Here is a 288,358-nt window from a genome sequence, read left to right as displayed (position 1 = left end):
CAGTGGCTTCAAAAGGTTTGTTTTGAGACATATCAGTTGATAATGCATGGCCTGCAGGCAGGAAGGCCTGAGTTTGAGCCCCAGAAGCTATGAGAAGAGCCAGGTGTGGGGACATTTCTTTGTGGCCCCAGTGCTGGGAAGCAGACACAGATGGATGCCCAGGGCTTGTTGGCCAGCCAGCCTAGCCTACTTGGCAAGTGCCAGGCCAATGAAAGACCTTCTCATTCAAAACACAAAGTGGGCTCAGTAGTGGTGGCACATGCCTTTAATCCCAGCATTTGGGAAGTAGAGGCAGATGGATCTCTGTGAGTTCAAGACCAGCCTGGTGTACAGAGCAAGTGCCAGGACAGCCAAGACTACACAGAGAATTATGTCAACAAACAAACAAACAAAAAACAACAAAAAAGGTGGATGGCTTGTGAGGAACACACGCACGCGCGCGCGCACGCACACACACACACACACACACACACACACACACACACACACACAGGGAGAGACAGAGATAGAGAGTAGAGGCAGACAAAGACAGGGATTCATTTGTTTTTCTTTATTCATAAAGTCTATTTATATCTTGAGAAAACATTATTATGAAATAGATTTGCTGAGTAAGAAGTTCCAGCAGAGACCAAGGGGTCTGAACCAGGTATTATTGTTCAATATCAATATTGATACTGATAGTATCTCACTTTATTAGTGAGATTAGACTTTAAATAGACTTAATTAGACTTTAAAACATCTCTAAAGTTGAAGAGTAACTTAGATCTCTACAGCACAGCAAGTAACAACTGCCTGCCTGCTGTCACCGTGATCCTTGGTGCGATCGCCATGGCCTCTAATCCCCTGGAATGATGAGCCCCAACAAGCTCTTCCTGTCACAAGTTGCCTTGGCCGTGGCTCCTCATAGTAACAAAAAAGCCAGTTACAGGTGTCTACAGTTGTGTGAGGATTTATTTATTTTATTTTCTGTATCTTGAGGCAGGGTCTTGCTATACAGCTCTGACTAGCATGGACCTTGTGATGTGGCGTGATTTTGTGGTACTCTTCCTTGTGATGTGGCATGATTTTGTGGTACTCTTCCTGCCTCGGTCTCCATAGTGCTGTGATTACAAGTGTACACCTCCATACATGGCCTGTGTCAGCTCTATATGGCATGTCTAGAATGAGCAGATCTCTAGAGACAGAAAGCAAACTATTGGTTAACAGGGCTGGGACTGGGGGAGCATGTGGGGGAGGGGACCGCGGCTGAATGTATGTGTGGTTTTTATTTGATGCTAAAATAGTCTGAACTTAGTGGTAATGATGACATAACCCAGTGAATGTGCCAGAAGCCACAGAATTATAAACTGAAATGCAGCCAAGCCAAGACTGGTGGTACAGGCCTGTAGTTCTAGCTATTAGGGAGGCTGAGACAGGAGGCTTGCAAATTCAAAGGCAGCCTCAACTACAGAGTGATTCATGGTTAGCCTGTGAGAATTAGTAAGAGTTTGTATCTAAGAATGGAAAGAAAAATAAATAAATACATAGGAAATTAGGAATGTAGTTCAATGGTAGAGAACACAGGCGAGTCTCTAGTGTTAATCTTCAGAGAAGCATAATAAATTCATTAGTCAGTCACAGATTGAGGTTAAATTTTGAATTTTATGTTTTGTGTATTTTAATTCCAAGAAAAAACATTTTCAGGTATGGTTGCACAAGCTGTAGCCTCAGCACTCAGAAGACTGAATATAGAGCATTAATTCATTATACAGTGAGTTCAAGGCCAGACTGGGCTACAGAGTGAGACCCTGTCGTGCTCTCTCTCTCTCTCTCTCTCTCTCTCTCACACACACACACACACACACACACACACACGAAGTTGCTATTCTGTTTGGCTGTACTAGGGACTGAAACTAGAACCTCATCCATGACACCCTACCACTGAGTTATATCATCTGTCCTGGCATACATTTCCCCCACCCCCATGTGCATGTGTGTATGCAGGTGAGCTCACCCATGTGTGCACATATAAAGGCCAGAGGTCAGTGTTGGCGTCTTCCCCTATCACTCATCATCATCATCACCATCACCATATTATTATTATTATCATCGTTGCTATTATGTGCTTTGCTGTTGACATGTCAGATCCTCTGGAATTGGAGTTACAGGCAGTTATGAGCTGCCATGGGGTGCTGGAAATTGAACCCATGTCCACTAGAAGAGCAGCCAGTGCTCTTAACCACTGAGCCATCTCTCCAGCCCCAACCTTATCTTTTGAAACAGAATCTCTCTCATTAAATATGAAACTAGCTGTTTTGGCTAGGCTGGCTAGCCAGAAAGCACAGGATCAACCTGTCTTTTACCTCCCCTACTCACTCCCACGCCACCATGCCTGGCTTGCGAAATAGATGGTGGGGATTATAACCCAGGTCCTCATACTTGTGCCGTAAGCACATGCAACACACACACACACTCACACATACACACTCACTCACACACACTCACATGCACGCACACACACATACACACACATTCACACACACATGCTCGTACGCGCGCGCACACACACACACACACACACACACTACTATCTAAACCAAAATAAAGCCACTACTAAATCAAAATAAAGCCAGGTATGGTGGTACACAGCTATAATTCCAGCACTTGGGAGGCAGAGACAGGTGGAGCTTGAACTAACATGGTCTACAGAGCGAGTTCCAGGACAGCCAGAACTTCACAGAGAAAGCCTGTCTTGGAAAAGAATGTACGTAGACCAATAGAACAAAACCAAAGATCCAAACATGAGTACACATAATCTCAGCCGTTTACTATTCGACAAAGATGCCAGAAGCATAGACTGGAGGGAGGAAAGCATCTTCAACACATGGTGCTGGAAAACTGGATGTGCACACACAGAAGAATGAAATTAGACCCTTGCACAAAAGCTGATTGCAAATGAAACAAAGACCCAGATGTGAAACCTGAAACACTGAAATCAATAGGAGAAAACAGCAACACTCTATACGATGCAGGTGTAGAAATGGACGTTCTGAATTGGACTCCATTTGCCCAAGAATTAAGGCCAACAAATGACAAACTGTTGATCCACCTGCCTCTGACTCCCAAGTGCTGAGATCAGAGGCATGCACCACCATGCCAGGCTTTGTTTTTGTTTGGTATTTACTTTCTGTCTACATATTTTTAAAAGGCTATCAGGGTGGGGCTCCAGTGATGGCTCAGTGAGTAAACCACTTACAGCACAAGCATTAGGACCTGGGTTTTGATGCTCACCACCTACTTAGCAAGCCTGGCATGGTGACAGGGAAGCGGAGCTCTAAATCTAAAGTGCTTACATAGCTTTATAAACAATTAACCAGGCAAAAAGAAATCCCAGAGGGCAGGGAAGAGTCTTTGATTGCTATACATCTGGCCTGCCTACTTTTATGTCAACTTGACACAAGCTAGAGACATCCTAGAGGAGGGATGAGAAAAATGCCTGCATAAGATTGGGCTGTAGGAAGGCAAGTCTGTGGGGCATTTTCTTAAGTAGTGACTGATGGGGAAAGGCCCAGCCCATTGTGAGTGGGGACACCTCTGGGCTTGGGTTCCATAAGAAAGCAGGCTGAGCAAGCTATGGGAAGCAAGTCAGTGAGCATCAGCCTTCACAGTCTCTGCATCAGCTTCTGCCTCCAGGTTCCTGCCTTAACTGCTTAATTGGAAGTGTGAAATAAACCCTGCCCTCCACAGTTTGCTTTTGGTCATTGTGTTTTGTCACAGCAGTAAAAAGCCTAACTAAGACAACATCTGACAGAGGATTAATATCCAGTATATGTAAAGAATTTAAGAAAAACTAAAGAATAAACACAACATACACTCATGCAAACGCATATGCACGTGCACACACACACACACACACACACACACACACACACACACACACACCCCACAGGACCATTTTTTGAGAATTATCAAAAGAAGAAAAACAAATGACTAAGAACAGCCAATTACAAATACAGGAGGGAGTGTTGGAAAAAGGGAACAGTTTTTCACAGATGTGGTACATGTACACTATGAACTACTATTCGGATATAAAGGAAAATGAAATCATGAACTTTGTAGGCAATAAATGGAACTAGAAACAAGTGTATTGAGTGAGGTAACCCAGGCCCAGGAAGACAAATGCCACATCAGGGGCTCCTAGCTCCAAATCTTAGGATGTGATTACTTTTCCTGGAGTTACTGCAGAAGCCAGTAAAAAGGAAGCATTAATGGGGCACAGAGATGCGGGAGCAATAGAGAGGGGGGTAGCAGGATTCCAGTGGTATGATGGGAAAATAGGGAAGTAGGGCTCTAATTAGGGATGGACAGGGAGAAATTCAGAAGAAGAAATAATAGAAAGGATGTCTGAAAAAAGCCATTATTAATCACTACTTAAAAACGTACAATATACATAAGTCTGTGTATAATTGAATGTACATATATTATTTAAATCAAAATTTCTCATCCAGGCTAAGACATAAGCCTCAAAAAGCAGGCATGAAGTGTTCTCTTTGAGTTGCTGGTTAGAGTTGTCCATAAGACTCCCAAAACATTACAGACTATTGCTATTGGCTCTGGTTGTCCCCCAAGAAGTGGAAGGTTTTACTTCAGACATGGGTCTCCTGAGCTGGAAGTGACCTGACTGTCCCCTTCCTGAAGATGTCACAAAAGCTTCCAAAGGAACAGTCTGGAGCTGTGACACCTATGAACCACAACAATGACCAGCATCGCATGATAACACTAAGGGTGCGCTAGTGGCATGCATACCTTGGCAGTAACCAACAGCTCTTTAATTGGGCTTAGACCCACTCAACAAGAGGGAAGCTGTGTACAGTGCTGGAAAGTGAGCCAATTACCCAGTGTTAGTGAAGTCATGGATCCCTGATGAGAACCTACAAATACCACTATACTAAACCAGCATAATCCCTAACTACATTCTAAATACTTGTCCTACCCACAGACAAGTGTAGTCCTTGTCCCTCATCAAAGAACAACCAATCCAAATGTAATTTTGGAACCCAGTTCTAGCGGATACTTCTACAATACAATTCCCACACCTAAGGGTTGGGGAACATTGTGGAAGAGGTGTTGGGATGACTGTAAGAGTCAGAGGAGTTTGCTGTGAGATTGTCAGAAGCTACATCCACAAAGCCTCACAACACGGTTGCTAGATTGTGAGCTGGACAAGGAGAACACCAATGCGCATGCTAACATGGAAGGAGCAAAGCTCATAAAGCCCCAACCCTCCACACAGAACTGGAAACTAAGGAATACCGAGAGCAGGAGGAACGGTCTTCCAATTGGTTCTCCAATACAGATATCTGCACCATGAATTTGAAAGAGCAAGGAGAAGCCTATGGGATGGTGCGGCGCCCGCATGGCCAGAGTACCGAGCTGGCGGAGGGTGTCGGGATTGAAACACTTAACAGGCCACCACGAGAAGTGAAGAGGAAGTTGCTGCCATTTATTACAGAGAGTAATGGCTAAGCATAGGAAGAACTCATGCACCACCCACACCTGGGGTCAAGGCATGGGCACTGCACATCAGAAAGTTATGAGAACAACCTTGTTTGATCAACCTTGAGAGCATGGGAGTTCTACAGCTGGGTGGGGAGGAAGAGAACTGTAAGGGACAAGTACTTAAATTTCTCAACAGCATGGTTTAAAGGGGAAAATTATATAATTGCACTCTCAAACAATAAAAGTATGCCGGGTGTTGTTGGCATACACCTTTAATCCCAGCACTCAGGAGACAGAGGTAGGCAGATCTCTGTGAGTTTGAGACCAGCCTGGTCTACAAGAGCTAGTTCCAGAACAGCCTCTAAAGCCACAGAGAAACCAACCCTGTCTCAAAAAGCCAATAAATAAATAAATGTAATAAAATTCTAAAACTTAAAAAAAAAATATTGAGAACGGAGGGAAGGATATATATATGTATTTGGAGTCAGGAAATGAGTATGTAGCCCCAACTGGATTTTCCACTCTCCATCTTCCTGCCTGAGCCTCCTGAGTGCTGGGACTAGATACCACCATGTCTGGTTTTGCTATATAATTTTGCAAATCATCTTTATGCATGACCCAGTAGATGAGAACTGTGTGCTTATGTTTGCTCTTAGAGTATTGTCTGCCTTACACAGTTATGTACTTGGAGAGAGGAATAAATTTAATATTCTGTCCAGATAATCATCAAAATGTTTCTTTGACACAGCACCAAAACCCAGTGAACAGCACTTTTTAGAGGTTGGTTGCAGTGTGGAATCAGAAGCCACATCAATTGTGACAGAGTGAGAATAAAAGCAAAGCTTTTTGTTCAAAGGTAACACACGGTGCTCTACACAAAGTGGGAGAAAGGCCAGGTGATGCCAGCATTCTTACATGAGTGGCAAGAGAATTAATCCAGCATAAGGAGTATTCTATGTTGAGTGGTTCAGAGACTGCCTTTATTTACAAACACAAGGCTTCTTCAAACAGGAAGGAATTTGGGCTGGTAAAGGCAAGCTCCACAAGGAAACCATAGGGGTGTACATAGCACAATCCTCAGTCTGCTACAAGCGTTTGTCCAGGCAGGGTTTTTCTAACACTGTGCTAGGGGTATAGAGAAGACTACACAGCCAGCCACCAGCAGAATACAGACTTCTGAGGACAACGCTAGGACACTGGTGTCACTGAGTTTCCAGCTTTGGGAGATGCTTGACAATCTCTTCGGGGGCTGTGGTGGTTTGAAAGAAAATGGCTCCCCAAAGGGTATGGCACTATTAGGAGGTGTGGCCTTGTTGGAGGAGGTGTGTCACTGTGGGCTCTGAGGTCTCCATTGCTCAAGCTTCCCTCAGTGTGACACTCAGTTGCCTTCCTGTTGCCTGCAGGATGCAGCACTCTCAGCTCCCGCAACACATCTGCCTGCATGCCGCCATGCCCCTTGTCATGATGATAATGGAAGGAACCCGTGAAACTGTAAGTGAGCCACCTCAGTTAAATGCTTTCTTTATAAGAGTTGCTGTGGCATGGTGTCTCTTCACAGCAATAGACACGCCTAACTAAGATAGAGACTGAGGATGTAGAGTGTTTCTCAGCATGCATGAGGCCTTGGTTTGGTCTTCCAGCACCCTACAAACCTGGCATGGTGGCACACGCCTGTAATTCCAGTACTCAGAAGTTGGAAGCAGGAGGATCAGAAGTTCAAGGTCATCCTTGGCTACAAAGAAGTTTTAAACAGCCTAGGCTAAAGACTGTCTCAAACACCACCATCACCAAAATCAGTCTTTAAAATATTGCATGAATGTAAAGAGTTTTCTTTGTTGTTGCCTGGCATGAAACATTTAGAAGGGGACTGTGGCAATGGCTCAGTCAGTAAATTGCTCTCCTTCCAAGCAAGAAGACCTGAGTTCAGTGCCCAGAACACTCATAGGAAGAGCTGGGCGGGGTGACACACACTTGTAATCTTAGTAGGGAAGTAGAGACAGATGGATTCTTGGGGCTTACTGACAACACAGCTTAAAGCAGTGGTTCTCAGCCTTCCTAATGCTGCCCCTTTAATATAGTTCCTCATGTTGTGGTGACCCCCAGCCATAACACTATTTTGTTGCTATTTCATAACTGTAACTTTGCCACTGTTATGAATGATAATGTAAATATCTGATATGCAGGAGATCAGCTATATCCCCCAAGGGGTCGTAGTCCACAGGTTGGCAACCACTGGTCTAGAGTAATCAGTGGTCTCTAAGCCAATGACAGAGTCTCAAAACAATAAAAACAAAAGAAACAAGATAGATAGCTACTGAGACATGGAGTCCAAGGTTGACCTCAGTCCTCACATGCAGGAGCACACATATGTGCACCTGCAGTACATGAACGTACACACACACACACACACACACACACACACACACACACACACATGCACACATGTAATGTTGGAAAAATTAAAAGCCCTCTTTAAAGCCTATACGTTCATTTCTTTAATCTTGTTTACATCTTTCTCTATCAGTGAGCTCACATGTAGACATCAGTGCGAATGCAGATAGCAGTTTTATCCACTGGACCCCGAAACATTTTCTTATGTTAGCAAAAATGTGTCTGCTCCAAGATTTACATCTTCTCCAGGTAGTGAGCAGCACAGAATGCAGTTCCCACAGAGGACCTCGTTTTTCATGCATTTCACAAGTCCACTGAACCTATAGGAATGCTATTTGGGTTTGCATCATGCCCCGTGTCCCACCTTGCTACCGAGCACTTTCTTTACCATCACCCTGGGAAAAGCAAGACATGTGGAGTAGAGAAGGCTGGGGATTAGTATGACCAGGACCCAACCCTGCTGCACGGTGGTCAGGTAAGAGAATGCCACGCAGCCCCAAGGAACATTCTCCGAATCACCTTCACTCAGATTCCAGAACACTGCCTGTTCTCAAACTCAGCATTCCCACCCCACACATGAAGTGTTCTGCTCTCAGTGAAACATGATGGCTTAGTTTCAAAAAGCAAAGACAGTAGTTTCCTGCCATCGTTCCTTACCAGCTACCAAGTTCGTGTAACTTTGGAATGTGTTGTCTACAAATGTTTGACTTTTAAAATTACTGTTTGAACTGCTGAACCGAATTTCATGAAAAATCATTCAATGAAGTTTGGCTTGGGATTAGGATGGCTTTTTTTGCATCAATTTCTGAAAGGGCCACATCCATGTCTGTGGTGTTTTTTTCTTCTACAGACTTATGAGAAGTGGAATTGTCAGTGCTGACCATTGTAAAATCAAAGTATCAGTCAACTCTGAAAAATATTGAGGGCAGCCAGTAAAGTGCTTGCAAGGCAAACATGAGAGACTAAGCTCATTCCCACCTGTTGTTGCAAGGACTGACGTTTCTTCTTTATCCTGTGTTGAGGATGGAACTCAGGGGCATGGGCATTCTGGGTAAGAGATTTACTACTGTGCTCTGTCCCAGCTAGTTCTCTGTTTGTTTCGTTTTTGAGGCAGAATCTTGCTATGTACCTCCAGCTAGGCTAAAACTTGTGATCCTCCTGCCTCAGCTTCCCAAGTGTTGGGATTGCAGGCTCTGTCACCACGCTTAACAAGGCCTGCTTTGACTGGGCTCTGAGCAGAGGAACTTTAGGGCCTCCTTACAATGGGCACACAGCACTTGGGTGTGGTATCTTTGACTCCTCTTGCAGCCTAGCTTGACCTCACAGAGCAGTTGTCCAATGAATTAGAAGGAAAGAGTTGAAGGAGATTGGGGGTCTTTGAGGAAGGAAGGAGGACCCGGTGTTGGGATTCATATGGCTTCTCTCTCAGGGTTCAGTATCCACTGAGTAGAGAGGACATACAAGCACCCCAAGATCCATCAGAGAGAGGGACCACACCAGCCAGCAGGATGTTGGAATGCTGGTTTTCTTCATTTGTTTCTAATTAAATGTTCTGACCTGAGGACTCTTCCTGCTGCGGTAGGGTGGGAATGTTCCCGCCAACGTTGTATCAGAAGGATCTGGTTCCTCTGTTTGCAAAATAGCTATCTCTGGAATCACAGAGATCACCCCAGGTGGTTCCCAAGCAGGAGGCTCTGCTGTAGTTTTCTTTGGTGATTCCTGCCTGGCTGGCCTGCCCTAGGTCAGTCCTGAAAGTGTGGGACTTAGTTTGAAGAGAAGATGCCTGGCAGTCAGGCCTACTCTTGCACTTTCTTCTTATAGAAGAGCAAATGTAAAGTGGCCCTTGTGACATGCCCAGTGACCTTGGGAATTCGGTAAGGGAATAGAGGGGATCAATTCATATGCAAGTCTGATACTCAAGTAACTCATGAATGTTTAAAAATTCATTTCAGAAGTTCATCAGTCTCTGAGGCAGGCCTGTCTCCTCCCTTTCCATTCTCCTGATCCCTCATTCACCTCCTGCTTGGACAGCCCCTTCCCTTAATTTTTGGCCACTTCTGGCACGGTGTCTATGCCTAGAGACTCTCCTTGAATATTCTTAGTCCCTAGAGACTGGGTGGACTGCCTGGACCAAAGACAGCCTCTTTTCTGGTCAATGTAATGCCATCCAAACTCTGGTGGTGCGGTTGGGAGTCATGGTCCTAGTAAATGTGTAAGTATTTAGAATTGGCTACTACTTTCAATAAAAGGCTACCACCAATTAAAAAAAAACTATAATAACATCACTGCTAACTTTTCATTTGCATAAGGCTAGACATCAAGACTGAATACAATTTGGGCTCTAGAAGTTGCTGTTGAAAAGGACCCATGATCTTTTTAACCCACTGGCCCCAATAAGTATGTTTTCACATATATAACCATATTTATAGGAGATGATCCTTCCCTCCACCCCTGAAAACTACAAATCCTTTTCAAGGCCTTTATATTTGTCATAACATTGTTAGCGTGACAGGATGTAGAGTTACTTAGGAGACAAACCCCTGAGTCTGTCTGTGAGGAGCTTTTCTAGATTGTCTTAACTGAGTTGGAAAGCTGTACCCTTAACATTGGCCCTGCCCTCATGCAGCTCACTTTGCTGGTGGAGTTATTATGTCACAGTTACTGTTGTCCTCAGAACTTGCCCTGGGCTTGCCAGTGGTTTTCTTCCATTAATCGAATGTTTACATCCAGTTTGGGTCAGAACTGCTTCTCCAGCCTGGAGTGGATAACTGATAAATGTTTATGATCTTCACTGTGGGCAAGATGCTCTGTTGGTGACCTAAGAATGGAGGGATCCAAGTCTGGACCTTATCTTCAGTGTCCACTAAGATACATGCAGAGTTCTCACTAGGAAAGTGCTAAGCAAAAGGCCTTCTGCATTGCTGACAATAAGAGGAAATGAGCTCATGTTTAACAAGAATGACCTCTGGGAAGATGTATTAAAGTGTTTTCTATGTAAGTCTGAGGACAATGCAGAGCTTTTTAAAGATTATACCCACCTGGATTTATTTGTATTAGTTATTTGTCCCATTGCTCAAACAAAATATTCCAACTGAAGGAAGGTTTGGTTTGGTTTTTGACTCAAGGGTGCTGTTCATCATGGTGGAAGTCATGGCGGCAAAATTTTGAGGCAGATGGTCACATTATATCTGTAGCAGAAGTGAGGGGGAGAGAGGAAGGGAGAAGGAGAGGGAGAGGTTGGGCTCTGCTTTCTTTCACTTTTTTTAATCAGTCCAGGACCCCAAATCAATGAATTGCTTACATTCATAATAGGTCTTCCAAATTCAGCTTAATCTAGAAGATTTCTCACAGACATGGCCAGTGATTTGTTTCCATGGTGATTCTAAGTCCTGCTAAATTAACAATCAAGGCCAGCTACCACACTCTACAATAGACACTGTCTTTTTGTTTTGAGACAGGGTCTTACTGTATAGCTCTGGTTGATCTCAAATGCTGGTTTTTCTGCCTCTGCATTGTAGGTGTCATCATGCCTGGCTAATTAACATTCTTTATGAGAAATCTGCTGGCCAGTGAGGACCCTGGGGGGCAGCTGTCACCAGCTATCAGATAGCTTAGGTGGTCATTATTGAATCTCTAGGATCAAGCCCGATGCCTGCTTTGTTGTAGCTAGTCACCCAGCCTTTGATTAAAGGAAAGAGAGATGGGTTTCACTGCCTGAGAGTGTTGCATAGTTGATTTATTATTTATGAAAGTGAAGAAGTCGCCAGAAAGAGAAACTGCCAGCACTGTCAGCCTGCCCACACAACATACAGCTAGAAGAATAATGAACCTTAGATCCCAGTTAAGAGCCTTGAGGACTGATCGCCAGAAATCAAACTTGTGTAGACTTGGAAATGGACCAGAAAAATTCAGGTGGACCCTGAGCTCAGTCTGTAGAAGATTAAAGCAAGAAATCCAGTTTAGGTCCCTTTAAATGAACCACAAATTGGAATCTGAGATAAGATGACTTTCAGATTCATTTAAACTTTTCACACAACAGGATTGCTCAGAAAATGGCCTCAGGGTTATGGTTCTTTCAAACTGGAAACAATATCGCTCTAAGATGTGGTAGCTTGACATATTGTGATGCTGCAAGAGAGTTTATCAAAAAGCAAGCCAAGCAGATACTGTGTGTGTGTATATGTGTGAGTGAATGTGTGTGTGAGTTGTGTGTGTGAGTATGTGTAAGTGTGTGAATGTGTGTGAGTATGTGTGAGTGTGTGAGTGTGTGTGTGAATGTGTGTTGTGAGTCCGTGTGTGTGTGTGTGTGTGTGTGTGTGTTTGTGTGTGAAAGGACAACTTTGTGGAGTTTGTTCTCTCCTTACACCTTTACATGGGTTCTGGAGTTTGAACTTAGGCAAAATCTTTCTCTGCTGAGTGATCCTATTGCACAGATGTCACTTTTTCTCTTCTTGGTATTTTTGAGACAAAGTTTTAGTTCCTTGGTTCATTTTTTGTTTTTCGAGATAGGATTTCTCTGTATAGACGTGGCTGTCCTAGAACTCGTTCTGTAGACCAGGCTGGCCTCCAACTCACAGAGATCCACCTGCTTCTGCCTTCCAAGTGCTGGGATTAAAGGTATGCGCTGCCACCAACTGGCTCCAGATGTTACTTTTAATTGGAAGCCTTTACTCCCTACTTGAGTTAGGTATGTGTAAGACAAAAGCCTGGCATCTGTGCATTATTCTGTCTGTGTCTCCCTCCCTTCCGCACATGGACAAGTTAGCTGCTCAAGAAGTGCCTGTCTGATTTACCTCATCTCTGTTTGGCAGCAGCCAGCACAGAAATAACCCAGTGTCTAAAACTGGCACCCCCCCCCCGGGATTCCTAGAACAGTAGAACCTTGAAAAACAAATCCCCTCTCCCACACTTTATGAGCACAAGGAATCAGCTTAATGATTATGAAGCCAGATTGATCCCTTAAGTGATGGCATTGATAGCTAGCGGCCCCTAGCAGAATCAGAAGTGAGATGCTTGAGCAGACCACATCCTGACCAGGTTCTCAGTAGTCACTGAGGGAAACACAGTAGGCAAGGTCTGTGTGCTACTCTGTGGACCCCGCTTATATCTGCTGGTAAGTGATCATGATTTCCATTGGCACAATGTTTTACAGCTTACCTATGGATTAGCAAACACCGCAAGGAAAACCTTTTCCAGTTGAAATCGTGGGGGCTAATTCAACAAATAGTTATCAAGTTGGGACTAGGTGCCAGGTACAACACACTGACTTCTAGCTTTATGACATCTGTCTTCAGGGAGATAAGTAAACACAATGTAAACAGCACAGACTTTAAAAGGCTCATAAAAAGTCAGCCGGTGGCTGAGGAAGAGCGCTCTGCTGCAGGCCTGTCTGAAGTTTATTACAGGATCAGCTTTGTAGATAACAGGAGTACAGGAAGGACACTGACCTCCCAGCTGAGTTTTATTGGGAGGTTTTTGTTTGTTTGTTTGTTTGTTTGTTTTCTACTTCTCCCACCCCCTGGATTAGGAGAGATGGGATCCAAGTGTGATTACTATTTCTTGGTTGACTACATCTGGAGTTAACTAAAACCCAAATGGCCAGGTACAACTGTGAGGGTTTCTTCTTCTTCTTCTTCTTCTTCTTCTTCTTCTTCTTCTTCTTCTTCTTCTTCTTCTTCTTCTTCTTCTTCTTCTTCTTCTTCTTCCTCTTCCTCCTCCTCCTCCTCTTCTTCTTCCTTAATTAAAGCATTTGACAGGGAAGATCCACTTCTAATCTGGGTCTTAGAGGTGTGAAGAGCCACCTTTCATCTGGGCCACATCTTCTACTGGTAGTTTATATAAAAGACATGGAAGGAACTCTCTTTGTCGTCTTGCCCTCACCCTGGCAGGCATTAGAGTCTACTTCAGGAGTCCAGCACATACTGAAGTTCAACTGAGACATCCAGCCTGGATCCTTGGACCTTCCATTTGTAGACAGCCATTGTTGGACTAGCTAAATCACTGCCTGTAACTCATTTGAATAAATCCCTACCCCCCATCTGTCTTCCAGAAATGCAAAGGCAGTTTGTCACCCAGAGTGGTACACAGAGCTCCAGAATTCTCTTCAGAACGAGGCCAGTGTCTCCAGAGGGTCCTCGGGGATTGTCACCACTGCATGCCTTTGATTTTGCTTGTTCTCAGTTGGGCACAGTAGAAAATTTAAATTATTTTGAGGGAAGACACTCATCACTTTTGCTCATTCTAACAGTTCCTTTAAAAAACAAACAAACAAACAACAACAACAACAACAAAAAAGAAAACCAAAACCATCTGGGGTAGGAAAATGGATGAGGTAAATGTAAAATAAATTTAAAAGATGCCGTTCCTAGAAATAGAACAGAACTGCTTACTTGCATGGCAGAGTGGTGGCCAGGGGTCTGCAGGCTGCCCTGGATCTCCGCCTAGGAAGTGACTCAGTCATGGCAAAGAAACCACTCCACAGAAGAACATCCCGGGGCTGGGTGTGGGAATGCGACATATTGGATGATATAAATTCTGCTCTTGTGCACATATTGTTTTGCAAAATCCAGGCATGAGGTCATTTGGCTTGGATGTTTTCTCTGAGGGTTTCTCACAGACAAACGCAGTTATCTGAATTGAGTTAGAGCAGGGGAAAGGCATTTGGGGGGATTATCTGATTGTGCATGGGGACAGTTATGCACGTCGCAGCTGGGTCAAATGGTGTTCTATTTGTTCCCTAGAGGCACAGCTATGAACAACTGACCATACCACTTTTTCCCATAGAGGAACTAGCTGCAAGCTCTTCAAAACTATAATGAGGAAGTTGAGTCGGTGCCGCTCTCCTTTCAGGCAGGTGTTACCTGGAGATGGCAGCTGGCTGGCTGGGTTTATTTCTTGTTTAAGACAACACATAAGAATAGCCTTCAAGATCAGTCACAGTCTCTGTCACAGGGGGAACCCAGGGATGGTATGAGCCTTAACTCACTGGAATCGCTTCTTTCTAGAAGGGGTGCGCTTGATGATGTCGCACTTTTAAAGTGTTCCTGATCACTTGTATGGGAATGTGTCCAGGAGAACCGATGAATCGAGGATATTTCAACTGCATTCCTGTCAGCCTTGATCTGTGGGCTGTGGTTAGGCCAGGAATCTTTGGGTTTCTTTATGCCTGTGCCGCTCACTATCCACAGGACTTTGGTCAGCCTTCTCCAATACGTTTCATTTGTCTCCTTAATGGGACGGTTTCCTGGGCCTAAAATGTTATCACTCGACAGAAGAGTAAGAAGCATTGTGGCCTCTCCTCTGTGAAACTCTCACTGGCGGAAGGAACTTGGAGCCTACAGGCCATGGTTTTAAGTGGACAGAGGAGAGAGAGGAGTGTGTGCTGAGTTTGCCCTTCAGGCTGGGGTTGTCAGTTCACACACAACGTGGAGATCCATCCAGCAAGAAGCAGCCTATGGCAGAATGCAAGGGGACCAGGCTGCTCAGGGTCAACCCCTGCAATCCATATACTTGCTGATGAGGACAGACCCTGAGAGATACAGAAATCAAACACCTTCAATTAGTGAGGATGATGCTACAAAATACCATGGAATCTGCAGGCATGGGAGGGAGAGGTGTAGCAAGTACCACTATCATCCAAAACTGCTGATGTATGAAAGATGTTTTAGGTATATGAAGAACAGATCACTTACTGAGTAGCAAATCTAGTGCCAAAGTCCTTCTTACCCCACAAGAACTAGAAGCGAAATCATGACAGTAAGAAATCTAAACACTTCAGATGTGTCTGTTATTATGCAAACTGGTGATATCTAGGACACATGGCTTACTTTTAAGGTAGATTTCCTAGGAAGATAATAAATTATTCCAGTCATTTTTCTGGAGTCAGAGATACAATACTCAAGAATCACCATGTTCAAGTCTCGAGGTAAATAGTAGTTGTTTGTTAGCAGCCTTGGAGTAGGACTTAAAATTTCAATTCTCTTTCCTGTTTCATACACGTGAAAAACATTGGATAAAGTATTTTATCATTCTGATTTGGTTTCCATATATATATATATATATGCCATATATTATATATTTATCCATTATAGATACATTTACCATATATATGTGTATATATATATGTATGTATATATCGTATACGGGATATGGATACATACCTATTTAGGCATATATTTAAGAACTATATGTATATTTATGCTATATTATATTATCATAAAATGAGATAAGTACATATATGCCTGTCATTACAAAAACAAGGATGAGTTATCTTCTTGAAGATATTAAATTATTATTATTAAATTATTGTAGTGGCTCCAGCTTATTGATTTAGTGTAGCATTTGACAAGCATGGCATGAGCTTGATTTCTGTTTTGTTTTGTTTGGTGTACTGGTGCACCAGCCCCTTGCCCTTTCTAGGCACTGGCTTTCTCAATGAGCTACGTTCCAGCCTCTAAGCAACATTTTTACATTGGGAGTAGTGCTGGTTCAAGGTCTAAGTCACAGCTTGGCCTTTGTGGCTCTACTTTTTTACATCTGTTATTTTAATTACATTCTATGTACACAGAGTATATACTCTATAAACGCACACTTCACAGAATTGCAATGGAAGGGACACATGGCCATGCCCGTGAAAGTGGCTATCGTGGAGTGGTACATTGCAAATGTTCTGCATGGTGGCATCCTAGGCTGGATTCTGCTGAGATGCAAGCTCTACATGTGTGGCTGGATGTTGTGATTTGAGATCATACAGTAGTTACTGATAGTTCCGGGATATATATGCTAAAAATAGATGGGGAAAAATAGATGAATGTATGGATCCGTCAGAAAATGAGAAGCATAGCTTGATCCCTTTGTTTATGGGTTTTAGAAAGAATTTATAACAAATGCTTAGACTCTTCCCAGTAGAAAAGTGATTTCTTAGTTGGGACACTCTAAGTATTTACTTGGGAATTCATATCCATTGGGTAAGTGGAGGGACAGCTGTGCCAAAGGCCCTTTTATCATCTCCTCTTTCCTCGGTGGATGAGGTAGACTTGGACTTCCTCTACACATCATCAGGATGACCAAATGCTGACATGCCAGGCCTCAAGAAAGAGGACATAACTTAGATGCTTAGGATGACTGCCTGGCATTGCTCATAAATTATGAAGGGCACAGTTAAATCTTTTCCGTGCTGAGTACACATACCCCCTCTGTTCCCAATTGTAACTTTATCATTCATATTTTGTTCTCCCACATAGCTCCAGCGGAGGTTAAATAACTGATATTTCTATTAAACCTTTCCTGGTACTGCCAAAACAGCTTTCTTTTAACAATGCAATCATTAGGGTTTCAAAAAGGATTTCAAGGGTTGGAACTGTGGCTCAAAGGAGATAGTGTACCTACTGTGCTCAAGACCCTGGGCTTGATCCCCAGCACTCTGAGGGGAGAGGAGGCTCTGAGGGGAAGGGAGGGGAGGGGAGGAGCTTCAAGTGTCATGTTGAGACTTGTGTCATCTAGGCACACAACTGAGAGTGGATGCTTGGAAGAGTGGGCAGATGAGCCATTCTTCCAAGCCACTAAACGGCTGTGTCAGATCCAGCCTGTTGACGCTCTGTCACACATGGAAGTTCTGTGTGTGTTCCCTTTGCACTGGCTTGAGATCCGTGTCCAGCTCAGTTTCCATGGTGTCTGACCCATGTTTCCTGTTGCTGATAACACAATGGGATAGACTGGGTGGGTGATAAAGAAAAGAGGAGTTTTGGGGCTGGCAGTTCTGGTCCCATTGTATTTGACAAAGGCCTTCTTGCTGCTGAGGTCTGAAGCAGAGAAGGGCATCATGGGCTGAGACAGAAAGTGCAGGAGAGATCTAGCCAAACTGGCTGTTAGGGGAGATCCTCAATGATGATAACCCATTAGCACACAAGTTACTTAATCACAAGGATGCATCAGTCCATCAGTGAGGGCAGAGCCATAATCACCTCTTACGTCTCACTTTTTACTACCACATCATGGAGTAAGATGAGACGTAATCACTTTACCATACGTTTTGGACAAGACAAACCACATGCAAGCAGAATCCTTTTCTTACATCTTTTATTTGCATAGAAAATTTACATCTTGTTCCTGCTATTGTATTATTTCTTCCAGCCTTATAAGAGGGAGGAAACTCTTATAATTTCTAACTAAATCATATCCAATGAAAGTCATCGCTAAACCTTCCGCTGGTGGTGAGTGTTTATATAGCTCACTTTTGACCTCTCTAGGAGAGACAGGATACAGTTATCTGTTTCACAAGTTAGGATACAGGTCAGACAAGGGGAGGATGCAAAGCCACTTTATGTTTGTTCATTTCTAACAACTACAGGTGCCTTCTTGCTATTATAAGCATCCTTTAGTTACCCCTGGCATTCCTGAGTTTCAAATCACCACCCCAAAGAAGCAGAGTCGAACCAGTATGATGGCATACACCTTAATCCTAGCACTAGACAAACAGAGGTAGAAGGATTGCTCCAAGTTTTGAGAGCAGCCTGATCTATAGAGAAAGTTCCAGGTCAGATAGGGACATCTGTCAAGACTCTCTCAAAAGAAAAAAAATGTGTAGAAGGGCTTGGCAATTTAGCTCAGCTTGAGAACTGGAGTTTGGATCCCAGCACCCATGTGGGTCACAGTCACTTGTCACTCCAGCACGAAGAGACCCATTGTCTTCTCCTGTCTTCCGTGGGCATCAGTACTCAATGTCACACACGCGTGTGCAGGCACAAGCTCTTTTTAAAGATGTAGAGTCTCTGATTTATGTTCTTATACGAACTCTGCTGTTGCCACAAACGCTATCCCAATGAAAGCAATGGGGGGGGGGCAGGAGTGACTCACACAGGCCATCAGTCGTGCACCAGGTGCTGTGTTAAATGCTTCGTGTGTTTGGTCTCATTGGATCCTCATGGTATCCTAAGGGGAGAGGATCCACTATACCTCTATCTTATAGAAGAGGCAGGTGCACATGGGCTGTGCAAAATATAGTACCTTGTCCAATACTGTGGAGGTAGTTCTGCTGAATCTAGTAATGGCCTCAGCTCCACCTGACTCCTAGTGCCAGATTTTTTTCTCTTTTTCCCATTTCTCTTCCTCTTCTCGAATTCCCACATCCTCTCTCTTGTGAGAAAGGGTCCCTTTATGCAGCCAGTGTAGGTCTCAAACTTGTGATCTCCACACCTCAGCACCCAAAGTGCAAGATTTGCAGGCACGCACCACCACATCCAGCTCCAAGCACTTGGAAGTAGTGCTTTACACAAAAATGATAATTCTGTTTGTGTTGATGGCACAAAGTAAGTGTATTTGTAGATCTGCCTACAGTGGATCTCTGGCCAGAGGCCAGAAAGAGAAAGCAATGCCAGGATAGTGGTTTTCAACCTCCTTGATGCTGTGACCTTTTAATACAGTTCCACATGTTGTGGTGACCTCCAACCATAAAATTACTTCCATTGCTACTTCACAGCCATAATTTTGCCACTATCATGGATGGCAATCTAAATATCTGTGTTTTCTGATTATCACCTCACGTTACCCCGTGAAGGGTTGTTGGGGGTTGAGACACACAGGTTGAGAGCCACTGGATTAGTGTCTTCCCTAATTTGCGAAGGCCAGCAGGTCCAGGCAAGAAGAAGAACTAGATCCCACAGAAGGGAAGCATTTGATTCTTCTCAGGCTTCTAACTGACTGGATGAGGCCCGCCTGCATGGTTAAAGGCTGTCTGCCTCAGGCAGCCTACCAATCTAATTGTTAGTCTCATTCAGAAATACCCTCACAGAAACCCCACACACAATATCTGGGCATGATGGCCCAGCTAAGCTGATGTACAAACACAGTTGTCTGCAACTGTCACCCTTCCCGGTGAAGGGGAGGCTGATGGAGTGAGGGTGATATATACCTGTAAGACCAGTATTAGAGAGGGAGAGGGAGGAGGATTGAGTAATCTCAAGCCTTCACATGAGTTTCATAGAGAGACCTTGTTAAAACACAAAACAAAACCCTGAAAAATAACTTCTATCAAAGACTGGAACTTCAGGCCTGGAAGCCTTCAAAGTGATGCTTTCCAAACATAGGTGACAGTGAGACCCTCTTAGGCTCATGGAAGACCTCTCTCCTTCCCTGTAAATTCTAACTTAGTAGGTTAGGCCTCTGTGGGGTCCAGTACACTGTAGTTTACACATAAACTTCCCTAAGAATTACGTTCAGATTTGAGCAACGGTACCAAAAAACAGAACTACCTGTATGTAAAGAACGGGCTATGTGGTGAGATTTACATGGTACTCATTAAAGTCGGTCTGTGTTGAGAAGTTGCTCCAACAATGCACAGCAAAGTCTATTTCAGTTCCTTCCCCTTAGCTGGGCGTGGTCATGTACACTTGTAAGTCCAGCACTAGAGAGGGAGAGGAGTATTCTAGGGCTAGCCTATGCTTCTTAGTGAGACCTTGTCAAAAAACAAACAAACAATAACAACAAAAACCCTGAAAAGTAACATCTATTGGGCAGTGGCTGTGGCCTCGACCTGCAGCTAGGTCTCCTCCTGAAAACGAGTGACAGTGGGGTGGCTTCTGTTAATATACTGTCTGAGGGATAGCAGAGGTTAAAGGGAGAAGTCACAGCAGGTTCCTGCCTCAGCTAAGAAGATTCATACGTGACCTCTTAGGAAGTTGATGGAACACTGAATGGGTGACAGATTAGAAACCAGAGCATATGTCCAATGCTCCTGAAGCAGAGACCCATATTCATGTTTCCTTCCAGGAAAGCTTTACCCTGGGCTAGAATGAGCATCAGACAGAAATCTTGAAATAGCTGCAGCGCTCATGTGGAAGACATGTTTGACTTTTCTCCATGTTCCCAAAGGACTGAAATAATCCTGGTGGGTGGGAATTATAGCGAGAGGCTGGGATTATGGGATGGGAAAGAGGGAAGTCAAAGAGAAAGGAGAGGGAATCATACGCAGAGCAAATATCACTCACCTGCTGACCCTGTACTCCACTGGTCATAGATCTTAGGCAAGAAATGATGCTCTCTGAGCTTCCTCGGGTGCACAGGGCTTCTGGGGCTGTGCTGAGGGTTGATCGCCATGTTTGTAAGGCTTTTAGCAGACAGTTGAACACATAGTCAGTGTTCAATATGCTTTAAGACAAAGTGAAGTTTGTCTCCTGTTCCCAAGGGCAAGTACACACACTGCTCACCGTCTGTGCGGAACAGATGCTCTGAGTGACATGTGGATGGATGGACATTCAAGGTAATTTCTCCCTGAGCATCTCATTGGACTCATATGAGTCAGGAGCTTGAAGGGTGAAAAACTGCTCTTTGTTTTTAGTGAAAATATTTTCTCTCTCTACATGCATCTATATCTTTTCTCTCTGAAAAGTCAGTGAAAACATGTGAGTGAAGAACACACACACACACACACACACACACACACACACACACACCAGAAAAGGAGACCACTTTGAGGTCGAAGACAGTTTTGAAGATGTGACTGTTGAAGTCATCACTGCATACTGCATACAGTGATGGGAAAGGTAAAATCTGCTCGTGGAGGTATGCAGCCATGAGAAGCAAGCCAGTTCTCACCACAGGACCTCAGGAAGTCCCAGGGACTGGGGGGTTAACGTAATTATAGAAATGGCAGTGAAAATAGGTGCTGGTTAAAAGAAACAAAGAAAACTCCCAACACCATGTTTTCCTCTTCTCATCATTTGGCCTCTTCCTTCAACAGTACAGAAATTAGATACTTACTTTGTGGAATCTTGGAACACAAGAGATGCCCATCCCAGGATATCAATACACCTTCAATCTTAGAGGAGGCTGAGAGGAGGTGCTGCCTTGGAATTCTGCACCAATGTGAAGTCCCACCTCCTCCTTGCCTTAATGGCAGACAAGAATGTCGCCAACACATGGGCAGAAGATTGGTGTCTTCTGTGAAGAAAACTTAAGATGCCACAAAGAAGAGCTCTATAGATCCTGGCACTTTTATGAGCCCCAGCTAAAGGACAGTTCAGATTGGAACATAGTTTGTCACACAAACATTCTTGAGTTGGAAACTTAACAAGAGATGGTAGGATCGTTAAGCGATGGGATCTGCTGGAAAGTGATTAAATCACGGGGCCCACCCTCAGACCAGATTAATAACTGCTTTACAGGGATAGGAGAGGTCTTGCTCCACCTCCTCAATGTGTTTGTCCACGTTTGTGAGGGTGCATGTGCACGGAGGCCAGAGGTTAACTTTGAGTGTCCTTTGAGGCTGTAGACCTTGGACATAGGGCTCCGCACAGTAGGCTGGCTGTCCAGTGAGCTCCATGGGTCTCTAGTGCTGGGATTACAAGCAATTGATACCACACATGGCTTCTACCAGTGCTAGGAATCAAACTCTGGTCCTTATGCTTGTGCAGCAAGCACTTTACCAGCTGGCCTGTCCCCTCTGCCCCTGGGTCACACCGCTCTCTCGGGGCTGGGTTAGTTACTTTGAGAGTGACACATTATAAAGTGAGTGTGACCTCTTTGGCCTGTTCTCCTTCTTCCCTTCCTCTTGCCCACATCTTCTGTAATTCTTCATATGTTCTTGACATGTAAGTCACATACTATGTTCCCTTACCGGAAATCAATGTCAGGACATGTCTTTGGACTCCCAAAACTGTTTAGGCTATGGAAACTTCGTTTTATAAAGTCCTTGGTCCTTTTGCTATGACACACGGTGTATTGCTCGATGTTCTTGGAATAGAATCTATTTCACAAGCCGCCAGCTGCACACTGCATCTCACTCATAAACCTTGTCAGAGGGTTGAAAGCTACCAGCTAGCTGAAGTAAACCCAAGCATGAGAAGGGGGTGCCAATCATATAAGGAAAATTTGAAAGAGCATGGAGAAAATAGAGACCGTCAGAAGAAGGGCAGCAACAGCACCCTTCAATACTCTCAAAGAGAGGAGAAGACGTAGTATGTCCAACCGGAACAGGGTAGCGCGAAGGGATAGTGAAAGACCAAAGAAAATGCCTGTGCAGGGCCCATGCTTATAATCCTGGTAACTGGAAAGTGGAAGCAGAAGGTCAGAAGGTCATGGTCATCTTTGTCTAGTGAGTTTGAGGCTGACCTGAGCTACACAAGACTCAACCTTTCAAAATAATTTAAAAAAAACCTCTTGAATAATAAACTATTAGAGCTCAAATTAAAGATCAAAAAGACAAAGATAAAATATCTCTCAGATTCGGTGGAAAAGGTAAGCACTGTGGGGGAGGACAGAGATAGAGACAGACAGAGAAGATTAAAAAATCGACAGCCAATCCTGTAACTAGTCTTTCTCTGTCCCAAAGAGACTTAGTAATTATCAAAGCTTGCCCTTAGCTTAGGCTTGTCCCGCTAGCTCTTACAACTTAAATTAACCCGTTTATATTAACCTACGTTTTGTCTCATGGGCTTTACCTTTCTTTTATTTTGTATGCTCAACTCCCTTCATGTGGTAGATGATGCACTCCCAGATTTATCTCCTACTTCCTTTCTCTCTGCCTGGAAGGGCCACCTATACCTCCTGCCTAGCTATTGGCCAGCCAGCTCTTTTTTTTCAATCACAGTGATATATCTTGACACAGTGTACAAATGGCCCACAACATTTCATTTATTTAGACAAAAGGGGGAAATGTTGTGGTCTATTTGTCCACTGTGTGAAAATGTATCGCTGTGATTGATGTAATAAAAGCTGAATGGCCAATAGCTAGAAAAGGGTTAGGTGGGACTTCTGGTGACAGAGAGGACTCTGGAAAGAAAAAGGGCAGACATGAGCCAGACATGGAGAGTGCAAAGCAGGAGGTGCAAGATGGGAAGCGAGGTAGCAGAAGGCAGATTAAAAATATGGGTTAATTTAAATTAGAAGAGCTAGTTGAGATGAGCCTAAGCTAAAGACCAAACTGTCATAATTAATGAGTCTCCATTTATGAAGGACTTAAATAAGTCTCATTACTTATGACCTGGTGGCCCAAAAAAAAAGTCTGACTATACAATCCAGAAAGTTTTCCATCTGAGACTATAAAACCTTAAGTGAAGAGAGTTATCAGACAGGTAAGGTCTTCCTTCCTTCCTTTTGTTTTTGTTTTGTTTTGTTTTATTGTGAAGGCAGGGTTTCTCTGTATTGCTTTGGAACCTGTCCTGGAACCAACTCTGTAGATCAGGCTGGCCTAGAACTCACAGAGATCTGCCTGCCTCTGCCTCCCAAGTGCTGGGATTAAAGTTGTGTGCCACCAACACCCAGCTGGTAGGGTATTTCTTAGTATATAATGGTATTGTCCACCAGATTGAGCTTTTAAACTTCCAGAAAGAGAAGGAAAAGGAGACCAGCAAAGAAGAAAAATTGAGAATCTAAGGAGTGGGAAACAGAACGGTCTCAGACTGGCCTACTAACTCTAACTCCAGAGGGAAGCTAGAGGAAGGGCAGTTCTGGAGCCTTGGAATGTATGTTCTAAGTGTCTGAGGAACTACTGAGAATGTGCATCATCAAAACGAGCCCCTTCGACCAGTGCGGAAGAAACCCAGATCCATTGGTGACCTGAAATCAAGACACTGCTCAGGTTTCTGTCCACATGTGCACTGAAACAGTATCATTAACCCTCTGCCCAGAGCTGGCCACTCCTCTGCAGTTGACCTCCTTGTTTCTTAGAGTGGTCCTTAGTCAACACCTGAGCAAGGTTTCTACCCATCCTGGGGTCCTCAGGGGATAATGTTTGCCCTGAAATTTCCTACTAGGTCAACAGATTCTTTGTCAGGTTTGCAACCAGGGCGAATTCAGCTCTACTGGCCCCATCCAATTCTACCCTTTGTATTTCATAGACAGGCGAATCCTGAGACTCTTACCTAAGCCTTAATCTTTCTCAAAGAATGCAACTGTCCAGGAGGTAACAGGGAAGAAGGAAAGGGAAAACCCTAGAATAAGGGCTGTTCAGCTATGAGAGAAGCCAGAAGGCAACCTCCAGGCTTAAGACACAAATCGAACGAGATAATCTGGTGAGCTCCAGCATGTGAGAAACAGTTCCAAGGTAAATTATAGGGTTCTGAGGGACAGTCTGGAAAAACACAGGGGTGAATACAGACAAAGTTAAGAAAACAGAAGGGCAAATAATAACTGCAGACAAAACAGAAAGTTGTAAAAAAAATAATCATATTATACTCTTGGCTAGGCTAATATAAAATTGTAAAAATAAACATCAAATTAAAATTTTTCAAAAAGTTCCTGGATTCAGGAGGTAGTGAAAGTTAAATTCCCATTCCATGCTTAGCTAGAAAGTCAAGAGTGGATGTCCAAAGTTGGTACATCTGTCACAGAAGTAAAGTTTAATAAATAGCAAGGCTGGGAAGGCGTTCCATTCTTGTTTCTTGGGTACGTGATGGAAGTGTCTGGTGGAGGGGTGTGGTTCCCAGCCACAGAGACGTAGGTTTATGAACAGAAGGAAAACACACGTGGAGGAAGTGAAACCTTGTTGATAGGCATTGTTTCCCAGTCCTGTAGAAGTTCTGCAGGCAGAATGGTGGGACAGACGCATGGCCAGAGTCTAAAATGGCCTTGGTCCCAGGTGTCATGTCCTAAGAGGATTTGGGGTTGTAAGCATCCTCTGTCCAGAAGCTGGGATTCTGAATGTTCTGCTATCAGAGGCCCTGGCCCAATGTCCTCTACCAAATGTTTGCCAAAATTGGAATTTCCTGGCATGCTCAAGAATTGCTATTGATTCTGGCTAGGATCCATTTATTGGAAAGAAAAGAGGACAGAAGAGAGGAGGTATAGGAGAGGAGAGGAAAGGAGAGGGGGAGGAGGGAGGGGAGAAGAAACGAGGGGAACAGAAAGGAGATGAACGGGAGGGATGGGAAGGAGAAAGGGAGAAAGGGTATCGTGTGGAGCCAAAAAGTCCAAATATAACAATAAAAGACAGAGAAGCACAGCAAGTTCGAGCACGCTGTCTTTCTCAGAAAATATTTAAATTACTGCACAGTGGTTGGATTTGCTGATAAGAGGCAGCCTTGCAGGTTTGGACAGAGATTTAGATGCAACGTGCAGAGGAAAGTTCCAGCAGGTCACACTTCGAGGAGAAGCAGAGTTCACTTATTCTCTAGCTGAGGAGCAGACTATGATAGATAAGACATGACAAATGAGCCAGAAAGTTCCATGAATATGGCAGCCTTGGAGGGAGTCCCCAAGGAAAGGTGGAAGGCCTCTTAGGTGGAGATTTTCAGAAGAAACAAATCTCTCATGCTGGGAGGTAAGGTGTGTGAAGGTGATGCTGGACAGCTGGGACTATGGACATGGCCTTGTTAACAAATATGGCAGGAGGGGGTATGGTAAGGGTGCTGAGTCCAGAAGTTATCCAAGATTGTCTATTTGGGCCCTAAATGCAACTAAGAGTGGTCTAATACAGTGAAGCAGAGGGGGAAATTTGACTCCAGAAGGGAAGACAGGGTGACCACAGAGTCACTAGGGTGACAGATGACCACAGAGGCAGAGACACTAGAGTGATAGATGACCACAGAGACACTAGAGTGACAGATGACCACAGGGACACTAGAGTGACAGATGACCACAGAGGCACTATAGTGACAGATGACCACAGAGTCACTAGAGTGAGGAGGCCAAGAAGAGGCATGAAAGCCCAAAGTCCCCAAAGAAAGCATACCACCATGGCTTTTCACCGGGGTAAAACTAATTTTAGCCCTCTGGCCTCCAGTGCAGAGAGAGATAGTCATCTTTGGTTTAAACCACCATGTTTGTGATCATTTGTTGTAGGAGTCACAGGAAACAAAGACAGACACACCATTAAATCCACACTGCCAAAATGTCCATCTAATTCATTTATTGGATCTTATCTTTCCCAAATTATTAAACAGATGCACAGGTTTTGGGATTGACTTTTTTCATTCACCATATGTCTAGGGTTTTTCCATTTTATTTCATGTAACTGTAATGCACTTTTTATTGTCAAAGACTACTCTGTCTGCTGCTTATCCTCTTCGTAAGATTTCCATAGCTGTCCTTTATTGAATTTGAGAAGGTTTGGGTTTTTTCCCTGACCTGAGGTTGTCCCCTGTGTTCTTTCACTCGAATTAGATGAGATAAAATCCCATGAATGGGATTCCAAACACTCAAGCAAGAGTGGCCAGGAGTTCCCTGCCTAACGGGGAGAGCGGGCTGGGATGCAAAGGAGTGTGATATAGCAGCCTGGTGTATTTGTCAAAGCAGAGGGCATGCTCTTCAGTCCCACCTCTCAGTCCTCATTCTTGCATGGCAGCCACTTTACCGAGCAGGAGGCGACGGGACCACTGCACCTGAGGAGTCTAGAGGGCTAGCCCAGGACACAGTGACTCACCAGTGAGAGAATGGCACAAGAGGTAAAAATTAAATACGAGATGACGTTAAAACGCTGACTTGTAGCTAGACAGAGCTAACTAGCCTTTCCCAAATAGCCCTGGGTGCCTTGAAATGCACCAGGGATGACTCAGCTTGGCATGGAGTGGGTGAGTGTCCATGAGATATTTTTTCCCCTCAACCACGGAAGGCTTGCCCCATTGCAGGTGAATCATCCCTCAGACCTGTGAATTATCAGTCTGGACTTCACTAGACATCCATTTTGTTAAAACCACCCATTTTGTCAAACACACCTTTATCACATATGGGAGACCCTTTTCTAGTTGCCATTAAAATGATTCCTTTACAAGAATCCTGGAATTCACAGACACTTTCTGGGTGGGGAGGGTTCATTGAAGGGAGTGTTGTGCTCCTCAAGCAAACGAAATCCCATTTTCCACGTGAATTTTCTATTGGGTTTTCATCTAGCAACTGTTGAGTCAGAGGGCAGTCACTTTTCTCTTGTGTTTGTGTGCAGGGGTGTGTGTGTGTATGTGTGTGTGTGTGTGTGTGTGTGTGTGTGTATGTGTGTGTGCATGTGTGTATGTATCAGTGAGTCTGTGAGTCTGTGTATATGTGTGTGTCTGTATGTAAGTGTATCTGTGTGACACTGTGTGTGTGTGTGTGTGTGTGTGAGAGAGAGAGAGGTTGATATTAGGGTTTCTTCCTTGATCATTTCCCACCTTTTTTTTTTTTTTGAGTCAAGGGTCTCTCTAAACCTAGATTTCACTGAGGGATCCCCTACCTCTACCTGCTGACCCTAGCATTGGGGTTGCAAACACCTGCCATCTTGCCTGGAGATTTGAACTTATTTCCTCATGCTTGCATGGCAGCCACTTTACCAAGTGGGCTACCTCCCCGGTCTAGCTACATTTCTCAGTTTAGTATATCCCTTTACTGAAAACCCCACATGCTGTAGCTCAAAAGTTTGGGAGTGCTCCCCATGGAGGAAGACCTCCTCCCTATAACTCCACAAGCAGAGCTGTTGGAAGGTGTGGTTATAGAAGGGCACTTGACTGAGCCTATAAACATGGAAGGTTTCAGGTGAGACTTCAATGAGCACCTTAGACACCTACAAAAGACCTCCTTGTGGTCCTCTTCATGACTTATTTCTGGGACTGCAACTGCCTAGCTCACCTCTCCCCATCGTCCTTTCTGTATGTTTTTAGTCAGTTTCCAACTTTTCAATGTCTATCCACCCAGCCAGGCTTATATTCTTTTCTACTGTTGGCCTTTTGTCCACCTAATCTCTTTGGAGATTGACTGGCCAAAACCAGGGGGTAATTTCTACAGGAGAAAGGCAAATAGTAAGATAGTCTCATACGTCCACATTAACCCTTGTCACTTAGGAACCATCTAGAATGTTCTGTATTCTGCCATTTCCTCTTCAGGGGTTACTCAGGCATCTCTCCAGAAACTTGGGAGGAATTCCACCCATCCAAGCACACTGGAGTGCATTTAGGCTTCCTGGCTTTCCCTCAAACTTTTCTTTCTACAATGCCATATTCAAGAATTTGGTGTTGAAGCCGAACACATACTTTCAGTGGTTCACTGGGATATTTGACAGGTCACTCCTGGCTCTTATCATCACGAGTAGACAGATGGCAACTCTGAAGACCTTTGCCAACATCTGTCAGCATTCTTTATTTTCACAGTTACAGACTGAGACAGTCAATGCATCTAAGGCAATGGTCTCAAGCCTTCAGTAGCCACACTAACATTGGGTACGGGTCAAAATACTCCCAGCAGTTCTAGATCTTTTTAAAATCCAATGGCTTTCTTTGCAAAGTGCAAAGGCAAGTACTGTCGTCATCCAAAATCAATACAGAAGAGTGATGGACGGGGAAATAGGACTGGGTAGCACCGAGCAAAAGAAATAAGAAAGCCAAAGGTTACAGAGCAATTGCTTTCTAATTTGTCTTTATAAAAAGGGGAAAGAATCAAAGGAGAAATTGGCAAGTCCAAGTGAAAATGTCAGAAATATTTACTAATCTAAAGCTGTGTCACACACTGTCTTGCACAATGTCAGAGGAAGTGAAGTAGAAATTGAGAGTATTTTCACAAGTCTGAGCCAGCCAGGAAGCCAGGGAAAAGTATTCTTAAATTTGGGAAAATTACAGCCTTGCTAGTTGACATTTGTTGGGGAAAAACACCAAAGCTCAGAACTTATGCTGAGAACTTGAATGAGAGATGATCTTGTAAGCGCCTTGCTTGGCCCAGGAGCGATGGGAACACTCCTCACATTTTTCTAACCATGTTTACTGACTGTTCAAGCAAAGACTTAGAGAACATGACTTGGAGGAATAGGCCTAGAGAGAATTCTTGAGCAAGGCTGGAGAGCCACATCTCTCTGTGAGAGGGCAATAAAAAAAACCAATACACTTAGTGCCTTCGAAAATGAAAGAGAAGAGAGAATAAACATCCTCACATGATACAACAGGTTATCAAAATCTAATGAGAAGTCACTGGGATAGCCATGGGGTTTAATGAAACAGAGCCTTTAGTACAATCAGATCTGACCAGAAATTTATACAAATAAAACTAGTGAGTATTCCAAATCACTAGGGTATATGGTTCATTTTAAAAACAGATCTTGGAACTTGGTAGTCATCCAAATAGAAATAAATTCTACATAGTTGAAAACCTGGAAAGAACTGTACAGTCCCTAGAAGATATTAAGAAGATAGAGGAGATTTCAGGGTTGTTGTTTTGTTTTGTTTTTTTCTTCTACGTAGTAATATAGAAATACAAGTATTTCGTGTAAGGCTCAATATGACAAACTTGACTATATGAAAGCAAAACTGTTCCTGCGCAGGAGCTCTTTGCACAAGTAAAGTCTAAAGAAATCTGTCAAAATGGGGGCAGGGAGTAAGGTGGTAGATAGAACATACCTGAAGCAGAGTACAAAGAAGGAGTCCCAGCTTCCTTTCCTGCTACTGCAGGAAGATAAAAAGCTGCCTCAGGGAAAGGGCCATTTGGCTTAAGACAACCCACACTTTGGAGGAGGTCAGAGCAGCATTGGAACAGCTGCTTCCACAGTCAAGAGTAGACCTCAAGAAATTAATGTATGTTGCTAGTGCTTGGCTCCCTCTCCCTCTCTCCCTCTCCTCTCCCCCCTCTTTCTCTCTCCCTATACCTCTCCCTCTCTCTCTTTCTGTCTTCATAAACAATCCAGCTTCCCCCCTCCCCACTTATGAAATAAAAATTACCCACAGCCAGTGGACCTTCCCACTAATTAAGATGATCCCCCCAAAGATACTCCCAAGGCCGACTTAATCTAGACAACCCCTCATGGGAGTCCCTTCCTTGGTGATTGTTGGTTGTGTCATGTTTACAGTTAAACTAATCATTACAGTAGAGCTTCTACATATGGTTAAATGAAAGACAAATAATCCATGATCAGCTTTAGTCATAATATGAGAACTGTGACAAAACATTGCTTTCGCTTAATAGATACTAGGGTAGAGGTGAGGGGTAGCCTCTGGGAAAATGATGGCTGTTCTTTTGTAATGGAGCATGAACTTTGTAATGTTCAGGAAAATGCCTTGGAAAAGACCTATCCAAATTATAAACATATCATCAACACTTCGTTCCAGAAATTGCACTCCTGGGAATTTGATGCACAGATATTCTTGCACAATTGTAAAATGAAGTATGTTGCATATGAAAGCTCTTTATTATATTATTTATACCTATAGATCCTTCATTTGAAATTCTTGGGACAAAAAAGTTGTGGTTTGAATGAAAGTGACCCCCATAGTCCCACAGGGAATGGCATTATTAGGAGGTGTGGCCTTTTGGGGGAAGTGTGGCCATGTTAGAGGGAGCATGCTTGTTACTAGGGGCAGACTTTGAGGTTTCAAAAGTTCAGGTCAGGCCTCTTGTCATGCTCCCTTCCTGCTGCCTGTGGACCCAGATGCTCCCTCTCCAGCGCCGGGTCTGTCCACATGCCACCATGCTTCCTGCCAGCCCCAATTAAATATTTCTTTTATAAGAATGGTTCTTATAGGATCTCTTCACAGCAATAAAACCCTAAGACAAAAGTGTTTCATATTTCTGTCTTTTTTGAGTTCTGCAATATTTGCAAAGCATTGATTAATTAAATATTCCTAACCCAAGAACTGAAATCTAAAAACACTCCAAAACATTTTATTTATTTATTTTAGCGTGAAATTACTACTTGAAAGGTCTCAGCTGGGACTTGTGGGTTAGTGACACGCACTGTTCTTCAGGCTGAGGAAAGCAGAAATGTCTGAGATCCATCAAATGGCAGGCTAAGGATATGATGACAACGTGCTCACCTCATATGTATGAGGCCCTGGGACCAACCCATAGCACCACAAAACAATCCACTGCGTGGAAAACAATTTCATAGAAATTGTTGAAGACAATTAACATTTTCAATATTGATTAGTAAGTGTGAGCATATCCAACTGATATTAAATGTTTATTTTCTATGTAGATCAAGATTGAATGATTTTTTTTTAAAAGATGAATTAGAAAGTAAATGGACAAATTACATTTTCTTTCTTCCTTCCTTTTGAAAGAAGATACAAAATATGATAATAGCTTAAAGAAAAAACAAAAACTGTAATCCTCTAGGACGGTGTGCACACAGCTCTGCTTCTTATTGGCTAGAGAATTATCCATAAAGTTACTGTCAACATCTATGTGGGAATATTTATATGGACCCAAGTTTCATCTATGATAATTTATTACCACAAAAGATGTATATCATCTCTACCACAGAGCTGCCCAGTCATTTCTGTAGAACCCCTGGCTCCTGCCTCTTTGTAGTTGCGATCACTCCTATCCTTCCATCCACCATCCCCTAACACACATATTATTCCTGTCCTCTGCCAGCCACTAATCTGGTCTCTATCTTACAGTTTTATTTTTCCAAAACTATTATATAATTGGAATGCAACCTGAGGTTATCTTTCTTACACGAAGAAAAAATGTACTTGAATAATTGAGTTGCCTTTGCATACTATGGAAAGTGTCAGAAAGCTCTCATAAGCAATGGTGTTTGAGCCAACTTCTTATGCAGGACATCCCGTGGCAGGCAGATGGAAGTTCCCTGCAGGAGGGAGACCCTCATATCTTTAGATGGTAGCTGCTCTTGGCAAAAGAGGATATTGTGGGAAAGGCTCCCCAGTATCAACAGGAATGGTACAAACACTTGAAAATATATTTAGCAACACGTAACAGTTATGCCCCACAGGACATGAAGACGTGGGGGAGAATTGTCTACTAACACTGGCCTCATAAAAGTAAACAAACAAAAATCAACTAGTAGTCCACATGCTTTGTTATAAACACTCAACATAGATCCTTCTGGAGACCTTTTATGGGTGAAGATCTAGCTTTGTGGGTGGTAGACCATCACTAAGCAGAGATGCTGTCAAGGAAGTTTATCTGCTCAAGGAATAGAGCCAGCACTAGCTGGAGCCAGAATGAAGGGGGTATTTACATTGCTCCTGGCATCCAGTAGTCTTTGACATGTCATCCTAGTTCCTCTCACGAAGAAGTGGTCCACCTTCCTAGTCCTTGAAGCTGCCCTTAGCCATGTGACCCTGCACTTCTCCTGATTGAATGTTACCACTGCACCCGGACAGATCAAATGGTATTTGCAGGATTCCACTTATTCCCTTGGGTTCTTCCACACCATGTCAAGGAACATGCCCAGGCAAGATGCAGGTTGCTAAGCCCAATCATCTGGCTGCAGCCAGCCTAGTCATATGTGTGAGGTACCACTAGAGCTGGCCAGCCCACTCCTCATCCACAAGCCAATGTTCCTGAGGTTTGCGGTTATATATTATGTAGAATTAGTGTGATGAGAGGAGTCATACTGTGAGGCAGAGATACAAGGATGAAAGTAACTTAACCGAGGGAAGGCAAAATTTCCAAAAAGAGCCCACTGTTGTTTCAGCAACTACCGGTTATAAAAAACGGGAAGCACATTGGTGGTAGAATTTCACAACAACAAGGAAATTATACATATGAGCGGGTATGTCCACCCCTTGTGTTAAGCTCTATGTTGATGACTTTTGTATTCCTGTGGCCAAATACCTGAGAACTGTACCTTAGAGGAAAGATTCCTGTTGGCTCACGGTTTCAGAGAATTCCTCCCATGGCCTCTTGGCTCACGTGCATAGACAGAATAATACGGCAGCAGGAGGGACTGTGTGTATGTTGGGGGGTGGGAATTTCACTTTATGGCAGTCAGGAACGGAGAGGCAGGAATTGGGGTCCAAGTAAAATCTTTGAAGGCTTATCTCAGGCTCTTGAAGTTTCCTTAGACCTTCCCAAATGGTGCATCATCCAGGGAGCAAGCATTCAAATACACCAGTTTGTGAGGAACTTCATATTCAAATTACCAAATTCAAATCACTTCACACTAATGACTTCAATGTCTAATACTGTTACGGTGTTCACGTGGCTCCAACCCAACTCAAACACCAAGTCAATGCGGAAAACTATGGTCATCAGTTTGCTGCAGATTGAGCAGGACCACAGAACAGACTTGGGAGCTGACTGTGAACCAGAGCCAGAATTAGAGATTTTAGCATCACAACTACAGACATCTGTGCCAAGTAACAGGCACACTTACCACCAATCAGGATTCAGGGGTAGGGGACTCCTGGGGACATTTCTCTGTGGTACACTTATCTTGCTCTCATTGGTTTACTCGTGTGGCGGGGCAGCTTGCCCGCCATTCATGTCTCACCTTGCCAACCAGGAAGTCAGTGATGTCAGTTACCCACGGAGGTCTGTGGAGGTCTTGGGAGCTTAAACTGTATTTGACCCTTATTCAGAATGGAAGTTCTATCCAAAATGGCTTCAGTTTGGTTCCTTCTTACAAATACTTCAACAACCATGAAAGGTGAATCTAACTATTCTCATGTAATAGCAGTGTTAACTACTTCTAGACAGAGTCCTTGATGGCCTGGAGCTCACTAATTAGGTAGATTGGGTTAGACTGGCAAGTGAATCCAAGTATCATCCTGTCTCTGCCACCACAGAGCTGGGCTCAAGAGTACTGGTATTCTTAGGTAAGTTCTGGGGATTGAACTCAGGTTCTCTTGCTTACAAGGCGAGCACTTTCCCTACTGGGCTATCTTCTAGGCACACCTTCAAGAACAGGGTGAAGTGCCTCATAGGAGCAGTGCAGGGGAGGGGCTCACTACCAGCAGGAAGCCCCCTGCTTCCAAGAGCTCTGGTCCTCATCTTCCTTCCCATTGTTAGACAGGAAGGGCCTGGAGTCTCAATCCCCATTACTAAAGAAGCAGGACACTTGCTGCCCTGCTGAGGGAGGAGGACACCTGCTTCAAAAGAAGATTTAGCAGAGTTCCTGCCCTGGCTGGTTCTGTCTCCTGTCAGGTATACAAGTGTGGGCTCAGTGTTGAACTTGGAGGCTAATACCTACATCTAGGTCACTAGCCATGAGCCTGTGCGAAAATCCTATTTCCTTTGTTAAAATAAGGCTGACAGTGGCTGCCTCATGCCTGTCAGATAGGTGACTGGGGGCAAAACCCAGGTAAATCCCGCTTCTGACACCAGATATTGCGGTAAATAAGGATCAGGATAAACAAATAGGCCGAATAGATGTTTATTCAGGGAGAAATAACTTACAACCTAGACAGATGAACACCAGGAAATTCAACCCGATCCTCTCCTGTCCGAGTCACGCCAGAAAGAGAGCGCCTTTCCTGGCCCCCTCGGACCTCCTTCCACAGGTCACTTCCGCCCATGGCTCCACCCCCAATGGGCGTGGTCAGTGCCACAGAACTATCTCACTATACCTCTTACATCCTTTCCTGGTACCAGGCAGGCTGTAAGTCAGATTGAGTGGCACCCCCAGATGGAAAGAAGCATTGCTAAGAGAGCCAGCCATTCCGGAATCTTACCTTGGTCTTCCCCGTTCCCCTAGTTCAGACACCTGTGAAAGAGGAGAAAACCATTTACTCTGTAGAAAGCTTCTCTTATGATGCAGTCTTACTTTCTAATATTAGCATGGGGCTGGAGAGATGGATCAGCACTTCTGAGTGCTTACTGGTCATGGTAGAGGACCTGAGCTAAGTTCCCAGCTACAATGGGAAGCTCACAACTGTCTACAACTCTAGCTCCAGAGGACTACTACAGAAGGACTACCTCACTACAATGAGGGGCAAGTGAGACCTTGCAGGGCTCAGACAGGGCTCCTGAAGTGGGGGTTGATGTGGGGGCAGGGGTCACAAAAGCCAAGTATTGACAGGGCCATGGTATGTTACCCGGCTCTGCGGTAGGGGAGCAAGGGTGGGTGGCCCCTCAGGGTGTAGGATCCCAGAGCCAGTAGGAACATCATCATACAAGCCTTGCTCAGGAGGGAGGGGAGACCCAAGCCTGGAGGACTGTGTCTCCCTTACTGAAACGGTATCCTCAAACACTCACTGACTTGATGTTTGGCCTTGCCTGAGCCCTGCTTCCTCGGCTACTCCATTGGAAGCCTCCACGTGTCCTCAGTCATTCTCTTCCTCACCCACCAAGCTCTCAACCTTTACAGACACAGCCCAGTGTAGCATGCTGGCGACACAAATACAGATTTGCCCTTGGCATGAATACCTGACTATCACCTCAGGAGTGGGGCCCTCCTGGGATTTGAATGGCCCCCTGAGTCACCCCTGAAGTCAGATCTCCACAGAAGCAGAGCACCAACTCACATGCCCCAAGTTGCCTTGCGGTCCACACCTTTTTATTTGTGAGCCTCTCGGATACAGCAGGAAGCAGACATCTCACCTGCCTCCAGAGGAATGGCTGTGTGGACAGTGGGTGGCTGATGTGGAGCCCCGTAATAGCAAGAGCTATATGACGGGACAGAGGACCTAGTCTGAGGGTATATACTCAGGGTGGGAGGAATTGAACTCTCCGAATGTGGGTGAGCCTCCTCGGTGAGGGGCTGGTTCTGAGCTAGTGGAACCCCAAGGGTTCCTTCTTTCCTTGTGATGAGAAATTCACTCTCTCTGAGACCTACTTCTTCTGGCCACGTGAGCAGGCCCCATCTGATTCTTTCTGAACTGGACATTCCCGACCCTCGGGCCAGGCCTGGTCTTGTGTCAGAGCACCTGCAATGTCTATTCTGGTCCCTCCAGGGCTGGCTTCGGGGACTGCACACCCATGCAGTGAGAAATGTACTCCCCTCACTTCCAGCAGGGGAATACCCCACCTCACTTCCAGCAGGGGAGAAGATCCTCTAGCTTCTGGGCAGCACAGGTTCCAAGGCTGCCTTTGCAGGGAGACCATGTGACAAGGGCTGGAGCTGGAAAGCTGCCCAGGGCTGGAACTCTCTCCGCTTTTGTAGACCCGTGACTGGCATCCATTTCAGGCACAATGAGATCCTGACCCCTCCTTAGATCCTTGACTTAGAAGCGATTTGGAACAGTCAAACTTCCTGTAAACACAACTTGTTTGTATGGACAGGAGCTAAAACCAAATCTGTCTAATTGTCACCACAACAGGGACCCAACCCTAGACATTTTTTTTTTTAATCCATTCAGACTGGGGGTTGTCTTTTCTCTTTCTGGCATAAAGATATTTCCAGAGTCCCTCCCAGTGACTCTGCTAGGGCTGAGGTTTGGGGTAGGTTATTGGCAAGGCCACATCTGTGTCATGCCTGGGTGCCTTCTCACAGAGCCATGGCAGGCCAGCAGATACCTGCCCTTAAATCTCCATGACCATTTCTTAGGGTCCCTCCTTCAGCCTCTGACAAAGCTGGAGAGCTCTCTGGGAACACGGGGCTCTCAGGATACACAGGAACCCTCTGAGGCTCCATGGTACACAATGAGGGCTCTTAACAAGTCTGCAGTAAAACACACTGAGCCAGAAAAGTAAACTCCCACAGAGGGGGGCCACATTAGTGGGGCTGTCTGTCATTAGGACTCAGCCACTAACTTGAGTGATTTGTGCAGATGACCTTCCAGGCCTCTAAGGAACTGCACCAAGATGTTACTGAGGAGGGAATGGAAAAGAAAGGTGTTAAAACTCAAAGAGTTAGAGGAAACTATAGTTAAGGAGGTGTGTGTGTGTGTGTGTGTGTGTGTGTGTAAATAACAAAAGTAGACATTCCATCTTCACCAGCAAATGCTATCTCCATCCAGGAAGGGCAAAGGAGTTATTGTTAGTGGGGATTTCCCAACCAAAACCCAACGCTGCAGGAAAAGGAAAAAGGACCAGAGCCACTGGATAGAGCTAGAAGATGACACGGTGAGATACGAAACACCTTGTTTCTTAAACTAGCTTAGCTGAAGAAAAATCTCACCTAGGTTCATTTCTTTAGTGGCTTGGAACAAACCTGACAACTTTTCTGCCTTACTCCACATGTCAAATGATCTGGAGACTGGAAGTTTCTTAGGGGTAGATCACAGGCCTAGCACACACAAGGGCCTGGATTGACTCCCCAGCAATGGGCACGTGCATGCACGCGCGCTCGCACGCACGCTCACACACATGCACACACAGAGGCATGATTACACACAATACATGCACGCACATGTACACATGGACCATTCCATTAAAATAGTTACATTTGAAAATTAATCACATTTCAAAAAAATCTGAAATGCAGAATTTCATTCTCTCTAATACTAGCTTTAATAATAAGTTAGAAACCTCTGCAAGGGGAATTCACTCATTCCGGCCACAGCAGTTGAAGTTGCAATAACAATGGGACTTTTGTTTTATTTTGTTTTGTTTAACAGGATGGAACCCAGGCCCTCATGCATGCTGGTAAGCCCTTTATACTAAGCCACATCCCCAACCCTAATAGGGGTTACTCTCATTCCTCAAACATTTTAAAGAATGGAATGCCTAATTAATTTTTTTTTTTCTGAGACGCAGTATCATTTCATAACACAGGCTAGCCTGGAACTTGTGACCCCCTGCCTCAGTCTCTCAAGTGCTGGGATGACAGGCAGTGACTGCTGGGATGACAGGCGGTGATGCCTAGTGTGGGAAGGAACTCTTTCATGGTATTTGCAGTATGTTAGCACTCCCTTCAATGAGGTATGAATATGAACTCTCAGTCACAGCACCAATTGTATATTGTAGCTATTATTGTTGTCATCATTTCCTCTTTAGAGATGGAAAACCAAAGCACACAGGACAAATGACTAGTGATGGAAAGGTTGGGACTGAACCAGGGTCCAGACTTGTAAACACTAAATTATGCTGCTAACAAGAACATGAGAGCCATATGAATTGTACGCATTAGTATATAAAGAGCTATTTTAACACTTCATATCAGATGTGTTATAGGAACTGAGAAAGTGTTTATTATTATTATTATTATTATTAATTATTGAAAACTAAGAGTCTGGGGTAGAAAAAGTTTGACTCCTAAAATCACAATCACAGGCATCGATCCTTGTGATCTCTTCCTCCTCAGTTTGTATATGAAATATTCAAAGAGCACGTCCTAGTGTGCACCCGATTGCCCTATGGACCAATCAGTGCCTCTGTCTCTCGCTCTTCTACCCTACAGTCCAGTTGGAAGCACAAGTCTCAAGCATCCTGTCTTAAAGCCAATCACATAAACATCTTCATCCAATAATACAAAAGTCAGCAACGGATTGGACATCTGTATCATCTCCACCATGTTAGAAAGAAACAGGTTCTTATGACTGCCTGTCAACAGTCATGGGAAATGGAATTTATCATATTCAAAACCTGAAGGTGCTTACTGGGAAATAACCATTGGTTACAAATATAATTCAGACTTCTTATCTCCCTAAATCCAGTAACTATAGCCTAAGTTCTCTAGATGGTAATTTTACATTTGTGGATGTCTTTGATCATCTCTCAAGATCTCTCGAACACCTGAAAAGCAAGTTTCACTGAATGTATTTAAGTCTCTGTGCCCCAGTCTCTGGCTCTGATACCTCTTGGAACCCCTGGGGGTCTGGGTTCTTCTGAAGTTTCTTTTGTTTCTTTACAATACTTCAGATAATAATGACAATTTGTGGTTACTTTTTATTTCTTCTTCTTCTTTTTTAAAGCCAGTAAAAAAAATTAAAATGTCATGTGGGCCAGTGAAGGTGTTTTCTTTTGGGGAGAATGGCATTTATTCCAAGAAAATATTGCAGAGAGCATTTGTGTAATACATATTTGCCAACCACATTTTTTGACGTTGCTTAATAGGTTAACTAAAGGACCTTTGTCTGCAGTATATGGAAAAGCTGGTAAGTTCATCATTGTGGGGATCAGTTTCTAAGTGGTTTTTCTGTTGTTGCTTTTGTTTTTTCAGTTTTTTTTTTTAATAAAATTTTAGGCTGTCACAGAAGCAGTGAAGGTCCATTAAAAGCTGCTGGCAGCTAGCTAAAAGCATGGAGTCTACCTCTGGGTGTACTATTGTCCTGGTAAGGGTTAATTCAGTCGGGCTTGCCAATCACCTGGCCAAGGGGCTGCTCCTTAGGGAAGCAGGTTCACCTGAAACCATACTAAAGAGATAGGAGGAAATAATTATCCCTTTCATCAGCTAATAAACGTTTCCTCCCAGAATTCCCAGCTCTACCTAGTGTGGTCTCTATGAGCGTCTTCCAGGTTCTGTTGGGTCTGCTTGCTTTCCCCAGCCCTGACTAAGACAGGCATAACTTTCCCTTTCCTTTTTCCTCTTCTGTCTTCTTCTAGATTCTGGCCAGAGCCTAAGCCTGGTGTCTCTGGTTCGTCAGGCTCTTTTCTTCTTTCGTCCATGCTCTCCTCCTTGCCTCTAGACTGCGTATGCTTCACGTAGCTGTCCTCCATGAGAACCTCCATGATCTTTTCCTGTCCCATCTCCCTCCTTCAGGAAGCTGCCAAGATGTATGGCTAACCGGCTCTGGGATTTAACAAAACTGTCTCCAAGCCTCCTTTTGAAGTCAATTCTTAAATTCTTTTACAAACAAGTCTAAAAATGCCTGGAAGGACCCAAATTCTCTATTAACAAATCTATACATTGACTCTTTGTAGAAAATACTCAAAACACACTCAGAAACATTAGCTACTCACAAGCTTACCTCCAAGGAAAGTATCAATATTGCCCCACGCTGTCCTGTATGCCTGTGGGTACCGATCACTTGACCGGAAAGCACAGACTAGGCTCTCCTCTAAGGCTTAACCTCTGCCAAACTGTCACCTCATTCTAATTCTTCCTCAGGCATTCCACTTTGGATCTGAAATGTCCCTCCAGGGACACTGATGTGTTGTAACTAGGCAGGCAGAAATGACACCTATGCCCCTTAATCTGACTATCAGACTTAGAAACAATGGGCCCTGCGAAGCTGGAATTCCCCCTAGGAAGCCTCCTTTTAGGGAAGGAAAAGGCTGAAACCAGGCGCCAACTGGAGGGAAAACTTGTCTCCTGGAAAGAGATTTCACGCAGTTCCAAAAACCTTGTCAAACCACCTTGCAGGGTAAGCTGGAAACCCAGGCAATGAAGGATGCGTCTGTGGTGGGAGACCCATCCTGACCAGGAACTTTTAGTTTTGGGTATCTCTGGTCCTCTGTTTAAACTTTTTTGGTTGTGAGCCTAGCCTTTAGCAGCTGAGCCATCTCTCCAGCTCCTGTTTAAATTTTCATGTTACTTTGGGAACCTGAAGATGGACTGGAGAGAGCCACTGGATTTCTTGTCTCTCTTCACAGTGTAGCCACATTGAATGAATCTTCTTTATTTCCCCTTTCCCTTTTACTGTTCATCTATTTCAGTTGGCTTCTTTAGGACAGGTGGCCAAACTTGGCTTCTAAGAGTACAGACTGTGACCTCAGGTTCTATAAAAGTGACACTACTGGATGAAGTAGTAGACACTTTAGGAGGTGGGGCCTCAGTAGGGGAAATAGATTTTTGGGGACCTGCCTTTGAAGGCTGTGCTATGTCTTTCTACTCTCTCTGCCTGCCTCTTGTGGACCATGAAGGGAATTGTCTCCTCTGTCACACACTCCTGCCACCAGGATGGCTTTTTGTCCAGGCATATGGGGCCAAGCAAACAAAAACCCTCTGAAGCCATGAGCCAAAAGCAATCTTTGCTCCTTCCAGCTGTTTCCTCAAGAATCTAGTCCTAGTGACACAGAGTAATAACTGGGTGAGTCCATACTTGCCCCTCATGGGGATGCTCCAGCCCTTATTAGACAGACTTCTAATGAGCATGCTCAGCCATTCCAGGAAAGCCCAGGCACTCTGAAGTTGTACCTGCACTCAGCCTGGATCATCCTGCTCTGTCCCACATTCCTGAGAAGAAATATAACAGAAATACAACAGGGGCTTTCTGATGTCAGAAAGATGGGCATGGCCGGGAAGTGACAGCATGGTCCTAGCTAGCTCTAGGGGACAAAAGTGTGAAGGGGGAGGGTTGTGGGGGGACGCAGATGGCACCCCTGCCTTGAGAGGCTGTGACATTTCTGATTGATACTGTTAAGTGTCAAACCCTGGGACAAATGGCTGAGGTACCTATTTAACATACCAAAGTGAACCTAGCATCGCTCAGCCCCTACTTGTTACAGGGCCCTCTGGCTTGCACAGGCCCTGAACTCTCCAGCCCAGGGCACTGGGCTGCTCTTCCCTGTATAATACAGGCATTTTGGTTACCTGCCCCTTTGTGGCTTTGTACCCTGGCTGCTGCACCCGGTTCCCCTCTCTCCCGCTCCCTTCCCCTCCCCCCCTCACGTACCCAATGGACTCTCCCAATCTTCTCTGACTGCAGCTTTGCTTTCCCGTTTACTACAGTAAACTTTCTCCTTTATCAGTCCTAGGAACAGTCATGTCCTTTCCTTTTCATTTTTTTTTTTTTCTCATTCAGGTTCTACGTTCTTATCAAGATAGTCCACGATCCAGGAGAGTTGGTGACAATCTCCTCTCTTCAAGGTGTTGTAATTGTATTTTCTCAGAGACTGTCCTCCAGTTACAGACGTTGTGAACTTTCTCCTGTTCCCAGTCAGCTGTCTTGGTAGCAGCAGTAGCCACAGGATCCAGAGCAGTGCCAGGCACATAGGCACATAGCAGGTGCTCAGTATAGACATTTGTTGGGATGAACAAACCTAGCCGCCGTGGTTGCCCTTTGCTCAGTATCTGAAGACCACGATGGATTGCTCAGTATCTGAGGACCAGAAGGCTGGAGGTTGATTGGCTTTGGTGGGAAGTGCTCAGAATTGCTGGTCTCTTAACTCCAAGAATGATTTGGTTTCTGTTATTTCTGGGAGAGCTCCCGGTCCTGGTTTTCTCAGGCTGGGGTGTAGAATGGACTGAAAGATGGTTAATTTGAGTTTTTTCCTCTGCCAAACAAACCCAAACTCATAGTATTTGATTTGACAGGCAGAAAGTTGCTTAGATTGTAGAATGAGAACATTGGCTTGCAGCGGCCTTTCTTCTGGTGTGTGTGTGCAGGGCGGGTAAGTGAGGAGCAGTGGGTTGGAGTAGGGAAATAATAAGCATAGAAGGAGAAAAAAGGCAGTCCTTTTAAGTAGAACATACTCTTTTCAGGCATCATGTGATATATATATATATATATATATATATATACACATACATATATACATATCATACACACATAGACATACATATATACATACACACACACACATATATATATATATACACATAATCAAGTATGTTGCATAGGGATTTTTTTTTAAGCAGCTCTTGGGATTGAACCCAGCACCTTGTACATGCTGGGCAAATATCCTTCCACTGAGCCACATCCCAGGCCCTGTTTGTATTTTACTTAAAAGTTTTTGAGAAAGGGTTTACTAAATCACCTGATCCTCCTGTGTCAGCCTCCTGGGAAGATGGCATTGAAGGCCTGTGCCCCCATGTCTGGGGAGGAAAACCTTAAGAACTGCTCTATCAGGTGACATCATAGTAGTTCAAAAGGTGAATACCTTTGGCCTGCTTTATAGGTACAAACTGCAGGTCCACAAGTACAAAGAGCCAAGGGACATTAGACTCCTGTCATATAAGAGACTGAAAATCCAGAGGACCCAGAGGAACTCCATCCCAGGTCATGTCTGCTCTTCAGGCAGGGGGAATAGCCCCTCCCCCCAGTCCTGCCTTTAAAAATGTCTGTAGCTCCTACTATCTTCTCTTTTATGAACAGCTTCTAAGTCCCACTTATCTGCCTCCTTCTATGTGTATATTTTTTTATTTTTAAGATTGTAATATAATTAGATCATTTCCCCTTCCTTTTCTCCCCCCCCCCCAACTCCTCCTATGTATCTGCCTAGTTCTCTCTCATGACTTTTAATTGTTGCTGCTGGTGGTGGTGTGTGTGTTCCTAGATATGGGAATACAGCCTGCTAAGTCCATATAATGCCACTTGTACGCCTATGTTCTCAGGGTTGACTATTTGCTATTGGATATGTCTACTCGCCACCCCCAAGATTCATATCTTGTATGGCTCCCAGGCACACGTGCACACTCACTGATATTTCCATGCCTTCTTTCCTTCTAATCTGTTTCCAATTTACTTGCACAGACCTAGCATGCAATGCTTAGAGGAAACTTGAACGTGTGTGTGGTTAGGATGGAAAGTGTTTGGTGACTGCACTTAAGCCAGCATTACAGATGCTCCTCACGCAGCATGGCGACACAGGGCTGCACAGTCAGAGAGCCTTGCGTATGGCTCAGCGTCCCGCTGATGCACCTTGAAGTCCCTGCAAGTTTGAACATGTATCTTTTTCTCCTGCTCCCATGTTTCGCTGGGCTGTACACTAAACTCCGGTTTTGCTCATGTTTGATCACTGTAAAAGCCTTTTGTGATAGCTTAAAAGATTTTGTATCGGTTTGTGTGCCCATGCTTGTGTCACCGTGTACGGAGGTCAGAGAACAACCTGCAGGAGGCAGCTCTTTCCATGCCGGTGTCGGGGATTGAACTCAGGGAGTTGAGCTTGGTGGCAAGCACGTTTACTGGCTGAGCATTCTCAAAGGCCAAATAGTTAATTTGGATGATCAGTTTGACAAGATCTAGAATTAACAAATAGACACACCTCTGGGCTGGTCTGTGAAGGCATTTCTAGAAAAAGATTAACTGAGGGGAAAGACCCTTCCCCCTAGAATGGGTGGGACCTTCTATGTCAGCCCAGATATGCAGAACTCAGGAGAGAATGCAATGTTGCTTGTATGCCTTCACTTCTTGCTGGCGAATGCATCTGTGTCTCGGCAGCTGCTATATTCTTACGTTAGACTCCAAATTCTTGGCCTTTAAATGTAGGCTAAAGACCAAAGACTGTACCCCCACCCCCAGCCCTGAGACTCTTCTAGGCCTTCAACAGTAGTTTGGGACTGTTGAGGTATTCAACTCTGTGGGCTGAGTATCTGTGACAACTATTGTTTGTCTACCCAGCCCAGATTGACTTGAAACCACTTTGGGAATTCTTCTATAATATAATCACATTTTATCACTCCTGTTCCTCTGGAGACCCTGCCTTGCACGTACCTTTCTTCATCCAAAGCATGTCTGTTTCCATGGTTCTTTTAATTTTCTCTAACTTTCAGGCTAGTCTGCCTTGGCCAGCTTGACCTCATTTGCTGGTGAGAATTTTGCTCCAGCAAGCCCACAGAAACCAACATCCCTGTGTTGGGCGGGGCAAAGAAGGAAAGCCGAGTGGGAGAAGAGGCCCAGCAAAATTATCCTCCACTCACAGGCCAATCCCAATAACTCCAACAGCAGAGCAAATCGCAGCCAGAAGCCTGTTCCTTCTACTTTAAAAATAAGAAGACTCCCGAGCAGGGAAACACTGATATTATTGGTTTCTATCATGCTGTGAACAAATTCATGAGTTGCTGTAGGATGTTCAATAGCAGAGGTCTTGGCACAGGAGAAAACATGAAGGAATGAGAGGGATAATTTGAGTCTTGAAGAAGGGAAGCTTCTAGAAGCATGGGTAAGGCTCAGGCACTGGCGTTAACAAATAGGACAGTCAGAAGGAGTCAGAATAGCAGGGAATTGAGGCGGGGAGCTGCTGAGGAAGCTTTTCTTTGGCTTCACAGTTTCACCTCTCAATGGTGGGTTTGTATTACTTTCCTGTGACATCCATAACAAATGGCCACAAGCTGAGTGACTCCAAATGATAGACCATTGTCCTTACAGCTCTGCAGGTGGCCATCTGAAATATACATTGTGTTACAGGCTTGGCCCCTAAGAAAGAACGCATTCCATGACTGTCTATCTTTTGGTAGTTTTCTGGCAACTTAATGACTCTTGGCTTATAGACCACTCCAGTTTCTGCAAGAGAAGTCTTCCCCTCCTCCCAGGGACCTGGCTCACTGGATTGATAGCTCACTCCCAGTGTGAGATGGTCTCAGCTCCAGAACCCACCTTAGTGACAACTGTGATGTTTGCTCCGTATTGTCAACTTGACCAAGAGACATGCCTAGGGGGTGGTAAAGCACCTTGTTTGTTTGTTATATCTGGGGTGATGTTGCCAGGAAGGGCTGGCATGTGGAACAGTAGCAGAGGAGAAGGCGCCATCTGAAATGTGAGTGGTGCCTGCCAGTAGGCCGAAGGCCCAAATGGAATAAAACTGGTGAAAGAGGAAGGCCATGGGCTGAGGAGACGCCATGCTTGTCTTCCTGGTTATGAGGTTTCCAGCCTCGTCAACTAAGAAGTTACACTGGGTTCTCAGATTCCCCAGCATACAGTCAGGTATCGTTAAATATATAACTTCCTATGGTGTGACCTAATCCAATAGAACTTCACACACACACACACACACACACACACACACTGAGAGAGGGAGAGAGAAAGAGAGCACAGATACACACACACACACACACACACACACACACACACACACACACTTCAGTTGGTTCCCTTCTGTTCCTCTGGAGCACCCTGACTAATGTAACAACTGCAAAGATCTGAATTCCAAGCAAGACAATAGGGTTGGAACCTGGTACATCATTTTGAGGTCACAATTCAATCCACCCCAGGGTCATCACATTTTCAATTTGTTTGACTTTCAGTCTTGCTTACCTTGGGCTGTTGGTCTGTGGCTTCCCCCTTGATAGGATTCCTAATGTCTTGAAACCCATTATTAAAGCATAATAGCAAACCCTCTGCAGATCAAGGAAGTCTACAAGTATATGCCACAGGAGGCTGCAGGATCTGTGAGCATCCCCAGAGAATGGGACAGGAACAATGGAAAACACCTTTGATCCATCCCTCAGCAGCAAAGCTGCAGTGAGAGCCGAGCCCTGTGCTTTCAATATTCTTTGCCCTGTAGTCACAGCACAGAGACGTGCTTGCCATCCGTAACAGAAACGTGGCACTGGGAGCTTTGCAGCAGATCTAATGGTTTATTGAAAATTTTGGGAAAACCTAACAATATTGGTGAATAAAGTCTGTAATGGATGAATCTCATTCACCCCTCTTTTACCATGGTGTGTATATGTGTGTGTGTGTGAGGCCATGTAGGATACATCACAGATTAAACTCCTAGCCACTAGAGAAGCCACCCAGGGATACTTGGCTTTCAGTTTTGCTTTCAGTGCTACAGAAGGAGCCAGGGCCTTGCATATGCTAGGCAAGCACCATGTCCCTGTGCTGCATCCCATGCCCCAAACTCAACTGTTCAAGCAGGGAACGATCAAATCCAAGGCTAGGGTTTCTACCTTTGTTCTTGGGCCATTCCTCTCCAACTTCAGCATGGGATGGAGTAGTCAGAAGATTGAGGGGGACATTTCTCACCCGGTGTCAGGCTTCATTTTGGGTGCCAGGCCACCTGTCACTTCCTTCTTTTATGTTCAGAAGAAAATCCAAACAGCTCAGTGAGGCTCTTTACCTTAGAGGTAACCGTGATCTGTGGGCTGTATCACAGTGTTAGTATGAAACTGTTTCCATGGAAAATTAGGAAGAATAGATACAAAATTACGAAAGCAAATAAGAGGAATCACCCTACCAGATGGTATGTCACAGGGCTACAAGTCTGTGCCACCATCGCACATAGAGCACATAAATGCACTAGATACAAGCAGTATAAACACTGACTCTGGGAATATCAGCTGATAAATCATCTAGCTAGCCATTGGAGAAAGGGACACTTGAATCCCCACCTCACACTTTGGGATAAAGTTAATAGTAAACACATCAAAGATTTTAAAAAAAAAAATCAAAGCAAACACACGTACACACTCACACTTTTAAAGAAAACATGAGGAAATTAATGATTCTGCCCCCAAGTGTCTTTACATGAAGAAATTTTCATTAGTAAATGCAAAGGCAAATAATAAAGTAGGAAAAATATGTAATTCACATACAGGCAAAATTGATTCTGCTCCCCACCATCACACTTACAGAATATGAGGAGAACACTCAAAGGATGCTCACTGCACACACAGAGAACTGCAATTCTAAAAGATCAACTCAAGGGGCTGAAGAGATGGCTCAGTGGTTAAGGGCACTGGCTGCTCTTCCATCATACCTGGGTTTTATTCCCGACACCCACATGGCAGCTCACAAGTGTCTGTAACTCCAGTTTCAGAGGATTTGATACCTTCACAACAGACATATATGCAGGCAAAACACCAAGTACATATAAAATAAAAATTAAATAAATCAACTAAAAAGCACAATGCAAATACTTGTAAAAAAAAAAAAAAAAAAAAAAAAAAAAGCTTATTTTTAAAAACCAATGAAGCACCGAGCTCTGCTCATGGAATTAGAGAGGTACGGTGTATACTTTGTACAGCAGGGTTGACCTTAGAGAGAAACTCCTCCCTTGTGCCTGGGGATCATGTAACCTTGACAGACAGACTGTGACCCAGGGAAGTCAAGTTCCCAGCTCATTCCCAGGATCTCACCAACAGAGACCAGTGTAGAATTGCCTTTTATTGTGGTATGCTGCCCCAGGGCGGGAAAAGACCTCCTGAGGTCAAACAAAGGAACAATTCAAAGGACTGGCACTGCCTTGAGAAAGCTTTGAAGGAGAGGAAGCAAGCCTTACTAGTTAAAGCTTGCAGGTATGATTCCCAAGCACATGCTTTCCCAAATGAGGACAGGATTTATTTATTGGGTTTTCAACTGACAGGAGGTTGGAAATTATTTCTGAAAATGTTCCTGGAGTCACAGCATGGGTTCCCACAAGCCAGGTCAGCCACCCTGTCCTCAGTACGCAAAGTCAAGGAACCAAATTCATGGAGGGAAGCAGAAATTGGTGATTTATTCAGTGTGGCCACAACTGAGGGACAAAGATCCAGCGGACCCCACCTCACCTCCAAGCACATCTTCAGGTTCCTAACATGAGGGGAAGGTTTAAGTAGAAGATAAAGTACATGTGTAATTGAGCAGTCTGGCCAAGGTGTGGGCCTGTCCAGCTTTGTCTATTCTCCAAGTCTCTCCTGTGAGGTCAACAGACAAGGTGTACATTTTCTCCAGCAGTCAAATTCACCCTCTAGCAGACAAGTTCCTCTTATGGACGCCCCCAGCTCTTTAGACCTTTCTTCTCCAGTAGATCCCCAAGGGGATTCATGAAGTCTACTGTTTCAATGGTCTGATAGCCAAAGAGAGGAGCACAGGCTCATTTTGGCTTTATTAATTTTTCACAGGCAAGCAAGTTACAGTAATATATCCCTCGGACTAATTCTAATGTGGAATAGGACTTTTTTCTTTGAGAAAATCTTTCCATTGCCGCTTGCTTAATGCAAACACTATTGCTGATTATTGCCGAGGTTAAAAACAAGAGGAAATGAGCATGGCATGGTCAGTCATTGTAGTAATGCCTCACTGTACATTTTAAAAAGCTACGTAGCTGTTCATCTTCCCAAGATGATTCTTGAGGAATCTCCATCTTTATGCTTAAATCTTTTTTTTTTAATTCATTTATTTTTATTAGCATGTGTATGAGTGTTTGTCTGCATGTGTGTATTACAGCATCTGCATGCCTGGTGTCCCTGAAGGCCAGAAAAAGGGGTCAGATCCCCTGGCTGGAGTTACAAAGGGCTGTGAGCTGCCATGTGGCTGCTGGGAACTGAACCCAGGTCTTGTAAAAGCAGCCAGTGCTCTAAACTGTGGAGCCATCTCTCTACTCTCGCCCCTTATGTTTAACGAGAACAGTCGGTCAAACTAATTAATGGTGCTGCAACTCCATCCGAATCTTTTCTATCAGTGAGCTTTAAAGTCACAGGGAAGATTGTTAATTTCAATATGCTCACATACATTTGCTACAAAGAATGACGAAGTGATTTACAGCAAAGGAGGCTTTCAAGCACTTGGATGTATTATACCAGGGATGATATTCCTGCAGGGGAAGGGGAAGAAATGAGTTCTTTGTGAAACAAGTGTAAAGTTGCCTAGTGCCTGAGAAAAGCTTGCTGATGTAGTTTAAAGATGATAATGGTAGATATAGAACGACCATTTGAGTGCACTCTAACAAATGATATAAGCTTTCAAATGTCTCCTTATTATATCCTGGAAATTATACATTGTGTTGAAGTAACATTTTATAGCTGCAAAGAGAAAGCCTGATTTTCCTCTTGGAAGGGACACACAACCAAGTAATTTGAACTATTGCCCTTGGGGACAGCTGGCCAGCAATCTTGGGAAATGAAAACCTCATCTATCAAAGTCTTCCTCAATGCTGGAGCAACAGAAAGAAGTAAACCCTATTCTGCCTTCTTGGCCTAGGTAGGCAGGTCCAATCTAGGCAGGCTGCCCGGAAGGAGTGAGTCAGGATGAACGCTGGCAGAACGGGGGCAATAAAGAACACGGGGTGGGGAGGGGCGGGGGGGGCACAGCCCAACCTCACAGGAATGCAGGAAAAACCCCAAGCCATGAAATACTCCCTGCCACGTCCCCATGGGTTGTGTAAACCTTCTGACACCTCCCTCTGTCACTCCACCTTGGATTCCTGCAAATCTCCTGCTTTCAGATGCTCACTCATCTGACTGTCTCTGAGAACTGGCCTAGTCCCCAGATGTCACCAGCTTGGAGTTGGTGCAGGAGCATGCCACCGTATAAAAGTCCATATTCTGAGAATGAATGGCTGTTGTGTTGCTTCTGTCTGATGCTATGGAGACAGCAAACGCCACAGCAGGTAGCAGCAGCAGCTACCTATCTGACCGTGATTGGAGAATGCGGAAAAATCCAGGTAGATATAGGCAGACAGGCTTGGTGGGGACAGTATACATCCATTCCTTCATTCTATGTCATGTGAGAACACAGGTCAGGTAAGTTTGAAGCAGGGACAAGAGATGGTGTAGGAAAATATTTGGAACAGGCAGTACTGAACCAGCTTGGCTGAGAGGAGGTGCCTTTGTTGGCCACCGTCGCTGGGGCAGACACACTGTGTGGAACACGCCCATGTGCAACTCCATTTCACCTTTTCCTAAAACCACAAGCCATGATTGCCTGTGCTTCACTCAGTGTGGGATCTCCTGATGGCCCTTGGCCCCTCTGGGTTGTCTTTTACTTCATGTTTTGAGGTTGTAATATAATATAACCCCTTTACTCCCTGCAAACCCTCCCGTATGCCCTCTGCCCCTTGCTCTCTTTCATATTTATGGACTCCTTTTTCATTAACTAAAATGTCTTTAGAAGGATCATTACTGGGCTAGGTGCAGCCTATGGGTAGAGAGAGGCCCTGGATTCAGTCCCCAGCATAGAAGAAAAGAAGGGGTGGATGGGAAGGACGATGGGTCACCAGATGCTACAGGCAGAACCAGAAGTAAGAGGGATAATCTCTGTCCTCAAAGCACAATCTTTGTTTCCATCATTTTACCTGTGCCTGCCCAGAGCCTGGCAAATGAACTGGTGGGCATGATGATCCCTTTCTCACAGCCGGTGCCCTGAGTGTCCTGACTAGGCTGCCGAATTCGTGCAGTTGTAAGAGACCGATCTGATTATTTCCCTTGGTTCCACAGGGAGGATTCTTGGATTGTTCCAACCACACATATTAAGAACGTGTTCCATTCCAAGATTTATTTAGAACTTTACCTAAGTCTCCAAGTCTCCATGTCTCTAAAAACCCAATTCACCGTACCAGCTTCGTCTCCCATTCCTTCCTGTTCTAGAGATGAGCCTGCTCCCCCCCTCCGTGTGTGTGTGTGTGTGTGTGTGTGTGTGTGTGTGTGTGTGTGTGTGTGCGTGCGTGCGCGCGCGTGCGTGTTTAATTGTTAGCTATGCCAAACCCTTTCACGGGGGATCCTTCAGCCTGGACTTCCTCTCCCCTGGATCACTATTCTCATCTCTCAGGCCAAGAACAATGTCTGTGGGACTCTGCTTCACTCCCCATGTAAGGTGGCCCTGCTTATTTCTCTACAGCACAGCATCCTGCTTATTTCTACAGTAATACAGCATAACCTGTAATCATCTTGTTCATCATATATATAATTTTGCATACTTACTATACTTTTTACTCTATAATCATGCCTACCTCGCTATAATATAATCCCAAGGGCCAGATCTACCTTTCCACTGCTCCTACCCTAAAGTGTGGTGCATAGTGGGTACTCAGCAATGTTGCTTGATGACTGCAATGGGCAGGAACTCTCACCAGGAATGCTTGCTCTGTGGCTGTGGCTAGGGAAGACTAAAACTGGTTTTGCCACTGGAGAACTCAACCTTTGTTTCCTTTTCTATACTGTGTTTGTAAGGATATTGTGCTGGCTGGTTTACATCAACTGGCAAGCTAGAGTTATCCAAAAAGGGGGGGGGGCTTAAATGAGAAAATGATCCAGCTGTATGCCATTTTCTTAATTAGTGATTGACTTAGGAGGGTCCAACCCAGTATGGGTGGTGCTGTCCTGGGCTGATGGTCCTGGGTTCTATAAGAAAGAAGCAGACTGCAAGGCATGAGGAGCAAGCCAGTAAGCAGCACCCCTCCTTGGCCTCTGTATCAGCTCCAGCTTCCAGATTTCTGCCATAGTTGAGTTCCTGTCCTGACTCCCTTCAGTGATGCACAGTGCTGGGAAAGTGTGAGTCATATAAACCCTTTCCTCCCTAAGCTGGTTTGGTTATGCTGTTTCATCATTACAAGAGTGACCCTAATAAGATATTTCTTATGCTTTGGTTCCTAGAGTTCATTCTAGAAGCTGCAATCCCCCATCACTTCCTTGTCCAAATGGAGGTATCCAGTGTGAGAAAAAGGGACCACCAACCATCGGCTTGGAAAGAGATTCTTACCTGTAAGCTCATGGGGAGATCGCTTCTGTGCTGGGTAAACTGGTCAGGCCAAGTCCTCAACTCCACAGAAAGTGCAGTGCTTGACTTCATAAAGAGAAAACCCCACATGCTTTAAGCCCATTTTAGTGGTGCAGTTGGAGGAAGCATGGTATATAAGGTCACTTCATTAGGCAATATGTCAAGCAGAAGGTGCTCTTGAATCTGCTCTGGCAAGACGCTAAGTTCACCAAGTGTTCAATCTAGAGATTTCAGAGATTCCTGTATGTGCCCATCCCAAGGCTGGCCTACTTTCATCTCTGTCATAATTATGATACAACATTGGCCCCTTTACAGTGGGAACTCCTGGTTCTGCTACAAGATAGCAGTCAAATGGAAATGAGCTAAAAGTCCTAGCGGGAGAGAGAGGAGAAATCTTAGAAGCACAGAATAAAAAGGGGAAATTGAAGAGTGAGTCTGCAATGGCAAAACTATTTTCAATGTTCTCTTAAATCATAAAGATCAATCCAAAAAATATATACAACTCAGTGATAATATATTTCATCTTGTAAGAGTATTTCTAACTAAGGAAGGGAAAGAAGGGAGGCAGGAAGGAAAAGGAGGGAAGGGAAAGAAAGAAAGAAAGAAAGAAGGAAGGAAGGGAAAGAAAATTGATTAAAGACAAAGACTACAAAAGAGAACTCTCCCAAATTCATTTACCATATAAATACAACATTGAGCTTAGTAAACAGGCAAATAAATAAACAATAACCAGCACTGAGAAAAGACAACATGAAAACAAGAACAGGACATTTACAGGAACTTCAGATATGGGAGCTATAAGGCAAGGAGTGTAATTGTTTATTGTCCCCAGTGTGTCAGTGGGGTCCCCTAGACCCCTAAACATTACAGGCTATTGCTTCTTGAGTGTTGGGATGAGTACTTAGCCACCGCTCCTGGTTAATTACTTATTTTTATATTCATAGATCATTTCATCTGAGCTTTCTTTTTTGTTTTTTGTTTTTGTAATAGATGATCATTAATCAAAAGACCCATAACTGAAGAGATCCTCAGTGTACAGAGGACATGAGAATGCAAAGTGCTCAACTCTAATTAGGATGTCTTTATCAGATTCCCTTTCTCCGAGGCTTGGGGATTATCTAGGGAGGGGGTAGCAATGTAAGATTCAGAGGTAGTGGACCACTACAGCAAGATAGTGTTTTCTAGAAATGCAGGGCTATGATAGACATGGATTCACTGTGGTGTGACTGCAGGAACAAAACTCGTACAAGATCACGCCAGCCCAAACCCCGGCATGGGTGAGAAAGGGCTCACGAGGTTCTACTGCCCCCCCCCAGGAGGAGCTACTAGCAATCTGATGGTGACTGGGGGAGGGAGAGTCAGTTTTCATCAGAGATGCAGCCCAAGAGGTTGCTCATGCTCCAGTAGTTATTCCTGTATGCATGCATACCTAAGTAGCATGGAGTGGAGCCATTGGATAAAAAAAAAAAAAAAAAATACACATGAAGATGGCAGGGAAAAGTGGAGGAATAGGGGAAGAATTAGAGAAGAGAAAATGAGGAGTAGGTTTGACCAAAACACATGTACATGTATATGAAATGTTAGAACTGAAATAAACTATTCAATAGATGGGTTTCACAACAGGTTTGATGTAAATAGGGAAAGAAATTTTTCAAGATTGAAGATGGTTCACAGGAAATAACTCCCCAAATTGATAAAGGTCTCAATTAACTCGATAACATTTTTTATTAATTATATTAGTTAGTGCATGTTTGTGTAGAGTTGTGTGCATGTTTATATGGGTGTCCATGTAAATGTGCACATGTGTGTTAAAGGCAAAGGCTAACATCAAGTACCATCCTTAGGAATGGCACTCATCTCCTCTGAGACAGGTTCATTCATTGGCCAATGAGCCAGTGATGTCAAACAGTGGGTTAAAATAAATCCTTCCTTCTTGTAAACAAAACAAACAAAAAGTAGAGGAAAAACCACCTTAGTTATCTCATAGTAAGGCTTGTAACACTAAGACACAGCCCTGGATTCTAATTCCAGCATCACTTAAAGGAGCAACAATTGGACAGACAACCAACCCCAACAGAAGTGACATAATGCACATGGAATATTATGTCAAAAGGACTGAAAAAATAACTGCAAATATACTATTAATAAATGAGACATAGATCTTTAAACAAACGCTGATAGAATTTGTCTCTGTTAGACTTAAATTACTATTATTTCCAATTGAGTTGGGTGTGTATTTATTGATGGTATGTGTATATTTATTTATTTATGGTTGAACCTATATACATACCACATAAGTACTCTATCACTGAACTCCATCCCGAGCCCTTTCTGTATTCATGGTTTTAAGAAAGGTTTTGATATGTTGCACAGGCTGGCTTTGAGCTTGCCATCCTCCAACCTCAGTCTCCCAAGTAGCTGGGATTATAGGCCTGAGTCACCAAGCCAGGATTAATTTGAACTGGTTGTATTAGTAATCATATGTGATAGCATGAAGTAAATTTCTACAAATTCCCATGGACTAAAGCTACATGGCATATACTCTCTCTGACATTACTGCAGTTAAAAAGGAATTAATAACAAAGAAATACTAGAAATACTCCATATACATTAAAATTAAAGAATATGTTTCTGTATAATTCCTGGATAAAAGATAAAGTTGCAATAAAAATCAGGAAACACCTTTCTTTTCCCAAATCAGAGTTTCCCGGTGCAGCTCTGGGTGTCTTGGAACTCACTCTGTAGACCAAACTGGCCCTCAAACACAGAGATAAGCCTGCCTCTGCCTCTTGGGTATTGGGATTAAAGACATATGACACCATGACCCCCTGGCCAACGCTTCTAGGCAATGTGGAAAGAATGGCAACATTCCCTATTGCAGTGAAACTAGCAGAGGGAAATTCCTCGGTTGTGAAGTGCTAGCTTTCTATTCTACAAGAGTTAAATGTGACTCCACAAAGCCCGCATCTCACAACACCACAAAGAGGCCACAGCCCTGCCCCTCTCTCTAGCCCACGTCTCACTAGCCAGACCATACTTCGGTTAAGTTTGTTAGTTCTGTTATTCTGGTTATGTAGCTATTTTCCTCAAAATGGAATGAGAGCGGCTATTTCTTCCAAGGCACACTATTCCTTACCTCTTCTCCACTCTATTTGCTGTCCCCAGACCTCAGCAGTTCAGCTGCCAATGATAACAGCTAACAGTCAAGTAGCTAAAAACCTCCACAGTCCTAGCACTGAAGCTTCCCAGGACTGAAGCTACGCAGGATGGAAGAGATGCGTCACAGGATGGCAAAAGGAAGACAAGAGATACAAGGGAGAAAGGGTGTTTAGCAAAAAGAAGGAGAGAGGAGGTGCCCTCAGAAGAAAGGGGATCACAATTCCCTTCTGATTAACTGTGGACTGAGAGTAGACTCAGTTGAACTTCCTTCCCCCCAAGCATAATATTTTTATTAATTATTTGGGAATTTCATACAATCTACCCTGATCACACTCACTTCCGATTCCTCCCAGGTCCACCCTCCCACCCTGCATCCCCTTCCTCCCCCTGCGCAAATAAATGAAAAAACAGCAAGCTAATTTGTGTTGCCTATGTACTCACTGGAGCATGGTCCATCCCTTTAAAGAAAACGGAGTCGTCCCTGCTCCCCAAGCCATCAACTGTGAAGAGGTACACCTCAGCACCCTTATCACAGTTTATAAGGACTCTCTGCAATAGCTTTCTGTTTGGATTGTTTCTTTTCTGGAGGTCAGGGTTGGGGGTGGGGGCAGGAGCTTGGCATAGAAGCCTTCAATGTCTCTCATTCCCAGTTATGAGCCCACAGCCATCAATACCACTGCAGAAGACGCTTCCCTGACCACAGCAGCCGGTGGAAGCAGCATGGATCATGGACATCAACATGGTTTATGGGATCAGCACATATCACAGACCTTGACAGGGTTTCTGGCAGCATGGATCGTGGAAGTCTTTTGAGAAGACTTAACCCGGAAAATGAACCATTGTTCATCTAGAATATCGTGTTGCCCAGAGTCAGGGTGATAAGAAGGTTGGGCAGTGAGTCTGTGGGCAGGACTAAGGCAAGCTTCTCGCTTCTATACACCATCTTGTCCTCAGTACTGGCAGCCCCACCACACCCCAGACATGACCGTGGCATTTACAGCACCACACCCTTTTTCTCCTCCCTGCAAGCAGCAGAGTGACAGCTCCATGCCTTGGGCCTGGCCTGCCAGCTGAGTGGTAGCATATAAACTGAGTGGGTGGAGACAGGACCAGGCTGCCTGGGGCAGCCCAGCCTCCTGGTGGCCTGAGAATGGACCTCCTTGATAACAAGATGCTCCCTTGCCCTCTGTGACTGTGTTCTCATACCTGTCACTGCAGCTACAGCCACTGCCACATCTCTAGCACTGCTTCTCTCAGCCATAGATGCCACACCCCTTTCTGCCATCTTTGGAAGGGACACGCCCCTTTCTGCCATGTTTGGAGACCAAGCGGAGCTTTCTCAATAACATCATTACAAGAGCAAAATCAAACTTAAAAGCTGTCTTTTCCCTGTGGTAGAACAGTACTTTAAGGTGTGTGTGACTTTTGTTTATGCTGCATTTGTGTAACTCTGTGAAGCTGTGATTCTTTGTCTAAAACACCTGATGGTCTAATAAGGAGCTGAAGGGCCAATAGCGAGGCAGGAGCGGGGATAGGCGGGGCTGGCAGGCAGAGAGGGGAAACAGGAAAAATGAGAAAATGTAGAGGAGAACATCAGGATCCAGTCACCCAGGATCCAGCTACCCAGGATCCAGCCACCCAGGATCCAGTCACCCAGGATCCAGTCACCCAGGCATCCAGCTACCCAGGATCCAGTCACCCAGGCATCCAGCTACCCAGGATCCAGCCACCCAGGATCCAGTCACCCAGGATCCAGTCACCCAGGCATCCAGCTACCCAGGATCCAGTCACCCAGGATCCAGTCACCCAGGCATCCAGCTACCCAGCAATCCATGGAGTGAAAATAAGATTTACAGAAGTAAGAGGATAGGAAAAGCCCAGAGGCAAAGGTAGATGGGATAACAGAAGTTAAGAAAAGCTGGCTAGAAACAAGCCAAGCTAAGGCCAGACATTCATAACTAAGAATGAGCCTCTGTGTATTCATTTGAGAGCTGGGTGGTGAGCCCCCCTAAAAGAGAAAAAAACCTTCTTTCTACATTTCCCCATTGGGCTTTGAAAATTCCTTAGGGTTTTCAAAGTATCTACAATGGGTCTTGTCACGTTCACCCCTCCCTCTCCACCGCCAACTCCCCACCCAGAATCTCCTTTCATCTCTCCCTCCCAACTTACTGTCTCCTTTTATAATCATTTATTTTAACCTCGAGTCAGCTGGTGCTGGCCGTATGTGCATGGCTGTGGGGTCATTGGACAACCTTCCAATGGCCACACCCCTACAGAAAAGTGACTCTCCCTTTCTCGGCTTCTGTCAACTGCCAAAAGCTCCTCAGCCAGGGGTGTGGCCTCGTGGCTCCCTCCCTGCTTCCAGGCTGAAATCTTTTCTTCAACTATTGAGATTACAATACAATTACACATTTCTCCCTTCACTTTCTCCCCTCCAAATCCTCCCTGTACCTCTCCTCCCTTCCCTTCAAATGCACGGCCTCTTTGTTATTGAATCTATATATGTAGATATACACACACATTGTATATATTCCCAAATGTCACCTGCTTGGTCTGTATTCTGTTACTAGGATGTGTGTTTTCAGGTCTGACTAGACAACCAATTGGTATACTCTTCCTTGGGGGAGACCACCTCCCTCTCTCAGTTTTCCTTGGTTGCCTATAGTTCTTTAGGTAGGGCTGAGGGCTCATGGGCTTTTCTAAACCCCGTCTGACATGTTTCTTGGTGTCGTCCTTGTTCAGCACATTTGGGCAGTCGTGTTGGCGAGGCTCTATGGGTGTAGCTTCTGATGCTACTAAAAGACACATTTACACAGTAAACTCCCTGGTGCTCTGGTTCTTACCGTCTTCTCTGCCACGCCTTTGCTAATGTTCCCTGAGCCTTAGGTGGGAGACTGTTTTATGGATGTATTGATTGGGACTGGGCTCCACAGCTTTGCGTTTTGATTGGTTGTGGTTCTCTATAGTGGCCTCTGTTGCAAAGACATGTTTCCTTGATGAGGGTAAAGACTATACTTATCTGTGGGTACAAAGACAAATATTTATAGAATGTTGTTAGAGATTGTGCTGGTTTAGTAAACTAGTGATTGTTGTAGATTCTCTGATAACCATGACCTCACTAGCTCTGGGTAGTTGGCTACCAGGCATGATTTCCTTCTTGATGAGTGGGTCTCAAGTACAAGTAGAGAGCTGCTGGTTACAACCAAGGTATGCATGCCACTACTGCACCTTAGGGTTATTGTGTCAGGCTGGTCATTGTTGTGGTTCACAGGTGTCATAGCTGGATAGGACTGTTGGTTGCCTCTCTCATCTGGAAATGTGCATGGTGTCTTCTAGTACCATAAAAGCTAGTCCTTAGAGAGGGGGGCACTGCTGTTAGTTCCAGGTCAGGGCTTTCTGGGCTGTATTTCTGAAGTGCATTTCTTCCTGTCTGGGTAACCAGGGGCAATAGCAATAGGCTGTATGCTTGCCATGCCAAAAGTTTTAACCGGCTTGATCTGCTGCTGAGCTTATGCAGATAACTTCAGTTGCTTGCTATATGTTCATGTGTACAACATCCATGTCATGCCTTGAAAAGAGCATTACAGGGTAACCCTCCCCATCCCCAGGCTTTTATACTCTTTCCATCCCTGTCTTCCTCGGTGGTCCCTGAGCCTTTGTTGATGTGGGGTGGGGTGTTTAGATAGATATTTCATCTATGGCTGAGCAGTCACAGTCGCTTATTCTCAGCTCACGGGGGTCTACCCCCAGCTGAGGAGGGACACAGAGTCACTGCTCAGTGAGTGCCACTTCCTTAGGACAGAAGCACTGCCCCGAATGTGATTATACAATCCTTTCTGCTGTGGCCCCAGGAGACACCATCTTTATTTCCTAAGTGCTGAAGTGGTGTGAAAAGGAGTTGGGAAGGGGAGAAGAGAGGAGGGAGGAGGGAAATGGAGTGGAAGAGAGGGAAGAGGAGAGCAGGGGAGGGGGGGAGGAAGCTCTATTAGAGTCAAGAACTGGAGAGGAAGTAGAAGGCTTCATGGCCTTCACTGAAGACCATGAAGTAAATGACGTTTGTTGAGTTCCCAATTGGAAACCAAAATGCACTGTACCACAAAAGCAGCATGAATCTGTAAGTATTGGGGACTGGCACATGCATGCGGCGCCTTGTATTAGAACGAGAGAAAAGAAAAGTAGATCTTGCACATAAAAAAATAAGAGCAGGGTTTCATTGTCTCCCGTGGAACCATTGGACTCCTATGCAAGAGCTGGACTCGTAGGTGCAATTCATTTCATTCATTCTGTGGATGTTTATAGAGCACATGTGAGTCCAGAGTCTGGCTTGAGGCTGGGAAGGTCTTTCAAGGCGAACTTCCAGTCTCAGACTAGGATAAGATATAAATTTATATGAAGTATATGTACTAGGAAAAGTCATCGATAACAACTTTGCAAGGCTATAACCACACAGGGTGTAGTGTGACAGAGCAATGAGGAGAGAGGGTGGTAAGAGGTGACGGCAGAACAGGAGGCTCTGAGGAAAAAAAAAAAAAACTGTCATCTAAGGCGATCCTTAAAATATGAGGATTTGGTTCTTACTAATAAGATCTAATCAGCATGTAAATTGAAGACTGCTTGTGCGCTGAACCCCAGCCCTGCGCCAGAAAACAGATGTTTGAGACAGTTTCTCACATACCTTTGGCAGGCCAGCATGGTTGTCTAGAGCTGAGGGTGACCTTGCTCTGGGATTGTGGGTGTGTACCATCAGGTGGGTGCTGGGCTGATTGCCTGCGAGGCAAGCACTTCACCAACTAAGCTAGCTCTCTAGCCCTGGTGAAGCTCCCTTCCCATTGCCTTAAACCCCAAATCTTCCCTGTTGCTTTGACTTTCAGGTCACCCCTTAAATGATCCCAGTTGCTTTGATCTGCCCTCTCTGGTCTTTTATGTGAACACGATTTCAAAACTTCACTTGGGAATTCAAGGAGAGTTCATGGTCAGGAAAGCTGGGAACTGCTATTTAGAACTTCTTCAGACATCTTCACAGGCTAACTAGCTAAGTCCAGCTTTTGATTGAAACTTCATGAGCTCACTGACACAAACCACTTCCCACTACTGATCTGTTTCCCAGGTTCTCTCCTCCATGGAAAGAGTCTGGGGTTTCAGGCCAAAGTGAAAATCCCCCAGTGCTTGCGTGGGTCTGGACAGAGTGCAGAGCCATCACTGACAATGCCTAGCTCGGCTTCCCTCTGGTTTGCCTCCACAGCTTGAAGCAAGACTGGCAGGTTATGTTTCCTCCAGTTTCCATGGATACCACAGCATGCTTTTAAACAGTCTGGTGTAGGTTTCTTCTCTTTGGGTACATTCCTTGGAAATCCATGGTGGTGTTTGTCGGTTTTTAGCTGGTAGGTCACGTGGCATTTGCTGGATTGCCTCCCCTCCAATGTGGCACAGATTCCATCATCATTGGGAGGGTGGCCTTGAAGTGGGCCAGACAGCTTGGATAGCTCTGGGAGCCAGACTTCCTTGGACTTGGGATCTGAACTTGCTAGAGAAAAGGGCAGAAAATTAAGAGGAAAATATCTAGGTTAGTTGATGTGAGAAAGAAATGAATAAAAGCAAGCTTCAACTTTCAGTGAGAGGATCCCAGTCTAAGATCCCTGGAATGGCCTCCACTTTGCTTTGAAGGTGTGGACCCAGCCTTGGGAGTCCTTCCCCACTTAAATGGAACACACTCCCTGAGTGCACCTTTGTATGAAATGCTTATGGGTTCCCCTCACTTTCCCTTATATTCCATGTAGGAGTATAGTTATTCCTACTTCTTTTTCTTGCATTGGCCACAGCTGTAGGTTCACTGCCAAGAAGGAAGAAATCTTGTCCTATGGAAGACCTAAGAGGTGAACCTGTGAACTAACTATGCATGGACATGCTTAGAAGTTGTGGCCGAGCCAAGATCAGGTGAGCTATCCTTGGCCTGGGCTCCATTCTTTGAACACATCTGGTCAGTCCAAAGGGTGGGTGGGGTAAGGGGCAGGGAAGGGTCAGCAGGGAATTCTGTTTCCTTGGAAACCCATCTGCTGAGATCATGAACAAGCCATGTTCTGGCTGCTCCGACATATTGGCTTTGTGGGTGGCCTCTCAAGCTCATTCCACCAGTCACACGGTACAGCCCACCCCTTGCTCATGGCCTCTGCCAGACTATTTATTAGGAGCTCTGCCTTCTTGGGAGACTAAATTGCTAGGACTTCATAATTAAAGACTTCATTTGTTTCTTGTCACAATTTTCTGTGGCTAATGGGACTCAAGCCTGCATTAAGCAATGGATGGCTTATAATCCATCAACCTTAGCTACCTAACATGGCCCCTCCCACCAGTCTGCCAGCAGATTAAGAGGGATCAGTGCCAGGTCTGCATGAATCCACAGTGTGGCCAAACTACCTAGCAAATTTGGTATCCATCCATGCATCCATCATTATCTTCTTCAAGACAGGGTCACTATGTAGCCTAGACTGACCTTGAACTTACTATGTAGCTGATTCCCCTGCCTTTACCTTCTAAGTACACCAGGATTCGAAGTACCCACCACACCTGTCATGCATGTCAGACAAGCACTGTATGGCTTAGCTATAGCCCCAGCCCAGCCCTTATATTTTGTTTTCTATCCTCAGCTCATCCCATGAAAGGAAGCATTTCAGAGATGTGTCTGGCTTTTCCCCAGGGCTTCTCTATCAAGGCTGTCACTCTAGAGCATTTTCTAGAAGTTCCTAGTGGCAGAGGAATAGAGACTTTTAGGGAAACTGTACTCAGAAATGTGCTCAGAGATGCCAAAAGAAGCTTGCCAGATTATGATCATGAGGTCAGTACATTTTGTCCTGAAAGGGTTCTTCTACCCCTATCAGGCAAGAGAATATTAATGAAACCATGGATATGAGCTCTACTTTGTTTCAGGGGCTAGTCTAAAACTTTGCATGCATTATAACCCCATATGCATGAGCTCTATACCAAATACAGTGTGCTCTCTTCCCCCAAGAGGAATATGGACATTCAGTCTTGAACTGTATTTCCCAGCTTTCCGCAAAGACCCTTACCTGATAGGTACAGTAGGTAATCCTGGACATGCTTCGACCAAAGCCCTTGGGTCAGATCTGCTTCTCTGTTTCCTTTCCTCTTCTCTGTAGACTGAATTGGTGGAAACTGGAGGAGGTCTTAGCCACCCCAGCCCAGAGGGCACATCCCAGGCAGTTTCATGGTCGGAAGTTAAGCTGCCTCGAGGATCTTCACTAGTAAATGTATGTGGTTCTGGCATGTTTCCAACAACTCACCGAGGTAAGCTTTCTGACCCTGACAATATCTGGGGAATTTCTGTAAAATCTTGAGTTGGTAGTTAGCAACACCAGCACTCAAATCCAGCATTCAAACTGAACAATTAATGACAATAGAGGCAGAGCTTGGGAGAGCAGGCTGGGGGTAGAAGGCCTTTTATTTTTTCTTTTTAAAGAAAGAGATTCTTGGATTAGAAATTATCTTTAATATTTGACCCATATCTGTATTTTAACAACAGCAGCATCAACAATACTATAACCCAGAGCATTTGTGAGGTTTAGAGAAGTTCATTGAATAAAGGTATTTTATATAATAATAAAATGTTGCCTACCTAGGTATGTGGTGTATGACTTTAATCCCAGGACTTGAGAGGCAGATGCAGGTAGATCTCTGGAGTTCAAGAGAAGCCTGGTCTACCTAGCAAATTCCAAGCTAGCCAAAACCACATAATGTGATCATATCTGACGATAAAGCAGAATTTCTGCATAGCATGCTGGACATCAGATATCTTTCTTATGTATTGACCGTGTGTGTGTGTGTGTGTGTGTGTGTGTGTGTGTGTGTGTGTGTGTGTGTACCCCATGGGCCCCAGGTAGAGGTCATGGGACTTCTGTGTGGAGTTACTCTTCTCCACCGTTATGTGGGTCCTGGAGATGGAACTCAGATCATCAAGCCTGCACAGCGAGTACTTTACCTCATAAGCCATCTCTCCTGTCCAGATTTCTCACTCTCTCTCACTTGACCAGTGGGCCTTCTCTGTATGGCTGGAGGAGAACAGAGCCAAAGTCAGCTTCAACTCAGAGCATTGGAGTTTAGTTTCCCACAGAAAAGAATGAGTTCTTGCCTATAGCTTATCAGTTATTTGACACTGGAAATACCTCGCTCTGTTTCTTCCTCCAAAGACCACTGCTGAAGCCCAGGGGGTAGGGAAAGATGATGTAACTGGTAGTACCAAGAGAACCACATAGAATGGACAGTGAGACCGGAAGGATTTTCCATAGCAAGTGGCAGATGGAGGGTGCTAATGGTAAAATCAGGAAGGAGTGTTGGATATACAAAAGGACATCCATCGTGCATATGCTACATTATGGACATTATGGAAAGGGTCCCTCCAGCATAGCACATAGGCCTTAGTTTTGAATATCTATATGATTATTGCTGTCTCAGATCCTCCCTGCAGTACCGCTTGAAGAGCTGTAACCCTTGGTCTAATTCTTTATTCAAAACTCTCTCTAGAATGTCTTGGCACCTCCTTGGTAATTAGGATGTGATCAGGGTTAGGTGTGCAGCCTTTTCCCGGGAACACCTATATTCCTGACTTAAGGAATGAAGGCATGAAGTACTCGCACAAGGATATAAGGGTCTGGGTACTATTTGTGTATAGGAGTTATACATGCCCTTGATTTTGTCTCCAAGTGTTCTCTCTGGAGCTCAGCATTCATTTTTATGAGGATCCTTGACAAGATGGGAATATTAACAACAAATCCAGACTCACTGTCCTCTCAGTCCCTTAGGGGTGCAGAGGTGTTGGCTGTGCTTTCAGCCCAGTCAGTGCACTTGGTGACCATATGAGCCTGTCTGCTGTGCCATAGACTTAGGACCATAGTCTACTGGGGCCAAAGGAGAAGATGGCCAGAGCTGTCCAGCCTGGAAGTGTCTATCACCTATGCACTTGTGGCTTTTCTAGCAGCTCATAACCCACTGCTAAGATGTTTCTGTTCCCAGGTGTGCCTTCATAATAGGGGCTTTTAACTTGGAAATAAAAATTAAACCCACAGTGTAAGGATTAGGGTTTTCCTCCCGCAGCTGGTCTTGTCCCGCTGCCGCGCCAGCCCCAATTAACACACAGAGACTCTGTATTTGATATAATGCTGTTGGCCAGGTACTAGTTTCTTATCGGCTAGCTCTGTCTTAAGTATTAACCCATTTCTGTTAATCTATTATTTCCAGGTGGTCTTCTTACCAGGAAAAGGGGCCAGTGTCTCGTCTCCCCAGTCTCTCCATCTTGACCCCTCCTTACTACTTCCTCTTTCCTCCTTGTCTCCTAGTCCCGCCTATCTTGCTTTCCTATTGGCCAACAGTGCTTTATTCATTAAACCAGTATGAGAAACATACAGAATGACATCTCCCATCACCACAGTAAAACACATATTTTACATTGACCTGGCATACAATAGACCTGAAAGTGTATCTTGAAAAACACCTGTTAACTCACGGCCTGTGTAACTGTACTCTGAGATGTTGTGCTGAGTTTTATTTCATTTTAGACGATTGCTGGGTACACCCACTAATCCTTTCACAGTAGGCTACAATCAATAGTTTGGAGAGTGCTACATCTAAGCACTCTACACATTTTCCCTGGGAGTATCCTCAGCTTCAAGTGTAAGCCCCTTGCCACCAGATGCCTGGAAATCCTTCGTCTAAGGACACCATCATTCAAGTGAAGAGGAGCCTACAGAATGGGGGAAACTATTTCCCAGATACGCATATAACAGATGGTTTGCATATAGGATATACAAAGAATTCAAAAAATTGTATAGTAAGAAAATAAATAAGCCATTTTAAAATGAGGCATAGAACTAAACAGAGTTCTCAAAAGATGAAATAAAAATGGGCAAGAGACCTTTTTTTTTTTTTTTTTTTAACATTGAAGATGCTTTTAGCCATCAGGGAAAGGGAAATGTAAATTAAAAATACTTTGAGATTTCATCTTACCACAATCCATATGATTAGGATCCAAAAGATAAATGACAATATATGTTGGCATGGATGTAGGGAAAAGGGACACTCATTCACTGGTTCTGTGAGTGTAAACTGATGTTGCCACTACAAAAACTGATGTGAAATTTCCTCTAAAAGCTGAAAATTGATCTACTCGATTCTAGACATATAACCAAAGGACTCTACAGCTTACTGAGGAGACAGTTGCTCATCTAAGTTTATTGCTCCTCTATTCACAATTGCCCAAAGTTGGAAACAGCCTAGATGCCCATCAACTGATGAATGGATAATGAGAATATGGTACATTTACACAATGGAATATTATTCAGCTGTTGAGAAAAATGAGACTATGATATTCACAGATAAATGGATGGCGCTATAGACATTTATTCTGTATGAGGTAACCAGACCCAGAAAGACAAATGTTTTATGCTTTCTCTAAACTTTCATTTTAAGGAATCAGATTTTATAAGGGGTAGAACCCTTCATCCCAAGACATTGTCCTAATTATGACATTGGGTCTGCTTAGATTTCCTCATTGTCATAAAAGGAGGTTATGTTATCTAATGTGAATTGTCTGAGCCAGGGTTTCTGTTGCTGCATTGAAACACCGTGACCAAAAAGTAAGTTGGAGAGGAAAGTAAGTTGGGCTTACATTCCCACATTGTAGTCCATCATTGAAGGAACTCAGGACAGGAACTCAAACAGGGCAGGAACCTGGAGGCAGAAACTGATGGAGAGACAATGTTGAGGTGCTGCTTACTGGCTTGCTCCATATGGCTGCTCAGTCTGCTTTCTTATAGAACCCAGGACCACTAGTACAGGGGCAAGTCTTATCACAATGGGCTGGGCCCTCCCTCATTAAGAAAATGCCCTACAGGCTTGCCTACAGCTTGATCTTATGGAGGCATTTTCTCAGCTGAGCTTCCCTACTCTCTCATAACTACCTTATGTAAAGTTGACACAAATCTACCCAGAACAGGGTATGGAGTCAGTTTGAGATGCTGAGTAAGTCCTTCAGTGTGATGGAGATACTAGCTCCGTATTGTAAACATGCTTAAACCCAGTGAAATTAATGATGTATTTAAAAATGTGTGATAAAATGTACTTTTTAAAGAGAAGGGGCTTAGATTGGATGTTCCCAAGTCTGTGTTTCTAAGTACCTTTTCGTTCAGTCTGCTCTCAATTGCATCATCAGCTGGGTACCAAGCCTACAACACAGGAGCCTTTTGTGTGTGTGTGTGGGGGGTACATGTCATATCTAAACCCCAACAAATATAACATATAGCAGTCAAATCACGGTAATTATAATTTCCATCTCCTTAAACATTTATCATTTATTTGTGCCGAGAAGTTGGAATTCTTTTTAAAATCTTCTCGCTCTTTATTCCAGGGCAGATAGAAGTTGAGGTTAGATTGGATTTAATTCTTATTTTCTAAATTTGAGAACAGTCTCCTCCCTCCCTTTTGAAATGTAGTAAAAGAGGTAGAGAAGTAATAGAAACCCCTCAACAAACTTTTTGGGGGACAGATAGTTTTCTGCTGCCACAAAGGCATGCTGTGATAGCCAGGCGGCTGTGGGGCCCAAGCCTGACCCGGGGTTCCCAGTCCTTCTTGAAGTATGATACCCATGCGGACTGTTGGCTCTGCCAAAGGGTGCAAACCTTAAGCAGGAGGTATTTGAGAGTTAAATAATAGAGGTATTTTGTGTATATATATATTTTTCTTTTCAGAAACTACAGAGGAGTTGAAAACGGTGCCAAGGAGCTGATAAGAGCTTGCTGCTCATATTCCCGGTTCACCCTATCCCTGGAAATGACACCAGGGGACAAGAAGAAACAGACCCATTGGAGGGAATCTCACCTCATACCTCCTTTGTAAAGCAGTAGCAAATGAGGAGGTTCCTGAGCACACCTACCATGGCTGACAGCTTGAAGACAAAGATCTCTTTGGTTTGAAGGTGCTGGAAAGAGTGGTCTGTGGTGTCAGTGGACAGCTGTGCACCGCTTAGTAAATGAGCCAGAAAATCCTTCTGTGGGCAGGGCTTCTTGATGATGCAGACGAGGCTCCAGTGTGATGGGCTGACAACCAACAGAGGGTGCGGTGCAGCCTCGGAAGAGAGCAGTCTACTAAATCATGAGGCTGCTACCGATGCTGCTTCTACAAATAAGAATTCAGTCTTTTGTTGTTATCGTGTTGTTCTGAGACAGGGTTTCTCTGTGTAGCCCTGGCTGCCTTGGAACTCACTCTGTGGACCAGGCTGGCCTCGAACTCACAGAGACCCACCTGCCTCTGCCTCCTGAGTACTGGGATAAACGTGTGTGCCACAACTCCCCAGGAAGAATACAGTATTCATCCAGCACCATCATTCATGGTATTACATCCCATTATAGAACAAGTCTTCCATTTCCCTATTCTCCTTCCTCCATGCCCTTATGGTTCGTAGACTCGTGTGAGGACGTGCACAAGTGTATCACGTCTAATTGCCCATGGTGTATTTTGATCACTGTCAGAAGATGGGATGAAGAAACGTGCTGGGCTTGTGAAAATACTCCCTTTCTGTGTGGGCCATGCCCATTGGGTTCTTCCTAGTCCAGTAAATTTTATCTTACTGTTAGAAGAAAAAAAAATTTAAAAGTCCTTGCAGACCTTGTTTCACTGAAGAATTTTAATGTTTTACATTTATCACTGTAAAAGCAAGGACAATTTTATTGCTCTTATGTATGTGTTGCATAAAGAACGATTTGTCTTTGAGTGGGGACAAATCACTCTTTAAAAAAAATACTACATAGCCTTTCCTTCATGTCAAAATGCTACGCACATAAATTTGTTTGAAACAAGAAGTAAAAGTGACGTGAAAACAGAATAAAACTCTCAGGTGGTAGTGTGGATGGCCATTAACAATAGAGAGCGGCTAAAGTGCCAGTCCTAGGCAAGGTCTGTTAAAGAGAACAAAGGTTCCATATGCAACCCCACTTTGCACCCTCTCCATGGCTAGGCCACAGCAAACACATCTGCTTCCCAAGTGTGATGCTGGGGTCATGCCTTGGGTGCGGGAGTTGGTCAATGTGGTTCAAATCCCTATTCTTTCATTTGCCAGGCACCTGACTCTGAGAAACTGCCTATATGCACTCCGTGTCCCTGAGTTTACCCTCCATACAGTGGAGGCGCTGGCACTTACTTCCCAGGTAGCTGTGAGCGCAAATGTGACCACAGAGTCCCCAGCAGACAGTTAGGATCCTGTATTCTTATACTCTGCAGGCTCCAAGTATGAGCAAGCTGAGCCATTCACCCTCCTGGACAGCCAAGTATGTGGATTTTTTTCCCAGATATTTTATTATAAGAATTTCCAACACACACACACACACACACACACACACACACAAAATCTGAAAACTGTGCATTTTGCTAAGCATGTTTTATTGTATACTTCCATCTTAGCCACCATCAGTCTATTGTATTTTTGGTTTTTGTTTAAAATACAAATTATTCCCAAATTGGCAGGACATCCTTGTGTTCATACCTGTCCTGTAAAGTGAACTTCATCCTTTATTTTTAATATGTATTAAAGTAATTTGCAAATGTATTTTCCATGTTTATATCCTTATCTAGAACTTTTCCCCACTTTTTTTTTTTCCCAAAAAATCCTAAGTGATATTATCTGGATTGTTCTCAAGGCAAAACTTACACTTAGGGGTTAAAATCAACCTTAATCATACCATGAATACATCTATCTTGGATCCTTAGCCTTGTTAGCCTCTGTTGCCATAAAGACAGCTTTGCTAATGGCTGTACCACCCCAGGGAATGGGTACTGGGTGGCAGTGGCCTTGGAGCACAGGGGAAGGCTGAAGGACTCCACACCCAGAGGCTGACCACACCCAGAGGCTGACCACGCCCAGAGGCTGACCATCCTCTGAGGCTTACAACAGAGGTTCTGAGAGGCCCAGCTGAGTCACAGGAACAGCCCCTATGTCACAGGTTCAAGCCACTCTCCGACGCTGTGTGGTCTGAAAGTGGAGTCTTCCTGCAGCTTCCCCACCCCACGGTTGCTCATCTGTGTGGGCTTCAGGACCTTGATATGCTGCTTTCTGCTGAGGAGCCCAGATCTTCATTCCCAAGCTCTTCTCAATGGAGCTGTCTCCAAGGTCTGCACAGGGACAGCGCGCCTCGCTCCTCCTGCGCTCCTCATCTCCATATTGTTTCCCTCCTTCCTCATTTCCTGCCTCCAGTTATTCACTGACAGGTCACACCCTTCGGTGACTCCTTAATGATGATTCCTGTGGCAAGGACCAGAAATGGCATCCTAGGCTGGCCTGGAAGGCCCTGCTTTTCTGAAGGTGTGCCAACTGTCTTATGCAAAGAAAAGCAACATTCCTGGGGCCAGATAGAAAAGTAATAGCTCTCGGAGTCTAAGCAGTGTCCTTAGTTTTATCTTTGAAACACAGCCTGCACTGTATATCACAAGAAAGTGAATGCCCTACTCAGTGGCTAGTCTGTGCTGGGAACAGTTACGGAACACAGCGTCTGGGCAAAGCTTCGACGGCATAGGCTTATAAATAACGCAGTGTTCTGCTATCTCTAGCTAATTCTTGTTGTTGAGGGAGGCCTCCTGTGTAATCATGACTGCACACTTCAGACTATTAGCACTGGAAGTTTTGAGAAGAAAGCCTGGTTGTCCAAGAACTGCTCTGAAATATCAAGCCAGGTGCAGCGTCTGTCCCGGAGCCCAGGGCCAGGGAGCCACATTTCAGTTTGGGACACATCCGGGGCTCTGTGCCATGAGTTTCCCTCCACTCTTCCGTGCAAACCCCCAATGTTTTCTGCAGAGACCACTGGACTGTTTGATAGACCAGTTTTACCCAGGTCTTATCCTGTCTCTGTCTTCCACATCGATCCAGGGGAAACCCAAGTTAAAATGTCTCTAAGTAAATTTTGATGTTGTAAGTGCCTGCATTTGGGGCGGGCAAAGACCCTGCCAGCTCAGCTGGTTTACATTCTTTTCAAGTTGTGTTTATGGAGAGGAGGAGAATGTCTGATCTAATTTTCACCAAGGCTGCTTTTCTCTGCTTCCCATGAGACCAAGAGTTAGAAGAAGCCAAATAATCAGCCGAGCAAACTCACTGGGCCCTCACCCTGCGTGCTTCGCTCAGCTTCCAAGTTTTAGAGGTGGAAAACCCCAAACGTATGTTCATCTGTGGTTTTCATGAGGGGAAGAGCTGCTGACACCATCCAAATGGGACTGGGAGGCACTGGCTCCACCCAGGAGCAGGGGAGTGTTCTCAGGCAGCAGGCCTAGGGACCTCTGATAGTGTCTACTCACAGTGACTCTGGCTCACTGGAGGCTTAGGGAATATAAAATATACCTGTGTTGGTTTCTATCGCAGAAGTCATGAGGCAAAGGCATGTCTCCGGTACACTGTGGCACTGAGAGGGACTCTGCTAATGTTTGAGCATGGGCTAGACTCAAATCTAGCAATGTTGAAATAATGGTGTTTTAATGATGGAGCCAGGTGGAAGGTTAGGTCATGAGGAATATTAACCCTCGGGAGGGACTGCTTCTGACATGGTGCTGGTTAGTTCCAGAAACAAGTTGATGTAAATGAGCAAGCGCGGTCCCTGGCACATCTGGCTTTCTATCTTATCTGCACTCTCTCTCTCTTGCCAGTAGACTGACTCATTGTGATACCTTCTTCCGTATTGCATGTGACCATGTAGCTCTCACCTGAGGCCAGACAGATGACGATGCCTCATGCTGGACTTTTCTGTTTAAGGAAAGTGTGTGCCAGAAGAAAAGGGAAAATCTGCCAGAGTCCACACTTTCAAGTCATCAGGCTTGGCACCAAGAGTCTTTACCCACATCTTACTGTCCCTAATGTTGTTGGACTTTCAGCCTCCTAAATTGTGAGCTAAGCAATCATTTTTCTTTACAACGTACTGGTCTCGTGTATTTCGTTATAGCAACAGAAAATGTGCTAAGACAGGATTCTTTGGAAAGATATCTTCTGGAAAGAAAAGAACAAATTAGAATCTCGACATTAGTGTAGAAGTGTTTTTGTTTACTTCCTGCCACCGCCAATCTACTTACTGTATTTGATTCTGAGGTCAACATAGGAGTCCCAGATTGTTACACTTGCTGGTTGTTCTCTAGGAAAGCTGACCTAGTCTGGTGTAAGTGCTGAGAAGCAGTCAAGGGCAAGAGAGCAAGAGACCATGTGGCTATAATACTCTGGGTGTACCAGGGGTCAAACCTGGGGAAGCCGGGCTCTGTGTCCAGTGCTCACATCACTTAGCCTATGGCAAAAGAAAAAAGAAAAAAAGAAAAAAAACCTCTGCTGGGTTGAATACTAAAATGAGTGGAAAGTGAAAGACAGATTAGGAGAGTGTTCAGGACAGTTTCCTAGGCTATATGTCCTGTGCAATCAGGACAGTCTCTCTGAGCATGCACAGTGCTCCAACTTGCAGTTTATGGATTGCTTGATACATAATGACTCTGATTTAATTTAATATATGACATCCACAAACCCATCTACTCCATCTGCCTCAGCAACTTCAGGGCTCAAGAAGATCCATCATTAAAGAAAGAAAGAAAGAAAGAAAGAAAGAAAGAAAGAAAGAAAGAAAGGAAGGAAGGAAGAAAGAAAGAAAGAAAGGAAGGAAGGAAGACTTAGGGCTGGAGAGATGGCTCAGCCGTTAAAAGTGCTCACAATCAAATATATATGTGTGAGTGTGTGTGTGTGTGTATGTATTTTTTTTTTTACTTATTTTGCTTGCATATATGTCTACTCATCACATGTGTAGGTTACCCACAGAGGCCAGAAGAGGGTGCTGGATTCCCCTGGGACTGGAGTTACAGACAGTTGTGAGCTGCTATGTAGGTTCTGGGAGCCAAATCCTAGATGTCTGGAAAAGCAGCCAATGCTCTTAAACAGTAAACCATCTCTCTAGCCCCTATTTTATTTATTTGTTAAAATATGGACTGCTTCATAAATTTGTATGTCACCCTTGAGCAAGGACCATGCTAATCTCTGTGTCATCCTGATTTATATATATGTATGTATGTATGTGTACATACATACATATATATCCATGTGTGTCTGTGTGTGGGCATGTGCATGTGAGTGGAGTACCCATGGAGGCTAGAAGACGGTATCGGATCCCTTGGAGCTGGGGTTACAGGTAATTGTGAGCTGTCCAATATGGGCACTGGGGACTGAACTCGGGTCCTCTGCAAGAGTAGTATGCTCTCTTAACTGCTGAGCCATCTCTGCAGCCCCAAGATCTAGCTGCTGAATGGAAGTCAAACATAAACTGTTTTGTAGTATAAAAACCTATGACTTGTAACTATCATTTCGTTGATTTCCATAGTAAACACACAACTCCTTTCTTCTGGATTGGCAAGTTTAAAGATGTTTAACACAAAGTAGGCCCCAGATACACATCAAAATTAGTGCATTTGCTCATCTCAGCTAGAATTATTTTATTTTTACCCAGAGCCGCCCCCCCCCATGAATGTCTGTCTAGATTATGGCTTTAAAAATGATAAAAACCCTCTCCATTTTCTCCATTTTTTTTTTCTTTTTGAGGCATGACCTCATGAAATAGCTTATGCTGGCTTGGAACTCATGATCCTAGTAGGGATTGCAGGGATAGCTATCACAGGCAGGAATGACTTAGATAAATACATTAGAATGTGTAACCCAAACAAATGTTGGAAGGGAGAGCATTCAAATGAAGTCACTTTGACTCATGGTATTCTTCCAGAATAGTCTTTAAGATGACTCAAATAAGAGCAGAAAAATGTCACCTGGCTTGATAGTCAGTTTTGTTTCCTTGGTTCAGTGGAATTTTCTGTCTCTCTGTCCTTACATTTAACCCCACCTTTCTCTTTTGTATCATGAACAGACACCCGAGAGACCCCTTGGTATGTGTTAATGGTACAATCTTTTTCCTGGAAGGTTCAGAAAACCATCACCACCACCAACCATGGGGCCACTTGCAGCCAGGACCCAGACAGAACAATGACACTTGACTCCCACCCCAATTCCTTTGGGAGTCCATTGAATATCTGAACATCAGAAATGTGCGTAGATATCCAGCCAAGAGTCTTCAATGTAAGTCATGACACATTGATCCCATTAAGTTAGGCAATTGTCCTTGGACCTGGCTCAGAGCTGGCACCATGTACCTATAATAGAGAACTGGGTTTGGTCAACATTAGTTTTGGCAACAGATCTGTGAATGATTGATAACTGAACATTAGCCAAATCAGAGCTGGATATTGCTAACAGGCAGGGAGTTTGAATCCCCATGACAGAAAAGAAGTAATTGATGTTGGAATTCCCACAAGGCAGCAACTATGTCTTCGTCTCTTCTTGTTATAACAAAATATTAGCGCCTGAGTAATTTATAATGAATGGAACTTTATGTTTTTGGAGGGTGGAAGTTCAAGATTCAGGCAGGCAGGTTAGTGTCTGGTGAAGGCTGGTCCTGTGTCTAAGGAAATGTTGTCTCTATGGGAAGTGACAAATGTCTTCACATGGCAGGGGTTCAGAAGGGCAAAAATCCTGCATGAGGGGATGTCCCTTTTTAAATAAAGAAGCGATAGCCTGAGCTTGTTGTGATCTTTGGGAGGTTCCATCACAGATCTTTCTATTGCTTCCTGACCTCCTGCTGCCCGCTCCTCCCCAGCCAGCGGATGGCTTCCCCAGCGCATCTCTTCAGAATGCTCACCTTTGACTCACTTTGAAGCAGCAGCAGACACCTGAGATAACAGGATGTGTTCCAGTCCACATCCTGTTGGCCACTGCTACCACCTAACATTTTTCTTCTCCTTCCTCGGCTCTGCCTTCAGTCTGGCACCTCCTCACCCCGCTGTCTGTGCCCCTCTAAAATGTCAGGGAATCACAGGGCAACTTCATCTTCAAGCCAAGCTTCAAACAAATCAGAAAAATAATTTCTATGTGCTTTATAAAGTGGATGTGGGAGGCATAGAGATGCATGTATTCATTCTTAGCCTGCAAAAAAAAAAAAAAAAAAAAAAAAAGGGTCCATTTTTGGGGCATTAGCTGTTCGGTGCTATTAAATGGCTTCCTTTATTTTACATTCAAAGACAGGAAGATAAAGAGAAATGTTTTGCAAAAAAAAAAAAAAAATCCAAGACTTTCATCAGTTTCCTGAAGGCCTTTCTTCTACCTTTGATATTCAAATCACCTCCTTTGAAAAAAGCCCTTTGTGTCCTGTCAGTTGTCTCTCCTTTGCTAGTGACTGCTCTAGTTTCTGTCAGATCCTTCTTAGTGAAGGGATTTACACACACACACACACACACACACAGAGAGAGAGAGAGAGAGAGCTCCAACATCATTGCTTTATCTTCCTATATATTTACAGCATCAGAGGCTGAGCAGAACCAGAGGGAAGGTGAGTCCTGGTCTAATAATGGCAGAATATTTGTACAAGGACACTTTGCATAAAAGGGGGCGGGGCTCATCGGCCAACACTATGTTATGACAACTTTTGCTTCCCCAAGCACTAACATAGGAGATTAGATATCAGACAGGGGAACAAGCAAGTGCCTCTGCCATCCCAGAAAGAGGAGTTATACCTTCCATGTGTCCCAGCCAAGACGGAGGTAAGGACTGATTAGAGCCAGCAGAGGGAATTGCCAAGAGCTCAGCAGAAGGCAGTATGTTGAATCTCAGAGCCAGAAGAGCTTTGGAAGTTTCTAAGGGAGCCTGAGGGGATACTTATCAAGACTAGTTTGACCTCTGTGACCATCTGGGCCCAGCACAATCCCGAGTTAAGACTGTTCAGGTCTGAGTCTTCAAGAGACAACAAAGGAAAAAACACAGCAAATTGATTTAAATGTAGTTTTATGGGAAAGTGGCGTCTTCGGAAACAAGTCCCATGGCTCACAGAAAGCTGTTCATTCGTGTGGTTAGGCTTGAGGAAGACCAGACAGCTGAATAGACATTCAATCGACAAACACAGTCAGATTGTTTGTGGAGAGATGGAAGGTAGAAACGAGGCAGAGAAAGAGAGAGGTCCTGCTTTGGAGCCCCTTCACTTCAGCTCAAAGGAGTCAGCATGCTAGGGGGAGGTAACTTTGGGGTTCCATGTTTTTGAGCTCCAGTGTAGGCTACTAAGGTGCAATAGGGTAGAGCCCCCAGCTTCAAGTCCTGTTCTGCAGAAGTGTTCTCTCCAGCCCAGACTTCTGGAAGTCTCTTCCTAACCCTGAACATCACCCTCCAGCACTGTAACACTGGCTCAGCTTCTTTCGAAGTCATCTTTGCCCATACTGCTGAGTCTCCATGGTTCTATGAGCAACACACCCAGCTTCATGAACTTATGACTGAAGGCCATTTTCTCGGTGATAGGATAAAGTGATGGAAACAGTGACTTGTTCTCTTCATAAATGTATTCTGAACTTGGGGCAGGGCAGGGAGAGAGCAGTAGGAGAGAACAGCAGTAAGACAGACTGGAGAAGGTGATTTGGTGGGAGCAGGGCATAGTCCCCAGTCCCCAGGTGAGTCCTAGTGATTCCTGCCTTCTGATGCTCACACCTTCCTGCCTTCTGATGCTCACGCCTTCCTGCCTTCTGATATTCACACCTTCCTGACTTCTGATGTTCACACCTTCCTGCCTTCTGATGTTCACACCTTCCTGCCTTCTGATATTCACACCTTCCTGCCTTCTGAGGCTCATACCTTCCTGCCATCTGATGCTCACACCTTCCTGCCTTCTGAGGCTCACACCTTCCTGACTTCTGATGTTTATACCTTCCTGCCTTCTGATGCTCATGCCTTCCTGCCTTCTGATATTCATACCTTCCTGCCTTCTAAGACTCACACCTTCCTGCCTTCTGATGCTCACGCCTTCCTGCCTTCTGATATTCACACCTTCCTGCCTTCTGATATTCACACCTTCCTGCCTTCTGATGTTCACACCTTCCTGCTTTCTGATATTCACACCTTCCTGCCTTCTGATGCTCACACCTTCCTGCCTTCTGAGGCTCACACCTTCCTGCCTTCTGATGTTTACACCTTCCTGCCTTCTGATGTTCACACCTTCCTGCCTTCTGATATTCACACCTTCCTGCCTTCTGATATTCATACCTTCCTGCCTTCTGATATTCACGCCTTCCTGCCTTCTGATATTCACGCCTTCCTGCCTTCTGATATTCACGCCTTCCTGCCTTCTGATATTCACGCCTTCCTGCCTTCTGATGCTCACACCTTTGAGGAAACCCGCCCTGAGCAGGTTCTGGGTTCAGTAGCAGACTTCTAACAAACAGCTATGAAAGGCATGTGCCAGCTAACTGCTTCACTGCTGTGACAGACGCCTGACAGAAAGTTTGAAGGAAGGAAGGTGTGCTTCAGCTCATGGCTTCGGTGGTTTTGCTCCCTGTTTGGCTGGCCCCATTGTTTCTGGGCCTGTGGTGAGGAAGAAAATTACTGCAGAGGAGTATAGGAATAGGATAGAGACTGCTTGCCTCACAGCAACCGGGCAGAAGAAAAAAGGAACAGAAGGAGGAAGGGAGGAAGGGAAGGGAGGAGGGAGAGAGGAAGGGAAGAAGGGAAAAAGGAAAGGAGGAACAGAAGAACACACACACACACACACACACACACACACACACACACACACACACACGGGTCATCCCACATGGTTTTGTTTCAAGTAACTTACTTCCTAAAAACAGGCCCTTCTTAGGAAAGTGTCCATGGCCTTCCCAAATGTCAACAAATTATGACTCTCTCAAAGGGTTAATCTACCAGGTAGGAACCAATACCTGAGCCTTGTGGAGTAGAGTTCATATTTTTTTTAATGCTTTTTCTTGTTTTTTTGTTTGTTTGCTTGTTTTGAGACAGGGTTTCTCTGTGTGGCCCTGGCCATCCTGAAAATTGCTCTGTAGACCAGACTGGCCTCAAACTCAGAGATCTGCCTGCCTTTTCCTCTGCCTCTGCCACTGGAGTGCTGGGATTAAAGATGTGCACCACCACCTCCGCCTGGCTGTAGGATATCATTTCTAAGAGGTTAAGATATGAGTACTTGTAGTTCCCATCATGAGAACTCTCACTAGCACCCTATTCATCCAAGCCACACCTCCAGTCCAGATGCCTAACTCATGAGAGTCCCTGAGACAAGCCATACCTCAGTTATTGGCCCTCAGACACTGGGAGACAGTATGTGTTTTCTGGTTTTAGATGTAGTATTGTGGTAGATCATTAGACATCACTAGATAATTTATATGGTAAATGTTAATATGGAGCCATTTTCTTGATTTCTGAGGACAGCTGAGAGGAAAATAGAAGAATCACTTAAAAAATTTTGATAAACATAATTAGTATCTTACATGTTTTACCAAGATGCCTGCCTTTACTTTCCCCCCAAAATTCACTTTACTTAAGGTACCAGTAGTTTATCTCTGTCATTTATAGTCTCCCGAGCCACCCACTACCCTGTGGCAGGAGAAAAGTCTACAGACAGGGGTTGATAACTAAAAGATGCCAGGAAACATACTGTTTGCCCTTGATGGCTTGCCCTTGACTTTGCAAGAAGTGTCTCAGCACCGGGCATAAATTCCAAAGCCAGTACCCTGCAGGGAAGGTCAGGCAGGAAAGCATCTGACATACAGCAGGAGCCAGTGAAAGGCGAAACTCTGAGGAGAAGCCTGGAAGATGAAGGGGAAAATCTGAACACATCCAGTCTGGAGACTATACAAGGGTTTGAAGTCATGAGCTGACCTGTTGGAGGAGATCCCAGGGTAAAATGGTAAAGTCTCTGCTCTGAGGGGGCTGGAGGGCGTAAAGGTTTGCCCTGCTCTGATGAAGACCCTGAAATCTTTCCAGCTGGGATAAACAAAGCTTTCACGGATAACCCTGTCTCTAGACGCCTACGTCCTGGGAGCAGGGAGTTTCATGGAGCTACTACAGTGGCTGAGTAAACTCCCTGCATGGTTTGTTGATGTGGGGTCCTGCAGGCTTATACCCAGGAGTGACAAGGCCGGGGCAATGGTATTCTACTTGCAGAAGCAGGGAAACCTGAATCTTCATGGCTACACCAGCTTATGCTCCCAGTAGAGGTGTATGAGGGCTCCTCTATCCTCGTGTCCTCTTCAGTATTTGTCATTTGTTAACTTGACGACAGCCATTCTAACTGGAGTGAGACGGAATCTCAGCTTTAGGTTTTTGAGATAAGGTCTCATCATCTAGCCTTGGCTAGCCTAATCTAGAACTCGCAGGCGTCTGCCAGCCTCTGCCTTCCCAGTACTAGGATTAAAGGCTTGTGCTACTGTGCCAGCCAGACAAGATCTGTCTTCTCTGATGATTGAGGATGCCGAACACTTTTAAAAGTATTCATTGGTTAGTTTATATTCTCTCTCTCTCTCTCTCTCTCTCTCTCTCTCTCTCTCTCTCTCTCTCTCTCTCTCTCTCTCTCCTCCCCCCTCTCTCTGCCCTGCTCCCTTGAGACAGGATCTCTCACTGAACCTGGAGTGAGGCTGGCAGCCAATGAGCCCTAGAAACCACAGTCTCCACTGCCCACAGAATGAAGGCTGCAGAAAGGGGCAGCCTTACCTGGGTCTCTATGTGGATACTGGAGACTTGAAATCAGGCCCCCAGGCTTGACTGCAAGTGCACTTGGCTAATATGCCATCTCCCCACCACTGGTATTGATTCTTCTGAGAATACTCCATTCAGTTTATTAGCCCATTTATTGATTGGGTGGTTTGCTTTTAATGTTCTTTCATTCTGCAGCACTTTTCATATCGACCCCATATCTGGTAGTCGGCAGAAGTCCTCTCTCCCTACTCTAGGCTGCCTGTGCACCCTGGCAATTGTCACTTGCCTTCAGGCAGTGCTGCCAAGTCACAGTCTTGGCATCAGTAACCCCAGCTCGCTGGGTGAGAGTTTATTCACATTTCAGTTCTTTCTTCCAGGCTGGAAATAATTCTGAGCTAACATTTAAGAGCAATTTGTATTCATTGTGTTTCTATCATTACTTCCCCTTTCTCGTGGTGAAGGCACTACTTGAAAGCATTTACAGAGTGAGCATGTGACTTTAGGGGAAAGTTCCATATTGTCTTCTCACAGTGAGTGGGTCTGGAAGAGTGGCAGCAGTGGCCTGGGCACTCTGGGAAACTTCAGGGGTGCTGGCTGTCCTTAGGAACAGTGGGGCTGGACCTGTGGGCCGTGGTGATTGGACACTACAGGATACATAGAGGAGGACCTGGCTGGCGGTGGCACACAGTCCTACCAGCTACATGCCATAAATCCAAAGGAATGCTTTCATTCAGTCCCTATAACCCTTCCAAACCACACTAGCGGTTTCTGTCACGAGTCAAAGTGTGCATAGTCAAAGGTCTTTGTATTAACAGTTGTCTCATGGAGGTGAAAAACAAACTGGAAAATGTTAAGATGAACTGGACTCCCTCATTGGCCTGCAAGCCGCCCTCTGATGTCCCAACGGCCATACATCCTGAAACCAAGGGAGTGCAGTGTCCTTCCTTCCTGCGTGTCTGTACCATCCTGGGTGGCTTTCATGGCAACTGGGCAAAGGTGAGAGCAATGTGTCTCCTGCCACCTGGTTGACTGCATTCACCCTTAGGAAATCACAAGGCTAGGCTATGCAGACTTCAGACACTCTGTCCCCAATGAACAACATCTTCCCAGTCTCTGTTTCCCCAAGTGGTATCTTTACTCGGGTCTTTCCATGTTATACTTGGGTATTACATTACCCCCCCCCTTTTTTCTTTTTTTTAGCGTGTGCCCTGGCACAGGGAGGGCGAACGATGGAGTTTTCTTCTTCTTCTTCACTGTGTGAGACTTCTGTCGCCAGACTCAGCAGCAAGCACCTTTGCCTACTGGCCCATCTCACTGACCCTGTATGCTCTTGCTTTTAATAATTCCTCACGTGGAATTATGCACTATTGTCCTCCATGTCCAGTGTCTTTTACTTATCACAATGCTTTCAAAGTTAATCAAAATTTTTGAATGTATGAAAACAGCACTTCTTTTTGTGACTGGGAAACATTCTATTATGTATACACCGTGCTTTATTACCCACTTATATGTTAATGGATACTTGAGCTACTCCTCTAATGAGTCTTAAAAAAAAAACAAACATAAAATGCGTCTAGAGAGATGGCACAGCTGTTAAGAACCCTTACAGATCTTCCAGAGAGCCCAGGTTCAGCTCCCAGCACCCAAGGCAGCTGACGTCAGGGGACCTCACACCCTCTTCAGCTTCTCTGGTACTCATACATACGTTCCTGTACACATGCGCACATGCACACTAAAATAAATATTTTAAAAGACATTTCACTTTCTTGTTTTAAATAATTTTATGTCTGGACAAAGATTGCGTATTGGGATCGGCTAATTCAACCATCTCCTTACCAGAGGGGGAAACTGAGGCAATGAGCTGGTTAGATAATTTGCTTCAGTGGTTGTTCTACCACTGAAATAAAGCTGGAACCTTTTCCTGCCACCTCTTTTCCAACAGCAGCATGTGATAAATGCATGCCAACTTGAGTGGGCAACCTCTTCCCCCAGGAGGTGAACTGTATCTACTGCAGCAAAATACAAGCACAGATCCAAAAGTCTCTTCAAAAGTGTGCTCCTTCTCCTGCGTATGGGCTTACTTAGTGCCATTTATAATGAATATAAAAAAGGCAGAAGTGACCTGTACACTTCTGAAGACTAGGTCATAAAAGGCGCCGAGGTTCCCTGCCCGCTGCCCCCTCTCTAGACGGCCTGTCCTCACAGGTGAGGACATCCTCAGAGTCACCACTGTTGCCCACATGGCAAGGAACTCAGGCTTCTGGCCACAGCCAGCCCACGGGGCATCTCAGAACCAATCATCCCATCACATCCAAGCCTCAGATGGTGTCTCCTCAACTGCTGGGCCACAGACTCCGAAAGGCCCCAGAGCTGAACCCACAGCTAAATCCCGAGTCCTTGCCCTTATGCCACATGTGCGAGAATCAATGTCTGTTGTTTGGGGCTTCTAACTTTTGGGATCATTTCTTAGCCAGCAATCAAAATCTACCAAGCTCTGTCATCACCATCTTCATGCCTGCCCTTCCCTGACGCCTGAAGGTGGGGTTTAAATGAGTCCATGAGAGCCAAGTTAAACTATGAACAGGTATTTATCAGGGAAGAACTTACGCAATTAATAGTAAATGGCCGCTGTGCCTTCCTGCTCCTGGAGATGCAGTCTCTGCTCTTCCGGAGTTCTCTGCCAGCCCCTCCTCTTCCTTATAAGGGGTCACATTTGCACACCTGAAGCCAAGCCCCTAGGATGCGGTCACCACTGCAAGTCTATTGTCGAAACAAGATGCCACTCTAATACTCTGCAGTGAACGTTCCTTTTCTGTGGCGCTAAAGTACGGAACCAGGGCCTGTGTGTGAGTCAAGCTCTCTGCCCCCTCGCCCCATGATGTATGTTCTTAGGGCAATGTCTCGCTTGTTTCTTTCTAATGTTTACTTATTATTACTGTGCATGTGTGTACGACAGGGCACATATGTCAGAGGACAAGTTTTGTAGCCAAGCTCAGCTTATTCGGCTTGTGTGATAAGTGGTTTACTCTCTGAGCAATCTCACTGGCAGTACGTATTAAAACAAAACTGTGATATATTTGCTCTTATTTGTGTAACGGATGTGTTGACATAACATTCATGTAATATAAAACTGGCAAATCAGAAAAAAATATGGCAATGCCTGTATTACACAACATCTGTTTTCCTTCTCCGCCTTTCAGTGTACTGGCACGCTGGGTCCACCATGACATACTGCCACCGCTGCCGGGCTCCTGAACTTACAACCATCACAAGCAGAGACCCCCCTGGCTGACAGTTTTAGGTTTATTTTGTCCCTCAAATCTGGAACAGTCATGTGGTAACAAAGAGGCAAGTTTGAAGGTTAATAAACAAAACCTTCTTTAAAGGTAAACACATTTGGAAAGAACTAACATTAACATTTCCAAAGAGAAGTTATGAATCTTTTCTTTTTACATAAATCATAAAAATCCAAGGAGATTGCTCCTGAGACCTATGCCATTCTATTTGTTTTACTAAACAGAATCTCTAGTCATTTTTAAAAACATTTTCTGAAAATCTTCTTTAACCCATTCATATGTTAACATGCCAAGGATAGCCCACACTCAAAGAGCTCGCTAGCTATGTTAACATTCCCAAGATAGCTCACAATCAAAGAGCTAGGACTGAGGGCAGCTGCTCAGAGAATAATGAGGGAAATGCAAATGGGTGTTATGAAGTAGTAATCTTCAGTCTCAGAAGAATAACAGTCACCTACTGCCGTGGGACAGAAGGAGCATCCAGTCTCATGCCATTCAGGCTCTCGCCATAGGCTCTGGAGTAAGGGGTGGCCTGATGGCTAGCTTTCTGCCAGCACAGTTGAGTAAAGGTTGGTAAAAGATGTCATTAGCTGTAGCACCATTTTCTTGCAATAGTCTTATCACAATAAAATACAGAATATTAATGGTCAGGAAATATTGCTACTAAACTGAAGATGGCTGTACATAAGGACCTATATCATATTATATAGTTGTTTTAATTTCTAGTGCTTGGCAAAGAATGGAAATGGAGATTGTTGACAAAAACGGATACCTTTTGTCCCCCTGGAGAGGATATCACAGTCCTACCATGCAAGACCAGTGACTGCCCAGATATACAGATCAAGCTCCTACCAGGCCAGAGGGGACAACTTAAGGACAGACTAGCATGGGCTGGAGGACATTGATACTGCCCTTCTAGTCAGCTCACTGGACTAGTATCTTTCATGGTGAGTCTTTCCCATTTATTCAGTTCATTCACTCATTTAAAAAAGCATACTGGGTGCCTATACCCCAGACCCTGTTGCAGGCGTTGGAGTAAGCCGTGAACAAGGCAACCATGGTGAGGAGGAGCAGGGTTTTGCATCTATCTGGGTTTGACACTCTCTGAGGCTAATCTGGATGGAGTCAGATTAGCAGAATATAAGGATGTCTGAGAAGGGTGGAAAGTCAAATAATGTATTCTCATTCTTCAACCCCAGAATAAGAGAGGAATAAGAGAGGAATAAGCATGGTGTCTCCTCGGTTTTACTAAGGCCAACACACCAGACACTGGCCACACCCTTTCTCAAACTGCCCCTTCCATCATCCCAGGACAAAAGTGCTTTCCTGGCCTTTCTTCCCACTGCTTGAGAAAGCAGCATAGATCATGGCATATCGGTGACACATCCGCAATCCTCCTGGATTCCATGCAACCACCTTAGCAGATGCCACGGAACCACAACACCCATGAGCATGGCCACAGAATGACCAGTCCATCCTCTCGGGGCAGGGCTTAGGACTATCCCAGAGCTCAGAATGCTTGGAGTGGAAGGGAAAGTGACCTCAGACACAGGACACTGTAGTCCAAAGGCATAACAGGAACAGAGCCATACAAGCCAGGGTAGCAGAAGTCTAGACAGAATGAGCAATAGAGAGTGGGGTAGCAGGGTAAAATACCTTTAGTCATCTGGAAACCAAAGGCATGGGCATCCTCCACGCTGGCTTATTGCAATGGGCTTTCCCCTCCACAGGGAGATGAAGGAGTGAAGGGTGAGCTGGCGGGTCATGGGTGTGGAAGCTGAGCAAGATCCCATAGACAGGGAGCCCTTATGGCCAGCAGAACAACTAGCAATCTTCTGCCTCTTTTGTTACATGTGTCTTGCCAATAAAAGTGGTTATTAGCAGAGGGAGTTCTAATGACTGACTTGTGAAGCAAAAAGAGCCAGCTGCTCTGGCCTCAGGACTCAGGGATAGCTTCCTATGTCAAGTTCCGTTCCCAGCGACTGCAGTTTAGGAAGCAGGATGAACCCAGCCACCCTGGGCTCCAGACACTAACTCCAGCCAACAGCAGGATCGTCCATATTTTACTGGCTTTTGGAATGTACTGTGGTTTGAAACTGGACTCCCTTGGTGGGTTATGTAGCATGAGGGCCATGTGAAGTGACTCGGGTGATTTTTAAAAGGAGAGAAAAGTCAAATGAGTAGGGGCCCAAGGTCTAGCCTGCACCTAACTGTGCTCAGACTCCCGGCCCTCTGGAGCCCTACATCCAGGGGCTCCACACGCCGGTATCCTTGGGATCACAGCGGGGGTCCATGGGTGGGAAGTAGGAAGGCACAGAGTGCTCGTGGTAGTACTGCAGGCGGGAAAGCAGCTTCAGGACAATGTGGGGATGCTTCTGGGACAGGTCGTGTCTTTCCTCAGGGTCCTCATTGATATCAAACAGCCAGAGTGTCTTGGTTGATGAATCCAGTGACTGTATCTCAGAAATGTTGGATTGAGATGGAGGTGGGAACCAGAAACCACAGCCTGGAAAAAGAAGAAGACACGAAACCCACTCAGTGGGGAGAAGCACTGTGAGTTCTAATCTCAGGGCATCGGGGGGCGGGCGCATGGCTGCCCTGGCTGTGGGTCTGGCTATATAAGAAACAAAACAAAAAATCCCGCCTGATTATAGCTTTGTCTCAGAATATGACTCCCATACTTTAATGGGACAGGTCCTGTTGCTTTACGACAGGGGCATCAAAAGTACATGTGGGGCGGAGGTGGGAGAAGAATTTCAGTTGTCACGGTGACTGGGGGGCGGGGGAATGAATGTACTCCAGGTATTTAGCAAGCACAGCACAGTGTGATACCCAGGACAATCCCAAGCAATGAACTGTCACTGTAAACACCAAGAACACTCACAAGCTAAGCACGGCTGAATTGCATCAGAGCCTGTGTAAATGTGCCAACATGTCCCGTTCTGAGAACGGAGTAAGTGAAACAGACAGCATTGCTGGAGGATTGGCTAGCTAGATGTGCTACGTTTGACAGCCACACATGTCTGAAATCCATAGAGTCTATGAATCATTCATGTGGGATTTTGTGATGGGGGTAATTAAAAATAAAACAAGATCCGAAAACTCAGAGGAAGTTCAGATTGAACAGCTGAGGCCATTCCTCTACTCTGCAGCCTCAAAGAGACAAGAACATTTTTATTATTATTTTTTTTTTTAAAGGCAGCCATCGTTTTGGTGAGCTGTCCTTTTTGGTGGGAAGTCTATTTAGGCCATGACAACAGCAGAAGTTGCATAATACAGACCAGACAGAGGCCATGAAACCCCAAGTAGATATCCTGCTTTCTTAAGATCTGCAGGGACCATAAAAGATCTGAAGGACTAGTTAGCGTTTCAGATGTCTGAGAAAACAGGGGGTTGGCAAGGAGCCTTGAGGAGCTAGGAAAGGAGGAAAAGGGCTTAGAACACAGTGATAACAACCTCCCTTTCTATGGGAATGACCCAGAGAATGAAGTCCCAAGAGGACAGAAAGATTGGGGACACAGCCCCTGCTCTGCAGCCATAGGAAGGGAGCTAAGCAGTCTAACCTGGGTGGCCTGTGAGGAGCTTCCAATTCTTGTATCTAATCCCAGCATGGATAGATGTGTTAAAGGCAGAATATTCTAAAGGAAAAGAATCGTTCTTTGCTTCAGCTATGCTCTCGCCAGGACCTGGGAAGAAACAGTGTGGAAGAATTACATTGCTGTTATTGGCCTGAGTCATTATAAATCAACATTTTATACCCTTCTTGCGGAACAGTAGCTTTTATTCAACAGCAGCGTGCAAATGTGTGTCCTGCCACAGAAACGAATCTTTTATTAAATATAAACAGAAAGTATAGTTATATTAGATGTCAGTCATAAACCACCACAAATATAAAGCAAACCCCAAAGAGATTAGAAGACTAATCCAGCCTTAAAATCACTGCCTCCCGCCAAGACACAGAGGCCATATGCATAGCAGTGTCTGTTACAGCAACTGAACGAGGAGTTGTGTGTGAGTTCTTTTTACTCTTAAATGTTTTAGTAAAGTACATTTTTTGAACACTTATGCTTTTGCAGATAGCATATTAAATTATAAATGCATACTTTATGATGTCTGTCTCAAGCTAGGAGAGGTTAAGCACACCACAAAAAACCGAGGATATATTTAGCTTTAAACCATTCGTGAAATTTAAAAGTTGGTGAGCAATGCTTTTAACTATTCAACAGAATAACTATGGGCATATAAACTATTCTTAGGTAGCATGAATTATATCAATTCATCATTGCAAGGTCTTTTAGCAATTGACCAAGTTTCTGAGGGAACAGTTGTTAATACTCACCTCACTTCAAGTTTAGAACCAGTTAATGGACAGAGGCAGACTGACCTAAACCATCACCTTTTGTACTAATGAATCACCCACAGAGGACATGGCTTCAGATCACAGAGGAAAAAAAATGCTAATAACTGACCCTTGACTTACTCAGCCACCACCACTGAGCTTGCTGGACAGTCCCAGGGCAACCTAGAGCCCAGTGATGACAGACTGCCTACATACATCCAGGGCTCTGAACTTAGACCTGGGAAGAGTCTCAAGCTGAGCATGCCCTCTCATCTGCTGCAGAGAAGAATGCTCTATGTGAAGTCAAGTTCAGCGTCAGCTGAGGATATTGGTTGACTCCTGAAGGCAGAGGCCGGGTGTACTCACGACTATACGCATGTTTACATATTTATAAGCTTCCCACTTTGGACCTCGCTGTATAATATTTAGTCTGTTCTGAGTTTACATTTCTTTGTTAACTTTTCCAGTATGGTCAAGGCAATTGTCTGGGGGACGCTGCAGAAGGTTACTGAACAGGTGGCCAGTCTAGGGAGTAATTGTCACAGTGTGTGGTCATGTCTGTAAAAGTACGAACCTAAAACAACTAAACTGAACAGGGCTGGAGATGTGGCTCAGCTGCAGGGCTCTTCCCAGCACGTTCAAGGCCCCTGGTACTGCCGAACACAACTAAAACAACCAGTGTACACTCCACCAAGGTGATGAAGGGGGGTGGAAAATCAAGACAGGCTAGGCAGACGACAGTCAAACAGCAGACTTTGTGTGCCGTGCCCTGCCTCCATCCCTCCAGAGTTTTGGGGCTCCCTGGATTCAATGCAGGGGTTGGCTCAGGCTCCACAGGCCACGGAAAAGGTGAGGGGCCTAACCCTTGTCAGTCATTCAGAGTCTGGACATTGGTCCAGTACACATCAGTGGTTTCCATCTTAATAAGCACCCACAAGGAAAACCTTTCTGACTTCTTTCTTCTTTGCTTGCAAATACTTGGCTGTAACACAAACGGATGCTTTAGTGATGGAGGTGGGTGGGGCGGGGGATGGGTATCACAGGAAGCAGGTCCCTGGCACACAGGCTGTGCTAAAACTGTAATCCTCTCGTCTCAGCCCTCACGAGTTTATACAAAGGCCGCATTTCAATACCAAACATTTCGGATGTGAAATGAAACAAGCATGTTTTGGTGAACATAAACAAAGGAAAGGAAACAGCTATTCAGCCCTGCTTATATTTATATACATTGTTTTTCTTAAAACAAACAGGGACAGAAAACACCTAAACAAGTTTAAGGCTAAATGATGAATGATAATACTATCTGGACTTTTTTTTTTTTTTTTTGAGTGACTGAACAAAGAGGTCAAAAAAACAAAAAAACAAAACAAAACAAAACAACAACAATAAAAACCTAACACCCTAGAGCTGACACCAGGAAACAGATGTTAATATTTTGCTACATTTGCTTCAAACACTTACTACATTTTGCTTATTTTGTACGCATTTGTGTGCGCTTGTGTGGGTGTGGGTGTAAATGTGTGTGTGTACACGTGCACACGTGTGGCACTGTGGTATGTGGAGGTCTGAGAACAACATGAAAAAGCCATTTCTCTCCTTCCATCGTGTGGGCCCAGGGGTTTGAACTTGGGTCAGCAGTCTTGCCCGTTGGTGCCTTTACCTGCTGAACATCACCAGCCTCACATCTGCTTTTCAGATGAAAGAAGCTGGATGAGTTCAAGCGGAAGTTTCTTCTGTCCTCCTTGTTCAGCTCTCCTTTACATTTTCCACATGCTGTGGCTGCTAAGGCTTCCACACACCCTCAGCCATTTTAAAGTGCAGGGCCAGGTGGGTACACCAAGGAGTGCACATGGCATTGTTTCACACGTTACACACATGTGTGATTATAATATTATACCATACACATGTGCTATTATACACATGTAACTACCATCCCCGCCTTAGGGTTTTATAATTATATATGTGCATATATTCCTCTTTACTGTTGAACTTCACTATACAAAACACCACATCTTATTAGCCGATTTCCCAAGCTGCTTGATCCAGTGTCTGTTATTGGTTGTCCTACCGTGAGTACTGCTGTCTACTTCTAATGCACAAGCGATGAAGTTTCTCTGGGGTCTGTGTCTAGAACTGACCACTGGCAAGGTCCATGCTTTCCCATCATATCAACTGGCCCTCCTATCAGTAATATCCCCATCCTCTCAGTACTGGACCACTAAAATTCCTTGAAAGAAAACTTTGTCATCATGAAGGATGTATTCAGCAAGAACCATTTTTTTTTTTTTTTTCATGTCGAAGAAGGGTTTCTTCCTTCCTTTCTTTTTTTTAAATGAACACCTTGTGACGTCCCTGGAGAGAAAAACACACAGATGGCAGCTGCACAGCTTGATGCACAAGGGTTTGAACATCACCAGAGCTTCAGGACCCATGCAGGTACTCCCTCCTCAACCCACGATACCCACTGACTTAACTCTGCACAGCTTCGTTCTGCTTTGAACTCAATGTGAACAGGGAGTATGCAGTATGTTACTCTCACTTCTGACTCCTTTTAATTAAAAAACTCTAGACTGTTACAATGTGTCCACAGAAAGTGACCCTGAGATTATGTGTAGCCATGGGAATCAGCCTGGCTTTGGTATTTCCTCTGCTTCAATCACTAGAGAATCGGTGAAAACCCAACACCTTTCTCGTGTATTTGATTTGAAACCCATGAGGGACTGATTTTTGTCTATGAAGAGAGGTAGGAATCAAGAACACTTTCTTTTTCCTTTTGAACATGGCTGTTAACTGTCTAAACACCATTTAGTACAAAGGCCATGCTCTCCCATTCATCCGCAGTGATATCCTTGCCAACTGCCCCCATGGGGTGAGCCTGTCCCTAAAGCTTCAGTATCTAGTGGAACTCTCCATGATGCTGAGAATGGTCAATGTCCGTGCCAGACTGTGCTTTGGGCACTAGCCACATGTGGCTGTGGGGTATGAAATGGTTAGTAAATCTAAATAACTATTTTTTTTCCCCTTAAAGACAAGGTCTCATTGTGTAGCCCTGGCTGGTTTGGAATTTGCTATGTAGACCAGGCTGGTCTTGAACTCACAGAGACTTGCCCCTGCCTCCTTGAGTGCTGGGATTAAAGGGCTAGAGAGATGGCTCAGAGGTTAAGGGCACTGGCTTCGTAGAGGTCCTGATTCAATTCCCATCAACCACATGGTGGCCTACAACTATCTATAATGAGATCTGGTGCCCTCTTCTGGCCTGCAGGCATACATGCAGACAGAACACTATATATAATAAATACATCTTAAAAAAAGAGAAAAAAGGAAATTGAGTACTGAGATTAAAAGTGTGTACTACCACACCAAGCTTTTTAACCTAACCCATTTTTTAACCTAATACATGTTTTTCCACCGAGCTACACCCTCAACTGTATAGATGTAAGTATTTTACTCTTTTTTTTTTTTTTTTTTGGTGCTACTAAAATGACTTTCTAAATTTTCATGTTTTTTGGGGTCACTTTTACTGTCTGAAGTACAGTGATGACTATATGTTGGCTTACATTGCAAAACTTTGTTGAAGCTGTTTTTTTTATTAGTTCTCACAGCTTTTAAATTCAAAATTATATCATAATTTACTTAATAATTTATTTTGTGTGTGTGTGCTGTGTGTATATGTGTGTGTATGCGTATGTAGTGTGTGTGTGTGTGTGTGTGTGTGTGTGTGTGTGTGTGTGTGTGTGTGTATTCCAGGACATCTAAGTGAATACCAGGACAATTTGAGGGAATTGGTTCTCTGGGGAACCTGTCCTGGGTATCAAAATCAGGCCATTAGGATTGGTGACAAAAGGCTCAAGCATCCTTGAAAGATCATGACAGATTTACTTCCCTGACCATTTGAGTGTCTGTTCTTTTCCCTTTCTTTTGTTTTTCATTGCTTTGTCCAATTCTCCATGTAATTCTGATACAAACAGAGCAGAATATGTCCTCATAGTTCCTGATTTAGGAAGACACCTGTAGGACTTTGGACTAGATCTCCAATCAAGTTAAATAAGAATCCTTCTCCTGCTAGCTTGAGGGCTTTCATCAATGAAGGAGTATACATGTTGTCTAAAAGTTTTCTGGATCTGATAATCACTCTTTTGTCCTTTGATCTATTGACTCTCGTTGATTTTTTTCAATGAAGGCAAAATCGTTAATTAATAAATGATTTTTTTTCTTTGAAACATCTTTCATTGAAAAGTGGAAAAATCTTCATCATTAATTGATTTTCAGATGTTAAGCTGACCTTCACCCCACATGGTCACAGCATATAATCTTTATATATTTCTGGATTCTGGCTGTTAGTATTTTATTGAGGAGTTTTGTATCCAGATACATAAGAAATAATGAATTATTGAATTGGTGTTTTGGTAAGCTGACATAGATGGAACACACTGCCGGGCTAAAACACAGGAGGATGGAATTCACAGAAAAGCAAACATCAAAGATTTGTTTGTCAGGCTTGATGCTAATGAGGATGCAGAAAAGAGTTCTGATAGTTGACCTACCTAGTTCCCACACTTGCTCTATGAAGCAGGCAGCAATATCTGGCAATGGCTATTGGTGAGTGTCAACTACCATTGGTGTAACAAAGCTTTTCTGGTTTTAGACCCTCTTATACCAAGGTAGAGAAAGAAAAGTAGGCGACGTGATTATTATTTCAAGAAAATTAAAATGAAACAAGAACAAAGCAAAGCCTTTTCCCCTGATGTGGGGCTGGTGAAAACCTGTGCTTGTTCCGTCCGGGTCCAGAATGAGGACAGGGCATAGAAAAATGTTTATGCATAGAAACTATAATTTTTGCCATTTTCAGGTTTAATCTCTGTTCTGTTGTTCGATCAGTTACACACCTCCATGGATGTCTTTGCTTTTATTTGTTTTGCAGTTTACAAAGAGCAGTTTTAATATTTCATTCTCTTACTGAGCCATTTGCCTTTTCCTGTTCCTCTTTCCTCTCTCCCTCCCTCCCTCCCCCTTCCCCTCCCCTCCCCTCTCCTCTCCCCTCCAGCGCTGGGAGTCATTCTTAAGCCAAATGACCTGTCCTTATTTACTAACAATTTGCTCCTTGACTATGTTTAGTAAACTTTAGTTTTTCCAGAAATTTGATTGTCCAAGCCTTCCCTAATTCAGAATTCTGTCAGGTATGTTTTTCACAAACAGGAATGATTTCAGCTTAGTTAGTTGCAAATACATTCAACTTTTATACATCCAAGTTGAAAAAAGTTTTATTTGTCTGTTTGCTTATTATATACATCAGACATCTCTTTTTGCAAAGTAGTTTTCTTTTCTTTTATGTATGTGAGCGTTTTGCCTGCATGTATGTGAGTGTCACGTGGATTATGGGGGGGGGTGGGGAGAAAATAAATCTAGGTCCTGTGGAAGAGCAGCCAGTGTTCTTAGCCACTGAGCCATCTCTCCAGCCCTTCAAATATCTCTTAAAGTTTACGTAGAAGTTTAACTTGTGTTAAACATTAAATTGGCTGATCACTTCTTCCTGGTCAAACTAATAGAAAGTTTAAAAGACCCAAACTCTACGTGAAGTTCAAGCCACGGGTCTTTCTTGTGCCTACAGGCGAAAGGCCTGATGTTGGGAGTCTGCATCGCCTTCCACCAGATTTAAATCCACATAGGCTGCAGCTGAACTGAGACACATGTGGATCAAATCGTCAGGGCGCGCACGGTTTCATGTCCCATTCACCGTGGGCTCGCGCCAAGCTGTACTCTCATCGTGCTGTGTGGCAAAGCTTACATATCCAGATGTGAGTGCGTGCACTGTTGTCTTGTTTCTTATTTTAAAAATCATTACGGATCTAAACATAGAAGTTTTCCTCTTAAAATAGTTTCCTAAATATTACACTGGTTAGAAACCCTCTCTCCAGCAGATACTTTGCTGGCCCACTCTGATGCTTTGCTGGCAAGCCCCCGCTAACTTTTAAAGATGGAAAAAGCCAGTGACCTCCTCACTAGCTCCAAGCATGGGGAGAGCTGCGAAGGCTTTAGTGGACGCCCCCCCCCATCAGCACCCTATAGTTCTAAAGGAGATTGCAGACCCCACAGCAAGGTGGGTTTTAGAGGCGTTTAGGAGAACAATAGTTTTTTGTCATCTTAGTAAGTCACTGGACAACCCTGCCTCTTTTTCATTCTGTGTAAAACAAAGATAAAAAGACTGCCTAGCCAATGGGGTGAATGTGAGTCAGACATAGAGCTTATGGTGGAGGGGCTTGTGCACCGTGAGTGTCAAGAGCCAGGCTGCAAGGCTCCCAACTGTAGTTGCCACTGGACTAGGAGCATAGACAGAGCCAATGAAAAAGAAACCATCTTCATTCCAGTTGGACCTCTGGCCTGCCGTTGGCAACCATTAAAGTGAAGGTGTTACAAATGGTCCAGACTGTATCCGCTGTGCAGTCTGAACCAGAAGCCATAGCAACAGGGTCTGGTTGGAGAATTATTAGTTATAGGCACAAGGTCAACGTGTTATATATGGTATCACAGGTCAAGCTTCACATGAAAATGGGGTGAAACAGAATGGCGATCGATCGTTCATTCTCCAGTGGGGCCTGTAGTCCCCTATCACCCAACTCTGGTTCTCTGAGCCCAGTAGCTCAGCTGTGATGGCCCATCATCTGGCCCAGCCTGGGCTGATCTAGGCTCCTGTCCCCTTTCCCCCTTCAGAGGTCTGATGGTACCATCTTTGTCAGCATTAGCTGTACTTATGTGGGCCATTGTGCAGTTATTGCCCTTGGACAGTCCCACAGAGGACTTTGTGTTTAACCAGGTGGCCCACTGGAAAGTTTCAACATGTGCCTCCTTTAATTATCCAGCCCACTGTTTCCATTGTGCCTTCTGTGGGCACCTAGGGGACACTTAACCTTCATTCCTCAGACACAAAGCTCTTTTTACTATATCTACGCTTATCACTCTTGTGAGTGACTGTGTCCAAACCAAGCAGTCACCATTTTGAGGAATCTATCTGTACCCTCTTACAGAAGGATCATCTCAGCTGGGCTTGTTAACTATTTATACACCCTCATGGAGAAATATCTTCCTGACTGCTTAGTAATCAACTGCTTAGTAATCAGAGGGAAAGGAAGAGGAAAGAAAGGAGGGAGCATAGAACTAGACACAGGCATTGTCCCCTCAGAAATAGAGGCTCATTTACTAAGTTGACACTTTGTGTGTGTGTGTGTGTGTGTTTTAAGAACTCTACCACAGAACTGTACCTGCAGCCCTATCTAACACATAACTTCTTGGGCTAGTGCCGGGCACAGCCAGACAGAGGAAGACAAGTAAACAGGTAAGCGACAAAGGACAGTGGTACCAGGAGTGTGTGGGGGCAGGGACTCTAGGAACCCCAAGTGTGGAGTCTTGATTAGTGCAGGTCAGGGGAGAAAAGCTCTCCAAAGAAACGATGGTTAGCATGAAGCTGGGAGGCTGGCAGGCAATGCTAGGGTTTCATGTCATCCTTCTTTTGTGGGCTGAGGTACGAAGGAGGAATGTGATATGTGCACTGAGCTGTGGCAGACCCTGTCAGAGCTGTACACTCAGGCTGTCATTTTACAGTTTCTGCTGAAATTTCAATGTCTTCATCAAACCTTTCTTGAGGTTGTTCGAAATTCCTAACACAAGACTGGAATCTGCCTCGCTGTGGGAGCTTCCTGCTCAGGCTAGCTAGAAGCCATGCCCAGCTGTGGGCGCTTCACTTGCTTGCTATAGTCACTATGGTATAGATATGAATACTTTGTGTTGGGATGGATTTTCATTTATTGATACAAATTTAAGTTCAATTTTGTCATATGTATATTTTCCTTTTGTTTAGGTATTGTGTTTATATAGCTCTTTAGAAATGTAATGTAAAATGTAGTACAGATCATAGATAATATCCTATGATAGTCAAAACTTAGAGTTAAGTTAGTTAGGTTTTCAAGATACACAGAGATGTATTTGAGATAGCTAGGCATTCTTCAAACCTTTCAAAGACCTACAGAATATGGCATTTAAAATGGTTTAGGGTTTTTCTTGACAGTGAGACATAACTGCTCCTGGCAACACCACTGTGTCAAAAAGGAAGATGGACATAAGAAACGCATTATGAAATTTACTTCCAATATGGCAAGACTAGCCATTTGGACAAGATACTGCTCTTTTCTGGATTGTTTGACTTTATGCTGTATAAACTGGACATGCAGGACCCACAGAAAAGTAACTGCTGATTCAAGATGGACATTGCTACAGAGTTCCTGCTTCATGGAAGAGTCTGCCAGACAGTTTGCAGGACACAGAGAAAAGTCACTGACAAACTGCTGATACAGATAGACAGTTTAAAGTTTCCTGCTTTGCTGAAGAGTCTGCCAGACACACTATGGCCTACAGGCTGAAGATGGAACATTACAGAAGAACTTTGGGTGACTGACCAGGCAGTGAGTTGTCTCTGTCATTTCTAGAGTTTATATATTATCCTTCTGTGGTCTTTGATGGAGTTGAAGACAAATAGTTATGGTTATAGTTTTCCTAAGTTAGGATTAAAGATAAGTTACATAGACTTTAGACAAAGATAGGATAGATGATGGAATATTTTCTTCAAATCTTGCTAAATGTTAATGGACTAAATATTGTTAACTGTCATTCTTACTTCTGTTATATGATATATTTTGCTATGTTAAGGTTAAAATCCGTCTTTTTATTTAGATAGAAAAGAGGAGATGATGGGAGATGTCATTCTGTAAATATGTTTCTCATACTGGTTAATGAATAAAGCACTATTGGCCAATAGGAAAGAAAGATAGGCGGGACTAGGAGACAAGGAGGAGAGAGGAAGTAGTAAGGAGGAATCAAGATGGAGAGTCTGGAGAGAGCAAGACGCCAGCCGGCTCTCCGGTAAGATGAGACCACGTGGAAATACATAGATTAACAGAAATGGGTTAATAATTAAGACAGAGCTAGCCAATAAGAAATATAGAGTCTTGGTGTGTTAATTGGGGCTGGTGCAACCCCTCAAGTCCTTCTTTGGGGTTCTGAGAAAGTTCAAGTAGAGGGCCACGGCTATGTACATCTGAGCTGTCCGGATCACAGTGTGGTTCACCCACCACTGCCCAATCATTATCTGGGTCTTAGTCTCCTCCTAAGAGATCGGATGCATTGTTAGAACTGTGTGAAATCTCTTCCAGGGAGACAAGCCCCCCTCTGCTGACACCCTTTCCTTCTTCCAGTATTCCTAGGGAAACTGCCATTTTCTAGGGGCCCACTGTTTCAATAGCCTTTAGATTATTATTTCTGCCAACACCAGTTACAGCACAGCCAATGGCAGAAGGCGAGACCCTGACATGTGCAGGATGTGGTGCAGATGGCCTGTCCAGTGTTATGCTGGACACCAGAAGAGATGAATAGGAGAGAGACAAGGAGGAAACAGAATGGGAGATGCTGGGGGCGGGGGACAGAGGAGGGTGCTGGGAAGGAGGAAGAGGCGGGGCAAGAATGCTGGAGCCCAGTGCACTCTGGGAGGATTTAGCAACCAGCTTTGCCTTCCATTTTCCCTGCCTTTCCTACAATGAGGACACACATAGAGTGACACTCAGAGCTGGGAGCTCTAGCATCAGCTAACACTCCACTGTAGAGACGTAGCAGGGAGGCTTGCCTGCCATGAAACCGCCTGTTCCTTCCTAGGCTTCTTCCCGATTAATGCAAGTTTTCTGTAAAACCCACATTACTTACTGAGCATCTTGTCTGTCCTTGGCAAAATCCTTACAACCTGAAACAGGAGTGTCCGGGGGGGGGGGGGGAAATGCGCCAGACAGGAAGCAAATCAGAAAAAGCTGAGGAAGACTATTACAGATGTTACTTATTGCCTATAGGGGAAAATCAAAATGCCCAATATTTTATATATGCGCTCCACATGATGTGTTTGAAATGAATCTAAGTCCATGCTTTTCAGTTTACAAAGTCAATTTCTCTGACCCCTACTCACTCAGTCCATATTTGATACTGTGAAAAGTAGCTTTGATGGGGCCTGCTTAGCCTAGACAGAGTCCAGTGCTAATCATTGTTGAACTGTGCACACCGACTACTCAGAAAGAAGACTGTTTATGGGGAACTTCAACAGTTGGTTAATGTCTGACACTAGCCAGGAGTGTCAATTGAACAATGTCAGCCAAGAAACAGAAAGCAAGCACTCTCTGGGGTCCTGTCAGCCCAGCACTATTCCGATGAATGAAGCCATCGACATCGGTATAGACTTAAGTTGGCAGAGACCTTCTCATGTTGAGTTTATATAAAATCTTAGATAATTTATCTGGCAACATTTATTAGTCTATAAAACAAATACCTGTATTGATTACTGTATCTGCTAGATAACAAATCCTCAGAAGAAGGGGGAAAAAAAGCCAGAGTCTAATCACTAATGAAAAGATGATTTTGTTCAAATACCCAATATTGTAACATATGCAATAAACATTTGCTGTTAGGATGAATAAACACACAGAATATGAGAAGAGTCTAAAGGAGATGTCACCTCCCTGGGAGGACTTGGGTGGGAAGGGGCAATGGACAAGATGTATATGACCAGTAATGAAAATTTGAGGAGGTCAGGCATGATGGATCTGTAATCTGTACAGATTACACTTGTAATCTCAGCACCTGGGATGCTGAGCAGGGAGGACAGAATGTTATCAACCAGGCTAACCTGGCCCCACCCCTTGGGGACCTGGCAAAGTGTGCCACCTCTACGCATGGCAGGCAGTCCCCTGGCTCTGTACTCAGGTGCAAAGGAACCTATAAGAGTCAAACTCTGCCCTCATCCTCTCTCTCTTTCCACATTTTCTCTAGTGAGGCAGACAGATGTTCGTCTCTTTTTCTCTCTGTGTGTGTTTCTCTCTCTTTCCCTCTTCTCTCCCTTCCCTTCCCCTCCTCAATAAACTTTCTACACAGCCCTGCCTGATGATGTGTTTGTCCCTCATCCTCCATGGGACCCTTCCAAGGTCTCCCTCCAAGGTCCCAGTCTCTCTTGACTGGGTGGTAGTGGTGGCTCACACCTTTAATCCCAGCACTCAGGAGACAGAGGCAGGCAGATCTCCGAGTCTCTCTTTTTGCAAAGGTCTTCTCATTACAGAGTCTCCTTTTCCATCTCTAAGTGAGGAAAATGCATACGAAGCCGGCATTGCAGTGCCTGGCACAGGATAAAAAACAAAGGTTTTGTCAAACTGCACTCATTCTGACATCCTTCTGCAGTCTCCTGTACTTTTTCCTTTTTTCTGCATATGTGTGTTTGTATGGGGGGCACACATGTACATGTGGAAGCCTGAAGTTAATATCAAGTGTCTTCCTCCATTGTTCTCTATTTACTGAGTGAGGCAGGGTCCTCTCTCTGTGTGTGTGAACATGGATTGCATCCTTCTGTTCATCCAGCAGTAATGGCCTCATTGTCCTAGGAGTCCTGTGTCCCTAGTGTGGTAGGCAGGCAGCATGTCCACCCAAGTTTTAACATGGGTGCTGAAGACCTGAACTCTCCTTATCCGGTGCAGCAAGAGCTCTCTCTCCAGACTGCTTGTCACCTTTCCAGCCTTTGGTGTTCGTCTTTTAAATGTCTTCATTCCTCCAGATCAGAACTCAGCATTCCGCTGGGGATTTTAGGCTCCGTGATCTCACCCACATTTCTCAGTCTGTGGGATCCTTAGTGCCTCTCACCCCAAGGCCAATCCAGGTACCACGAGGCCAGCATCCGCCCTCTTGCTTCACTCACACACTTCCTCTTCAGTTCAAGCCTACATTTTCAGAAAAGGAATTTACCATTTATCTCTTATTTTCGGCCTTGGCCATGAAAGCAGGTTCAACATCCTCAGCCTGTCCCTCCTGCTCTGCTCTCTGCCCGCATGCCACAGGCCTATTGTTAGTCTTGTGGTCCAAGTGAAATAGAAAAGTCAGAAAAATCGTTTGTAACGGACAGTGCATCAGGAAGTTCCCATGAGCAAGCCCTCTCTGGTGTCTGGATATCTCATCCAGGCGCCTTATCCCAACTTCTACCTGCTGTAATTAAAGTGGAAGGAACCAACGTATCCAGACAGGGCAAAGAAAGGGGTGAAGGGGTCACGAGAAAGAGGAGCGGGGAGAAGGGAGACTCTGGCTTTGGTAGCAGGACAGCATGGACTGCACCGGATGGATGGCTACTTCTTTTTATTCTTCCTATAACTGAAAATAGATTTCCCCCCTCACACTATCCCCTTTACAGTTCCTCCTCCCTCTACTCCCAGTTTCTCATCACAGCCCCTTCCATCCAGACCCATCCCCTTTTTGTCTCTCATTAGAAAATAAACAGGCTTCTAAGGAATAATAATAAAGAGGCAGGCAGGTCTCTGTGAGTTCGAGGCCAGCCTGAAAACCAAAAAAAAAAAAAAAAAAAAAAAAAAAAAAAGACTGGAAAAGGACAAAACAAACAAATAGAAGGAAAAGAACCCAAGAAAAGGCACAGGCACAAGAAATAGATACAGATACAGAGTCCACTCAACCCCTCACTCAGGAATCCCATAAAAACACTACACTGGAAGCCATATTATTTATGCAAAGGGCATGTAGAGTGAAGAGAGAGAAGAAAAAAATTAAAACTACATTTAAATAAAATAAAAAATTAAAAATAAGATTTTAAAAAAAGGAAAATCTATGCCATAACATTATAAAACAAGGAACCTCCAAAGATGCTTCTGAATTGGTTTTCTATTGGCCATCTACTGCTGGGCACGCAGCCTACCTCAAAGAGTAAGTTTGCCCAGTGAGACTCCCATAGAGAAAATTAAATGTTCAATTGCAAGTTATTACCTATCAGTTGGATCTTGCTTCTGGGGTAGGCATGGAGAGGGGTATCTACGTCTTTCAGCTCTAGGACCCAAACTGGTGCAGACCCATGCGGGCCCTGTGCATGCCTTAGTCCCTGGGTTCATATGTATACTGATACTGCTGATTTCAGAGGCTCTGTTTTCTTGGTGTCCTCCATCTCTGGTCTTACTCTTCCCATGTCCTCTTCCTTGGGGTTCCCTAAGCCCTGCTGTGGTAGGGGGTGGGATTTGATGGAGACATCCCATTTAAGGCTGAGTTCCAAGGTCTCCCATTCTCTGCACGTTGTCTGGCTGTGGTCTCTGTGTTGGTTCCCATCTGCTGCAACAGGAAGCTTCGCTCCTGATGGCGGAACAAGGCACTGATCTGCTTCCCTAGTTCGAGTGTGCACTGGGTCGTGTACACAATGCCCTAGAAACGTGATCTGCGGGGAGGGGGGATGGCAAGGAGCTTGGAAACAAAGATAAAGCAGACAGGAAAGAGAGCATGTATTTTCTCTTGTCATCATCTAGTTAAAGTGCTAGCAGATGGACTGTCCCAGCCCAGCATCCGAGTGCCAACCACACCACCACTCTAATCCTGCTGCACATGGACCAATCTAATGAGGGGCAATAGCTTCTCATCCAATTCACATTCTCAGCCTGTCTTTCTCTAAATACACGTTTTTCAAGTAATTGGTAGAGTCCAACAGCAAATGGCTATAAATAGGCTTTGTGTGTATGAAAAAAGGGAAACTAACCAAAAATATTCATCTTCAGCCTATGATTAAGATGACAAGCACAGAGCAGGCTGGGTTGTCTGTTTTCTGGCTCGGGATAAAAGAAGAAAAGACCCTCCCACGCCAAGCATGGCATTTAGTGAAATCCCAACCACAAATCCTCACGGAGGATCCAAACGCCTTGCTGAAGACTGAGCTCTTCCTGCATGGCTCAGTTCATATTCCAGCAGGCAGGAAAGATGTGTCTAGGCTCTGAGCACAGTTTTGGACAAGGATGAAATGATGTTAATTTGGAAAGGGAGGCCTTGCCTGTGGTTCAGCCATAATGGCTGTCAGGCAGGCCTGGACTCTCTGTGTTGCTGGGGATGGCATCCCTCTCAGTCCCAGAAGCCCACACTCTAGCTGCAGCAGTAACAATTACAGTGCAGAAAACGGAAGTTGGATGGCATTCTCCCAAGCACGGCCCCCACAGTACTGCTATCCCCTGCCCAGACCCAGTGTTACTCAAACCCTATAATCACTGCAATGAGGGCCATGCTGTGCTGCTTGCCAAAGGTACATGAGCCAATAGCTAGGCAGCTCTCCCTTGCCTCCCCTGGTTCCTGGCAGTGGTCCCGCTGAAATGAAGGACGTTTGTTTTATATTCCGAGATGCTATCAGGGTCTCGTGTGAACTGAGATCCAGAACATAATCTCTTTCCCAGGAAAACTGGAAGCAAAGATGGCTGCATTGCTCTACAGCTGATGTAGAACAGAATATTCAAGAATTGCCAGTAAGTCTTCAGATCTGCTTTGGAGAACTTGGATGTCAGGGAGCCCCCACCTGGAGGCCCCTTGAAGCATAGGTCTGCTTTGAATGATGAAGCTCGCGATGAAGAACAGATCCATTCTCCCGAGGTTTCCAGAGACTTGGTCCTTTCCCAGCAGCCTGAGCTAACTTCTTTCCACATTCACAACCCTTACTTCCCTGACTATGGTGGTCTTGAGGCTGTGTAAGACTCACCAAAGGGAGACTCTGAGTCTGTGCTGGATGCTACTCCGCCACAGGGGAGGCGGGCCATGATGGGGGCCAGGACGAACTACATGGGCATGTGTCTGTGTGTCTCTCCTGTTCTTCCCTCCTTCCCTCTCTGCAATAACCACTACCAAAGCAGGCAGGAGGGACTCACCATACCACCTCTCCCTTGCCCTTATACCAGTGGGACCTACTTGTATTCAGGGAGAATATGCTCAGCGAACTCCCACTTCTGAACCTGCACCTGGAAAACCAATGAAGAGAGGAAGAAAAACCAGGAGGTGGCAGCTCACGCCTTTAATCTCAGCACTCAGAGGCAGAGGCAGGTGGATTTCTGTGAGTTCAAGGCCAGCCTGGTCTACAGGGCTAGTTCCAGGACAGCCAGGACTGTTACAAAGAGAAACTCTGTCTTGATAGAGAGAGAGAGAGAGAGAGAGAGAGAGAGAGAGAGAGAGGAAGAGAGGGAGGGAGGGGAGGGGGAGAGAGAGAAGAGAGAAGAGAGAGACTACATAGAAATGAACTTACCATCTAACAGAGTCAGGCAAATTTTAAAAAAGCATGGTGGGGAGGGAGGCATGTCACACTGGAAGCTCCTTTTTGCCAGAGGATGGTGCCCTGCAGAGGCTCTGGGGAGCAAATCCCCAGTGGTTGGTGGACGCTGAAATAAGGGTTGTAGGTCTGACGCTCTCTCTTGGCTTTGGTGCAGTGTGTCATATGACAGGCCATCTTTAGCAATTCACTCTACAATTCTAACCACCAGAGACAAGTCTGAGGGTTCCTGAACCAGAGAAACGATATGCTTTGACCATGATGCATTTTATATATGTATCAAATTGTAATAGCCTAACTATGTCAGTTAAAAAAAAAAAAAATCTTAAACCAGGCATGGTTGTGCACACCTTTAATCCCAGCACTCGTGAGGCAGAGGCAGGTGGATCTCTGTGAGTGTGTGAGTGTGAGGCCTTCTTCCTCTACAGAGTGAGTTCCAAGACATCCATGGCTACATATTGAGACTCTGTTTCCAAAGAACAAACAAGCAAACAAACTTTAAACTGGGTGTCGTGGCCCATGCCTGTAATCCCAATATGTGGAGATTAAGACAGAAGAACGTCTGTGGGTTCCAGGTTGGTCTGATCTTCCATAAAAGTCCTTGTCTCAAAACAATAATAACAATAACATCAGCAAGACCCTAAATAAAGCAAAATAAATCTTGATAAGATAGAAAATCCAAAAGCTAGCCTGCTTGGGACGGGCTGAGATCTTGCAACTTCTGGGAGAGAAAAGGGTTGTGGTTAGAAGGTCAGATTATTCTTCACTGAACACTCCATGAAACCCCCAGAGTCACCTTCTAAATTGGCAAAAGCCCACAGGCAGGCAGGAAGCTGTGCAGAGGTCTCTGCTTCCCTCCCAACATGCTCAAAGCCTCCCTTTGGGGTGGAAAAGGCAACTCCTTCCCGAGTTGTCTAAGGCTGTGCATTTTAGAAGGGATTGTATTGTTTAAAAACTGAGTGTCCATTGTTTAAGGGCTGCAAGTGTTACAGGAATGACAGAAAAGCATTAATTCTTTTTCTTGGTCAGGGGGTATGCTGGGTATAAATAATTTTTGGATATATATATATATATATATATATATATATATATATATATATATCAAGAAGGTTAGAGTGAAGCGGAAGCATGGATATCAAAGGAGTGGAGATGTGCAACTATCAGTGTTTGTTTATTAATTAGAGAAAGGGAGTTTAAGATCAGCATGATTTACAAAGAGAGCACCTTTCCTGGCCCCCTCGACCTCCTTCCACAGGTCACTCCGCCCATGGCTCCACCCCCAATGGGCGTGGTCAGTGCCCCTACTCCCTACAAATGTCTGCAGTAACTGCGCCTTTGGATAACAAACCCCCCTGAACTCCTGAGGTAGGAGGCTTATTTCTAGCTGGTGGGGGGAGCAAGGATTCCCAAAGAAGGTGAGACTCGGGTGAGACTCCCACTGGGGGGGGGGAGGATTTGAACAGTGAATAGAAACAGGTGACTCTGGAAAGAGGTGACTGCGTGTGGCAGGAAATAAGTCTGGATGAGAGGATGGCTGGGTACCCCAGCTGGCTGTGGGGGAGGGGAGACAGAATAAGAACAGCGTGGGAAGAACGGTTGCTAGGTATGGTGCTGTATGACTAACCTCAGCACTCAGGAGGCTGAGGCAGAAGGCTAGCCTGGGTGCCTCAGAAGGAAAAATGGAGATCCCTGCAGTAACTGGAAGTCTGTAACTTTGTTTTTTTTTTTAAAGCAGGGATAAAAGGCACATTCAAAAATTCATCTCCAAGTTGCGTGTTCGTTGATGAAGCTGCAAAGATGACTTAATCCTGTGAGAATGTGGCCACAGACGGCCGCCAAGATGAAGTGCCCGGGAAGGGATGGTCTACATCACAGCTGTATAAACGGCCATTCTGTATTAGTCCAGAGCCTTGGTAGACAAGTGCTGAGATAGCTCTGGCCTGGGTGTAGAAATCCAGGTCCCCCAATGGGGTTCTTAGTCTCACAAACAGAATTTAAGAACAGATTTTAATGGAGGTACAAAGGCAATTTTATTAGAGATTAAGAGAGAAACCCCAGGGCAGGCAAACTGTGAACCTCAGTAGCTGCCTGCAGGCGGCTAATGGAAGGGAGAGAAAAGCCATTGAAGCAGGCATGGATGTAGACACACAGTGGGAAGAGAGGTTTTACAGGAAGAGAAGCCACCCAAAATACTGGGAGGATGAGAGCGCCAAGTGTCAGGAGAGCAGGCCCGGGAGACAGAAGAAGAAAGATAGAGGAGGTGGTCCTTATCCACACTGATTGAGCCAGCCTGCCTTAGTCACTGTTCTATTGCTGTGAGGAGACACCATGGCCAAGGCAGGTCTTACAAAAGAAAGCATCTGATTGGGAGCGCGCTTACAGTGTCAGATGGTTAGTGCATGGACCACGTGGGGGAGTATGGTAGCATGCAGCCAGGCCCTGGGCAGAACTAAGAGCTTACATCCTGCTCTGTAGACAGCAGGCAGAGGGAGCGACTGTGGACCTGGTGTGGGATTTTGAAACCTCAAAATCCATATCCCCATAATGAGGCTACAAACACCTCCTAATCCTTTCAAATAGTTCATCAACTGGGGACTAAGCATGCAAATATACAAGGTTATGGAGGGCATTCTCATTCAAAATGGCCACCACACAGCCAGCTGGAACGCTGAGTCTCTGCCCAGGCCAGAGATTCCATTCTGGTAACCAGAACCTTTTCTGTTCAAAGAGGAGGAAGATCTAGATGGCCAACAGAGCCAGAGTGGGAACTTTGAGGTACACAGCCGTGATGTGGGAACAAGAAGAAACACCATTCAGTGATGCTGTTTCTAAGGGATGATGGTCTTAGCTTAGAAATCTTGTGATGGAGGCACTGGGCTCACCAATAACGTGTTCACCGCTGATGCAGATTCACTGGTACACTGTAACATGGCCCATAGGACCTGTGCCACCTGCTCATCCCCTCCAAAGGATCATGTTGATAACACTTCTGTTCACCTTTGCATGCTAATGGAATATAAGAGCACCCTGTCCAGGCCTGTCCCCTCCTTATAGAGAGGTCCCATCTCACACTGTCTGGAAATAAGAGTTTATCCAGAGGTTCAAAGACTCGAGCCATATATAGGCTGGACTCTTTCTCCAGTGAACACAGGGCTTTGCTCTTTATTCCAAGCTATCTGCCCTGTGCCAGGTGCTGGGATAGGAACTGGGTCTCACTCAGGTTATTTCTTCACAGAGCTCAGTCAAGTTCTTGCAAAGTCAACCAGGAATGCCAGGGCAAAATTGACTCTGAGGATTAGCATTGCTCGTTGCAGATGAAACCCCAACAGAGTGGGCATGCTGAATCCCTCCTCTTTTTCTCACTACCCACCCCGTCATTGAGGTTTGTCAGGGTAAACACACAAGCTTCTCTTGAGAACATAAGTCGTGAATAAGCTGGAGCAGAAAGGGAGGCTGGGAATGGCTCACTTTCATGTGACACAGAAAGAAATGGAAACCACGGAACTAGTCCAACCTCCTGACATTCAAAAACAGCCTTAGCACCTTGAAGGGATCAGGGGAAATCTCTTGACATGGCAGATAATTAATCCACTAAAACTAACAGCCACGGGCGGCAATGGAGGCTGTAATTACCCAGATGCTTTCAAAGAGTGGATCCTGGAAAGGAGACATAGATGGGTGGTCCTTACTTTGGTTGGCCTTTCTGCCTGCTCTGTCCTCCCAGCTCACTCACAACTGCCTCTGTTTGTAACTACAGCCCTCTTAGCGGCACCCTCCTAGGGAATGGGGAGGTGTCGCTTAGGGTCCCATGTGCGTCTTCTGAAGTCCTCCAATGAGTCCATAGTCAGTGCCAACTGAGGACAGCAGCTGTCTCAGCCTCCTTGCTTAGTGCAAGCCTTGTAAATATTTGCCAACCAGCGGAGATTAGCACTGGCTTGGAGGGTTCTATGAGGACTCAACCAGTGCTTCATAGAAGCAGGAAGTTCGTCACAGGTTTCCTCAGAAGAGTATGTGCTGCGTGTCCTGTGAGGGTATGTGCCTGCAGGTGCCCGTCAATACCTGTGCCTTCCTGAGACAGAATCACGTTCCTGGTTCTGGTGAGGAGAAGGTGCAGAAAGCAACAGAAAACAGCCCTCGTTTAATTTTAAATAAGAGTAATGTGAAGTGTTGTCAGAACTGAACACCACTCCCCCAAGTATTGCTAGCTGAAGTCAGTTTGACATGGTGAGAGATGTGGGGCTCATGGAAGGTGTGCAGCACAATTTAAAACCAAACCCTGAACCATTTTAAAGAACAATAAAATACATTTTATATGCAGGAAGGGAGGAAAGAAGGAAGAAAGAAAGGAAGGAAGGAAAGAAGGAAGGAAGGAGGGGAAGGTAGGGAAGGAAGGAAAGAAGGAAGAAAGGAAGGAAGGAAGGGAAGGAAGGAAGGGAAGGAAAAGGAAGGGAGGAAGGAAGGAAGGAAGGGAAGGAGGGAAGGGAGAAAGGAAGGAAGGAAGGAAGGGAAGGGAAGGAAGGTAGGGAAGGAAGGAAAGAAGGAAGAAAGGAAGGAAGGAAGGGAAGGAAGGAAGGAAGGGAAGGAAAAGGAAGGGAGGAAGGAAGGAAGGAAGGGAAGGAGGGAAGGGAGAAAGGAAGGAAGGAAGGAAGGGAAGGGAAGGAAGGAAGGGAAGGAAGGAAGGGAAGGAAAAGGAAGGGAGGAAGGGAAGGGAGGAAGGGAAGGAAGGAAGGGAAGGAGGGAAGGGAGAAAGGAAGGAAGGAAGGGAAGGAGGGAAGGGAGAAAGGAAGGAAGGAAGGGAAGGGAAGGAAGGAAGGGAAGGGAAGGGAGGAAGGGAGGAAGGGAAGGGAGGAAGGGAAGGGAAGGAAGGAAGGGAAGGGAAGGAAGGGAAGGCAAGGAAGGGAAGGAAGGAAGGAAGGAAGGGAAGGAAGGGAAGGGAAGGAAGGGAAGGAAGGAAGGAAGGAAGGGAGGAAGGAAGGAAGGAAGGAAGGAAGGGAGGAAGGGAAGGAAGGAAGGGAGAAAGGAAGGAAGGAAGGAAGGGAGGGAAGGAAGGAAGGAAGGGAGGGAGGGAAGGAAGGAAGGGAGGAAGGGAAGGGAGGAAGGAAAGGAGGAAGGAAGGAAGGAAGGAAGGAAGGAAGGGAGGAAGGAAGGAAGGATATATAGAGCACGCATTGGGCAGAGCCCAGGGCAATGGTGGCTTTAGAAAGCATGTCTCCAAGAGGCTGTTAAAAACACCAGAGCCTTTTCCATATAATTGCTGAATGGCAAAACAAGCAACAGGCCTAATCCTATAATCACATAAGGTTTATCTGATACTGATTTACTTTCCCATTTACCACTTATCTGTGGCGAGAATCGGCATGCCAGTGAGGCCCACAGGCAGCTCCGGTTACATCTCCAGGACCTGCATTGTGATTTGACAGCAGGCATGTGATAAAGGTTGGACAAACGCACAAAGAGAACCAAGTATTATTAGGAAGAATGTCTTCCCACGTCTGCTCTTATTTCTCGTTCTTTCCCTTCCACCCCCCTCGTGCCTTGAAAGAAGCGGCGCGGTACACACCACCCCGCTTGCCTTCCATGGCAGAAGGAGCTACTTCTGAGAAAGCAAAACTTACTCTTCTCAGACCTGGATTTTTCTGGTTCTCTCTGGCAGACTAGAACAAGAAGTCAGAACTAGGCTTATGGTCAGCATGCCTTTCCTCTGATGAGGGAATTGCCTGGGTGAGCTGGACCGTCCACAGATTGAAAGTCTGTAGGTCATGCCTGGGCCTCCATGTGTTCTGCGGGCCCTGATGCTTGTTTGAGCTTAGGCAGGTACCCAGAGGAGAGGATGCAGGCTTGGAACGCTCCAAGACAGCAGTGTTGTTTGCTCTTGCTGTTCTTTGAGTTTTAAATTTTATGTGTATGAGTGTTTTGCCCTGAATGTCTGAATGAGCACCATATGCATACTTGCTACACACAGAGGTCAGAAGAGGGTCTAGAAAGAGCCGCCAAGTGGGTGCTGGGAACTGAACTTGAGCCCTCTGTAAAAGCGACAAGCGATCTTACATACTGAGTTCCCTTCTCTCCATTCCTATGACAGCAGCTCTTATCACTGCAAGACAGCCCTGTGAGCCTGGACTTACAGAGCCCCAACCCTGCTACTTTCTAGCTGGGTAGCCTGGGACTATAAACAACTTAACCTGCCTATGACTCACTTTACTCATCTGAAAAATGGAAATACTGGGAGCATGGAATGGGCTAACGGTGATCAAGGGGTAAAGAAGAAGCAAGTGGTTGACATAAAAGACAAAAGATGATGATGTTTTACCATTGTCGTCAAATATATCTTCTCTGGGTTATCTTCCTCTCTACCCTCTTACCGTGTTGTTTAGTGGTTTTGAGGGACAGAAATAAAACTAAAGGAAATAAGGGATGAAAGTCAGTGTCCAGGGTTCCCCAATGGACATAACAATCTTACATCTGGTGTGGGTTTTTGTTGTGGGTTTTTGTTTGCTTGCGTCAAGACAGCGCCTCCCTCTGTGTGTCCCTGGCTGTCCTGGCACTCACTCTGTAGACCAGGCTGGCCTTGAACTCACAGAGATCCACCTGCCTCTGTCTCCCAAGTGCTGGGATTAAAGGCATGCACTACCACTGCCCAGCCAGCTGTTTTGTGTTTTTATCCAGGGTTATACGCTACTGCAGAAGAAGCTGACCTTAGATTCAGTGGGTAGCTCAGGTTGGCCTCAATCTCTTGTGCTTTGACTTCCCAAGCGCTGGGATTACGGTATAAAGCACTGCGCCAAACCTCTTTTTCATGCCAACAGCCAGCGCTGACTGAGACACTGAGCCTCATGCTCACACCAACAGCCAGTGCTGGCTGACATGGCACCATCGGAAGCTTACCAGGCATAGAATGCAGTGTCTAGATTGGGTCTCCTTTGCTGGGTGTGTTACATCAGTGACACTTTCAGCCTCTTTCACATGTGACATCAGACTTTCACAACCTTTAGCCATGCCACACCAACCCCTACTATCAGTGTCCAGTCAGCCATTATTCCCACCCTGTTCTTTTGTTATCTACCTGCCGCCTACCGCCTGCCCCAGTGCATCTGACCCAGCCTGCTAGACTTGTCTGAGAACACTCAGTTGTCTGTCTCTCTTGTACCCTAACTGACTGATCTGATGGCCCTGGTGACATCTGGAATGTGATGTGTATAACTTGGTAGTTACGGCAGGGTATACAGGAAGTTAGCCAAGATGGCCAACTAAACTCGAGAGATTCCCACTTTTGTCTTCTCCTGCTGGCACTCCAGTCTCTCTTTGGTGAGAGTGGCCGAAGACAACAGGGCAAGCATGGAGCATTCCATATCTGTCAGGCAGGGTGGGGTAGGAGAGGACGGGGCTTGTAAATAAGAGTGCTCGTGAAAAACCCACTCTGGGAAATGTTTTGCTAATGGACTAGAGAGCCTCTGGCCTAGAGGGAGACACAATGGAAACATTTGGGAGGTTCAATTATTCAGCATTGAGTCTGCCTTCTACATTTTATGTTCCCAACTGGCCCGAGATCTCCAGGCTCTATCGGAAAGCCCATCTTCTAGGTCGGTTCTAAGTAGCTTCAGTTCTAGTGAAGGATCTTTATTTTCAAATGTTGCCTTGCCAGATCCCTTGGGACACAGACACATTGCAAATGGCCCACCTCTTTCTCTCCTATCTCCTGTAGTTAGCGGGCAGTGACTTCTCACTGGAGCAAGGCAAGCGATGAGCCTCAAAGGGTACCTCGGCCCACAGTTCAGAGCATAATCCACAGGGAGGAAGGAACTGAATTTTCAAAGACTTTGAACTCTATTTAACTAAACATAAGCAAAGGCCTTTTAATGGGAGCCAGTACTATGCTCTCCTAACTCGGAATCCTCATGTGACCTTCAGCAAGGCAAAGAGCCACAATAAGAGAGTCCAAAGAGGGACAGCCTAAGAACAAAGCAACCTTCCACCTACTAAAACAACCACCTTGTAATGGAAAATACCAGACATACAGAAACACTCAGTATTAATATCATAGTAAACGCACCACTTCATCCAAACCCCAGCTCCAACACCATCTTTTTCTACCTTTACTTCTCATTCTCTCCCCATATTATTTCAAAGCCGCTGTCAATATCATTTCATCCGTAACTGTTTCAATATGTCTCTAAAAGACAAGGGCTTTAAAAACAAACTCACTCACAATCCCAGTAAGATTATCACTTTGAAAGTAAATTAATATGTGACGATGAATATCCTTCCCACAATATTAAGGACATTCTCTACTATCTCTTAAATATTCAGTTGGTGTCTGAATGTCTGACTTATCAATCCTGTGCGTGCGTGCGTGCATGCATGTGTACGTGTGTGTGATATACATGTTTGTGTGGGTGTGTGCTTGTTGGTCTATGCACAGAGGGCAGAGGTCAATATTGGTTTTTGTTTTAATTTGGTGCCTCTCCACTATAGTTTTGCTTGTTTATTGCTGGCTTGGTGTTTTGCCTTTTTGTTTTTGTTTTTGTTTTTTTTTTTAATCCAGTCTCTCACTGACCCTGTAATTCACCTCTTTAGCTGGGCTGGCTGATCAGTGAGCTCCAGGATCTGCCCATTTCTACTTTTCCAGGGCGGGAACCATAGATCACAGACACGTGTGTTTGAGATCTGAACCCAGGTATTCATGCTTGTGTGGCACACACAGACTGAACCAACTCCTCAAGCCCAAGGTCACTTTTCTGATGAATTCTGTGACCTCCTAAGTAGCTGGTAGGGCACTATCCAGTGGCAAGTGTCAGACAGAAGCTAGCATGCTGGAAGGGGCATCCTGTACTGGGTGGAGTGAGATTCGGATTGTGTTGCATTTATACCTCTGCATAGAGAAGACGTATTCCGATTCCTGGCAAGAAGTATTCCCATCAAGGCATTTCCCTGATTTCCGGAGCCAGAGGCACTTCCAGAGCCAAATACTTTTGAAGCTCTCAAGGGACCAATTTCAGCCCAAGCCCTCAGTTCAGTGGATTCTCCTGCCTTAGAAATGCCTCTGTGCTATACTGCAAGGAGCCAGGGTGACCCCTGGGTCCCTCTGGTTTGGGCTAAAGTCATCCAGGATGATTTTTTGCTGGACTTGTAGTAGGTAGGGATGTCACCAATAAATGTCAACCACCTCACAGGCCCTGCTTTTATTTCCTCAGAGCTAAAATGTTGGTGAGTCCTAAAGGCTCCCATCTTGGTATGAACTGGCAAGGCAGATGCTTGCAAGAGAGAAGCTACAAGTCCAGGACTGGGCTGTGGGAGACACCTAGAGGAATGAACAGGCCTCCTGACCCCTGGGAACGAATGATCCTGTATGATGAGCTAATCATGAGGAGCAATCAATCAGTAACTGAGCCTACCGAGAAAGTCAGTGTGGAGCTGGGCAGGAAGGGATTCCATTTTAAATGGACCTCAAAGGGTAAGTGCAGTTGCACTACATGGAGATCTGGGAAAATCAGTGGGGGCCAACTGATCGGCGTGAAGAGGGGCCCACAGCACGTAGCTGAAGAGGGGGGACACATGGCCCAGGGAGAGCAAGGGACAATGCTAAGCAGAGCCCAGCCTGCATAGAGGCTCTGCAGTAAGGCCTGGGGTCAGCTCTGCCTTGGGTCAGGCATCATGGACTGATTCACTGAGGGGTTTCCACGGGCATTTATGAGGAAAGGCCAGGCCTGGTTGGTGGGGGAGGTATAAGGTGGTATGCCTTTCGACTACTTCCCACCTTTCCTCAGGACCTTGGAAAACTGCCCGTTAGGCTGAGGCTGCCAGATTCCAGGGCCTGGCCTAACACCAGAATGGAGCTCTTACTGTGTGCTATGGGACACCTGGTCACACTGACCACCTCGCTCCAGGGTCCTGCTGTGACAACAGTGTCCTGGCATAAGCCCAGCAGTAGGGCTTCCCTTGCTCTGTCCACGGCGGGGGCAGGCCTTCTGGCTGGCATGTCCTCTTGCCTGGCCCACTGATCATGGCTCGCCTTAGGACTTCTGGCAACTGACAGGAATCAGTGGCTGCTGGTGTTGAGTAGAGGAAGTGGCAGGGTCAATGCCTCAGACTACGTAAGCAGGGTGCAGCTCTAGTCCTTTCCACAAAACCTTGACACTGAGCCTGCCTCACAGAGAGTGAGAAGGAGGGAGTGAGTGTGTCTACATCCAGCACTGGCTCTCTGACCCTATTAAATCCCCAGACCTCTCACTGGCCCGTGTGCTTCTGGGAGAGCCAGCTTGGGAAATGGCAGGTAGACACAACACACTGGGGAATCTGTGCATTGAATGGAAAATAGAGTCAGTGCCTGGGACTTATTTGTTTCTCATTTGCTGTGGAAAGAGATTGTCTCGAGTTTGGAAATCCACATTCCATTTGGGAAAGCAGACCAGATTTCTGCTGACAGCGAGTTTGGCAGCGGATAGGTTTTGTCTGTTTTTGCCATGTGAGCTCATTCTCTGGGGACACTACCCGGTTCTCACTCACGATGCTATCAAGGCTGTACCTTCAACCACAACACTTTAATTCTCACTGAATGGCTTTTGAGTTTTTATTTAGGATGCATTTTAAGAAAATATACTGCAGGGCCCTCCTTCTGCAAACAGTCAGAGCCACCGGGAACATGTGAGTTAAACATCTTTAATGGAATCCACAGTCAGCCTTCCTGTGCCTGGGGGGTTTCAGAGACACCAGCCACAAAGTTCTGTGTTCAGCTGTATTACAACATGACTGGGGTTGGGTTTCTCCTAAACTCTCAAAGGCCTTGAACCTTTGACCTAGCACTGTTAACCCAGTTAATCTTTTTCCTGCACAGAAAGTTTTTGTTTATTTGTTTGTTTGCTCATTTGTTTTATTGCCCACTATAACAATTAGCAATACAAGAAACATTATGTTTCTCACAGAAAACACAGGCCCTGAAGTGTTAGCTTAAATCTGAAATTTGGAGGGAAAAAAAAAATGCTCAAATCTCTGAGCACACCAGCCTAGAGTCTCCTCACACTTGGAGGCATCGAGAAGTCAGGGCAGAGGCTACCACACATTACCACCATCTCACGGTTGCTGAAGTTGCATCATCTTTCCAAGCAGATGGCGATACATCTGAGGTCCTTCCCCACAGAGAAGACTAACGGGTACTTGTGCTTGTAACCACGTTCAGGCTTTCCCGGGGAGGTGCCGTTCTGGACAGGGTTTATGTTCAGGTAGTGGAGCTGCTTTGCTCAGTTTCTCCTAAATGCCATCAGGACATAAGCTAGCAGAGCAGACCCGGACATTTACCATAGGAGGTCACCAAACAGTTAATTTTGTTCTGATATGAGCCATGAGATGAGTGAATAAGGATTGCACACAATGGATTTATAACACAGTAGGGTTTTTTTGTTGTTTTGTTTTGTTTTGTTTTTTCTTTTGGATTTTGGATGAAAGTAGTGACTAGGGACATTTCAAATGAAGAAATGGCCATGTTTTTAAACATTTGCATCTGTGAGTTGCAGAGGCTCAACATAAAGCAGATTTCCTATATCCACCAAAAGCCATTCTGGCATGAGAAAGTTCCCTTGCCTAAAGCAAAACAGATGTGTGAGTGGGACATGCCAATTCTCAAAGGGGTGTATCAACATCAGAATTACAGAGCAACCTCAGGAACTATATATTCTGTGAAGCAATGAGCATAGAGTTCTGACCACATTTTATCCCTAAAAACATTGGAAGTGGAAACTTAATATTGGAAAAAGGCAAATTATTAGTGCAGATGAAAATCCATTATCCATGCACAGTGTCAAAGACTCCCTACCAAGCAAACTGACCCCTTACTGCTTTCTCTGCCCCAAGTTCTTGCCACATTCTGAATCAAAGATGTGTATTCCAGTCCACTTGACTGTTTAAATGATTATAGAGTGTCACATCTTGTATGTGCTTCCTATGAGGAAAGACTACACCAGGGTCATCTGCACATGCAATCCATAGGTAAATCAATGCAAAAATAGGAACATGAACACAGGTGATCTCACTTGAAATAGGGGTCAAAGTTCACAGAGAACCAGCAGGTGCCGCTCAGTGGTCTGCAAGGCCCTGAGAAGAGACAACAATACATGCTGGTCACAGTTACTAAACAGGAAGAAAGGCAGGCCCAACCCACCTGCCAGAATATTGACAGTGAGGTGGACAGGCGGGAGAGAGGATGAGCTCCCCAGGGAGTGAGCATCTGCAAGCAGGCTCAAACCTGTCAGCATTTGGATCAGAGAGAGCCATGCAGCAACGCAGATGGGTGTGGACAGCAAGAACACCTCAGACAATTCAAATCACCTCAAGTGCTGGTCATATTACAGGAAGTCATAGGAACATTCTATTCAAACACACACATGCCCCCCATACATCACACACACACACACACACACACACACACACACACACACACACACACACTGTATTGGAGGCATTAGATGCAGCTGGGAGAGTTTAGCGCTTGGAACTGTCTGGCAACATGAGTATTATAATAATCACTGATGATAAAAGCTGTACAGACTGATTAAGCATAGAAAAGTAAATACAGATATTTTTCACTAACTTTTTAAAAACATTTCACAGTGATACAAATTAAACTCTGTGCTTTCTTTACCTGAATTCACACAAAACTCACCAAATAAAAATCCATAGCAGAAAAAAAAACCCATAGCAGAGATTCATCTCTAAATAATAGAGTCAGCCACTCTCCATTTCATCATTTTATGATGAATATTAGCAAGAAATTCTTATGGTTTTTATAAGGCATTAAGTATTTTCTGAAAATGTATTCCAATATTGAAATTTGAATGAGAAAAAACAGTCATGAACAGAGGTGCCATGTCCATCAAGCACCCTTTAATAAAGACATTTATGATGTCCCTAAGAAGAATGCACTCTGACTGTGGCGTGTGCAAATAGGCAGGACACTACATTGCGAAGGTTGACAGAGTGGTCCCACGCTGTATATTGTGACCGCTTCCTTTGGTTTGTCTCACTAACTTTTAGTGCAGCCCTCGCTGCCACTTCTGAAGGAAAATATCCGGGGCAAAAGACCATGCTTTAAATGAAAGCCTTTGGCATTTGAACGTAATAATCAGATGCCGTTGCAGTACTTCAAAGGTGATTGATCTTTCTTTAAAAACATGCCCACGTGCAATACTTTATGAAATATTCTGGAAAGCAACTTAATAAGGAAGAATGAGGCTGCGTTTCAAGGATCATCATAGCAATGAGGTCATCTCACTCATTCTGTCTGAGCTGCTTTGAGATGTCTGCCACCGTGCAAGGTACAAGGCCACTTGCCTCTGTACGTACATCCCCACCCAATGCCCTCTACATTCTTTTAAAACATGTGCCCTTTGATCATACCTCCTTCACTCATCCCTCTACTCCTCCCACACCCATCTCTCCTTCATCTGTAAAGCCCGGTTACAAGCCACTCCTTTGTTGGTTTTAATCTTCCGAGGCCCTCTTCCCACCTACCATCTGTCCCACTCTTGGCTTCTCTGCCACCTGTTGGCTTTTTGGGCACCCATCACGGAGGTTTATAACTTACCTTGACACATGTTGACATTCTGGCCCCTAATGCAGTGTTGTGTTCTTTGGACAAGAAACTATGGCTTATATTCGTTCTATGACAACCTTTTACAAAGGCAGGAGGACCCTGAGTCACCTAAACTTCAGTGTGTGTGTGTGTGTGTGTGTGTGTGTGTGTGTGTTCACAGAGCCTGAGCTATTTGGAGGGATGCTCTAAGGAAGCTGCGCTTTACACATGTTGCCCCAGGGATTTTTATATATGGTAAAGACTGAGTACCACAGTATGTGGGTGCAAGGAACACAGTATTATAGGTACAAGGGAGCAAGAAGTATTTGTTGAATATACAAAGGCATAAAAACAAACAAACAAAACCCAAACCCAAGCAAACAACAACAAAAACCATGAAACAAAAAAAGTGTGCAAAATTAAGAGTTAGAGTGACTCAGTTTTAATATCACAACCCAAATATATTTCATATATATATTTAATATCACAACCCAAATATATTTTCATAAAGTCTGTTGCACATAAAGCGGTATTTTAAAAAGAATGTTTTTCCCTAGTCCCATGACCGCTGACAAGGTAAAATATCTCGCCCAACTTTCTTCTCTTCCTCCTTTTTAAATGCTGGATTTGGAGGTGTTAGGAATCACCTTACACTCAACAAAGCCCCAAGGTTCCCTAGGAGCCTCCCTCCCCTCCTTCTTACACTTCTTACCCAGCCCTGCTTTTGTCTAGGAGATACTTTTCTGCTCTCCTCCCCGTGACTCTTGGGTTTGAGATAAGGAGTGGACCAGGAGGAGCGGGGATACACACGTTTTCAGTGTCTCGTTTAAAATAGAACCGGACAGTTAGTGCCAGTGAGATGGAGGGAGGCAGTGCTGGGCCACAGTTAGCAACCTTGTGAGCCTGTGCGGAAGTGGGGGGAGGTGCTGGAGTCTACCCACTTTTCCCCACATTCCCCACCCCAGCTCAGGTCCAGATGCTGTTGGAGAATAAGGAAAGTCCCCAACATCAACGGATGATGCTCAGAAGTGTGAGCATACGACACAGAATGCTCAGGAAGTGTGAGCATAGGACACCAGGTGTGAAAGAGATGACTTTGATTTCCGCAGAGGAGTGAATAAAGGCAAAAGGCATTTGGGGGATGGGGAGGAGGGCTGAAGAGCCCTCATCTCTGGAGAACTTCTGAAGCAGCATGAGGCCTGAGGTCTGAGCCACACACATTTGAGCCCCTCTTTCTCCTTCAGGCCACTCTTCTGAGAACAAGGCTCCTGGTCCTTGTCTTCAGTGACTTACGGTGAGTCTAAGCTTCCTGCTTCAGGCAACTGGGCCAGGATTTAAAACACGTAAATTTATTCCCAGAGGCTCAGGGCAAAACTGTATCAGAATAGCATTTCCAGTCAAGATGCCTCAGCATCTCTACTCGGAACAGCTAAAGAGACAAGGACCCTGACTGCTTCGATAGTCTGCTCAACCATAATGCTGGCTAATGGAAGGCTTTTCATTCTCAGCTCAGTAATCTGATTCCGCTGCAAAAGCTTTTCTCTGGTTCCCAAAGGCGTCTCCCGTGTCGCCCCCATCCCATCTGCAGTCTCCAGGTATCATTTCAAGGTCAGACACAGTCACATCCTGAGCAGTGGGGCGGCCAGATTCAAAAATGAGTCGCTTGGCATTTGGCCCCTGGTGTTCCTCCAGTGCTGTGTTGCATTAGGGGCAAAGGAAGTTCTACAATAAAGAGACTGGTCTGTGACTTTAGTAGGGAGATCACCTGGAGGGCAAAACCTAATCTCTGGTTGGGATCAGTTAAGTAGGGGAGAATGCCTATCTAGGAGAGACTCCACTACAGACTTGGAGCTGAAGAGGCCAGGGAGCCAGGCCTTGAGAAGCAGAGGCCTGTTCCTGTGCAGAGAGCAGGGCTTCATCCTACAGCCTCAGCCACTGCCGTCTGTCAGTGCCATGTCAGAAGCAGGCTTTCCCAGAGCATTCATGGGAGCCCAGCCTAATGAGCAACTTGTCTGTAGCCATGGACACCCTGAGCTTGCTGGCTCAGTTGCCCTAGAGACCATGAAGTAGGCAGTGGGCATCATTTTAAGACAAATTCCTGAAAATGTGCTTCAGAGAAGTATGTCATGAGTGCAGGGTTCCCTGAAACTTGTAGAGCCATGTTCCATTTGCCTTCGAGACTCTCATTCAATCAGCCAATTAGGACTCTACACAGAGGGCTGAAATCTAACCGTGTGTGTGTGTGTGTGTGTGTGTGTGTGTGTGTGTGTGTGTGGTGTTATTTAGAGGCAAAGCCTTTGACTAATATGTATAGAGTCCTAGGTTCTGCCCCTAGCACAGCAGAGAGAGAGACAGAGACAGAGACAGAGAGAGAACACAAAGAGAGACAGAGAAAGGGGAGTGGGGTGAGGTCACTAATAGAGCAAAAGTGAACAAGAAAAGAAGGCTGGTGACTGGTGTTCTTGTTCACTCACTATTTCAAATCCCCCTTTTCCTGCACATAATTTGTGCCTTACTCTCCAATCTGCTTCCCTATCCAAGGGAGCTCGGGTCCTTTAGTAAAGGCCTCTGTGCTGGGTTACAGCCTTCCCCATCCCAGGACCCCATGGACAATTAGAAACATTTGAGTGTAGACAGATATAGACAGGGAGCCAAGGCTGCTTGGCTTCAAAGGTGGAGATTGAGACGGCACACAGCACGGCACACAGCAGGGCAGGAAGTGCCTTCCTAATATCCGGGGCGAACATCCCATATGTGAGACAAGAACTGAGATGGTTAGCCCTCATTTCTATTCAAGCCTTGCCAGCCACAAGCAGCTCTGCAGGATGACTCTCTAAAAACTCGATGCATCTTGTCTCATATCTCCTTCAGAACCCCACTTTCTTTGTGTTCAAACCGAAGAAAAGCTATCCAACAAAGTGTCTATTGTTTTTAGGCCGGAAGCTGGTTTCAGGTGTGTTGCTTGGTCCCACTCTGTAACTAAGCCTCCTTCGCCTTGAGCCGCTTTGCTCAATCCTCTGTTAGTGTTAACTTCATTCTGGTTGACCATTTATAGATGTTCCCATCTGGGTAGGCTCTGGCTTTCTTGGGGATGTGGGTCACATCCCCGTTACTCTATCTCCCACAGTGAACACTAAGTACTAAGTACAAACTGAAGGAGTTTAGTTTTAATATTGGACTGGATTTATGGCTGAGATTTCCTCTGCTGTTGGGTTTTAGGTATGTCCTTAAGGTTCCTTTGATCCAGGGAGATGAGGGCCAGAAGGTACCTTAAGAAGCTTAGTCTACTCCTGGGGGTCTCCTTGAAGGCTACAGGAGCCAAAGATCCCACCATCCAGAGGAGGCTGAAGAGCAGCGGGATGGATTCTTCAAGAGGAGCTCAGCCTTGGCAGAGGCCAACTGTGTACTCTGCACAATGAACGTGTGACACAAGGCAGGTGCTGGAGAAAGGGGGGTGTGGTGGGCAAATGTGAGGGAAACTTTCTTCCATGTGTATTCTTTGAAATGTATGCTTCAAGAGAAATAGTCACAGAGATAAAAATGTGTAATACATTCTCAACCAGGAAGAAGATGATGAAGGAGAAGAAGAAAAGAAGAAGAAGAAGAAAAGAAGAAGAAGAAGAAGAAGAAGAAGAAGAAGAAGAAGAAAAGAAGAAGAAGAAGAAGAAAAGAAGAAGAAGAAGAAGAAGAAGAAGAAGAAGAAGAAGAAGAATAATCATTTCTCACTGGCCTTTATCATCCCTAATACTATCTCTAATCAGTCACTCAGCAAATGTGGCATAATCTCTGATGATAGACCAGAGGCTTTGCAAAGCGGGACCCATCTGCAGTTCATCTCTGCATCCCCAGATCATAGCATAGCTCTGGGAAGCCAGCATGGTACCACAGAGGAGAGCAGGAATGGACAGTTGGGGGTATAGCCAAGCTAAGGGAATCAGTGCGGAAGGAAGACCCAGTGGCTGGCTTTGGCAAATGTACAGGAAGGTCAACCGAGAAGGAACCATGGGACTTAAGAGACCCCTGGTAGCCTGCAGGGGTTTGCTATGGTTAGATGGCATGGCCCTCTGAAACTTGACCCCAAGGCAGTAAGAGGTGCGGCCATACACAGAGTGACTTGGTCTGGTGGCTTCTCCGCCATGAACGGGATAGATAGCTTTGGCTGGTGCCCTTAAAAAAGGACTTGAAGGAGAGAGAGAGAGAAAGCCCTTTTTCACTTGCAACCTCTGTCCCCTGTGCCTTGAATGGTCTCAGCAACTGGGCACCATCTTAGACATGGAGATTAAGCCCTTTATAGACACCACATCTGTGGACACCTTGACCCTGGGCTCCTTGGCCTCTAGAACTGTGAACAATGAATTTCTGGTATTTATGAGGTGTGTGACCTGTGCTGTTTCCTTATAGCAGCAGGGATGGATTAAGACAGGGGTATGCAGGGAAGAAGGCTGACTGCAGCAAAAAGGAACAGAATGACATGTTTAAAGACTTGGCTGAATGTACTCTGTGGCATGGCTGGCTGAATGAACCACTGGCTATGCAGGAATTCAGTGGAAAAAGATCCCATCTGGCTCTCTCCCATTCCTGACCCTTTGTGTTGATAATTCTCTGTTGTGGTGCTGATGTGTACTTTGTGTTTGTTAGTATCCTTGGTCTCTACCCATTAGTGACTACCATAAAGCCCTCTAGATGTCACCAAATCTCCCCTGAGGCAAAACAGCCCACATTGAAAGCCACTGATCTATACTTACTAACCTGGAAAACCCTCCAGATTGACGGGGACCAAAGCACATGGCAAACAAAATAAAACCGACAAAACATTTTATATGAAACCAAGTTTTTTTTTTGGGGGGGGGGGAGCGTCACACGCATATGCAATTCCACATATCTATATTGAATAATTGAAGGACTCTGATAGGGCAAACCTCATGTGTTAGCAGGGGCACAAAGCTGGGGCTGGGGTCATGGTGAACTCTGGCTTCACCCACACTGCTTGTTTCAAAAGGGAAAATGATGGAAATGTACTCGAGGTTGAAATTTATCAATGGAAATTGAAGATACAGGGAAAGCATGTGGTCTGTTGTACAATGAGGCAGAATTAAAGGGGGGAAGTTTTAGGAAGTGGTAGAACTTAGCACTGCTAAATTCAGTCAAGTTACAGTTCTTTTTAAGCATCTCGAGAAGGTGATGAGTCACTTCCAAAACATTTCCACTTACTAGATCAGGATATCAACAATGCCGCGCCAGTGATGGCTTTCCCACCACCATTAAAGATGCACGGTACACTAGAGTTTCTTTCTGCTTTTCTGCTGCATGTTTCTTTAATTTGTAGTACTTTGGTGTGCGTCCAGCCTTCTGCAGCTATTGTGCTGATGCCATTGTGGAAACTGTAACACTGCAGATTTGGCAAGCCCTGAAAAATGAAGACTGACTTGGTGTGTGTTTGGTCTGGCATAGCCTGAGATGCTGCAGGAATCTATTTGTTTTTCATTAATTTGTTTGTCATTTTTCTCTGTGATCTAGAGAACATTTATTTCCCCCGAAGCAATAGGATCTGAAATGTCAGAGGTTTTTCTTGGTTCTGCTAGGGTAATGGGTTGTTTAGCAAAAGAGATTTTTCTTAAATGCCGTTTTTGCTGTGGAAGAAGGCATTTTGTGACCTTTTGCCATTGTGCAGTGATAATGCATTTTCTGACAAACCTTAGAAACCTTGGGTTTCTTTGTTAAAATAATAGGCTTTGAGGAATAACTTTGACCTTGACCTTTGTAGAATTAATCAAATACAGATTTTGGAAAAATTGATGAGTTTGGTCTTTACTAAGACACTCTAATTTATTACTGTCACAGAGGAGTATACAGATCTATACCATGCAGAGACATCAAACGATTAACTCCGGCCCCACGGCCCTGGGAGGGGTGTGAAGCCTGCATACAGTATTGCTTTGTTTCCCTTCTCCTTTGTTCTTTTTATTTAAAAAACAACACAAAACTTTTAATTGTAAAAGAAATACAATCAGTGAATTAGATCAAAAGGGTAATGAAAATTATCTATAATTGCACTTCCTCACACTAAGGGACCATTGTGACACTTATGTTTATTCTCTCTAATCCCCTTTTGACACCTCTATTATTTTTATAGAACTGACACGGAATATAAAATACTTTTTCTTTTTATTGGACAGTGTGTTTGCTGCTAATCTTTAAACACTTTGAGAAGAAAACACAGGAACAATAAATTCTCCTATTTCCCTTCCTGTGAATGTGGTTAAATGATGAGACGTGCTTCCCACATTCCAGGAAATGGCTTTTATTTTCAAGAGGTACAGAAATGCTGGGCCAGGAAGGAGCACAGGATGGGCTCTTATGCAACCTCGGTACTCCTAAAAGACCAAAGGGGTTCTGTAAAGAAGTCACACCCACAGCCCAAACAAGGTCTCAGGGAGCTAGCTGCTTCCTTACTCTCAATCTGGGACCCCTTCCAAGTAGATATTCAGCTCACTGCCATTTACTGGGAGCCTAAGTTTTCTTTCTGAATGTCGGCATCATAGGAAACTGTCTTAGTTGGGGTTCTATTACTGGGATGAAACACCATGACCAAACAGCAAGTTGAGGAGGAAAGGGTTTATTTGGCTTGTTGTTCATCATTGAAAGAAATCAGGGCAGGAGCTCAAACAGGGCAGGAACAGATGCAAAGACCATGGTGGAGTGCAGCTTACAGGCTTGCTTCCCCTGGCTTGCTCAGCCTGCTTTCTTATAGAGCACAGGATCACCAGCTCAGGCATGGAACCACCCACAATGGGTTAGGCCCTCCCCCATGAATCATTAATTAAGAAAATGCCTATGGCTGGATCTTGGTGGAGGTATCTTCTCAACTGAGGTTCTCTCCTTTCAGATAACTCTAGTTTGTGTGTCGAGTTGACATAAGACTAGCCAGCACAGATAACAAGAAAACAGGAAAAGGAACCACAAGTCTGAATCAAACTTCAAAATTGTCATGTGTGCTCACTTGAATTATGCTTTGGCCAGACATACTCTATTACACTAGTATTAGAAAACATTCTGGGATTTGCATAATAAGAAAGACAATGTACATTGCTACGGAGCCAACTTAAACGAGAATTTGGGGAAATAATTTATAAATCCTCAAAAAATCAGTTATGAGATTTAAGGTCTTAAGTGTGTGGTGTTAGGGGTTGAATTTGGGGGTCCTGTATATGCCAGGCAATTGCTCTGCTACTGAGGCAGATCCTCAGCTAGTCCTGACATTTAAAAAGGCTGTGTCTTAAACAGAATACTTACGTAAATATATTAAATTATAAGGCTCACACTTTAGTCAAAGAACTAGCCACTCAGGTGGGCACTACTTAGAAATTCATCAGCAATGCTGAGTTCTAGGCTGGAGGGAAGGCTCAGAGATGTCCTGCACTACTTGTCCTGAGGACCTATACCTTTCAGAGGACCCAAGTTCTGTTCCCAGCAACCCCATCAGGTTGCTCATACACACCGTAAACTTCAGCTTCATGGGGAATCTGGTGCCTCTGGCCTCCTCACTGTGCATTCTCCACCCTACCCCTACCCTCACCCCAAACACAATGGTTAAAGACATGCTGAATTCTGACGCAATGTTAATCAACCAAAGCAAGAACTCTGCATGTACATTCAAAAGTGAGCAGCGCTGCTATAAGAGCAAAGTGGCAGAGCAGATGTCCGAATGCGAGTATTAGCACCTGACAGTCATAGGTAAGTTCCTAGGAGCTGCAGGAGTGGTTAGTTCTCTTCACAGCTTGCTCTTTTCTTCGTGCAACAGCTGTATTTCTATTATGACCTCTGTACCATCACTTTACTGATCATCAGAGCCTGCCCACTACTGAAAGGCACTACAGCGAAGATACTGTATGTTAATTTCCCAAATAACAATGCCAAGGTTATTATCCTGGTGTTAAGTCAGGCTAAGACAGACAGGAGAGAGGATGGCTGGTGTGGATTGATGAAGCACTGTACGTCATTTAGTACATTTTGGCAGACACTATTAAGGAGTGCATGTTCCTTCACTTGCTCACTTCTATTTCTAGAAACAGAGAAACCCATGGGCAATATACATTCTCAGGAGTGTTCAAAAGTAGGTCTAAGATCAGGAATACATTATTCATAGCAGTTAAGGGAATTTAAACCCAGCCCCCACTGGTATCTAATTCATCTCAATCATTAAACTTGATGAAGTGCCACTGAGTTATCTGAAGGGAAACAGATAGTGCATAGTCCAGGAGCTGATGTCATCCTTGGAGCTGTCAAGCCATCCACAGTTGGGAAAGTGATTTGTTTTAAAAGGAAAATGTACAATCAAGAAAATGCCCAGGTCTTAGATTTACTTACATTCTTCCCTAAGCGCCTGGTGATTTATATGTATATATATCACTTTTCTTTCTTTTCTAATTTGGTGCTCACTGTCAATATTTTCATTTTAAAAGAATTTGCATTTATTTGAGCTCAAATGCAGGGCCAAGATGCTTTTTATTATTTGTGGAGATATGTGGTAAAAATCACCTCATAAATTTGAAGATATGACTGACATTAGATAAAGGGAAAAATCTAGATTCATTTTTAAACCCCAACATTTAAAAATATTAGTTATTCACAGAAATCAGTACCATATTCTAACTTGCCCAAGAAGCAACTCAGATGTACTCAACTTGTAAAAATGAAATATTTATATTATAAATAACCCTTTATTGCAGTGAGTAAATCATAAAGGAATGTGGTACTTAAACTGACTTTCCTCTTTTATTATTCATTTTTGAGTGTGGTGCCAGATTTTGATGTACTAAGTTATTTTTCTAAGTTTTTATAAAATCAAAGACTTGACGTGAATTTAAGTAGTCCAAGTAGCTGTGATCGCCTGGTTAAATCACCATTTGTCAATTGTCAATAAGTGTTAGTCTCAAGTGAATGTTTCCTCCGCTTACAACCAGTAGAGTCAAATCCATGCTTTCTCGTGTCTCACTTGAGCAGCAAGCATTCTCTTTCAATGATGTGTCTGACATGTGGCCAATCTCTTTTTAAAAAATATTTTTAAGTTATGTGTATGCTGTGTGTCTGTGTATGGAAAGTGTACATCTAAACATAGGTGCCCAAAGAGGCCAGAACAGGGTGTTGGAGCTGGAATTACAGGAGGTTGTGAGCTGCCATGTGGGTGCTGGGAACTTAACTGGGGTCTTCTGCAAGATCTGTATGCACTCTTAGCCACGGAGCCATCTCTCTAGTCCAAACCTATCTGTCTATCAATCTGTCTACCATCTATCTATCTGCCATCTATCATTTATCTATCAACATACATTTTAAGAGCTCTTAGAATCTCTCTTAATTTACTTTAAATAAAACAGAATATTCTACAAGTACTTTTTGTCTTTCCACTATCTACATGCTCGGGTACATGTGTGAGTATGAGAAATGAAAATGTTTGCTCTCAGGAAGCATGCTTTAACAGGGAAGAAAATGATAAACTATTTTTTAAAACTATGATGAACAACTGTGACATGAGCTCTAAAGAAAAGGCAGGAATATAATACAGGGTATGGCACAACTCCTAGACCACATCATTGACAACAATTATTAGTTTCCCTGTTAGTTTTTTTCTAGATACCTTTCTCTCCACCCTTTTTAGTCTTGCATGCACCCTGTTTCAAACTGCTTCTTTGGAGAACTGAGGAATGGAGCAGACAGCATGGGCATCTAAAACCCATTATGTATTAAAGGGAGAAGACAGCATTAGTCCAGAGCTTCTGTCCTGAGAGAACAGGACTGGGTTTAAGAAATAACTGAGAAAGTCATGCACATGTCTCTAGGCTCAGCACTCAGGAGGCAGGCAGATCTCTGTGAGTTTGTGGCCAGCTGAGTTCTAGGTCACCCAGCACTACATAGTGAGGCTTTTGTCTAAAAAAAATTAATGTGAGATATACGATACATATTTTTATAATATTCCTAATTTAGAAATAAGGGTAGGTTTCATGACAGAAGGGAAACTCCCCAGCTAACAGCCTCTTTTGTTATCATGGATCAAGAATATTAGGATCACTTACTTCAAGAAACCCAAGAGCATCTCCAGTACAGCAGACAGAAGGAATACACGTGCTCGAGGCTCATCCTAGCAGAGGGGCGGAAACAGCAGGAGAGTGACTGGGCAGTCCAGGTTCATGAGAATACTACAAAGCTGGCTCCATCTAACACAGAAACCCCGAGGCCATCTCTCACTTGGATAGTCCCACCCTATCCATTTCTCACCCATGGCAATTGCTGAGTGAGTTCTATGTATCTTATATTATAGTTTCAATATGAAGTGTATCCTCAGAGTGTCATGCATTGAGAGGTGGTTGCCAGTGGGTGTGACTCCCAATAAAGTGACTGGTCAGCAGATTCATCCCTTGGTGGGCTCATACTGTGGTAGGAGGTGAGGCCTAGTTGGAAGAAAGTAGCTAGGTGAGTCCTTGGGGATATAATCTTTCCCTGGCCCCTTGTACACACCACCACCATCCTGCTCCCTGTCTGCAGTGAGGAAAGTAAGGTAATCAATCCCCTCTGCCACATGTTCCCACCACATAGGGCTCTGCCTGAAGGCCCAGGGAACCATGAAATAAAGTCTCTGTAAACTAAATCTATTTTTTTCTTCAAGTTGTTAATGGTAACTCCTCTGTCACGGTGACAAAAAAAAAGCTGACTGGCAAACTAGTCCTGGAGATTTTTTTTTAACAGTTTGCAGAGATTAGCTAACCATACTATTTTTAAGTAAAAGCCATTCAGCTATACTCACTGAATAGATAAGAAGAGCATGAAGCATACAAAAGTGTGTCAAAATATGAAAGCACGCCTAACTAAAGGAGATGAACTAAAGGCAAAGGGACAGCACAACTAAGAAGAGAAGCCTACCCCACAACAACAACTCTATATGTCTTCCCATGCAGACTTGGTTGGCTGGGCACCTTCTTTGTACTTCAGTCCAACCTCAGACTCTCCATGACCCAGACTCAGCTTCCCGATAGGATACCGGGTGTGCACCACCACACCTGGTTGCATTTGCAAGTTTTAAAATACATTTTAAAAGAACTCACAGGTCTGAAAAGAAATAATAAATACTTGCAATGATAATAAAGTGCTGATGACCAAATTACAAAAATACATTAATACCCTTTGATAGGGGCTATGCTTGGAGGAGAGGTGATAGCTCTCTCTAGTAATATGGTAGAGATACCATATTACTAGAACCATATATAATACATACATACATATATGTGTGTGTGTGTTGATGGAGCATGCCTTTAATCCCAGCACTCTGGAGGCAGAGCCAGGCAGATCTCTGAGTTCGAAGTCAGCCTGATCTACAGAGCATGTTCCAAGATAGGCTCCAAAGCAATACAGAAAAATACTGTCTCTATAAACAAAACAAACAACAACAACAACAACAACAAACCAAAAAAAAAAGAAAAAAGAAAAAGAAAAAAGAAAAGGAAGGAAGAAAGAAAAAAAAAAGGAAGGAAGGAACGAAGGGAAAGGGAGGTAGGAAAATAAAACAGACTCATGGAGCTGGGACCAAGGGGGCTGGGAACCCACCACACGCTGCTTCACACCAGCTGACCTGGTCTTCACAACCCATGAGAGCACGTGACCTCTATCCCTCTCTTTAAGAGATCATGTCCATAGGCAAGAAGTCTTTAGGGTCAGTACCCCAAAGCTATTGGCAAAATTAATTCCTACAACAATGCCAAGTAGATGTTGGTCACTTGTACATCTTCAAGGAACAACTTCTATTCAGACACTTTGCCATTTTTTTTTTTTTAAAAAGATGGGCTGATTTCTTGCTATGGGGTGTAGGTGTTCCTGTGAATTTTGGAGAGTGACTTCATCCCAGATACTTGGGTGGCAAATATTTATTTGCAACATTTTCAGTGTTTTATATCCAAGTTGTAGCTGTGTAAATACAAATCAGGGAGGAGGTGCTGGGTCAATTGCCAGCCAGGTCTACAGGGAACCTAAACAGTGTTATCATCTCTCCTATACTCTGGCCAGGCTCCACATAGAACCTACAGCCAAGTGAGCTCCCACCCCTCTGCAACTCTGAGCCTCCCCCCCCCTCTCTCTCTCTCTGTGTGTGTGTGTGTGTGTGTGTGTGTGTGTGTGTCTGGAATCCTAGGCAGGATGGCAGGACTGGGCCTACTTAACAGAAGCGGCAGTTTCCAGGCCTGGTTTTCTCTGTTTACCTCTACCATTTCTCCTTGAACTTTCACCATTGCACCAAGGCTGGAGGGGACACCGCAGGCTCTGGGCCTGGAGCTCCTGCACGCTGTAGAGCCCACAGTCTCTGGCTCAGTTCTCCCGCATCGTCCTGGTTGTTCTGCACCTTCCACACCCTTTTCTGCTCTGCTAGCTATGCCTGGGCCTGAAGGGTACCAGTGGCTCTGCAATCCACAGTGGAGTATGTTTTAGGGGACAGTCACAAAAGTGATCCCTGTCAGACAGAAGGGACATTTGGTTCAGAAGTGGAAGACAGACGCATCCCTGAAGACCTTGCTTGCAGTTCTTGGCCAGGGTAGAACCTCTTTCATATAGATATGCAATGCACATATCTTGCATCTAACCACACCCTGTACAGATGGACTTTGGGTCATTTGCATCTGGAGATGGTCTGGTCAAAGCATATGAAAACTTCCTGTTGTCTTATCTCTTCCTCTTGCTCTTTTCACAAGCAGCAAAAGGCAACTTAGTCTCAGTGTTAACCCAGCACCTGAGGAACCTTCTCAGCCCAGCAAAAATACTGTCACCTGGTGGGTCACACTGGGAAGGAGACAGGGTGCAGAGAGGGCACAGGGTGAACAGCAAATGCTTATTTGTGAGGCAATGGCTCTTTCAGTGGCCATGCTCAGCCTATGTGATGTGTTCCTTGTCCTTCTGATGTGGCCACTTTCCCATGGCTGCCGTGGAGCCAGGGTGGGATGGTGAAGGCCAAAGGGATGGTCAGCTCAGATCAAGGACGAGTGTCATGCACTGAGAGTAGTGGCTGAATCAACCCAGTGCTCAATGATGCGTCTCAACCCATCATTTGCTCCATGACTGTAGGCACATCCTTGACTTTCTCCTCTGCAATGAAAAGGAACCAGCAGCTTGCCCTGCAGTTGGTGCTGTGGGCTCTAGCATGGCTTGGAGTCTCTGCCCCATGCCTCTGCTCCTCCTGAGTGAGGCCCAGCTAGGACATCGTCCCTGGTGAGGAACCGAAGAACTTCTGTGTGCTTCTGGGACACTGCCATGAGGGTTTGAACGGTTCAATAGCAAAGGGGTGTCTGACTCCATCTAGTCCAGGGATCTAAGAGGATGTAGGACCCCAGAGCACCAACTGCAGAACAAGTCAGTCCACCTCTAATGGTGTAGACCATGGTTTCCACATTTTTCTACATCATTGAGTTTTCAATCAAATAGGAAGTGTTGAAATGGCGGCTTCATCACTCACTGTGCATTCAGTAGATTTCAATCTGCAGCTGAAGCAATTCAGGCATTAATGGTCTTTTCCATGGATGACAACAGCAGTACCCTCGGGGTAATCTTATTGCGTCTTTGGTCTTGAAGGACTACTAAATGATGCGATTATCCCAGGAGGATGGGCCTCTGAGTCTGGGGCGAGGTGTATGTGTGTGTTTGGGGTGGGGTGGGGGTACTTCCAGCACTCACATCCTAGCTAGGCGTGCCTGTACTTATGCCTGTAAGGGACTGGTTTGTGGATCACTACCCTGTCTGATAGGGCCTAGCTGTATCTCTCTGTTCAGCATTGAACACTCAAGACAACCCTGCTTCCAGATGAGCAGGTTCTTTGTGTCTTAGTGGTGAGAAAACAGTAGCCTCTTATCACCTTCCAGTCAACTGAGTTACCATAAAACATTTGCACAAGGAAGCCATATTGTAAAAAAAAAAAAAAAAAAAAAAAAAAAAAAAAAAGACCTCAATAGTCTCAATCGTAGTAAACTTGCCTTAATGCTTAATACAGTCACTGCAAAAACTGGAAATAAAGTGGTGTGTGTGTGTAAACGACACACAAGAGAGGAAAAGTCATTTACAGAATGGGAAAAACTTAGAAAATCATATAGGTGGTAAATAGTTAACAGTTAAGGATCTCCAACAACTATAGAGTTGGAACTGGAGAGATGGTTCAGTGGTTAAAAGCAATGGCTGTTCTTCTAGAGGACTCGGGTTCAATTCCCAGGATGCATGAGGGCTCTTATCTATCTATAACTCCAGTTGTAGGGACCCACACACAGACATACAGGCAGGCAAGACATCAGTGCATATAAAATGAAAAGAAATAAATCATTAAAGAGTCCATATAACTCGCCAGGAAAACCATAACTAACCCATTAAAAAGTAGGTGAAAGACTTGAAAAGACTTTTCTCCAAAGAATGGGGGCATCTGTGGGCTAGCAGAGGGGAGGCACGCAACGGCAGCATGGCAGGTCACACAGGGTGACTAGGCTCTGGAGACCCACAATGCCTTGCTGTGGCATGCCCAGAGTTCACCACGCTGCACTGGATGCTTACACATTTGTTCAGGACGTAGACTTTGAGTTAAGCATTCTTGCTATAACTGAAAATGTTGGGGAGGGGAGGGTAAGTAATAAAGAGCAGGAGTTAATAGAAAACCCAGACAATGCAGTGGACCAGCAAAGCTGAAGGAATTTCCTCTGCATGAACTAATAAAATAGACCAGTCTTGAAGCATTACTCATGGAAAGCAAATGCACAAACATGTCACATTACAAAAACAGGCGGCGACAGTGACAGCATGAACTGTGGGATATGTGGGGATTAGCTGTGTGAAATCACTGTATCTGAAAGTTAATAAAGGTCGAACGAAATAGCTGCGCAGAAGCAGGAGCTGGCAGGCTTCCCACAGCCTAGCTCCAACTTACTATTTTTGAGAAAAGTTCTTGTATCTCAGGCAGGCCTCAGACTCGCGCTGTAGCTGAGGGAAGACACTGAACTTTTGATTCCTCCTGCCTCCCCCCCACCAAGCACTGTGATGAGAGGTGTATCCTTCCATAGCAGGCGTATGTGGTGCTGGAGATCAGGCCCAGAGCTTCATGCATGCCGGACAACTCTCCACCGACTGAGCTGCATGCCCAGCCCTACATAGGCTTGTTTGAAGCCTATGTAGCCCAAAATTGCCTGGAACCCCCTTTGTAGATGAGGCCAATCTCAAAGCGTGGCACGCCTTTCGCCTCTGCTTCATGAGCACTGGAATGACAGGTATGTGTCACCATGCCTGGTTTATAGGGTGCTCGGATTTGAACCCAGGACTTCACAGAGAACCTTTGTCTGGAAAACCAACAAAAACCCACAAGCTTCAATGGTGTCAACTTTAAAATTTTTCTCTCTGAACCTGGGACGGAGACAAGCACACGTGGCATCGCCACTATCCATACTCGCCGTACAACGAGAGGAGACAAATGTAGGGAAAGGCAAAGGGATGAAAAGGAAGAGGCAAGTTACCATCACCACAGAGAGTTCTCCTGCTGGCATCAAACCCATAAAGCCATTCGACTTGCGTTTAACAGCGACAATGATTGGATAGAAAAGCAAGCGTCTACTAAATCTCTAAACTCTTAACGACAGGGCTGGGGTCACAGGTCAGTAGTACCCTGAATTCCATCCTTAGCAACCCCCACCTCTAAAAAATAAAAATAAAAAACTGTTGCATACCTTCTGTTAGCTAACAGAATTCAAAATAAAGGGAACCCTTGACACCTCTAATAAACCACAAGGTACCTAAAAAATGACTAACAATGTGAGATGGCAGTGCTTGCTTGCAGGCAGTTCCTCCGCAAGGGCGGAGTCAACAGATGAGTGCTTTGTTCATGAAGAGGACAGTCTGTCATTGCTGCAAACCCCTAGTCTCACGACTGCTACCTTCTATCTATAAATCTACTTGCTTTCATTCGTGTATACCTAAGAGCCAGCAGTAAATGATTAAACATTTATAAACAGCCAGGCACAAATGATTAAACCTTTGTCAGACTAGAATATTGGTGAATACTTGAATGTAAAGGGAAGAGCTCTGCAAAATGAAAATGGAAAATTTTACATTTAAAGTGTATCTTTTGAAAAGCATCGTGTTTACTTACCTTATGTGCGTACGCATATGTGTGTGCATGTGCCACAGGGTGAGTGGGCAGTCAATACCCTGGGGCAGTCAATGCCCTCCCCATTCTGAGTGGATCCCAGGGATCAGATGCATAGGGCTGATGAATACTTTCTCTTTTCTATTCAGTTCAGGACCCCAGATCATAAACTTGTGCTCCCCACATTAGGGTGGGCCTTCCCACTCAATCGACTTCTAGATAATCCCTTCCAGACATGCCAAGAGGCACATCCCTTTAATGCTCCTAGAACCTGTCAAGTTGACAAACAGTGCTAATAATCATCAGGACACCCATGAGCCTTGTGTGTGTGTGTGTGTGTGTGTGTGTGTGTGTGTAACTTTGAAAATACCCTAAAAATGCAGGATTAGGGCAAGGGTTAAGCTAAGCATTTTAGTGTGCTGAAGTGATAGGTTCATTTCATATAATACCAACCAATGCAACCACTCGTGAAGTTATTACACAAGAATTTACAAAATCAGTGCTTATATAATAAGTTTATGTTACACTAACTTCAAATTTATGATTCAAATCCTGTAAGAATGTGTTTTGTGTGTGTCTATTAGCGAATAACATCAAGAGAAAGAGAGAACTATATAAAAGACACACTAAAATATTTGTGAGCCTTATTTTAGGTTGGCCAGAGAGTGTGCTAATATGATTTTTACCACCGTCTTCGAAGTTTCCTGTGTTTCAATGCTCCTACTTTAACGTACTGCTTGCACAAGAGCACTTGGATGGCTCCCACTGCAGGATCAAGTCCCTCTCCCGAGGCTGGCTAACACTCAGATGCTTTCTTTGTCTCTGCCCTTGAGCAGGCTTGAGTGTGTCTACAGCCACAGCCTGCCACTTCCCATGCTGATCTTTTCTCCCCGAGGTCAAGAGCTGACCCCACCTCTCAGCAGGCAGCCTTTGGGAGCAGGTCCTCTTGCATTCACAGCAACTCCATCAGACTCCATGGAAACAACTGGCAATCAGCCAAGTACAGCTCATCATATCTCTACCACTGTCGCCTTTATCTGCTATTTGAATTTATTTAAACTTGTGCATTATTCTTTCCTTCAGCTAGTGTCTAGGCTACTCTGTGTTCTTCATAAAGTTCAGGGCAACTGAGTGTCCAGGACAACTCCAGGCACTGAAGAGTTCATTCTGCTGATTTTTCTAGCATCTGTGAATATGTTGGGCAAAGGGGACTCAAGGTGCAGATGGACTGCTGAGCAGCTGGTGTTCAAACAGGGAGGCAGGCTGGCTCTCCAGGCGGGGCCAGGTCACCCTGAGAATCATAACAAGAGGGACAGGACAGGAGGTGCCGTGAGAAGGAAATCGGGGTTGGAGGCGTGCAGCATGAGAAGAACTCAATCCCAGAGACAGATTAGAGCGGCACACCTGTCCCTGGGCCACTGGGGCAGAGGTTAAACACTGTCGGAGCACTGTTACATTCTACTCAGCCACTGTTCCTGTGATGAAGGCACTTTAAGTGTCTCATCCGATGTTTCTTTCCCTGTGTTCCCAGGAAATGTGTGTGGCCCTGTCTGCTTCCTGACTGCCGGGCCAGCCTCATGCTCCAGATGCTGTGCTTTGCCTGCCATGACAGACTCTATCACCTCTGGAGCTGAACCCCAACATAAACCTGTCTTCCCTAACTTGCTTTTCATCGGGGCATTTTATCTCAGCCATGGGAAAACGTAAAGCCATGGTTTAGGTGTCTTGTTATAACAGAATGAAAGACAAGGAATCAAAGTAATAGTTGGAAACCAGAGAGTTTGCTGCCTTTGTAACTCTGGAGTGGGGACAGCACACAGGTAAATGAGTACTGTGGTTTGAGTGTGTCCCCAGGGCTGAAAGCTTGATTCTCAGTAAGGCCATGGTGGGACATGAAGCAACCATTAAGAGCTGGGGCTTAGTGCCAGGTCATTGGGCCATGGAGGGGCAATGCTGCCCTCTGCAGGGACTGATGTCCTTGACTGTAAGTAAAGACAGGGTTGGCCCTCCCCTCCTCTCTCTGGCTCCCAGGACTGACCACCTGGTCATTCCCTCTCACATACACTCCCAGATGCCACTCACCACAATGTGACACAACTAACAGGAATCTCATCAGAGCTGAGCAGACAGAAGTCAGTGCCATGCTTAAATCTCCAAAACTATAAGCTGGACATACCTCCCTTCTTTACAGATTTCCAAGCCTCGGGTGATTTTCTATAGCAATGGGACACAATGGGGTTGTAGAAAAGTAATCCCACAGAGAAGTGTAGAAGGGGATTGGTGAGGGAGCTGGCCCTCGGTCAAATGGCCTCACTCCCAGAGACAGGGCCAACCCAAACCCCTCAGTCAGCCTCTGTCCTCTGATGCCAATTATCCTGATTTCTCCAAACATAAAACTGGGGCCATGGGATTTGCTAGTGCTGTGCAGCCAAGATCCATGGTGAGGATTAATTAGCATTTTTAAAGTGCTGTGGTTTTGGTTTGGTTTCTGTATTTTCTTGGGAGGAAAGCCAGGTCAAGGGGAGAGTTAGCAGCAAAGGTTTGATGGATGTCACTTGAGATGTTCTGTGTGGAGAGGGAGAGACAGGGCATGTGGCTGTGGGGCTGTTCAAGGTATCAAGAAGGCCACACCCAGGAACGAGCGGTAGAATGGGGAAGGAGGCCAGGAAGCCTCTGAAAAATTCAAGAAGAGAAAAATAAAATGTGAGGAGGGCGCAGAGTGACCCACGGCGAAGGAGGTGTGACAGACTACAGATGACAAACACGGGCAGCTTGGCATGCATTCTGTGAGCATGAAGATGAGCTATGAAATAAGCTCCCTACTGAAAGAAAGAATTCAATCGAGAAGTCAGGGTCTGAGAGTCTGTGGGTCTGAGGGTCTTAGGGTCTGTGGGTCTGAGGGTCTGAGAGTCTGAGGGTCTGAGCGTCTGAGGGTCTAAGAGTCTGAGGGTCTGTGGGTCTGTGGGTCTTAGGGTCTGTGGGTCTGAGCGTCTGAGGGTCTAAGAGTCTGAGGGTCTGTGGGTTTGTGGGTCTGAAGGACTAAGGGTCTGTGGGTCTGAAGGTCTAAGGGTCTGTGGGTTTGTGGGTCTGAAGGTCTGAGGGTCTATGGGTTTGTGGGTCTGAAGGTCTGAGGGTCTGTGGGTCTGAAGGTCTGAGGGTCTGTGGGTTTGTGGGTCTGAAGGTCTGAGGGTCTGTGGGTCTGTGGGTCTGAAGGTCTGAGGGTCTATGGGTCTGAAGGTCTGAGGGTCTGTGGGTTTGTGGGTCTGAAGGTCTGAGGGTCTGTGGGTTTGTGGGTCTGAAGGTCTGAGGGTCTATGGGTTTGTGGGTCTGAAGGTCTGAGGGTCTATGGGTCTGAAGGTCTGAGGGTCTGAGGGTCTATGGGTCTGAAGGTCTGAGGGTCTGTGGGTTTGTGGGTCTGAAGGTCTGAGGGTCTGTGGGTCTGTGGGTCTGAAGGTCTGAGGGTCTATGGGTCTGAGGCTGACAGCAGAGAAGCCTAGTTGCACACCGGCCTCTCTGTCTGACACAGTGTCACAGCTTTGCAGACAGCATGATCACAACAGAGCCTTGAGTAATTTCCCAAACTTGAGCCAATGCCTCATTTCTGACTATGGAAGTGATGATGTGCTCATCACTGGCATTTAAAACTGTAGAAGTATCCTCCCCACCCCAACAGCCATGATATAACTGGGTTTCACAGCAGAGGGATGATTTATAGGACAGTGCTGTAACTGTCCTCGATTTACCGGTGACAGAACAGATGACTGGAAGAACTCATCCAAGGCTCTCAAGGAATGACTCAAACAGCCATTCAAACCCAAGCCCAACACTCCAAAATTCTCCACCCTACATGAGCTGATTCCATTCCACCCATTCCAACATTCCTCTTTTTTCTACCTTCAGTATAATAGCACAAGGCATGTGTAGGGTGTCCAGGGCCAGCTCTACAGTCAGAAGCAATCAGATTACATGTGCAGCTAGCAAGGCTGCTGTCACTATGATGGCCATTCTCCCAGCCTCACCTCAACATAGCACACCCCAGCATGCCAACATTGAGGCAAGATGAATGTCACTACAGTCAAACCAGTGGAGAACCGGAAATGGAATCAGTACGGTTGGAAACGTGCGAGGGGAGGAGTTCTGAGTTCAAGCTCCATTGCTTAACAGTTACGAGTTTCCCCATGTGGGTTAGGAAACCGGGGGGGGGGGGGGGGGAGGGTAATCAGACTGACTACGCAGGCACCTCCAGAACTTTGATAATCTATGTGATAATGCACAGCATGTAAGTTGGTGCAGCCTCCCACATGAACCACCTTCTGCAGAAAGATGCAGAACTAATTTGAGAATGGGTAAAATCATCACTGCTCTTACTAGATTGTTCTAATCGATGGGAATTGATGGCAAGAGTCTCGCTGATCAGCATGCATTCTTTCATACATGCAAGGCACTGAGCAAGCTATACATGATGTCTGATCTACTTGGAGCATTATCTCTGGACAGGAAACAGGTGAGCACGATTAGGAGAGATGTGAACATGATCAGGGAAACGTGAGCATTTTGGATGCATTGAAGAGAACAAAAGGGTCTTCGGAAGCTGCACAGAAACTAAAGGGACTGGAGTTTGGAGCTATGAACATGACACTTTGAACCTGAACTGTCCTCTACAGGCCCTTATTCAAATTCACATTCTAGCCACAAACTGTTCCTCGATCTGTCCCCCTGTCCCTTCCCTCATGGACACCTGTCTGAAATACATCTTTCTTCCCTTGGGTTGTCTCCATCAGATGATCCAGTCACAGTGACACAGGAAATAGCCAATATAGAAAACTGGCATCAGAGAGTGGGGTGGGCTGTTGCTATGGCAACACCTGACAGGAACAACTTGAGAGAAAAGGCTTATTTTGGCTCACAGGTTAAAGAACTTGGTTTGGCTCACAGTTGCCTGCCTCCACAAGATCTCAGGAGCAGGTGGGGAGGAGAGCTGTTTAGAAGACAGCAGAAAGAAAGCTGAGACAGGCTGGAGCCACAGGGTGGTTTATAGCCTCCAAAGACATCGCCATAATAATGTACTTCTGCCTGCCGGGCCATTTTATATTCAAATAATGACCGTTTGAAATTGGACGAGTCTTGCACCTCAAGGAGACGTGGCAACTGTCCTAGAGAAAATGTTTGTGGGAGGGAGCGTTTTAGTTAGGGTGTCTATGGCAATTCCTATAAAGGAAAACATTTGATTGGGGCTGGCTTACAGGTTCAGAGGTTTAGTCCATTATCATCACGGCAGGTCATGGCGGCACACTGGCAGACATGGTGCTGGAGAAGGAGCTGGGAGTTCTACATCTTGATCGGCAGACAGCAGGAGAGACTGTGTACCAAACTGGGCATAGCTTGAGCATTTCAGATGTCAAAGCCTGACCCCCAGTGACACACTTCCTCCAATAAGGCCACACCTACTTCAACAAGGCCATACCTAATAGTACCACTCCCTGTGGGCCAAGCATTCAAGCACAAGAGTCTGTGGAGGCCACTCCTACTCAAAGTTCCCAGGGAGGAAAGGGAGCCAAGTCCCATTCCCAGCATCATCACTAGCAGAAGTAACATCTCATAGTGACACCCAAAGAGAAGAGGCCTTCCACCTGAGGTCACAGCAGAACTGCACAGAGCCACTTCACAGAGCAGGACTTCCGTGGTAGGGCTTGTGCTGACTTCCATTAGTGCCCTTCATCAGTAGTTGGGCTCCTGCCTACATAACTAGTGTGTGTGTGTGTGTGTATGTGTGTGTGTGTGTGGATTACATATGCATATATCACACAACTGGATTATCTGGAGTTCTGATGATCACATCTGACATCCAAAGCGAGCTGTGGTCTCAGCTTGAAAGGATCATCACCCCAGCACAGCCAAGACCACTCAGGCAGCTGCAGACTGAGGTCACTGTAGTGGTTTTTCCCATGATCTAAATGGTGCTGGGAACAGAGTCTGGCAATGGAGAGCCCTCGGATCTATGCAAGCTAAACTCAGGCCCAGCATCACAGTTGCTTAACCAATGCTTTGGACACTGCCAGAACTCGTCATGAACAGCGCCCCCCCTTTCCACAAGCCTCGATGCTTACTTCTACTGCCCACTCCCAGGGAAAGACACCAAGTCTAGGCCATTGCACTAGAAAGAAAGTCATAGACATATGAGGAGGTTGGGAAGCAGAAGTTCTCCCTTCTCCTCAGTGAGCACCTCCCCTGCCTGGAAGCCATTTGTGATAGTGGCTAGAGTCCCAGATAGACACTAATCCCTTCTGGTGGACAGCTTTGGAATCATACCCTTGGGTGCTCATGGTGGAAATGTGGTTATATCTATTCCCCAATTTCAGCTCACCTCCAAAATAATGAGTGAGTACGAATGTTTTGCAGGCAGAGATTAGTAACCTCAGAGACCACTGAGGATAGACCCCTTCCTCATGGTTGGCTTTGGAGCTCATCATTTTTCCTGTCAACACTAGGAAGAAAAACATTACAACTGCCCCTCTTAAGCCTTCTAGTGAAAAGAATGGAACACCTCTGGCCCTGAGTGGAGACATACCATTCTGATCTCCTCCAAAGACTAGGACATCATATGCTATGTTGTCTCTTCCCTTGAGCTGGGCCTGTCAATCACATGGCCATAGTCTAAGCCGATTCACCTAAAAACATACTAAGGGGATGGGAGGAATAATTATCCCCTTAATGAGATGATGTGCTTGCTAATACTTCCACAGAGCCCTTCCCCTGATGCAGTTGCTTCCATATCTTCACTGCTAAGTTTGCCTGCTTTTTGAGTTTTAAAATCAAAAAGTATAATTTTCTTTGCCTTTTTTTTTCAAAGTCCAGGCATGTTTCTCCTGATCTAAGCACGCCTTCCCTGGCATCCTGCTTTCTCACTCATTCTCTGAAGCCCCACCCCTCTTACGAGCATGCCAGCTCTCATGGACCATACCTCAGAGGGCACAGGTTTCCCTCTTCATTTCTCTCCTCTACCCCCATTCAGCAGCTGCCAAACTTTACAGCAGGAACACCCTGTTACTCTTCTTTCAAATTCTAATAAAATGGGCCCTGAGCTTCCTTCTGAGTTTGTTTTTAAATTAATAATAAGACAAAGCCTAAGGAGGGAAGCCCACTTTCCCTGGATGTTCCCACTACTCTAAAGAGGGGGTAGGAAGGAGCCCAAGAGCGGCTTCTGAGGGAGCGAGCCTGAGGGTGTGTAGACGGCAGGGCTCCCCTGGGAAACATCTAGTGCCTGTTCACACAGTTCATGAGGTGAGGGGACACTGGTAAAAGAAGGAGAACAGGGCTCAGAGAGGTGAACTGGATGTAGCAATAACAAGAGCATGTATCCATCCAAACTAGTCTATTGTTTATAATGCTTCTAAGGTTTTCATTTCTACTCACTCTTTTGTGACCGTGCCTGTGGCAACATTACTGCTATTAACAGGAGTTCCCTCACAGTGTGCTCCTGACTATCCTCTGCTAACCAGTCTGGGAGTCACTAGAGTTGGGAGCCAGCTGTGGCTCTGTGGTAACATGGGCTCAAATACCGGCCCTTACTTAATACATTAGATTGGCTGCTTCCTGGTTTCACGAAAGGTTCTTAGACTTTCCAGATGTTGCTGTCCTCTAAGTTAGTATTTTCTTTTTTAACTGAACTTAATTTTTCCCTACAAACAGAAAAGAAAGTAGATTTGTAAAAGGTAGCAGGCCCCAAAGACAGCAGACTGAAGTGACTCAGACACAGCAGAAAAGGCCTGCAGGGTGCTCTGTGTGAGGAGGAGTCGGGCACTATGCTCCCTGCAGACACAGGCAACAGAGAACCCCTCACTTGTGTGAACCAAGCTGGTAGGGAAGGCCAGCGTCAAGCGGGTTTCTATATAACAGGCGCAAAGGACAACAGAGGCCAGAAAGTGTCTCTAAAGTAATGACTGCAATGATGGAACTTATCACGGCCGGAATAACACACCGGAAACATCCTTGAAACTGAGGGATGGAGTACCTCGTCCTGACTTCCACACCCCTACTAACCTGTATGCTGCAGCAACCTCTTGTCCATGTTATTATTTTTGCTAGGAGTACTTTAGGGAGGGCAGCCAAAAGTGATGGCTGCTTACAATAAGAACCCTGCTGCAAACAGGGTCGAGATGGCCACATAAGAATTTGGTTCTAGGCTGTCACTTTCAATGTTAAACTAAACTATAGCCCATTACATGACGTATATAGACACCTTCTTCTTCTCCTTCTCCTCCTCCTCCTTCTTCTCCTTCTTCTCCCTCTCCTTCTCATCTTCCTCCTCATTCTTCCTTCTCCTTCTTTGGTATGAGGATTTAGCAAAAGAAGGCAGTCCGAAGCCAGTATGTGGGAAGTATATTTTACAGGCCATGTTTCTTAGGTGCATAGGGGCAGGAAAAGTTTAAAACCATTGTAGCCTCAAGGTAACTAATCACGGATCTATAATCCTTCGTGCAGCTGGAAAACTCATTTCTTAGCACCTTCTAGAATAGCTCTTCTAAACCAACAAAAATAAAATGCAAATCACATGCATAATTCTAAGGTTTCCATCAGTCATGTTTTAAAAAATGAAAAAGAAACAGATGAAGTATTAATAGTATATTCAACTTAACATATTCAAAGTATTGTTGTTGCAAAGTATTGTCACTGCAACACATATGCATCATATGTGTACATTCAACATATTCAAAGTAGGTCATTCCAACATGTATGCACCATATGTATACATTCAACTTAATGTATTCAAAGTACTGCCATTCCAACATGTATGCACCATATGTATACCTAATCTTCAATGTCTGGTATGTATTTTACACTTAGAGCTTACATGTCAGCCCATAATTACCTACATTTCAAGTGCTCAGTAGCCACATGCAGCTAGAGGGGACCACAGTGACAGCGCAAATCTAGACTACTTTGGCGGTCCTCATTGTCTAACCCATACTCTTGCCTCCTCCATTAATGTAATTTTACTCCAACAGAAGAGACATTTCTCGCTATTATTAGAACACTTGCCTTTTCCAGGTTTAGTGCATCCACTTGGGTTTGGTGGCAGAGATGTTTAGCTTTTAAAAATTAACATGCTGAGTATTAGATTTCATATGGCATTTTCAAACATAATTTGTTTCTCCTGTCCATCCCTCTATTCCCCCATCACCTGACATCCTTTCTCAAAGCCCCTCTTTCCCCTCTCATGGTCTTCTTTCCAGTTTCATGACTCTAACTGCACTTACATATATTCCTATATCATGTAAACATTAAAAGCTAGGATCTGCATATAAAAGAGAACACACCATCTTTATTACTCTGGGTTACCTTGCTTAATATAATAATTTCCAGATCCACCCATTTTCCTGGAAATTTCATATTTTAATTGCATTTAATCTCTCCTCCAACTGTCCAGCCTGTAATCAAGTAATGATTAGCGAGAGTTCATCAAGGTATCAGGCATTTGTGTTAACTGATGAGGAGCAAACTACAGACAAGTCACAGATCTTGGCATCCCTGTCCTATGTGTCAGCGGGAAACGTGTGTCCAACTAAACTATGTGACTGAGGCTATTCAGAGACACTAAGTGACACTAAGGAAGGGACAACTGTTTTTCACAGAACTTCTGGAATTCTCTGGAAACTGCAGAGAGGCAGGAAAAAGGTACTGAACCTGGGAATGACAAAATCAACTAAGTGCTTTGAAACGGCAAACAAACAGATAATGTTGGGCAAGAACGTGACAAGGCCAGGTGACAGGGTCCTGGATGTTCAGTGACACAGTCAAGTTAACCCTGTGAGCAGGAATGTCTAAGGAGTGGGCTCTATGGTCACTTGGAAAGGACAAAGAAGAAAAAAAGAGTTGACCAAGGCAGTACGATGTCTGGAAAGGAGGTGGTATGCCCCCCCCACACGAGTGTAGGCAATGTGACAACACCACCCAATGAACTGACAAGGCTCCAGTACGTAGAAGGCACAATGAAGCCGAAAGACTCCAGGATGGTTAGGAAACTCACACCTGTGAGATAGGTCCAGCAGGCTCTGTGCAGCACCTGGCCGGCCCAATCAGATGCTGTGGAGGCTCACACAACTCCAAAGCCAGACAGTGGCTTGTTTGATGGTGAATTTTCTGGAAAAATATTCTGGGACTTTTAGGTGACTCAGGCAATGACATGATATTGGCAGTGGAAAGGGACCTCAGGGTTCCCGCGGGCTCCTGCTATAAATAGCCAGCAAATGGCAGAGCCAGAATTTACTAACTTCACAGGGTACTGAAGCCACCGTGAGATTACCAGAATGTGTGTCAGGAAGGAATATTTACACTAATAGCAACTCTGATGGCACAGAGCGCTAGGCTAGATTGCAAGTATCGAAACCACAGCAAGACATTTAACACAGCAACAACGGCTGGTACTCACATGGTGAACTGTCGAAAAAGTCCTGGTCAATGTTATGCAGCAGCTCCACTCTGGGGGATGGGGTTCCTTCACTGGAAAAGAATTGTTAGGAAAAGTTAATTTCTTCTCAATTGGATATGCATTTTTATGACTCTTTTTCTTGATGCCTATTGAAAATAACAAATCTGCCAGTTAACAATCTTATCATAATTCAGAGGTATCCAAAAGTTGTGGCTGGTGGGTCTTCCTTCATGGAGTCATTTGTCTATATCATAATAATTACTGAAAGTGTCACATAAAAATGTCAGTGTCAGGCCTATGATGATACCATGACCGTATTTGAATGTAACCATTCTTTATGGAAGAAACATAAGACTCAAGTCATCACACTTGAAGTCACAAGTCACATTGACTATACAGAAGGAAATAATAACATCTTCCAACACGAGGGCACTAACATTGCCTATGCAGCAGTGTCCTCAACATTAGCCATGTCACAATCTTTAAGTCTCTCTCATAGTGAAAGGGACCACAGATTTGTTTTTTAATTAATTAATTGAGTCAGGGTCTCCTGTGGCCAAGGCTGACTTGGAACTTGCTATATAGTAAAGGCTGGCCTTGAACTCCTAATCTTCCTGCAGAAGTTCTGAGGTTATGTGCTTGTACCACCACACCTGAATGGCAGATTTAATAGAAATATAGGTTAAATACATGCCTTTAAAACATTTTTCTTGAAAGAACATGTAACTACAGCCACAACCTATAACAACCAAAGAACAAATTGATGTCACTTAGTCCAATCTGCTCCTGTTTCAGGAGAGAAATTATGTCCTAAATTACTGGAAGAATATTTGAAAGTTGGGTTCTTTAAAAACTGGGAGCATAAACACCATGAAGAACTCTGTTCATCTTGACCTTGTGGAAACTGTAATCAATGTAAACCACTGGGCAAGAGCTGAAGATTCTTGCTAATCCAGTACCTCCTCCATGTATTTCTGGTGGCAAAAAACTGTTGACATCACAGGACTTATGCACACATGAGTAAACGATAAAGCTCTTGATATAACTAAGAAGACATAATTTCCAGAAGGCTCAATATCCACACCCAAACTCACAGCTAATTGTATATAATAGTGATTTCACATTTCAAAGACTAAAATTTCAGTAAGTGCCACGTGTCAATTTGCAACTTGGTGTTTTCCATGTAAAAAATGTTAAATATAATTAATAAATTCAAAACCCAATCCAAAAAACTCCAACTATCATTACTATCATTTCCTAAGGTAAGGTTACTTTCACACACACACACACACACACACACACACACACACACACACACACACACAGAGCAGTGGGACACAACCTGGGTATATTTAATGTGACTATTTTACAAGAGTTCATTGCTCTTTTTTAACTCCCATGAAACACCCCCACTAGAGAGCTGAAGGCAAATAACTCAGAGACAGCCGTAGTCTCCAGGGACAATACTCACGTAGGCTGTCCCACAGTTCTCAGTCCTTAGGAGCAACACTGCAGGATGGGTTGGTATTGAAGCAAGACACATCTCCTAGGACCCTTCCCTTCCCATTTTCTCCTGAAAATACTTTACTGCCCACCTATAGATTCTGGAAACTGACAGCTAGTTCCAAACTGGGTTTGGTAGTAGAGGCTCTGAATTCAAGGAAGGGAAGATGTGCAAACAGAACAGTAACCATAAGAAAATGTGAACAGAAAGGTGATGATGTGTCTTGCGCATAAAAACAGCAAATAGAGTTAAGCTCCTGAATAACAATAGCAAGGAAGGAAGTTGGGAGAGGCTATCAGAATGAAAGCAGTAAATCCATATTGATTGGGAAGAGGGCAAAGCTATTTGTTAAATTTAGATATAGCTAGGTTTTAGATATAACTAAGTGAAATTTATGTGTTATATTTTTAAGAAAATATTTTTTTCCTGGACTACAGAAAATGTGAACAGTTCATTCAATTCAGAAGACGGTAAGAATGAAGGAGGGAACCCTGTAAACTCAGCTTCTCCGTTCCTATGTAACCATTCATCTTTAAAACCAGAGTGTCCCAAAATATTAGGCAAGTTGATAAAGGGCACTTTTCTAATAATTCTGAAATTCAATGTGCATTATTATTTCTGCTCATTATTTCACTATTCATAAGAGCCACAAATAGCTGAAAGTCAGTAAACTTAGTAGCATGGTGAGACTTTCTGCGCGCCCTTGCTGACTATTGATTGGGAAAGTCTTCACAGGCAGACTTCTCACGACGCCAATAGGACCTCCAAGTCCCCAACTGTCACAGTGTGTTATGATTCCACTTTTAAAATATGCTAATCAAGATACTGTAGTGAGGATGTGGTTAAAAGACATGTCAAGAAAATACAATATGTGACAAGTGGTTAAAACAAGGACAAACACACTTAGGGACTCCAGATTATTAAGAGAATGAAATTGACATTTAGGAGAATTGAATAATATATAAATCTTGGGTTGCCTAGTCTTAAAAAAACATGTAATATCTCAAGATAAGCTCAAATAATAATCCACAAGGGCTAACCCTTTGGAAAGAGATGACAGACTAATTGTTTAAAATTTTTTAGAAACATTTCAATAATTGCCTAGAAAAGCATGCCCAAGACCCTGGTACCCTAGCTTCCTAATGAGAATACTGCCAGTCAGGGTCTGATACCTGATAAATGGTGATGGTGTTTCCAATAAACAAGAGTATGCTCTTCCATAGTGAGGGAATGTGACTTCTATAGCAGTCCAAAGACATGGAGAGGTGAAGCTTGAAAAGATGTACACAGGGATGAGGATACAGCTTGGTGATAGAGCAATTGCCCAGGATGTATTAGGTCCTGTCCTAGCATCACAGAAATGCAATGTTGCCGTGCACAAGAAGGGAAGGTAGAGATTGTGGGAATATAGAAAAAAATACACAGCAAACTGTTCCCTGGGATGAGAAGTACAGTGTAACTATAGAGGACTTTCATTTTCTAACACGCTCTTAAACCATTAGTAAATCCAGCATAATTAAGAACAAGTTACTGATCACTTGGGAAAGAGAGAACTGTGCAGTCTGAAGTCAGCCTGGGCTATAAAAAAAAAAAAAAAAAAAAAAAAAAAAAAACAACCAACCACAGCAACAACAAATGAATTGTCTGTGGAAACATCCAGGATGGCACAAACACAACACTTAAAACAATAACAAGGTTATTGCTCACATAGCCTAAGAGGCTAAAGACGGGACAATTGCCCATCTCAACAAATACAATGTATGGGTAGTATTGGAATGTGTTAGTAAATATTTGGAATTTAATTCTATTTTGTTTATAATCTATCACAATAACTGATCATGAGCCTTGCAAATTTTTTTGCAGGTCCTCGAACAAAGTTGTCATTATCTATAGTTAGAAATAGCAATGGCAGCCAGGTATTGGTGGCATACCTTTAATCCTAGCACTCGGGAGGCAGAGGCAGGCGGATCTCTGTGAGTTCGAGGCCAGCCTGGTCTACAGAGTGAGTTTCAGGACAGGCAGAGCTATACAGTTCTCTATATAGACAAACCAAACCAAACAAACAAACATGCAAAAAATAGCAAGGCTTTGGGGTCACACATCCTCAAGTTCCATTGCTGATTTCACCTCCTTTGCTTTCAATGAGGGAAGGGTTCAGGATCTCAATGCTTAGGATGGGGGATGGGACTTAAGAGGAGCAAGAGGGAAAAAGGAAATTCCAAAGGAGGAATAAAGAAAACACAGGGGAGAGGGGAAGTGGGGGGGGGGGGATGTAGTTTCCTTTCAGCACAGATACATTAAAATAATTCTCTTTCTTTTTAAACAGCATCAGTACAGGAAGGCACAGTAACTTGGAGGTTGAGGCTGAAAGACCAGAGTTTTAGGCTAGCCTGAGCTGCATAGCAAGACCTCAGTTCAAAAAAACTAAAACCCAAACTAAAATCCATCCAACTAATTTCAGTAGAGGCTAGGGGATAAGCATATGTGTGTTTCTAGAATAAATAAATCTGGGAATGGGGACCTGGGAGGTAGGATGATGAACTGAGAAGTGTCAGAAACTTCTGCAAGCCTTATAGTTTTGCCTGGGAAATGATGGAGAGAGAATATTTGTAAAAGGAAATAACCAATGACCCAGGACCATACTCTGAGAGGCAGATATAATACAATATAAACGGAGCCATGACTTCTGTATTCCCTTTATAAAGCAGTCAGACAACTGTAACTTTAATTTCTAATTTCAAATATGAAGAAAGCATCTCCCATTTTAGAGAAAAACATCAGTGTTAACACAGTCCACTTGTTACGGACTACATATTTAAAAGAACAAAATGTGATCTGCTACCTACAAATTTTCCTGATTTGGAGGCATTTGAACAGGTACTGAAAGTTCAGCTGCTTAAGTAACAGTCTTCAACAGGCAATGGATTCCATCTGGGAAATTTGATATCTCATACGACTGCTGATGCTTGCGGAAATACTTTTCCCATAATCATACACCTGGTCTTAGGTAAATCAAAGCAACGATCTCTCTTACAGAAGCAGAGCTGGAGAAACTGAGCTGTGCTCACCCCCTGCTGGGCTTCTAAGAATGGCCATAGCAATAAGTAGACGAAGAACTACGCAAAGGGAAAGGACAGAATCACTTTGCTCCCTCTAACCACTGAAGACAGAGGACTGCCTCTCAACAGTGCAGAGGATGTGTTTCATCCATGCCATTAACCACCAAACTCAGGCTAGTTTGGGCTTTTGATTGTTTTGGCAAGGTTGGACTGAATAATAGCAATTTAGCACTGACACAGGATTTAAAATACTTGCTTGCCATGGGGGAAAATGCTCAGCAGTAAAGAGTGCTTGCTAGTCTTGCAGAAGACCCAAGTTTGGTTTGTAGCACCCACATTAGGTAGCTCTCAAACACATGTAACTCCAGCTTCAGGGTATTCAGTGCCCTCCTGGCCTTCACACACACACACACACACACACACACACACACACACACACACACCACACCACACCACACCACACAATAATAATAATAAATCTTTAAAATACTTGACATTAATCTCACTTAATTCTCAACACCACAGATCCAACCTTGGCTAGGGTGCTTGGTTAGGTTGACCCAACCTTGACTAGGGTGCTTGATTAAGTTGCTAACATGACCCCTGGTTGAGCAGATTATGGAACTGAGTTTGAAACTCAGGCTGGCGGATTTTCTAATCTCCATTCCTAACAAATATGCTATACTACCTCCTCAGTGAAATATTTCCATATGGCCTCAGCATCTCTTTTGATGTGTTATACCATACATTTAACTTATTTTTATGACTCCATAAACAAATACCTTTATGCAGGCTAGCTAGCTTTATGTCAACTTGACACAAGCTATAGTCATTTGGGAAGAGAGAACCTCAACTGGGAAATGCCCCACCAGATTGTCTATGGAACGCCTGTGAGCATGTTCTTGATTGACTGGTGTAGAATGGCCCAGCCCATTATGGGTGGTGCTACCCACAGGCTGGTGATTCAGATTCTATCTGAAAACAGGCTGAGAGCAAGCCATGGAGAACAAGCCAGGAAGCATCCCCTCCTGCCTCTACATCAGCTCCTGCCTCCAGGTTCCTACACTGAGTTTTCCCTAACCCTTCAATAATGGAGTACGATGTAGGATTAGAAGAAGAATAAACCCTTTTGTCCCCAAGTTGCTTTTGGCCATGGTGTTTCCTCACAGCAATAGAAACTCTGGGACAATCTCTAACTCAGATCCTTCTATTAGTAAACATGTCAATCATGTTCTCCACTCTTTTCCCATCCAGCTGACAAAATGGTATGTTGTTGTCATTGGTGACATTTCGATACTCCATTCGAATTAACTTTTAAATTTTACATTTTTGATTTAGTTTTATTTGACATACAGATGAAGAGACACTGACTAGTGACTACTTGTCTTAATGCTTTCTAGGACTCTACAGTTCCCAGCTTTTGACTTCCAATGTGCTCCACATTGAAGGCTGAGGCGGGAACCCCTTCCCACAGATGAGTCAAACCTGATTGCATTACTCTCCCTTTTACCACTAGCTGCTGACCATCTGTCACAAAAGTCACACCCTAGAAGGCACTGTCATATTTTAGAAAAGGAACTAGCAACAGCAAGCATTTCTGAGGAGAGATTTTGAAGGAAACAAACGAGCAAAACCCAAATAGTTGCTGCTAAAAACATGAAGAGACCCTGCCAGGATAACTTCCATCCATGTGTGAGCACGGCCATCTTCCTTGTAGCTCCTCTCCCAGATGACAAGCTCTCCTGCATCCAGACCCTGTGCTGGGCTTTCACCCAGATTCTTCCCAGAGTCTCCCTGAGGTGCTGGCAAGATAGGTACCACTGTGCTCAAAAAGTATTTTAACTAATTTGATTTTACAATTGTGACTTGAACTCAGAACCCTTCCTGTACATGCTAGACACTCACCATACCACTGAGCTTCATTTCCAGCTGCCTGTCATAGCTAACACATGATGAAGCTAATGCCTGAAGATATTAGTGAGCACATGAATAATAACCACAGGAGATGGGATTTGAACTAGAGCCGACCACAAAGTACACATTTGAAACCATTACACTGGGAAACCACTAGCAGGACTTATTGTATTCACTGTGTATGTGCGGGCGGGTGGGTACTGGCTCTATGCAAAACTCATGCGCCTTGAAAAGCCATGTAACATGCAAACATTACCATGAGAAAAGAGGTTAGGCATGGGAATTATAAAATTTAGACAAAATTTGGTAAGGATGTAAGTTGAATTTACTTGCTAGAGGATAGGGAACTATTTTGCATTGCTATTTATTTTTATTAAGGAGATTATTAAGTTTTTAAAAGTAGACTACTCAAGAAAAAAAAGTAATTATCAAAAACAAAATCATACTCTTAATGCAATATTTTCCTGTTGATTACTGAAAAGGAAGGGGTCAGACGGGTTAGTAGCAGGACAAACCATAGGGGATAATGTGCCCTTCTTACAATTTCCATTTTAATACTCATGAAGAATCTTGAAAAGATGAAAACTGGCAGCAGTGTTGGCAACTAAGCAGGAGGCTGGCTGCCAAAGTCCTGAGGGGATCTTAGTAATGCCAACACCAATGGGACTAACAGCATATTTTTTGGTTTTACAATAAGGATCAAATCCTGATCCAAAGAAAGTTAAAAAAAAAAAAAAAGCCATTCACTTTGTCCACCTCTAACCTCACCACGTAGGGGCTACACAAGACAAAAATGGGCAGTGATCTCAGAAATGGTAGCCCCCTTGTTTACATCCACAGGAACAACAATGACAAAAGAACAAGGAAGAGGTGACTTGCTATGCCGCTTACTAGAATGTGATACAGATTAAACTATGGAGAAAGACAGGAAAAGTGCAGCACTCTGTGAACACAGACCAAGGCATGTTCGTCAAACATGGCAATAAAGAAGAGACTCAAAAACAGCCAATCACCATACCTCAGGCTCTGGGCTCATGGTGGAAGAGGGTTGGGAAGATGGTAAGAGACAGAACAGAGAGTTGGCTATGAGACTGTATGTCCTAGAAATGCCAGAAGCTATACCCATAAAGTCTCACCACCTTGGCTGCCTAAACATGAGCTGAATAAGAACACCACCAACAGCCATCCTAACATGGGCAGGAAACACCTCGTGAGGCCTCAACCCTATACAAAAATCTACAGGTAAATAAGGAATACCCAGAGAAGAAATAGCCTTTCTCAGGGAAGAGACAACAAATGGTTATCCAACACCAAATGGTCAGCCCTGAAAACACACAGACAAGTAACATTACACAGACTGAGGAGGTTTATTTGTGTATTTAGGAATAAACATACATACACACATATGTATGTAAGAATAAACAAAAAAGCAAGAGGGAAGGAGGTTCAGAAGAGGGTTTGGAGAAAGGAAAAGAACAGGGGAAATGATGTAATTACATTTTAATCTCAAAAAAAGTTGTAAAAAGGAAAAATAGCAAATAATTTCTTGCACATTTTCTTCTCATGAAATATATACTTGGTAGTGGCTGAATGTTGTGAATAATGTTCTATCTAAGGTCCTGTTTTATTTGAGAGTGGTGAGAGACCCTAAGAAAACATGAGTTTCCAGACTTCCACAGATCAGTAAGGACCAGCTAAATCTAAATACTACACACAACTCCCTCCATGCCTCATGGGTAAGGAAGGCAAGTAAGAGCACCCAAGGGCTTACAGCACACCAGGAGACTGGTGTGCCCCAGACAGAAGCAAGGAATGACTTCCAGACCTGAAGAGCCAGGCCTGGACACACCTCAGGGTAGAGTCAGGCCAGAAAGATGACAGAGTGACCGAGAATAGGAAAGGGTAGGGGTTCCAAATCACTTCTGATGAAAAAGAAAGTCACACTTTAAGTGACAAAATGCTAATACAGATTCAACAGATTATAGATCTAGGAGAGCTCTGGATACTGGGTGGTTAAAAAATGTCTCTGGAAAGTGTGCAGAAAAAGGCAGCAGGGATGGACCAGTGCCACCTTGAGAGGAGAGAGAGAAAACAGGTATCTTTCGGAAGAGAAGGCAAAGGGGAAGCAAGAACTGGCTGAAGAACAGGTTCTCTTGCACACCAGACTATCTGCTATCCAGGGAGACCACGCCCACCACAGACTCCATCGGGCTCTGCGATAGCATTTTCTTTTCTTTGTCTTCCTTGATTTTTAAAACAGGGTTTGTGATATCTACTCCTGGTTGTCAACTCGGCTATATCTGGAATGAACATTAATCCAGAAACGGAGGGCACACTTGTGATCTGCATCTTGAAGCAGGAAGACAACTCGCCTTTGATCTTGAGCCTATGACACAGGCCTTTAATCCAGACCTTGAGGCAGGAAGGCACACCTTTAATCTCAGTCACACCTTCTGCTGGAAGGACAATGGAAGAAGGAACGGGGCGTGTTCCTCCTTCTCCCGCTTGCCCTGCCTTGCCAGCACATGCATTCCTTCCCTGACATGGGGGCCTGCGTCTTCAGGATCTCAGCATCTACAGAAGACCACTTGGGCCATCCAGCCTCATGGATCTGAGCAACTACTAGATTCTTGATTTTCCATTCACAGCTAGCCATTGTTGGACTGCAGTCTATGTCATTTGAATAAATCCCCCAAAATATGCATATAGTTATATATAATAAATTACATACATATGTACACACACACACACACACACACACACACACATATATATATATATATATAGAGAGAGAGAGAGAGAGAGATTTAATCTATATGTTCTGTGACTCTACAGAATCCTGACTAATACAGGGTCTCACTCCACAGCTGAGGCAGTCCTAAAACTATGGAACCCAGTTTGTCTTCAGACTTGCAGGGTTCTCTTGTAATAGTCTCCCAAGTGCAGAGATACAGGTGTGATGCATCACACCAAGCCCTGAAGTTTCTTTTGAATTGAGAAAGAAATTAAAGTACCCAAATCCCACTCTAGCAGACTGCCTATTTCTGGTCTAGGAAAAGAGCAAACACACATGAACTTGGACAAGGCAATAGATAAGAATCTGCCATGAGGACCAAGTTTCCAGGGAAATTAAAAAAAAAAAATACAGCAAATGAGAATGCAAAACTTTTGGCTAATGGAAGCTACTTTCCTACTATGGAAAGAAAGTCATAAGCTGAGGGAAAACTGTCACATGATATTTCAGCATGAAGCAAATATAATTAACTCAGTAACTGTCAATATTTAAAAGCAAGAGGATCACTTCCCAGCCTTTTTGGTAAAATTAAACACACACACACACACACACACACACACACACACACACACACACACACACACACACACACACCAGGGATTGAAAACTCAAAATCTCAGGTACTGCCCTAAAGGAAGAAATTGGAATGAAGAAATAAACAAGCAAGCCAAGCATAGAGGCTAATTCTTACCATCTCAGCAGGTAAATGACTAAAATAGCCTGTTTGAGCCCAGGACTACAGCCTGTTTGAGCCCAGCATAAACTACATAGTAAGTCCCAGATCAGCCTGGACTATGGTGTATGCCCTATCTAAAGGGTAAGAAAAGCCAAAAACTCCCAGAAGCTAGGGATATTATATACAGCTAAAAGTATGTGATAGCAGAGACAAAAGAAACATATAGAGAAGATAATTCTAAATAAAGAGGCAAAGAGAGTCAGAGAGAAACTGCCAGAGTTTCAAATCTACAGTTAGAATTTCAGAAGAAGAAAATGAAACAATGGAACACAGTGTTTAAAACTAATTGTAAATATCTTGAACAAAAGACCTGGATGTTGAAACAGAAAGGACTTACTTTGTATCTGAGGAAACTGACTCAGAATGGCCAACTCTGGGAAACATCAGCAACAGTTTTTGACTCTACATAGGAACAACAGTGACAATAACAATCCCCTAGACTCCAAAGGAAAGGACTCTGTTACTTACAAAGGAAATTACACTGGGCTGAAATTAGACCTATCCACAGCAACACATGAAACAAAGACAGGGTAACAGTTTTAAAAATCCATGGAAAGACAGTATGAGAAAAAAGTGGTTTTTCTCTTAATCATTTGAGATATTGTTCAATTATCAGGGTTATAAAAATATTTTGATAGGCATGTAAGAATCTAAAGAATTCTGAGAAATCTGTCCAAGGAAAATTCTTCCAAAGAAGAGATGACTGTGGTTACTTCAGAAATGGTTAGTATTAAGTATAGCATTGAGGACTTAATAGTGGAACAAAATTGTGGGTAGAACACGGTATTCCCTATTACATGCTCTGACAAAGTAGAAATAATGTACCTAATAATAAAGCTACCTCTAGAAGTGTAAATGTTAGGCTGAACAAGCTAGTTGAGTCCCTTATGGATAAGAGAATTACCCAAAGATATTAGTGTACTGATGAGAAAATTGTTCTAAATATTAAAATTTCTAATAAATGAGATGTAAAATAGAACATTAAACAAAATGACAAAGCTAAGAATAAAAATGATAATTGTAACAATATACATATAAATAAAAACTTACCCATTAAAGTAAATCATGTTCAGATTTGATCACAAAACAAACAAGGACTATAATTAATTGTGATAGAATAAACCATCTTCTCCTGTACAAGTGGCACACACTGTCTGAGGGCCAAGTCTTGACTTTAAAGGATTGAAATACCAAAAGCATCTCCTTTGACCATGAGAGTTAAACTACTTATCCCTGAAAACAGAAAGCAAGACAGGAATGCAGAGAAATCAAAGGCACAGTCAATGTCTTATTGATTACTTCTGTTTTTAGCTAAGACAGAGAATGGGCAAATGGGATTTACTTAGCATGGCTCCTAAACTACTCAAAAAAAAAAAATCAATCAATCAATCAATCAATCAATCAAACAAACAAACAAACAAACAAAAAACCCAGCTCAAATATATAAACCAAAGTACCAGGTATCAGTCAAAGGGTGATGATGCCTGACAGGTGGGAAAAGCTAAGCCATGTGACTGCTCTAACCTGAGGAAGTTTCCAAGTGCTGGTGGATGAAAGGCAACTGAGGGGGGACTGGGAGACTCCCTGAGTTGAAGAGACATAGCTTAAAATGGAAAGAGTCTAAGAAAGGGGGTTCTAGAGAAGAGAAAGTTACACGAATAGAACCTGGTAACTTTGTAGAGGATCCCTTAGCTACACAAATAGAATCTGGGGACTTTGTAGAGGAGCCCTTAGAACATTGCTACTACCACCAGAGAGAGAACCAGCCTAAATGTTGGCAGGGACATTGTGCAGTATTCACAGTGGGTGAGAACAGCACATGGTGTTCCAAGCTGGAAATACTATTGCTCATCCAGCAATGGGTGCAGGAGGCTTTGACTCAGTAGTGGAGATTAACTGGCCCTAGTATAAGTACTGTCCTAGGCCCGAGTAATTAAGTCACAGAAGCATTACTTAGTATTAGCTGCCAGTCACTGGAAAAAGAAGCTTTTCTGATGAGCTGCATTAATCTATGAAGATGAGGATTTAGAAGGCAATTTTACACTATGTCCATGTAACAAAATAACAGTAGCAGGTTCTCAAGGGCTTATGACCTTGCCAGCACGGGTTCTTGGTCATGTTTACAGTATTAGGTATGAGTTCTGTCCTACTGAGTAGGCTGGAAATCCAATCAGAAAGTAGTTGTTTACCTCTACAATATTCATGCCACTATTGCACCTATGGGCTTATCTCAAATGTGCTGTTTCTATCTAACCCCTCCACTGCAGAAGAGAGGGCAGAAAGGCTGGAAGAACAGAGGTTGTGAAGGACTACTGAGAAACAGCATTTTCTGGATATAACTACTGTTGCTCTCACAAACTCATAGCAAGGGTGGCTGCCTGCCTAAGGCTTGCACAAGATCAAACCAGTCGAAATCCCAGCATGCATAGGGGAGGAGCTCATGAGGCCCCACCTCTAACTGAGGAACTTTTGGCAACTGATGACAGCCAGGGAGAGGAAGTGAGCTGTCCTCAGCAGTGTGGCCCTGGTAGGCTGCCATGCTCCAACGGATGGCCCTATACCCATGAGCATACAGACAGAACTAACTGGACTCAATGGGTTATGTAAAGCAGGGAGGGTATGAGGTATGGAGAGATGGGCTGGGGTAGTGGGAATCTAGGAGTCTGGGGCAGCGAGGGGTAGACATGACGGAACTACATGTGTACATGTATGGAATTCTCAAAAAGTAAAAATTTAAAGTATTTTTCAGAAAAGCAATACTCAAACAAATGCAATAACAGCTGCATCTGTGAACTCAGCAAGAAGATCCACGAGAACACAGAAAGGCTTGGCAGCCACCAAGGTGAACTTTGGTGCCTGACACTGAATCCAAGATCAACAGGCATGGGAGGGTGACCCGTAAAGAGAATGACCAGCTAGTCACAACCACCAGGAACTGACATGCGTGTTGGGATCAGTACCATTGCTTCACTATGGTGATGACGTTGTATGTGTTCAAGGAGTTAAACAGAGTTAAAAGACCTGGGCTGGACCTTCAGGAGCAAAAGCACTAAAGTGTGAGATGAAAAACAGATCAGATGTGATTAACTGATGACGGGACTTGGAGAGAAAACAATAAACTTGAAGATTGTAATAACTAATCCTGATTGTGAACTTGATTAGATTAAAAAGTGTCTAGAAGGCTAGTGTGTCTTCTGAGGTATTTTCAGAAAATATTAAATCATGGGGGTTCTGACCTAAACAAATGGTTTAATCCATTGACAAATCCAAAATCTGATGAGATCACGGGGAGGTGGTGGATGCCTGCAGGATGGGGCCCATTTGAAGACATGAGAGTCTAAGCAAGTACATTTGAAAGCCATGGCTTGGTCTTGTCCCCTTAGTGTTCATTCTTCTCCCAACCCTAACAGGACAAGTCCAAGAGGTCATGGACAGAGCACTCTGAAAACAGGCACCAAGAGAAGTCTTTGTTTGTGTCACTTATTTCATTGTAGCAATAGATAACTCATGGGCAAAATGGCTTAGCAAGAGAATCCATTCAAAATAATTGCTTAGCAAGAGAATCCATTCAAAATAATGGCTTAGCAAGAGAATCCATTCAAAATAAAATAGAGAAAAAAGTTTAAATGAAGACAGCACCAGTAAGACAGGAAGGAGACAACGGTTCAGAACGAATACGTCCAAGTTCCCTGAATTAATTTATGAGTCTAATCATACTCAGTCCAATTCATGATCCTCCTGCCTCTGCCTCCTTCAGCAAGTTCTACCAGCCACCACAATCACCCTCAGCCCAATTCATAAGGAGCTTTTCTGATAACTTAGTAAACTACTTTGTGAAAAGGCACGACTTGTCAAGAAAACTGTGTAAAAGAGAACAAGAAGCCAATGATGAATCTAGTGTGTATTTACACATGCTCAAAGAGGGCAGTGGTGACTACAGTGAGACACTCACTGTGTGACACAAATCCCAGGACCAAGGACGACTCAAAGCACCATTACCATGACGAGGAAATACTATTCGGTATCCATCTGGCTGTAATGCTCTTTAGAACGAAGAAGAAGCAGAGGTTCTTTGCTCTGGCTCAGGGACTATTGGGCTCCATGATATCAGTGATACCAGTGGGGAGGGAAGACAAGTGATTGCTAGGGGATATTTGACCAAACTGTGAGCCCCAAACTTGCACTAACTGAATTATATTAACCTTGGGTCAGGAGGCTGCACTAGTAACCAGGTGACAGAAAGTAATCATGGAGCCTCAGAGGGCATCTGGGAGAGACGGAGAGACAGAAGATGTAGTAGAGTGGGGTTTGAAGTGGTGCAGATTTTCTTGTTTGGAAAAAGCAGAAGCATGGGTCTTCCATGGACGCCAACAAGGAGGGAGGGTTAGCTATTTACTACTCAGCCTCTCTGAGCTTGAAGGTTTTCACCCCAGCCTTTGAATCTTAAGTCTTACTCATAATTGGAATGATCGAGATTTGGTTAAAGCATCTTTTGTGGCAGTGGCAGGGCTGGTGCCTGTGGGAGCAGAATTCCCACCAGGCTGTGGCCTGAGTAGCCAGGGCCCCCACTAGAGGAGCAGCCTGGTAACGTCGGAGTTTCAATTGATGGCTGAGATAGCAGTAGACTAAGGTGCAGCCTCTGTACAATTGTCTTCCTATAACTTTCTTGTTGGGCTTCTAGTAGTAGATGAAAATGCCTTCAGAACAACACAGTAAGCGTTTGAGACATTGGACACCAGAAGTTAATAGTCAGCTGTCATTGAAGTTGGGTGTCATACACCCATGGGTGGGGAAGGAAAAACACAGTCCTAACATTGTGCTCCAAGCTCTGATTCTGTCTTATGTTAAGATTAACTGAAGAGCAAATGCATAAAGAAAGCACATAAAGTGTAAATCCTTTGGTCTCCCTTTTTGCCATCAAAGCTTATACAATGTCTTGAAACAGCCTGTAAGCTGCTTATTGGTATAAAGGCAGATAAAACACACAATATTGGAAAGAGCCTATTGAAGCACGAGTCCCCTAGAAATGATGTGTGCTCTCAGAAGGAAGAGAAACTGCTCTATTGAAGGCAACGTCATTGCCCTTCTAAGCTGTAACTGTCAACCCAACACAGCCTAGACTCATCCGCGAGGAAAGCTTCCATTGCAGAATTGCCTGGGTTGGCCCATGGGCATACTGGGAGTGTCGTCTTGATAAATAATTGATGCAGAAGGGCCAGGCCCACTGTAGGCAGCACCACTCCTAGAAAGGTAGTGCTGGTGCTGGGTTATATAAGAAAGCTTGTGAAACATGGTCCAGAGAGTACCTAGCAAGAAACAAACATGGTTTCAGCTTCATCCTCCTGACCCGATTTCCCTCAATGATGGACTATGGCCCGCCCAAGTTGCTTTTGATCAGAGTGTTTTATCACAGCAACAGAAAGCAAACCAGGCCAATCCTAGGCCACTATTGTTCCTCTTAACATTTTGAAGCGAGTCTATGAGGAACTGATTGATGTGCATACACGGAGGGAGACCTCTGCTGCTCTGGCCAGCGCTGACTGCCATCCATTAACTGATATGCCTATTTCATGCACCTCTGCTCAAAGTTGAAAAAACTGTCATCATCTTAAAAAAATGTTTTTTCCATGCCTGGAGAAAAACTGCAGTGCTCTGGGCACAGATCGAGTGTCTCTGACCCTTGGCTGGCCACTTGCTTTTGCGGAGTTGGGAAGGCGGCTCCGACATCAGTGTGACTGGCCACTTTCTGTACCTGCTGCCAAGTACAAAGTGCCCAGCCACTGATATGGCAAGAACTGTGCAGAGCCAGGGACAGGAGCAGTTTTGTTATTGTTGTTTTTTCAGGAACTTTTGTCCTGAAAAGATACGATCGGGAGTCATTCTTCACCAACCAAATAGGAATTTGCTGGTTTTCTACAGAGCAAGCCTAGAAATGTTTGACAAACCTGACTTTAAAAACAAGACAAAAGGAAAGCCCACTCTCCTTGACACAGCACACATGGGCCACCTCCTTCTGGCAACAGTCCTGACGGACCCAGGGCTCCGGCTCCCTAAGGGCTGAACACCGAGAGAAATATTCTAGTGCTGAAGAAAGACAGCCACTTGGAGTTAAGTGTGACCACATGATGTGCCAGTTTCTCTGCAGGCAGAAGCACACAGGGGCCAGACTCATAAAGGTCACTCCTGATTGAGATAATCTTAAGAATGAAATTTGGGTTTACAACCCAAAGTCTGGCAATACAGATGAGCATCCGTGATGTGCACTGCGCCAAAAATAATAGCCCCAGTGGGTCAGGAACAAAGGAGTTTTCTCAGAATGCACAAAAACATACCACAGAACCACAGTGTACATTTTTGCCATAAAGCAAAACAAAAATACTTACTTAGCACCAAGCACACCACAGTGTGACCATGACAGAACCAAACAGCTTTACCTTGCTTATATTTTGTTTACTTAATCTGCATGTACTGGTGTGCATGAGTGCATGTCATGCATGGGTGTGTGAATGCATGTGTGTGTGGAAGCCAGAGGTTGACATTAGTTGCCGCCTTCTGTTGTTCTCCAGCTTATGCACTGAAGCAGGGTCTCTCAGGGAACCCTTAGCTTGTGTAATTCAGCTAGTCTCCCTAGCCGGTTTGCTCCAGAGAGGCCCTGGGTCACCAGATCCACACACAACATAAGGCTGTGATGAAAATGACTATTTTTATTTATAATGCAATAAGAGTGTAGCCTTCTTGGAGAATATGAAGCAGTTTGGGAAGAACGACGCCCAAATTCCCAAATATTGTTTATAAATGTTTGTTTTCATTTAAATGGATTTGGTTACAAATGGTTAATGATCACAACCAATCTCTTTTTAAAGGTAAAGAGGGGATTATGGTATAGAAATGAATACTTTGTATTGGAATGGATTTTCAGTTATTGATAACAAATTTAAGATAAATTTTGTGATATGTTTGTTTATCCTCTAGTTTGGGTATTGTGTTTATACAGCTCATTTTAAAATGCAATGTATAATTAAATACAAATGATAGATAGTTACCTATAATAGTCAAAACTTATAGTTAGGTTTTTATAGATATGTAGATATATATTTCAACTGGATAGGCATTCTTCAAACCTTTCAAAGACCTATAGGATATGGCATTTAAAATGGTTTACGGTTTGATGGGAGATGTCATTCTGTATATGTTTCTCATACTGGTTAATAATAAAGCACTGTTGGCCAATAGGAAAGGAAGATAGGAGGGACTAGGAGACAAGGAGGAAAGAGGAAGTAGTAAGGAGGAGTCAGCATGGAGAGCCTGGAGAGAACAGAACCGCCATTCCTCTGCTCTCGGTAAGACCACATGGAAATACATAGAAATGGGTTAATAATTAAGACAGAGCTAGCCGATAAGAAACTAGTAACTGGCCAACAGGATTATATCAAATACAGAGTCTCTGTGTGTTAATTGAGGCTGGCGCGGCGGTGGGACAAGACTGGCGGCGGGAGGAAAAACCCGTACTCCTTACAGATGGCGCCCACGTGGCTAAAAAGAACTTCCACTTAAAATTTAACAAAAGCTTAAAAAGCGTTTTAGAAACAAAAAAACACAGACAAGCAAGGTTTCTTGGTAACAGCATTTTTCTCGGTTGGACTCTGACTTGCGAGAGACAAGCAGATTGGGCGGCTCCTTTAAGAGAGGTTTCCTGACTCAGCATAAGCGGCAAAAAAACCTCACGGCTTTTAAAAAGCACTGCTAACAATTTATTGGTGTGTATCAGAGCTGGCAATGGTAGTGACCACATCTCCAAGCTGGCAACCTGCTGCTTGCTGCTTGCAGACCAAGGCAGTGAGCACAGCTTTTAGTGCTGGTGGTAAAATAGATGCCGCCATCTTTTATAAACCGTGGCAGAAACAACAAAGACTTTCATTTTAGCAATGTTGTTGTTTACCTGATAAAAGATTCATGGCCAGAAAAAGATAAAGATTTACAGTAAAGACAGATTCATATTAAGAAAAACCGCTAAAGGTTTACAGTGTGTTTTAAAATATACTTAGAAATGGTTTTAAAAAGACAAAGAGGAGCTGGGTGTGGTGGCACACGCCTTTAATTCCAGCATTTTAAAAATGCTTTGACTCAAAAATTTAAGTCTAAGAACAAGTTACTGGGGGAAAGGATTTCTATTTTTGTTTCCACAGAAAATGAAAAGCTGTGGATTCCTTGCAGACTAATGTGGTTTGATCAAGCCAGACCCCCTGAAACAGAGTCGCTGGTGATCCAACATTCAAAACAGCTTGAACAAGGCAGCCTTGCAGACTACAGCCAGGATTTCTGCATCTTCTTAGAATCCCCCATGACAGCGCCCTTTACCAGCAGGAAGTAGTTTGGAAAGAACGACGCCCAAATTCCCAAATATTGTTTATAAATGTTTGTTTTCATTTAAATGGATTTGGTTACAAATGGTTAATGATCAAAACCAATATCTTTTTTAAAGGTAAAAAGGGGATTATGGTATAGATATGAATACTTTGTTTTGGAATGGATTTTCATTTATTGATACAATTTAAGGTTAATTTTGTGATGTGTATATTCTCCTTTTGTTTAGGTATTGTGTTTTTATAGCTCAGTTAGAAATGTAATGTATACTTTAGTACAGATTTTAGATAGTTACCTATAATAGTAAAAACTTATAGCTAGGTGAGTTAGGTTTTCTAGATATATAGAGATGTATTTGAGATAGATAGGAATTCTTCAAACCTTTCAAAGACCTACAGAATATGGCATTTAAAATGGTTTAGGGTTTTTCTTGGCAGTGAGACATAAATGTTCCTGGCAACACCACCTGCATCAGAAAGGAAGATGGCCATTAAAGAAAAACGTCATGGAGTTTGCCTCCAATATGGCAAGACTAGCCATTTGGACAAGATACTGCTCTTGTCTGGACTGTTTGACTTTGTGCTGTATAAACTGGACATGCAGGGCCCACAGAAAAGTGACTGCTTATTCAAGATGGACATTGCTACAACGGTCCTGCTTCATGGAAGAGTCTGCCAGACAGCCTGCAGGACACAGAGAAAAGTGACTGACAAACTGCCAATACAAGAAGACAGTTTAAAGTTTCCTGCTTTGCTGAAGAGTCTGAAGACACACTATGGCCTATGGGCTGAAGATGGAAGATTACAAAAGAACTTCGGGTGACCAGGCAGTGAGTTGTCTCTGTCATTTCTAGAGCTTATATATTATCCTTCTGTGGTCTTTGAAGGCGTTGAAGACAGATAGTTATGGTTATAGTTCTCATTAGTTAGGATTAAAAATAAGTTACTTAGACTTTAGACACACAAAGATAGAATAGATGATGGAATATTTTCTTCAAATCTTGCTAAATGTTAATGGACTAAATATTGTTAACTGTGATTCTTACTTGATAACTATTGTATAATATATTTTGCTATGTTAAGGTTAAAACCCTTCTTTTTATTTAGACAGAAAAGAGGAGATGATGGGTGATGTCATTCTGTATATGTTTCTCATACTGGTTAATAATAAAGCACTGTTGGCCAATAGGAAAGGAAGATAGGAGGGACTAGGAGACAAGGAGGAAATAGGAAGTAGTAAGGAGGAGTCAGCATGGAGAGCCTGGAGAGAACAGAACCGCCATTCCTCTGCTCTCGGTAAGACCACGTGGAAATACATAGAAATGGGTTAATAATTAAGACAGAGCTAGCCGATAAGAAACTAGTAACTGGCCAACAGGATTATATCAAATACAGAGTCTCTGTGTGTTAATTGAGGCTGGTGTGGCGGTGGGACAAGACTGGCGGTGGGAGGAAAAAACCCGTACTCCTTACAACGGTTTTTCTTGACAGTGAGATATAAGTGCTCCTGGCAATACCACCTGCATTAGAAAGTAAGGTGGACACCAAAGAAACTCATTATGGAGTTTACTTCCAATATGACAAAACTAGCCTTTTAGGCAAGATACTGCTTTTCTCTAGACTGTTTAACTATATGCTTTATAAAGGAGATGTGCAGGACCCACAGAAAAGTGACTGTTGAAACAAGATAGATAGTCCTACAGGGTTTCTGCTTCATGGAGGAGTCTGCCAGAAATTCTTCAGGACACAGAGGAAAGTGAGTGACAAACTGCCAATATAGGTGAACAGTTTACAGTATCCTGCTTTGCTGAGAAGTCTGCCAGATACACTGTGGCCTATGGGCCATAGATGGATGTGCCAATTTACAGAAGTACTTTGGATGACTGTCCAGGTAGTGAGATTTCTAGAATTTATATACTATCCTTCAATGGTCAGATAGTTATGGTTATAGTTTTCCTTAGTTAGGATTAAAGATAAGTTATGTATAAGACTTTAGACTCATAAAGATAGGATAGGTGATAGAATATTTTCTTTAATTCCTGATAATGTTAATGGACTAAATATTGTTAACTATAGTTCTTATTTGATAACTGTTTGGTTATATATTTTACTATGTTAAAGTTAAAGCCCTTCTTTTTATTTAGACAGAAAAGAGGAGATGATGGGAGGTGTCATTCTGTAAATATGTTTCTCTTATTGGTTAATGACTAAAGCCCTGTCAGTCAATGGGAAAGCAAAATAGGAGGGCTAGGAGACAAGGAGGATTCTGGGAGATATAGTAGAGAGGAATCAAAATGTAGGATAAAGAAGAGTAAGAGGTCCGGATCCTCTCTCTAGTAATATAAGACCACATGGAAACACTTAGATTGACAGAAATGAGTTAATATTTAAGACAGAGCTAGCCAGTAAGATGCTAGTAACCAGCCTACAGCTTCATAATTAATACAGTGTCTCTGCGTGTTATTTGGGGCTGATGTGGCTGTGGGTCCAGGTTGGCAGGAAGGTGCACATAATACCCACTCTGTCTGTGCACTGTGGGTTTTTTATTATTATCACTTTTACTTAAAGGTGTTTCTTTTTGAACACAATACAATAAGGCCTTGTTTTTCTCAACATGCCTTTGTATATTTTCTCAGAAATGGTCAAATTTAGTTTTTTTTTTTTTTTTAGTAACTTCATCTTTAATATTTAATGAAAGTTTAGAAGTTTTTGTTTTGGATTTTGTTTTTGTTATTTTCTTTTTGAGCCTACTGACTTAAGAGTTATCTCTAGTTGAAACGTTGAAAAATGGTTCAATCCTTTTAATTTTGCTGCTTGAAATGTGAGCCTTAAATTTTTATACATTCCCCATAGAAAACCTGGAACTTGGAGAAGCAGAATCATTGAAGCAAAGTTAAGAAGTTGACAGAATCAGACTTCCATGGGTTTGGAGAGCTGAGACCTCCCTAGTCCTTCCTCTTAGAGGAGATGCTGTGCTTGGAGAAGCAAGGGCTTGGCTGAACATACTTTCCATCTTTCCTAAACTCATAGGACTTCCAACTTCATGGTTCACTCATTAACAGCTGCCAAACAGCCTCTGTATGGAATGATATCACTCTAAACCCTAACTTAGAAAATTAATTACATCTATCTATCTATCTATCTATCTATCTACCTACCTACCTACCTACCTACCTAGTTAGTATGGAGGGGTTTGAAAGCGTGCACAGGCCATAGTGAGTGAGTGTGTGTCTGTGTGTGCATGTGTGTGTGTGTGTGTGTGTGTGAGAGAGGACAACTTATGGGAGTTGGTTTTCTCTTTTTAACATATGGGTGGAGAGGATCAAACTCAGGTGGTCAGGCTTGCAGCAAACACCTTTATCTACTGAGATATCTCAGCAGCTCCCTATTTTGTAATATTAAAATGATTACAGAAGAAAACAAGAATATTAAAAAGAAAATAAATAGTTTGGTGGTGGTGGTGCATGCCTTTAATCCCAGCACTTGGGAGGCAGACACAAGTGGATCTCTGTGAGTTTGAAGCCATTCTGGTCTACAGAGTGAGTTCTAGGACAGCCAAGGTCTATAGAGAGAAATGCTTTCTCAAAAAATAAAATAAAATAAATAAATAAATAAAAGGGAAGGTTGGAAGGGAAAGAAAGAAAAGAAAAAGGAGAGAAAAGAAACAAAATGGGCTATATGCCCAGCAGTTAGGGGTAGGTTTGATTAGTGTATGTGCACATCATTGGCACCATAACTCTGTGAACATGGATTACCATTTCTCATATTGCTTATACTGGAGTCTGTTGGAATGACCTGCTCCCACTATAGTCTCACACACACACACACACACACACACACACACACACACACACACACACACAAAACCTTTTAATGAACCATGTACAACATGGCTTTCACTCGTGAATCCTCTGCTGTGTGTTTCCTTTGCATAGAAACCTGAAACGTTACTATTTTGAACTAGGAAAACCATAGATGAAAAAAGAAAAGTAGGTAGCGGTTCACAAGGAGGAAACTCAACCAGCCACTCCCAAGCAGGGCTTGGCACATCAAAGAGCCCGAGGAGCACAGCATTATGCATTTTGTTACTTCAGTAAAAACAGACGTGTGATGTATGTAACTTTATGTATAAACTGCAGCTAGGCATCAAACCACAGATATATAAGTTATAAAATACACTGAATACAGATACCACACACAAGGTTTTCAACCCAAACTCCAAGGAAGCACCTTCCAGCCCCCAAGGCATATGTCCCCTTTCCTTGCAGGTCATATTTTCCCACTGTGCCATCTCTACACCTGAGGACAGGCCCTGCTCCTGCATGGTGTTCCCCACTCTCAGAACACACCATGAGTTCCCTTCACTCTTCCCAAAGGAGCTGAAATCCTCTTGCTTCTTTTCCTGGCTCAAGTCCTGACCCCCCCCCCCATCCCCGCCACAACACAAGCTTCTTGAGAGCCAGGGTGTTGCCTGAGTTGTTTATTTCTAATTTTCTAGAACCCAGGACAGAGCACCACGCAGTAGGTACTCATAAAATACTTACTAGTGAGTGGGACTAAGTTTAGTTCTACAGACGGCACAGTGTCTCCAGGCTCCTTTCCCATGCTTCCCTCCATTTTTTGTAGATAGCAATAGGCAGAAGCCTGAGCACCCTGCAGGAAGCCAGCAATGCGCTATCCTGCACCAAGGAAAACTTCTCAGCTTTAAAGACCTTCTTTCTGCAGAAGAATTCCATCCTTTGTATAAAACACAGAACCAAAATCCCAAATGTAAGAGTTAAAAATATATATGCAATGACAATATTTGAAAGGCATTTCATTTTTTTAAGGTGGGGGTGGTCTTGTATGTCATCCTACGAAGGGAAATTAGTCTCCATCAACCATGTTCATTTGCTGACAAAGAACAGGGAAAGACATGGAGGTACCTGATGGTTCTCCACACATCGAAGCCATCCAGAGGCTTGGTACCATTGGTACTTCCCCCAGCCAGATTCACCAGTGTTGGAAGCCAATCCGAGATGTGGATGAGCTCCCGGCTCTTCACGCCTTTTTGTTTCAGCAAGGGGCTTGCCACAAAGCCCACTCCACGGATGCCTCCTTCCCACAGGGACCATTTCCTTCCTCGAAGCGGCCAGTTGTTGCCCCCAGACAGAGTCTGTCCACCATTGTCTGAAACACAGAGAAGCCTGGGCATGAGTGGTTAAAGGTATCAAAATGGAGTCGCTTGTGTCAAGCCCTAACAGACTAAAACATAATTGGTGAAGCTGAGACTTCGAAGGAGGGGACTCTCTCACACACATGCTGTATGATGAGAATAAGCTCAGAACCACAGTCTCGGGGGTAGGGGAAGGTGACCTTACACAGGAATACACCTACAAGGACATCCATCCAGTAACTTTCTACCTTGAGCTGGTTCTGTTCTTGCTACTCATCTCAGCAGCCAAGGACTGTTGCTTCAAAAATAACTTATGAAATCTCCGTCAGTTTTCCTTTAAAAACATCCCAGGTGCAACCTCGTTAAAGGTGCCCAGAGTTAGCAAGAAAAGAAAACATTGCAATGCTCCCTGTGCTCATAGACACTCATTACCTTTGAGACTCTCTGTTTGGGGCTGGGCGGGGGCAGTGCCACCTCTCTTTTTAAAAAGTTAATTGTGTGTCAGAGAGGGGGGGGGCGCAAATGCAGGTGCCCGTGGAGGCCAGAAGAGGGCTTCAGGTGTCTCAGAGCTGCACAGGTGTTGTGAGCCATGCTATGTGGGTGCTGTGAGCCTAACTGTCTTCAGTAGAACTGCACAGTCTTAAGGGCTGAGCTATGGCTCCAGGTATTAATTATTTTATTGTTCCTGACCCTGTCTTGCCTCCCAATCTTTCCAAGTGGTAGAAAGTGTTTCAAGGACTTTGCCTAAGGGTGGGGAGAAGTGGCCCAGTGGTCAGGGTATATTTTCCAGCTCTCAACAGTACCTTCAAGAAGGGATGCTCGCTGTAACTGTTGTGAAATGGTCCCTGGAGAACGGTGGGGAAAACTCGCCCCTTCCCACCTGCTCTCCATTCCTCTTCCACTGGACACTGTCCTCCCTGACCAAACATAATCTGTTCTGATGACACTTATCTAATAAAAGCCCTTTAATCTTCCATGAGTTCTACAGGAAGATGCCTGGGCAAAGCCATGGATGAATTTTACATGCAGTGGACAACAATGTATGACACAGGAACATGAGAGCTGGCGTTCACCTGGTTCATGGAAATTAAACTCCAGCTAGTGACTCGATGCTCTTCATAGGAGGACAGCAAACCTTTTAAAATCTGTGTTGGAGCACCAGGCATGGTGGTGCAGGCCTTTAACCCCAGCTCTCTGGGGGCAGAGGCAGGTGGTGCTCTGAGTTCTAGTCAGCCTGGTCTACAGAGTGAGTTCCAGGACAGCCAAGGCTACACAGAGGAAGGAAGGAAGGAAGGAAGAAAGGAAGGAAGGAAGGAAGGGAAAGAAAGAAACAGAAAGAAAGAAGTTCATCTTTCAAGAAATCTTCTAACACTGAAGCTGGTACCTGGTGACCTGAGCTCTTCCTTATGTGTGAAAGTCACGCTTTTTCCAAGCCTACAAATAGCAGTTAGATGGGAAAGGGAAACATTTCCTCCCTTTATAGGATGGCAAGGTGAAGGAAGCCCCACTGCATGGCCTACCAGGAAGAGAAGGTTTTGCTCCAAGATGACAGAGGCATGAAGGACGTTGGTGAAAACAGGATAGAAATGATAAAAAATGACAGACTCTTATGAGTCAGGTAAGGGCTCAGAGTTAAACAGTGACTTTCGACTATAGAAAAAAGCAGTGGTATTTCTAGTACACAGTTATTTGTAGAATCATATTAGTTTCCAAGGTACCCAGGGGCTAAGGTAATTTAATGTAATATTTAAATAACCTTTATTTGCATGCATATGATGTTTAAACACTGCTTTTTTTTTTAAACCACTACTGTCAAATTAACCACAGGAGGGTGGTGTATGAAAGACTTAGTTCATGGAATGTTCCACACAGTCCTCTCTTACCCTGGAGAAATGGCCCAAGACATTCAGTGGATACCTGGAACCCAGAACCACACTCTGGTTTTTCCTACACACACCTATAATAATGTTCAATTTATTTTCCTTTAATTTTGATATGTGTATGGGTATTTTGCCAGTATATATGTTTGTTCAACATGAATACCTGGTATAGAACTTCTGGAATTAGAGAATTAGAGTTACAGTCCGCTGTGAGCCACCATGAAACCCAGGTCCTCTGGAAGAGCAGCCAGTGCTCTTAACTGCTGGGCCATCTCTCCAGCCACATAACATAACAACTTATACATTAGGCACAGTAAGATATCAGCAACAATAACAATAAAGCAGAACAATTATAATATACTGTTACAAGAGTTACATGAAAAGGGTACAGTGGCACATGCATGCCCAGCTGAGGAAGGAGGATGTTTTTCAGCCCAGGAGTTTAAAAGCTGCCTGCACAACACAGAAAGACCCCATCTAAAAGTCAAAAGCTACGTGGCTGTGGTTGTCTCTAGCGCTGTTATCACACTGTATGTCACATGAAGGAACAATTACAGTAATCGTTGCAATAGATGTCTACATGCACAAGAAAGTGCAATTTAAAACTTGGAGTTTATTTATTTTCAAATTTTCCACTTCCTAGTTTCAGTGGACCATAGTGGACCACAGCTGACTGAAACAGTGGACGGCTAGGCGGTAAACACAGGGGACCGTACAGACTGTGTCTACAGGAAGCAAGAACTCAAAAACCAGTAAGCATTAACTCCACATCAGGTACCACTTGGATTTCACAAGACCTTAGGGTCTAAGATGGGACGGAGATGTAACTGACAGCTAACGCCAGCTGCTCACTTGCCGGGTGACCGACGCATGGCAACATGCTACCTCAGTTTCTTCCACTTTCCTGTTTTAAGGGGAGAGTGAAAAGACATCACTTGTGATTGCTTTTGTCAGGGCTCCTAACGCCACCTGGGTGTTAACAAATAGTAGCATAGCGGCTGTCATTACTCTTCACACCCACAGCCGCTGCAACAGTCTAGATTATAATGCTCTTGTTATTTGAGGAGGAGGAGGAGGAGAACAGTTGAGAATGGAAAAGCTGGGACCTTCCTGGGGCAGTGTGGGCTGGTTAAAGGCTTCATCTCCCTGAGAAAGCCGCAAACACCGGTGGGGGGGTCACTTCTGGGGGAAACCCTTTTACTGGTGTTGGGGAACATGGTTCAAGACTCCAGGGCCAGGGAATCCTGTCATGGAGTCACTGACACATACACTTTGCTTCCTTCTGCTTCATGAAGGGCCGTGTAGAAGGGTCTTGGGTTAGGCTAGAGAAAGAAACACCTCCTCAGCACATGCCTGGTGACAATGGATCTCATCATTTATATCAAAGACACACAAGACCCTTTCTTCAAACTCCACTGCATCTTTTTTTTGAAGATTCAAATTAATATGTGTTTGTGTGTGTTCTGTGATTTTATATGCACATGTGTTCAGGTGCCAGAAGAAGGCATTGGATCCCCCGGGGCTGGGGTTACAAGCAGTTTGTTAGCTGCTAGGTGGATTCCCAAACCCAGTCCTCTAAAAGAGGTGTAAAATCTCCGGACCACGGAGCCATCTTCTCTACACATCCCATATTGCATTTTCTCCCCCACCCAAACTCAAGGTTCGAGCACTCACACGAGTTTATGAAATACACATTCCATGTCACATAGCCTCCAGTACCCACAGAGTATGAGACCCCTATAACCAATAGACCCACACTTCATGTGCTCAAAATACAAGAAAATAAAACAAAAACAAAACCCTGGAATTTGAGGAATGCAGAGAGTGGAAAAAATAGTCTTCAGGGAAGAGCTTATCAACTGGTTATCCAATACCAGTGGTCAGCCCTGAAACATATATACAAGTAACATTACACAGGCTGAGCAGGTTGTATTTATGTATTTAGGAATATATACATGCATATACAATGCGCGCGCGCACACACACACACACACAATGTAATGAAAAGCAGAGGCTCTGAATTTGAAAGGGGGCAAAGAGAGGTATATGGAAGGGTTTGGAGAGAGGGAAGGGAAGGGGGAGATGATGAACTCAAACAATAAGAGTAGTTTTTAAAATGCACTAGAACGGAGTGCCCACAACCTGATGCCATGGCTGGCTGGGGGCGGCACAGATCCTGTTTCCCTCCCTTGTCTACACTGCCGTAAACCGAAGTGGCGCAGTGCCAAAGACATGCCCGCTGCCGCTTTTCTAAGCAGACACAGTTCTTTGAAATACCAGTTAATGCATCCCTTGGTTCCACATACTTGTTTGTGCTCTGTGGAAAATACTGGATGATAGCAGCGGTGGAGACCAGAGGTGGGTGAAGCCGAGAGCAGCTGTGTCTGGAATCTGATCCTAGTCTGACGGAGCGAGTCAGACCAGGGAGAAGAAAACACCCTGGGCTGTAAATGGAATCTGGCCACTGCTGCTACTGCCCCAATTGAACAGTCTCCACACATCAAGAGGCAAGGGGCCAAGGCAGCGAGAGGATTGTTTCTGTGATTAGTTCACCGTGATGTTTCTGCCATTAGCAATGATAAGCTTGCCTAGCACCAGTTGGCGACGTGGCTTCCTCTACGGGGTTCTCGAGGCTGCTCTAAGAGGAAAGTATTGTCAATCAACACATCTATGACTTCCACCTGCTTCATGAGTGGTAAAGCCAACTGCGGATGAGGGAATCTTTGCGCCCCCTGGGGGCAGCATCTCTACACAACAAGAACACATATGCTCTGATAAAACAGTAGGAAAGGGAGTTCCTATTGTGAATGTTAGTTCAGATAAAGATTTTTACAAGGACTAGGAAACACCGTATTTCAAACACATTCCTATTCTCCCTCCTAACTCTCTACGTGGTCAGAGTTATTTTTCTCTTGTTAAGAATTCATTTTCAAGAGAAAGTGTAGCTTGATTTTCTGACCGAATTACGTGCAAGCTTCCAAATCAAAATAAGATGACTCCAGATTTACAGGCTGGAGATTATGAGACTTATTTTTCCCCCCAGAGAAATAGCTTTTTTTTTTCCCCCAGCAACATTTTGGCAGACACAAAGCCTAATTATAAAACCTTTGCTGCCTAGAAAAGAGCCTGTCAAAACCAAACAAATGCTGTCAGATGGAGACTGTAAATCTCACTTTATTACTCATTATCGAATAAAAATAACTGTCGGAAATCATGGAAAAGTGTCAGCTAGCCAGAGATCTGAGCAAAAACATTTAAGTCTATGACACTGGCACCTCATCTGCATCCAGCTGATTAAAAACTGAAATGGAAACCATGGCAACACTAATTCTTAGGCCTGCCCACACAATCTAGTGTTGTGGCTGTGTGACATCACCCTGAGCCACCAGCCTGAGTCTTTGTCTTTTGTCCCATGGATGCTTTGGCTCAGGCTTCCCCAAGACCTCCTCCCCCCACAAATCTGAAATGCAAGGAAACCTTCCTCATCCTCTCAGGGGTCCAGTCTTCTCACAACATGGGGCATGCTTGTAGGTGTGAAGAAACCCCATTCCACAAAGGGCAAGCCTCCTTGTTGATTCTGAGTGTGTGTGTGTGTGTGTGTGTGTGTGTGTGTGTGTGTGTGTGTTTTCTGTGACAAGGTCTCTGTAGCCCTGGCTATCCTGGAACTCACTCTGTAAACCAGGCTGACCTTGAACTCACAGAGCTCCACCTGCGTCTGCCTCCTGAGTGCTGGGATTATAGGTGTGCACACCACCACCATCCAGCTGATAGCTAATTGTTTTGGATTCATTTTCTACATTCCTCAGATGCAAAGTGGAAAATGAGGCTATGTCTTAGCATTATCTAAAGGTCCCGGGAAATCCAGCATCTTGTGCTAAAAGATTCAGAGAAAGAAACCCATCATGCCAGATGATCCAAAGGTTGACCTTCATCTTAGCATGCTCAAGCTTTGCCTGAACTGGACATACACTCAATTTTGCCATAGATAAATTCAAGTGGGCTCTCCAGTTCATTACCTAGAGCCTTGGGTAAGGCACAGCCCTCACCCTGGCTCCTGGGATTACCCAGTTGCCACCAGAGGTATTTTTGTAAAGCCTCAAACCTCTCAGGCCACATCTACATGTAAAGACCCAGTTGCTTTCCTATCACAGAAAAGTTCAGACTTCAGCCCCACTGACACACGAGGAGGCCTGCTTTATGGGCATCCATGCCTCCCAGGTCTCCTATGCTTCAATCGCCAAATTCTTCCGTAGTTAGAATACCCCACAACCTTTCAGGCTAACTTAGTCTGTACGAACTGGTCTCCTCATATAAACACATCCTCCTTTATTTCTTCTAAACCCAAATTTTAAGGCCTGAGGTTAAATGTCAGATCTTTAATGAACCTGTAAGTAGCCCAAATAGCCTTTCTCTCTCCTAGGTCAAACAGGTCTTTCCATCACTCCTGGGGCATGTAACTTTATTGGCTCTTTGTGGCTTTTTCTTCCCTATAAACTCTTTTCCTCAGGGCTAAGAAGGAAGCGCTCCTGTTTTGCAAGACCTCTAAAAGGACCAGCTAATGGGAAAAGAAACAAACAAATGAAGGAAAGGCCACCCATTCCATATAGTGAGTGAAGACACTGAAGAATAGCTTTGGCTGCCACACACCTCTCACATTCCTGCCTGGCCATTGCCTGACCTTGTCCCTGGGAAGAGGATGCTACCTCACTCGGCAGATGACTGACAAGCAAGTGGGGCCCCACTGAGGATGTAAGCATCAAACCTACAGATACAGGAACTTCTGGTCCTCCCTGGTACCTCAGTCATGCTGCTGAAGAGCACTTTGGAAAATGCTGGCCTAGAACGCACTCTCCAGAACATGCCATAGCAAATCTATTTTGAGTTCTGCCATTTGCCAGGGCCAACCTAGCTTGAGAACATGGCAGCCTACGCATGAGACAAACTCTTCTTATGGTGTACATGGAAAAAAAAAAAAAAAAAACAGACGAGATCCCTTCTTGCATTGCAAGTAGTAACCAGGCCTGTTTAAACAGATGGAATGAGATAGATCTGGCTCGGTAGGTAATAGCACCTGCTACTTCTGTAGGGGACTCAGGCGTGGTTCTCTGTATCCATTAAGACAGCTCACAACTGCAGACACCCTCTTCTGACTTCCATGGGTACCAACCCCTGCAGCTACAAATAAACCAAACTAAACCTTTTTTTTTTTCTTTTTTTCTTTTTTTTCTTCCTTTTACAGCTAAAACCAGAAGGGTAGTCACATGACCACCTCAAAGTAGACAGTCCAGACACAGGAAGCAGGCAGTGCAAGGGCGCTATTCAATTACACCAGTTCTTGAGATGAAGGTCAAGGTCTCTTTTGGTTAGAGACTAATTAGCTACTTTGTTTCTTTTCTTTGTAGTGCTGGGGCTGTCCTGCGTATGAGGCAAATGCTCAGTAACTGCACTGTTCCCTCAGCCCAGTGAATTATATTCATAAGGAATCAAGCTGAATGATAGCTAGATATGAACAAAAATCCATCTGGTTGTTTGATGACTGTTGTCACTCTTCTCCACTGTCCCTAAGGCCTCTTTGCTAATTTCACTGAAAGGCACTCAAGTGACAGGACTGTTGAGTTTGGGTAGGATACTTGGGGGTCTGGGAAGCGAAGATAACAAAACCCACCTTAATACAACATCTGGCACCGAAGCACCGCCTAGTAAACATTAGCTGTTTTTGTTAACAGAAGTCACCGGAGCTGGTAACCCGTGCAGAGCAGATGACCAGGGCATTAAAGACAGCTTAAATTTAAGCGTCCGAGCTACACTTTCCGGTTCTGAGCTTATTACCCTACTTCCTGCTACACCGTGAACATAAGACTGCATTGAGTTAGGATGGGTTTTGTTATTATTAGGGAAAACTCCTTTCTGTTTTCGCGGGTTTAAATGAAGTTCATCAGTTAACTGTGGTTTAGAATGGCATCCTGAGTTTCAAATGAAGCCTCAGAAGCTGAGTATTTATCCAGATGTTCATCTGACTATCTGTAGGGCTGTGTGATAGTTTCTTTACTCCAGGAAGACAAGTGCTGTGACCCCGGGCTCCCAACACACACTTCTCAGCTGTTTTCATCTTGATAAGCCCACAGCAAAGGGAGGATCCTGCTGAGCGGCTCCCACAGGATTCTGGGAAGCTGGGAGATTTGGCAGCTGTTCAGCAAATAACTGACCTGGCCATGAAAGAGCTGAGATAAAGGAGGATGGATTGGAGGAAGGACTAAAATCTGGACTGGTGGGGTTCAAAAGGAAGACTGTAGGCTCAGCAACAACGCCACTTACTCTTTTGCTTAGACTTGCTTGGAATAATGAGACCACTGAGATTTTATCTCTTCTTTGAAATGCATTACGGGCACAAAGACACAAAAGTCTGTGGAGAGACTGAAAACGTTTTTTTCTCTGAAAGTCATGGTGGGTCTGGGAACCGGGAAAGTGCCTAGTTTACTACTCTCTGGTCGGCGGGCAACTTTTCCTGAATTTTAAAGCATTGGCATCCACAGATTTTGGGAGCTCCTTAGATGAAGTTGTAAGATCGGCACAAAAGAGGTCGAGCCACTTGTCCTTAGGAAGCACAGATAATGTACGTTTAAACTTCCTATTCCAGAAACTCTCTCTAGTAAGCAGCACAGAAGGGTCACTTCTGCCACACTAAGCAAAAGAACTAAATGTTTCTCCTTGTCTTTTATTAAAAATAAATAAATAAAATCTTTCTCTTTCCTATAATTTGATCTTACAGGAAATACTCAATTTTAAAATTTTAAAAAATTAACAAATTTATGGAGCCCCCCAAATTTTGGGGCCCCTGAGGAGTATTAGAGTTTACTAACAAATCGTGTAACTCTCTCCCAGGCCTAAAAACCACCCTTGATTAGGTAATTCTCTCCCAGACTGTCGCTTATCTTTAAGAAACAATAAACCGATTGCCACAGAAGTGCTTGAAGGTTTGGCAAGTTCAGGGCAGCAGAAAAACATGGAAAATGCTATTACCAGATAGGAAAAGACTTGTAGTTTCAGAATAATGGACACATTACCTACATACATGGTAAGTACGGACAATGAAAGCTGAGCTCAGCGAGTTTCAGGGACTGCTAAGTCAGAGGAAACTGGAATATTCCATTTAGGCAAGCATCAGCTATCTGGTTTTATGTTTCCAAATAAGGAATATAAGTATAAGTTAAATGTGTCAAAATCTACAGAGTTCTTGTTAAATGGCACTCAGCATTTTAAATGGTGTCAGCATTTTACCAAATCTCTTAGGGTTACTTAGAAAGGTCAATGAACAGAACTGAGTAGCCAGTGGTTCCGTTTCCCCAGAGCACATCTCTGAAGCTTTGCCAAATGCTAAAGGATCTCACTGGTGGTTGGAGTTCAGTGTCAGTCAGGAGAGGCAGGCAAATGTAAGATCTGGCCGGCACCCTTCTCTCTGAAGAACAGAGGAAGGAAACACTCAATGGTAGATGCAAAAATAACTCAATATAAACCCAAATATAAAGCAGTCTGGTTAAATATTTCAGATACTGAGTGCAAGAAAAAGATTTTCTTCAGATCTGCAGATGACACCTGCTCCAAGACCAAAAGGAGAAACCGTGATAGTCCCCACAACACTGGACTTTCATGTGGCCAGAAGTGGCCCTCTGACCAGCGCAGTGGGACGGAGGTGAGCCCTAGCCACACTGGGAGTCCCAGAAAAGGACTGGAGCCTTTGTAGTGATGATGGCTGGAAAGGGGAAGGTGGGAAGCAGGCTGTTCTCTGCGTTCAGCAAGAGGAGTGTGGATAAACAGGGAAGGACACAGGAGCATGAGAACAGCCCCAAGCCAGGATGGAAACAAGACCAAACAATCAGCCAAAGCAAAACAAGTGTCCCTGAGTAGTCACAACAGGCTCACAAAGCCCAGGCTATTCGACAAAGTCCCTTGTAGTCACAACGAGCTCTCAAAGTCAGATACAGAGCAGGGCTGAAATGTCTCACTCTCAAGTCTACTGACGAGGGTGGTGTTCCGCCTCTGAGAGGGCTAGGATCTGCAGCAGCAAGCCCGAGGCCATCTCCACAGAAGAATGGAGAAAAACCTGACAGTTAAAGATAAACCATGCACTATGCATGTTTTTCCAACATCAAATGATCCACTTTCCTGAGATATTAAGGAAACTACTATATGAATCACAATAGAGTAAAATGTTAGAATGATGCCCCTTCATCATACAGACAGTGAGAGGCTCCAGGCACAGTGAAGGGTAGTGTAGACTTAAGAAAAACTTTTATATTTCATAATCACATCATCTAGTCTATCTACATCAGTATAAGGTACATATTCACAGATGTTTCTCCCAGAATCATCTTCATACGCACATGAAATCCATGCTGGAATAAAGTGATGTTAGGTTGAATACTCATAAACCAAACAGGGTGCCTTTGGTGATTTTTATCTCCACTGTAATAATGCTTCCAGGTAGTAAGATTTTTCTTGCTCCTTGTAATTCTTGTTGCCTCAACCCAGGTAGTGTAAGAATGGAAAAATACAGCTTAACTCTCCAATGACCCCAGGAAGCTAGAAGTTTAAACCTTAAATTCCAGACCCTGCCCTCAGCCAGTAAATAGGCGAAAGTTCACATTCTTTGCTGTACTCATAGGACCTGTGAGTATGTGAGCTTTGTCGACCCACCCAGGAACCCGTGCGAATGCAAACCTCCGGGGCTATAGGAAACTGCTTGGCCTATAAAGCAGGCTTGGATGGTTTAAATTAATTGGTCTGCACCACACGGGCTCTGGATGCTATGAGATGATTGGTTTAAGATGTGTGGGCTTTGTTGTAATCCTATAAAAGCTATCTTACTTCTGCCCTCGTGGTCCTTAGTCCTCTGCCCCTGCATGGTGCATGACTGTGGACCCCAGTGCACTTGGAATATAAAAGACCTCATGCTTTTACATCAAGACCGCTTCTCGTGAGTGATTTGGGGTGGGGTGGGGGCGCCTTTCCTGAGAGGGAGCATGAAGGTCGCTGCTCTACAGGTCTTTCATTAGCAGTCAGAGTAGTGAATGTTTGTCCTCTGGGGATGGACAGTGAGCTGGTGACATCTGGCTGAAGCAGTCATTCAGAGGAAAGAAGACAGCAGAAAAAGCAAGAGAATGCAGCTGCATCCCTACAAAGATACTTTACCCTGATGTAAAAGGACAGTCAAAAGAACTAAAGAGTGGAAAGGGCTATCTCATATCCCAGAGGAGACTGAGGGTAGAGGAGGGAACATCAAAGCTCTACATTTTCAGGTGCCAGGTGTAGTGATGTGGTATCAGACAGCAATGGTTGCACAAGGAGAAAGAAGGCAGACCACATCAGAGACAGGGGTCGGGTGGACGCATGGCAACAACTCAGGTCCACCCATGAATGTTCTTTCTGTCATTGAGAAGCACACAAATGGATGTGGAGGTGGTGGTCCAGAGTTTGCAACAGGGAGGAGCTGGCATGGACTTGATGGGTGAAACGGGAGGTCTGGCAGGAACAGGAATGTTTCCACTGAGATTGGCATAGGAGTGAGAGCTATGGACCAGGCACTCCCACCTTCCACCCCAGGTCCAGAGTGTTGGTTTCTTGGAGAAGAGCCAGGAAAAGAGACACTAAATTAACTGAGATGAACTTGCTGCCTGCAAACAGGCACCGTTTTTTGTTAACACAGACTTTCACTGGCAAGTGACTTATAAAGGCATTAGCTTAGGGTTCTGGGGGCTGTGAAGTCCAGACCTGTGGCACCAGGAGCCAATGAGGGCCTCCCTCAGTGCGGCATACCCCCACGGCCGAAAGCAGGAGGACCAAAGGGATGGTAGAGCGACTTTACAACAAAGCTACTGACTGGGGCAGTAATAGCCTCAATGCACCCATGACCACATCACTTCTTAAAGCCCATGACTTTCAAATGCAGGCACAGTGGCAATTAAATTTCAGTTTGGGAAGAGACATGCAAACCATAACATGAGGTCGCCTCTGCACAGCACAACAGGAGCCGAGGCAGCCCTGGAGTCACAGATGGCGAAAAAGAAGTTAGACGCTGCGCTTCTCAGTCTGAGCACCGAAATCTGTGCTCACTCTGCACACTTCCCATCATCAACAAAGGTGCTAAGGGGAACAAAGTTTGCAACAAATGATGCCAGACTGTGGCGTGTAAAAACAAAACAACCAGGACAAAAGCCAAACAAAACTCCAGCAACTTCTACTTCATGGCATACCTTAAAACCTACAGACCATTATATTACAATTCAATGACAAAAAAAAGACAAAGAACACAACTGTGATTTGGGCAAAGGATACAAAAACACTTCTCCAAAGAAGGTGTATTAGCGGCCAATGAATATATAACAAGATGCTCGCATCGTTACTCACCAAGTAGACACAAACTAAAACCACAGGCAATGCCACCCCAGCCTCCACAGTACAGCTACAATAGAAAACTGACAGCTTCAGCGTAAAGCAATTAGAGCCAATTGTACTGCTGCTAGGAATGCATCACTGCATGCATGGCTCCTTGGGAGAACACTTAGATGGCTCCTCAGAAGGTTAAACCTAGAGGTCCCACACACATTAATTACTTTTGTGTCAATATAAAGTAGAGATTCATGTTGCAAAATGGATGAATCTTGAAAGCATTGTATGATACGTTCAAAACAGGAAAATCTATACAGAAAACCCAGATAGCGATTGCAGGATTGGGAGGGGCAGGAATGGGAACCGATAATGGGTACAGGATTTCTGTTAGAGCTGATAAAAAAATGTCCTGGAATTAAAGAATGACCATGAATGCCCAACTCTGTGAATATACTAAAAACCGGTAAACTGCACACTTTCTAACTTTATGGCATGTGTATTATACCTCAATAAGCAACACTGTGTGATGTCCGAGTTTCGTTTCAGCGATAAATAAATGCTGTGATAAATCACAAACTGAGGAGCAGAAGAGATGGACAGGAGAGCAGCTGTTGCTCTTCCAGAAGACCTGGGTTAGGTTCTCAGCATTATATGGTAGCTCTCAACTGTCTGTGACTACAGTTCCTGGTGATCCAAGGCCCGCTTCTGACCTCCACGGACACTGCATGTGTGTGGTACACATACATACATGCAGGTAAACACTTACACATGTAAACGATAAACAAATAAATCTTTGAAAATAAACTCTAACAAGAAGCCAAAGGTTGTTTGGCTTACACTTCCATGCCATAATCCACCACTGAGGGAAATCAGGACAGAAATTCGTGGCAGGAGCCTGGAGGCGGGAACTAAAACAGAAGCATGAAGGGATGCTACTTACTCGCTTGCTCCCCTATAGCTTGCTCAGCCTACTTCTTATACAGCCCTGGACCACCGGCACAAGGTTACCACTGCTCCAAATGGGAGGGCTGGGCCCTCCACATCAATCGCTAATCTAATAGTAATAATAATAATAATAATAATAATAATAATAAATTGTGTGGGCCAGTTTGATGGAGGCTTTGTCTCAATTGAGGTTTCCTCTTTCCAAATAACCCTACCTTGTACCAAGTTGACACAAAATTAACTGGCGCATATTAGTAAAATAAAAAGGAAAGAATTAACAGTAAAACAAACCCCAAGAAACTCTTAACAGAAAAACATAAAACAATTAGTGTGTATTTGAATAGGTCAGGGTCTCATAAAGCCAAGTGTTTGTCACACTACACTTGCGCATAAAAACTAGTAAGACCTATCGTGGTGTGAGAGGAAGCAGGGTAATGATGTGACATCCAAAGGAGAGATTGCACTTCCAGTCAGCTGCTAGGCAGGCACCCTTGCAGTCGAGCAACCATGAACCTTAGGGCAACAGATGGACTCCCCTGAATGGGTATTCCAAACACCGTCCTACCAAAACTCTGAGCTTTCGGGACATGGCAGATTCTTAGTTCCTGCTTCTGCTGGTCTATCAGGATGACTTGGCTTCTTACAAACAAAGCACACAGGCATGTACACATGCCAGCAGGTGTGTTCTGGAACCAGGGCATTTCTTTTAATTTTACAGACCCTGACTTTGACAACCCCATTTCTCAGTGGAGTCTTCTGGGGCAAGCTGATCCTGTAAAACACAAATTCAGTTCCAGAAAGCTTTCTGCATGTAGCCAGAGACTGCCTCATTGTTTATTAGATTTTTGGCTTCCTAAAAGTTTGAATATGAATCAAGCGGAAAATGAGTTCAAAATAGATAAGGGACTACACAAATCTTTCCCATACTTTACACTGCCATGAAAATAACCCTCTAAGACATGAGATGGTGTGCTGGAACTTTCTTTTCTGTTTTAAAATTACAGATGATAAAAATCCAATTATTCTAAATGCATTTCTATGAATTTTGACAGCCACACAACAGCAAACATAACTCAATATATGGAGCACCCCAGGAGGACTCCTGTGGGACATCTCTGTACTCAACCCCAGTCCCTGGCACCACTGATATTCTCTCCATCTTTAAGGTTTTGCTTTTGTCAGAATGTTTTGTTAGAAAAAGGAAAACCACAGTGCAATCTTAGCCTGACTTCTTTCCCTCGGCCTAATGTAACTGGCAAGCCCTCCATGCTAAAGAGGTAAGCATTCCTCATATGCAGTGGGAAGCCCTACACTCGTTCACCCAGCCACTCCTTAGTTACAGAAAATTCCCTGTGGTTTTTATCTGTTACCAATAAAGCTGGACTGAGCACACAGCTCAGTGGTAGAGCACTTGCCTGGTATATACGAAGCCCTGAGCTCCACTGTAAGCACCGAAAGAAAATGCTACAAACATTAAGTATAAATTTTGCATTTAAAAAAAAAATCTTTTGAGACAAGGTTTTCATGCTCCTCAGTTTGGCCTCAAAGTACGTAGTCAAGGATGACCTTGAGCTTCCCACACCTGTGCCTCCACCCAAGTTCCGGGATTGCAGGCAGACAGCGTCACACCTGTTTATGTGGTGCTTGGGAATGATCCAGGGTTCGTGCTGCTCGAACAGCTCCAAGTGGGCTGCATCCTCAGCCCCAGGGTTTACATCTTACAGGAGCAATTTCATTTCTCTTGGCAGAGCCAAACAAACAGGATTGCTACCTTTAAGGCCTTGTATTTCATTAGTGTTTAGCAGTTTATGATTTAGGTATTGTTTCCTTGTAGCTCATTATGCAGGCTTCTCTGACTTTCTTGTATACATGGACCGGACCTTTCATTAAATTCCAATGTTTTCAGCCATTACACCTTCATTATATTTTCTGCATCAATATTTCTTTACTCTGGGAAAGCTAACAACATGCAGATTCTTTTCAACACCCACCTTTAAAGTTAACCCCCACCTCTAAAGTTGTATAATTCCCATGGACCCATCTTGAAGTTCATTAGTTCTTCCCATTGTCATCGTCATTTGGGCCACTAAAACACAGTCTAAATTCCAATAGCACAGTTTTCAGTTAGAAAACATTTACTTGTTGACTTGAGTTGCTCATTTTTTTTGGTGGGGGTGTAGCTTCCATTTCTTAACTGAGAACTGAAGTTTTTCATTCAAGAGTGTTTCCCTCATCTCATGGAGCAGGGTAGTAACAATGTTTGCCTTCCAGAAGCAGCTCCTGCCTGACTCAGAGAGGTCACCTCTCCTAACATTGGCAACTACAAAGACTCAGGTGAAGCTGCCCAAGATGCAGAGCGCATGCGATGGATACCGGCCCAAGCCTAAACTACTCACGGATACCACCCACTAAGGCTCAGGGAACATTGTAGAGGAGGAGGCAGGAAGTATGTACGAGCCGGAAGAGGAGGGCTACAAATGCCATTCTCTAGACTAAGATACAACAACTGCAACTACTAACTCACTGTAGTTACTGAGCTGAGCCCACCCAAGACCAGCCTTATCAATACTCAGTGAAAGACTCACAGGGCCCTCCCTTTACCTCAGAACTATTGGCTATTAATAGATTCTGTGAGAGGGGGAATCACTGCCTTTAGGCTCCAACAGGCAGCTTTAAATTCATCGTCACACACATGGCCCTTGTTAATCTTGCTAGGTCACAAAACAAAGCAGATAGACCATGAGAGAGAAAGAGATGTGTGAGGAGGGGCGAAGAAGCAAACCTAGACAGAAGTGGGAGGGAAGTGGGACATGAAAGCAGTTTGTATACCAAGAATACATATGTGAAATCATAAAAAAAATAATTAAAACTAAGGTTATGTTTACCTCTGAATTCCAGTATTTAGCCCATCTCAGAGTTGCCTATCTCCACTTAGATTTCTGCTCTGAGTGCTGGCTCTTCGTGAGATGAATAACTTCCAATTGTATCCTGAACATTTGGAATATGGTGTTTTGTTAAACCCTGTCAAGGAGTGAGTGTGTTGGTACAGAGGCATTCATGCCGGTTAGTCGGAGCACTGGCCTGTTTCACAGTCTGTGGACAGCGGTAACAATGATGGTTCAGTCTTGAACCGCTGCTGTCGTGCACTTGGGTTAATCTGGGACTTGAGTGAAGAGTCCCAACGCCTTTGTTTCACTTCCGTGGAGGTGTGGGATTCTGGGTGGAAGGATGCCTTGGCTCTTGTCCAGGTTTGTCCTTAGATACCCTCACACGTGTTTGGTTCCCAGCAACCCCTGCCTGGGTTTCCCTGTCAGGATAGCTTTCTTTTGGATTAATTTACTCTATCAAGATTTTATGCCTTTGGGAGTAAAGTAGCCAAAGAAGAGAGAGAGGAGAAAAATGAAGATTTCCCACAGCAGGTTATGGGTCTTCTCTTGGGTTTTTGATGCAAACCCCACCAGAGCGGCGACAGAGACCCTCGGCTGGAGCTTACACTGAACCTGGATTAGAAGAGCAATGAGAGCCAAGCAGAGAGCACAGAGCAGAGCAGACAAGAGAGACAAGCCGTCCCCATGTTTTCCAGAGAGTTACTGGTTTCTTCACTCACTATTGGAAGTCCGGTTTTCTACAAGAGTGCTCTCGATGCCTATTTCATGGACCAGAGCTGAGAGACGGAGGAGACAAAACAAACACACAGAAGTCACCCCATCACAGGAACTAATAAAACCCCGAGTTCACCGCTCATCTGCCCTTTGCCCTTACGAAGTCTCCGGGAGTCTACTTTTCTGCAGCACTGCTGACAGACAAGCCTAGACTGACTTAGTCTGCCTTAGCTAGCTGTGTCACGGTGTGAACGAAAACAGTCCAAGAGGACTTGTGATATCTTCCTGTGTTTTAAAGCCTGGGTCTGAATGAACACAAAAGCACAATGAGGTGCACTGTGCAAGGGAAGAATTAAATAGAAAATGACTCGAAAGATCCCCATTAAAGGCTTCCTAGGCCACACGGCCGTTAGTGTTGTGGCAAAAGAAGTAGAGGTTTAGTACGTGGTGCCTGCTCTCCAGGAACACAACTATGAGTCAAAAGTCAACAAGACTCCACAGAAGAGGGGGAGAGATGAGAGCTGGGGTAACGCGCAGGCCAGGCAGCTCCGTGCTGGACCAAAGGCATATTCCACCGGGGCCAAGAGACCTTGACAGGGTAATTCTTTTTCTCCAGATGGTTTTGTCATTTTAAAAAACGATACAGTGAGATTACTTTCCTAAAAGAGAACTGAGAGGGAGTGCCTAGGGGCATTTTTTTTTTTTATCACTCCTGACCCTGCCCAGCTTTCCCATCCCTGCACATGCTAGTAAGGGCTTCAGGGACTTTGACTCAGGGTGAGGGGGAGTGGCCCAACTGTGAAGAAAGGAGTCATGGCATCTTCACTAGGGGCTCTGAGTCACCGGAGTCACCAGAGTCCAGCCCTCCATGACCACTGTAACTCAGCAGGCTGCTGGCAATACCGTGCGTGTGCTGCAGCTGAGTTCAAACATCTGGAAGCTCATTTCTCATATCCTATCTGGATTTACTCCTCCCAGTCACGGACTCGTCATCCTAGGAGAGAATCTGTTATGCTCAAAACCACTTTTTGTTAAGCATTTGGAAGGGTTTCATGAAAAGCCCCCCATAGAAGCCAGTCCCACAGGGGAGGCCACGGTTAAGCCACTGCACAGATGGCCATCAGGAGAGGAGGAGGCCAAGTCCATTGTCAATTGTCACTTGCAGCTGTGTGGTAAGCAGCTATGGTGGTGATTCAAAAGCTGTGGGTTTCTAGCTTTAAATTCAGGCAGGGAAGCAAATGTTTTCAAATGCTGAGCATACAGGGAGATTAAAGGACCAAGGCGAGGTTTGAGGTTTGAGTCACAGTGACCTTGCATTGCAATGCTAAGGGGGTTGGGATCTCTAGGGACGTGAACATCAAGTGTGGCACCTGGCATAGAAACCAGCCTGACACAAGAAGAACCTGACGGGTTCTTCCGGAATATATATTTTTGCTTCTGTCTAGTAAAGCTTTGTGCTAGGGTCCTGATTTTTCTTTTCTGCTGCCCAGAGCCATTCAGGGTCACGTGGGAACGGCAGGACTATGACAGCATCACTAGTGCCTTTTTGGAGTTTTGTCTGGAGCTCTCCTGGTGCTGTAGAAGACCTTGTGTCCTCTGACCCCACCCCTACCCCCACCCCACCCCCATCTGGCCTGCTGCTGGGACTGTTTTCTGTCACTTATCTAACATAAAATAAACAGACCAATCTGGAGCTAATTTAAGCGGTTTACCATATCAGGACACAGCTGGGAAAGATTTTAGGAAAGGGCTGATGCGGGAAACAATAGCGGTGTGAAGTGGAGCGAGGCATCGAGCACAGGAAGGCAGTTGCAGACAGCCTGGCAGACAGCTGTCAGCCACTCCAATAACAATCCCCGAAGCCAATGAAAATGGGCAGGCTCTGTGCAGGCAGCTCTGCCGGCCGGCCGGCTGGCCGGAACACCAACAATGAAAACAAGGGATTACAGGGTGCTCTGACTTAATGGCTAGGAGTGTCAGGGCCGCCTGCCTCCCGGGAGCCCTTTAGCAGGGCTCCTGGCCAGTGAGGCCTGAAGATGAATTGCAGATGAGACCTTTCCTTTCTCTACAACACTGGCCGGGATTTTTTTTTTTTTTTTTTTTTTTTTTTTTTTTTTGGATGCATGCATACATACTGGCTTTACCCTGACTTATGAATTCAGCAGGGCCCACAGCGGCACATCTGTTTTTGATATCAATTTCTCCTACTCTGCAGGATGGTTGAGTTTTTAACTCTTCGGGGGCCTTTGGCTAGACCTTAAATTTCCTGGTGCAACTTGAAGGAGGTGAGAGGGCTTGAGGGAGTTAAACAATAAACAAAGCTGTGTGCTGTTCTTGAAAGAACTTCTGAATGCTTTACATTAAACCAAGCCAAAACACTGAAAGCAACCACTTTAGATCATGCTCTTCTGACCACGCTCTTGACCAAGATCCAACCAATTAGGGATGCTCTGTCATCTAAAGGCAGCTGAGGGGTTCCTGCAAAGAGGTGGAATCAGATGCATGGAGACTTGAACTTTGCCAGCTGTTTCATCACCTAGGGCCAGGTGACTGACATTACCCGCCTTCCCATCGTTTAAGGTCTGACATACGCTCATACCTCCTCTCAGCAAGTACTTGATTTGGTGAAAATTCCCCTCTGACAAGAGTTACTTTGGGGTCTATTGTGGGGAAAGCTCCATTTGTTTCAAAGCAATTTTAAAAAAGAAAACCTAACCCTGATGTCCTAAAGCAAGCAGAATGACATCCGGGAGGTTCAATAGAAAATAAACCAGCTTAGAAAAAGAAGAGAAATAAAGGTTTTTATTAGTGACCAGTCTTCTATTTTATATCATGACTATCACCTCACAGCAGATCGTTGAAATAATAGTCACTCATGTTTCCATAATAGAAGTTAAGCCTAAAATTTCCTGTATATGTAAGCTTTTGAAACAGAAAGTGAAGTGAAAACTTCTAGCAAGCAAAGGATTGGAAGACTGGAAAATATTTCTTTAAAAAATACGACATCCAGAGCTGGAGAGATGACTCAGCAGTTAAGGGCAAGTCCTGCTCTTCCAGAGAACCCACATTCAGTTGCCTGCATCCAAGCTGGGAAGCTCACAATCACCTTTAATGCCAACTCTTGGGGATCCAACACCCTCTTACTGCACGCATGTACATAAACCCAAACGCACACACACACACTGGGCTGGGTAGTTTATGTCAACTTGACACAAATTAGAGTTATCTGAAAGGAGGGAACCTCAATTGAGGAAAAGCCCCCATAAGATCCAGCATTTTCTTAGTGATTGATGTGGGAGGGTCCAGTTCACTGTAGGTGGGGACACCCCTGGGCTGGGGTCCTGAATTGTATAAGAAAGCAGGCTGAGCAAGCCAGTAAGCAGCACCCCTCCATGGCCTCTGCATCAGCTCCTGCCTCCAGGTTCCTGCTCTGTTTGAGTTCCTGTCATGACTTCTTTCTGTGGTAAACAGTGATATGGAAGTATAAGGCAATTTGCTTTTGGCCAAGGTGTTTTTATCACAGGAATAAGAACCCTAACCAGGATACACACATATACGTAATCTAAATTAAAATATGTATTTTTTAAAATGTAACATTCAATTAGGCTTGATGGCACAAGCCTGTCATTCAAGTGTTTGGGAAATGAAGGCAGGAAGATCACAGATTATATAGTAGCTTGAACTACATGAAGAGAGAGTACACATCCTTCCTATTTGTAAACCTCAGCAGTTCAGTGATTATTTCAAAAAATAATGTCATCACTTTAAAATGAAAAACCAGCCCAACAATCTGAAACCCGAAATTTTTCTAGAAAAATGCTCAAACAGAAGCATGTAGAATTACCCAGAAGGCTCCCGAAGCATGGATTAGGGTCCCACTTCAAGGGCCTCTGGTCCAGGGAAGAGACCAAAGGGTTGTGTCTTTCTCACACACTCCTGGGGCCTTACTTGGAGAATCATGGACTCAGAGGGAGAGTAAAGCCAACACCTTGGAGTTAGTTACCACTTAGGCTCTGCATCTTTGACATTGCTTTCTGAGCTGCTGATCAACTTTGGCTGAAACAAAGCAGTACTGAATCAATGGAGAGCATTCAGAAAAGACATGCCCAAGGAAATAGCAGCCCTTTAACTCTTACGGCTATAAAATTATAAAAGGAGCTACATCCTAACTGTGTGTGGCAAGGAACACCTGCAACCTCAAGATGGGGGGGGGGGTCAAGTTCACAGTCTCTCTCTGCAGAGGGAGAGTATTACAGCACTGAGCCCCTGGGTCGGAACCCTCAGCCAGCATTCTTATTCTGGCTACACTGTGGAATCGTGAGTGGTCAGGTCTTAGGAGGGGTTTTCCAAGGGACTGGAAGGCCAATCTTGCCTAGACATTGTTCTGTCCTGCAGAAAAGAGAAGGCTTGGCTCATGGATAGATAGGTGTTTTGTTTTGTTTTTGTGGGCAGAGCTTTGAATTCTTAACACTGGACCACAGAATCGCAAAAAATTAGCTAAGAGATGCACATGAAGATGATAAGGCCTGGTTAAAGGGCATGAAAGGGGCCATACAGCTATTAGCAGCAAAGCCACAATTACCCTGCGGGTTGGAAGCCCATCCAAATCTCCACCATAATATTTGACTGTAATTACAGTGACAACAAAATGAATAAAGGAGATATTTAGGGAAGTTCTGCAACAGAAATCTGAGCTCACAGCAGTAAAGCCGGTTATCATTTCAGAGCTCTCAGAGGTTTCACTTGAAATATCTGTTTTAAGAACCTAAGGAATCGTTGTAGATTCTATTAATCCTGAAACCACCTTTCCAGTGTCACCAGATCCTCACTCCCTACAGTGTGCCTGCGTCTAGGGAGTGGTACCCAAAGACCGTGAGTGGGAAGAATGAGAAAAACAGAAGACGAACAGTGGCATCATTAGCATCCATACTGCAGCTCCCTCTCCAGCGGCCGTCCGTGAACCCTCCACTGACAATACCACCACATCACAAGGAGAGGGACGTGGCAGGAGAAAATGCGGCCATGCGGTCATCTAGGGAGAAGCCCATAGTTTCTCTCAGACTCTGAGAGACTTGGAGCAAATCAAAACTGTGTTTTAAAGCTGTGTCTTCCACCTGGCTCTAGATACAGGTTTTGGCCAGCAGGAAAAGGACTTGTCGGTTTTATCTGCAGGAAGTAAAAGTATTTCTGGGAAGATCAAATGGATTTTTTTTTTTTTTTGCTATGATGCTTTCAGGTTTACCAGTACAGCAGCTGTGTCCTAAAGTACAACACAGATTCCCAGCACTGCAATAGTGACACTTTACTCAGCTGGACAACACGATGGAACACCTAGTAAGGAGGGCTACCCTGAGCTCACTTTATGCAGTAGAGGACATTTAGGCAACCTCCAGCCATTTGACTAAGGCCAAAACCTTGTCCTCTCAAGAGAGTTCCATAACAATACTGCCCACTTCTGGCCAGAAAATAAACATGAAATCAGAAATTATCTTCATGTATGTATACATGTGCATGATGTGTGTGCACACGTGTGTGCTCGGGTGCATATGTGTGCATGCATGAGTGTGGGCATGCAGAGGCTAGCGGTCGACATTGGCTGTCTTCCTCAGTCACACTCCTTTATTTACAGAGATGGGAACTCTCACTGAATCTGGAGTTCACAGATTTGGCTAGTCTAGATCGATAGTTTGCCCCAGGAATCCCTTTGTCTCTGCCTCTGAGCTCTGGGATTGCAGATATGCTACAGTGCCGTTCTGAAATCCACTTTCTAGTCCTCACACTCACAAAGCAAGCTCTTCATCTCCCCAATTCTCAGAATTGTTTTTTTGGTTTTTGTTTTTCAAAAGAGGCTTTTTATATGTAACAGTTCTAGCTGTCGTGGCACTCACTATATAGACCAGGCTGGCCTCGAACTCACAGAGATCTGCCTGACTCTGCCTCCTGGGTGCTGGGATTAAAAACCTGTGCCACCACTGCCCAGATCAGAAATTACTTTTAAGGCATATCTGCTGAACAATGCTTTAAAACAAATTTTATGTTTATTTATTTATTCCATCAGAAGGCAAGGCACAAGTGTGTACCACAGCATGCATGGGGGGGTGGTGGTAAAAGACAACTTGGGGGAGTCGGTTCTCCCCTTCTGCTATGCTGGTTCTTCGAGGCAATGCCTTTACCCACCAAGCCCTCTCATTTGGCCCCAGAAAACACTTATTTATATATTTATTTGCTTGTTTTTCAAGACAGGGTTTCTCTGTGTGGCAGTGGCTGTCCTGGAGTTTATGCTGTAGACCAGGCTGGTCTCAGGACTCATGGAGATCCCAGTGATGGGATTAAAGGTGTGCATCACCACTGCCCATCATAAAAATGCATGCTGACTCACAGTGAGTTCCAGAGAAAGGGTGAGCCACCAACAGATGCAGACATTTGGGGCAGACTCAGTGTTCCTGCTGTTTGTTGTTCAGTGGGGGCTATTTATCTCATTCAGTTTCGTTTCCTGTGCTATGATCAAACACAAATGCATGGTTTCTATGAGTTTATTTCTACAACAAAGAATTAGGGCCTCTTGGTTCATATTTCAGCGTAGGTACAAAGCTGCGTGTGTTTTTAGAACTGCGTTCCACAGCCCTGCCAGCACAGATTCATCACAATCACTCCCCAACACCATGACTAAGTGTTTATGCTGAAGTGCCATGTTAAGGGACCCAAGATTTTAGCAAATAACAAACAAAAAGTCTCAGCTGACTGTTTTCGCCCAAATCTTGGATTCTTAAGATGAATGCTATTGTTAAAACGTGATTTTGCTTTGTTTTGTTTTTTCATGTTGTCTTTCTACTAAGCAGGCAGACAGGACACCACGTATGCACTGTAGCATACATGTGTTGGTCAGAGAGCAAGTTCGGGGAAGTCAGTTCCCTCCCCCCACCATGTGGCCTCTGGAGATCAAACTCTGGCCATCAGGCTTGGTGGCTCTGCCCACCTTGGCAACCTGCTGGACTTTTTAATTTTTTTTTTTAATCCTGGGGTTATAACCTATGACCTTTCACATGCCAGGCAAGTACTCCATTATTACACTACATCTCAGGCCTTAAAAACTCAAGTTTTAAGGTACTGTTAACATCAGAAGAAAATTTCCCATGAGTTAAAGTGTTTTTCTTAAGAATAACACAATTCACAGTTTACATTTTCCTCTTTATCCTTTCGATAGTTCTAACTTTCTTTTACAATCATGAGTTGATTTTTAAATCAGAAATCTGAGCGAGTTGATGAAATAATTGAGTTGGGCTTTAAGTGAAATTACTTAGGAGATAGTAGGGATTCTTTCGGCAGCCGATGTTAAGTCTAAAATGGCTGTGAGGGGTTAGAGTTGGCTAAGCAGTTAAGAGCACTTGTTTCTTTTTCAGAAGACATACATTCAATTAGCAGCACTCATACTGCTGGGAACTATCTGGAACCTTTTCCCAGGGCACCAAGTCCACCAAGAACACATGCGGCATTCATATATATGCGTAGGCAAACACACACACACAAAATAATAAAGTAAATCTAAAAAACTAAATGATTTTTATTAAAAAGTAGATTCTAGAAATCTAAAAGTTAAAAAGCATTATTCATTGATGTTAAGTTACAGTGAAGGGGGAAAATGAGCAAATGAGTACCTTGTTCTTGAGAGAGAGATATCACTTTTTAGAGCCATGTTATTAAACAGGAGCAAGACAGATAAGGTCCCTCCCAGGGTGCTTAACTCTGCTGGAACAGGTATTTAACAAGGAAAGGGAAACATGAACAGTCAAGAGCATCCCCACCCTGGGGAATGCTGTGATAAAAACCAAAGACAGTAATGTAGGCTTGCAGAATAGTGAGGGGCACATCATATGACGAGCCATCATGGCAAGGTCAGAGTGCAGAGTTCCAGATGAGAAGGAGATCAACGTGACAGCATCAGATAGTACATATACCACACCATACTTTCTTTTAAATCGAAAACGATATTAACTATCTTTCTAAATGTTTTCTGTTGTCCAAACAAAGAACCACAAGCCACCTCTAAATAAAGGTAAATGGCACCTCATAGTACAGCAGAGACACCCCAGTAACATCAGGTTGCCCTCACGATCCCATTCTTCTGTTATGTGTCCCATCCACCTACCTGATTTCGCTGGAATTTGTTTGCTTGTGTGACAAGACACACGCCCCTAAGAGTCCTTGCCACGGATGAAGTTGTAGCATAATATGGCACATTAGACCATAAGCCAAAGCATATAGAAACAAAGCAAACAACACAAGGATTCACGCACTTCCTTGTGCTTGCCCGGCCGCATCCAGACACAGCCTCTTAACCCTGAATATAATCAACTCAGGGTTCTGAGCTCTGGGTTCAACTCAAATGTGGAAACAGGACTTACTGGTAAATACAAACAATATCTTCTACATAACAGCTAAACATTCTACATGTAACTTTGTAGTAACAAGCCTACGCACTGATTGTGTGATTAGATATTAAAACTACCACCCTTAATATACAACAAACATGAGCTATAGGAAGGTGATACACAATACAGTTTCCTACAGTAGAGTTTCATTTTATGGACACTTGGGGGAATGTGACTATTCAGTTTACTGCCCAAAGTTCCTAATTTGGTTTCAATGATCTATCATATATTTAGGAAAATCAGCTTGTTTTTAGATGATTTCAGATGTCAATGGCTTCCACACAGAGAGACTATTCATTTCATTGCCAATATCACATAGCAAGCAGTCCTGTATTTGTTTTTAGAGGAAAGCTCTCTCTCTCTCTCTGTCGTGTGTGTGTGTGTGTGTGTGTGTGTGTGGTGTGTGTGTGTGTGTGTGTGTGAGAGAGAGAGAGAGAGAGAGAGAGAGAGACAGGAAATCTCAAACCAGTATGTGTTTGCCCATAAAGTACCATCTTTGTCACATCCTAAGAACTAACTACACAAGGGTATAGGGAAGTAGAGCAAAGAACTTGAATGACTGAGCAACCGGAGACTGCCACTCACAGTATGAAATTATAGTTTAGTATACAATCATAACTTCAAGAAAAAATCCTCTCTTTATACTGTCTTTCTTTTTTGAGAGTCTGTCTCATGTAGCCTAGGCTACCCTCAAACTCACTCTGGATGACCCTCAACTTCTGGTCCTTCCGTCTTTGCCCCCACACCCAGTTCATGCAGTGTTGGGATCTCAAGCATGATAAGCGAACATGCTACCAACAGACTCACGCGCCCAGCTCCTTCCTTCCTTTCATCCTTTTCTTCCCCATTTGCCCCCCTTGCCCCCTTATTTTTGAAACAAAGACTTCCTCTTAGTGAAGTCTGGCCTGCAACACTGGGCCCTCCTGCTTCAGCCTGCTGAGTCCTGGAATTACAAGCAAGTGTGCAGGTTCCCTCAGAGGCCAGAGGAGGACACTGGATCACGTGAAGCTGGAGTCACATGTGGTTAGGGGTCCTTTGCAGCTTCAGTGGCCGATTCAAGCCTGTTCTCACTGTTAAGATTTTCTGTGACATCAAAGCACCAGCGATTCATTAAATGACAATTCTTGAGACAATTTTAGACTCAAAGCAATCTTTTAAATCAAAAGGTCACTACCCAATAATTATCTAATTAGCCAATGCATTTCTCTCACGTTAAACAGTGATTAAAAATTACAACCGTAAAAGCGTGCTAATTGGGTTTCATGGAAGTGTGAAGTGCCTAAGCCTCTTTCCCTCTTCACCCCTCTGTGGACGGTTATGCTAATTACTCCTTTCTCTTTTACATGACAGCACCAAAATGAGATGTTTTGGTTCAATAGAGGGAGTAGAGGAGAAAGAGCAGCCTCAAGCAAGCTTCTGGGTTCTCTGTTTACATGAGATTTCCTACAGATGGGGTAGGCCCAATCTGGGACAGAAGCAACAAACCCCAAGCTTTCATCTGGGGGAAAGAAACGGAGGTGAGGCAGGGTGGGCAGAGCTCAAAATACCCTTGCAGGAATGTCTACTGCAATTTTACATGCCGAGTCAATGTGACACCACCATTTATGTAAGCAACCCTGTGACATCCTTGACTGCAAGTGGGTTTATCATAGGTCATCGAGCTTTGGGACCTCACGGTCCTTATCCCACTATATGCCTGCCTAATCCAAATGTCAGTGACTTGCAACATATTGACGGGCCCCAGATATGGAGAGGCTGCCATGGCTAGCAGCTAGGATGGACAGGGTTTTAGAAGCATATACAACCCCAATGCTCTGCAGGTGTCAAACTGGATTGCAGTCTCTGCAGGACAGTTGCATAGATGGAATACATATATGCTGATTAGTGGAAGGCATGAAGAGTTCCCTTGGCTCTAAAAGAGTTCTGTGCATCTTTTGGAGCCCAGAAATCAAGGATTGCCCAACAAGGAAGCCACAAAGTCCCCCCTGCATCAGGATTCAGAGATCTGGCTGGTTCGGTTGCTGCCTAGTGCCCATGTTCTGCCTGGTAAGCCCCAGACATAAGAGACGCTCAATGGCATTTTCCAAGTAAAAAGGCCAGCTCCATCCTTTCCCAGCTCTCACAGGTTAAGAGGAAGGCATAGGTATCATCTCTCCCAGATGAGTAATGGAAATGGGTAACAATCGTGCTCTGGGTAAAAAGATGGAAGTGGCGGGTAGAAACACAAGGAGAGGGAATTCAGGTCTTAAGCCATGGGCAGTGACTGGGAGGGGCTCAAGAGCACTCAGAAGACCATGGGAGAGGGGGAAGCCCATCCCTCAGCCCTTGCACCTTCTTCCCGGACACGCCAGTGATGCCACCCCACCCAAGCACTAGCCCTGGCCTGCTCCTGCCCACATGCCGTCAGATCATCCCGCTGACTCAGCAGCCTTACTGTAGAGGCTTTACTTGCCTACAGAACTTTAACCCTTGTTCCCACACCACTTTCTCCTTCGCTACTCCAGTCATAATCCTTAAAATATATATTGGTTGTGTGTGTGTTAGTGTATGTGTATGTGTGTGTGTGTGTGTGTGTGTGTGTGTGTGTGTGTGTGTGTATGTGCGTGCACGGGCACACAGTGCATGTGGTTCCAGGAACTGAACTCAGGTCTTCAGGTTTGGTAACAGCACCTTGATCTGCCGAGCCATCTTTCCAGCCCTCATAACCCGTCATTTCAATAGCAGCACATCTGGATTCTTACTGCTTCCCTTTTCTTCTTGGGTGATCTCATCTTCTGCCACGCCATAACAATCCACTCCAAATAACTTTGAACGCCCCCCAAGCAGTTTCAAGCAACACATTCTCTGATGACGACTGGCCATCTTCCCAGCTCACTTGCTGTAGAACTGAGCTGTTCAAAATGGTGGCCACTTGGATGTGGCTACTGAACACCTGAAATGTGGCTAATTTAAACTGAAATGTGCCATCAGTATAACATGCATGTTTTCAAAAGATGGCAAGATTCTCCTTGACTACCTCTGATGCTGATTTCTTGTTGGCATGGTAAGTGATATTTTTGGTATACTGAATAAGAAAATATATTGCTAAAATTAACTTTGTCATCGCTGGTTCTCTTCCTCCTGACAGCCCAGCTTGACAGCCAGCACGCAGTGGGGTGAATGGCATTTGTAGAGGACAGACTATTAGCCGAAGGCCAGAATGAACTTCTGCTCCCACGTCTGTCTCCAGCAAGTTGTATGAACCTGGAGAGTAATTTACCCTCTTTTGGGTTCATGTCCTTGTATAAAACAAGGCTATTAACCTCTTAGCCCCCCAAGTTGGTAGAGATGGGGAGGCTAGTGTGAACATGTTCAAGGGGAAATGCTTTCGGGTACCCGGTTCTGCTTGGGCCCAAAGCAGAAGTGTCCACACAGGCAGTTTATTTTGGAAGTGATCCCAGAGAGTAGGGGTGAGCAGCTGGGGAACAAACGGGGTAAAAGAAGCACATGGTGACCAATGTCCGGTCTCACCATGACCCTTAGGAAATCATGATGGAATCCACCTCAGACTTTCACTGAGGGAATCATTAACCAGCTGGTTCCCAGTAAGTAAGGGTGACCCCATGGAGACTGGCTCCCCACACATCTGGGTTATGCATGTACCTCCTCCAGGGTCACAGAATGTGTGGACTCAGAGCAAGGTAAAGAACCCAGTGCCACGCGGAGGAACCTGCAATGGACAGCGTCTTATCAAGTGCGGTTCCTAAATGAAATCACAGAGCTGCTGGAGGCAATTGCTTTAAACTACGTGCCATTGGGCCAACAGGGATAGTTAGCAATAACAATTTGGCCCTGGAATCCCTGGTAATACTTTGTTTCTTGATACTCAAAAGACAACGGAAAATTGAGTGCAGTGAGGTTGAGTTTGTGTAGGTGAGTGTTTAAAAAAGTCAGGGGCTTTTCCTTTGAGTGGATGTTGCCATCTTTCAACCCATTTTTGTTTTTCATATGAGAAATGAAGAACTAAGACAACATTCTGAGAAAGGCTTAACACCAGAAAGCTAATGTTGCATAGTCTTAAGAATCTCTGTAATATTTAAATGTAATGCTGGTAACCAGGCCATCTGCCCCAGCCATGCACAGCTTCGAGTCTGAGGCCTTCCACAGTTTTGGCTCTGATACCACATACACTCTTGTGGAGTCTACAATCTTCCCTTCTACCCTTACTCCCATCTCTCTTGCAGCAAAACCTTCACCCTACCTGCAATGGAATGTTTGTTTCCAAATAAGCATTGACCTGAAAGTCGGGTACTGAAGCCTGGAGAGCCCTCATCAACCATCTCCTCCAGCGGCCACTAGTCTCCATCCATGGAAGAGTTGAATTCCCTACCTCAACCTGGAACTTTAGGACAGATTCTACACTGAGACACCCTACCCAGAAATCACTGCTGCAGTGTCCTCTCTGGCCAGGCAAAAAAGACCAAAGACCAGAACTGTGATGACAGTCACAACAGCTGCATTTGTGAACTTCTACTTCTGCCAACTCTTCTTCCAGGTGTTCTGCATGAATTCTTTCATTGGCTCCTCACAGTAGTCATGGAAACCCCGAGTACCACTTTGAAGATTAGAAGACTGATGTTGAGAAAGGGCATGGCCCTATAAGGCACGAATTAGCAGTAGTAGAATGAGGATTTGAGCTCACGTCTCTCTGAGTCCAGAATCCCTGCTGTCTCAGCCGCTGTACCACACTGTCTCTCAGCCTCGTATCCACGACTTTCTGCCCACTATCTCCCCTTCCTCAGAATGCCAAGAAGTTGAGTCTACTGCAAGCAAGATTTTCCAGACAAAGTTATCCTACTGAGCCTGGAGTCTTTGGGGCACATTATACTGTTCTATTAATTCATGTGGCTTGGGCCATTTTCCTGGGTTAAGATGTAATAGAAAGTGTGTTAGAATAAAGTTTGGGGCTTAGTACCACACTCTCCACGAACAGCGATGTATACCCAAAGCCAAGACCAGGAGGAGAGATGGGGCAGCTGGGGGAGGGGTACTTCAAGGAATAAGACAGAACCTGGCTGAGATAACAGCAAGGAGCTCTAAAAGCAAAATGCTGTCCTCAAATACCAACATGCAAAACCATTATTCTTTTGCAAATGTGTTTCTTATTCCCCACACATTGCATTCATATGTGGCAGAGAGAAATATCTATTGGCAATTATTTTACATGTGATAAAAATATCCTCTCCAGACTCCATCCATTCCCCACATCCCAAGTGCTTAAGGAAACACCTTGGTAGATTGTCTGCATGTCTGCAAGGAAAAGGCTGTTTATGTCTGCTCTTTCCTGGATCTGCAGACATGGAACAACTTATTATCATGACCCAAGCTTGCTGATTTCTCATTTACAATGCTCTGCAGGATCCCTGGCCAGTGGTTACACAGCCTGTGCACCAATCCATGGGAACACAGTTATGCATTGGGTGTAACAAGGAATCTTGCTGAAGCCTTGGCTAAGCTATCAACAAAGGGATGGCCGGCAGAGAAAAGTAAATACATTACCCCAGAAAAAAATAAATGCCATCGCTTCTCAACTGTATGTAGCAATACATGTGACTAAATTCTCCAAGCATGTGAGATGACAGAGCAGTGAGGAGGACATAAGGAAAGCCACATGGCATCAGGGACTTATCCCCAGGGAAAGGCAGTAGGGATGACAAACTGGTTAGTTTTGTTTGAACTACTGGGGGTTTTGACCAAGACCAACAAATTATTTATCTCCTTTAACTTGAGGCATTTTATAAATGTCTACACTTGCCAAATAGTTCCAGTACAGAACTTAAGGAAAAGAAACCCATCCAAACGTGAGTCTTATCCTTTAGGTTTTCAGAATTGCATGCTCTATTGAGAACAGAAGACATTTTAGCTCTTACACAATCATGCCAGACTATTGTGGGTTTGAATAAGAATGGCCTCAGTAGGTTCCTGTGTTTAGATACTTGGACCCAGTTAGTGAAACTGTTTGGGAAGGATTAGGAGGTGTGGCCTTGTTGGAGGCAGGCTTTGAGGTTTCAAAGGATCCCCATGATTCCCAGCTTATTCCTCTGTCTCTGTCTTTCTCCTTTCCTCCCCTCCCCCTCTCTACCTCCTCCGCGCAGATCAAGATGTGAGCTCTCAGCTTCCCTTACCACCATGCTTTTGCTCCACCATTATAGACTCTAACCCTCTGAAACCATAAGCGTAATTAAACTCTTTCTTTTATAAATTGTCTCCTGGCCATGGAGTTTTATCACAGTAATGGAAACCTGAACTAAGACATCCATGAATGTAAAAGCTAGAATAGAAAGTCACTGAAACTTTCAAACCATTTCTGTTGCTGGTTCCTTGGGGTTTTCAATAACCTCACTACAATTGTTATTCCTATTTAGGAAAGATAGATAGTAATTTTTAATACACCCCCACAGAAGAAAAATGCTGCGATGTATAAAATGTACACGGTATTGAATCTGAAATTTCCCAATATGCCCGTGTTTTGAATGCTTTCTCTGAGGAGGCAGCATTACTTGGGGGAGGCTGTGGGGCCTCTAGGGGGTGAAAGATGGCTGGCAGAAGTCTGCTGATGGAGACAGGCATGGCGTGACATGGCCAGCATCAGCCCCATGCTTCGGTCACCATGAACTGCCCACAGCTACGGTGTCACAACTCACTGCAGCTCTGAAACTGCCCAAATAAATCTTTCCTCCATCACACGGCCACCAGTCTCAGAAGCACAGCTCCGTTCTCATCCCGCTTCGTGTATGATTTGACAAACTCGCGCGTCGGAATGTGTTGTAAGATCACAGGCTGAACGGACAACAGGAAGGGGGCAAAGGTGTTTGGCAAGTTCCACAGCCCTGATATTACTTTTACTACTCGTTAAATTTTAGAAACCTACGTAATTAAGGTAGAAAGCGCTTTATGGATAGGGAGGGAAGGAAGATAGGAAAGAAGAAAGGAAGCAAGAAACCAAGCAAGCAAGGAAGGAAATTCTGCTTTCAAATTTCAAATTTTAATTTTAAAAATTGTTATAGGTTGGTTTGTGTGTGTGTGTGTGTTGCCTTATGCACCATGTACACGCCTGGTGCCTGAGGTGGTCAAGAGGGCATTGGATCTCCTGGGACTGGAGTTAGTGGATGGTCGTTAAGTGCTGAGACCTGAACCTGAGTCCTCTAAAAGAGCAACCGGTGCTATTAACTGCGGACCTGTCTCTGTAACCCCGATGCTTCAGTCTTGATTAGATGGCCCACACTGAAGCAAAACTGCAAACAAGATCCCAGAGATTACAGCTCTTAAAGAGTGAAAACCACTAGAAAAGAATTAGTCTGCGGGGCCAACAATCTCTAAAGTATTTTCTCATTAAGAAAACAGGAGGAAACAGCCCTGCGAGGTTAGGGTTGCTCTGTAGGAGGGGAACAAAGCCTGGGAGGCAGATTTTTTGTGTCTAGCATTTTGTTGCTGCTCTGACCCAACTGCCAAAGTCAGCAAGAAAAGTAACTGGGGGTCCCTCCAAATACATCCTGTTGTTGTTTTAGACCTGGTGGGGGGGGGGAATTTGATGCTTCCAAAAGCACAAGACGGGCAGCAGCAATGCCAAGCACCACAGGGCAGCCCCCAGCCTGAGCAATGGTTCCCAGGACCTCTCCTGGGGAAGAGGCAGCTGATAATCTGTGGGGGGAAGGGTACTGGGAACTTTCCTGGGGCAGGGGGGTGGGGTGTGGGGCTCATCAGACAGCCACAGAGGCCTCTGTAAACCCCACAGAGGAGAGAAACACAGGACACACGTGCTACTAGCTAGCCCTGGAACTCTCTTGCTTTTTGAGCAGAAGCTTTATGGCTGAGACATACACAGCACCTACCACTCCCTCAGGGAGAACCCCACACATGCAGAATCAAATGGGGGAAAAAAATTAGCTGGACTGTACTGGCAGAAAGACAGACAGACATCACAGCAGCTGCCATTCTCTCACCTCAAGGGGTTCCTTGAGGCTGGGCTCAAGAGCACCTTCTAGAACTAGTTCCTCATTTTACTGGGTTCCTCCCTAGTCCAGAACCCCAACATTGGAACAGCCCAGCAGTTATGTTTGGACAAGACTACCTCGTTCAAGTAACAAATTCAATAACATTTCTTTGCAGGTATGTTAACAATTAGCCTGTTTGATAGGGTTGATATCTTGAAACACTTGAGGTTGCTGGAGGAGAACAGATGTGAACAGACTAGACATGTGTAAACTGGAGGCGGGGGTGGCTCGTGGCTTTAGCTTTATTTTTGTCCCTTCCTCTTTTATTTGACTTCTAGGTGCCCCCCCTCTATAAACACACACACACACACACACACACACACACACACACACACACACACACACACATTCTACCTTTATCCTGATTCAGCCTTCCATAAAGCTTGGGCAACGAAACAACACTTTGCTCCAGAGGGAACTTGAACTCCATGAAGTCCTGAGAGGAGTGACAAATGGAGCCGTCCTAAAATGACCTTTTAAAATAGAACACAAAGGGAAAGGAGAAAACAACTCCAAACGATTGGAAAGCTTCCTGCAATGTAGTCAATAAATATGTTCAGTTCAATGTGATTGTCCATTATTTATAAAGTCAGAGAAAGGCCATTATGCTATATGCTCAAGGAAGCAAGAAGATGCTGATTACTTCATGTTTCACCTGCTGAAAATTCAAAATATCAACACTATGATATTCTTGCATCTATTAATATAATAAAATGCTGACAGTCTTAGACATAAGGGTTGAGAGGCATCCTTTCCTTGGACTTTGACTGAACAGTCAGTCACAGAGACACTAAGAACAAGGCTGATCTAGAGCCCTTAGAATACACTCATTATTATTTTCACTTGGTAAAGTTATCAACAAATTAACATACCCTATGAATAAAAATTTCAAGTGACCCAACATGCTCTCTGTGCGGACATTAATATGCAAAACCTCAAGGGATACCATGATCAATAGCTGGCTCATGGACAGGTCAATCTAGCCTCCTAGTTTTAATCCATGGACTGTTACTTTCCTCTTTGACGGACGTGTTAAATGCACTCACCACTGGCAGGGAGTGGTGGTATGGTGTGCAGCCTGTGTTATTCATTTAACAGGTCTCAGCTCTATCAGACATGTTCTTAAAGGTCTAGAGCAGCAAGCCAGGCAGTTCTGCCGCCAGTTAAGTGGCTTGCTCCCAGCACAGATTTCTACAGTATTTTAAAAGTCTGCCAACTGCACAAGCATCCTCAAAGCCAAGTAGCAGCTCTCTTATTTCCAGCCACCTGCTTTGAAGAGAATTCTCATAAAAAGTAAAAGGGACTTTGGAGTTAGAGGAATTAGTTATGATTCTTTTCCCTCTGTTGGAAATAATCAATTACACATAATTTGTGAATGCTCGAGTGATAAGTGTTGAAACTTTACATTCTATAATAGCTTACTCTGTACTACGGAACAGGCTCTGGTGATCTCAGGCTGGCCTGAGTGCTGCCGAGCCTGCTCAGTGAACAGCAACTTCACTGTAATCAGAGTGGCAGCCGGGTCTGCCTCACACATTCCCGATTTCCCCAGTCCACATCCCAAGTGCATGATGAATCCACCACGGCCTGTGAACACAAGCACGCTGGGCAGAGTCTGCACCTTCTGCAGTGCTCTGTGAATGCACCCAATCTCTGTCAAGACCGCCCTCACCCTTGTGCCCAGCACTGGAGACTACAGGTTGACAAGCTATCAACATTGCTAGAAATAAAAGTGCTCCGAGCAGGAGTTCTCAGCCCAAATTCTCCTATTTCTTGAACCTCCTCTTGCAGCTGCCACCCCACATTTTTGACCTTTCAACCCTCTTCACTCTCAGAGCCTCCACCAAACCCTGCCTGCTTTCAGTGTGTCTCCCTCCACGCACACAGGGGGATTTGATCCTGCTAAACACCTGTCATTCCATTCTCTCCCCAGTACCAGCAGAGGCCGAGTAAATGAACAAATGGTCATTTACCAGATGGGGAAACTGAGCCAGAAGCATCAAAACTCATTAGCAGGAAAGCTGAACTCGAACTCTGATGACATGCTATCAGAGGAGGATTGAAAGGGTCACTGTTGTATAAAAAATACAGCAGTATATGAGTAATGAGACAAGCAATATTTGCTAGGGTAAAATTAATCCCATACACACAAAGAGTGGCATGAGATGGAGCTGTGGCCAGTGGTAAACTGCCTGCATCAGTGTGAAACTCTTGCTTTGATCCCTAACATAAGAAAAAAAAAAGTCTTCATCAAATCCCTAGCAATGACATTAATCAATCGATTGTAATTTATATCACTAGGGGCATGAAGAACAGTATAATTAATTCTAAGTTTGTCTCCTAAGCCTTAATAAAAAACCTAAAAATTAGTACATTTTCTTTTTATTAAATACATTTATTTTTACCTTATGTATGGATTTTTGCCTGCATCCGTGTTTGCACCACATGTGAGCAAGGCATCTGATCCTTTGGACCTGGAATTACCAATGGCTGTAGGCTGCCAAGTGGGTACTGGGAGTAGACCCACAGTCCTCTGGAAGCCAATACTCTAACCACTGAGCTATTTCTCCAGCCCCCACATTTTCTTCTGGCAGACACACATGTGTTTAACACAACCATTAGCAAACATTCCCGGTCTCATTTCTTTTTACATGGATGTCTAATCCTTCTCTGGTAGCATGTGATCAGAGAACACATTTCTCCTAGTGTGGAGGATATGTATGCGCATATGCACTACGTCTATTCCTAGCAAGGCAAATTTCCAGGATGAATGAAAGTTGTTTCCAGCTTACAGGTTCTCAAATTCAATGCACAAAAATTCCAAAGCCCCCAATCTTGGGGTTTAGATTCAGTACATCTGTGGGAAAGCACAAGAAACAAAACCTTGGAAATTGAGGTGAGGACTCGGAGGGTAAAGTTGATTGCTGCCAAACCTGACAATCTGAGTTCAATCCCCAGAACCAAAAGGTAAGGAGAGACCCTACACCTTCAAGTTGTTTTCTGACTTCCATACATGTGTGTGCATACATACAAACACACAAATAAGTAAGTAAGTAAATAAATAAAAAGGTAGTAACACTTTTAAAATTGAGGTGAAGTTCACATGACAAAGTTAGCCACTGAATTCAAGGACTGGAATCAATGGCATTTAGTACACGTGCAGTGCTGAGCCGCTAACACGTCAGGAACTCAGGCATAACAACTGCACTGTGAGGGTCTTAAGACAATGACAGAGAGAGGTCACCTTAAACACTCAGATGAGGGACAGGTGACAAAGGATGAGATGCCCCGTGGATCTTCAAAACAGAAAGCTAGCAGCCTCGAGGCAGCCTAACCTAGAACCTGCATCTCTCTGTCAAGGAGCACAGGCTGGATACCAAGAAGCTGGTGCATGGTCTGTCTACTAACACATTCAACATTTACCAGTCTGGATGCACAAACACTCTAGCACTTACGAGGAAGAGGATCTCTAAGTAGAGAGAAAACCAGGAAAGATGAACCACATGGATTTGGCACAGGCATTCTCTCCTGGTGTGTAACCACACTGCTGTGCTCATTATTAAATGTGACTTTGGGAAATAAACTGTCGATAGTCACAGAGAACCTTCTGGAGAAAGAAATGCAAATTAGGTTTCTCCCTAGAGTCAGAACCTCAGTGAGACTACTTATTCTGGTAAGAGCTGGCATAGATATGGGCAAGATGGTCTAACTCAATGGTTCTCAACCTGAGGGTCACAACCCCCCCCCAAAAAAAGATCATCCAAGAAAACAGATAGTTACAATTCATAACTGTAGTGACATTACAGTTATGAAGCAGCAATGAAAATTTTCTGGTTGGGGGTCACCACAGAACTGTATTAAAGTGTCACAGCGTTCCGGAGGTTGAGGACCACTGGTCTAGCTGGTCAAGAAATGGCTCTCACTCCTGAAGTTTAGCAACTAGAAAGATGAGCCGTGATGATGGGATTTAGTCCAGGCTAAAACATTGTTCTTTTGACTGTGACTGACACTGCTTCTCTTAACCAATATCTAGCCAAAGACCAGGAAAGATGGGAACTAACTGAAACTCAGGACCTAACAATGGGAAACAAAGTATAATGCTAGAATCTTCACACAGTTTCACAAAGTTTAAGGCCAGAGGTGCTGGGCTGAGGTCTCTGGACATGAGCCTGGGGATGCTAATTTGTACATGACCAAAAAACTACTACCTCTTTACTCTCCTAGATGTAGTTAAGAAGTCCCGATCACTTCCAGAAGAAGGCCTGAGGAAAGAGTCAGGTCTCAGTGACCTGGGATGATCTCTGGGCTGGTGAAAGAACCGATGACCAGAGGGATGGAAACGTAACTGGTCAATGGCTTCTCCAGGGCCTGGGAGCTCAGTGAGCTGTGTCTATCAACCTGACCCCAATCACGGGTGTGGGATAGAATTAGCGAGGGGACAGGAAGATGGCCACATGTGCTGTGCACATAGACTCAGCATAAAAATGAAGACTCAAAAATTTTCCTTAGAAAGATTTGGGGAGAGGCTGGCTTTGAGAACAGATGCTCAGAAATCCAAAAGGGAGATAAAAGACAAGGAGATGAGCTAAAAGGATAATTGATTGGTTATTAGATATGGACTCCGGGAGATCTGAATTTGGATTCTGGCTCTCTCTTGTGTAACATGTAGCTAATCTCTTAGCTTCTTGAAGTTGGGGTTCCTTCTTTGATAAAATGGAGATGGGAACTAGCTCACAAGGTAACCTTGAGCTGTCCTGACTGAGCAAAGAAAGGAAGGGCTGCAAAGATATCGGCAACATGGTCACAATACTCTGCACCGGGAACACTGACAGGCAGAAGCAAGATGGCAGAACTCACCAGCTAGTGACACAGCAGTGAGGGAGACTGGCGGAAAGGACAGAAACACAGCAGTGAGGGAGACTGGCGGAAAGGACAGAAACACAGCAGTGAGGGAGACTGGCGGAAAGGACAGAAACACAGCAGTGAGGGAGACTGGCGGAAAGGACAGAAAGACAGAAAGGGATAAGAAAAGAAAAGAAGCTGGATTAACAATTCAGCCTAATAAAGTTTGGTCCCCACCCCCAAATAAAGCAGAGAAAGCCAGCAAAGCTAAAATAAGGGCAGAGAAACCTTCCTGGGATGTAGAATCATCCGAGGTATGATCAAGGCAGTCACTGATCTCAGGAAGAACTAATCTGAAAACGGTTGGAGACTCATACCTAGGCATAAGTAAGGAAATATTTAAACTATGGAGATAACTTTTAAAATGCCTCCAAAGAAGGCTCCAGATCATAAAAAGAGATGGGAAAACCATCTTAATTATTTTACCACATGAATTCAACCAAGAGCAGAGCCTGCCAGTGAGAAAAGGAGACCAACCCCACTCTCACCTGTGAACTGATGTGAAAATCCTAACTAAAACTCCACTGAATCAAATTCAGTAGCATAATTAAAATGCCTGGGCATGACCAAGCTGCATTCAGCAAAGATGACCTAGGATCAATGCATCTTTAAGACATCATAGTATCAGGATATGACAGCCCTGTTACAATGTGATTACCATTTTTGCAGTGAAAAGGCTTCTAATATTATTTTTGCTAAATTGAATAAAATGCCCAGATGTTTATAAAATGAACAACTCTTTTAAAATATACATACATATCTGAAATTGTGGCACAAAAGATACATGACTTTCAAATGTTTTTTCATTCTTATATATCATGAAAAAAAATGTATCCCATCTCTTCCCAAACACACTTGACGCCAGTATCTCTATTGCTATCTCTAACCACTTTGAGATATTTAACAGTTTCCATAGTGGAACATCCTCACTTCTGAGTACTATTTAGCTCGTGAGTAACATATACATCCTTATTCAGGAAATGTAAGAGAGCTCCACTCAGTAAGTGTCCAATTCCATGCAAACAGCCTTCAGTCATCTTGGGGGCTGATGTTTAACTTTTCCTTCACCCTCTTCTGTGCTTACTTTTCCTATAATGAATGAGTAGCTTTTATTATCAGAAAACTATTTTAATACAACAAATTTTAAGTTTAATGGGCTCCTTTTCTAACCTGTCTTTCTAGTGGCATAGCCTGTCTGCCCAGACACAGAGACCTTCAGTTAGCGCCAGTGATAGTCACAGATAGTCACAGAAGATGGCTGGGCTGGCAAGGCACTCAGGAGACCTGCCACCCTGATGCAGGTGGATGTGTGGCACCTGCTAATTTCCTCAGTTTGTGAGCAACGGTCTTCAAGTACACTCTCATTGCATTGTGCAATATAAACAAAAGGGAGGAAGGAATGTAGTTCTGTTTCCTTATTCACACTGCAACTGTGGCTCCACTACCGCAGTTAGCACTTATTTTCATAAGCAAATGCTAACTGTCCAATCCGTCTTCATCCCATCCACTGCATGCCACATCCCAGGCTGTGCCAAGAGATGGATGGCCTACTGGCAGACTGACCTGTGGAGAAGATGAACACCGTGTTGTTCCAGAGTCCACGGCTCTTCAAGGCTGCAGTGACATTTCCCACTGCTTCATCCATGAGGGACACCATCCCTGAATAAATACGTCTGTGCTTATCTTGGATGAAGTCATATGGCTTCATGTATTCCTCGGGAACCTGAAGGGGATCATGGACAGACTGGAGAGCAAGGTAGAGGAACAGCGGCTGGAAAGAGAGTTTGTGGACATCAGTTAAAAGGGATGGGGGCTTTCAATACAAAGCATGAGACAGTTAAAATGCATCAGTTCCTATCAATAACCTCAAGACAACCTACCTAGTGCAGCAAAAGTATCTGTGAATCATGTATGTGGTAAGGACTCGCATCCAGGATACATGAATAATTCAACAATAAAAGGCAATTTAGTTCAGCGGAGAATTTAGATAGGTGTCTCTCCAAAGATGTAACAAATGTTCAGAACCAGGGGACCGCAAAACAAAATTGCAGCCAGACACTATTTCATAGACATTGAATGCTTAGAGTTTTTAAAAGAGTAAACAATAATATTGGAGAGGCTGTGGAGAAACTGGAATCCTCAACTGCTCTTAGTAGGAATGGAAAGTGATATATGTAGAGGTGGAAAAAGCACATGAAGTTTTTGATGTTACACACTGATGCTTGACAGCCCCGCCTTCCTATTCCTAGAAAACCATGAAGCCAAATGTCCATGTAAAATGTACATGGATGCTCACTGCAACATAATTTATAATGGCCAAAGCGTAGGAAAATTCAAATGTCCACAAACTAAGGGGTGGATAAATAAAATTCAGAATATTTTTAGTCACGGTGTATCACAACAAAGCAATCAGTAATAACACAGCTGGACTTTGAAAATATGAAAAGAGCCAGTCAGAGACCACGTCTTGCATTACTGCATTGATTTGAATCCTCTGAAGAAGCAAGTGTAGGTAAGTGGCTGTCTGTGGCTGTAGGGAATTCTGGGACAGGAATGACGAGGCATTACCAGTGGGTAGAACTTTGTCTCAAGTGATGAAATATTTGGAAAACAGGCTTGTGATGATGATCCAAGACCTCTTAAGTTATCCTAGTTAATCATATACTTTAAGTGCGTGTATTTTATGATATGCAAACTATGCCTCAGTAAACATACTCAAAAGATGACAAAAGACCCAAAATAAAACATAAATGTCAAAGTTCTAGAATGGGATAGAAGTCTCTGACCCAAATAAACTGTAATATCAACAACACACCACATATTAAATGCTTTATATAGCAGATACTCTAATGACTATCTGGCCTCTCTATGCCATTTAACACCCCAAACCATCCTCTTATATCTATTTACTGATGAGTTAACCAAGGCTTCAAAAGCTTAGATGGTATGCCAACATACCATCAATTGATGAGTTGTTTCCTACTGGCGACCTCACTATTATGATGTTGACATGCACTAATAGATACATTAGGTAAAAGTAAAGAGAAGTTTACAGGGTTTTTAAACTCTTTTTGAGTAAACACAGTATTTTGTTAGTCTTTGATGTTGAGTCAAATAAATGTAAGGCCAATTTAATTCCTTGAAATAAGATGTATGATTCACAAGTTCTGGGTTTTTTTTTTTCCTCATGTCAATTTGTAGCATCAGCATCTGTGGTATTCCTAGTTAGCCCTTTCTCTTCAGGGGGCTCCTCTGACGATATCCCCTGCACTGTGCCTTACAGAATTCTCCAATGAGTTGAAAACTCTCCAAGAGACAATCAATGACTTCAATCCAAGAATAAGTACATTATGCTATTAGAGTATTTGAGGTATTTAAATCATAAATGAAGGAGCCAAAAAGGCAGATGAGAGGGACTCTTTATTTTTTTGTTCTTGTAAAATTGTTTTAAATGATACATACATCCCTTTGATGGAGTATGTGACAATCAGTTAAGGGGCTACAGATGCATAAGAGGAAGGGCCATCCATACAGGGAGCTCAAATGGACACCCAAAAGTTGATTTGGAGTTTAGACATTTCAAGTTAAATGATAAAATTAAATGTGCACATATGCATGAAAAAATACTTCCATTCTCAATCTTAAACTCTACATCCAAACTTCCAACACCATTTTGCTCTGCCTCTGCTCCTCCACACACACACTTCCCACTCCATCCACACAGGTCATACTGGCAGTCTGGGTCCCTCTGGACCACGATGGGAGATGTACAGGGTTTCGTTCTGAGCTTTGGTGGGTGCACACAGCTCTGCTCTGGGGGGGGGTCTTCCTGACTCACCCTCCAGCACTGAGCCAAGTCCAGACACCAGTCAAGGGGTAGCCTGGGGGCAGGACTGAAATTCACAAGGCAACTGTAATTTGCACCCCACATAAAGTGTTAAAAATAAATTAAAAAGTCATTGAAAAATCATCTGAAATTTTATTCTTAAGCCCAGCATGGTGTCATATGCTTGTAATTCTAGCACTCGGGAGCTTAACATAGTAGTCCTGAGTTTGAGGCCACCCTGGGCTATCGTGTGAGTTCCAGGCTAGCCTAGACTACAGTATGAGACCCCCTCCCCTCCTATATCTAAATTAATTAGTTCTTGAAAAATCAGAAAAAGGCATGGCCTCTTGGTGCCTCTGACTGAACATCCCTTCTATGGGTATGATTGGCTCTGTCTAGGACGAGCATGGGCAACAACTTACCTTCGGGCAGGCCACAACCTTTCTTTATAACCAACTGGTATGTGAAAAGGCAGGAATATGGGAGCAGCATTCTTAAGTTTTCTGGCTGGCTGGAGGAGGGAGCTCTGAATTCTATGACCTGCCCTGGAGAAGAGGAATCCATCCCACTGACTGGGAGAAAGCAGCAGAGGACATTGGAAACACCTCCCTCCCGAAATTCGTTCATTGTCTCTCATTGGGAGTACTCAGCATGCCATAGTACTGTACTTGGGGTCACCACTTTCTCAACAGAGGTGGAGTGTAAGGAAAATGGGAAGAATGAGGGATGCAGAGCGGAGAACACAACTCAGGTGAAAGGGTAAACAGGCTCTCTGGAATCCTGACTGACAGAGCTAAAGACACTTGTAAAACAGTATGTACAAGATCACTTTGTCTTCATGTTATTTCTTCTCAGTGGGAGATGAAATCCCAGCATGAAAGTTTTCCCTGAACTATAGAAAGGCCTAATTTTTTTTTTAATCTCTAAGGACAGGAAGTCTAGATGGAGAAGATTCCATATAGAGCTGGTATGTTATTTATTGTTCCTATAGCTACAATGAAACCTCATGACCATAAAGCAAGCTGGGGAGGGAATGGTTTATTTGGCTTACACTTCAGCATTGCTGTTCATCACTGAAGGAAGTCAGGAGAGGAACTCACACAGGACAGGATCCTAGAGGCAAAAGCTGATGCAGAGACTGTGGAGGGATGATGCTCACTGGCTTGCTTCCCATGGCTTGCTCAGTCTGCTTTCTTATAGAACCCAGGACCCCAACTCTAACTGCGACCATTTCAAGTACCCTGAGATTATAAAATGGAATCCCTGTTGGGAAAGCATGACTAGACACTTGAGTATCACATAAAACCCAGCCATGGCCAGCAGAGCTATCTCACACTCATATTTAGTTGCTAATGGATCTTCCCTCTTTTGCTATTATTCTCCATGGCTCCTAAGATCTACACTCTGGACATCCTCACAATGGAGAGAAATCCCATGTTGTTAAGGCGTAAAGTCTCTTTATATGTTTTCCTGATTCAAAGTATAAATGGAAAAACACAACTTTTTGAAACTACTATTCTATCTTGGACATCCAAATTAAGACATTTCTCCCCAACTTGTGCCAGGGAAAAGAAAGAGTCTCCCAACTGGGAGTTCTTGTTTTGTTTTCCTTAGGAAGCTTCTAGGAAATTAGATGCAGAAATCTTAGAGATTTGTTTTTAGTTCTTCAAAGCGCTGCTGTGCTATTTTTAACAGAAAGTCATATTATGAATAAATTACTTTTTAAATAAGTGTTAGGACTGTGAGAGTCACCCTGACATCAAGGAGAAAGGATGTCCCTTCTGGACACATGTAAAGCCATTAGCAGTGTCCAGCATCAGCAACTCAACTGTTACATAACAGCTCTATCAATTTTCCCCCTCAACTGCCCCTTAAAAGCAGGTACATTTTAGTTGAGTTGTGAACACTGCATGCAAACTCCTTTAATGGCTTAGAACAAATGCCATGCAACAATCTATAAGTGGTGCCTGACAGCCTAACATGGAATTAGGTCAAACTCTGGGAGAAGATGCGGCCCCTGGAACCGTGAGATGATGAATCTGATGCCCTGTAGGAGCTGCCTTGTGAAGATGCCGGGTTGCTACTCACTACCATTTCCTCACTTGCGCCTGTGCTTGGGGGACACTGGGAAAGACGGCTACCTCAGAACATCTCAGACACTGGCAGGAAACGTCCATCTCCCTTCTGGTGATTTTGTAATGCCATCTGTGAGCAGTGCCGTGTTCCATGTTGACCACGCCCCTTCCATAGCATACGAGCTCTTGAGGCCTATTAGCGCCTCAGTTCTGACGCTTTCTCCACCAGCCCAATTTAGCCACCCACCCACAAAGAACTACTTCTCCACAGCTGCTTCCTCTTAGCTGTTTGAAGTTATGAGGGCACTGGGAAACAATACTGTTTTGTACACGTTTCTAAATATTTGAGAAAATGTTTCCCTTTCTTTGTGTTTGAGGGCAGACAGTTGCTTAGAGATGTCAGTATGAAGCTCTTAAAAACCCAAAGTGAGGCCAAAGCTGAGACTGGTCACCAAGGAGTATCCCTCCTACTGACCAAGAATAGCAAAGAGAGAGGCTGGAAGATTCCATACTGGACAGGGAGTCATTAGCCGGCCACTACGTCTGAACAGGTACGCAAGCCAGAACCTTCATCAAGACCTGTGCTGAGTATCTCCAGGCCTGGTCAAAGAGAGACAATGTGGTAGGATGGACCTGCACACTTTCTGGAATCCTCTGTGTTAGGTGGGTTCTCACTGAAGGACGTTTTATGGTTGTGTGAATACAATTCATGGGGACACCCTTTGAGCCTAGCTAGTGTCTGGCAACATAGACACCAAGTCCAGACAATCTGGGTTTATGGCTATTCACAAGTCTTTTTTCACCTGCACCTAAGTCTGCGCATGACGTAGCGTACCCTTGAAAACTGATCTATTGCACATATGAATCTTAAAAACTCAGTATTGCTAAGATGGCCATTTCCTTTAGGTTGACTGATGAATACCAAATGAAGCAACCACCTTTTGTTTCTTGGTAAAAACCGGTCAACCAATTCTAAAATGAATATGGGAATACAAAGGATTGAAAGTTACCAAAATAATCCTGAAAAGTACAAGATGAGAGGACTTTCCTCTGACCCCTGAATCCCTAACAGTTCTCTATAATGGACCCTTGCCTTGCACATGGACACTTGTTTGGGAAACAGAAGCCTGGTTTTGCTAGCCACTTACAGCATGGGCACATAGAGCATTACATAAGAGTAAGCAAAGCCAAGCGGTGGCAGCGCATGCCTTTAGTCCCAGCACTCGGCGCATGCCTTTAGTCCCAGCGGGAGGCTGAGGCAGATGGATCTCTGTGAGGTCAAGGCCAGCCTGCTCTACAGGGTGAGTTCCAGGACAGCTAGGGCTACCAGAGAAACTCTGTCTCAAAAAAAAACCAAAAAACAAACAAGCAAACAACAAAGAAACAAAAACAAAACAAAAAACAACCTTCCCTTCTGGCTAACTGGAATGTGCTCTAAAATTAGAGAAAACAAAACAAAACAGAAACCCTTTAGAAGTAACAAGATTTTGATAACACTTAAGAAGGAAACCTTACCTTCTCTGGTGGGTGGTTAGCTATGAGGCTTGTAGCCCTTTTGCTAAATACATGTGTTGAATAAGTATTGTTATATTGTGTTGCGGGTTCTTCGCCATCTCGGAAATCGAGAGCACACCGTGTAACGTTCAAAGGCTCAATCAGTGCGCAGACCTCGTGGGTGTAATAGTTTTCACTGCCTAGGAGGTATCCTACAAGAAGAATGGGAGACGAAACAGTCAGCATGACATAAAGCTTGTTAAGCAAACGAGTGTTCCAGCATTTAATTGGCTAATGTGTTTGATTGCCCGTGACTAGGCTAATCAAATGACAAGGCTAATCAGAGCTACATTTCTTAACATCTCTATATCTGCTCATAGACACCATTGAAATGTTACTCCACAGAAACTCACATCCTTTTCTCACCGAGGGTTTCAGAGCAACGGCTTTATCATGCCAACTCTTTGTAAGTGGACAACTCCAGGGAAACTGGTTTTTTAGAAATCAGAGTTCAAGTTCAGTAGGCAATAAGTTGTTAATCCTTTAACGCTAAGAAAAAAGACAATACCCTGGTAATGTGATTTGTTACAAGGTTTTTACTTGTAAGATAATAAAAACAGAATTCTGATCACGTCATGTGTTGTTACTGCAGTTTGGATACTGGCAGATGTCTGCTATTTATAGAGGAGGCCTCAGCAAGAGTTATATTTAGTCAAATGCTGACACCCACTGGTGGAAAGATACAAAAGTATCCAAATACAAACTGATAGCTTACCAGCTCCAGGTCAATGTAGAGCGTTCTGTCTAGACTATTCCAAATACAGTACCTCAGCTACTGCTCAGAGACACACTGCTCACTGAGCGGAACTAGCGGAACTGCCCAACTAGCGGAACTGCCCGGCCCGTCCACTTCTCTGCTACTGTAGCAGACCCCTCTCCCACAGCAGAGACTGAAGCTTAGGAGGAAAGGAAGTTTCCTAACAGCTGTTCTGCAAACATTCCAAGTTTTGCTAAAGTATGAAAGCAAGCTGGGCTGCATATTAGGATTAAATTTACAGATTTGTTCAGAATAAGTTATTCACACAAAGGAGAAGAGAGTTGGTGTGATGGCCCAGGGCTGGGGGCTAAGGGGAAGCTGGGTGACTGCTTGGAGAATCTGGTTTCTTTGTGTGAGTGATTAAAAAAAAAAGTCCTACAACTGGATTGTTGGATTGTGATAATAAAACAATACCTCAAAAATCACTACATTAAATATCTTAATTGGATGAACTGTATGATATGTGAATTATACCCCAATAAAACTATTAAAAAGAAATAAACTTTCCTGGGCTCTTAGCTATATCCTTAAACACTCCTTTTTATCCTTAAAATGATGAAAACATCTTATATAATAATTCCAGATTAACTATTTTCCAGGATCCAAGGTCAAGGTCCTAAATATAATTAGTATATGGACCTTAAGGTAACTTTTTATGAGATTTTTCAACCATATTTATAGCAAATAAACCCAACATATTTATTACTTAATGTGAAATAGAAAGATATATATTCACCAAAAATAATTTCAGGCATGTGAGATGGTTCAGTGGAGAAAGACGCCTGTCCCCAAACCTGACAGCCTGAGTTAGAACCCTGAGATTCCCATGGTGGAAGAAAAGAGCTAACTCTTGCAGGCTGTCCTCAGACCTCCACACACGCGCTGTCATGCCCACATTCACACATGGACACGTGTGTACACACACGTGTGCACACGCACACAGACACACACAAATAAACAGATAAATAAAATAAAGAACAATCATCTCAACTCTTACCTTTGGCAATTAGAATGTTCAGCACCTAGTTTGTGTTTTTGACATTGATGAGGTATTAAGAGTTTGGAGGGGAAACTTCTGGCTCCCTACCCATTAATACAAACTATCACTGCGGAGGACATACGCAAGGGGTACATTTGGTTATAGGAACCATAAATATTGAATGATATTATGAATAGGAGAACTGTAGAAATAGAACTTTTTTCCTTAAATACTTGGCCAAACTGACACCACACAACCAGTGATAGTCACAGAGCCTTCACCATTGCAACTCTCAAACCTGAACCTAAAGTGAACATAAGAAAGACGGTAGCCTATGCTTTCGTGAGAACACATCTTAGAAAATACTTCTGAACAACTAAAGCCGTGCCCTCCCATAGTTTCACTGACATACAGGTCACATCATTACCCATCAACTGTGTACTTCCTGGGCTTGGAAGGCATTCACGACCTCCTAACTGCTTTCAGCGAGATAGCTAAACTACAATGCTAATGATGGCTGTGTGCTCCAAATAGTCTTCGTGGCTGCAAGTCTCTCTTCACTGGGATGTGGGTGTTGCTCTATCTAGGTCCAGGGTAGACCTGAATTCTTATAAGCATACGATTTTTGCCTTTTATGTGAAGTGTTTAGTTTGTGTCTGTGTGTAAGTGTGTGCATAGGCCAAAGGAGCTATCTGCCCTTGTTTTTTAAGACAGGTTCTTCTGCTGGCTTGACAATTAGGCTAGGCCAGTGAGCCCCAGGATCCCCCCCCCATCTCCACAGCCCGTGTGCCAGGATTAGAACCTGCATGACACCCAGTTTTTTTACTTAGGTCTTGGGAACTCAGGTTCAACAATGCAAATATTTTATGGATTGAACTCTCTCTCCAGCTGTCCAAATAAAATGGTAATTACACAACTTGGATTTTAATACAGTTTTTAATATCTACAGTCTGTCAAAGAACAAAGGCTAACACATCCTCTGGCCAAGGCCTTCAGGAAAAAAATCCCCAAGGTCCACAAGCGGTTCTTCTAGAACTTCCAGGGTGTTAAATCAACAAAGGCTTATTTTTAACAGCCATTTGAGGCACCAAAGACTTGTCCAGACTCAGAAAGAATGTCCGGGCTGGCCAGCAGTGCTGTAGCACCCTGGGTGAGACAGCAACACCTGCTCTCCCACATCCTTTCCTGTCTTGACCTCGGCTTTAGATCCAAGTGCTAGGCTTCCTCCAAGAGTATGCAGACCCATCCTTTTTCTGAACTCTGCTTTGTCTTCCCTCACATGGAAGCAAATACCTAAAAACAAGCTACAAGGAAGCCATCTATGATTACAGTGGCGCCCTCTACTCCACCTTCTTCCCAAGAAGATTCTCTCACAGCTACGAGTTGCTTCTTCAACACCTACTGTCCACTTAGCTTGTAACAACGACCTCTTGCAGCCTCCTCCTCTACCCTTACTTCCCCCCCCCAACATAAGAAAACTCCAGTCTTGGACTCAAATGTGGAGCCATGCAGCTTTTCACTATTTTTTTTTTCAATTTGATGAGTTTACATTATTCTATGTCTTACCAGCCACTTCAATTTTGTTAGTTTACTTAAATGTAATGTTAAGTATTCAGTTTGGAAGAAGGAGATGGGATAGATGGAGGGAGGAAGGGAAGGAGGGAAGGAGGGAGGGAAGGAGGAAGGGAAGGAGGGAGGGAGGGAAGGAGAGAGGTTACTAAACAGACAGCTTAATATAAGAAGAACTTGACAGAAAAACGCTCAGTGGCAAACAGGTTAGTAATTACTGCAGAGTTTATAATAGACTTATAGACTTATGTAGTGCCACACTTTAAAACAAACATTAGGTTTCACGTGTATTTCTGAGGGCTTCTCCAGTTTCTTGTTATCACTTTATGATCTCCCACTACCATTTTTATTATCCTTTTTATAGTTATTAATTTTTTAAATTGGTTTTCTCCAACCTAATCATTTCAGAAACAGATCTCAAAGGTAGGAGATGTCCAGGGAAAGTGAGTCATCCTCTCCCTGGGAGAGCGGGCTTTGAACACAGGCCACAGGGAGAAAACATGTGAACTTTAGAGAAGGAAACACAAAGTCTGCCTCTAATGCCACAAAACTCCACCCCTACCATCTTTAGGTAGAAGATTCTAGAGTGCACAGTGGTCTCTGATACAATGCTTTCCCTTTGGTGCTGCGGCAAAGGCAACTACCTTGCTTTGGGTACATGCCCACCCAGAGCTCGGCACGGAGCTGCCTTGTGGAGGGATCATCTGAAACCCACCCCAACTACAGTGCTGGCTGATTTACTCTATTCAAGTTTCCAGTCATTTTGTTTGATGACACTTGCGTGTGTTTTAAGAGCTGGTTGCAGTAGGTCTGTGTTGTAAAAGAAACATATACATTTCCATTACCGAAGTAGGTATCGAATCCTCGGCGCGTTGGCAGGCATTCTTTCTGGCACATTCCCAGGTGCCATTTTCCGACCATATGCGTAGCATAGCCTGCTTCCTTCAGGAGCTGGGGCAGAAGTTTTTCATCCAACGGAACACAGCTGGGTTGACAGACCCTGATGAGGAGATGCTGTAAGCCTGTGTGGATCTTAAAGAGAGAAACACAGAACTGGGGATTAAAGCCCTGGAAACACTCTGAGGGAGTGGACATAGCAGCCACCTAAGTCATGGGATCTGGGTGCCCTGGTGTGTTCTCAAAGGCAAGTCCCCCCAGTGACACAACAAGAGAATGGACACACATAGGAATTGGGTGCACAAATGCAAGCATTTCAACAATCAATATTCTCAACAAATACTTATCCAGGCACCATGTCCAGAATGGGTAATTTAACCTAGCAAGGAAAAGGACTCCAAACCCACTGCATGTAAGAAGCTGAAATCTGATTAGAAGGAGCATTTTGATTCTTGGAGGACTTGATGGTTTTGTTTTGTTTTGAAACTTATTAACAGTATGATGAAACTGAGGGCTTGTGATTCTTATTTGACTTTATATATTTACATAAACCATAACTGAGAAAGACACTGATCCTTTCTTCAAGACAGAAACCCGCTGACTGCTGTTTGGGAATGGCTTACAAATGCACTTCCAGGGCACAGAGCCCACACAGCCTCCAGCATTAGGAGACAAAGACTTGTGTTTTAGAATAGTAAAACTCTAATTTCTATAATTTCAGAAGTTTCTTGAATTTTAGTGGGAATATACACCTAATAAATCCTCCACAAATTGAAGCTATCGTAAATTGTAAAATGCACTTAGTAGAGCTAGCCTGGAGGACATTGTCACTTAGACTAGCCCACCTTACACACCCTCAGCATTTACACACAGAGCCTACTTTACGGTAACGTGCTGAATGCTTCCTGTGATTTCATGAACACCATCCTGGAAGTGAACAGAATGATTATGTGGGCTCGATTTCTGTACAGTGATAAAGTTGAAAAGTATTAAGCTCAACCATGATAGATTGATTGGACACTGCCTATAAATGAAAGAACTATTAAAGTATCTTTCCCCTTTCCATAAGAAGGGGCTTTACAAGCCTTTATGAGACCAGATTTTCTTCATCAACTTTTACCTAAAACAACATATTTAAGTCATGCAGGTTGAATGGCAGAAGCTGTTCAACAACCTAGCTATCTATTATGAACAGAGGGAGTAGAAGCATCCAATAATGCTAAGCGTCATGGCTTAGGTTGTAGAAAGCACACTCATCTTTTCATACTTTGTTTTTGATAACACATAATGGTCCTATTATTGCCATTTTCACTGAATAAATGCTTCCTCTTTTCTGTTATAGTAAACTGCTAATGGCATGATTTGTCTAAGTGTTTAGTCATTTGGTCCTCGATACTTTTTAAAGCAAGAGCAAATATCCTAAGACCAAAAAGGTTTGGCAATGGCTGCTCTACGGTCCGATAAGGACTATTGTTCTGAAGAAACAGGAGAGATGGTGACCAGTGACATGAGACAGGTGGCCAAAGACCACGTCTCTGAAAGAGGTGTGTGAGAGTCAGCTGTGTACAGATGGAAGTGACACCATCCCTCACCCTGGGCTTAGAGAGTACTCTGGACTTGCCTGTTTCATTTGAAAGCCAGCAAAGAGAAGCCTAGGAGTCTGGGCTGAACTCTTGTGCTGACAGATGCTACCATACTCCTGAGGATGGACGAAGCAGTCTTCCACTGGCCCTGGCCTTCTTCCCTTGGAGATGATGATTTCCTTAGAGCCGTGGTTCTCACCCTTCCCAATGCTGCGGCCCTTTAACACGGTTCCTCATGCTGGGGTGAGCCCCAACCATAAAATGACTTTCATTGCTACCTCATAACTGTAATTTTGCTACTGTTATGAATAATAATGTCTGGTATGCGGGATATCTGATATGAGACCCCCAGAGGAGTTGTGACCCACGGGTTGAGAACCATTGCCTTTGATACACAGGACTCTGAGGTCAGTGAAGGCTGTGGGTGCCAGCTCTCCCCAGGTAGGACTTCAGCACCCCAGTCTGGTGGGTGGGTATCAAGGAACTTGCTGCTAATAATTCCTTCAGTGTGCTTTGGGGTGATTGGCATGGTACATAATATAATGCAGAATGGGATAAAACAGGAATCTAAATCCATCGTGGCTGTCTCTCGTACAAGCTCTGTGACCTTTAGACAGAAAGATATGGGCTTGTGTGACTCACTTCAGTCTTAACATTTGTAAGGCTATCTTCATCTGTATCTTCATCAGTATCTATTCCCTGTGGTTTGGGCAGGATTAATGAAGTGATATAGAATGCCAAATGCACATTAAATATTCAACACCGGTGACAGTAACAGCTCCCCTCCTCCCTTAGGGCGCTTCTCTGTTGATGGGGTAAAACACTGACCAGACCACCCTGTGATGGACTGACTGCAGCCTGTCACAGAAGGATGCTGAGAACCCGGAGACAGGAACTGAAGCAGAGACCACGGAGGAACACTACGTACTGGCTGCTTTCTCAGGCCTGCTCGGCTACCTTTCTTATAGAGGTGAGGCCCACCTGCCTAACGCTGGCACTATTCACAGCAGGATGGCCCAGGCTACATCAATAACAATCAAGGAAATGCCCGAGACATGCCCATGGTCATGCCCTCGGAGGACATTCGTCAACTGTGGTTCCCTCTTCACCGGTACTATCAAGCTGGATGCCAAATTTAACCACCACCCCTCGGGACGCTCTGCTTCCTCAAGGACTGAGGCTTTACGGAGCTCTTTGCCCAATCTTGAGCCTGTTTCCTGGACTGTGTTTTGCATATGACTATCATATACAATGCACACACTGGAACTTCACACTTCAGGTCTACCGTCCCACCAGAACTGCAGCACACATTTAGCACTGTTTTTCTCGAAATGTCAATTGCTAACCGCTCAGACCATGCAGATCCACAGACTTCCATTTGGGTTGGTTTTGTTCTTAGCCTTTAACAGCTGAACCATCTCTCCAGCCCTTATCTTCATTATTTTTAAATTATAGTGTGTGTGTGTGTGTGTGTGTGTGTGTGTGTGTGTGTGTGTGTCAGGTGGGGGGTGCTTGTGAACTTGAGTGTAGAGATTGCAGAGGCCAGCAGAGAGTACTGAGTCCCTGACGCTGACATTACTGGCAGTTGAGAGCTGGCAGAGCTGGGTGCTGGGATCTCAACTCAGGGTCTCTGGAAGAGCAGCAAACACTCTTAGTTGCTAAGCCAATTGTCCAGTCCCATGTCTTGTTTTAAATATTTGGCAATAAAAAAATGCAAAAATCCAGACCAGAAGACCTTCCAAACTTAATTTTGTTTTCTTTTTTACTACAAACTCTGATGAAAGAGTTTCCTCCCAAGTCCTATGAGAATGTGTGTGGAGCTGGGATTGAACCCAGAGCCTTGCACATGCTCTCCCACTGAGGTACATGCTCAGCTCTCTTTATGTTTGGAGACAGGGTTTCACTAAAGTTCTCAGGGAACTCACTCTGTATCCCAGGCTAGCCTTGAATGTGTGATCTTCTTGCCTCGGCCTCCTGCATAACTGGGATTACAGGCCTGCCCCACCAACCTACCATTTTTTGCTGTTTTGTGTGGGAATCATTAGTTTGCAGGCTGAGGATGAACCACTGTGATATACACTCGCACTCCTAGTGAACTTTGGATTTTATTTTCTGTGTATTTCGTCAGCACCAACACTTTTGAAATTGTGCCAATCGTGGCTTGACTCCAAAGTAGCTTTCCGTCATTTCCAAAAAGAACCATATGGACTATCTAAAATGTTAAAGTATGATAAATTCACTATCATGGTTTCACAGGTAGATTAAAAAAAAAAAAAGCATCAAAATGTATCCAGATGTATGCTTAAAGTATGTGCAGTTTACTGCATGTTAATCATACATCAATTCTTTTATTTTAAAAATGGAAGTACATTTTCTGTATATTCTTAGGCCTCTGTCAGCAATAACTGGACCCATATGGTGGGAATGTTCCAGAGGCCTTTCTGGTGCCTTCCAACCAGGTCACGTTCAGTCACTAGAAGCCAAAACAAAGGACTTATTGCCCTTCCAACTGTGGCTTCTGATGGAGGACAGTCAATGGGGAATGAGTGATAGAGAGAAGGGGAACGGACTGGGACAAGGTGCCTCGCCTGGCCACCTGCATCTCTGTACTGAGCTCACCCTGAAGGCAGCTTCCCCACCGGCCACCCCTTCCTGGCCTCATCAGCCCTTCATTGCTTCACTCTGCTCCACCTTCTGCCCACCCCCTCCCTAGTGGACTCTAATTTCAATATGCCGTCTCCTTCCTGATTCAATCCTAAATGCTAAGGATTTTATAATTTCTAAAGAAAGGTACTCATCACTCTGCACTCGCATAGACACACGCCTATGCACAGACATACATACATACATACACCCACATGTTTGCACACATACATACACCCGCATGTATACAAGTATGTTAATACACACGAAGGATCCTTTCCACTGTTAGCACTGCAAGCCTACTAAACAGAACATCAAGGCGAGGCTCAAATACTTCATAACATATACTAATATATCACCCAGCAGGATGTAAAAGTAGTATTTGATGGAACCCAAAAGCATCAATGGATATAAATGTGCAAAGCTCACACACGGAGAATTGTCTCTGATTACTAGAATACCCTGCCCTAGGGATGCTCTGTAGTTTGGTTTTCCTGTGCCATGGGCAGCAAGCCAGGTGGTCAGCTGAAAACTGTCTCCATTCTCTACGATCATGCAGAACGAGGAATTTGTTCCTTTTACTTCCTGAGAATTTATTTGATAGAGTGTTTGTATGGCATTATAGGGGAAGCAGAAGTCAAACTCTGGATGGCAGCCAAAGACGTGTGTTTGGTCTGTTCAAACGCTGTTTGAGGTCAGGGAGCTGTAATGTGTGGAGACACAGTGAACAGGCAAGTGCCAAGCTCATGCCACTCCAGCACAGAGCTATGAGCTTACCCCACAATGCCTGGAGCAGGTTGTCATGGGGTACAAATGCAAATCAGAGAAAGAAGAATGGTTATCTAAACACAAGAAAGTGTACAAGTCCAATCCAGAGAGAAGGCGTGAACAGAAAAAAAGCACAGCTGAAACATGAAAGCCCATGGGTGCTACCACCCATCTGTCCTGTGTGGGTATCTCTTCTTCTTGGAAACAAATCCTCCTGCAAAAATACCCCCTCCAAAGATTGCATTTGACCGTTCAGGATCTGCCTCGCTGACGCCAAAGGTCTGCAGATCCCAGGGAGGTCTTTTATTCCAGAGACCTAGGAGATGTTTGCTTAGTTTAAAAGAGAAAAACAAAACACAAAACCACCTCCTGCTGTGGGGAGTAGGATCTTGGCTCTTAGGTCAGAAGTTCATCCATTCCCCTTCCTGAGGCCCAGGCTGTCTACTGATTAACTATGTGGCTGTGGGGATAGTTTTATGTCAAGTTGACACAAGCTAAAGTCATCTGAGAGGAGGGAACCTCAATTGAGAAAATACCTCCATAATACCAAACTGTAGACAAGCCTGTAGGACGCTTTCTTAATTAGTGATTGATGGGGGAGGACTCAGCCCATGGTGGGTGGTGCTGTCCCTGAGCTGGTGGCCCTGGGTTCTATAAGAAAGCAGTCTGAGTACGCCACGAGCAGCAAGCCAGGGACAAGCACCCCTCCATGACCTCTGCCTCAGCTCCTGTCTCCAGGTCCCTGCCCTGCTTGAATTCCTATCCTGACGTCCATAGAGGATGGACTATGATATGAAAAGTAAGCTGAATAATCCCTTTCCTCCCCAGCTTGCTTTCAGTCATGGTGTTTCACTGCAGCAATAGAAACCTTGACTAAGACAGTATCTCAGAGCTCAGCCACCTTCATAAGAAACTGTACCAGGGGCTCAATGGACCACTGTAACACAGTTGGCAGTGGATGCCACTTCTCTGATACCCTCAACAGTGGTGGGGTAACACCTGGTGGTGCAGCCCTACCCACGTTGAACACACACCCTCACACACCCATGTGCGTGTGAAATGCCACCTCTATGGCACTTGAGAATTCAGAAAAGTGAGCAGGCCTGATGGGAGATGTCATTCTGTAAATATGTTTCTCATACTGGTTAATGAATAAAGCACTGTTGGCCAATAGGAAAGCAAGATAGGCAGAACTAGGAGACAAGTAGGAAAGAGGAAGTAGTAGGGAGGAGTCAAGATGGAGAATCTGGAGAGAGCAGGACGCCAGCGGGCTCTCCTGTAAGATGAGACCACGTGGAAATAATAGATTAACAGAAATGGGTTAATACTTAAGACAGAGCTAGCCGATAAGAAACTAACACCTGGCCAATAGCATTATATCAAATACAGAGTCTCTGTGTGTTAATTGGGGCTGGCATGGTGGCGGGACCAGACCAGTGGCAGGAGGAAAAACCTTACTCCTTACATATAGCGCCCACGTGGCTAATAAAACTTCCACTTAAAATTTAACAAAAGCTTAAAAAAGGGGGTTTTAGAAACAAAAGAACAGAGACAAGCAAGGTTTCTTGGTAGCAGCATTTTTCTTGGTTGGACTCTGTTTTGCTAGATTCAAGCGAAGATTTCCGCGGCTCCTTTAAGGGAGATTTTCTGACTCAGCATAAATGGCAAAAAACTGCACAGCTTAAAAAAAAACAAAACAAAACAAAACACTGCTAACAATTTATTGGTGTGCACCAGAGCTGGCAATGGCAGTGACCACATCTCCAAGCTGGCAACATGCTGCTGAATGGCAGCGCAGACCAAGGCAGTGAGCACAGCTCTCATTGCTGGCGGTAAAATAGCTGCCACCATCTTGGATAGACTAGGGCTAACACAGCTATGACTTTCATTTTAGCAATGTTGTTGTTTACCAGATAAAAGACTCGTGGCCAGAAAAAAATAAAGATTTACAGTAAAGACAGATTCACATTAAGGAAAAGCGCTAAAGGTTTATAGTGTGTTCTAAAATATACGTAGGCTTGGGAGAGAAAAAAGAAAAAGGAATAAAATGGCTTTAAAAATACAGCGAGTAGCACACACCTTTAATTCCAGCACTTGGGAGACAGAGGCAAGCAGATCTCTATGATTACAAAGTAAACCTGGCATGCAGAGTGAATTCCAGGACAGGTAAAAGTTACACAAAGAAACCCTGTCTCAAAAAATAAAAGATAAAATAAACAGAGTAATAAAAAAGCCACGTAAGGATGGAGAGAATCTGGATACTTCTTTCATCTCTGCCTCTTCGCACATTTTGGCCCGACGATGCTATGACTCTTCTAACTAGCATCGCATGTCCTCCCCCAAAGCCCCAATTCTCCTTGCTTCTCCTCTATCTATTTAATCCAGGTCGATGACCGGAACCCATCAAGGCTGGTAGGGACCAGGCCAGACCCTGAGGACAAGCGGGAACAGCAACTAGTGAGGCCATGTTTAGACAGACCTTCATGTCACCAGGCCCTCTTCCTCTACAAGAGTCTCCTGCTGGTCTTGAGGAAGACTTGAAGCAGAAGTCAGGAATCACCTCCCCTGTGCCTACACAGCCTCTTCCCCTTATTTCCTGTTCAAGGTTCTGCTTCAGGGGTGAGTAAAAAGCCCTGAGAATGTCTTGTCTATTTATCAATATGATTAAGAAAAATGTGGCTGAGATCCCCTAGGAAAGAACCAGTGTCATCTTTCATTGTCGGTCTTCTCTGCCAAGGCTTATAGAATTCTTATGTGGAGTGACCTCCTCCATCCCCAGGGGAAGAATAAGTTGAGGACTAAAAAGAGTTAGTGTTTTCACTGAGACCTGCCATTTTAGTTGTCTTTCAATCCGCTTTTTCTTTCTTTCTTTCTTTCTTTCTCTTCCTTTCTTTCTTTCTTTTTTCCTTCCTTCTTCCTTCCTTCCTTCTTTCTTTCTTTCCTTCTTTCTTTCTTTCTGTTGTTCTCTCTCTCTGTCCCTCTCCCTCTCCCTCTCTTCCTTGTGTGAGTTTGTGTACACAAACGTGTGGGAGATTGTGTGTGTTGGGGGGGGGTTCTCACTATACAGGCTAGGGTAGACCAGGCTGGCCTCCAACTCAGAGATCTTCCCAAGCACTGGGATTAAAGGCATTAACCACTTTTCCTGGCCTTTTAAAAAAAACTTCTTTAAAAACAAGCGGGCACTCATTACCACTGAGGTACATGTCAAGTCCTTGTTTGTTTGTTTGAGACAAGTCTTGATTTGTAGCCCAGGCTGGCCTTGTATTCTCTATGTACTTGAGTCTAGCCTCAACTTCCTAGTCCTTCTGCGTCAGCCTTCCAAGGCTGGGGTTACAGGCTTGCAGCCTCCACTCAGCTCAGTCCTTGGTCATGAACTATGATAGAGCCCCTTCTTGCATCAGCTCATACCACATACATTGGTTTAGCTGCTAACACTGCTTCTCTCCATCAGAGAGAATCAAAGTCAACCTCACAGAGGAGTCAGGCCTCGGAACAATGACCACTAACAACTGTACCAGAGGGATGAGTGGATGAGCAGTGGCTCAGTGGTTAACAGCACTCAAAGCTCTTACAGAGGACATGGGTTCAGTTCCCAGCACCTGCATGGTGGCTCATAACCATCTGTAACTCCAGTTCCAGGGGAGCTGATGCCCTTTTCTTACCTTTGAGGGTACCACCACAGTACCAGACACACATATAGTGCACATATATACACCCTGGCAAAACACTCATACACATAAATCTTTTTTTTTTTTAAATAGACTTTTTTTGCTGGAGCCTGGAGAGATGGCTCAGGGGTTAAAAGCCCTGGCTGCTCATCCAAAGATCCAAAGTTTAGTTCCCACAAGGTGGCTCACAACTGTCTGTAACTACAGTTCCAGGGGATCTGATCCCCTTTTCTGGCCTCCATGGACAATAGGCATAGACATAGCATACAACATACATGCAGGCAAAACTCCCATAGATGTAAAGAAATAAGATTTAAATTAAAAAATGTCACTGGGAATGCGGATATACAATGAAAATTGTATAGTGAATCCAGTCAACTTGTCAGAATTTGAAAGTCAGTATTCTCAAGTTACTAAAAACAGTACAGAATTGCTATTAGGAAAAACGAGATGTTTGAACAGAGGACAAATGAATACAAAATCCTTTCTCTATAGTAAACAGGGGCTGTTGAATGGAAGAAGTGTGGGACACAGAAAAAAACTTTTCCTTTAGAAACTTCTGGGTACATTTCCTAAACACAGTGTTAAAAATAAGAATGCCGAGCTGGGCTTGGCAGTACAGCCTTTAATTCCAGCACTCGGAGACAGAGGCAGGTGGATCCCTGTGAGTTCCATGCCAGTCAAGGCTTCACAGTGAGACCCTGTCTCAGAAAAATAAATAAATAAATAAACAAACAAAAAATTAAAAGAATGTCACATGGAAGTTTGATTATAGCTCTTTAGAATATACTAGGCAAAGCACTGTTAGATTGCACACATTCTTTAGAATATAATAAATACTATTAAGTGTAATACTACTATGAAAATGGCAACAGCCAGAGCTGAAGGCTTAACATTTTTATCTTGAACAGGACGCATCTGAGCTCCCAGCATGCTTCTGGCCCCAGTTCTCTCAGCGCCCACCAACATGGCCTTCTCCAGTCTTAGGACATGCCAAATCCAGCCTCAGGGCCTCACTTCTCTTGTCCCCCCACAGCTTTTTAAACCCTTTGCAGGAACTTAACCTGACTGTGACAATCAGGCCTCTGCCAATCTTGCCTCCTTGGGGACATTCTCAGGGTCCCTAGCACTTGATCTGCTTTATCTTCGACTCTTACTGGCATGCCCTTTAAATTCACCTTCCGTACTTATTCATTTATATTCACTTGGCTCACTCCCCTTTGGATCACGCCTTCTCTTCACCTCAGCCACATTACAAGCAGCTGAAGACCCTGCAGTGCCTGGCACAGCAAACTGCTCCACAAACACTCGTTCAGTGAGGGAATGAATGAACATCACATTTCATGGTGGTGGAGTACAAGCCTGAACAAGATACTCATCTATTCAATACACACCAAAGGTCCTAGCCCGAGCAATTGGGCAAGGATATATAATGAAGGGCACTCAGGTTTGAAAGCAAGCAAGAAAAGTGCTGCTTCAGGAAACCTTGACATCTCTCACACACACACGCACAAACACTAGTAAGTCCCATGAGGATGGCTAATGTATATTCATTAGTTATATTTCTATAACATAGCACTAAACATCTGAATATGAAACTAAGAAAGCAATTGCAATCATAATGGCACCACAAATGAGATATTGAGAAATAACTTTTACCAACAAGCTACAAAATCTGTATTCTGAACCTACACACTGCTGCCGAAAGGCATTAAAGAATACTTGAAATAGCAGAGCAACCGCTCCGTTTCAGGACTGGAAGATTCCTTTGTCAAGGCTGGAATACTTTCAAGAGTTTCTGCCGACCAGTGCCATCCCGGTCAAAATTCTGTGTGTCTCTCTCTCCCCACACCCAAAGTAGACGAGTTGATCCTAAAGTCCACATAAAAATCGAAGTTGATCACAATCATTAAAACAACATTGTAGGGAAAGAAAGGGGGACAAAATTCACGCTTCCTTATTCTGAAACCTACTATACAGCCACAGTGTCATTGTAGCATCATGATAAGCAGGCAGATTTATGGGGAGGAAAGCAAGAGTCCGTGCTCAGTGGAGTGCCTGACTCTGACTGAGGTGGGAAAATAAAGGAGAAAGAAGCGGTCTTTTCAACTAAGCACACATCTCTACCCCTTAGTGCCGCATACAAATTAGCACAGAATAAATACAGAACTCGGTGTGAGAGTAAAAGCCATAAAACCCCTGGAAGAAAATATAAAGACCCATAACATGTGATAAGAGACAATGATTTTTATAGGTAATACCAAAAGCATAAGCCACCAAACAAATTAATTATATGTCATCAAAAGCTTGTTGCATATCATAGGACACTCAAGAAAGTAACAAATAATTATCTAATTAAGGCTTATTATCCAAAACACATAAAGAACAAGAGCCAACATTTAAAAAGACACATAGTGCAATTAAAATTAGGCAAAAGAGGCCGAAGAGATGCCCCATGGCTAAGAGCACTGACTGCTCTTGCAGAGGCCCTGGGTTTGTCCCCAACACCCACATGGCAGCTCACAACCATCTGTAATTCCGATTCCAGGAGATCCAGTGCCCTCTTCTGGCCTCCACAGGCACTGCACTCCTGTGCAGCTATACATACAGAGAGACACATAATTAAAAATGAAAATAATTTTTCTAAACGTTCAAATCTACAGTATTTATGAAAATTACAAATTATTACATTTAAACACAGAAAATTTATTTTTGAGAACTGTTCTATGAATGTATTTCAAATGAACAAAAGGACATGTGTACAAGATATTGATTTTGCCTTCATGCAACAAAATAACGTGCAGACCTGTGATGATGCTATTTATTTAACAATGTGAATGAGGCCAAATGTTCAGTAAAACTAAACACGGTACAAAGGTGTGAAGAGAAGGTGACCACTCAAATAAAAAGAACGGAATATCTACATATTCACTTGTTTGCCCAGTCATGAGGAACTTCATTGTCAGCTCATCGCCTCTCTGTATACTTCCCTATAAACATGGGAACTGATCCCTAAGATGTGGGGGTTGGGTTAGAGGAAAAATTTCAATGTGAACTCTTTTAGGAAGCTTTAAGGGTTTCAAATTTATTTGACAGGATCATATATTTACATAACAGATTTTAACTGTTTTCAAATCTCATTCCCCCTCCCCCTCTCCATGGAGGACTTCTCAGCAAGCCCCCTCCCCCCACCACACTCATGACTTCTCTTTGTGTATGACCCCTCTGAGTTTAATTAGTTTCTTGCCTGAGTGTGGGATGGGAAGATTTTACTGAAACAGGGGCACACCAGTGAGGAAAATAGAACCTCCCTCACCCAAAATTTGGGTTTTTATACCTATGTGTTTTTCTACTTAAAAATAGAATGTGTAGACCTATTTTTAAAGACAATGAATAAAGGTCACAGGGAGAAAACAAGCCTGGCTGTAGAGAAACTGAATTCTAATTCTTATGTTTGCCATTACCTACCTTCCTCACCCACCACTCAGTCTCCCCATTGACCTCACCCAAGTCACTCAGGCATGACACATTTTCCACCAAAACATGAGGGTCAAAAGGTTCATGTGAAAGAACTGGTAATAATTAAATGTCTTAACATAAAAATCTAAATTCATATTTCTGTTTCTTAACACAGGACAACTAACTTGTGTGGTGTGCAAGGTAATGCTAGGCAAGGGTCATCTGTTTCTATGAAAGGCTGGCGGGTCTGATAATGTACACTTTCCCTAGGAACACAAAAGTGTCAGGGTCAAAGAAATTTAAGGCTAGACAGAGCATCAGAGTTTAGCCCAGGTCCTGTATCTATTTGTAAGGAACCAAGTCCAGCAAGGTCATAATTTGACACAACCAAGACTGAAACCTGTCTCTCACCATTCCTGTCACACACACACACACACACACACACAATCCCAAAGCTCAAGAGAGCAAAGTTCAGTTAGTCTTGGCTTCTCATCTGACTTTCAAATGTGAAGGTTTCCCTAAACATTAATCCTCTCAACATTAGTAGGATTGAAGTCCTAGTTTAAATTCTATTGCTGTGATAAAACAAACAAACAAACAAACAAACAAACAAAAAAACCCACCCGGACAAAAAGCAAATTAGAGGAGAAAGGGTTGTTTTAGCTTGAGATTGCAAGTTACAGTACATCAAGACAGGGAAGTCAAAGCGGGAACATAAGCTCACGAGTAATAGCACACCCACACCGGGAACAGAGAGAGAAGCATGCATGCCTACTCAGCCCACTGTCCCCATTCCCATCCATCCAAGACACACACACTCAGGGAATGCAGCCAACACCGTGGGCTGCACACGAGTCAACACGATCAAGAGGATTGCGTACATAACCTAACATAGGCAGTCTCTCACTGAGAGACTTCCCAAGAGATCGTGTCAAATTGACAACTAGAACCACTACCAATTGCAAAGGTCAGGGCAGAACTCTTGAATAGGTTTTTCAAGTACCTAATTTTGAAATAGTTAACAATTTTTTTTCACTTTATTGTACTGAATGATTCTCTCAGAAGTAAAATGCATCCCCATTTTACACTAAACACCGGCAATGTTTAACTAAAAATATGACAGATTCATTTTCCAGATGGAGACATTTAGGAGTGACTTAAATGTTCAAAAACTAATCAGGATGCTTTTAAGTATGAAGGGGCACTAATGTTGATGTTTTTAATACTTCTAAGGAGGAAACACGCTATAGTTGCTGTGAGTATTGACTCTGAGCACACTGCAAGCTTCAAAAGCAGTTCCAACTTTTCTTAGCCCTGTTGCCTTGGACACATTTCTTCTGTGTAAGTGGTGTGTGTGTGTGTGTGTGTGTGTGTGTGTGTGTTTGTATGTGTGTAAATGTGGGTGCAGGTGTGTATATGCAGAGCACCCATCGAGGAGCCAGAGGACAACCTAAGGTAGCAGCCCTCAGGCACCTTCTACTTTTTTGTCTTGAAGCAGGGTCTCCCATTTGTCTGACACTCTGCCATATACACCAGCCTGGCTGGCCCAAAAGATCCCAGGGATCTACCTGTTCCCCACCTGCCATTTTGCCAATGCTGTGATTAAAGACACATGCCACCAACCTGACCTTTTGTGTGGGTTCCGGGATCTGAACTCAGGCCCTCATGCTTGTGAGGCAAGTGCTCTGCCACCTGAATCATTCCCCCAAGCAACCTCAGTTTACATACCCTTGTATAAAGCAGTGATGCTAATGCAACATGACTTTTAAAAATGTAAAACCAATGTTCTTCAGTATAAACGTAACATCGGGACAGAAGAACTAGAAGTCAATTTCAAAGAATGCTGGCACTGTGGAGATGTATATGTGGAGAATGTTCCAGAACTCTCACCACTGCCGTGTCACTGTGACTCCATGAAATAGAGAAAGGTTGCTATGTCAGAAAATCTATAGTTGAATGTTTGGAAGGTGCAGAAAACATTTTCCTATAGTTCTGACGATTCTAAGCAAGGAAGCGTCATCAGTTTTGAATTATTGAAGGATAAAAGTCATTGTCTTAATTCGCTTTGAAGGGAATGAGAAAGGTGTCCAGAATGTACTAACATGTAGAATTTGAAAGCAACGATTGTTCTTGAACTCCGGTAAAAGAATATCACTATAGGGGAGTAATGTCTAACAGGAACTCATGAACGCTAAAGGTTGGGAAAAAGACAGAAGATGCTTGAGTCAGCTCCCCTGAGAGCCTCTGATGGTGCTGGAGGACTCGGCCTTTCTTTTTCCTTCACTTATTAACCACTGGTTTACCCCAGTACTCAAGTATTTCCAAGGGCTTGGTGGGTGCAGAACATTAGGGGGTAAAGGTAATCAATTCTGAGTGAGGCTCAAGGTGCAGTATTTGCTTTCCTGTCTAAGTCTGTTAGAATGTTGCATAAGTGCACAGCCCCCTCCATTATTTTGCAATGTGAGTTCAGTTCTTCTGTATTCAGAGTAAAGGCAGAAGTATCTTCCCCTACTCCTGAGGAACAGTGTGCCAGGAGACTCCTACTGTCTCGAAACACTCGAATTGGCCCAGTGAATACTGATTACACTAAGCAGCCTGGCAGATTCCCTGGAATGCCCTTACTGCTAGTAGGGAAACAAACCATGTTTTAGCTCCATGGTAAAATCTGGGTATGGTTCTGAGTCTCTTAGAAAAATATTATCTTCTCTCTTCAGTCTTCCAACCACCAGAAATCTTTATCTCAGTCTTAGAACACAAGGTTAGTGTTGCTCTGAAAGGATTTTGGGAACACACTCATAGGAGGAGTTTGGGTTCAAAATGCTTGTTGAATAAACAGTGTGCTTAAAATTCATTACCTCATATTTGAATTTACTGCTAATTCATTTTTCCTCTAATATCTGCTACCTGACATCTTTGGCTGACTTGAATACCCACACTGGCACCACGTTGTCTAAATCTTTGCATGAAGAAAGGCCAGAAGATTGTGTGGTGGTGGTGGTGGTGGTGGTGTGTGTGTGTGTGTGTGTGTGTGTGTGTGTAGAGATGAGAGAGGGAAGGGCGGGGGAGAGAGAGAGATGGATGGATGGAGGGGTAAATAGAGACAGAGAGAATCCCGGTATCCAATAGTAACCCCTACAAATTATTATATTTAATTTGGTCATAATCACATTGGGATCTTATAAGCTCAACCTCAGTCAGAATGGGGCTGTGTGTGGCTAATTTCACGGGTTTGAGATGACTAGTGGATGCAGGAAACTGAGGATTACAATTTAGTAGCTCCTCAGCTGATATCTCATCCAGGCAAGCTATCATCTCACCTGCAAAGTGGAGTCAAGGTAACAACCACATGGGGTGTTTTATAAATTAAGTTCAAAGACAACAAAACACTATGAAACGTTCTTTCTGCACTTACATACATGTAGTCTGTGAGTAAATCCAATAGTTGCAGACACTTTTCTAAAGGACCGTTGAGAAGCTCACACAGGTTGGTTTTACCCTCAAATGAGCATCAGCACTCATGTATCATTCTAGGGGTGTGGAGAACCTAGACATGACTTCCATTGTTGGTCGTGTACAGCCGAGGATCTGAAGAGCAGGCTCTGGAGTGTCCAGATTGTTGTCACATGCATAGCTACAGACAAGGGGACGACTCAGTAAAGGATGGACGGGAACAGAGGCGTCTGGGGTGTACCTCATCTCACCTGTAGCCTGGCTCCAAGTCAAAAGAGGGGCTGGGGGTAAAGGTTAAGACTTTTATACATGGTCCTCCCCCGACTTCATACATGGTGCCCCATACCCTGCTGGCTTCTCTGACCATGCTCCCCTTGTCAACAATCCCAGGCTTTTGAGTGTTTCCAAGTTCATCTCTGAAACTCCGATCTACACGGCTTTCTATTCCATCCCATTGGGTCACTCCTGGCCTAGGACCATTGAGTGCATCGGGTATCAGGATGCTTCCCACGAACATTGATTCCACTCTAGAGCCCCCTGGGCCTCTGTCTGCTTCTCCATCCTTCCTCCTCAGGACCCTATCTACCCTTGACCCTGGGGGCTCACAGGCATAGCACCTCGCATTCAGAGAAACCTCCACTCCTCAGACCTTGAGAAAACGAAAGCCACTTCAGCACTAGGCCACCAAGAGGAAGCCGGGCATGCGCAGAGGCCTGGGGAAGCCATGGGCTGCCAGCGCGATCCGCTGAGCCCCTGGTGCCAGCGCGTGGCCTCGCAGAGCCACTCGGGGACCAGAGGACAGGTTGGCCCGGGGCGGGAGGCCACCTCGTACCTGATAGCGCCCAGTGAGCAGCTGGCTCCGCGAGGGCGTGCACAGCGGCTGCACGTAGTAGTTGTCCAGGACCACCCCGCCGGCCGCCAGCGCATCCAGATGCGGCGTGCGGATGACCGAGCCGTGGAAGCCCACGTCGTTCCAGCCCAGGTCGTCTGCCAGCACGAAGACCACGTGCGGAGGCCGGGCAGCCCCGGACGCCAAGCCCGGCGACGGCTGCAAGAGCAGCAGCGACAGGAGCAGCAGCAGCTGCAGCCTGAGGCCTCGGGCCTGCCTCCCCGTGCATCCCTTCGGCTCCCCCATCCTTCGCAGCCAGCCGAGCCCCAGCCGCTGGCGTCCCGGACAGAATCGGGAACTGTGTAGCCCGGGGACCCACAAGATTTCATTCACCTGGGCGGGCCGCGGGCTGGGGAGGGCCGACGTCCACGCCCTCTGCCTCCCGGAGGGGTGGGGGGGGGGTGGAGCCCGCACAGAGCTTGCTTGCAAACTCTGCTGGGGCTTCCAAAGTCCAGAGCAGATTTAATCTAGCCCCAAACTGGACAACTAAGCGCTACAATTAGCTCCCCCCTTCACCCCCAAAAGAAACCACCTTGTAAATGGTTCGACTCCTGGCTCTCCATTCTCCCTGTGTCTGTGCTCTGAGTCTGTGTCTCTGTCTCTCCCTCTTTCTCGAGTGTGTGTGGTGTAACTAGCAAGTTGTGTCTAGTCCAAGGCCATAGTTTGGGGCAGGTGAGAAAATAGAGAAGAGGTCCATGCAGATGGTGTTTCAGATTCACTTATGAAAAGTAGTCACCTATGAAGCCACATCCTTCCCATTAGTAGTGGGCCAAACACACAGTCTGCACAGGGCCTTTTTGATGGTGAAGTTTCATTTCCAAGTTATTTGGGGTGTGCCCACAGAGGACTGTCTGCTTACTCAGTGTCTAGAAATGAGTGATAACTGTTAGGTAGAGGAGAAAATACTGCGCTACCTGGAGAACACAGCCTCTCAGACGGAGGCCAAGTCCACGGGAGCTATTTACAGCTTTAGAAGCTGCAGATGAATGATAGCCTTGAAAAAATAACCATTGCCGATGTACCTAAAAGGCTTCTATGCAGCTGATCGACAGGCGTTTGTTGCATTGTTCCTTATACAGGTTTTAACTTCTTCATTAAGTTCAATAAAAATTGGATGGTGTGTTAATTTTTACATTTGTATGAGAGTAAAGAATTTTTCATTTTTTGGGAAATTATCCTTAAATGTACATTTCCCTCTTAACGTACTTATATATTTTTCCCCTTTGACGTAGGTAACTACTTTTCATCTTTAGTAAAATATAGTCGTCAAGTTTTAAATTTTCGCATTATAAAATCCAAAGAGACTATTTTAAAGAGCAGCTTGTTTCCCTATATGTTAAAGACAGTATAGGAGGAGGCAGAAATGTCCACTGTGGTCTTTGCACATTCTTCTACCCCATAAATTGTTCTCTATATTACCCTCCATATTTTTTTTTTATTTCAGCCAGATGCTCACTGTGTAGCCCAAGATAGCCTCCTCCAGCCCTCTGCCCTCCTGCTTCTTCGTCTAACTGAGGGGAACTGGGATTACAGTCATGTGCCACCATCCCTGGCTCTCCCTACTGTATCTGACAAAACTCCAACAGCCTAGCAAACCCTCCTTTAATCACTGCTCCTGAAACGAAGCACACACCCCAGACTCCCTGTGTCCTACACTTTTAACTAAGCATGCAGGCTGCTGGTGCCCTGGAAATATGCACATGGGTCATTTCTGGTTTTCATCTATGTACTGAACACCCGTGACATACATGCTGTGCCCAATAGTTTTGTGTGTGTGTGTGTGTGTGTGTGTGTGTGTGTGTGTGTGTGTGCGTGTTTAAAATAATTTCTCTGTTGGTGTTCATTTGATGCTTCATCAGAATTTGACCCGGGCAACAGCTTTGTACAGGCATGCAGGAAAGCGGTGTAGGTGCTTCTCGGTATCTCAGACAGAGACACAGTGTTGTTGCTCCCTGGTGGAATCACTGTGTTGCTGGCATCCTGTCTCCTCTGTAGAGTTACCATTCCCTCCTTGTGATTACTAAGTAGTTAACACATTTTTGCTTTTTAGTTTTCATTTCTTGCTTGAATTGGTTATAATTAGGGTAGCTACCAATAGTGACTTTTTAGTTTTCTCTCTATGCGTTTCTGGGTCCCCTATTTAATTCACTATGAACTCTTGGGATCTTGTTGTGATTAGTATGCCCCAATTCTTTCAAATAATTACCTCCCCCATCTCAGCAGGCAAAGACTGCTTTATTGGAACAGTGAGTGGCCTCAACCTTTTCAAGGGATAAAGGTTGAGTGCATTCAGTGGGGCTGGAACACACACACACACACACACACACACACACACACACACAGGTAGCAACCAGGAAGTTAGAGCCCTTTTTTGTTGTTGTTGTTTTGTTTTGTTTTTTGACTGGAAGCAGAATGGATTGTTGTCAGCATCTGGGCTTATTACTTCTGAAGCTAGACCTAAAATGGTCTGGCTGGGGCTAAGTCATTCTTTATGGCTCAGGGCTATTATTGCACCTGTACAGTCTGATTCAATTCCTCATGACCCGAGGCCAACATATCCCAACTCTGGAAGGTTAAAAAGAAAAACAGGGGGCTCCTGTTGAAAGGGGATTATAATCTCAACACTGGAAAGGGTTTGTTGAGGCAGCTTCCAGGTGAGATAGGGGCTGGGAGCTTTCTGCCACGAATAATTCCGTGACCATGGTCAGCTCAAGGCTGATGTTTGCTGGTGTTTTATTGGAACTGAAGTGAGTTTCTAAGTTAATCTTCAGAGATCAAGTTCTCCATAAAATCAGTTATGTGAGAAGTGCTGCTTCATTTTCAAAGGCTTACTTTTGTAACCTTTAGGAGTACATTAAGCTTTTTCTCTAACACTTTTTTTTGGGGGGTGGATTTTAAAATGTATTTATTTTTATGTGCATTGACGTTTTGCCATGGGTGTCGGATCCCCTGGAACTGGAGTTACAGACAGTTGTGAGCTGCCATGTGGGTGCTGGGAACTGAACCTGGGTCCTCTGGAAGAGCAGTCAGTGCTCTTAAACGCTGAGCCATCTCTCCAGCTCTACCCCAACACTGTACACTTACCTTATTAAATTAATTCCTGGGTACTTCTCCTTCCCTGATGTTGTTGAGATGGAGCTGTCACTGCCATTTCATCTTTCAAATCATTGTTAGTTATGTGCCTTGAAGTTTTAATCATCTAAAAAGATAACGTGGAACAATAATCTCCAATTATTAAATTTCCCTTTTCTTGGAGTTAAGGAAAGTTATGGATGGCATGCTTTTATTTTCTTCAAGTGTGTGGTGTGTGAGAGGTGCAGGTCGGGGTGGGGATGGAGGTGGGGGTGGGGGATGGTTGTCCCCAGGTAGACCAGGTTGATCAGGTATTTTTTCACCATGTATCTTGAAAAACCTCTGCATCTCAGTAGCCATCTCTTCTTGTCCTACTCCTATAAACATTATTATTAGCAATACAACGACACACTTTGCAAGTCGTGAGCAAGTCTCCACCCTACGCGCTAAGGAAGCATACCACAGCCACCCATGCCCACTGTCTCCTGCTGTGTCTGAGTTGTGCTGAAAACCAGCAAGCCTAGCTCAGAATCAGAACCCCTGTGTCCCAGGGCTTCTCCCCAACCGTTTTGTTTGTTTTGCTTTGGGTTTTTTGTTTTGTTTTGTTTTGGGTTTTGTTTTTTTGTGTCTCAGCACCTTTGAGGGTGCTCAGTGCTGGCTACAAAGGCCAAGCCTCCTTAAACCCCTTATGTCTGAATGCAAAACCGTTGGCGTGGATGAAGAAAAGCTATGCAACTGCCAAGATAAGGCTGGCAAGAGGACTTTCTTCAGAGAGATAACTGAACGGGGTGCCCGTGTGTAAATTTGTGGTTGATGTTACTTATTGTTCCCGGCTGGCACAGTTAGGCACCTGAGCATCAGAAAGAGGACCAACGTCTGTTTATCTAGATGTCATCTATGAAACTATTTTCATGATGTATTTAGTTATGGAAATGGATGCATTTGTAACTAGGAGGAAAGGATCGCATAGGTGTGTAAAGTCCTAACACAGGTGTCCGAGGAGTGTTCTGGGGTCCTTGGACCATTCTTTCATTTGCTAGCACTTACATGCATACACTTTCTGTACTGTTGAAGCAGGAAGAACCACTGAGCCTTCCAACAGCATGTTTAAAAGGTAATCCTTCATGAGGAGCACTTTCGTGTGTGTGCGCGCGCATGTGTGCACATGTATGTGTGTGTATGTGTGTGTGTGCGCATGTGTGTGCGCATGCATGCGTGCGTGCATGCGTGTGTGCGTGTGTGTACACGTGTGTGCGTGCGTGCATGCATGCGTGCGCGTGTGTGTACACGTGTGTGTGTGTGTGTGTGTGTGTGTTGGGAAGGAAAGGGTGAGAGAAAATAGAAGAAATCCAATTCCCTTTAGCTCTAAAAGCCTCCAAATTTATGAAATTGGCAAGTTTGAATAAGAGCTGATGATAATTCAAAATGAAACTACCTTGACCCCTTCATCCTGCCCGCTGCTTGTCACCTCCAGTTTCTAAGCAAGCCAGAGCAGAGAGAAAAACACCTTCTGTTCTGGGGAGACCCTGGCATGCAGTGGGCCTAAGGCAATGGATGCTAGCAGAGTGCCATGCCTAAGTGTGCAAACTAATACGAACACATGTGTTTAAAAAAAGAATCATACTCAATAACAAAAAAAGATCCACTAATAGAGAAGAAAGCAATAATTTATGTGCCGTTTTAAGGAGAGTCTTACGGTAAAGTGTACATAATTGTGTTCAATTAAGTAGTACATAAAGTCACACAATGTAAACTAGGTCTTTCAAACTCTTCCTAGGAAGAAACATCAGATTTCAGAGATAGCACACACACACACACACACACACACACACACACACACACGCACACACGCACACACACTAAATAGTGGCACATTTCACTATGTCACGGAGCTATGATTTGAATGTAAAAAGTGCCTCATCCCCAGTTAATGCTGCTGTCTGGTGACACTCTAGAGCTGTTAGGAGGGTTGGTGGCCTAGTTGGAGGAAGTGGCTCCCTGGGTCACGGATGAGCTAGAAGTTTATAGCTCACCCCTGCTTCCTGTCCCACCCCAAAGGTGTGAGCAGACAACCTGACACTCCTGTCACCACAGTGTCAAGCCAAGTTCATCACCACACCTTCCCCCTCAGGTGAGCATGTCCTCAAACCATGGCCCCCAAATCAACCCTTCCCAGTAGGCACTCACACCCTTCCTGACCATGGATTAACAGACATCTCACTGTCTCAGATCTCACTGCTCAGTGGCAGCCAGTGTCCATGTCGTGTTATCTGTCCCAGTCTTCCTCTTCTCTGGTCTGTCACAACAGGCCAATCCTTACACAAGAGGCCAGGTCCCTTCACCTCCTGGGCATCTAGCTGGACTGACTCAATGAGGGGCCCTGGTCAGGGTTTGGAGGGTGAGAATAAGGGAGATGCTTTGGATTCAGCTTCAGCAGTGGGGCTATACCTTTTCTATGGCTTCTGCTTGTTGCTGGTGTGTGGTCCACGTGATCCTAGGGACCGCACGGTGGCTCCTTCAGACTCTTAATCAGCCATTCTGCATGTTAAGTGGAGTAGTTGAGCTGTTTGGTGAGTTAAGATGGAGAAGCCCCTTACTCAGGAGGCTGGGCAGTTCAAGGCTAGCCTGGGCAACTTTGGCTCTGTCTTCAAAGGGGGTCTAGGGAGATTGTTCAGTGGTAGAATGCTTATTTACCACCTGCAAAGCCGTAGAATCAATCCCCAATACTGGAAAAAAGAAACCATTTTGAATAACCAAATGATGAAATTAAATTTTTAAAAAATTGCCTCTTCCATTTGACAGTTATTTTTTAGTAATAGCATAAAACAAAATGGGAAATAGTGGCCAGAAAAGAAATATAAGACTCAAAACTTTTCTATTGATATACACATACATAATTATATCAGTAAAAAGGAAATGAGAAAAATAAAAATTATATCACAAAGCAAAGCAAAAAGATGATATTTCTAAAATATATTAGGTAATATTGTTTCAAAAAAGGACAATATTCATCAAGACTCCCAGAGCTCAGCCCAGTGATTGGATGTGGACCTCTGCATCTGTTTCCGTCAGGTTTTGGATAGTCAGTCACCAGTCTGATTACAGTAGATGGCTAGAGAGGCAACCTCTCCACTATTGCTAAGAGTCTTAGCTGGAGTTATCCTTGGGGATTGATTCCTAGGGGCTTCCCTGGCCCCAGGTTTCTCCCTAACCCCAAATGCCACCCGATCAAGATGTCTCTTTCTTTATCCTCCTTCTCTATTCCACCTCCAACCTGCCTTCCACAACCAGCTTACCCAACCGGCTCCTTGAAGTTCCCAGCCCTTCAACCCCTCTCCCCCAACCCCAGTTTACCCAGGAGATCTCTTCTATTTCCCTTCCCCCAGGGAAATGCATGCGTCCCTCCTTGGGCCCTCCTTGTTATCTAGCCTCTCTGAGGCTGTGGATTGTAGATTGTTATCCTATACTTTACTCCTAGTAGCCACTTGTGAGGATACATGTCATGTTTGTCTTTCTGGGTCTGGGTTTCCTCACTAAGAATTGTTTTTTCTAGTTCCATCCATTTGCCTGAAATTTCATGAAATTTGTGTATTACTCCATTGTGTGAATGTGCCACATTTTCGTTATCCAGTCCTTGGTTGAGGGATATCTAGGTTGTTTCCAGGTTCTGACTATTATGAACAATGTTTCTCTGAACATAGTTGAACAAGTGTCCCTGTGGTATGATTGAGCATCCTTTGGGTATGTGCCCTGGAGTGGTATAGCTGGGTCTTGAGGTAGATTTTCTGAGAAACCACCATATTGATTTCCAAAATGGGTGTGCAAGTTTGTGTTCCAACCAGCAATGGAGGAGTGTTCCCCTTACTCTGTATCCTCTCCAACATAAGCTGTCCTCGGTATTTTTGATCTTAGTCATTCTGATAGGTGTAAGAGGGTATCTCAGAGTTGTTTTGGTTTGCATTTCCCTGATGACTAAGGATGTTGGGCAATTCCTTAAATATCTTTCAGCCATTTGAGATTCTTCTGTTGAGAATTCTGTTTCTGGATTATTTGGTATTTTGATGTTTAGTTTCTTGAGTTCTTTATATATTTTGTAGATCACCCCTCTGTCAGATGTGAGGTTGGTGAAGAGCCAGGGGGTTCCCGACAAGGGAAACCACAGAGATAGCTGACCTAAGCTTATGGAGCTCATGAACTCTGGACCAAGTGCAGTCTGGACCTAGGACTCTGGGCCTAGGAAGCCCCCATGGGACTGACCTAGGCCCTCTGCATATGTGTGACAGTTGTGTAGCTTTGCCTTTTTGAAAGACTCCTAGCAGTGAGATCAGGACGTGTCTCAGGAGCTTAGTTGGATATTGGTAACCTGTTTTCCATGCTGAATTACTATACCCAGCCTTGATGCAAGGGGAGGAGCTTGGTCCTGCCTGAACTTGATGAGCTATGCTTTGTGCAAGCCCATGGGAGGCCAGCACCTTTCTGAATGGAGACAGAGGAGGAACGAAAGGGGAACTGGACAGATGGGAAGCCAGGAAGGAGGGGAGGGGCTGGGGAGATAGGGAGGAAGGGAAACTTCAGTCCTTATGTAAAATAAATGAAAAATTTAAATAAAAAGGACAATATTAATTAATATCTGCACATTCTGTTATAATAAACTGGTCTGCCACGTGTGTAATTCATTTATTTACTTTTAAAATTTCATATATGTGGATGTTTGCCGGCAAGTGTGTATGTGTACTACATGGGTGCAATACCCACAGAGGCCAGAAGAGGGCATCAGATTCCCTAGAACTGGAGTTACAGAGGTTTGTAAATTGTCATGTGGGTGCTCAGAATAGAACCCTGGTTCTCTGCAAGTGATCTTAACCACTGAGCAATCTCCCCAGCCCCTCAGCTTTTCTGTCATTTAACCTCAAGTTTTCAAAAGTGTCAATGACTTCATCAAAACCAGTTTCCTTCAAGTATCACCCATTAAACTGTTTTTAAGCGTCTGACTTCACAGTTTCTTTTACATGAGCAACACACACACACACACACACACACACACACACACACATGCGCGCATGCACGCACGCACGCACGCACGCACGCACACGCTCGCGCACAGTTAGGAAAATACTTCAATCTAATGATAAATCTGGCCAATCTGCTTTCACAGCCATACCACAATTGTCTGTGTCTTTGTTTACTTGAGACCGATTCTGGGTCATTTTAAGCAATCCTCTGTACTTGGAAAATTCACAGTTCTTCAAGAAATTCATGGGGTACTTCTTTGTGTTTCACACAATGAACAATTTGAAAGGAAGAAATCTGAGGTTCAGCAATTCCGAGTACTGGCTGCTCTTTTAGAGGATTGAGGTTCAGTTCCCAGCACCCAGGTTGGCTAGCTCACAACTGCTTGTAATTCCACCTGCATGTGACCCAATGCCCTCTTCTGACTTGGCAGGCATCTGCACACAGGTGGCATACCCCCCCACACACACACACATACACATAAACAAGAATAAATTAATCTTTAAACAATTTGAAAAGAATCTGAATTTGACATACCTATTCAAATTCAGTAGGCAATTTCATATATGATCTTACCATTTTCTCTTACTGTACACATTGAACAGTATGCTTGCCTACTGTTTTATAATACACATAACAAACAGATAGAAACTCCAGTCACACAGAACAACAGAATCCAAAAGCTCACTTTGTGAGCTTTTTAAAATCCTCTGTGGTTACTGTAATTCCCATTTGGTCTTTAAACATAGGAAAGCTAGATCTATAGGAATTGAAGACTTAGACTCAGTTTATGTACAATGAATCATTCCAGCAAAAATACTCATTCTGTAAATGAACTTCTTGAAGCTGTGACTATTGGGAACCCATGAGGAACTGTAGCTGTCCAAATTATCTCTGTAAACAGTGCTATGTTCATTAAGATGTGAATGATAGTTGGCCATGCTGTCACAGACCTGTCATTCTAGCACTTAAGAGTCTGGGGGAAGGATCAAAGCCAGGCTGGGCTATAAAATGAGACCATGTCTCACAAGGACATCAAGAGACCTGTGGAGATGGTCAGTTGGTAAAATGCCTGCTGTGCAAACATGTGAGTTCTGATCCTAGTACTCACATAAAAGCTTGTGTGGCTGGGCACACATCTTTAATCTCAGCACTCGGGAGATAGAGGCATGCAGATGTCTGTGAGTTGGAGACAGCCTGGTCTACAGAGTAAGCTACAGGACAGTCAGGGCCACACAGAGAACCATGCCCCCCCAAAAGGTCATGTGTGCTAACTCAGTGGTGCTAACACTGGGGTGAGGATGAGGAGGAGAGGTGGGTCCTGGAGCTGGCCAGTCTAGCTAATCAGTGATCTCTAGGGTCAGTGAGACACCTGTTTCCAAAAATAAGGCAGAGAGTGACAGCGAAAGACACCTAGACAAGCAAGTGGCCATGGGTTCAAGTCCCACACCAGGAGAAAGACTCTCAGCATTTACACACACATACACACACACACACTAAAATAAAAAAAAAAAAAAACCCAAACATCTGAAGAAGTAACCCAAAGTGGGAATTTGAAGCTAATCATATGTGTTACATAACCATATTGACATGTATGGTCAAAGACTTTTTAAAATCTTTTTTGGCTTTTGTTTTCATCAGTTCCCTGAAATTGTTCACCCCATCAGTATCATCAAAAACCATTCCACTTAACATGGCAGGGGGCAGGCGGGGGAGGGGGGATTTTTCAACCTTTAATCTTACTTGACATCTCCTGCTTTCTAATATTGTGTAGATATATGCAGTTAGAACTGAGGAGGCTTTAACAGCCTAGGAAAAGAGAACTATGGTACTTCAGATGTTCTAGAACCTCCAAAACTTCTTAAGTGATTTAGTAAATTCGCCTCTGCTTCTGTTACTGAGATTTTTTTTTTTAAATCTGCTGCCAAACGCTTACTGCTGACAATCTTTATAATCACCTCATTTAAAGTCACTGAAACATGTGTGTGTCCTAATTCCCCAACTCCTTGTCTCTTGCTCGTCTTGTGATGCAGTCTGGCTTTTCCTCCTCACTGGTCCCCTAAAACTGGTCATGCTGGTGGCACCAAAGGCCATCTGCTGATCTCGAGGAACTCTTCAGATTTTATTCTTGATAGTTCCTTATGCTCTGCCCCTCTTTTCCCTCCCCTCATTCTCAAAAGTTTTTGTCCCTTTGACATATATGATGCTGCCATTTTAACTGGAGCGCTATTGAGAGAAAGCCAACAGAGCAGGCAAGCTGTAGCCCTTGACGACGGTGAAGAGAGACGGTGAAGGGGGAGAGAGAAAGCCATGCCATTTGCAATGGAGGTAAGCAAGCACCTGCATGGCTAGCGGGCAGGTGGGGCCTTGGGAAAAAGAGCAAGGAAACCTGGAGGTCCAGGGGACACATGTGCAGGCTTTTGGAGGAAAGGGCAGTTAGGACAGCTCTGCCATGCTGCTCCTGGGGTACCTGGAGCATCCCTGATGAAGAAGCTGCTGGAAGGATAAGCACAGCATTGCATTGAGAGGACAAAGAGTCCTCCCCTCTCATCAGCAAGGCTTAGGGATAGCTAGCATCCCTATTCAAGAGATTGATAGGCCCAGCTGTAACCCTTAAAAGGAGAGAACACTATGTAAGGTTTTGGGTATCTTAGACTGTGAAGTCTCCATCCAGGGTCGCAGTAGAACTCGGACCCTATTCTTCTGACCAGAGGAAGGAACTTTGCTTTGAAGGGCCTCCACAAGGCCCAGATTCAGCACCGCCTCTTAATACTGCAACTTAAATGCTAAGTGGGAGTTTCTGGTTTTTGTGTTGGTGGGATCTGAAGCCCTCCTGGAGAGAGGGGTCCATCCTTAATGGCCCCCCAATCTCAGTAACTGGGGCGAGGGTCGGCTATTCGGTAAATCGCTGCTTTCCCAGTACTCGTCTGTATAGACCAACAAATCCTTCACATATTTGAAACATAGGCGTGGCTTCAGAGATGGATTGTAAGCTGTGATTTGTTGATGGCAGACCTTTGAGAAGCAGGTCTGGGGTCCTCAAGTTCTGAAGCCTCTACACTATCCGGTACCTCCATGTTCCGTGGCCTTCAAGTCACACACAAAGTCTCTGCCTGCGGAAGATGCTAATCAGTGTGTAGTCTGCTTATCCTCATGGTGCTTCCCATAAACCACGAAGTACTTCTACGACTCATTAATAGCAGAGAGATAAAAGTGGGGTGGTTTAAGAGTAGGGTTTTCCCTGCCGGTAAGGTCCCACCGCCATGCCAGCCCCAAATAACACACAGGGATGCTGTATTAGATACAATGCTGTTAGCCTGTTACTATCATTTCTTATTAGCTAGCACTGTCTTAATTTTAACCCACTGCTATTAATCTAAGTATTTCCACATGGTCTTATCTTACCAGAGAGAGAGGCCAGCATACTACCCTGTAGGTCCTCCATCTTCAATCTCCTCCTTACTACTTCCTCTCTCCTCCTAGTATCCTCATCCTGCCTATGTTGCTTTCTAAATTGGCCAACAGTGCTTTATTCATTAACCAATAAGAGAAACATATTTACAGAATGACATCTCCCATATTTACAGAATGTAATTTATACACTAAGATTTCCTTGAATATTTACTTTCTCTTATGTATTATGATTGGTTTGCATGCATTACATATGTGCACCACATGTGTGTCAGAGAGGGCATTAAATCCCCAAGAACTGGAGTTACAGACAGTTGTGAGCTGCTGTGTGGGTCCTGGGAATTGAACCCAGGTCCTCTGCAGGAGCAACATATGCTCTAAAGCACTAAGCCAGCTCTCTAGCTTCCCTGTTTTTCTAAACTGTATACACTTTACTATTTAAAAATATAACTTGCAAATCAATAAAACACCACACACAAAAATCACCCAGACCCAAAGTCTATTCAACTCAATGGACACAGTTACACTAGGCATTTGGGACAGGAGCCCATTCCGTGCGTTCCCTCCTCAAAGAGGCAGAATTGACCCCATTTGCTTTCTCAGAACTTGGTGTTGTGAAATATCATAGCTGCTCTTTCCAAATCCTCCTCAGCTTTCCTTCAGCTCGGTTTAAATGCTCACACAGGGAGGTCCCCAAAAGTCCAGAATCTAGCCTGCCTCCTCCGGCATATTTCAAAGTGTTTAAAATAGTTTCCCTTCTGTCATTTCTCCTTGCCAGTGGAAAGAAGAAAAACGCAAATTCCTTAGGATGTGAACACCAGCAACATAGTAACCTCCATAAATACCTTGAAAGAGAGAGATTCCCTCTCCTGCACCTGAGTTTCTTGTAGCCCAGAATGGCCTTGAACGCCCCATCTTCCTGCCTCTGCCCCAAGCGCTGGGATCGAAGGTGCAGCCACCATCAGTTCTCCAGAATAACCTTCCTGTACAACTCTTCCACACATCTCTCTAGTACTTTCAAAAATTTTATAACATTTATTTATTTACTTATTGGGAGGGAGGGTCATGTTACCATGGTGAGTAGAGGTCAGGGGACAACATGTAGGAGTTGGCTCTCTCCTTTCACTGTGTAGGTCCCAGGAAATGAACTCAGTCTGTCAGGTTTGACCGCAAGCCTCTCTGTCTGCTGAGCCATCCTGCCAGCCCTCTCTCTGGTATGTTCAAGAATGCTGGCTGTTGGCCATTCAGAACTCACATCAATCCTAGGCCCGGTTGTCAGAGATCTGTCAGTGTGTGATCCAAATCCCAGAACTGGTTACCATGTGAGCTTTCCCTCCACCTCTCACCCCTAACCCTGATGCTGAGGTTTAAACCTGGAGCCTCATAGTTGTTGGAAAGTATTCTGCCATTGTGTTATATCCCAGACCCATTTTAGTTTTGGTTTTGAGACAGGAGCTCGCTAAGTTGCCTAGGCTTGGCCTTGAACTTAAAAATCTCCTGCCTCAGGCTTCCAGGTATTTGGGATTATAGGCCTGAACTACAAAGCCCAACTTCATCCAAGAGCTGCTGACTAGCCAAGAGCTGAGTGCGTGGGGACCTGATATTCCTTCCCTGTCTCTCTCGGGGCTCCCTTCACAGAAGCGTTTGTCCTCTGTGGGCTTCATGGCTTCCTTGTCTGTGGATCTTTTCAGCTCCAGTTCTGCATGCTAACTAGCTTGTTCGATGTGAGCCACAGCCCATATTCCCACGGGGAGAAATCTGCTTCACTCTCCTTCCGAAGGATAAACTGGGCTGCATATAGTTGATTAGCAGTGGATTGCTTAGAGCAAGGCCAGAGCACTGGCTGGTGGGGACAGGAATGCAGGGGTGGCCTCACTCCTAATGGTACAACCTGAGTAAAAAAGGGGGAACTTGGGCAACTTCCTAGGGTTATAAATGTAAGAGAGGACCTCTTTGTGAGGCTAAAGTTCTATGCATTCCAGGGTTGTCCTGGGTTTTTGCTTTGGGTAGCTTTGTTTGTTTGTTTGTTTTTGTTTTTTTCTCTATGTCACTGTTCGGTAGGGTTTGTTGTTGTTTTTGGTTTTTTCTTTAAAGATCTTATTTTGTAGCACAGACCGGCTGGAACTTTCGGTAATCCACCTGCTTCAGTCTTCCGAGGGCTAGGATGGCAGGCGCGAGCCACTGTGCATGGCTATCAGCATTGTGCTTTCAGCATAGCTTCTTGCTGTTGTACCCTCAGAATAAGAGGGATGTGAACCCACTTGGCATAGAGAGTAGCTTCCCCTGAGGCCATCAGATAATGGAGCCGGAGGAGAGGAAGCCAGGTCCCCAATCCTCATTCAGGGGCTTCTACCAGCCTAGCCTGGGAACTGGGATCGAGCCTGGATAATATTCCTGACAACAACCAGGACTTATCTGTAACCAAGGGTCTCCTCATTATGTAAGAGGACATACCAAAAGGAATGGTGGGGGAGACTCTTAGTATATACTTACTTGGATAAAACATGGGAAAAATGTAAATTTTGGTGTCACTTCAAAACTTGCAAGGTAAGAACTCATTTTAGAGTCTATTTTGATTATAGACTCTTGAAGAGCTTCAAGTCCAGTTTTCTTTAATACCTAGGAAAGGTTCAAAACCACAGAGCAAATTATATATGTGCAAATTAATCACGAATGATATAGCACCTTTCAAATCCTTTTGATTTATTCAGTCAACTAAACTCTAATGATTTTAAGAACATCAAAGATTTGTTTCTCAATCCTCCCCGCCTTGCACCCTGGCCATCAACAGCACTGAGGGTAATCCTGTCAGCTCGGAAGGCTTTGTTTGACCTGTGTTGTCCAGAGCTTTGTGAAACACTGATCAGAAGGGCATCCTGTGATGTTGGCTCGGATTAATTCTTTCTCCAGGAGAGGCACTCAGTATTCACACTGTGTTTGTGCTGGCACGACCTATTTAGTCTTCAGCTTGCTTCTGGGGATTTGCAAGCATGCTTCCTTGGGAAGACTCCGTGCTCAGCAAGCCCTGTGCAAAAGCGAGCTTGCAAAGGGAAGTCACAATGTCCCTAAAGCTGCTTTACATGGGAGCCATTAAGAAGCCGGTAAATACTGAGAGAGCTGTATAAGAATGCATGTGACAAATTGATAATAAATGCAGCTATTTCCATCCTAGACTCATGAAAATTTAAAACTACCACTTATCCACCTAAGGAAAACATTCTCAAAAAAGAAAATCAATCTACGTCATTGCATCTGTGTATGTAAAAGATAATTTATCCACTTGTTTTCAGCTATTAGCCACATAGTGTGATTCTAAAATCACAAGTTCTTTAATTCCATTAGAATCGCCATTTCATATCAGCAAACACCTTATCTCTCTCTGATTGGGTTTCATTTACATCAGTTTGGGGTAATAAAAAGTGTTCATCTTGAATTCCTCCTTTAAATGGACAACACAAATCACCGATTCATCAAGCCACTGCGTTTAGAAAACAATTAAGAAAAAGCTTTTACTAAGACGTTGATCTAAAGTTTGGTGACTCTGAAACCTTGGCAGCCTTTATCCTCGTCGGAGGGGGACTCCCAGCAGTCCCGCCAGCTACTGCCCAGGTGGGGATGAACCCTTCTCACGTTTTCTTTCTACCACCCTTCTGAAGTCTGGTTCTGGTAGGTTCTGTGAGCACTAGGGGTTCTTGAATGATGGTTGCTGGGTAATTTTTACCCAGCAGTTCAACCTCCACTTGCTGCCCGACTTCACTGAGCTCCACAGGGACATAAGCAAAGGCCAGGCTCTTCTGGATGCTGTAACTATAGCTTCCAGATGTTGTGTTGCCAACCACCTGGAAAAGAAGAACAGCTGTCTTCAGTGTGTCAGCATAATGGGCAGAGCTTTGTTTGCGCTCCTCGTCTCCAGATGCTCCTCGAGCTACAGAGTGCGCCCACAATAGATAGGGGGCTATTAGCATATATTCATTGTGCAGAATACAAATCACCCGGCAATGGTTACACGTGTACATCATGTCCTTCACTCCATCCTTTCTCCCCCTTCCTGCTGGTCCCTTTCTTTTCAATTTGTCCCCTTCTGACTTCTATGTCTTATTCACAGATCTTTTTCCATCTGTACTCCACAGATGAAAGCAAACATGTAACACTGTCTTTCTGCGTCTGGTTTCTGTCACTTAACACAATAATCTCGGGGTCCACGCCTCCTTCATTGGGTATTTGTACTGCTTTCTTTACCCCTTTTGACGGGCACTTAGGGTGTTCCCATGCTTACTGTTGTGGATACTGCTGATCCTGAGTGTCCTGTCTCTGTGGTGTGCTGACTCAGATTCCGTTGTATATTCTCACGGGTGGTATGGCTATGATTCTAATTTCAGTTTTTGAGGAACCTCCACACTGGTGTCCACAGTGGCTGGACTAGTTCAGCTCTCCTCCAACAGTGTATGAGGGTGCCTTTGCCTCTCATATTCTCTCCAGCACTATTACTGTTTGAAGAAGTCTGGTCTACGAGGGTGCATTTTCAATCATGTCGATTACAAGGCATGTAGGTAAGGTGTGATGATAATAGTTAGCTTTATCTCGTTTCCTAGACTCTGCAGAAATGAGTAGGAGACCAGGCACCTATCTTCAAGTGTTTTCTGCTTAGTTGGGGGAATTAACAGAGCTACAAAAAATAGAACCAAACAGCCATGGCCTAAAACATGGAAGACTGACTTTATAATTTGAAAATGGGTACAATTAGTTTGACAGAACTGGAGGATGAAAGACTCCAGAAGAAGGGAAGGCTACAACCAGCACATGATAGATAAGTCGGTAAAAATGTATGGGGTGAAATTACACTCTGTCTCAGTTAGCAATGATCAAAAAAAATGGACCAACCAAAACAGGGATGTTTCAAGGTAACTGGTGTGAACAATACCAATTAAGCCACCAAAACCGGGGAGATGAAAACAAGGGTTTTATTCAATAAAAAACAAAACCCATGCAGTAAGCCTCATTGGAAGATCATAGGGCTAGTGCAAGCCAGATCTAAAGGAAAGGGATGACGGAGGAATAAAAGCAGCATGCCGGGCTGGAGATATAGCTCAGCAGTTGAAAGCACTTGCTTTTCTGACCAAGCACCCATGTGCTGGGACTCACAACAGCCTGTAACTCCAGCTCCTCTAACTGATGCCCTCGTCAGGTCCATAGGCACTGTGCACACACATGGTAAGCATACAAAGGCACAGGCAAACAGGCATACACATAAAATAGAAACCTCTTTTGGAAGAAATCAGAATTCAAAACAAATTGTTAAGTCAAAACACTGCTTGGAAAAAAAAAAAAGAGTAGACCAACAAAAGCAAAATATGATATATAAAGAAATACGTGCACACACACACACACACACACACACACACACACACACGAGGTCTCATAACAGTCTGCTATCCCTCTGTGGACTGTACATGGTTGGAGTCAATACACACAGCATGAGTCTACCTGGTCCCTCAGACAGGAGCTCAGTTTAGCTCTCATCCCAGTTCTAGTCGTTCAGATGTGAATACACTTGTGAACTTAGCTGTAGCTGTAGACCCTTATCTAGGAGGTCTGGGTTTTTAACTACCTCTTGGAAACCATGAACCAGAAGCTCTCCATGAGATTCTAAGCTTATGATGAGAACTGGTTACTAAAGACAAAATCAACGGAGTTGAATGTTTTCCCCCAGCGTATGACTGACAGCTAAAAAAAGAGCATGCGCTTTGAGGTTTCTTTTTCTCCTTGATTTGGGTCCAAGAGGATGAGGGTTAAAGACTTCGGTTTCACTTCTAAGTCTGTAACCAGACATTTGTGTTGTGGGGTGGGAGATTTGGCCTGGTTTGCCTCCGTCACTTAAGCAGGAAGAGCTCTGTGTGACTGTGGGTGCAATTCCCTGACTCACTGGTCACAAGCCTTCAGCTACTTCAGAGATTCCTCAGCCAGGCTGCCTCTCCTAACGTCCCCGGAGAAAATGCCTGGCAGTCACTCGTTCCTTAGTCACTGTCCGTGTTGAGTGCTGATTTTTAAATGTGCTTTGCTTCGTGCTAGCGTTGGCTTTCATTTCTATTTTAACCCTTCTTTTAGTTCTTTAGCTTACTTTTAGTTCTACACAGTCTAACCTTCCCTTTTATCTTACTTACAAAACCCACAGTGTTTCTCTTTTCTTCTAGCACAATCTACTTTGGTTTCAATTAGATGCATCCCTTCTTGCCTGGGAAACCGTAAGGACACTTGTCCCACCTCACCAAGGACATCCTTACTCTTTGTTTATTAGAACATTGACCTTGGGTTTTGTTTTTAGCCAACATATATAATTCTCACTTATTTTTAGCCCTTTCTTATTTGTCTCTTAAATTAAGTCTCTAACTGCTGTAGGACAGCATGGGAAATGACCTTTCAAAAAGGAGACACCCTTTAAAGTTGCATGGCACCTTCTGCTTCTGTTGTCCCTAAGAATTGCAATTTGTACCCAGAAGGAGGAAGAGAAAAAAAAGGACAATGATAATGACAACGACTACTCCTGAGTTCTCTAGACTTTCCAATGAGTTTCCTCTTAAAAAACATCCTTTGTCCCTAAGAGTCTTTCAGAACTAAAGTGCCTTTATGTCTTGATTTTTAAAAACTTGAACCATATTATGTAAAGGCCCCACTTGGAGTCTGCTTTCCCAAAGGCTACTCATCACCATTTGATGCACATTTATTTCATGGATTGACATCTTTATCCACCCTCTCTCCCCTAGTGTATAAACTCCACAAAGACAATGATTATCTTGTTATTTAATGCCTGATCGGATAACTGTGGTATTAGCAAAGAGGGTTCTAAGTGCTGCTTAGTTTATATATTATAAACTCGGTGTGTATGTTTGTCAAAGCAATAAGATTTTACGGTAGAGTTTGGAGTTTCAGGTTTGCTAACTTTAGTTTGGGTATGACCAGAAGCCCATCAGTTGATCGTGCTTGGAATGGAGCTGCATTGGGGCTGTGTGAGCATGACATCTCAAGCATTCATGCCTGAGTAAAGCAGAATGTTGGTGGGAGGGGAATGAAGACCACTGCAATGGCTAATTTTGATTGACAGCTTGTTTGAATTACCCATGACATGAGTAACGCCTGGCTCTGCAGATATCTACGAGAATGTTTCCAGTTACAGCTGCATTGCGGGGGCTCTTATCTAATCAGTCGAGTGTTGCCTTGATGGATCCATAACATGACGACATTATGAAGAAGCAATGAAAGGTAGAAGGTAAAGCCTAATTTGAGGAAGTGGGTTCACCGGGACTGTGTCCATGGGTCTCTATCTCGCTTTGGCCATTTCCTGCCCCTTTCTTCCTCCATCTTCTGCTTGTCCAGCATGAACTGAAAAATCTACTCCCACCACCACGACTTTCTAATCAAGAAGATGGGGCCAAGCAGCAGAGGACTGGCTCTCTGAGACCTTGAGCCTAAAGATTTCTCCCCTCCTGTAGGTTGTTCTCTTGGGTATTTTGGTCATAGCTATGTAAACTGACTAACACAGAAATATGAGGAAATGCTGATGAATTTAGATGAGGGTAAAGTAAAAACTAAAATAAAATAAACACAGGAAAGATGAGGGATTAATGATTAGAGAAAGTTTAGAGATCGAACCATTGTGCTGGCTACTCTTGGGTTAATTTACATACAAACTGGAGTTACCTAAAAGGAGGGCATCGTATACCTCCATAAGATCCATTTTTTTTTTTCAATTAGTGGCTGATGGGAGAGGGTCCAGCATGTGGTGGGTCGTTCCATCCTTGGGCCTGTGGTCCTGGGTTCTATCAGAAAGCAGGATGAGCAAGCGAGGGGAGAGCAAGCCAGTAAGCAGCACCCCTCCATGGCCTCTGCATCAGCCCCAGATTCCTGCCCTGCTTGACTTCCTGTCCTGACTTCCTTTGACGATAAATAGTGATATGGAAATGTAAGTCAACTAAACCCTTTCCTCCCCAACTTGCTTTTTGGTCATGGTGTTTCATCATAGCAATAGAAACCCTGACTAAAACAGCAATAGACATCATCCTGTCCAGGGGCTTCGTTTAGCAGGTGAGGAAACCGAGGTGAGCAATTGTGTCAAGAAGCTGGTTAATGACAGAACTGGTACATGATGGGCATACTGTCAACTATGGGCAAATCAGAAATTGGAAGAACGGGGGTTGCTATGTAACCCAGGCTGGCCTAGAGTTCCCGGCAGAGCTCAGCTGGCCTTAAACTGTTAACCTGCCTGCCTCAGCCCATTGAATGCTGGGATTTCCAGAATTCCTAGCTAACAGCATGCATTACGGAAAGAAGTCTAGAGCTGAGAGATGCCCCAGTGCTGAGGGCACTTGGTGCTGGAATTGAGTCTCAGTGTCCATATGGTGGCTCACAACTGTCTGCAAGTCTATTTCCTGGGGATCCAAAAATAGAGGAAGGAAAGAGGAAGAAAAGCCACAGGGCTGATCCAAACAGAAGAGCAAGCTCAGCCCTGGCTGAGACAGGAGGTGAAGACCAGCCTAGAGGGGATGGAAGAAAGGAGCTGGAGATCTGAGGAAAGCCTGCTAGTTCCACTATGAGTGACCGCATGCTCAGATGTGGAACTGTGGCATGCAATAAGTGTGTAGAGTAACTTTCGGGACATACCTGTGGTGACATATTGTTCGTCATCTAATCAAGCTTGCCTGAGGGCTCAGAATGCAGAGCTAGCTACAGCCATAGATGCCAGGCAGTGGTGGAACACACCTTTAATCCCAGGACTCAGGAGACAGAGGCGGATGGATCACTATGAGTTCAAGGCCACCCTGGGCCACTTGACAGTGAATCAGTCTAAAAGAGAAACAGCACTCACACCTTTAATCCCAACACTAGAGAGGTACATAAGGAAGGCAAAGTCAATCTCAGAGATTTATTCTCCAACCACACCAAGAACAGCCCTTTCAGCCTGAGGTAAAGGTAAGAGCTAGTGACCAGCTGCTTTGCTTTTCTGACCTTCAGCTTGAATCCCAATCTCTGCCACTGGGTTTTTATTATTCCTGTTACACACACCCGCAAGGACAGCAAGGGAACAAACTGGAATAGCCTGCAGTCTTTAGGGGAAAGGGGCAAAATCAAAGCCGGAGTGAACTAGCTCCATCAACCAATCACTAGCTGTAGAAACTAAAAGGATTTACCCCTTTTCTCTGGGCCCCAAGACCTCATCTTTACAATAGAAATAGTCACATGGATCTAACAGGGATGCCGTAAAACCAAACGAGCAAACGTGAAACATATCTGGTATGTTTGGAATTCAGCCATATAAATCCTGTCAAAAGGCTCATGCCTTAGTTTGTGTGTTTGCTCAGTGAGATTATGACTTGACATCACCGGTTCCCCGACTCCAGCTATTTACCACTAAAGAGATGGAGAAAATGAGAACAAATGTCAGAGATGCTGCAGTACATGAGAAAAAAACACACATTCGGATCTCTGAGCTTTGGGCTTTGACGAAGCTGACCCTGCTCCGCACAGAATAAATAACTCTCAGAAGAGCCTGGAAGGGCCATCATCTCCCTGAGCATCCCACACCAGCAAATCACATCCTAACGCCGAACCACCCTGGACCTCACAGATAGAAAAGGTGAAGGGAACAGGGTCCTGTGGGTGGGCTTTCCCACTAACCCTACTTATACTGAACTTCAAGAAGGACATGAACAAGGCCAAGTTGGAAGACAGCAATCATATTCTTCCTGAGGAACCAAATGGTGGCTCCTTCTCATGTCACCTAAGCTCCAGCCCTCACTGTCATCATGTGTCCATTTGGATTTGTGGTTGTTTTGCTAATCATGTCCTTTAAATCAATCCCTGAGAAGTTAAATCAGAATACCAAATTCTTATAAAATCCATCTTTTGCATTCACAGATATAAATACACTCAAAATCTTTGGCTATATATTTTCAAATGCACATAGGTTCTTCTGTTTATAAAAATGTTTTCTGTTTCTTTAATGTCAGCTCAGAAATTAAAAGTGTGCCATCCTTTCAAGAAGTGAATAAATTAGGGGACAAACCCACCCTAGTGGTGCACAGAGAAGTCCAGTCATGGGTTTCGTGCTGGCCCCGGCACCTACCTTGCCCTTGTACCAAATGCTTTCATTTCCCTCTGGATCCACGTCCTCTGTTACCAAGGTGAGGCAGACAAGTCTCCGTTTCAGTCCCTCGGCTTTAATCTGCTTCAGCGCTTGCTTGCCTATGAAGTCGGCTGGCTGCAGGAATCCAAGATAACGATGATGAATGAGGGCTCAGACACAGTGACAAGGTTAGGGACGCAAGCATTTAAATGTGTCTTTGCTGTTTTATCACTAATTACACATTAAATAAAAATACAGATTGGATCAAACATCTAGACAAATATTTCTTAGTGCCCAAATGATAGTGCCAGCCACCCATCCCTTTGGAATAGGTTAGAGTTAATGTAATAACTTGGGGAGACGATTTTACCAGAAGCACCTCAGCAGAAAAGCATAAGGCCCTGTATTGTGCTGGTGGCTTCCAAAAGTGACAAAGGACGTCTCAATTTCTCTCATTGGAAGCTTTTTATAAGAAACAACCATATTCTTTGATGTGTGGTACCAGAACGTGGTATGGCCTCACTTATAAATGGGTATTAGCTGTAAGTAACAGATAGCCATACTACAATCCACAGATCCAGAGAGGCTGAGTAACAGGGAGGGCTCAAGGGAGAATGCATGGAGCTCCCCGAGAGGCAGAAATAGAATAGATTTTGTAGGCAGACTGCGGGTGGTGGGGATGGAAACAGGTGGGATTGGGTGTGGGGTTGGAAGGAGAGAGTACTGGGAGAGACAGCTAGAGTGGGGGACATTTGGGGGCAGTGTGGAAAAAAAAATTAATTAAAAAGAAAAGACAGTCTGGCCTGCTGTAGCCCTCTGCTTTGAGCCACCTTGGCTGAGCCACTGAAGTCAATGGCAGCTACACCACTGGAATGGGAGTGGATGAGAGCTGGGTACCAGGTAGGTACCAGGATGGGGATGAGAAGCTGGAAAGCATCCTAACTCTGCCTTTGACAAATTCACAGTTGTACCAAAGGATAAGAAGGTGAGCCAGCTAAGCATGAGGTAGGCAGAAAAGCACAGGTAGGAACTTTCTTTGGAAACAAAAACTGATAACTGGAGACAGAGGGCAATGAAGAGGCAGTAACCCCAAAAGCAGTTGCAGGAGTGATCCTGGTCTCCAGCCAAGAATGCAAGAAGGGAGCTGTGGGTTCTTTCTCCTTCTACATTCACATTCTTGCCTGGATGCTGTAGGTGAGGGTGGGACCAAAACTCTAGTTTTCATCTCTTCTGATGAGCAACTTTAAAATCAATCTCCAGATTTCGTGATTAAAAACATAGACTATATCTATCCCTAGTTTCAGTGCGTTTCCTAAGTGATTTTTTTATTTTTGAGGATTGATCTTATTTTGAAGTATGTGTGTATGCATGTGTTGTGGGGGGAAGGGGAATGGATACCCATGGAGCCCAAATCCCCTGGAGCTGGTCAATCACTTAGTTAAGAGACCAAGCCTCAGGAAGGCAGATTTACATTAAGCCTTGCTTAAGCAGATAGGAGGAAGAGTTATCCTTTTCAGACAATGTCTTTTCCTTCCTGGAAAGCCTGTCCTGGTGAAGTCGAATCCGGAGCTGCAGCCATGGACTATGCTCACTATTCTGAATTATTCACTGAAGCCTAACTTTCCCTTTTCTCCTTTTCATCTTTTCCCATACACTTGGCAAAGCTTGGGCATGCCTTCCTGGACCCTCTGGACCTTCTCGATTTCTCTGTTTGGAGTTACTATTTCCCCACCCTGCTTCAAAATAAAATCAACAAATTGGAAGAGCCTTTTGTAAGCAGCTGTGTTGAGGAAGCAGGGCGTGGGGGGTGGGGCCAAGGTGGGCCAGTCTCACAGTGTTACAAGAACCAGAAGGCCGGTGAAGGCCGAAGGCTGAGCAACAAACTTAAGCCCGGGCTTTCTCTGCTGCACAGCTAAGCGCATCTTCAACAGATCCTTTGTAGAGATGATAAATAACGAGTTTAGCCGCTATTGTTGGCTGGAAAATGAACTCTCTCACACATAAAGTATTCATTCTCGGCCCTTCTCACAAATGGCTAAGAAACAACTCAGCTAGCATTTTCCTAGCCCAAAATTACTAGCCAGGTGAGAATTCCCTCTCAAAAAAAGTCTTTAAGGGAACAAGAAGAGGGACTCTGCCAGGTCCAGGGAAGGAGTGGGTAGAAGAGAAACCCAAGGAACCAGAGCAGTGCCACACCTGGAATCCCAGCACTTGAGAGGTGGAGGCAAGAGGATGTGGGTGTAGAGCCAGTTTGGACTATGTAGCAAAACCCCAACTCCAATCCCAAGAAGACAATCTGTGAACTGAGGGAAATATTTAAAACATGCCTAAGGCAGACCGATAACCAGGGTAATTACCATTTAAACCAAGTTAGAATTTTTGAAAGCTAAAATAGCCCCTATCACCTGTGTTCTGTGACTTTCATTCCAGCTGTGGGCTGGACGCCTGGCTGTACCAAGTACACATTTATGCTTAACTTCAGCAACAGCTAAGGTTTGGCATTCTCACAGTACAGTTGACCATCTGTAAATTCTGGGCAGCTGTGGAGGGGCTGGATCTGCACTACCCACCCATCCCAGGGATAGCTGGAGTCTTCATCTCTCTACAGGGTACAGAAAGAAACGAGTGCCTGTTAAGCTGTTTTAAGTACCACCCTTAAATGCAAAGCAAACAACTATCAAGGAAATAAGCATGAAAATCCGAGCCTGGGCAGAGACCCAATGCTTCCCTCGACTTACTAACTGGAGGGGTTTCACGTATGGCCACTTTGTCCTGTGCATTTTGTTTAGGTCTACTTTGATCAGATGGAAAGGGACTGATGTCAGTGAGGGGACAAATGTTCTTTATCTCATCTCAGGCTCATAGCCTGTGTGGGAGGTTTATGTTTTCTTCATTATGGAAGTCAGAAAACTGAAGCGTTTGTAGATGAAATACCTTGTGTGTCTTAGACAAGTGAAACAAACCACTGAACTCCATCTGCAACCCGGGCTTAGCAGTTACTAAGAGTGCCGAGTTGAGCTGAGGAGGCAGCGAATACTCTGGGGCAGGGCAGGTCCGCAGGAGTTCCTCTTTCACACCGATCTGAAGAACCCAAATCTTTGCTTCCTGAACAGAGCTCCAAACCCACAGGCGCAGCTGCCCCCGCTCCGCCCCCGGGTCTTTCCACTTGGTTATTCCATGGCCACCAACCCTCCCAGCTTGCCAGCCACATCTGTCCTGTCTCCAGAAGCTGACGATATCCCCCATCTTTCTCTCCACCCCTTCCCGTGCAGCCCCTTGGGTGAGCTCCAAGCCACCTCCCCCATTATTCTCTTTGCCCTGCAGCCCCCCTCCCCTGCTTAACTGAAGTCTTTGCCCTTTCTCCACCTGACTCTTTCAGTATTCGGGGAAAGGATCTTCCTGTCACACGAACAACTTTCTTTTAATCCGTTTTCCATCACCATGCTGTCACTTCTTGCTCGAATCCTTAAATCACTGCTATCCTGGCAGACAAGAAAGCCCGTTTTCCGATGGGCGCCAGTGCATTCCTAATAGCATTTCTGGACACTGCTTTCAGTAGAATATATTTAATGAAAATTCTTCATGTGCCAGTTCCAAGTTAGGTGTAGGACATGAAACAATAAAGCATATTTTGTGTTGCTAGCACCTGAATTGAAGTGTACTGTTCTGCTCAAGAGAAATAAATAGAATACGTTTACTTTTTGAACAAGTACAATAATTTCAAATGCTCAAGACCTATACAAGGAGATCATATCTTCGAAATTTATGTTGGATTCCAAAATTTACTTTGGAAATGATCTAATAAAACCTGACAATACCTTTAAAAGATCAATTGTAATCACCAAGTTAGTTTTACACCTAAAGTGAAAGGGTTAACATTGGAAAATAAATATAATTCAACAGATAACAAGTAAAAAAAAAAAAAAAACCAAACAGGAAAATTAACTGATCAAATGCAGGAAAACCCTTCAATAAAACTTCAACCTGATATACAGCAGCTATGAAAACCTACAGTGAACACCACCCTGGTGTTTGCAGGGAACACCCCTCTCCTACTATCCCTGGTGATGGGGATAGACACTTTCCACATGAGGTCAGGATCAAGGCAAGGGTACTTATCATCACCACTTTTGTTCAGCTTTGTTGAAGGTTAAGCCAGTGGAGGATCTAAGCAGTGCAGTAAGGAAAGAAAAAAAGAAATAGAAGATTTTTATACAACATAGTTCTCTGTGTAGAAGATCTGATGGAACCTGCAAAAAATCTACTAGAACTACTAAGCAGAGTTAGTAATATTGAAAGGTGCTAAAACCTACTGTATTTGTGTGTGTGTGTGTGTGTGTACATACATGTATTCAGGTTTGTGCACTCTTGTGCACATATATGTATGTGCACCCATAGAAACTAGATATTGATGGTTGATGTCTTCCTCTGTCTTCCTCTGTTTTCCTCCAATTTGTTTATTGAGACAAGGTTTTGCACAGAATCTGGAGCCCACTGAATAGACTAGAACATCTTGCTGGCAAGCTGCCAAGACCCTACTGTTTCTGCCTACCCAGCACTGGGATTACATATGCATACAGCCATGCCTGGCTTTTTATAAAAGAGCTGAGAATTGGAACTCAAGTCCTCATAATATGGGCAGTAAGCACTTTACCAACTGAGTTTTCTCCCAAGCTCCCAGTTGCATTTGTACAAATTAACAATAAACAATTGAAATTGAATTTAAAGTACTACTTATGATAGCATTCAAATATGAAATATTTAGTTATGAATATTTACAAAGATGCTCAAACTTATATACTGGACTCTATAAGATATTTCTAAGAAAGATGAATGATGATCTAAATGAGCATAGGAATATACATTGTTCAAGTGTTGAAAGACTTGAATTAACCTATAGATGCAGTGTATTTCCAATCAAAATCCCAACAGGGCTTTTAAATATCAGTTGACAAGCTGATTCACAATTTATGAAAAACCAAAAGGACCTAGACTAACCAAAATTAACCTTAAATAAAATATAGTAATTGAGGCAGTGTAATATCAATATAAGTAAACACTATTAGTCCAATGGAACATGGCAAAGTCCAGAAGATGAACCTATGGACAAAGAAGAGCTGAGTTCTCCTGATATGTGAGAGCTGAATCCTCCTAGTATGTGAGAGCTGAGTCCTCCCAGTATGTGAGAGCAGACAGTGCAACCTTTTCAACAAAGGGTGCTGGAAACTGGAGAGCTACGTGCAAATAATTTAATCCACACCTCACAGCTGATATAAAGATCAACTAAAAGTGGATCATAACCCTAAATATAAGAAGGTAATTTCAAATCTTGTTTCAAAATAAGCAATTTTTAAAATGTTTACAATTTCTATGGCCAAAACTTTGGGTTAAACAATGGTTTTTTAGGCATAAACTAAAAGCATCATCTATAAATGACCAATTTAAGGCCAGGGAGGTGGCTCAGTGTGTGAAAGTCCTTGCTGCCAAGTGTGAGGACTTGAAATTAATCCCCAGGACCCACATGGTAGAAGGAGGAAGTCAACAAGTTGTCTCTGTCCTCTAAGTCACATGTATGCCTTCCCCCACAATCAATCAATCAATCAATCACTCATCACTCATCAATCAATCAACATGAACTGTTTCAAAGATCAATTGATAAAGACCTTAAATATTATAAATTAAAATCCCTGAAAAACACACAGTTCAGAAACCAAAATAGTAAGATACAGATTGTAAAAACTTTTACAAAGCATGTACCTGATAAAAATTTATAATAAGAAACTTGAACAACTCAGCAATAAGAAAATAAACTCCACTGAAAATGGGTAAGAGATCTGACCAGACACTTACCAAAGAAGAGACAGAAATAGTTGCTGTGAAATAATCCTCTTGTATACTGTAATGATTTGTCACTCAAATTGTTATAATAAAATGCCAGGCAGGAAGTACAAGCCAGGTGACCAGACTAAGGATGATGATATTCAGGCTCTAAATAGGTTACTTGGGACTGGGCAATCAGGACAGGAGACCATTCTACTCATGACTCTCTAGCATGTGGCCAAGAATGGGACCAAGCATGGGTTCTTAGTAGCTGCCTTTTCTCCAGTGGGCTCTGTTGTTGATGGTAAGCAAAGCAGGGCTCCTTTTAGAGATGGCTTTTCTGGCTTTAAAATTTGGATTATGAAAGGTGCTAGATTAAACCAACCTATGTATTTTTAAAATGTCTTGACTTCAAAATTTAAGTCAAAAGATATGTTATTTAAGGAGAGGTTCTGTTTTTATTTCCACAGGAAATGAGAGGTTCTGAATTCATTATGAGTTAAGAAAAATCAGGTTTGATTGAGGAAAACCCCTGGAAAATCTTCTATGGAAAACAGATGGCCCAAATGATCCAACATTTTAGAGCACCTCTACTACAGTTTCCTCTGAGTTCTAAATCCAGAGCAGCTTCAAGATTGCTGGCTGAGGTGATCTAGCCTCACAGAATACTTTAGGTAGGACTTGACCATAATTATACATTTTCTCAGGATCCTCCCCTAATGATTACCAGTGTCCCCAAATCTACAGGAAGTAGTCTAGAAAACCATGCCCACATTCCCCAAAAAGATATCATGGATATTTGTCTTCATTTAGGGGGTTGGTTATAAATTGTTATTAGTTGTAGTCAAAAAATGCTAAACAAAAGAATTAAATTCATAGATCTCTTTCTAAAAAGAAGAAAAGAGGATATGATATAGAAATGATAGGATAAAAGTGTAGATTATTGTACCTACTTTAATTTTAAAAAAACTACTAATCTGACGTTTTTTATATTGGTATAGATTTTGGTTTTTTGATACAAATGTAAAGTTAATTTTGTTATACTGTATGTATATTTCTACTCTTGTTTAAGGTATTGTGTTTATGCACCTCATTTAAAATGTAATGTATAATTAAGAACTATAGATTAATAGTTATCTATAATAGTCAAACTTATTGTCATATTTAGTATGTTTTCAAGGTCATACACAGATATATTTAGATTGATAAATGATCTTCAAACACTTCAAAGACCTACAGAATATGGCATTTAATATGTTTAATAGCCTAAGGCTGTTTGTGACAGTGAGACACATCTACTCCTGGCAGCACCAATCTACTTCAGAGAAGATGGTGGGCATCAAGAAAACTCTGTATGGAGTTTGTTCTCTTTATGGCAAAAGTTAGCCATATGGGCAAAGAAACGGCTCTTGCCTCAATTGCTGATGTTACTGTCTAAACTGGACCAGCAGTAGGCCAAAATTGTGACTGCCAAACTTTGCCAAGACATGGAAGGACAGTTCTTCAAAATTCCCTCCTTCACAGGAAAGTCTTAGTCAGACATGCTAGGCCTGTAGACCAGCGCTGGATGCCCCAATGTTACAAAGGAACTCTGGGTTACTGTCCAGGCAGCTTGAGATTCCTATCATTAGGTAACATTTCTCCTTTCTGGGGTCTTTAATGGAGTTGAAAACTACATAGATATAGTTAGTTTTCTTTAGTTATTATAGAAGATAAATTAGATACAAAACCTTGGACTCACAAAGATAAATAATAGAGTGTTTTCTCTAAATTTGCCAAATATAAATAGACTACAATTCTTACTCAATAACTGTTTTTGTTGTATATACTCTTATCATGTTAAAGTTGAAACCTTCGTTTTTAATTAGACAAAAATGGAAAAATGCTGTGAAATAATCCTATTGTACATTGCAAAAATTTGTCACTCAAATTGGTATAATAAAACACTGATTGGCCAGTAGCCAGGCAGGAAGTGCAGGCGGGGCTTCCAGACTAAGGATAATGGGAAGGAGAAGGGTAGAGTTTTGGGAATCACAAGCAGATGCAGAGGGAGCAGGCAATGAATCTGCTATGTTAATAGGGGCACTGCCATGCGGCAGAGGGTAAATAGGGAATATGAATTACCTTAAAATGTAAGAGCTAGTTAGTAACAAGCCTGAGCTATTGGCCGAACACTTAGGATTCATATGCAGCCTCTGAATTGGTTATTTGAGACTGAGCAGTCAGGACAGGAAACTGCACTCTACAAATAGTAGAATGGAAAAATTGGGGGAAAAAAATGCTCAACATCATTAGCCATGAGGGAAACAAATTACAACCACTCCATACCTCACAGAACAGCTCCAGTTAAAGAGACGGACCAGAACCCAATGCTGCTACTGCTCGCTTTTAATCCTAGCACTCAGGAAGCAGAGGCAAGGGAACTCTATGAGTTTGAGTCCAGCCTGATCTACAGAGCAAGTTCCAGGACAGCCAAGGCTATGGAGAAACACTGTCTTAAAAACAAAACATGAGGGGGGAGGAGGGAAGGAGAGAGAGACAGAGAAAGAAAGAGGGAGAGAGAGAGAGAGAGAGACTAACAAAGACAACATCTGACAAGGTTGTAGAGAGACTGAAATCCTTACATGCTGTTTGTAGAAATACAAAATAAAAATGATGCATTTTGTAAAAATCAGCATCTTAAAACATTAACACAGGGGATAGAGAAATGGTTAGGAGTGCTTGCTACTCTTTCAGAGGACCTAGATTCAATTCCCAGTACCCACATGGCAATTAGCAAACTAGTTGCAGGGATGTGACACCCTCTTCTGACTGCCATGGGCACTGCATACACATGGTACACATACATACAAACATATATACACATACACAGGCAAACACTCATACATGTGAAAATAAATCTTTAAATAAATAAATATAATAAATCCTTGCTATTTGACTCAATAATTGTACTCCAAAGTACTTATCCAAGAGAAAATAAGGCATATGTTCATAGAAACAGTTATATAGAAATGCTGCCAGGCACTGTGACACATGCCTGTAATCCCAGCGATTGGGAGGTAGAAGCAGCATGGTAGAGAGGTCAAAGACATCCCCAGCTACTGGGTACAGAGGCAGCCTGGGCAATATGAAACATTGTTTCAAAAATGAATATACTGTTGAGGAAAATGTTTATGGCTGTTGTATTTGTAATAGCTCTAAACTGAATCAACACAAACGTTCAGCAACAAATCTGTGCTTAAACAAATTGCAGTAGGAAAGGCAGGACACTGCTTACTATCAAACCGTTGCCATATAAGCAAATGCAATGTGATTGCAGCATGATGAGTTTAAGCCAAAGGAGTGGAGAGAGCTTTACTACCTACAACACCCTTCTCAGACAAAGGAAGCCTATGCATACTAATGTAGGGGTTGGCCCATGGTTGAGCATGCTCAGTTGAAGGTCATAATTAAAGATAGTAGGCATGTTTTTAGATATGCTTAGCTGAAGGATAATTTGAAGGTTGAAATGGTGGACAAAGGTGATTCTGAGCATGCTCAGTTTTCATGTTTTGACTAAAAATAGAGGAAAGGACATTCTGAAGTTGCAATAGCATAGTAGTTTGTCACAAATGATGCCTGCAACTAACATGAATGACTCCTGAATTGTGCTGAGCAGATGCATACACAAAAAACATGCACCACATGTGACAGTTATCTTTGTCAACTTGACACAATCTAGAATCACTGGGAGAGAGTCTTGATGGGAGACTGTCTACATTGAGTTGGTCTCTGGGCATCTCTCAGGGAGGGAGTTGTCTTGAATAATTGATGTGGGAAGGCCCAGCCCACTGTGGGCGACATCATTGCCTGGGTGGGAGATTCTGAACTACATAAGTGGGCATAAGCAAGCAAGGAGTAGGCATGGTACAGCTAGTCTCTCTCTGCTCATCGCTGTAGACAAGACTTACTCACTCCAGCTCTTGCTGCCGTGAGCACCCCACATGGTGGATTGTACCCTGGAACTGTGGGCTAAAATAATACCTTTCTTTGCTAAATCACTTCTTCTTTGGGTGTTTTGTCACAGCAACATAAATTGAAGCTAGAACCCTGTTTAATTCCATTTATATAGATGTTCCATTTGCTACACAGGATGCAAAGATAAATTACAGTGACAGAAAGCAGATAAATGGGCCTAGGAGTGAGTAAGGCTGTGGGGAGGGTTGGGAAGTGGAGATCACCAAGCGTTGTGATGGTTCCTTTTGCCTCTAGGGTAAGGCACGTGCTATCTTCATCCAGCTCTAATTTCATTTTGGTATGCATATCAAACCTTTGAAACTGTTTACTTCAAATGTCAGTGACCTTGTGTTCAATATGCTGTTCAAATAAAACTAATATACATAAAAGAGAAGCAGTCTGAAATTACTTAAAATTTATTGTGAGACCAGAGTCTCCAAAGATTTAAAAGTTTTAAAGTACTTACTAAAGAGCAGATGAGCTTTTAGGGTAGAAATATTGTTTCATAACTGAAATTGGATATATATGAGGATGATAATTCAATAGCTGTTAGTCTAATATATTCTGACAGGGGCTTGGGGATGGTAAACCACACTTCAGCCGAGGCTTAACCCCTCTTCTTCCTTTAGCAATGAAAATGGATGAGGGAGTAAGGATGGCATAATTAAATTGGCACAATTACATAGCTCATAAAGAAGCATGGTGGCTCCATCCTCTATGTAAAGTAGCCTTTTGTAAACTTGCAGAAGGGGGTTTCACTTTAAACCTCAGGTACAAAATGAAATTAAATTGTTTTCTCAGTCTGCATAGGTAGGGTTGAACAATGCTCGAAAACACTCAGGGACTTGGCAGTTAAAAGCACTTGCCACTCAAGCAGAGAACTGCTTGTTTCCAGCACCCACACAGCAGCTCACCCGACTGTAACTCAGTTCCGGGAGACCTGACACTCTCTCTTCTGACCTTCATAGGAACCAGGTGTGCACATTCACACATACACACATGTATGTTCTTGTACATATAAAAGAAATAAATATAAATAATAAACATTTTTTAAATCGAGGAGCTGGAGACATGGCTCAGTGTGCAAAGTGTTTGCCTTACAATATGAAGACTTGTGTTTGGATACCCTGTACTCACATGAAGCCACACATGGTAACATGCACCTGCAACCCCAGCACTCCTACGGCAACCTGGGAGGTGGAGGCAGGAGAATCCCAGGACACTCATTGGCTGGCTAACCCAGTGGTACACAAGAGACCCCACTTCAAACAAGGTGGAGACAATGACCAACACCCGAAATTGTCCTCTATCCTCTGTGCAAGTACCATGGCATGGGTGGACCTTGCCCCCTACACACACACACACACACACACACACACACACTTTAAAACCCCATTTGGGGCATGCACTGGAATTCAGGGGTAGAATGCTTGTCTTACAGGTGTGAGATGTGAAACCCTTATCTCAACCCTGCCTTCCCAAGGGAAATGAGGCACTTGCTGCCCACTTCTAAGGAATGAAACATGGGACACACACACTAGTGACATGCCACCTAACCAGGACAGCCCACTGTCCCACTAGCTCCCTTCCCACAGGCAGGTTCCACAGCACCTGCTCTGCTCCGTGCTGTTGTTTTGCTGTCTAGTCTTCAGACCACATTTGGTGTGGGGTTAAAAATACTAAGACAATGTCATCATGCATTAAAAAAAAGAAAGAAAATGAAGTAATGCAAAACGGCTCACCACTGGGACATGGTGGAGCAATCTGGATGCTAATTTTAGAATAATGGATTGAGGGTGGGGTGGCGCTGGAAAGGTGGCTCAGTAGGGAATGACACTCGCTGCTAAGCCTGATGACCTGAGCTGGATCTCTAGAGCCCACATGGTGAAAGGATGAAAACAATTCCCACAAGTTGTCCTTTGAGCTCCACACACGATGTGGCGCGTGCATGCCCCCCCCCCAAATAAATACATGCAACGAAGACTTTAAAAGAATGACATTGGCTTGGAGCATGTCAGTTGTTTTCAAATTAACTACATCAGAACAACTACCGTCAAACAAATCATTGAAAGTCAACAGTGGCAGCATACACTTGTGGGACCAGCATGTAGAAGGAGAGGCAGGATTGCCACAAATTTGAGGCCAGCCTGGGCTACACCGCATGACTCTTGTGAATGCAGGGCAAGCATTCTTCTACAATACCCTACATCTCCAGTCTTAACTCTCCTCCCACTCCCTCTTCTCTTCGTGTGTGTGTGTGTGTGTGTGTGTGTGTGTGTGTTGTATACATGTGTATGAGTTTGTATGTGTTCAGGTCCAAGTGAACATGTGTGCACACAGAAGCCATAGGTTGATGTTGGGCATCTTCCTCCATCAGTCTGTGCTGGCTAGTTTTATGTCAATTTGACACAAGCTAGAGCAGTGGTTCTCAACCTGTGGGTCAAGACCATCAGAAAACACGTATATCCAACAGTGTCAGGGACTGAGACACTTCTCAGTAGCAGCATTACAGTTGTGACGCGGCAACAAAATAAACTTATGGTTGTGGGTTCCTAAGTATGTGCTGTCCAATGGTTGTCCACGCGTTGAGAACTACTGAGCTAGAGTTGTCTAAAAGCAGATACTTGATGGAGAAAAAAAATATTTCTATAAGATCTGACTTTGGGTATTTTCTAAATCAGTAACTGATGGGGGAGGGCATAGCCCATGGTGGGTGGGGCCATCCCAGGGCTGGTGGTCCTGTGTTCTATAACAAAGCAGGCTGAGCAAGCCATGGGGAGCAAGCCAGTAAGCAGCACCCGTCCATGGCCTCTGCATCAGCTCCTGCCTTCAGGTTCAAGCCCTGCATGAGTCCCTGTCCTGACTTCCTTTAATGACAAACAGTAATGTGGAAGTTTAAAGCAAATAATCCCTTTCCCCCTGACTGTTTTCATCACAGCAACAGTAACCCTAACTAAGACACCCCTATTTTATTTTTTTGAGACAAGACATCTCAGTGAACCTGTCCCCCCCCCCAGTCTCCTCCCTTTCTGCCCAGTGCCTGGGTTATGGGTTTATACTGCCATGTCTGGCTCTTTACCTGGATGCTGAGTCTCCAAATTCAGATGCTTAAGATGTACCGAAAGGACTTTCAGCTTGGTCCTATGCAGCACGGACTGGTCTTCAACTCAGGGCAATTCCCCTGCCTCAGCCCTCTTTTCACTCTTTTAGTTTCACTCTACATGTCACTACATTGCCAGATTGGAGCTGCAGTCATTTTATAGCTCAGGCTGGGCTTGAACTTGAGACTCTCTGGTCTCAAACTTAGAAGTAGCTGGGGTTACAGGTGGCTGGGATGTACCACCAGCCCCGACGTGACATCAATGTCCAGTCAGGTCTGTCGGGCAATGAGAACTCTGTGCTTCCTCAAATCTCCTTGGGTTGCATGCAGTCACCACTGTCACCTATCAGGAATTCCTTTCTAACTTGCTTGCTGGCCAGGAGCAATGTTTTCTGCCACTTTGGTGTTTAATGATAGCTAATGTCAGGCTTCGGGCATAGCCCAGCTGCAAAGTGCGTACTTAGCATGCATGAAGTCCTTGGCTTGGTCCCCAGCACCGTATAACCAGGCTGTGACAGCATATGCCTGTAATCTCCACACTAGAAAGGTGGAGGTGGTCAGATGGGGGTTCAAGGCCATCCTGGGCTATAAGTTAGTATGAGGTCAGTTAGGCACATGTAAGTCCCTGTCTCGGAGAATAGATGTAGCTAATGTGTACTAAATTCATAGGGTGTTGTCAGCCTTATGGTAAGTGTTTTATCCTTCCCTACCACTGGCTCCTGGAATCAGCATTATCTTCTAACTTGCTGGCCAAAATACCAAGATGGGGAAGAGTGGGGTGGGGTGGGGGATGGGGGTTGCGGGTGGGGTATAAGAAGGCTAAATGTAGAAGAACAATCTCCTCTGCCTAAGCATGCTTCTCTTGGCCCTTAACTCTCTCTGGCTCTAGAAATTAACAGAGGTTGGGTAATTGCAGGAGAGAAATCCCACAAATGTCAATAGCGTTCTGAAGCAGCAGCTTTCCTTTGCTCGTGATAGAATAATGCATTGCTCCATCTCTGACACTAACCAAATGCTGATGAGATCCTCCCCACATAAACTTCTTTTGAAATGAGTCAAAATACTGTGGAGAACGATGGTAAGACTTATTTTATTAGAGGAGGTTTAGTTAGATTTTAAAAAGCAAATTTTTGATTGGGTTGACCTATTTTGCTGGTTTGAAATTTCTCCTTTGGTGTGTTCCTGTTCATTTCCACAAGATGGCAGTGCTGTGAGCCACTGCTGGCCCCTCCTCATGCAGAAAGGTGTTTGCAGAATACACTGCCCTACAGCCTTACTTCCTGAAAAATCCAAGCTTCTTGGGTTCTGAGAGGCATCAGAAATGTACCTTTAACCTGGGGCTTAGCAAGATGCATAAATGGTATTTAACCAATGTTTGCTAAATAGATGCATGTGCATGTGTGTGTGTGTATGTTTGTGAGTGTGTACATGTGAGTCTGTATGAGTAGTGTCTGCATGTGTGCATGTGTACGTGTGTGTCTATGTGTATGTCTGTGAGTGTGTGTGCATATGTATATGTGTGATGTGTGTGTCTTGGTGTATGTGCACATGTGTGAGTATATGCATGTATGAGTGTGTTTGGGAGTTGTGCATTTGTTTTTGAATGTGCACTGTGTGAGACTGTGTAAATGTGTATGTCAGTGTGAGAAAGTGTTTGAATGTGTGTGTTTGAGCATGTGTGCACATATATGTGAGTAGGAATGTGTGTGTATGTTCTTGAGTGTGCATATGGGTGAGTGTGTGTGTAAGTGTGCATGAGTGAGTGTGGAAGTATGTGCTTGTGTGTCTGAATGTTCACATGTGTTTGAGTATAAGAGGTGAGTATTTGTGAATGTGTATGGTGTGAATTTGTGTTGTGTGTGTGTGTTTTGAGTGTTTGAATGTATGTGAGTTGTAAATATATGCGAATGTGTACATGTGTGAGTGTGTGAAAAATGAGTTTGTGTTTTTGAGTGTGCATGTGTGTGAATGTGTGTCTATCTGTACATGTATGTTTGTGAGTGTGTATGAGTGATATGTGTGACATATGTATGATGTGTGCATGTGTGTTTATGCATGTAGATGTGTGAATCAGTGTGTGCATCTGTGTGTTAGTATGTATGATGTGTTGATGTGTGTGTGGATATGTGTGTAATGTGTCTGGGCTTGTGCGTGTGAGTGTGCATGAGTCTGTGTGTATGTGAATGTGTCTGTGCATGTGTGTGCCTGTGTGTGTCCATGTGTGTTTGGACCTGCATATGTGTGTGAGTGTGAGTATCTCAGTACAGGTGACCACAGAGTGACTACCATAGTGATTACTGTACTGACCATTACAGTGACTTCATCAATGACCACCACTGTGTGTGTGTGTGTGTGTGTATATGTGTGTGTGTGTGTGTGTGTGTGTGTGTGTGTCTTGTAAGCCAGTTTCAGGGAAGGAGCTGAACTAGTAATGGAAGGTTCCCATCTTACATTTTCTCTTTCTCTACTTACTCAGTGGTTTTGACAAAAACACGGATCACTTAACAAAGCCTGATGACTAGTCCCTTCCCTTTGCTCCTTAAAACAGGCTGCCATGCTTACCCTATGATAAAACGGAAAAGGTTGTTACAACAGAGGCATACCCGAGGACAGTTTCAATGTATAAGAGAGTCTATGTAAGTTCCATAATACATGTTGTAAGGGGTGGGGAGGGCAGGCAGATTTCCAGGCCCACTAAGCCCACTAAGCCTTAGTAGAAAGTAAGAGGCAAGGGTGCTCCACACTGAGCTTCAGACCTGGCTAGAGGGACCCTTCTTCAGGTGACATCACCACCTGTGATTGCTTCCACCCAAGGCAGAGGAGATGCCAGGTGGCTCCCATCCCTAGCTCAGACAAACCCCACCCATGTCACCTCACTATGGTCACTGTTGTGCGATAAATATTTATTTTATTTGCTTTGTGGGTAAAGAACGGGAAGAAATTATTTCAATAAAATTCTCAAGTTTTTTTGTTTCATTAGCTTTGCTTCATTTTCAAAAACAAATATCCTCCTGTATCCACTTCAGCCTCTGCCTGGCACCAGCCTTCCAAAGTATCCTTTTCCTTTAAAAATCCTTTGAAAGGGCATTGGAGGGAATGTTTTTCTGTATGTTAAATGTCTGAGTAATGTTTTTGGTTCTTACGCACAGGACTTGACTTATCAAGTTACAACATTTGATTACCAGGAAGCTGTCTGTTATTGGAGACTGCTTCAAAGCCGTGATAAAACTGTGAACTCTCTAGCAGGGATCTCAGGACAGCTCATCAGACCTCCTCACTTGCCTGAGAAATTAGCCTGTATCTCTACCATGAGGCTGTAGGCAACCAAGCATCTGGATCCATCCCATGGTGGGAAAGACCCAGTGCAGTTAGATCTGAGTCCTTGGGCTTCATGAATGTTCACCCAACACAATCATTAAGAACTAACTCTTTGACATCTGAATAAGAACCAAAAATTCAGCATCAAAAATCCACGCCATCAATCAAAATTGGTGTCTATTAAACAGTTTTCTTTGGAGCTCAGCTTTGTTTATTTGATTGTATCATTTAAAAGAGCTAATAGATTCCTATGTGCACCTGCTGACCGTCATAAAAACCATCTGAAGCATCCGCTTTCAATATGAAGACATCACTCATCTAGGCCTTCATCCCACAATAGCATCCAAAATACAGAAGCCAAAGAATTGGTACTCCCTCCTCCTAACGGGGCCAGCAGAGAGAGCTGGGTACTTTAAGGAGGCAGGCTTTTTTATCTTCGTTTTAAACAGCCAAACACAGACTTCTGTCACCACAAGGAGCAATCTGCTGCTAGGAGCTGCCCAAATTCCAAGCACCTGCTTTCTCTGATCTAGAGACAGATGGTACATCATAAAAATAAAAGCCAGAGAAAATGCACAGAGAAGGTGGATTCCTTTAAGAGCTCTCTATGGGGTCCTTGCTCCCAAAATCCAGTGCTACAAACACACACATTCCCTGTTAATACTTTAGCTGAAAATTTGGGAACTGATATAAAGCATTGAAAAAATTCCCATACCCTGATTTATGGACATACATTTATAAATTCCCACAGGAGGGAAAGCCAGCCTAGAGATATTTGCGATAGTGCATTTGGGGAATCCTACAAATACCCTCAGAGCAGCTGTTTTTCCTAACCTTGAACACTGATGAGTTCTGTAAGTCCTTTTCCATTCTTTCTTACAACTCTCAGGCGCCCTTCAATGGCATGACCTCACTTACATGTGTAGGACTGTTGCTGATGAGAGGGGCCACAATAAATTGGCCTCCTATGATATGAGTTTCCACAGTAGTTATGTAGCATGGCATTTCTCAATTCCTAGGAACCCCTATAGGGGTTATTAAAACACAGCTATGTTGACCTGGATCCCAGATATTCTGCTTTTAGTAAGTCTAGGATTGGACCTGGGAATTGGCATTTCTAACACATCCGCAGATGAGGATGAGGCTGGGAGCCTGAGGACCACTGGTGTAGAGTGCCCCTTTGGCACACTGATGTCAATAATAACTCTTTGGGCCTGTGTCAGCTCCTAAGTAAATACCCACTTTGTGCTGGACACGATGGAAAGACACTCTTTGTTTATATTTAGAGGCTATCATCAGATACAAATAAGCACCTTCTTAATCCAGTGTGGCAAGACTGCTTTATCCTTTGAGTATCCTGGAAGAGTCAACGTCCAATCTGCTTGGTTAGCTGATGTGCAACCTCACCAGCCTCCAGAAGAGGCTGATAGATACACAATGTAGCACTATCTCCAGAGAGATGTTTGTGGAAATCCAACTGATAATCATCATATGATTGTTATTACCTTTCTTTGTTTTTTTTCAAGACAGGGCTTCCCTGTGAGTTCCTGGAGCTCACTCTGTAAACAAGACTGACCTCACACTCAAAGACTGCCTGCCTCTGCCTCCAAAATGCTGGAAGTAAAGGCGATCACCACCACCACCAAGTGATTTTTACTACCTTTCACCTTGAGTTTTAGTCTTAATCCTTAAAAGAAGCTGGAGTCTGCTATCTTAAATCTCTAAGCTAGTGGCTCTCAACCTTCCGAATGCTGTGACCCTTTAATATAGTTCCTCATATTGTGGTGACCCCCAACCATAAAATTATTTCATTGCTACTTCATAACTGTAACTTTGCTGCTGCTATGAATCGTAATGTAGATATCTCATATGCAGGACCCCAAAGGGGTCCCGACCCAAAGGTTGAGAACCACTGCTCAAAGCGCACTCCCACTGATAAAATTATAACAGACAGTGCAAATGGAGAAATTAAGCAACGCTTAGTATTTGTGTTTGACTGATTTCTTCTATACTCACACTTGGTTAAATTTTAAAGCATATCTCTGGTACAAAAAACACTGCCATCATTTTAATATTTATTTCAGACACACTGGAGAATATAAACATACCTTATTCAGCTTGACAAAATATTCCAGTCCTGCTTCCAAAGGGTTTGTATCACAGTTCATCTGGAAGGAAAACAACGTTTTGAGTCTCGGATGAGCACATTCATTTGGTTCACATCAGAATTGTGTTGCCTTTAAGGGGTTTAGTACTTGACTGAGATCTGCCTGCCTCTGCCTCCAGAGTGGGGAACTAAAGGAGTGTGCCACCACCCCCAGCAAAGGGTAGGCAAGCTCCCCATTATCACAAAGAGAAGATTAAAACAGAGAAACAAACATATTACCCCCATTTAGCATAAATACTGGCTTCCACCCTGAACTGATGTGTAAAACTGATTGGAACAGTAACATTGCTTTCTAATATTGTTACCTAGGAGCAAGGGCACTTCATGATTATGGACTAGTCTCGAGAAAAGTATTTTTAATTCAAGTGAAGTCTTTTGGCAAATGCTGCCATTTAAATAGAGAAAACACAGAAACTGGAAGTTGGGATTTTTTTTCCACTGCTCTTTTATTTTAAAGATGTTAATTAATTATTTTTATAATAATTATACTTATAATAATTAATTATAATAATTAATTATTTATTTATTTTTAATACCTGCATGTGTATGTGTCTATGTCTATGAGTGGTCAGGGCCAGGTGCAGGTGTCCTTGGAGAACTGAGGCATCAGATTCCCAACCGGTGGAATAATAGGAGGCTGTCAACTGCCCAAGAGGATGCTGGGAACTGACCTTAGGCCCTCTGCAAGAACACTGTCTGTGGTTACTGCTCTGAACCAGTCACCCGGCCATCTCTCTGGCCCTGCTCTTTTATCTTAATAAACATTTGAAGGCTAGCACATGATGCTCCACAAACAAGAATCTCCTCTGTGTTACCTGATAATTTTACATGATTATGTTTTAAAAAGTTCTTAAGTAACTTAGCCAAGTGGCAGGACACTGGCTTTTACAGAGTTCAGACAAGAAAAGGGGAATGTAAGGTTGAATCTCAAAAAATTGTTAAATCATGATAGCACACACCGATTCAGGGGAAAGCCAATATTTAGTACTAAACCTAAATGAAGTTACAAGGTGTTGTCTCTGTTTTGCTTTTATTTTTTTTTTTCCTCCACAAATTTTTATTAGATTAGAATTTGTATAATGACAACTAAGGAAAGATGAAAGGTATTGATATAAACTCAATGGAAACCATTAGACGTACAGAAAAGGGAACAAACAGAAAGCCACGCCATAGTTAATGGGAAGAACATTCTAGAAACCAGCCTGCTTTGTTGTTCCCTTTATGGAAATGGAAACTGCCTGCTCTAACCTCCCAAAGACCCGATACAGGACTTACATAAGACTACTTTACACCACGTGAAATTGTCCTCATATTTTTTAAGTATATTTGGGTTACTTTAAAATTATTATGCTAAAACTTGGAGGTTTTTGTTTTGTTTTGTTTTGTTTTGTTTTCAGGAAAACAGAGCGGCTTCGCCGCTTTTTCAACACTAGAGGACGCTCTGGCGCTGTTGGGAAACGGGATCCTAAAACCGGAGTGCAGCGGGAGGAGGCAGAAAAAGCAAAACAAAAACACAAAAAACAAAAACGAAAATCAAACAAACAAACAAACAAACAAAAAACTAGAAGGAACATCAACAACAGAATACAGCAATGCTTAACTCTCAGGGGTTCGCTTCTGTACTTTATGGGGGAAACCAAGGAAACAAAACTGTCCTGTTTTTCTGAGGGCGCTGCCCTCGCCTTAATCCTGGCTGTAGATTGTGCCCTGAAGCAGGCAGGAACTGGCTTTCTCCAAGTTCGCTTCTGGGATAAGGCCCAAGGCTTCCTATGTGAGCTTTTATGTTAAATTAGAAGCTAATTGTATGGTGTGCTTGTTCGACTCATTATAAACCATCTCTGTGTCTATGTTAATTCTGTAGGGGAAATATTCTATTTCACAGAAGAGCAGAGTATCCAAGAGATGAAGTCACAGAATGAGTGTACAGTTGCGGAGGATAAATCTAACCCCGAGAGTCTCACTCCGAGGCTCATTCTCCATGTCTCTTAAAACCTCAGGGTCTTGCAAAACAAACAAACAAAAAAACAGTCTTCTGAAGAAGTTTGGGGTTTGGTTCTCTCACAAGGAAATAAAAATAGGTGGATAGGGCCTGAATCGGGAATCTGGACCAACGAATCCAGTGTGGTTGCATGCAAAATGAGTGTCATGACAACAGTACTTCCTGGGAAGGCTGAGAAGGTTGATGGCTAAATGTGAGACTCGTGGGGCAAGGGCTTCTGGGTGAGCCCCTAGTGTATTTGGATCACAACAATGAATGTGGGAAGACTCATCGTCACAGTGGACACCACATTTCCTGGACAGGGACCCTGGACTGGTGAAGACGCAGAAAGGCAGCCCAGCGTGCAGGCGTGCAGTCTTTTTGGATTATGGATGCGACGTGCCAGCTCCCTCAAGCTACCGCCACTGCGACGTCCATGCTGTGAAGGACTGGGACAGGCGCCGAAAATGGAAGTAAACCGTTTGCCCGTGAAGTCACTTTTATCAGGGTATTTTATCACAACAACGGGAAAGAAAGTAAGGCAGAGCTGAGTGGAATCAACGAGTGTAAAAATGTACAAATGATTAGGCATTATCCAAGGAGAAACCCTTGGCTACCACTATTGCTGGTGGGGAAAGGCTAGGTCAACAGATCCCTCAGAAAAGAGAAACATTAGTTCATGCAAGGATGGATTTCGAGAAGAAGCTGAGACAAAACATACCAGAGAAGGCAAGTATTTGGAAGGTGATACTCAAGTCCTCTGGGGTATGCCTGTCAGAAAATGTCTGGGGTGGGGGTGGGGGTGGGGGACTAAGGCAGAGTAAATGTTATCCCAGAACCTGGTCAATGTTCAATGCTGAACAAGGGAGAGAATTCTTTCCCTAATCAAAGTCATCTCAGAGTGTATGATTTCCCACACAGCCAGAATGCATAGTAACACTGTTAAAACTAGCCCTCCAATGATCATAAGGATGCTGGCATCCATACCTCTGAGCCCCAGGCCCGGAAAGCTTTCTCCAGTCTTAAGGCATTCAACGCATAAGTTCCGAAATTGTCGATCCCCTCCTCCTGGCCTGCGTTCATGATCAGTTCATACAGCGCAGCAGAATCTTCTCGTCTGTGGTACAGCTCCCATCCCAGCTCCCCTGAAAGGAACGGGCAGAGCCCACACAGCAGTGAGAACACTGCTTGCCGTGCAAGCACTCACATACATCCGCTAACTCACGCAGGGGAACCCCACTCGCACAGGCAGTCTTTGCCAGTTTTGAAAAGAACAGCCCATGAGAGCCGTCTCATGGTCATTCGTATCCAGTCCTGGCTCCAACACACAGGGCGGATGCTGGAAGACTCGTTGCAGAGACAGAAAGACACTTGTCGGGGACTTACTTCCCACCCTGGACCTTGGCTTCATCCTGAGTCAGGACAGTGACAGTAGGTAAACAGCTCGCACATACTTTCAAGGTGTCTGGCCGGATGTGGGGAGGACATCCGTGATGCCGAGGAAAGCCGAGGAAAGGCGAGGAAGGAGGATTGTGAGTGCAGGGCTACTGAGACACTGTCTAAAAATAAAACAAACTAAAATCTTTAAAGAGGGCGAGGGGGATCCAGTTCAGACAGTAACATACCTACCATGCACTAGGATGAAGGCCTGAGTTTGATCCCCACATTTTAAAAAAGCTGGGGGGGGGCACAATGGCTCAGTGGGTAAAGGTGTCTGCCGCTAAGCCTGATGGTCTGAGGTCCCTGATACCCACACACTGGAAAGAAAGAACTGGCTCTGAAAGTCACGCTGTGTGCTAGGCATGTAGGTACTCTGTCTGGCCAGCCGACCTGTAAGAAGTTCTGGCTCAGAAAACAATGTAACACCCAAGGTTGATCTCTGGTTCCACACATAAATATATGGGTCCCCACAAACATGCACACACACGCACACACACACACACACACACTAGATAATGATGAAGTTCAAGGTTCAGACACTCCAGTTTCCAACCCAAGAATCACAAGCCTTAAACATATAAAGAATGTGAAATTACCCATATTTCTTTCTTGCAGACAGCCAGCTGTAGTCTTTAACTTATTTTGCTTCTTACTCCACCCCTACCCCCTTCATTCAACATTAGAGCTATGTGACAGAAAACCAAAGAAAAGGAAATTACAACCCAAAGACTTCTGGCTTTTTTTTTTTTTATTTATTTATCCCAGATGCCCTTTTTGCTAACTTTGGGGAAAGTGAGGATGGATGGAAGCCAGGATGTTGAGAGTGGGCACGCCCCTTCTTCCCCCTCATCACGGGCTGGTAGTGATGGGCTCCGCCCTGACACCTTCAGAGAAGGAGCAACAGAAGCAGCACAAAACGCTCCTCCACTAGGGGGACACAGGGGTGGGAATGTCACTGGGTAATGAAGAGCTTCCTGCACCAAATGCTTACTCAGTGCAGGGCAGGGCGAAGATCCCCCAGTGAGCACATGACTGGGAGGGAGGATACTAGGGGACATGTCCCAGTGCAGTGGGTCTCAACCCCTCTTGGGGAGTCAAACGACCCTTTCAGAGGGCTTGCCTACGACCATCAGAAAACACAGATTATGTTCATAACAGTAACAAAATTAGTTATGAAGTAGCAACAAAAGTAATTTTATGGTTGGGGGCCACCACACTATAAGGAACTCTATTAAAAGGGTCAGGGTGTTAGGAAGGTTGAGAACCACTGCTCTAGCTGAAAGGTTGGCAGGATCGGTCACGTCAGGCTGGAAGCCACAATGTGAGTGTTCCCACACGGTCTACTGCCTGGGATCTTCCAGTCATTCCAAAGGCCTCTGCTCCTTCCTTATCTACCCTCCCAAAGTGAAGCAACTAGGAATGGGTAGAAACACTAGAGAAGGCAGGAGTGGCCAGGCAGACTTCTTGTCTTAGAGTTGGGCAGAAGAAATCTTTCTTCAAAATCAGTGTGTGGGGGGACGCGTAAGTATTCATGAATGTTCACGTGTGAGTACGAGTGTATGTGTGAATGAGCATGTGTGGAGTGTGAGTGTGGGGGAAGGTGTGTGTGCACTGAAAGGGTGTGACTGTGGAGGTATGTGTGAGCACATGAGTGTGTGTGAGCATGCATTGTGAGGGTATGACTGTGTGAGTGTGTGTGTGTGTGTGTGTGTGTGTGTGTGTGTGTCCCATTTCCGGCAGCCTTTCTTCATGTTAGGTTGTTTCCCAACTCTTACCAGTGTAAGAGATCCTGATAGCAGTGACAGGAATGCCAGACAGCTTTAAAGGCTTGGTTTGAAGAAACTTGAACACATCATTGCTGAGATCTTCTGAGGTCAGCTTCTGAAGGACTTGTCTTGCATATGGCCCTGCCACTCCCAGGACTCCAAGCTCATCAGTTATGTTTTGAATTTCTACATTATAGCCACCTCTGGCAGCTGCTTCTTCGATCCATCTGCAATGGGGTCATAAGCACTATGTAAGCGTCGCTTGAATAATGCATGCTTCTAACATATTACATCTCTGAAGACTTGCTTCTAGTTAGGAATTATCAGAGAGTCCCGAGAGGGTCGTGGCATGCAGCCATCTCGATTTGAAAGTTGACAAAGCTAAGTCCCTGAGAGGGAAAGAGACTCTATTTAAATTGCCCACCTAAGACTTGGGAGGGGATTTACCAGGTAACAAGAATCATCCCGTTTAAATGAGCTTGGCCATGGTTATAAATAGTGATGGTTCTGTTGCATTTAAACTAATGGTTCCATCTTCAAAAATTAATTTACACCTGAGTTTGCTTCAATGCCTGTACCCAGGATGCCTGCTTGTGCTGCTAGCCATTAATAATGTGCCTGCCACCAGACACATAATTGCTCTGACAATCACAAAGAAAAGAGAAAAACTCTGGACTCAATTTCTAAGTCTTGATGAGTTTTGGGGAGGCAACTCTCTGGCCTGTCTGTAATTTATTGAGCCATCCAAGCGCCCTGGGAGTCTATCACGGTGTTCGTCTAGACTAGGAGAGGCTTTAGTGGCTAAGGTGACCTCCACACCCCTTGCATTTGATCATCAGATTTCCATAATTCTACAACTGAGGTGAGACTGAGTCAGACCTTGATTTAATAATACTACTCCACGTACTTCTGGAATGCTAAACTGAAGATTGAAACTTTATAGTGGACTGGACGTCCAGGCAAGGGAGGTCAATAATTCAGTGGTGAGCCACTGTGCACAGGGTGTGGCAGAGGGAGACCGTAACTAAGGGAGTAAGCTGGCTGCAGTGAAGTCAGCGTGGCTCCTTAGACCACATCTGAAAATGGGAATAATGCATACTTTGCAAAATCTTTTTATTTGGCACATGCATGTACATGTGATATATATGTATGCACACATGTATGTGTGTGCCCACTCATGTGTGTGTACTTGTCTGTAGAGGCCAAGGAAGATACCTGAGTATCTTCCTTGATGGCATGCCACCCTATATTTTGAGGCAGGGCCTCTCACCTGAACCCAAAGCTTGCCTACTCAGGTAGTCTAGCTAGCCAGCTTGTTCCGGAGATGCCCTGTCTCTGACTCCTAAATGCTGGGATTAACTGCAAGCCAGTGGGCCTATCTGCCATTATTATGGTTGCTGGGGAGTTTAAATGCATTCTCCTTACAGAGCTATCTCCCCAGCCTCTGTAAAATCTTAAGTGAATTAATTGAGTTCATGTCTGAAAGGAGTTCTAGCTCATTGACGATGTTTAATAAATAAGAGTCACCATTATCAGAACCAGGAAACTCACTGGATGGGTAACCCTGTGGAGCGGGCAGGGGCTTTTGCTTCAAGTACTCCTATGAAACACATGGCATTTGTTCACACTGATGAGGTTGAAGAATGAAAGTTGGAGGCTGGGGATTAAGATGGCTTGGTGATTAAGAGCTGAGGATCCTGCAGAGAGCTAGAGTATGGTTCTCAGCACCCTGCTATGATTCATAGCCACTCATATCTCCAGCTCCGATGCCTTATTCTGGCCTCCTCAGGGACCTGCACACACACATGGTCACACACACACTCAAACACACAACACATTCCACAAGCACACACACACTCCACACACTCAAATACACACATACACACTTTAAGAAAAGAACTAAAGTTGTTCTTTAAGTGCTATGTGATGATCATCTTTTTATTAATTTTATTTATGTGTGGGTGTATTTTGCCTACATGTATGTTTGTGCCTGGTACTCCCCAGAGGTCAGAAAAGGACATCAGATCCCCTGGAACTGGAGTTAAAATGGTTATAAACCACCACGTGAGTGCTGGGATTCAAGCCCTAAGTTAAATGATGTAGGAAGAAGACTCATCTCAGACAGGGAGTCCTAAGCTGCAAGTGAGTAGAAAAATGAAGCTGAGTACAAGCAAATGATCGTGCATATCCCTTCCTGCAAGCAAATGATCATGCATATCCCTTCCCCCTGCTCTTGACTGCAGATGGAACAGGACTAGCTGCTTGAAGTTCTTGCTTGACTTCCCCGACAATGACGGATTGGAACCTGAAACTGCAGGCTGAAGTCACTGCCTTTCTTCTCGAAACTGCTTTTTGTCAAGGTATTTTATCACAGCCACAGAAATGAAACTAGAATGTGTTAACACACAAAAAACGGTGTCTCCTGTTCATTTTTTTTCCCTGGATGTATATTTATTTACCTAAGATCATGAAGTTCTGATCCAGAGCCAGTAATTAACAGGAACTCTCCCGGAGACTGGTGAGAAACAGTCAGCTCGGCATACACTCGACCTTTGGGTGTCAACATGTGACTTATGTTTGTAAAACCCACCTGCACAACAGAATTTAAAATCATTTTAGGATGAATTAAACATCTTAACGCACACGTAAACCCCATGGACCACGAAAAACCTCCAACTCTTACCATTTATATAAAGCATATGAACCAAACAGATTAATTTAAAATGTCCATTTAAACAATTATACAAAATTATTTGTCCTAAAATATTTGTACTTGAGGGCTGGAAAGACTGCACTGGGGTAAAGGCACATTGGCCAAAGCTGACACCCCAAATCCAATCCCTGGTGAAAAGACACATTTGGAAGTTGTCCTCTACATGCATGACACACAGAAATAAATAAGTGTAATGATTTTAAATAAAAAAAAAATCACATCTATCTAACTGCAATCAACTTTTAGGATCTCACTGGCACATTAAATGAATGATGACAATTGACTCAGCAGAAATTGCAGTTGAGAATTAGTTTGCATACTGTTGGTCAGCTGAAGCATTCTAGAACCCACTCAGAATCAATGCAGTCAATGAAGGGTGGGTTTGAGGTTTTTTTTTTTTTTTTAAAGGACTAGGTCAGAATCCTGGACCTTGTCTATTTACCTCAGGAATGACATTTGCAAAGAGATGATCCAGAAGTCGTGTGGAATCTTGGCCTTTGATGTTGAACTTGCCAAATGGAGACAGGTCAATTACACCAACTCTTTGCATAACCTGTTTGTACTCAGAGCCCACTGGCTCAAACCAGTTTGTGCGGCGGAAACTTGGCCTGAAACATGATATTTTCTGTTCAAGACAATTGTCATTCATTACCCAAAAAATTACAGAATAAGACTATTTCAACCAGCATCCCCACCATCTAGAAAAACCTACTGGGCTAGAAGAGGGATACCACCCTCAAATCTGTTCTGTATACACATTTTGGAACCTGACCTTTTGTAGTGTACTTATCTATGCATTCCATCCATTTTATAGTGAGTGAGTATTAATTGTTGAGAAAAATAGGATAGAACTCTCAGGTACTCTGTTCTGAAGAGCAGTGTATAAAGCAACAGTCCAGGGTTTTGAACCCTGGTTGCATGTTAGAAACACCTGGGGAGTATTTTTCAAATACTAGTTGCTAAGCTTCATTAAATCAGATTGGAGTGTGTGCATGTACACGTGTGTATGAATGCTGTGAACATGTCTGTGTATGTGTATAAATGTTTCTGTGTGTATATGTATACATGGCTCTGTGTGTGCATGTGTATTTATGTCTCTATGTGTGTACATGTATATGTCTCTGTGTGTTCATGTGTATATATGTCTGTATGTGTGTACATGTATGTATGTCTCTGTGTGCATCTGTATATACGCTAACATGTGCATGTGTATATGTCTCTGTGTGTGCATGTGCATGCATGTGCCTTGTGTGTGTGTGTGTGTGTGTGTGTGTACATGCGCGCGTGTGTGTGCACACTCACATGCAGCTCGTTAGCCAGCACTTCTTCAGAACTGTGAAAACAAGTCACTTTCACTTGTTAAACAGGGGTTGGGCGCCATGGCAGGTTGCAGGGAGTGTCACCTGAAATAAGCAGTGATCTGGCCCAGGGCCTTCACAGAGTGGCTTCCAGGTCTTTTGCAGTAGCTGATGACAGAGCTGGGTCTAGACCCCAGGTCTCCTGACTCATTCCAAAAGGTCCTTCCCACTTAAGCAAATAGCCTCTAAACATACTGTTTTTAACTTCAAAACAGGGTGCTAAGTCTGCAGACCTTTCTGGTAACTTAACTATTAAAGTTTAAAAAAAAAAATTAAGCCAGATCTAAACCTCACAGAGTGAAAAACAAAGCTAGCATTTACCCGAGTCATTCCTGAAAACCAAGCCAGCCAGTATTCGGCCCCCAACATGCTAGATCAGCTGTTTCTAGAGCAGAACACACTCTTTCATATGTGCTCTATTTCCATGTTTCACGCCACTTATCTGAACTTAAAGTAGATGTCAAAACCTGTTGTTTCCTGTGAATGTGTGTTCATGTGTGTGCACATATGTGGGTGTGCATGTTGGGGCCACAGGACAACCTCAGGTCCCATACCCCAGGAACCATCCACCTTGTTTTATTGCTGAGACAGTCTCTTCCACCAGCCAACGATTTTCTAATAGGCTAGGCTGGTCAGCAAGACCCAGGGATCCCTGTCTCCACCTGCCTAATACTGGGGTTACGAGCATGTACCCCCACACCTGACTTTTACGCATGGATACTGGGGATCAGACTTAAGTCTTCATGTTTGCATGGCAAGGGCTTTACCACCTGGACTATCTGTCTAGCCCCAAACCCTGTTTAAAACAGCAAAATGAAAGTATGACTGGAATTGTGAATTATCTTCAAGACTTGCTATTTCTTTTTCCTTAGCTTATGTGTTCGCCTGGGAAAAATAATCACCATTAACCCCAAGTCCAGCAATGACACACAGCACTTTTCAGGAACTCAGAGGCCTGTTTTGGTGCCATGCTTGATGTTTTAGTTTAACCCCAAATGCAGATGCTCTTGGCCGTTTTGTGACCCAGAGATATGGGTGTTTGCCACATAGCATTTGAACCTATGCCACAACAACCCTTCTGCAGCCAATCAAAGCCCTGGCGATGAGGAAGGATCCTCTGAGGTTTTGGTAAATGCTAGCAGAGAAGTCTGCACGGTGGATGGGGTGGCATGCCTTTAATCCCAGCACTCAGGGGAGAGAGGTAGGCAGACCTCTGTGAGTTCGAGGCCAGACTGGTCTACAAAGCAAGTTCCAGGACAGCCAGGGCTGTTACACTGAGAAATCCTATTTTGAAAAACCAAAATAAATTAAGTAAATAAATAAATAAAGGCTCGCCTGAGACTGGCAGTGTCACCTGGGCTGATCTACTGAGTGGCCCCACCAGCAGCAGGGGAGTGGTACCCGAGAAGATTCGGTACTCCTCTGATGGGAGAAGAGCCCATGCCCTTGATCAGAACACAGGCAGGCTAAGACACCCACTTACCGATACTGAGTGTCCTGGCCAGGTTTGTAGAACCAGTGTGGCTGTTCCCAGCCCGCATGGAAGCCCATGGAACACTTGGACTCCAGGGTCTTGTAGAGCCCACTGACCCTCTGGGTTGGTCTCCCAGCAAACCGCTCTTCTTTAGGATAACCCACTGAGAAGGGAACATCAGAGCTCTAATAGTGTGCCGCTGAAATGACACAATATCCTGAAGGGAACGACAGAACTTATAATCCAAAAGCATAATATGCTTTTTGAAAAGATATGCCACTTATACTGATCATCAAAGGGTAGAGTAAATACACACCAAAAGCTTAAATCAGTGAGGTACCCAATACATTAACCACACAGTCACACACATTCCTTGCTGTGCCTTAAGGCACAGTGTGGTTTACAGTTCCTCACCACCCCCAGGGGACCCAGCAGAGTCTAAACCCAGCGGTCTTTCTAGATGTTAGCAAGGTAGTACTTCACCAATGTTGTTGAGCCCGTACGATTCTCTGGCTTTGGCCTCGGTGTACTGAGCTGTTGTCCATTTGCCATAGCGATTGGGATCCAGTTCTATCAGATCAAAGGGGGGTTCTCCATGCAGGATCCAGTCACTGAGGTACTTCCCTACTCCTCCAGCGTGGATTATGCCATAGCTTTTGGATACAAGGATTGGCACCGTGTTACAAATGTGGTGCATTCAAATGGTAAGACAACATTCAAGTATCTCACAGGTCATCAGAGTTGGAACCATCTATGCATGTTAAAACACACCAATAATAGAATCTTTTATGCTGTACTTTTTTTTCCCCCTCAAAGCATATCAATGCGTGTTCTGGCGTGTAAATGAAAGGCACCTGACTTGATTCCTGGTTTGTTTCCACGGGTCCACCACCCTGAGTGATAGGAAACTGGGTGGGAGATACCCTCCACCTCTTCTCTACTCCGTGTAGTGCTGGTTCTGTTAGGTGGTGGCCTCTATGCAAGGGACCTTGGAAGCACTCATGTAGAGGCAGGATCTTAGTGGGAACTTGTGGGAGAGGGCAGAAAGGAATGTGACCTCTGTGATTTGCAGGGAACCCTTGGAGGGGAAGGTCTGCTTGTCCCCTATCTCCACAAGAAGATTGTTGGGGTCTCATGTAACCCAGGCTGGCCTCAGACCAACTACCTAGCTGGGGATAGCATTGAACTTCTAATCTTCCTGTGCCTCCCCTGGTATCACAGGGATATAGCTGACTTATACCTGACTTATAGGACACTGGGGATCAAGCCCAGGGCTTTTTGCATGTTAATCAGGCACTCTACTAGCTGAGCTACAGTCCCCAGCTACCAAGGATGCTTTAAACTACACAGATGATGACTTGTGACATCAGAATCAGTTTCTGGCAGGCTTTATGAGGGTCTACCTGCCCATCCTTATCCAACAAAGCCTTTCAATATGGGTTTATCTATGATTACATAAGAAGGAGCTTTTGAGGACCTGAAGAGAGTCATGGAGAGAGACTCAATGGAAGTTGATATTAACTCATGAGAACCCCATTCTATCCCTGGGTTTGATCTCCATAACCACATATTTTAAAATCCTCACTAAAGAATTCCAGCATCCCCCAAACTATAGTGACTTACCAGCCAGCACCTTAGTTCTAAGACGCGTGAGAGGAATTTGGCAAAAAACAAAATGCTTTCTCCACAACTGCACTCCTTTAGGAAAATGGATGTGCCTTGACTGTCAGCAAGTTAGTTCCCAAGGAGAATGCAAAGGCATCACTTGGTACTTGCAGCACGTGGCCTGGCACATGGCCGAGATCATTAAAGATGATTTGAACCAACAGCCAAATAGAATAGAGAAGAAAACTAGACTATTAGAAACTGTGATATGATGGTAAAGTGATTTTGACATCAATACTCGGAATATTAATTGGACAAATATTAGAAATGAAATGTGGGCAAAGCGCAGACTCTTAAACAGGAAGCAGCCAGGGGAATAATACAGAAGTAAAACCACCTTAGACAAACAGGAATCACGGTGACACTACAACAAGACATGTTATCCATTTGATACTTTGAATATGTCACATTCTGTTATTAAAACATTCTTGTCCAATTGGGACACTGACCTACTGGAAGGTAACGGTATAAAGAGACACAAAGAATGGAAGGGGGAGGAACTACATGAAGATGTTTTCAGAAAATGATTGCTGCCTGTGTGCTAATCTTTATCACGTAAGTGCTGAGCCCATTACATGATTAGTTCCTGCTTTCATTCCTTGGTCATCAAAAGGAGACAAGCCCGCCCTCACCTTACTCCCCTCTCCACTGCATCCCCAGCCTCCACCACCTCTTCCTTTTCCATTCTGGAGCCTAATATTTTGAGACTAAATAGCTAAAGTAAGTGCTTCCACAAGAAATGTTAAATCTCATGGTGCTACTCACCCAAAGCCTATGGCCACCCAGTAGTTTCTGACCCCCTGATGGGGCCCCACCATAGGCAGAATGTCAGGAGAGTAGGTGATGGGACCATTGACGACATTGATGATGTCTGCCTTTTTCAAAACAGGGACCATTTCCATGGCAGCTTCCAGGTGGTCCGTGATCCGGTCCAGATCAGACTCGAAGAGTTCCTTTCCAAAGCCTAGAGAGACAGACCCCTGAGGTCAGAATGTCCCCATGTACAAGCAAGTCTCAAAGATGTAATCTCTGGAGCAGGTGCCTGTAAGGTAGACATTCCTTCATCTTTAGATGCTAAACTTGGGGCCAGTGAGATGGCTCAGAGGTAAAAGCACTTCCCACCAAACCTGACAGCCTGAGCTCATTCCCTAGGAGAGAACTGACCCCTGCAAGTCATCCTTTGTCCCCCACACATGGCATTTAAATGTACACACACACAAACCAGTAAATCAGTGTAAAAGAGATAAAGCCTAAACTTGGCACTCACTGTGCCCATGCCAGGACCTGTAATATTCCTGGGGAAAATAGTGCTATGTCTCACTAAAACAAAAGTTGCCGTTTTAGTAAATAGAAATTGAAATTTACGCTTGAGTCCCCCCCCACCCCCGATACTTAACCCTGCAGGACCCTGCAGAAGGAGGACCACTGCTCAAGGATCCAGGATGGAGGACTTAAGAGCCCTTTGAACTCTCCTTTCCCCAGGCAGCCTCCTTCCTGCAACGTGCTCTCACAGGTCAGTGCTCTGGGGACAGAGGTGAGCCTTGCACAACAATTATTTTCTTCTTGTCCTGGAAGTCACTGTCACTAAAAGCATGGCCACCGGTAAACTTGATGACAATGGTCCACATAGTATCCACCCAGCTCTTCCCGAGGACTGAGGTCAGGGAAGTTGCATGGAACCATCCAGCTAGCATGGTTACCCTGAGACTCATGGACACCCGTGCCAGGAACAACACACAGTCCAACTCTCCGTACGGCTAGCTTTATCTAAATATTTGTTCTGCATTTATTTGGAAGAAAAGCCACAGCATGGGTAGAGTGGAGAGCCCCTCCCCACACCAGCCTCCCCTGGCCGCTCAACCCTCACTCAGAAGTCTGGAGCAACTCTTCTCAGGCCCAGATGTGCAGGGCCCACTCAGTCAAACCAAATCCCTCCAGTGCTGGACCAGCCTCTGCAGGAGGTAAGGTGGGGCAGAAGGTCCTCTCCTGTTACATGAGAGGGAGGAAAGCAGGGTGGGAGGGAGGGGTAAGTTATCTGCCCCAAACTATTCATTAACACACACTTCCAGAAAATACACTTTCATGTTTCTTCACATTTCCTATTTCAGTGCCCAAACCATATTTTAGCTTCTTTTACAGACTAAAACTAGAGGGTTGGGGATAAGGCCCTGTCTAGAAAGGAGCTGGCCTTGCGAGCACAAGGACCTAAGTTCAACCCCACAGCCCATGTTTTAGATAGATGGATGGATGGATGATGGATAGATAGATAATAGATGATACAGATAGATAGATGATAGATAGATAGATAGATAGATAGATAGAGCTGGGTGTGGCCGCACACACTTGTAATCCCAACACCAGGGAGGTGGAGGCAAAATGGATTCCTGGAGCTCACTGGCCATCCAGCCTATTTCCTGATGAGTTCCAGGCCAGTGAGAGACCTATCCCCCCAAAATAAAATAAAATGCAGACCATGTCTGGGGAATGACGCCTAAGGATGTTCTCTGCGCTTCACGTGCACATCTGTACATATTTACACTAGGGATATCTGTCTAGCTAACCCAATTCTTGATTTGGCTTCTTGGAAATGTTTCATGGATGAAAAAAAAGAAAAACAAAACAAAACAAGACCCCAAGCCCTTCTCCCCTGTGGAACTAGAAAGCATGGCCCTTCTTGCTGCAACATAGAGCCCCGAGCTGTCCCTAATTGCAAAGTGCAGGAGAGGGCCTCTGCCCACAGTTGCAATTCGGTTGAGGACTCTGGCCTGCACTCTTTGGAAGCTGGATATCCTGTCTGGGGTACTTGCAGTATACACAACTGTCAGAGCACACACAGCTGTATTCAGATCTTGAAACTAGATCAAGCAGGCAGATGGAGGGAAAGGGGTTGGTGAAGCTTGGCAGAGGCAGATAAAAAGGACCCTGGAGCCTTTCCCAGCAGCCCCTGTCCCAGCAGCCCCAGCACTAGCTTCCACCTCTTTCCTCGACCATTTGCATCTCCTCCTTCCTCAGATCTGCTCACTCTCCACAGCACCTCTAACCCCTCCTTCATGCCACCCCAGACACCTGAAGGCCCGCACTGGGGTTCTGCTTTGTTCTCTACCTGGCTCTCAGCCCTGGTGAGTTGATCTATCTTCCCTGGCTTTTGTACCTTTTGTTTGCTGAACTCACCTGGAGGGACTCCGTCAGTGACCCAGGAGGCCTGAAGTTTCATCTTCTCCTGACTTTCATAGGGCCCAAACAGAAGCCCATCCCGTTCTTGCCGGAGGTAGTAGGATCCTTCCAGGTCACGGAGTACTGGGAGCTCTCGTTTCAAAGCTTTCACTTCTGGTATTGTTGATGTGACGACATATTGGTGTTGGACAGGGATGAGAGGGTGTTCTAAACCAATCATTTTACCTACTTCACGAGCCCAAAATCCTTAAATGAGAAAGCCGATTAAAAATTATCAGCACATGTATCCATTACCCAGGACATTAATACGGCAATCTGTATTTGCAAACATCCTCATTGCTTATCTGGTTCCAGTGCTGGAGATCAAACCAAAGGCCCTGAACATGCTTGCTAGGTGAGGCCCTACCACTGAGCCACATCTCCAACCTCCTAAGTATTTTGAGTGTCACTAAACTGAATGGGAGAGAAGAGAGACAAGGGTTGGCTCTGCAACTCAAAGGCTCTCCTTCCACGAAAAACTTATTATCCACAACAAAGGAGAGCAGAAAAACTGTAAGGGAGAAAAAGTAATCCAAACATATGAACAAGAAAGGTGATGATAAACTAGACCTGCCTGTAGACAGACACAGTTAGGCAAAGGGCTAGTCCTTGTGTGGATGTGATCAGAACAATTGAGAATATCACATGGGGTAGCTCTCCAAGTCAGCCCCTCCACCCTCCGGACATGCCATCCTCAAATAGTTGATGCCTAAAATTCTACAGATTCAAAGCTCTTCTGTTGACTTAAAATTCAGAGCCTGTGTACTTTGGGAGCGAGAACACACTAACAATGAGCTTGTGAGGTTCTTTCTTGGAAAGCACTGGAATTGAAAAGCAAGAGAAACTGGTAGGGAAGGCCAGGGGTGAGATTTCTGGGCATGTGTG

The 288,358-nt window shown here is 44.2% G+C and overlaps 2 protein-coding genes, 1 non-coding gene and 1 pseudogene across 3 annotated transcripts in view; all 4 read right to left on the bottom strand.

The window, feature by feature from the left end:
* Window positions 1-72,543: 72,543 nt before the first annotated feature.
* Window positions 72,544-72,650, bottom strand: LOC127221118 (U6 spliceosomal RNA). The gene has a single exon (XR_007834424.1). It is a non-coding gene; the product is annotated as a U6 spliceosomal RNA (small nuclear RNA).
* A 9,837-nt stretch (window positions 72,651-82,487) lies between these two features.
* Window positions 82,488-232,116, bottom strand: Arsb (arylsulfatase B). Its single transcript, XM_051182983.1, has 8 exons — window positions 231,799-232,116; window positions 215,344-215,530; window positions 211,155-211,345; window positions 205,302-205,509; window positions 165,332-165,575; window positions 142,037-142,107; window positions 85,994-86,116; window positions 82,488-84,936 (listed from the first exon to the last, which is right to left on the bottom strand). Exons 1-8 carry the CDS (start codon window positions 232,099-232,101, stop codon window positions 84,671-84,673), a joined length of 1,593 nt encoding a protein of 530 aa, XP_051038940.1. The 5' UTR covers window positions 232,102-232,116; the 3' UTR covers window positions 82,488-84,670.
* LOC127221123 (uncharacterized) lies at window positions 144,681-144,803 on the bottom strand (annotated as a pseudogene).
* Window positions 232,117-246,027: 13,911 nt separating the features above from the next.
* Dmgdh (dimethylglycine dehydrogenase) overlaps window positions 246,028-288,358 on the bottom strand; it is a 61,695-nt gene continuing 19,364 nt past the window's right edge. The window contains exons 6-16 of the mRNA XM_051182982.1: window positions 287,432-287,680; window positions 285,026-285,224; window positions 283,079-283,248; window positions 282,605-282,758; window positions 280,206-280,371; window positions 279,510-279,640; window positions 277,060-277,277; window positions 274,832-274,989; window positions 271,808-271,867; window positions 253,466-253,600; window positions 246,028-247,187 (exon numbers count right to left, since the gene is read on the bottom strand). Coding sequence (XP_051038939.1) covers window positions 246,975-247,187; window positions 253,466-253,600; window positions 271,808-271,867; window positions 274,832-274,989; window positions 277,060-277,277; window positions 279,510-279,640; window positions 280,206-280,371; window positions 282,605-282,758; window positions 283,079-283,248; window positions 285,026-285,224; window positions 287,432-287,680 — 1,853 coding nt within the window. The 3' untranslated portion in view covers window positions 246,028-246,974. The remainder of the gene's footprint in view (window positions 247,188-253,465; window positions 253,601-271,807; window positions 271,868-274,831; window positions 274,990-277,059; window positions 277,278-279,509; window positions 279,641-280,205; window positions 280,372-282,604; window positions 282,759-283,078; window positions 283,249-285,025; window positions 285,225-287,431; window positions 287,681-288,358) is intronic.

Source organism: Phodopus roborovskii, unplaced genomic scaffold (genome assembly GCF_943737965.1).
Source record: "Phodopus roborovskii unplaced genomic scaffold, PHOROB, whole genome shotgun sequence".
In the NCBI taxonomy this organism is placed as follows: Eukaryota; Metazoa; Chordata; class Mammalia; order Rodentia; family Cricetidae; genus Phodopus; species Phodopus roborovskii.
This window is presented reverse-complemented; position numbering and strand designations above follow the sequence as displayed.

Excerpts from the sequence above, each read along its gene's own strand:
- Arsb (XM_051182983.1), bottom strand. The coding sequence starts at position 232,101 with ATGGGGGAGCCGAAGGGATGCACGGGGAGGCAGGCCCGAGGCCTCAGG. Across the intron at positions 142,108-165,331 it reads GATGTGTGGAGAACCATCAG|TGAAGGAACCCCATCCCCCA; the intron begins GTACCTCCATGT and ends ATTCTTTTCCAG. Across the intron at positions 86,117-142,036 it reads CTTTTTCGACAGTTCACCAT|GTCCTGGCGAGAGCATAGCT; the intron begins GTGAGTACCAGC and ends GTTTCTTCCCAG.